General features: G+C 40.5%; 3 protein-coding genes and 1 long non-coding RNA gene across 21 annotated transcripts in view; 2 read left to right on the top strand and 2 right to left on the bottom strand.

The window, feature by feature from the left end:
• The window catches only part of trappc9 (trafficking protein particle complex subunit 9), a 650,990-nt gene extending 579,052 nt beyond the window's left edge, over positions 1-71,938 (bottom strand). For 7 of the 13 annotated variants that reach the window (XR_011352375.1, XM_069921673.1, XM_069921672.1 and 4 more), the window contains exons 1-5: positions 71,641-71,937; positions 55,540-56,140; positions 28,258-28,403; positions 17,876-17,959; positions 9,548-9,673 (exon numbers count right to left, since the gene is read on the bottom strand). Coding sequence is in view for 12 of the 13 variants with exons in the window: in XM_069921673.1 (XP_069777774.1) it covers positions 9,548-9,673; positions 17,876-17,959; positions 28,258-28,403; positions 55,540-56,123 (940 nt within the window). In the remaining variant the exon portion in view is untranslated. Of the gene's footprint in view, positions 1-9,547; positions 9,674-17,875; positions 17,960-28,257; positions 28,404-55,539; positions 56,141-71,640 lie in introns of all 13 variants that reach the window. The other 6 variants (XM_069921676.1, XM_069921675.1, XM_069921679.1 and 3 more) reach the window with 4 other exon arrangements.
• A 3,372-nt stretch (positions 71,939-75,310) lies between these two features.
• On the top strand, positions 75,311-133,168 carry thoc1 (THO complex 1). 5 transcript variants are annotated; one of them, XM_069921694.1, is made up of 22 exons: positions 75,311-75,381; positions 77,567-77,640; positions 78,018-78,078; positions 80,477-80,543; positions 82,352-82,470; positions 86,153-86,201; positions 101,462-101,557; positions 102,323-102,405; positions 102,492-102,574; positions 103,473-103,581; positions 105,911-106,045; positions 107,280-107,380; positions 111,474-111,540; positions 114,334-114,384; positions 114,863-114,933; positions 115,611-115,706; positions 116,176-116,241; positions 118,768-118,851; positions 118,963-119,110; positions 119,792-119,876; positions 126,585-126,687; positions 132,654-132,742. In XM_069921694.1, exons 1-22 carry the CDS (start codon positions 75,334-75,336, stop codon positions 132,658-132,660), a joined length of 1,803 nt encoding a protein of 600 aa, XP_069777795.1. In that variant the 5' UTR covers positions 75,311-75,333; the 3' UTR covers positions 132,661-132,742. The 5 variants fall into 5 exon arrangements, with proteins under 5 accessions (XP_069777795.1, XP_069777796.1, XP_069777793.1 ...); XM_069921695.1 differs by having other exon boundaries at positions 126,602-126,687; XM_069921692.1 differs by lacking the exon at positions 126,585-126,687 and having other exon boundaries at positions 132,654-133,168.
• A 9,292-nt stretch (positions 133,169-142,460) lies between these two features.
• On the bottom strand, positions 142,461-210,924 carry usp14 (ubiquitin specific peptidase 14 (tRNA-guanine transglycosylase)). Of its 2 annotated transcripts, XM_069921685.1 has the most exons (16): positions 210,785-210,924; positions 200,550-200,695; positions 197,213-197,245; positions 190,084-190,188; positions 188,522-188,625; positions 184,180-184,238; positions 177,819-177,949; positions 170,990-171,070; positions 162,712-162,791; positions 159,898-160,012; positions 159,593-159,658; positions 156,802-156,894; positions 154,868-154,993; positions 143,783-143,849; positions 143,135-143,242; positions 142,461-142,870 (listed from the first exon to the last, which is right to left on the bottom strand). In XM_069921685.1, the coding sequence occupies exons 1-16, from the start codon at positions 210,798-210,800 to the stop codon at positions 142,719-142,721; spliced, it is 1,482 nt and encodes a 493-aa protein (XP_069777786.1). In that variant the 5' UTR covers positions 210,801-210,924; the 3' UTR covers positions 142,461-142,718. The 2 variants fall into 2 exon arrangements, with proteins under 2 accessions (XP_069777786.1, XP_069777787.1); XM_069921686.1 differs by lacking the exons at positions 197,213-197,245; positions 200,550-200,695; positions 210,785-210,924 and adding an exon at positions 195,625-195,711.
• Positions 210,653-243,288, top strand: LOC138755534 (uncharacterized). Its single transcript, XR_011352377.1, has 3 exons — positions 210,653-211,135; positions 240,936-241,046; positions 243,157-243,288. It is a non-coding gene; the product is annotated as an uncharacterized lncRNA (long non-coding RNA).
• Positions 243,289-261,485: the final 18,197 nt, after the last annotated feature.

Genomic DNA, 261,485 nt, shown 5'->3' on the forward strand with positions numbered 1-261,485 from the left:
GTATTGGGACACCAAAACCCCTGAGAATAAAGCCCTCCAAAAGATAGAAGATACAGCCCAGGACATCACACGCAAATCCCTCTGCACCATCGAGAACATCTACAGGGAATGCTGCCACCTGAAAGCAGCAGCAATCATCAGGGATCCACACCACTCAGGACACAGTCTGTTCTCACTGCTACCATCAGGAAGGAGGTGTAAGACTTATACCACCAGATTCAGGAACAGCTGCAACCCCTCCCCATCAAACTCCTCAACAACAAATTTAATCAGGGACTCATTTAAACACTCTTACTTGTGCACTTTATTGATTATTTTCTCTCTGTATTGCAGTTTGTTTACATTTCTTTATTGGTTAACATGTACATTGAGTACAGTTTTTATGCACTACCAATTAATGGTCATACTGCCTTGCCTGCAGGAAAAAGAATCTCAGGGTAGATGTGATGTCATGTGTGTAAATCTGAAATCAGTTGGGGAAAAAAAGTCTTGAAAAAGCAACAAGTTAAAAAAAATCCATGCTGAATGCATTCAGCCAACATGATACCTAATGACAACATGTGAAAGAAAGGCCTAAAGGCTTTTATCAATTCACAAGTTACTGAGTTATTACATTCTTCATCAATCCATTTGCTTCCAAAGTAAGGAATCCTTTGACAAGAACTTTAATGCAACCTCAAGAGCAAAGAAAACAAAATCTATCCAAAAATCACAAACTGTGTGGTGGTACACCACCGGCCTACTGCAGGGAAAAACCTCTGTACCTGCAGGAGTGTAAGGGGACAGGACCACACCTGGCCGGCTGTCAATCAGTCGGCCTGAAGGGATCAAGCCCCACCTGGTTGGGAGTCAATCACCCTCCGGGATATAAGCCTGCGCCGGCTTCTCAAAGCTCACTCAGAGTTACTGCAGCTACAGCCAGCCTAGCTCTGTGGAAGTCTTTGTGGATTAAAGCCTCTTGTACAGTCTTTACCTTGTGTGTGTCTGATTCTGGCTAAAAGTGCACCACAAACTGTTTTCCAAACATGCCCATTGCAGCATTCCATGAGATACCAATCACAATAAAGGAACATTGTTTTTTAATGAGTAACACTGAGACCAGTGAATATGGCTGAAACAGCTTCATTTTAATGATCAGAAGTCAATTTTAGTTGGCTGCGCCACATATTATGATCCTGTTCATTATTTCTTTTTATACTTGGTATTATATTGCATTGAATGGATGACTGGATACATCAATATTAGACAATAATGCATCATTCAGGCACTTTGGAAACGGAATAGACTTCTGATTGGACTTCATATTTTTAATGCCTATAGATTGAAAAGGTAATGTAGAGGAAATACTATGCTAATTTTATTGCACAGTTCCATACTCATTGATGTCATTTAATTTTCCATTAATCTGGACTGAATTCACACAAAATATACAATTGACAAATTCCAAACAAAATGGTTTAAATTATGCAAATCTAAGTAAACTATTCTACAGAAGGTTGCAACCAAACTATGTCATTCTCAATTGATCAAACTCAAAAACAAAGACAGGCCACATGGAGGATGTGAGTGGCTGTTGACAAGAGAGAATCATTCAATACACCTACAAATTATCCAAATGCAGAAAAAGCAGGGGTATTGTTTCCTCTCCCATTTCATCAGATACATGAAATGGAAAAACAAAGGAAAGCAAATTTCATTAATTAATTGGATAAGGAGTATCTAGAACCTGTATAATTGAAAGCTAGTTAATTACATTTCAGCAAATATGAGAATTGAGAAGTCAATTCTTTTTGAATCTATGGACTGTGACAAGAAGAGAGAAAAAAAGTACACCTACAAAACACATGCACATTCAACATTTGTATTAGTCAATGGCCTTATGCCCCTTGTGTCCATACCAGCAAGTAAGAAGCCACCATTTGGCCCATGGCCTTCCATGTCATGCCATTTCAGGTGCTCATCTTAATAGTTCTGATCTATGCTATGATCCTCCGAGCAAAATGAATTCTCCTCAGACTCCACCAAACTTCAGACAGTGCATTCCAACTCTCCTCCAAGCAAAATGAATTCTTCCTCATCTTTGTCATGACACCTCTGTTGAGGGGTAAAATTTCTCACCATCTACCCTGACTATGGCCTTCATAATTTTGTATTTTCCAAAGAGCCTTCTTTGTTCCCTGGAAATCAAACTCAGTCTATTCTCATAACTGAAATGTTCCATTCCAATCAAAATCCTAGATAAATTTCTCTGCATACCATCGAGGGTATCAGAAACTGCCCACAGTTGAGTGAATAAAACCGTAAATAATACTCCAGCTTAAGCTTTCCTGTTTTCAATTGTGGAATAACCTCCTTGCTTTTGTTTTGTATTCTCTGGTTTAAGTACCTGTCTAAAAGCTATGACTCCACTTGCATACCATTCCATGATACAAGGAGAAACAAAGCCAGATCATGAATTGCGATACATCGTTTCTGGGCAAGTTCAATGCTATGCTCACTTTTTGTTTTAAATCTACACATACAGCATGGTAACTGATCCTTCGGCCCATTAACCTGTGCTGCCCAATTACCCCAATAATCTCCAAACCCAGTATGTTTTGAAGGGTTGGAGGAAACCCACACAGACATGAGGAAAGCTATAAACTCCCTATGGGGAGTGCCAGATTCAAACCACGGTCATTGGCATTGTAACAGCATTGCACTAACTGCTCTACTACTCTGCCATCCTTGAAAGAGAAAATATTCAAGAACCCTCACAACTCACCACAGCCCCCTGTGAATCTGTACTCCTAAACTGTGGGTTAACTAGAACTTACAGGAGGGTAAATCCTCAGAAGCATCCGGCCCTGATGGTGTAAAAACACAATCACAGATGGTCAAACAGCGTACTTTATATAGCAAAGATAAAGATACAATTACCAAAGTTTCAGGCTTGAGCCCTTCATCATTTCTCTAGCATTGTGTTTTCACAGCAACCACAGTGTCTACAAACGTTCGTGTTTTACTTTAGCCCTGACCGCGTCCTTCAAAACTATGTGAACCAACCAACTGGCTGCAGGTTCCAACGACATTTTCATCTTCTCGCTGCAGTGGTCAAATGTCCCCACCTGGTTCAAAAGGACATCCATCAATCCAGTGCTGAAGAGCAAGGTGATTTGCCTCAATCACCATTGGCCAGTGGCACTGACATTAAGCGTGATGAAGTGCTTTGAGAAGTTGATTATTGAGTAAACCAGCTCCTATCTCAGCAAGGATCTGGAGCCATTTCAGTTTGACTATTGTCACATCAGGTCTTGCCAGATGCCATCTCCCTGGCTCTCAGCACTGGATAGATCAATTAAGCTACAGGATACCCATGTCAGGTTTTGTTCGTTGATGACAGCTCAAAGTTGAATGGCATTATTCTGGCAAAACTCATGATCAAGCTAAAGAACCTGGGATTCTGCTCAACCCTCTGCAAATGGGTCCTCGACTTCCTCATTGGGGTTGGAAGAACCCAATCAGTGCAGATCAACAACATCACCTCCCCCTCACTGGCCAACAGTAAAGGAACATACCAAGGTTGCATGCTTAATTCCCTACTCTTTTCCTTGTATACCCTTGACTGTGCAGCTAAGTTCAGCTCCAACTCAAATCAACAAAAATCACTGATGAAACCACTATTGTTGGTCAAATAAATGAGTCAGAATTCAGGATGGACATAGAGAACCTGGTTGGGAGGTGCCAGAACAACATTCTTGCTCTCAACACCACCACTACCAAAGAGCTCATTGTGGGTTTAAATGTGAGACCAAGGGGCTATGCATCAGTCTGCATTGATGGGAAGGAGCTGAAGAGAATCAGAACCTTCAACTTCTTGGGAGTCAATACCTCAGAACACCTTTCTTGGAGCGAGCACATGAAGCAACCAAGAAGGCAGCACACCAGCACCTTAACTTTCTCAGGAGTCTGAGGATGTTTAGAATGTCATTAGATACTCTATGACACTTTGACAGGTACACTATGGAAAGAATGCTGTTTGGCAGATCTATCGCAGGCACTGATCTCCCTTCTACCACAAACATCGATATGAGGCACTACCTCAAGAAGGTAGCCAGCATCACAAAGAACCTATATCACCCTGGTCACAATATTGTTTCACGACTACCTTCAGGCAGAAGGTACCGATAACCTCCCCTCAGCACACTTATCATTAACAGTCTTTACTATTTAAAGTAATTTTTTGAACTGGGATTACTGTGAATATTTATCATGTATTGTCTTAATTTGATTCCATTAATTTACTATTATAGCCTTTATTTACAAGTACCTGTTAACTGCAACACATGAAAATTTATGGGATATATACATTAAACAATGCATACACTGAGAAATTTATCATTGTAATGGGGTTATAGCTTGAGATAAAAAAGACTTGCACACCATGGAATGTAATTTACACTGACTTTATTGGGCTGCAGTTCTGCCTTTTATAAATAGCCAAACGTGTCACCAACATAGCTTGAGTGAGGCCGGTTGCTGATTGGTTGTCCCTGTTGCAGGGGCCCGGATAGGACCCACTGTGATCCACTGGTTGTGATTGACTGATTCGACTGCTATTCTGCAGCCTATGAGAGCGGGAGTCTCATCCTGCGTGTGCCTGCCCAATCATCTTCTTCGACGACTGTTTGCTGTGTCAGCCCGTGGAGTGGGTTGTAGGCCACTACACGATCCGCCCCCTCCCAGAACCACCAATTGGACACTGTCTTTTGGTGGCTGACCTCTGCACTGTGGGGTCAGGTGAGTAAATGGCTGGTTAACATCCAAATAGGCAGGTTGCAGCTGGTCGAGCATTAAGGTCTCCTCCCTGCCACGCAGGTAGAGCTGTTTTGTCTGACAATGTGGTATGGCCCTTCATAAGGCCATTGAAGGTGTGCCACTGGCCCCCACATCAGACAAAAACGTAGTGAAAATCTGCAAAGTTTTTTGGGACAAAGGTGTTGGCTTGCCTATGAGCTAGGGTTTAACTGGGGCTAGTGAGCCCAGGGCTCACATAGTCAAGACAATATAGCCATCGGAAGCTCCCCCAAGTCACAACTTCACCCGGGATGACTAGGGACACGCAATAGACCAATTCAGCAGAGGATGTGTCGAGATCCTCTTTCCTTGCAGAACTCAAGGGAGTTCATTTGCACTGTTCAGTCTAGTGATTCGGGCCATCAGAGCTGTCTTCAGGTGCCTGTGGAACCTCTCCACCAGCCCAATGACGTGCAGGTGGTATGCTGTGGTGTGGTGGAGTCGAGTCCCCAGGGCATTTGCTAAGACAGTCCACAGGCTGGAAGTGAATTGGGCATCCTGTCAGATGTTAAGTGTTCAGGGACCCTGAAAAGTGCCACCCATGTGTTCAGTAATGCCTGTGCACATGACTCCGTGGAGATTTCAGGTAGCGGCACAGCCTCTGGACATCTAGTCATCCGGTCGACCATGGTCAATAAATAACATGCAACTCTGGATACAGGTAGGGGCCCCACATTGTCTATGTGCATGTGGCTGAAATGGCGGCGTACTGGTTCAAATGTTTAATATGCGTCTGGACCTTGGATGCCTGGCACTGAGTACATCTTGGCCCACTGAGTGACCTCTTTACGGAGGCCGTGCCAGATATACCTGTTGGCCTCCATTCTAATTGTAGTCCTGATAGCAGGGTGAGCCAAATTGTGGACCAAAATGAAACTCACTTCCTCCGTGAGACCTGAATGATGGGGCACGGTTTACCATTCGAGGTGTTGCAGAGCAGCATGTGGTTACCTGGGGTGATCTAGATGTCCTCCAGTTGCAGGCAGGTAGGTGCTGTCCAGTATGCTGGTATGTCAGGGTCTGCTTGCTGTGCATCTGCCAGGGCTGCATAGTCAATACCCGGGGCGGGATCATGCACTGTTAGGATGGTCGGACAGGATAGGGCATCAGCTACCACATTGGACTTGCCAACAATATGTTCGATGACAATAGAAAATTCAGATACGTAGGACAGGTGTTGCTGTTGCCTGACTGACCACTGATCTGACACCTTGCCGAAAGCAAAGGTAAGTGGTTTATGGTCTTTGTAAATTTTGAACATCCTGCCCTCCAGGAAGTAACGGAAATGCTGAATTGCCAGATTATAGCACTAACAGCTCCCTATCAAAGGCACTGTACTTGAGCTCTGGTGGCCTAAGATGCTTACTGAAAAAGGCCAGTGGCTACCACTGTCCATTAACCAGTTGCTCAAGTACACCCCCAACCGCTGTGTTGGAGGCATCTACAGTGAGGGTGGTTGCAATGTCTGTCCTGGGATGCACAAGGAGGATTACTTTGGCCAGGGCATCTTTGGTTGCTTGGAAAGCCTCGGTCACCTCCTGTGTCCATTGAATGTCTTAACTGGGCCTTGCTATGAGAGGAAATAACAGACTCATGATGCAGGCTGCTGCAGGTATGAAGCAATGATAAAAATTCACCATACCTGCAAACTCTTGCAGTCCCTTCACAGTAGTTGGTCTGGGGAAGGAACGAATAGTATCCACTTTGATGGGTAATGACCTGGCCCCACGTTGGTCAATGCCATGGCCCAGGAAATCAATGGTCTCTCAGCCAAATTGGTACTTGGCCAGAATGATGGTTAAACGGAACTCGCTTAGCCTGTAGAACAATGGTCTTAAGTGAGCAGCGTGCTCGGTGCGAATATGGCTGGATATTAAAATGTCACCAAGGTAGATGAAGGCGAAGTGCAGATCCCGGCCCACTGCATCCATCAACCTTTGGAAAGTCTAGTGTTTTCAGCCCTAATGGCATAGGAGGAATTCAAACAATAAATACAAAGTAGGTTATAATGGCAGTTTTGGGAATGTCATCGGGCTGAACTGGGATCTGATGATAACCCCTGCTGAAGTCCACCTTAAAGAATATCCGTGCCCCTCGAAGATTAGCGGTGAAGTCCTGGATATGGGGCACAGGATATCTATCGGGCGTGGTGGCCTTGTTAAGGCGGCAGTAGTCTCCGCAAGACCTCCAACCTCCAGCTGCATTAGGTACCGTATGGAGGGGGGAGGCCCATGGGCTATCAGAGTGCCATACAATGCTGTGTTCCTCCATCCTTCGAAATTCTTCTCTTGCCAGGTTGAGTTTCTCGGTGGTAGGGAGGGAACCTCCACAATGATTTGGTTACTCACCCATTGTTTGGGTTCCGCCGAGTTGAAATGGGGCATAGTAATGGAAGGGAATTCCACCAAGACTCGAGCGAATTCATTGTCGGCAGTACTCACCAAGTGTAGATGAGGGTTGGTAAGTTAAGTGCCCATGAGTGAGAGCGTCTGAAATGTCTGGGCGTGTACCAGCTGACGCCCCACCAGTAGTGAGTTGGGTCTCAGAAAATCGGCACCCAGTAATGGTTGTTCTTCGCCCAACAACGTAACCTTCCAGGTGAATTGTCTGTCCCCAAATGTCCAAATGTTGGAGCCGTTTGCTGCTTGAAGCTCTACCCACCTTGCCACTGCAGGCTTCCAGCTGGATGGGGGAAGGACACTGTACTGTGCCCTGGCGTCCACCAAGAAATGTTGGCCCGACAGTGAGTCTTGGATGTGGAGGGGCTATGCAGTTGGCCGGTCGTCGCAGCCACCAACAACAGCCAGCCTTGGTGTTTCCCTGGAACATACAGGGGAAGCGGCGTCAATGGGCCTCAGTACCACACCATTGATGATATAAACCGTACTTCTCACTGGTGGGGTGCGTCGATCGGGTGGTCAGTCGGTCGATGGGCTTCTTGGTTGGGCGTTGATGATGAGGTGCCGACACCTGTTCAAGCGAAACACGGGCATACCTCCTCATCACCATAGCAGATCTGCTCAGACAGCCACCCTCCTGGGGACGTCGAAGTCTTCCTCCACAATGAGCAGCTTCATGTCTTCAGGGAGCTGCTCCAAAAAGATCTTCTGGAACAGTGGGCACGAGATGTGGCCATCGTTGAGAGCATGCACGTCTCTCATGAGGACGGAAAGGACCCAGTCCCCCAACCAGTCAATGTGCAGTAGTTGGGCTGCGCGCTCACGATTTGAGAGCACCAAAGTGTGGGTTAATAGCTCCTTGATGTCCACATACTTCCCTTGCTCTGGGGGCTGCTGGAGAAAGTCGATGATGCGGGCTGTGATGTCTTGATCAAAGGCACTGAACACGTGGTAGTACCACATGTTTTCTGCGGAGATCCGGCGAATGGTGAACTACACCTCAGACTACTGGAACCAGACCTGTGGTTGCGATGTCTAGAAGCCCCGCAGTTTCAACACTACAGTGTTGATTGTAGGCTGTTCCTCCATTGTTGCGTCCAAAGTGCCTTTTGGACCAGTCAGGGTAACCACCATAGTGGGGTCGCTATGGTTATAGCTCAAGGTAGAAAGAAGACCCGCACACCAAGGGAGTGTAATCGACACTGAATATATTGGGTTGCAGCTCTGCCTTTTGTAGGCAGTTGGCTTGAACGAGGTCATCTGCTGATTGGTTGTCCCAGATGAGCGGGCCCGGATTGGATCCCCTGCGATCTTTGGCTGTAATTGGTCGATTCAACCACTATTCCTACGGCCTATGGGAGCGGGCATCTCATCCCGTGTGCTGTCTGCCCGATCATCATGTTCGATGACTGTCTGCTGTGTCGGCAGTAGAGTGGGCCGCGGGCCGTTATGTCATCATCATTAACTACTTGTGCCACAACCTGCATGAACCCTTGGACATGAACACCAAGGCTTCTCTGTTCCTACACTTTTGCTGTTAAAGCCTCTCTTTAAAGTATACTTCCTTGGACACCAAGGATTCTCAATTATCACATTCACATAGTTACCTTTCGTCATGTCAATATTGTCTGATTGTTGAATGCATCATTACAGAAGACCCAATAGTACATACATCATCAATTTGGTAGATTGATGCCAGGTGGAAAAAACTTTGTTTATTATCTTCACATTATCCTGGGAGGGATTGATAATTTTTAAGCAATTTAAATTCCACCATTGTATTTGTCAGTAAATGCAAAAATAAAGTATACATATGAGAACAGATTGCAATAATTCAGATGACTGCATAAAAGCTTACATCACTTAGTACAATAATGAAATTATTTCTAAATCTGTTAAAATGAGTAATTCCATTGTTGTTTTAAGTTTGAATTAACATAGCATTAATATACCCCTACTTTCCAAGTAAATATGTATAATGAATGTAAAAATTCTCCAGTGCTATTTAAATACTTAACATTACCTATTTTAACCAATCTACTTTACTTTCTACATATCCAACTTACACGCAAGGCATACATTTTTTAAATAAGCTCTTAATTATAGAGAATAGGAAAACTACTGTATTTTGCTTCATTTCACCATTTAATTTGTATATAGTTAATAAAAAAGGAAGAGAAATCGTCAAGACATAGAATGAATTAGAATTATTGGGGCTTTATGAACATGTTTACTAACATTCTATCATGTGAAATTATAATTAGAAACACACATGAACAAAGTTGATCATTTTAAAAACCTTATTCACTTACCATGACGATGTCGTTTGCCAGTCTCTGATGGTAAACCCATGCTGCAAGCTCTGCGAACTAGTTTTGAGCCAGTGCCACTTGGATAATGGTAGATAACAGAAGATGAACACAAACCCTCAAGCGCAGCTGAACAACAAAAACAACATTCTCAGTTTAAAATTACATAATTAATCAGAGAACAATGAACAGTACATTTCTTGATATTTATATCAAACGAAAAGGAATTTAACAAAAGCAAAAATTTCAAACCATTTAACATCAAGGTGATTAACCAGTGCATTAATCAACCAAAATAATGGCAGTAAACCACAGAAATTATCAGAAAGTTTGATCAAAATACTGTAGTAGATTCCAATGAGAATGGAAAATGGAAAAAAAATCAAAATATTTTAAGAAGGAATTCTTGAGCTTGATCCTCGACAGCTGAAACTTTACCACCTCTTTTTTGGTAGATATTTGAGAAGATCAAATTGAAGAAAGTTTCTGAAAGTTAAAATAACAAAGGAATTCAGGGAAAGAGATCATGCCTGAAAACAAGGGTGAGAGTTTTAATCTCAAGGTACTCTGTATACATCAGTGATAGAAGCAAGAAAGAATTTTGGTGCATGTGTGCATTGTTTATTTTGTTGCGATGCACATGATTGCAGTGGCGAACCGGCCCCATTTGTTACACACAGGTGGCAGGGCAGCCGCAAGGATGGGGTCACGGGACTGTCTCTTCCAGTACAGACCAGAAGGGAGCATACGCGCTCGTGTCGTCGTGACGTGAGCGGGGTGCATAAGGGGCAGAACAGAAACTTGCTTAAAGGCTGTGCGTGAGATTCATATAAAATCGGTTACTTGTGATACCTGAGCACACAGCCTGCTGCTTCAATCTCTGCTCTGCGCTCACTCACAATACGCTAACTTGGTGACCCCGTCGAGTCTCCAGGTCCTAAAGACTCGACACAATGGAACAGGCAGCTGTAGGCGCCGTTGTGTTGAAGCTGCCAACTTTCTGGATGAGCAGGCCCGCACTTGGTTCTGCCAAGCGGAGGCCCAGTTCCAGATCAAACAGACAACCTTTGATTCGACGAGATACTTCTATGACCAGAAAACCGCCTCACAAGTAAATGACCTTATTCAGGAACCACCAGAGGAAGGTAAATACATGGTTCTGGAAAACCTCCTCGTTAGCAAGCAGCCAGGCTCATGCACTTGGATGGCCTGGGTGACAGGAGCCCCTCGGCCCTCATGGACGAAATGCTCACACTGGCAGAAGCCCTGCCTCATGTTCGAGCAAACAATTCCTTAAGCAAATGCCCGAAGACATCAGGCTCCTGTTGGCCAACGCGGATTTCAGCGACCTGCGCAAGGTTGTGGCATGTGCAGATGTCCTCTACCGCTCGAAACACGAGGCAGCAGACTCCGTCAACTATGTCTCGCAGCCACTGCCAAGGACAACACCCAAGTCCAATCCACCACGAGTAGGTCGCGCCCCACCAGAAAGCAGGGAGGTCCAATCACAAATGGTGTTTCTATCACCAACGTTGGGGGGCATCCATCTGCAGGTGCTGCCAGCCATGCTCGTTCCCGGGAAATGACGTGGCCAACCACCATTAGTGGCTGCGGCAGATGGCCGACAAAATAGTCTTCTTCGCGTCTGGGACAGCATTTCAGGCAGCAGATTCCTCGTTGACACAGGGCGAAGATAAGCATCAATAGGTCCAACGAACCATCCACTCAGCTCGCTTCCAATGGACACCAAACATAGCCAGTACAGCCACTTCCTGGCAGATTATCCCTCCATTCTTGGTCCGCAGATCATGGCGGCCATGCTCAAACCTTGCTACCACTGGCCCAACATTGTATTCACGTGTCCGACACCTGGCATCAGACAAACTCACCCTTGCTAAGGTCTGATAGCCCACGGCCTCTCCCCTCCGTTTGGTGCCCAAGTCCAACGGCAGCTGGAGGCCCTGCAGCAATTACAGACGTCTAAACGATGCAACAACACCAGACTACTACCCAATTCCTCATAGCCAAGATTTTGCAGCAAATCTCCACAGCACAAAACTCTTCCCCAAAGTCAACCTGATCCAGGGATACCATCAGCTCCCCGTGCACCCAGATGACTTCCAGAAAACAGTGATCATCACCCATTTAGGCCTTTTTGAGTTCCTACGCATGTCATTTCGGTTGAAAAAATGCAGTGCAGACCTTTCAACGCCTCATGGATGCGGTCGGAAGAGACTTGCCTTTACTCTTCATATACCTCAACAATATCCTAGAGGCCAGCAGCACGCCTGAGAAGCACATGAGGCATTCCGCCAGCTTTTCACTCACCTCGCACAATTCAGCCTCACGGAGATGGACTTTCTGGGCTACAGAATTATCCCAGCGAGACTGATCCCTTTGCCAGACAAAGTCGAGGCCATCCGGTGGTTCACCAGACCAACAACACTGAAGGGACTTCAGGAATTAATGGGTATGGTGAATTTCTACAACAGATTCATCCCTGCAGCTGCCAAGATCATGTGCCCACTTTTTACGTTGATGTCAGGTTCATCAAGGGAGCTTGAATGGACAGAGGAGCTCACAGTGCATTCGAGCAGACGAAGAAGGCTCGGGCCAACATGACAATGCTAGTACACTATGATGGCCCTCACAGTGGATGCTTCCTGCTGTCCTGGAGCAGTTCATGAATGAGTCATGGCAGCCTCTCGCTTTCTTCAGTAGACACCTCTAGCCACCCAAGATGAAGTACAGCACATTTGATAGGGACCTGTTCACCCTCTAGCTGGCCATCCACCACTTCTGTTACTTCCTGGAAGGGCGTCCGTTCACTGTCTACACCGATCACAAGCCACTAACTTTCACCTTCTTGAAGTCCTCCGACCCGTGGTCTGCCAACAACAAAGACATTTATCCTACATCTCTGAATTCACGACTGCTATCCCACTTGTCAGGAAAGCACAACATGGTTGCAGACATACTCTCCAGACCCGCAGTCATTGCCCTGTCACAGGGCATAGGCTACTACAGTCTGGCCCAAGCACAGCTGGATGATCCAGAGACACTCAGCTTCAGAACGACAATCACTAGCTTGTTGCTCCAAGACCTCCTGCTGGACGGCGATGGCACAACACTCCTCTGCGACATTTCCGCTGGCCATCTCCGCCCTCTTATCCCTGCCCAATGGAGGACAGTTTTCGACATGATCCACGGGTTGTGCAGATGAAGGGGTGCGACAACGGTGTGACTGGTGTCAATTAAATTTGTTTGGCATGGCCTGTATAGACAGGGCACAGAATGGGCAAAGGCCTGCATAGACTGCCAGGCAGACGAGGTCCACGGATACACAAGACACCAGCTACAAGAATTCGACAATCCTTCCCAAAGATTCTCGCACGTACAAATTGACATCGTCAAGCCCTTGCCAATCTCTGGAGGGTCAAGTTACCTGCACAAAATGGTGGATATCCCAGACACATCTGCAGAGACATGCGCAAGGCCTTTCCTCTCTACCTGGGTTTCCCACTTTGATGTATCAGTAGACATCAGGACAGACCAAAGTGCCCAATTCACCTCTGCCCTGTGGACGGAGCTCTCAAAACTCCTGTGTAGCCAGCTTCATGGTACCACGGCCTACCACCCACAAGCTAACAGCCTAGCCGAGAGATTCCATCGCCACCTCAAGGCAATGTTGATGGCATGCCTCCAAAGGCCCAACTGGATGGACGAACTACCCTCGTTGCTACTGGGGATATGCACAGCACCCAAGGATGACCTTGGTGCCTCCTCTGCTGAACTGATCAATGGCGAGACCACTTCAGTCCCTGGCCAGTTCCTCCCACCTTAAACCAAGCACAACACTGTCACCACAGCCTTCCTCGAAAGGTTGTGGTACAATCTGGGGTCACCTGCACCACCATCACAGCATGGTCAGCCGCCTTGCAGCTACCCCCCACCCCCCCCCCCCCCCGAGACTTGGCCTCTTGTGACTATGTATTCGTGCACAGAGGCCCGCACAGGACTCCCCTTCAGCAGCATTATGAAGGTCTGTACAAAGTCCTGCACGGGAACATGTCCACATTCACTCTCGACATTGGAAGAGGAGCTATTCACAATGGACCAATTGAAAGTGGCCCACTTGGATTTGTCCCAGCCAACACAGGTCCCACCACCAGTGTGTAGAGGACGGCTGCTGAAGCAGCCAACCTCATCCGTGACGCATCGCAAGCCCATCGGTGTTGGTTCTGGAGGGGTGTTGTGTGGTGACGTACATGAATGCAGCAGCGAACCAGACCCGCTTGTTATGTGCAGGCGGCAGGACAGCCTCGACAAGGAGGACATCATGGGATTGTCTCTTCTTGTACAGACTGGAAGGGAGCATACGCACTCGCATCATTGTGACGCAAGCACCGGTGCATAAGGAGCGGAATGGAATCTTGCTTAAAGGATGCGAGTGAGATTCAAATAAAACCAACACACAGCCTGCCACTTCAATCTCTGCGCTGCGCTCACTCACAACACACTACAATTTGACAACAACTCATTATGAATGAGTATTGCAGATTATATTAACTTTAACAAGGGAAAACAATTAAAACAAGCTCAGAAAATCTGGGAGGTTTGAAGACGTTTGAAAAAAAATAATGATGGATACATGAGACAATGTGATAAGCACAGAAAAAGAACAGCCATAATGACAGCATGCATTCATGATCCAATCTGAAATGGTTTTGGTTTTTTTTCTCCGCTTTTTCAAATTGGCTATCCTTCTCATGCTCACCATAATATTTTAGCAGAAATTTATACCCCAAGAGGCCAACATATGGGCTTTCTAAATATCCAAACTGTAAAACTTGGGCCACATTTCTTAAATGAGGTTTTAAATTTACAAGAGCTTATGTCTAACATTGGTGAAGAGAATTGAGGCACAAACATAATTACAAATCAATGAGTTACAAAGCCTCTTGTACATCATTTTGATGGCCAAAAATATCTGCAGCAAAATATTGAGGGTAGAAAATTCATATTCATTTGGCCCAATGTTAAATGTATTGCTGTCATTTTAAAACACAAACTCCTAACATGACAAGGGGTTGGGGGGGGGGGGGGGGGGGAGAATTACTGAGCCCTTTTAAAAAAAATCTACCAGAAACATTCAGCTCCACAATTTAAACATAGAAGAGTACAGGAACAGGCCCTCTGGCCTACAATGTCTGCCCCAAAATATGCCAAATTAAACCAATTCTGTTGCTTGCTCTTGATGCATATATGTTTTCATATTTATCTGTCTAAAAGCCTCTTAAATGTTACTATCAAATCTGCTTCCAGCACTTGTCCTAGCTGCTCATTCAAGGCACCTAATGCTCTAATTAAAAAAAAACACCATATACCCCACCCCCTCACATAAAAGCACATCTTTTAGTGTCTGACAGTTTCAACTGGGAAAACATTTCTGACTGTTTACCCTATCAATGCCCCATAATTTTATGAACTATCAGATCACCCCTCAGCCTCCAAAACAATTCTAGTTTATCTCTCATTATAGCTCAGACTCTAATCTAGGTAAATCTTTCCTATACCATTTCAAAACCCTCCACATCCTTCCTGTAATGGAGTGACCAGAATTGTACACAACACTCCAAGTATGGTCTGAAGTTTTATATGGCTAGAATGCAACTTCTTTACTCTTTTCTCAATGCCCCAACCAATGAAAGCAAATGTGTCATATGCCTTTGTTAACCATCTATTTGAGATGAGATTAGAGTTTATTGTCTTTGTCATATACATTTCCAATGTACAAATGCACCAAAATTCTTATTTGCTGCAGCCGAACAGATATGCAAGATACACCAACTAGAATCATGAAAAATTACCACAATATGCGAAGAGAAAAAATAAATATAAAAATATAGATAAAGTCACAATGCAAAAGACAACTGTTTTAATTGCAGTGTTACGAGCTCAAAGGACCCCAAAACCCAACAGCAATAGACATTCACCAAGACAAGTAGTTACTTAAACAAAAGTTGTTTTTAATTATCTTTAAACATGAAAACAGAATCAAACTTTAACTTATCTCTATTAACTTAACTAACCCAACTTAACCCCCTTCTAATTCTAAGAGCACGTGTATGTAATGTGTGTGTAAATTTAAGAAAAGTTCTTTGGTTTACAGTTCAATCTCACTTCTCATTCTTCCAAGTTCACTGGTTGTAGCCAATTCTTATTCTGTGCACAGAATTTAACATGTATAAAGTTCACCAGGATTTTGTGCTCGAAAGGTAAATGTTTACCGCTCAGGAAGGTTCTTTGTAGTTTTGCAGAGAGAGATGGGTGTTGTTCCACGATTTCCACAACTGAGGTACCACCATTAGTCACCTCAATGTCTTGCTGATGAAACTTGCCCCATCAGGGTTCTCCAGGTGATAACCTCTTTCTTTCAGGTTACCATAGAGTTCCTTTCTGTTCCAATTATTCCAAAAGAAATAACAGACAGATAGCACTTCCAGCCATCCGCCACTCTGGAGTCTCTGTTTCAGTTCCAACAAGCTTCTCCTGGCTGATACACTTTCAGCTCTGTCTGTCTCTCTCTCTCTATCTCTGAGATTCAAACTCCAGCCACATGTCCTTCTCTCTCTCTCACTTGCAAAAACCCCTCCTTCTCCAGCAAACAATAGCAGTTAGTCTTCTGCTCCCATCTGTTGTTTTAGATAAACAAACCTCTCATTGACCTTTGAGTGAATACTTTGCAGAGAGGTCAAAAATGTCCAACACAGATGACCTGTGTCCAGTCCATTCATTTCATGACATCATTTCAATTAGCACCTACTTGTGAAATGTTCATAGCATTCTCCATAGTTTCTGTAAAGTCATTGAATATTAACTCTTCAGTATTTCAAATAAGATCTGTTTTAAAGTGTGTAACCTACTCTAATTTTACCAGTTTATCTCCCAAAAACATTCCCAAATATTCCATCACAACAGAAAGGTCTTTTGGTGATATTTTTAAGTTGATGGTTAGGGTTACAGTAGCACAGGAGGTTCAAAAGCCTAATTGCTGAAGAAAAAAATAACTATTCTTGAACTGCAAGTGTTGACCTTCAGGCTTCTATACCTTCTAACCAAAGGTAGCAATGAGAGGAGATTGTGACCAGGGTGATAGGGGTCATTTATAATGTTGGCTGTCTTCTTGAGGCAACATCTGACATAGAAATTTTCAACAGAGAGGCACATAAAGGCTCTGGTCTGCCTTCTTCAGTTGCCTCGATGTGCTGGGTCCAGAAGAGGTCCTCCAATTATGTGGACTCTCAAGAACTTGAAAGGTACTAACCCTCTTTGCATTGCATTCCTGTCAATGAAAGGAAGGGCATGGTCTCTTGGCCTCCCCTTCCTAAAGTCCACCACGTTTTTGGTCTTTTTGCTTTCTCCTTTCTTCCTTACCTCCACCACCTTTCCTTCCTTCTCCAATGAGAGAGGCCCCTGCTCTCTCTCCTTACAACTTCTCAGCTTCTTTCTCTTTACTCCTCTCACCAATAACTATCTATTACCTCTTAGCTATTAGCATGTGCTTCTCTTCCTCCCTCCTCTCCTCCTACTCCCTCCCCCCACCTTTTTATTTAGACATCAGTTATCAACTACCTGCTTTCCCATATTCCTAAAACAGAGTTCCGGCTCGAAACGTTGATTGCCTTTTGCTTCCTATGGATGCTGCTTGACCTGCTGAGTTTCTCGAGCACTTTTGTGCATTGAACTCATTGGCAACCCTGTTATTTTTGCACCTTTCCAAAGTCTGTCTGTCTGTATCAGTTTCTCAGGCTGTTTGGGGTCCTAGAATTCAAACAGAGTTATTGCTCCTTCTCGGTTTTTTTACTTCAACCCACACCAACTTAGTCGATGACCCCTCCAGGATGTCCTTCTTTTCCCCAGCTGTGATACAATTCTGATCAACAATACCACTCCACCCAACCCACAACTTTTTTACCTATCTTGCCTATTTCTTCCAAGAAATCAAAATCAATCAACCAATCATGTCCTTACATCAAGCACGTTAACTGTAATGGCCTCATTCCATGCACTGATCCATGCCACAAGTTTATCACTCTCGTTCTTAATACTTTTCACATTAAAGTAACTATATTTCAACCCATTTGACTAATTGCAATTATGCCTCCTCCAGTGCCTACGATTCCAGTTTCCCTGTTCATTTTCCCCAAATGCTTCATCATTTGACCCAACACTCTAGTTCTAATCCCCCATAAAACTTAATTTTTTTCAGCCAACTAGGGTGCTGGCATCAGAAAATTTTAGTTTCGAATGGTGCTGAACTTGACTCACAATTGTCAGTGTACAAAGAATAGAGTTGGAGACAAAGCATACAGCTGGAGTTCCCCATGTTGAGTTGGAGATCATGATTGGGGTCTGCCAATAAGGAAATCAAGGATCAATTGCAGAAAGACGAACAGAGATCATCAAGTTTTATTTAATTTTGTTGATATTATGGTATTAAATGCTGAGCTGTCGATAATGAATACTCACCTGTTCTTGTGGTCTAAGTGATCTAATGCAAAGTGGGCCAGCAAGATTGCATCTGCTGTTGAGCTGCTGGGATAACAAGTGAACTGCAGTATCCACTTTCAAAAAGCTATGGATCTGGACCCATACATACCTCTCTACATGAAAGCATTCAAGTGCCCTGCCATTAAAGTATATTTTTCCCTTACTTTTTACCTCCAAGTGCAACATTTCACATTGTACAGATTAAACTCCATCTGCCATTTTTCTGCCCATATCTGTAACTGATCTATATTCTACTGTATTATGCTATTCATGCTCTTGTTCTACAGTACAAAACTGGATGCCCAACTTGATTTTCTTTTCCACAGGTTCTACCTGCATCACAATTATTAAGCTTGATAGTACAATTTTCCTGACTCAAAATTCTCCATAACAATGAAAGTTCTAGAACCATTGCTCTCAACCAAACTGTTACTGAAATATTTTGCTTGAGAAAAATTGTCATCAGCCCATTTCTTTTGGAGTTATGAAACCCCAGTGCACATAACAAGTCAATTACGTATGATTAAAACAATGGTTTTCAATTTTTTTTTCTTTCCCCTCATACCATATACGTTGTAAAATCTACAGTATCACTACATATTAAATTTTCCATACAAAAAACCTTACAAAATATAAAACCACACATCGTCACACTCCTACTTATCCATGAAAAACCTATTAAAAAAATCAATGCAGGAAAGTCACATCAGCTTATATTGTTACAACATCCGTTATTTTCATCATTATTATAAAGATTGGGCCCCTATATGATCCAAATATGGCTGCCATATCTTGACAAATGTATCATACTTGTTTTTCAGATTATATGTAATTTTCCCCATAGGTAACCAGCCATTCATCTCTGCAGTCCTTCATGCTATGAGTAAGGGAGGGTCAGACAACGAAGTAATTGCAATACACTTCTTATTCATTGCTGAAGCTACTTTGACAAAAGAAATTTGGAACTAATTTATTACTTAATTCAATAAAATTATCCAAAAGATAAAGCTCCAGGATATCTGCGAAGGCCACCCCTATTATCCTGGTTAACAATTCTGCAATATCCTGCCAAAAAGGCCTCACCTTCACACATGACTATGTCACATGTAAAAACATTCCGGTTTCAATATCACATCTAAAACACATCTCCGATATTTCAGATTTTGACCTATGTAGCTTCTGTGGCAGGATATATCATCAACTAGCAACAAAACCTTTTTGATTATTCAAATAATAATGATCTTTCCCCTGCTCTGACAGTGACGTAAACAAAAAAAAATACCAGAAGCCCATGGAATCTTCCAAGAAAGAAGAACCCCTTCCTTTAGCACTATCTTGCAAAACTGCCCCTCTTCTGGTGCCATTATTGCCCTTAAACCAGAGTCTCCACCCTGCTACTATTTTCTTTTAAAAAGTTCTCGCTCTTTTATGAACTCTCCATGCAAATTTCCAAAACAATTAACAATAAATACAAGACGGTTCAAAAAAATATACACTTTTTACTTGGACCCATTGTAAAAATTCTTCTTAATCTTCTTGTTTAATTTCTTTAATCTTTTCATAATCTTCTTAAAAGTTCTCCCACTTCTTCCTTAGTCCTGATAAAATGTCGATTGCCTCCATTACTTTAACCCTCAGCGTTGCAGGATATATCATCGACTATTTTATGTTCTTTGACCGCAGTTGCCTTCAACATCATCAAACTCCTTCCTTTGCTTAATCAAAGTTGGGCTAAAGTCTTGAAAGAATAACACCTTTCTGCCGACAAACTCAAGCAGGCCATTGTGTTGCTTGAAGTAATCAAATGCTGCTCCAAAACTGTTTCAAGTTCCCGGTAACTCAAAAATCTTACCAGGACCAGCCGTGGTCACTGCTTGTCAAATCTTTTGGGTCTGAAGGTCCGATGAGCCCTTTCTATTTGTAGTTTTCCATTGAATTTGTTTTCTCCCAACACTCATGGGATCCAAGTTTCAAGGAAGCTCAACAGGTCTCTCCCTTTGGTCCTTAATTCAAACTAATAATTTGAACATTATTGAGTCTGCTAAAATTCTCCATGTGGTCGATCTTGTCCAGCATAGTTTGTTTATCCAAGTCCTACTACTTCCCGTCTTCTTCCAAAACTTTCAGCATTTCTTGCATTTTAATCAAGTCAACTATCACTTGGCCCATTTGTTCCATTAAATCATTAATTGGACTCTTTAAATTCAGTAATTTTTCTGGCACGTCTTTCATTGCGGTTTCAATGCCCCGTGAAACGGTTGCCTAAAGTCTCCATCTTATCCATGATTATATGGTTATTATATTAAGGTCTCACACTGACCCCCCCCCCCCCCCCCACCAACCCAGCACTGCCCGGTTTATTCGGTTCCAATACCGCTCTTGTGCCACTCCCTTTCGGGCTTTCACTCAACATTCCTGTCAGAGACAGTGTTCTCTTCAAATTTTGTTTTTTTTGCTGTCTTGGCTTCTTAGTGTTCATTTTGTTCCTCCACAGTGAAAAAAATTATTTTAAACCATCTTTTTAAAACTCTTCACAGAGAGCTCATCCAAGACATGTCTGTCTAGCTCCTTCACATGGCCACACCCACAAGCAATCCCTTACTAATCACTGAGCACTTATGGCACAGGGATTGTTCAAGGTGAATGCAAGCTTTAAAAAAAAGGTTGCCCACTCCTGATTTAGATCATCCAGTATTGAACTCTACACTCAATTCAGGCACAGCCCACATTTCCATAGATTTAAGGTAAGAGAGAAAAAATGAGGGTTTCTTTTTCACCCACAGTGGCAAGTATATGGAATACATTGCCTGAAAGTGTAATGGAAGCAGAGTCACTAAATGCATAGAGGAGTACTTGAATTACCAAGGCATAGAAAACAATAATTTAAAAAGCTGGAAGGTCCAATTAAAAGGATTTATGCTCACTGGTCAACACCACTCAATTTTATGGACCTTAATCATATCCCCTGCTCCATGAAAAAAAAACAGAACTTGCCTATCCAGTCTTGGCTCAAAACTGAAATACTCTATTCAGGCAACTTCCAACTGAATCTCCCCTGCATCCCCTCCAGCATTATTGTATCAGTGTGTTGGACCAGATAGCCATTCTGTACAACAATGAATTTTTTTTTTAATTGCACCTTCCTGACCGAAGTGGCTAAACTTTACACTGCTGTAACGTTTGCTCAGAACCTTGGATAGTTCAAGATGACCTCTCATTCGAAGTTCTTTAAAAAGTTCAATTTTTCTTCAGACCACCCCCCTCATCGTAGGTGGTACTAAGAGCCCTAAATGTTGACAAAGTAATTTTATGACACGACATCATATGGGCAGTAAAACCAGGACAATTTAGATGAATTGCTGCAAAGGGACTCTATGGGGTAACTTAACGCCCACCATTGAGCAAGGCTCGGTCACATCTCCAATCCACCCCACTTCAAATCATAGTCGGTGGCTTCGACTTAGCCAATCTCAAGAAAACCCTGCCCATTTACCACCAGTATGCAACCTGCTGAACCAGAGGTCGCAGTATGCTTGATCACTGCAACACCAAGATAAGGAAGGCCTCCTACTGTTCTTTCCCAACACCGCATTTTGGTGCGCTCCTTCTGCCTTCATACAGGCAGACCCTAAATGAAGAGAGGCTCCAAGGATCAGGACAGCCAGAAGGTGGTTGCAGGAGGCTGAAGAACAGTGACATCACTGCCTTGAGTCAGTGGATTGAGCCGTATTCAACAACTCAGCCGTGGATCTGATTAATTACACCAGGGTCATTACAGACTTTTATCAAGAGTTGTGGACAATTGCGTCCCCACCAAATCATTCAGAATTTTCCCCTAACCAGAAGCCCTGGATGAATTAAAGAATTCAGAACAGCTGAGAGCCAGATTATAGGCACTTAAGTCCAGAGATCCAGAACACTACACAAGGAGCAGGTACAACTGAACGAAAAACCATCTCCCAGATGAAATGGAGACTCTGGACAAGAATGGAAACAATGAAGAATACCTATCATCTGTAGCAGAGTCTAAATGACATAACCTGCTACAAAATCAAATCCTGTGCAGTAGGAGATAGCAAAGTTTCACTCCCAGATGAACTCAGTCTTTTATGCCCAATGCAAGCACAAGAACAAGGAAGAACCACTGCACACCCCGATGTTCCCTGACAATACTCCACTATCAGTATTCAATGATGATGTGCTGACTGCATTAGAGTGAATCCAAATCAAGCATCCGGTCAGCCAAAAACCAGTGGTAACCAACTTGCAAATATATTCACACATTTCAACATCTCACTCCAAAAAGGCCTGGTACCCATCCGTTTCAAACAGGCTTCAATCATGCCTGTGTCCAAGAAGAGTGTGCTCACCTGCCTAAATGACAACTGACCAGTGGAACTCACATACACAGAGATGAAGTGTTTTGAGAGGCTACTCTTGAAGCACATCGGTTCCTGTCCAAAGGGCAATAGGGATCAATTCCAATTTGCCCACTGCAACAAGAAGTCTACCGCAGATGCCATCTCACTAGCTCAGCATAAAGCCCTGGAACAACTGGAGGACAAAGATGCATACATCAGGATACTACACTTCAGCATTCAAAACCATCATCTCCTGAAAACTGATCAGAAAACTCAAAGACCTGGGCCTCAACATGCCACTGTGCAACTGAATCTTGAATTTCCTCATCTCCAGACTTCAACCTTATACCCATGACTGTTTGGCTCTGTACAACAATAATACTAACGACACATTTGCTGTCAATACCCCACTTTATACAACCCATTACTATGGTAATGAGTCAGTATATAGGAGGGAGACTGAAAACTTGGCTGAATGGTGTACTAACAAGAACCTCTCACCCAATGTCACCCAAACTGCTGCATGCAGACTGTATGAAAGGAAAAAGCAGTGCTGCACAATCCAATGATCATTGGGGGATCAGAGGTGGAGAGAATGAGCAAATTTAAAATATCTGAGAATCACCATCTCAGAGGATCTTTCCTTGCCCCAACATGTTAATGTCATAGTGAAAATACATCAACATCTCTACTTTCTCAGGATTTGGCAGAGGTTCGGTATGACATCGAAAGTCTTGGAAAACCTACAGATGTGTTGTGAAAATTATGTTGACGACCTGAAATGGGGCACCTATACCTCTGAGCGGAAAACACTGGAAAAGGTAATAGAAATAATAAACACACCAAAATGCTGGAGGATTTCAGCTGGTCTTTTCAGCATCTAAAGGAGATGAAGATATATTCCCAGAGTTTCAGGCCTGAGCCCTTCCCAGGTAGTGGGCACAGCCAAGTATATTACAGGCAAACGGCCCAGCACCATGGAATGCAGCGGCAATCAAGGGTCCACATCACCCAGTACATGCTCTTTTCTCACTGCTCCCATGAGGAGAGGTACAAATGCCACAAGACCCACACCACCAGGTTCAGGAACAGCTGCTACCCCTCCGCCATCAGATTCCTAAACAACGAACTCAAAAACTCACTTAAAGACCCCTATTTTGCATATTATTTTATTGAATATTTATTTTCTGTACTGCACAGTTTGTTTGCACTTCCTTCTTTTTACATTTTTCTCTATTGTATCCTATCTTTTCTTGAGTAGTTTATTTTCCCACTACCAATAATTAGAAATTCTCCCTGGATACAGGAAAAAGAATCTTAGGATTGTATGTGATGTCATGTATGTCAAACATAGAGCATTACTGCACAGTACAAGCCCTTCAGCCCACAGTGTTGCACTGATCTATATACCTACCAAAAAAAAACTAAACCCTCCCTACCTCATAAACCTCTTATATTTCTTTCATCCAATTAATAAATCCAGATCAGGTGGTGTTTGTGCAGAAAAGACAATCAGCAGACAATACAAGTAGGTTATTTAATAATTTATCTGCCACAGTCGAGGATGGATCCAAGTAGAGCTGTGTTACTAGATGCTGAGAAAGCCTTGATAGACTGGAGTGGGATTTTTTGGTGAAAGTGCTGGAAAAATTCTGGTTGGGACATTCATTCATAAATTGGGTTAAAGCATTGTACCACAAACCCAGGTCCAAAGTTGTCACTAATGAACAAACATCTCCAGCCTTCCCACTGACCAGATCTAGTAGATAGGGTTGTCCGCTTATACCCTGTTCTATTTATATTGGCTATTGAACCATTAGCAGAGGCTATTCGCCAGGATCCAGGAATCAAAGGGTTTAAAGTGGGCCAGGAAGAACACAAAATTAATTTGTTTGCAGATGATGTGTTAATATATTTGACAGAACCAGTAGGGTTAATGGTCAGGTTGCAGACTGTACTGGAGGACTATGGCAAAATTTCAGAATATAAAATTAATTATGATAAGAGTGAGATAATCCTGCTGACAAATGGGGATTGTGAGAGAGTAAATTTAAGTGGTTACAAAAGGGGATGAAGTATTTGGGAATAAAGATAAATAAGAATTTACAAAATTTATACAAACTGTATTATATCCCCCTACTTGGGAAGATTGAGGAGAGCATACCTGCCTATAACGTTGATAGGCAGAATTAACTGCATTAAAATGAACATGATCCCAAGGCTAAAATACCTCTTTCGATCTTTACCCATTCCACTGCCCCAGAGTTTTTTTTAAAGACACTTAGGAGATGTGTCAGACAATTCCTGTGAAAGAATAAAGTAGCTAGAGAATCCATGGAGAAATTGGCTTGGGACCATAGCCTGGGAGGAATGAGGCTCCCAGACTTTAAAAAATATTATGGGGCAGCCTAGGCAAACTTTATCACCCCATTCTTTAAGGGGAACAGTTTACCCTCCTGGGCACAAATTGGTCTACACAAGGAAGGGGAGAAGATAGAAGGAAAAATTATTTATAAATGGGATACTAAATTAATAATTCAAAAAAGATAACCTGATACTAAAGCATATAATCCACACATGGCAAAAAAAATATTAGGTTAAAAGTAAGGTGGTCTCCTAAAACACCCCTAACCCAGAACTAATTAATCCCTATGTCTATGGGTAACAAGATCCTGGTCACATGGTGCAGAAAGGGATCAGGTGTATCGAGGCCTGTTATGAGAAGGGGCAGCTCATGTCATTTGAGCAATTAAAAAACAAATTTGACTGATCAAACAAGACCTTCTTCTGCTACCTTCAATTAAGATCCTTTTTGAGGGACAATAAGTCCATCTATGGCCCTGCCATTGGGCAGTGATGTGGAGGCTCTAATTCGAAGGGGAATTTCAAGTCAATTCATCTCAGCTATGTATCTCTTGTTCCAAGGTGAGAGCCCGAAACCGGGCCTCCATAAAGCAAGGCAAAGATGGGAGTTAGATCCAGGAACAATAATTCTTGAAAGATTCTGGTCCAACTCCTGTTGGCACAGTATGACAGCAGTTATTAATGCCAGATATAAGCTGGTGCAGTATAATTTTTTGTACCAGCTATACCTTACACCGCACAAGGTTAAACCAGAAATCCCTGAATTGCACCTACGGCTCCTAGAACGCTTCCACCAGCGTTGTCTCCGCTCCATCCTCAACATTCATTGGAGCGCTTTCATCCCTAACGTCGAAGTACTCGAGATGAAAGAGGTCGACAGCATCGAGTCCACGCTGCTGAAGATCCAGCTGCGCTGGGTGGGTCACGTCTCCAGAATGGAGGACCATCGCCTTCCCAAGATCGTGTTATATGGCGAGCTCTCCACTGGCCTCCGTGACAGAGGTGCACCAAAGAAAAGGTACAAGGACTGCCTAAAGAAATCTCTTGGTGCCTGCCACATTGACCACTGCCAATGGGCTGATATCACCTCAAACCGTGCATCTTGGCGCCTCACAGTTTGGCGGGCAGCAACCTCCTTTGAAGAAGACCGCAGAGCCCACCTCACTGACAAAAGGCAAAGGAGGAAAAACCCAACACCCAACCCCAACCAACCAATTTTCCCCTGCAACCGCTGCAACCGTGTCTGCCTGTCCCGCATCGGACTTGTCAGCCACAAACAAGCCTGCAGCTGACGTGGACATTTACCCCCTCCATAAATCTTCGTCCGCGAAGCCAAGCCAAAGAAAAAAAAAGAAAAAAGAAAAGAGACAGGAGCTTTTGTGCATTCAACATGGCTATGCACTAAGGTGAGACTCTTTTGGGTAGAATTAGGGGAGATTTTGAAAAAAATTACAGGAGTGGAGTATTCACTGTTCCTGCAAGGGGATACTAAGGACGCTATTCCAAGATTCTCGAAACACCAAATTCAATTCATGAAGGTCACCTTGGCAGTAACTAGGAAATGTATAAGAGTTACCTGGAAATCTGACTCTCAACTAAGCACAACAAGATGGAACATGGAGATGCAGAGCTGTGTTCCATTGGAGACAATTACGATAATTTAAGAGGGAGACATGACACATCCGTTGAGGTGTGGCAGCCATACTTGTAACACATTAAAGCACAGGTGGGATTAGCCTTCCCAGAGCCTTTCTCAGTAGGAATACAGCAAATAACAGGAGAACAGTCCTGAAATATAAGAACGAGATGACAATTTGGAAGTCCTGCTGGCTTCCCTTTTTTCCCCCTGCCATGTATTTATATTTTTATTCTTAGTAATTGATTTTTAATGCCTTTACTGAGATTGACGTGGGAGGGAGGGTGAAAGATGGCGGGGAGGGGAGGGGGCGTCACACCGACAAACTTGCACTCAATGTTAGCAAAGCCAAGTTGATGATTATGGACTTCAGAAGAAAAATTAGGGAACACAACCCAGTTCTCATCGAGGACTCAGTAGTGGAGAGGGTCAAGAACTTCAAATTCCTGGGTGTAAGCATCTCTGAGCATTTGTCCTGGTGTTTCCACGTTAATGCAATCACATTCGGCTTACTAGTGGCTATACTTTGTGAGGTATTTGAGGAGATTTCAGTATGTCACCAAAGACTCTCGAAAAATTCTACAGGTGTACCACGAAGAACATTCTGGTTGGTTGCATTACTGTCTGGTGTGGAGGCACCAACTCTCTGGTCAAGAAAAAAAAACTTCAGAAGGTTGTTAACTTGGCTTCCAATATCACAGGCACCAGACTTCACATCAGTGAGGACATCAACAAGAGGCAGTGTCTTAAAAAAAAAAAGCAGCCTCTATCCTCAAAGACCCCCGCCACCCTGGCCATGCCCTCTTCACTCTGCTACCATTAAGAAAATGGTACAGGAACCTAAAAACAAGCACTCAGCAGCAGCCATCAGAGTCCTGAATAATCAATGAACCAAGACACTGCCTTATTTTTCGTCTACATTTTTTAAAATTTATTGTTGTAAGGTGGTTTATATGAATATACTGTGACACTGCCACAAATACAAATTTTGTGACTTGTTCATGACAATTAAATTCTGATTCCTAAATCTCTGCTGAGACCATACTTAGACTATTATATTTAGTTCTGGTCACTTCATTACAGGAATGATGTGGAAACTATGGAGAGGGTGCAGAGGAGATTAACCATGATTTCACCTAGATTGGAAAATATGTCTTATACGGCAAGGTTAGCAGAGTTAGGGCTTTTGCCTTTGGAGCAAAAGATGAGAGGTAATTTTATAGAGGTCTACAAGATTTTGAGTGGCATCGATAAGGTAGACAGCCAGCACCTTTTTCCTCAGGACAGGAGTAGCAAACACCAGAGATCATCTATACAAAGTAATGGGAGAAAAGTTTAAGGGCAACATCAGGGGTATATTCTTTTTTATTACATAGAGTTGTGGGTGTCTGGAATGCCTTGCCAATGGTGGTCGTGGAGGATGGAACAATAAGGGCATTTGAGATTCTTAGTCTGGCTCATCAAAGAGAGGGTTATGAGGTAGGGAAGGTTCTTTTTTGGTAGGTAAGTATAGATCAGCATAACACAGTGGTACTGTGCTTTAATGTTCCATATTTTATGTTCATTCCCTCTCTGCATATGTGGCCTGACTTATTGTACATTGTACATTTCAATTTCAGATTTATGCAACTGTAATTTTCAATGTTCAAACATTAACTATTTAGCCCCTGAAATCAGGAATAAAACACAAAAGGCTCCCACCAAAGATTAAAACTAAGTCAAACATGTGCAACTAGCAATAGCATAATTTATAAATATGCAACTTACATCATTTCTCTCCTCTTGTACAAGAAACTTACCTCCCAACCAGAGAAAATCATTCACAGAGCGAAGTAGTTCTACAGCCATATGGTAATGAACAAGAGCATCTTGTAGCATGCCCGCTTGCAAGCAAAGGTCACCAACATGTTTCCGCATTCGGCCCTGGCAACGCTTCTTGTAATGTCTACAAGAACATGTTTAAAAAAAGAAATCACCTATACTTTCATGCTTCCAGTATGTATTGCCTGTGAAAGATGTACATATATTCATTAGTAATTTTGAGTACAACTTAAATTAGTTTCCTCTTTCGCTTGCATTCTATGTCAACAAAGTAGATCAAATGACAAGAAATGTTACCATCTTAGTGAAGATTTTCGTTTCATACATGAATTAGATTTCAAACACTCAATGAAATCTCATCTTCAAAGATCAAGAACACCAATGCATTTTCACCGTTCTTATCTCCATCAACAAAAACAAATAATTCACTTTAAACTTACACTGCTTTCCACATTTTAGTATTGTTACCTGAAATAGTTCATATTCGCCTTTTACCCACATTCAATTAAACTATCAAATTTTTCTTTAAAAACAAGGACTGCATTTCAATAATTTAAGTGAAAAATAATACACAATTTAACACTTTTTATATGAGCATTCCAAATAAATTAAACATTTTTCTAAATATCCTTGTAAAATTTGCCAAAGACATCAGAAATCAATGGGTTCCAAGTATTGATTCAACAATAATGACTGAGATGTGAATAGGGAGGTTCATGATGGAGATTAGTAGATTTTCATGAAGATCTATCAGTGAGCAGCAAACATTGGCCATTGATCATCAATTCAGGACATTTGTGTTTCATGTACCATTGTTACTGAAACCTCGGTTTTCAGAAACAAATCCACAACCAACAACCAATGATTTCTTTGTTCAATGGAAAACACTTCAGATGAATCTGTAAGATCAAGTCTCTTCTCTTCAGAATAAATTATATTTACCTCTATCCCTATATTTTTTATAACAAAACCACAAATACCCCAGGTTGGACTCCAGAATATTAGAGTAATCTCAATTGAATACCACATTAGTTCTTTGATTTTATTAATAATACTTAAAACAAGCAACAACCATATTCAAGGACACTGGAAATGAACCACTACTGGCATGGAATACAATGTTGGTAAATGTGAGATTATTACCTTGGAAGGAAAATGGAAGATAGGATTATTACTTAAATGGTGAAAGATTCCAGCATGCAGAGGGATTTGGGAGTGTGTGTGCATGAATTGCCAAAGGTTCTGTACAAGTAATCAAGAAGACCAATGAAGTTTTGGCCTTCATTGCTACGGTAATTGAATTGGAATTGAATTTTAAGAGCTGAGAGATTCTGGTGCGACTGCAAATGTGGGGATGCACCTGGAGAACTGCATGCAGTTCTGCTCTCCTTACTTGAGAAAATATATTCTGGCTTTGGCAATGATGTAGAGGACCTTCATCTGGTTGATTCCAGGGATGAGGGGGTTAGCCTGTGAGGTTATACTTGCTGAGATTCAGGAGAGGGAATCTCAGAGAAACATACAAAGTTATGAAAGGAATAGATAGAGGCAGGAAGTTATTTCCACAACATAGAAAATTAGCTGTATGGATAAAAAAAATTGGCTTGAAGGAAGAAAGCAGAGAGTAGTAGCAGTAGGAAAGTATTCTGCCTGGAGTTCGTTGACTAGTGGAGTTCAGCAGGGATCTGTTCTGAGACCCCTGCTCTTTGTGATTTTTTATAAATGACCTGGATGAAGAGGCAGATAGATAGGTCAGTAAATTTGCGGATGACACAAAGGTTGGAGGAGTTGTGAATGGAGCTGAAGGTTGTCAAAGGTTACAAGAGGACAGAGACATAAATAATACACAATTTGAACACTTTTTATATGAGCATTCCAAATAAATTAAATATTTTTCTAAATATCCTTGTAAAATTTGCCAAAGACATCAGAAATCAATGGGTTCCAAGTATTGATTCAACAATAATGACTGAGATGTGAATAGGGAGATTAGTAGATTTTCATGAAGATCTATCAGTGAGCAGCAAACATTGGTGTCTTGCCATTGATCATCAATTCAGGACATTTGTGTTTCATGTACCATTGTTACTGAAACCTCGGTTTTCAGAAACAAATCCACAACCAACAACCAATGGAAAACACTTCAGATGAATCTGTAAGATCAAGTCTCTTCTCTTCAGAATAAATTATATTTACCTTCTATCACTATATTTTTATAACAAAACCACAAATGATGTGAGGTGATGCATTTTGGAATGACAAACCAGAAGGCTGAGTACAGGGTTAATGGTTGGTTACTTAAGAGTGTGGATGAACAGAGGGACCTTGGGGTTCAAATCCATACATCCCTCAAGGTCACTGCACATGTTAATTGGATTGTTAAGAAGGCCTATGGGATGCTGGGATTCATTAATAGGGGGATTGAATTCAGAAGTAGAGAAGTCAGGTTGCAGCTTTACAAGTCTCTGGTGAGACCACACTTACAGTATTGTATTCAGTTCTAGTCACCTCATTATAGGAAGGATGTGGAAGGTATGGAGAAGGTGTAGAGGAGATTTACCAGGATGTTGCCTGGATTGGGAAACAACCTTATGAGACAAGGTTGGCGGAGCTGGGACTTTTCACTTTGGAGCATAGAAGGTTGAGAGGAGACTTGATAGAGGTCTATAAGATTATGACAGCCTGCACCTGTTTCCTAGGGCAGGATCAGCAAACACCAGAGGACGCATGTACAAAGTTAAGGGAGGGAAGTTTAGGGAAGTTATCAGACGGAAGTTTCTTTTAAAAAAAAACAAAATTGTGGGTGCCTGGAATGCCTTGCTTGGGATGGTGGTGAAGGCTGAAACATAGGGGGCATTTAAGAGACTCTTAGACACATGGATGAAAGAAAAATAGGTTATGAGATAAGGATGGAGTAATGCTTTTTTTTTTAAATATAAAAAGGGATATGTGGGTAGGCACAGCATCAAGGGCTAAAGGACCTCTACTGTGCTGTATTAATCCATATTCTAAGTAAGCAAGATGAGAATTTTGAGATATAGCCTCAAGATTCAAAACAAAGATGACAAAAAACTACTTTTCCCCAGATACTGGTTAATCTGTGAAATTCTTTGTCCACAAAAGCAGTGCAGGCTTCCTTATTAAATATATTTAAGATACTATTGTATAGATTTTTGCATAGTAGGAGAATTAAGGGGCACAGTGAAAAAGGCAGGTAGTTGGAGCTGACTCTGCAGCCACATCAACCATGGTCTTATGGGGGAGGAGTCACATGATGGAGTAGTGGCCGGTCGGGGAACTCCAGCCCTCTCCAGAAAAGTAAAAAAAAGATAGAGAAAAAAGCAAAGGCACAAACATAAAAACCAAAACAAAGTGAAAGTAAAAGTGTGGAGAAAATGGCAGTGAAGAAAGAAAAGCCAAAAACAATGGGAAGAAAAGAAGGAAAGATGTCGGAAGAAGAAGGTGAAGGCCTTACCTGTACGAGGAGGCCCGCCGTGGAGAGAGAAGCCCGCTCCCTGAGATCAGTCGAAGCCCCGAACTCGGGACTACAAAAATGGCTCATGGAGCCAAACAAAAGTGCGCAACCGCGATGCACAAGACAAAAATAACACTGACGGGAGGGGGGACCAGCTGAGGAGTCGATCTCCACAGCTGAAATTGACAACTACAACACAACAGCAAGAGGAAAACACAGAAAATAATGAGAGCAAGAAAGAAGAGAGTAAAAATAAGAAATCAAAGAAACAACAGATGACCAACCCAGAGGAAGAAGACCAACATCAATACACTTCTAATAAAAATAAGAAGACCAAAACTACCCAACAAAATAAAACAAACAACCCAACAAGAAAACCAGAAGAGACAGAGGTAAAGGACACAGATCCTGGAATGGACTCAGAAGAAGAAGAGGAAGAACACAGAGAAATGGAAGATGAAGGGAAGGGCAAGTACATGGATACATTTTTTTTAAAGATATATGGAAACAGTAAAAGAATGGCAGTCACAAGAATTCAGTGAAATAAAAAGAATAAAAAGTACAGAAGAAAAATAAATAGATTAGAGAATATCATGTCAGATATAGGAAAAAGAGTAGACAAGGTGGAAGAACGAGAAACAGCCATAGAAATGGAAGTAGATGACTTAAAAAATAAATTAGAAGAATCTGATAAAAAAGTTAAAGAGACACAAGAGCTGTTAGCTCAGAAGATAGATATATTGGAAAATTATAATAGAAGAAACAATATAAAGATAGTGGGCTTTAAGGAAGATGAAGAAGGTAAAAATATGAAAGAATTTATAAAAGAATGGATCCCCAGGGTCCTAGGAAGACCAAAATTACAGGACGAAATGGAAATAGAAAGGGCACACAGAACATTAGCCCCTAAACCACAAGCACAACAAAAACCAAGATCCATTCTAGTAAAATTCCTAAGATATACAACAAGAGAAAATATATTGGAGAAGGCGATGAAGAAAATAAGAGAAGACAAAAAAACCACTGGAATACAAGGGTCAAAAATTTTTTTTCTATCCAGATATAAGTTTTGAACTCCTGAAGAAGAGGAATGAGTTTAATGCAGCAAAAACGACCCTATGGAAAAAAGGTTATAAATTTATGTTAAAATACCCAGCAGTACTTAAAATAGTTATTCCGGGGCAGCAAAACAGACTATTCTCGGATCCGGAAGAAGCACGAAAATATATATGTATATGTGTGTATGTATCTAAGAAGGGAAAGAATGGGAAGAAAGGAAGTAAGGAGGGAATTAAGAGAGTGACCTTTGTTATATATGAAGATTAAAATCTTTTCTGGGGGGGGGGATGGGTGGGAAAGAATTACAGACACTGCGAAATCAGTTGACACTTGCGAGTGAATTCGCAAATCCAAATGGAGAGGGGAGATGTGGTTGCCCGACAAGGGACAAAGGACAACTTAGGAAGGGGAGGGACTATTGGGGTTAAAGGAATTTTAGATATGAGAATAGTGGAAATATTTTATGTTTTAGAAATGTTGTCTTATAATGTGTTCAAAAAAAGAAAGCAGAAATGGATAAGAAGGGAAGGTGGTGATGAGGAAACAGAAAGGAAAGATAAACAAAGTATGAAATGGCTATGTGGAACTATATGACTTTAAATATTAATGGAATACATAACCAAATCAAAAGGAAGAAACTGCTAAATTTACTGAAAAAAGAAAAAATTGATATAGCATTCATACAAGAAACACATCTAACTGAAGTGGAACACAAGAAATTAAAGAGAGATTGGATAGGACATGTAACAGCAGCATCATATAATTCAAAAGCCAGAGGAGTAGCTATATTAATCAATAAAAATGTACCAATCAAAATAGAAGAGGAAATAACAGATCCAGCACGGAGATATGTAATGATAAAATGTCAGATATATTCAGAATTTTGGAATTTACTCAATGTATATTCACCTAAAGAAGAAGATCAAAAATTATGCAAGATAGCTTTTTGAAGATAGCATACACGCAAGGGAACATACTAATAGGAAGGGATTTTAACCTTAATTTGAATTCAAACATGGATAAAACTGGAAAAAAAACTAACAGAAAGAATAAAGTAACCAAATTTATAATTAAATCGATGCAAGAAATGCAACTTTTGGATATATGGAGGAAACAACACCCAAAGGAAAAGGAATATTCATATTATTCGGGCAGACATAAAACATATTCAAGGATAGACCTATTCTTGTTATCAGCCCACATTCAAGGGAGAGTTAGGAAAACGGAATATAAAGCTAGACAATTATCGGACCACTCACCCCTATTATTGGCAATAGAGCTAGAGGACATCCCACCAAGAACGTATAGATGGAGATTAAACTCCATGCTACTTAAAAGACAGGATTTTAGAGAATTCATTGAACAACAAATTAAAATGTACTTTGAAATAAATACGGAATCAGTGAAAGATAAGTTTATACTATGGGACGTAATGAAAGCATTCATCAGAGGGCAAATAATAAGTTATGTAACTAAGATGAAGAAAGACTACAATCGGGAAACAGAACAGTTGGAAAGGGAAATAACAAATATAGAAAAAGAATTAGCAATAAAGGAAGATACAACTAAAAGAAGAGAATTGGCAGATAAAAAAATAAAATATGAAACACTACAAATATATAAAGTGGAGAAGAACATAATGAAGACAAAACAGAAATATTATGAACTAGGAGAAAAAAACGCACAAAATTCTAGCGTGGCAGCTTAAGACAGAACAAACTAACAGAATGGTATTGGCATTAAGGAAAAAGGACAAGCAAATTACATATACTCCAACGGAGATCAATGAAAACTTCAGGGAATTCTATAAGCAACTATATCAAACTGAAAACGAAGGGAAAGAAGACAAAATGGATGAATTTCTAACTAAAACTGAACTACCGAAATTACAAACAGAGGAGCAAAATAAATTAATAAAACCATTTGAAATAGAAGAATTACAGAAGATAATAAAAAAACTACCGAACAATAAAACACCAGGAGAGAATGGATTCCCAATAGAATTCTATAAAACATTTAAAGACTTATTAATTCCTCCCCTTCTGGAAGTAATCAACCAGATTGATAAAACACAAAGCATACCAGATTCATGCAAAACAGCAATAATTACAGTAATACCAAAGTCAGGGAAAGATCCACTTGCACCAGCATCATATAGACCAATATCTTTACTTAACACAGATTATAAGATAATAGCTAAACTATTAGCTAACAGATTAGCCGACTATGTACCAAAAATAGTAAATCTAGACCAAACTGGATTTATTAAAAAAAGACGAACAACAGACAATATCTGTAAATTTATTAACTTAATTCATGCAGAAGAAGGAAATAAAACTCCAACAGTAGCGGTTGCTTTAGACGCAGAGAAGGCCTTTGACAGAGTAGAATGGAATTATTTATTCAAAGTACTAAAAAAATTCAGCCTACCAGAGAAATATATTAATTGGATTAAAGCATTATATAAGGGGCCATTGCTGAAAGTGACAGTAAATGGATATATATCAAAACAATTTAATTTAAGCATATCAACAAGGCAGGGATGTCCACTATCGCCCTCACTGTTCGCGTTAGCTATAGAACCACTAGCAGAACTGATAAGAACAGAAAATAAAATAAAAGGGATAAAAATAAAAGAGAAGGAATATAAAACCAGTCTATTTGCAGATGACGTTATAATATACTTAACAGAACCAGAAATATCAATAAAAGAATTACATAGAAAATTGAAGGAATATGGAGAAGTGTCAGGGTACAAGATTAATGCAAATAAAAGTGAAGCAATGCCAATGAATAATGCGGATTTCTCAAAATTTAAGAATCACCATTCAGATGGCAAATGCAAGCAATGCGATACCTAGGTATACAAATAAATAAAAACCTCGGCCATCTATATAAACTCAATTATTATCCACTAATGAAAAAATTACAGGATGACTTAGAGCATTGGAAAGACTTACCACTAACACTAATAGGAAGGATAAACTGTATTAAAATGAACATTTTCCCAAGGATACAATACCTATTTCAGGCATTGCCAATACGCTTAACAGAGAAATTCTTCAAGGAGTTAAAGAAAATAATAAGGAAATTTTTATGGAAAGGGGGGAAACCGAGGATAGCACAAGATAAATTAACAGAATGGTACAAACAAGGAGGCTTACAGCTACCAAACTTTAAAAATTATTATAGAACCGCACAATTAAGATACCTATCAGATTTTTATCAAACAAGGGAAAAACCAGATTGGACCAGATTAGAACTAGATAAAATAGGGGAGAAGATACCTGAACACATACTATATAAATGGGATGAAAAATTGGTACAACGTAGGAATTCACCGGTATTACATCATCTGCTCAACATTTGGAAGAAGATTCATGTAGAAAGGAATAAAACAAATTACCAACTACCAAAACTAATATTGACGCAAAATCAGCTAATCCCTTTTACAATAGATAACCTTTCCTTTAGAGAATGGGAGAGAAAAGGGATCAAAAGAATAGAAAATTGTTTTTCAGGAAATAAATTATTATCCTTTGAACAAATGAAGTATAAATATAATATAATTCACGATACAATGTTTGCATACTACCAACTGAAAACCTACTTGAAGGACAAATTGGGAAACAGTGTGAGGTAACCAGAAGGAAGCAATTTTGAATATGTGATTACATACACAATGATAATCAAAAAATTTGTAACAAACATGTACATCAAACTGCAAGAAAAGGAGAACAAGGAAACAAATGGTAAAACTAAACAAAAATGGGAACAAGACCTAAACATAAAGATAAAGAATGAAACATGGGAGAAGCTATGCTCCAGAACTATGAGAAATACAATAAACACGAGGTTACATATGATACAATATAACTGGATACACAGGCTATACATCACACCTCAAAAGTTAAATAAATGGGACCCAACAGTATCAGACAGATGTTTTTGCTGTAAAAAGGAAACGGGAACAACAATTCATGCAATTTGGACATGTGAGAAAGTGAAAAAACTTTGGGAAGATCTAAACCAGATATTAAATAAAATCACAAAAAGCAATATACTAAAAAACCCAGAGATCTTCCTCCTAAGTAATATAAGAAACAAAGAATTTGGACTCGATTTGGATGGACCACAAAAAAGATTTGTTATGATAGCCCTAGCTGTAGCAAAAAAATGTATCATGTCAACCTGGAAATTAGAAGGTAACTTGAGAATACAACAATAGTATATAGAAATGAATAAATGTATTCCATTAGAAAAAATAACATATAATTTAAGAAATAATATTACAATATTCGAACAAATATGGGAGCCATAAATGAAACACAATAGAGAAATCCTACCGTGGACTTCCACCACCTAAAATGACAGAAGGAGAAGATAATGAAAAGAACTGACTCAGTAAAATTTCTTGTTTATTTTTAAGTGACAACATTGTTTAACGGGTTTAATGTATCTTATAGTTTGAACTTTAAATAAATGGGAAAGGGAGTGAGGGAGGGAGGGAAGGGAGGGGGGAAAAGGGGGAGAAAACGACACTATATATATTTAAGAAGAAAAATGTCTGTATGTATCTGGTCAATATGGTTTATAGTGAAAAATAAAAAAATTTAAAAAAAACCATGGTCTTATTGACTGGCAGAGAAGGACTGATAGAGTAGATGGCCTATTTCTCCTCCTGTTTCTGATGTTGTATACTTCAGTAGGTACTTCCAAGAATCAAAATAGTTAACAGTTCAAATTAATGAGCTTTGTTACTCCAAAAGAGTAACAAGAAACTAATATTCCTTTGCATCAAGTTAAAACCGTCATACCCCATTGCAACAGCAAAAGTCTGAAATTATTTTATTGGATCCTTACAAAAATCTGACATTTGTCCTACAAATGGTGTTAACCAATTACCTTCTTTTACTTTCGACTTTAAAGATTGAGCATTCCCCAAAACAGAGCCCACTGCAATCTTCACACCAGACATTAAAAATTATTTCACTAGGTGGTACCACTTCATTACATTTTGTTTCTCACCATTTGTAAATTCTCATTTGTAAACCTAAACTGGTTAATGCACATTTCTCATCAAGCTTTCCAATAGAACTATTTTACTTCATGGCAAAAAAAATTGTTCTGATATTTGGGTTCTCTTGATCTTTAAACGCAGTAGCTTTTGCTTTAAAGCTATTTTATAATGAAAAACTAAAAGTGACAGTTAAACGAAAATTGTAAAGAAGCTAATAGCCTGGATATGCCTGGGACTGTCTGATCTCAGAAGCAAAGCAGGCACAGCATTGATCAGTACTTGGAGGGAGACATCGGGTGCTGTTGGATTTCTGTGAGGAGCACTAGACAAAGTGGCAACTCTCTGTCTGCCTTAAGGTAGACAAAATCTGAAGAATTTCATGCATGTTACATTCTAAATGTAGTATTATGTGACAATAAATAGAACCTTTACCTTTATATATGCCAAGTCTATTCAACTATTTTAGAATGATCAACTACACAACTTTCTGTAAGGTCAAAGGACATTTCTTCCTGGATATAATTAAAGCATTAACAAGCAAAAGTTAACAAACAAAACCCAAATGCTCAGAGATCAATTATGAGTTCCCACACTGCCCTTGGGCCTCTCCGTCTTTTGTTTCACATAAAAATATCATACCACGTGTTACCTGTCTAAACTCAATTCATATTCAACTTTGAATTCTTCAGATGTAATAGCCAAGCCATTAATAATGTTTAGTTAAGAGATCAGTTCCTGAACTTTAGAATTTTACATTCACTGCAAACTTCAGAGTGCTGGCACCTTGTGCCTGGAATAAACTTAATGTAAAACATGCATGTATAAGCACGTACAAAACGCGTTTAGATTTTGCAGTTTCATTACATCCTAATTTACCTCACAATTAAATGAAATATTTGAAATATTTTTACTGTTGTATAGTTCAATTTCATTATTATCATGCAATTGCACAACTGGAGGAAACAGCATTCTTTGGTCCTCGGTGTAAAAAAATGTACAGATAAATACATCAGCCAATTTGGAAAAGCAATATTGTGTAAACCCAAACTAAAGTACATTTTAATGACATTGGGTCAAGGATAATTTAGAAATGTTCTAATCTGGATGTCTATCTTATCATCCTGATATCTTGAACAGGTCAATATTGTGAGAGCAGTGAGACAAAATGAGCTTGTAATTGATGTTCAGATCAAAAAATCTAAATATCTGTTTGGATGAATTTTCCACTGATGTTCAAGGCCTGTATATTGGAAAGCAAGCAAACACCAATTTCTCAACGGAAGAACAGGTCCAAGGCAAGAGGATAGATTTTCAGAAAAAAAAGATATCATTATTACGACTCAGATGAGGAAAAACACCTTTTGAGAGTGATAAACTTTTTAAAATTCCTTACCTCAGAGGGCCTTAAAGGCTGTTGTGTTCAAAACTGCAATCAATAAACTTAGACATGAACAGAATCAAGGGTTACAGAAACTGTGATGGGAAATGGTGCTAAGGCAGATGACAAGATGGAGGAGCAAGTTCAAAGGCCAGGTGGCCTTTCCTATTCTATTTCTTGGGTTTTAAAAGTTGGAGAGCAAATATTTCTGTTGACTGACCCTTTGCTGTCTCAGGAAATTAAACAGTGTATGGAGGAATATTTTGATATCAATGATAATAGTGAAGTTACACCATCCATCTCGTGGGATGTCGCTAAAGCAATAATAAGGGGTAAAATAATTAAAATATCAAGTAGAATAAGAAAGAACAGGTCGAAGAAGCATCAGATATGGAAAGTTAAAAAAAATGTACTAGAGTAAGTACATAAAAATAATAAACATGAAGAACTCCCAAGGGTGATTAGAGTGCGGAATGAGCTGCCATAGGATGAGGTGAATACTGACTTGATCATGTGTTTTTAAGAGTAAATTAGACACGTACATGGATGTGAGATGACTGGAGGGTTATGGGAGCAGGTCAGTGGGACCAGGGAGATGATGGTCGGCACAGACTAGAGGGGCCAATGGCCTGTTTTCTGTGCTGCAGTATGATTCTAAATGAATTGAAACAAAAAAGACTCAAATTACAAAGCTAAAGGGGCCCTGAGATTTTCAAATCAAAAATATTATGAGAAGGGAAACAGTTAATCATCTCTTGGCATTTCGGTTGCATAAAGAGCAAGCTAATCAAGTGGTCTCCAAATTCTTTCGCCTGGCCTCAAGGAAGTTAGTTTCACAACCAAGAAAAACAGCAGAAGCATTTGTATCCTTTTATGAAGAATTAATACAATTCTCCTGAAATTGCAGACAAAGGTAACATTCTTTTGTCGATTAAATCTACCCTCCCTTTCCCAAGAAGAAGCAGTAAATATAACAACATGTGTAGGAAAAAAATACATGAAATAAAGGAAGATATTAACAAACTAAAGTATATTAAGTTCCCGTGGACCAATGGGACTCAGGGAGAATTCTATAATTGACATAGGGAGGCGCTCTCCCCAATTCTGGCTAAGGTTTATAATTATGTTCTATCAGAAGGAAATCCTCCTAAATTGTGGGCAGAGGCCATAATCTCTGTTAATATAAGAATGGCAAAGACCCAACTAAGTGTGATGGTTATAGGCCAATAAGTCTTTTAATGATCAAAAGATACTCAGCGCTATACTAACAAAGAGAATTCAAAGATTATAATATAGTTGATACACCCTGATCAAACAGGATTTATACCTGGTAGGGAGCCAATAACATCAGGCATGTTCTGAACATTATGTCATGTGCAAAAAAAAAAAGAGAAACATCAGACATCTATGATATTTAATTTAGATATGCAAAAAGATTTTGATAGAGTAGATGAGCTTTCATCTGAAATTTATAAAATGAGTGTAAGTATTACCTGTATATTCAAACGCAAGGTCAAGAGTGAGGGTAAATGGGTGCTGCTCTCAGTTTTTCAGGTTAAAATGTGGAGTTAGGCAGGGAGACAGTTTTGAGTCCCCTGCTCTTCAATATATGCTGAGAGCTACTTTCTGAAATTATTGGACAAGAAGGTTATATAAAGCATATAAAAGGGGTGGAACACAAGATGTCTCTATTTGCAGATGATGTCATGCTGTATGTGACAAATCCTATTTCTTCAGTGCCTCTCATGATGCAAGTTTTAAAAGAATATGAAGAAACATCTGGTTATAAAATTAATGACTCAAAATAGTTAGCTTATTTGTTAGTTAAGAGGTATTAAATCTCCATTGTGTTTTGAAAAAAAGGGATAACAGAAAAATTCTGGGCTAAAACTGCAGGAGCATGGTCAGATAAAACTTGCCTGATAATCAATTGATCCCTTCAACTAAAGCATGTGACTATCAATTAAAAAAAATAATCGATTCCAGAGTACAAATCACGTGCATTATCCTCTTATCATTAAAAGGTAGAATTGAAACTGTCCGAATGAATGTTTTTGCCCAGACTGCTTTTTTTTTATTCCAATCTTTGCTGATAGAAGTTCCTATGACAGTATTCAAAGCTCTTGACAAATTGTTATCAAGATTCATATGGCAAAATAAAAAATCTAGAGTTAGACTTAAGACTTTGTTATTGTAAAAACAAAAAGGGGGCCTCAATTTGCCCGACATTAAATATTACTACTGGGGACTGTCATGATAATGAATATGTGAGATGTACCGGAAGTCACGTGGTATGAGAGAGAGATAGGAACACAAGCAGGAGAACAAAGGAAACGGGAGAATAAAGACACTCAGAAGTTTACCTGATAAAACTTGTGTTTAATGTTTTATTAACTTCACATTTCGGGCCACAAATGTGACATTGGCGATGAGGATGAAAGAAGCTTGAAGAAAATTAAAGACTAAACAAGATTACAGAGGTTTACAGACAACTTCAAGGTGATAAGAATTTTCTCTTTGTCTCAGTACTTTTGGGGCTGGAATATTTCCTCAAGGCTGGTGCAGACAGTGACTTTCTAACACATAGTGGAATTGCTCATCTTGACCCGACTGGTGATGCAAGCACTGTAAGTGTGAAGTGGAAGGCATGGCTGGAAGAATTTGAATCCTACGCCGACAGTCGTGGCCTATTTCTAGATGCCGGTACAGTTGAACAAAAAGAGCAGAGAAGGGTGTTACTTCTTTTCACTGCTGGTCCCTCAGTTCGGGAAACATTTAAGACACTTTTGAATACTGGAAGAAAGGATGAGTACCAGAAAGCGGTAGATGCATTAAATGCACACTATGTAGTGACACCGAATGCTACATTTCAACGCCATTTGTTTCGGAGAACGAGACAAGAAGATGGCCAGACAATTGCTCAGTACGTGACGAGACTACGCCAGCTAGCTGTTGGATGCAATTACATGCCAGCTGATTTGGACAACCAATTATTGGATCAAGTCGTACAGCACTGCAGATCAGATAAACTCAGAAGACGTCTACTGGAAAGAGGGAGTGAGTTGGAACTCACCAATGCTTTAGCTATTGCTGCTGCATTAGAGGCTGTTGAAGGGCAATTTCATACCATGACCCTGAAAGACAACTCAAGCCAGCAAATTAAGAGGCTCTCACATCGCCAAAATCAGCCAAGATATACGCCGACACATGACGTGGAGTGTTATCGATGTGGAAACCGAGGTCACTTTGGAAAAGACCCATATTGCCCGGCCAAAGGCAAAGTTTGCAGAAAGTGTGGAGGTAAGGACCACTTTGCAAAGAAGTGCAAAAGCAAGTCCAATGCAGACCAGATGAGGAAGAGTACAACTTCCAAAGGCAAAGCCTGGGGGAAAGGAAAGTATCCTGGAAAGAAAGATACCATTCGCCAGATAGACGGTGACGATGATGATACCCAGGAGGAACAGAGTTGTTACCAATTTACGTTGAATGAAGTACGTCATGAGAAGGTCCCAGTGGTCATTGGTGGAGTGACAGTGCAGGTCATTGTAGACTCAGGCAGTGACAGTAATGTGATTGATCGACATTTATGGGAGAAGTTGAAAAGTAAAAAGATCATCTGTACCTCAAAGAAGTGTTCCAAGAAACTGTATCCATACACAGCAACCAAGCCATTGCAGACCATTGGATGTTTTACTGCAACTGTTGAAGCTGGAGATAAGTAAAACGAAGGAGAGTTTATAGTCATAGAAGAGAGGGGAGAACCATTGCTGAGTAGAAGCCCAGCACAAGACCTGGCAATACTTCATATTGGAGCTTGTGTCAATTCAATTCAGTCATACGAGGATATGAAGCAAGAATTCCCCGCAGTCTTCCAAGGAGTAGGAAAGCTGAAAGGTCGACAATTGAAGCTAGCGGTAGACGAAACGGTCAAACCCAAGGCACAACCAATGCGCCGAACTCCGTGGGAAAATCGAAGCCAAAATTAAAGAATTGATCGAACAAGACATTATTGAACCGGTGGAACATTCGACGCAATGGGTCAGTCCCGAAGTGATTGTGCCCAAACCAAAGGGTGACATAAGACTATGTGTTGACATGAGAATGGCCAATGAAGCTATAATTAGAGAACGTCACCCTATACCAACAGTGGAGGAAATACTTCAAGAACTAACTACCAGCAAGGTATTCTCAAAAATTGATCTGAAATGGGGCTATCATCAATTAGAGCTGGATCCAGGTTCCCGAGATGTGACAACATTTGTGACTCACTGTGGATTGTATCGTTACAAGAGACTATCATTTGGAATTAATGCATCTTCGGAGATCTACCAGTATGAAATCCATCGAGTGATTCAAGGCATTCCTGGAGTTGCCAACATTTCTGACGACATCATAGTCCATGCACCAACGAAGGGAGAGCATGACCAACGGTTGAGGCGTGTACTATCTAGACTACAGGAGGCAGGCCTTACCGTAAATGGAAACAAGTGCCAGTTTGGTGTGTCAGAAATGGACTTCATGGGACATAGACTTACACGGGAAGGACTAAACCCTGCAGAGGCCAAGGTGAAAGCTATTGCAGAGGCACGTGCACCTCAGAACGCAACAGAGGTGAGGAGTTTCCTGGGATTGGTTAATTTTTGTGCAAAGTTCATTCCTAATTTCGCTACAGTGGCAGAACCACTAAGGAAACTAACCAAGAAAGGTGTACCTTTTCATTTTGGATCTGAGCAGAAGAAAGCGTTCACAGCGCTGAAGCAAAGCTTGACAGATGTAAAATGTGGAAAGAAGATACTCTCAGACAGAGAAAGAAGCACTCGGACTTGTATGGGCCTGTGAGAGGTTCCATGCATATTTATACGGCATTGAATTTGAACTCATCACAGATCATAAGCCATTAGAGGTGATCTATGCACCTAGATCCAAACCATGTGCCAGAATAGAGAGATGGGTACTCAGACTACAACCCTACAAATATAAAGTAATCCACATTGCAGGGAAAACAAACATTGCTGATCCGCTGTCCAGATTGGTGAAGGATGGAGGTCCACAATCCAAGTCAGAATTGGGAGAGCTTTGTACGCTTCGTAGCTATTCAGGCGACACCGAAAGCTGTGACTACGAAGGAAGTCGAGAGAGAATCCGAACGTGATCCAGAACTCAGGGAAGTAAGAGAATGCATACAGAGTGGACAATGGGACAAGTGTACTCACAAGGCTTACATTCCCATTAGAGACGAATTTTGTTGCATCGGACAGTGTGTATTAAGAGGTTGCAGATTGGTGATTCCGCAAAGATTGAGACCGAAGATTGTATCCTTAGCGCATGAAGGACACCTAGGTATTGTTAGTACCAAGCAAAACCTCAGGACCAAGGTATGGTGGCCAAGTTGTGATAAAGACGCCGAGAAATTTGTTAATACTTGTCACGGATGTCAAATCACAAGTAGGAGTAATCCGCCAGAACCGATCCGGAGTACGCAACTTCCGACAGGACCATGGATCGACGTAGCTGTTGATTTTCTTGGACCTTTACCGACGGGTGAATCAATTATGGTAGTGATAGATTACTACAGCAGATACTATTAGTACGTGGTGTTGAAGTCCACAACCACTGAAAAAACAATACAAGCGTTAGCAGAGATATTCGCAAGATATGGATTACCTGTTACATTACACTCTGACAATGGTCCACAATTCATTTCAGAGACATTTGCGGAATACATGAGCACCACAGGTATCCACCATCATAAAGTAACTCCGAAGAAATGGCCGCAAGCCAACGAAGAAGTAGAGAGACAAAATCAGTCCATTGAAAAATGATTGAGGATTGCACACGCTGAAGGACAAAATTGGCGAGAAGCATTGCTATCTTATGTGGCTGTCTATCGAGCAACGCCTCATACAACCACTGGAAAAAGTCCTGCAGAAGCATTTTTTGGGAGAGAAATCTGCACAAAAATGCCAGAAATAAAGGAAATCCGAGACGACCAGGAGATGAGGGACCACGATGCTGAAAAGAAAGGTGCAGCAAAGCTGTACACAGATTCGAAACGTGGAGCCAAGTACTCAGACATCATGCCAGGAGATAATGTTCTAGTGAGGCATGAACTGGTGGTAAGCTAGACACACCTTATTACCATCAACCCTATACTGTCGTATCCAGAAGTGGCAGTATGGTGACAGTCAAGTCTCCGACTGGAGTCCTGTATAAGAGAAATGTATCAAGTGTTAAAAGGTACCAGTCCAGAGATATATCGAGTGAAGAGGTTGAAACGCCAATACGAGATGCTGAAACTGAGAGACCTGATGATGTTCCAGAGGTAGTTACCAGCACTCCTGATGAAGTGATTAGAGCGCCAGAAACACCCAAAGCCGTGGCGAGCAGTATTTCCGACGCCGAGTGTGAACAACCGAGAAGCAACGACAATATCGCAGGCAGGCCGAAACGAAACCGGAAAATGCCCAAACGATACGAAGACTTTGTGCCATAGTTTGGATAAGAACTTTGGGACAGTATTTTAATCTTATATCATAAAGTGCATGTATGAGTGCTGTAGGAAGTAAATTTTATGTAGTTGAGTTATAGTATTACCATTAGTTACGATGTTTGTATGTTTCCGAGGGATATTGATAAGTGAAGGTAAAGTTTATTTCTGATTAAAGGAGGGATGTCATGATAATAAATATGTATGAGATGTACCGGAAGTCACGTGGTATGAGAGAGAGATAGGAACACAAGCAGGAGAACAAAGGAAACGGGAGAATAAAGACACTCAGAAGTTTACCTGATAAAACTTGTGTTTAATGTTTTATTAACTTCACATTTCGGGCCACAAATGTGACAGGGACCACAGCTGAGGACCCAAATAACGTGGATTACAAATGATATAGAAAAAGGTTGGGTGAGTACAGAACAAAATTTATGCCCAGTATTTCTCTGGAAGAACTACCATTCCTAAGACAGCAAATTGGAAGAAATTAAAAATAGATAATGAATGGATTAAATTCACAATGAAAACCTTGTTGGCTATTAGAAAACAATTAAGCCGGGGCGTGCCCATGCAAAGGACTTAGACGCATTTTGTTTGAGCTCTCCATGAAGAGTACTACATTGATGGTCAAAACTTGAAACTCAAGATTTACTTAATAAAAGTGGATAAAACTAGCACAAAGAAGCCATGGCATCCGAGGACAAAGATTAAAGAAGTTGCTATTCAACTGAGAACATCGGGTGAAAGTATAAAAGAGTAGTGCAAAAATGGCAATGGGACCAACAGAACCAGGTAAAACTGGGGAGTTGGGTCAAAAATTGAGCATAATCCTGGAAAAAAATTGAGAATTTGAGTATTCATTAGTGCTGAAACGGTGATGAGAGATATGATGGAGAAAATGACCGAAATAAAATAAATTGTTGAAAACCTGATAGAGAGATTGGGTCGAGCAGAGATTGAATTGACAAAAAACGCATGGAAAAACTTGATACTTTGGCAGAAAAAGAGCCAAAGTATAGGAGTTGGATAAACAAGGACTGCTTGACAAAATTAACCATATGGAGAACTTTAGTTGAGCTCTGAATATTGGACTAAAGGAAGGAATCAAGGGAAGAGACCAGGTGAACTTTTTTCAAAATGGATCTGACAAGTGTTGGAAGAAGATAAATTTGGATAAAAACTGAACAGCGAGACAGCTCACCTAATACTTGTACACAGAAGAGCTGGCAATCAGAGACCAATACCAATTCTGGTGAGACTTTTAAGCTACTGAGAATGGAAGATAATAATGGGAGTAGCATATGACTACAGAGGTCCACCCAAGGTTGATCATGAAAAGGTTTTTTTTTCCCCCAAGACTTTAGCCCAACCTTGATTAAAGAAAGAAAAGAATTTGAAGATGTGAAAAGGAAACTACGTGCTAAAAACTTGAAATACTCAATAATATATTCTGTGACTTTGAGGGTCAAAGTAGAAGGGAACTGGCTATTTTTCAAGACCAAGAAAAAGGTGGAAGACTTTCTACGAAGTTTGTAAAAAAAAATTCAGGTTACCGAGGAAGAACATTGTGAAAATATTTATAATGGGACTAAGTAGAAATAGTAAAAGTTGGGTTTTTTTATTTTTGTTAAACCATCTTCTATTTATTGTTTCAAAGTGTATCGAAATGCACACAGAGAGCTCAGTAAAAGAAAAACAAAATCTGTGAAAAGTGGTAGCAGGATGGAAACTCTGGTCGGGGGGGGGAGGGTGGGGTGTAGAATGGTGCCTGGAAAAGAGTACACAAAAAAGATGGTGCGAAATGGAAAGGTTCTTCTTCCTTGAGAAATTCTGTGGGCTTTCGGGGACTCTACGTATACATCATCAGGGACATTGTGCGTTTTTCTTAAAGGAGAAGGATCACTTCATTATTTAAAGAGTCAAAGAGATTTTACAGATTTAAAAATATTGTTTTAAAGAAAAATATGGATAGAACATCAAAATGCTTTCATTTTAATGTTAATGGAATTAACAGGATGATGAAAAGAAAATGGGTCTTGGCATGCCTAAAAAAAAAATTAAAGGCAGATATAGTCTTTTTACAAGAAATGCATCTTACCAAATTGGTACATGCAAAATTAAAAAGAGGATGGGTGGGGCAAGTAAAAAGCAAGAGGTGAAGCGATTTTAATTAATAAAAATATATCCATAATAATAATAGAAAGGACAGTAACAGATCAGGCTGAAAGATTTATAATGGCGCACTCCAAAATTTATGCAGAATCATGGATATTTACACCCCCAAATTATGACGATGAAGTTTTTCTGAAGAATATCTTAAAAACCGCAAAGGGAAGACAAAATATATTGATTGGAGGTGATTTCAATTTTTGTTTAGATCCAATATTGGTCAAATCAGCAAGAACAACAAGGGCAAAAGCTGCAAAAATGACATTATTATTTCTGAAGGATTTAAATTTAATTTATATATTGATCAACCCCTTAGAAAGAGACTACTCACGGGTAAATGATACACTTTCAAGGATTGACTATTTTTAATGTCTGCCCAGTTACAAAGTAGAGTAGTAAGAAAAAGGGAGTATTTGGCAAGACTTTTATATCATTCGCCGTTAAAGTTAACTATTATGATAGCAGAAAAGCAAGAAAGTTTGAAAAGATGTACCTTAGTTTTGCATAGCAAAATTGGAAAAAGAATATCAGGCATCAGGAAAACAAGAAAAATATAGAATATTAGAGAGTTAAAAAGTTACAATATAATACAAACATATAAAACAGAAAAAACAATATTAAAAACTAAACAAAAATATTATGAACTAGGAGAATGGGTACACAAAGTGTTAGCAGGTTAAAGCAGAGGAGTCATCCAGAATGATAAGTTCTATAGAAATAGAAGCTGATACTATAACATATAATCAAAATGAAATTAATAATACATTGAGACAATACTATATGAAACTATATAAATCAGAATTAGTAGGAAATGAAAACAAGATGGAAGAATTTTTAAACAAATGGTGAATTTCCAAAATAAAAGAAGAAATGGAGAAACCTCCAGGAACTTTACAAGCTTGTAAGTCCCCAGGGGAAGATGGTTCTCTCCTAAGTTATATAGACAATTTAAAGATTTGTTGATGCCCCTTTTGATGGAAGTGTTAGACCAGGCAGTAGAGCCCCAAACCCTCAAATAAACTTCTTCAACTGCTATAATTACAGTGCTACTGAAGAAAGGTTGAGACCCATTATCATATAGACCAATATCATTTCTGAATGAAGACTATAAAATGTAAACAGAGGCACCAGCCAACAGATTGGGTGAGTATTTACCAAAATAAATACATCCAGATCAGGTGGGATTTCTTAAAGGAAGACATTTTTCAAATAGTCTAGATAGATTATTTAATATAATACATATGGCAAAATCAGGTTGAATCCAAACATCACTAGATGCAGAAAAGGCATGCGACTGACTAGAATGGTCTTTCTTATATAAAACGTACAAAAAAAATTGTAGGTAGAAAATTTATAAATTGGATAAAAACTTTATCATAAGCCACAAGCTAAAACTATAATTAATAACCGTGTGTGTGTGTGTGTGTGTGTGTGTGTGTGTATGTATATAAAAAATTCTATATATCTGACCCAGCTGAATCACTGATAAGTTTACAAACAATATTAGAAAAATATGGAAGAAATTCAGGATACAAAATAAATATGGATAAAAATGAGATAATGCCATTTCAAAATTTTGATTATGAAAGATACCAAAAGATTCGAAAGGAAGAAAGATGGAATTAAATACAGGAATAATGACAGATAATAATTTACAGAATTTATATTAGCTCAATTGTTGCCCTCTATTAGAAAAATTTAGAAAGATTGACAGAATTAGAAAGATCTACTGATTACATTAATAGGAAAGGTAAATTGTATAAAAATGAAGTAGTGCCAAGATTACAGTATCTCCATCACTGCCTATTGCACTAAAAGTTTATTTAAATTATTACATAATTATATAAGACAATACCTATAGAATAACAAAGTACCAAGAATTGCACTAGAAAAACTATAAATTGGGAGGATTTAGACTCCTGGATTTTAAGAAGTATTATCAATCAACATAACCAAAAGTTCTATCATCTTTCTCTGAACAGTCTCCCTTTGTGGATTTGAATGGGACTCAATAAAAGAGGAGACAATGAAGGACTATTTATAAGTGTTGTGTTAGGTCAATAACAAAAAAGGGACAATCCTAAATTAATACACATGATTAGACTATGGCAAGAAATAAATGAATGTATTGGGGAAAAAAGGACATCATTATGTAAAATTGTATTACTGCCAATGAATCTGGGTAACAAAATATTGAATTCATGGTATAACAAAGGAATAAGATATGTTGATGATTGTAATATAGAAGGATCGGTTATGTCTTTTAAACAATTAAGAAATAAGTATTGAGATGTTTATGGGATATAACTTTGCTTTCTCCAGTTAAGATCATTCTTAAGGGAAAGACAATGACCAAACTTGGCCCCACCTGAAATTAGTGAGATAGAATGAATGATTGGGCTGGGGAATACACTTAAATTTATACCTAGGATGTACTTTGCTCTCCAAAATTTAAATGCAAAGCCAGGTTTACAGAGATCAAGACAGAGGGATGGGAGTCAGATTTAGGAGTTGCAATAAGGGAAAGATGCTGATTGGTGTTTGGATAGCATGACATCAATTATAAATGCAAGATACGGATTAGTATATAATTTTCTACACCAATTATACCTCACACCACAGAAATTGCAGAAATCAAATCTGAAATATCGGAGATGTGATTTGGATGTGGAAAAGAAATAGGAACATTTGTACATGCTATGTGGCCGTGTGCAGTATTACTGAAATACTAACAAAGATAACAGGGATGCGGAGTTTTATCTTTGGGGGGGATTTTATTGAAATAAGTAATAAAATAATTAAATTTTATTTGTTAAAATAGCTTTAGCTGTGGCCAAGAAAGGTATTCCAATTAATTGAAAATCTGACTCCCCTCTACAGATAGTACAATGGAAGACAGAGATGAAGAGGTATACCTGAGGAAAAAACAAAAATCACACATAACCTCAACAACAAATATGATGTAATTATGAAAAAATATGGCAAACAAATTTGGATTATATAAAGGGGCCCAAAAAAAATATATATATATATATATAATTTTTTTAAGTTGCTATTATGAAAATATAAGTGACCTCCCAAAGTAGACATTTTTTTTTAAACCCAACTGTAAGCCCTGACAGACAGTGTATGGATTTATACTGCGAAGGGGATGGGAGGGATGAGATTGTTGTGTTATCTAAATATATTTATCTATATCTATATATCTTGAAAATGGAAAATTCTGAGATGTTTATTTATGGAAAAAAACAAAAATAAAATATTCAAAAAAAAGGAAAACAGCCAAATCTTTTTAACTTTATATCCAGAGTATTACAAATAGCTATCAGAAAATTTCTACCTGGAAAAGTAAATAACAGCTTTAGAAAATGGGCAGATAAAGGGATAAAGATATTGTGAATCAGCTTTTTTGTGGGGAAACTTTTAAATCATATGAACATCTTCAGAAAAAATTTGGTTTGCCAGGGATGGATTTTGGGAGCAGAAATGTAAAATACCATCTACACTAGAAATTATTTTCACGCTGACTGTGGAGGGAGTGATAAAGAAGAATCTGATAATTCACTTATAGAGGTGGCTTCAAGATAACGCAACAGGAAACACCATGAAAATAAAATAGAAAGGATCATTAGAAATGAATATTTGTATTACAGATGAAATGTGGGAAAAGACATGCCTTGATGGTCACAAGTTAACAAGTAGCCCTACCTGGAGGGAGTTTGAATGGAAAATTAAAATGCAAATATTTAAGAATCCTCAGGTGTTGGCAAGATACAGTCACACCTCAGAATTATGCTGGAGAGAATTGGAAATCATACCCATATCTTTTGGGAATGTCCCAAACTAGATCAATATTGGAGAGATATTCAGGTGGAAATTAAGCAAATCTTGGGGGTAGACCTAGCTTTGAAGCCAGCATATTTTATATTGGGAGTGACTCCAGAAAATATAGATACCAAAGAAGATGGTTACAGTATTACGGAGAAATGTAACACCACCAACTGTCCAACAATGGAGGGAAAGACTAAAAAGCATAACAGCTAAACTCCAACTAAGGACTGATGATTTCCACATCAAGTGGTCACCGTGATACTACAGTTACCGAGATTGATTGAGGATATAATCTCTCTGTAATCTGTAGTGGGGAGGAGTTGAACCAGAGCTCTTTACATGTAATTGGAGTAATGTTGGCAGATGAGACTGTGATTTATATACAAGAGCGTATATAGTGATAACACAGTGATATATTCAATAAGATTTATTCTGACCCTCTCCTATTTAAGATTAATAGTGTCATAATGGGCATATGAATAAGCATATGTTTAAAGATAAAAGTGACTACATATTGGTTAGAATAAGGTTAATTGAGTGCCCAAAACTATGATGCTTCTGTGAACAGAACTCGAATAAGATAGATTAATATGCTGTTTTCATCTGTTATGTGATCTATGTATTTTGTTTGTATGCTCACATGTTATGACTACATATGGAAATAAAAGTCAAATTAAAAAAAGCAAAGCTGGAGAAAAGCAGTTGGTCAAACAGTATACTTTATATAGCAAAATAACGATACATAACCAATATTTCGAGCTTGAGCCCTTCATCCTGAGACAGGCACCTGAATAATATGGGAAGGAGGAGGGGCAGGGAGAGGAGCACAGGCAAGAGGTAACAGGAGGATAAGGGAGGGAAGCCACAGGAGAAAACGGGGATGGAGGAAGATCGAGAAAGCTGGAGATAATGAGAGAGGAATAGGGAAGAGAAGGAGAATGGAGTGATCCAGCAGAAACTGGAGAAGACGATGTTAATGCCATCTGGTTGGAAAGTGCCCAGGTGCAATATTAGGTATTGTTCTTCCAATTTATGTGTAGCTCTGGTCTAGCAGTGGACAAGGCCATAGACAGAAATATCTACCAGGAGTGGGGCGCAGAATTCAAATAGTTGGCAACTGGGAGATCCCTGTCATTGATGCGAACAGCCATCTCCCAGTCTGTGTCCAGTCTCTCTGACGCAGAGAAGGCCACAACAGAAGCACTGGATGCAGTGGAGGATTCCTACAGATTCACAAGTTTTGCTTCACTTAGAAAGACTGCTTTGGGCCCCCAAATGGTGGTGAGGGAGGAGGTGTGGGTGCAAGTATGGTACTTTCTGCAGTTACAGGGGAAGTGCCAAGGGCGAAATTAGTGGGAAGGGATGAGTAGATGAGGGAGTCACAGAGGGAGCCATCCCTAAGGAAGACAGAGAGGATAAGATGTGTTTGGTGGTAGAATCACATCAGTAACAGAAATTACAAAGGATAACATGATGGAAGCAGAGGCTGGTGGGGTGGTCAGTGAGAACCAGGAGAATCCTGTTCTTATTGCATCTAGAGGCAGAGAGGGCCAGGGCAGATCTGCGGGAAATGGAAAATATGCAGGTGAGGGCTGGGTTGACGACAGTAGAGGAAAAGCCACTCTTTTTGAAGAAGGGGTCACCTCAGATGATCTGGAATAGAAGTCTACATCTTGGAAGCAGCTGCAATGGAGACTGAGGAATTGAGAGAAAGGAATAGAATCTTTACAGAGGACTGGGTGTGAAGAAGTGCAGTTGTGACCATTGTGGAAGTTGGTAGGTCTAAAGAACATGTCTGGAGAAAGTTAGTCTCCTGAGATGGAGACAGGGAGAAATCAAAAATAAACTGTTGGAGCAACTCGGCAGGTCAAGCAACACCTTTCGAGGCAAAGGGATAGTCAACATTTTAGGTGCAGACTTTGTATCTATTGTATCTCACATTCAATGCACAAGGATGTTACCTGGATTTCAGGGTATCAGCTATAAAGGAGAGGTTGGGCAAAATTTTGGATTGTATTCTCTGGGACAAGAGCCTAAGAGGTGACCTGATAGAAATATTAAAATTATAAAAAGGCATAGTTAAGATGTATAGACTTTTATTCCAGAGATGGAAATATGAAATACTAGGTATATTATAAGAGGGGGAAGTTTAAAGAGTGTTTTTTCAAAGTGGCAGAAGCCTAGAACTCTCTGCTAGTAGAGGGAAAGCCATTCTCTCTATTGGAGAGAAGCCTATACAATACCAATGTTTAAGAGGCAGTTGGACAGACACATGAACAGGCAGGGAATTGTCATTAATGGTTAATGCAGACATTGTGGGTTGAAGGTCCTATGCCTGTTCTATGCTGTACTATGCATCTTATACTTTGCATGGCATAATCTTCTATAATTTTCTTTTCACAAAGTTAAAATACATGTGCAAGGAAATACAATTCTAATGCTATTGACAGCCCACAACTAGAGAACATTGTTGAGGGAGGAGAGATTGAAGAGGGTCCCAAGAATCAATGTGTAGTCCATATCTGGAATGACCTGCCAATAAAAGCTGTAGAAGTGGGTAAAATTATTATATTTAAAAAGACATTTGGTCAGATATTAAGAAAGATTTAAAAGGATATAGACCAAATGGAGGCAAACGGAACTAGCACAGAATACCAACTTTGGACAAGTTGGGCGAAAGGGCCCATTCTGTGGTGTCCAACTCCAATATTTATCTTAATTGCAAAATCTGCAAATTCCTTCTTTTGTATCTTACAACTTGCATGTACAATTGTTCTTTATCACATTATGTCTGCAGCAAATGAGAACCAACAGGTTAAAAGACAAAAATTAAAGAAATTTCAACTCTTCTCACCATCTCAAGCACCTCACAATGATAAAGGTATATAATAACCTTTTAGACCTGCCTATTCTGGAGTGGAGGAATGCAAAGCATTCCATGATACTCAGAGAATTGTTAACAGGCTTGATAAAGTGAATACAGAAAGGAAGCCTGTCCTTGCAGAGGAGCCCAAAATAAGAGGCCACAGAATCAAAAATAGGCCATTTCATACTTAATGAGAAATCTCTATCCATCTGTGGAGTTATCTATGAGAGAGGCTCAGTCAGAGTTCATTTAAAACAGACTGATAGATTTCATTATTAGATCAGTCAATGGAGATAGGAATAAAGTAAAATGACTCAGATAGAAGATCAGCCACAATTTCCACGAATGGCACAGCAGGCTTGAGGGGCTCTGGGTCCTCCTATTCATGTTCAAAACAAACATTTAACACAACCAACTTTATTTGATCATCCCCAAAAGAACACTATAATGTTTATTAATTTGTCAATGAAGAGTTCATTTATATACTGTAATTTATAACCCTTGTATCAACAAAATATATAATCACACTTCCATGCCCACTGAAAAGAACAGCAGTAAATTCTTCTTTTAAGAAATAGCATCTAACAATACATTTCTCCTTTTGTCTTTAATATTTTTAACATTTCAAATATTGGAAAAGTCTGATGTTATATATGCAAGTGAATGAACTAAAAGAATTATGGAAAATTTTGTAAATTGAGGGAGTAAAAGATAATAAGTCAGGCACTACCTTGAGAAACAGGTATCCTGCAAGACCTTAAGAAATATTAAGGTACACATTAAATTGTGATTAAATATTTTCAATAGATTTTAAAGGTTCAATTTAATCAAGTAGGTCAGAGATCAGAGACATTTGACATTTCATTGCCATCCTGGTTTCCAATAAATAGAACTCAACATGTACAGCCAACTACAGAGCTCAAATCTTACCAAACTGCATTATCTTAAATTAATATAATAATCACTCACCTACTATCTGTATCTAGGCCCACAAAATCTTTCTTTTCAAATGGAACACACAATAATTGAATCTTATCTCCCGATTTATCTGTTGATCTATCAAGACGTTTGGATTCCAAAACAATGAACAATGATTCAATAAAGTCTTCCACTTTCTTTTCTATGGTTTCACACTCGTCATAACTCGGATAAAATGCAACATCAGGGCGAGGTTGTTCAGCTATTTCACCCTGCAGCCCAAAGACAAACAACCGGGAATCATACAATGTCGAACTGTAAATTTCTTTCTGTGAATGGAATTTCTCTGAAGTCTGTGGCCAGTCCTTTGCATTGCAACATTCTGTGACAGCTATCAACCCCACAACTTTTCGATGGGTCTGGAAGTCTCCCCATTCATTGTTTTCAGATGGATAATGGTGCCTGTAACGAATGTACAAAACTCTCTGAGAATCTTGAAGATTAATCTGATTGGCAGCAGCAATTTTCTTGTATATCTTAAAGAACTGTTCCTCTGGTACAATTCCCACAGGCTGGACAATAACCAGAAGACTCTGGTGATCCTCAGCACATTGCATGTAGTCAGGGACACTCATTCTCCATCAACTGAAATCTGTTAATGAAAACAAAAATCATGATTGTTTTTCAATATTCATTATGGTTTCCATCGGGTTTTTTAAATATTTTTTTTTATTTTTCACACTGTGAACCCTATCAACCAAAATACATACAAACATTTCCCTCTTAAGTATACACAGTGGCATTTTATCCCTTTTTTCCCCCACCTACTTTCCCTCCCCTCTTCCCACCCCCCTCCAAAACCAATAAACATTCAACATATACAATACAATAAAACCATTAAACAACGTCAACACACAATGAAAATAAACAAGAAAAATGTGTCATCTACTTTTACACACTGGATCAAGTCATTTTGTCTTCTTATCATTTTAGGGGGTGGAGGTCCGAGGCAAGCCCTCTCTGTTATGTTCCATGTACGGCTACCAAATTTGTTCAAATAATGTGACTTTATTTTTTTAATTATATGTTATTTTTTCCAATGGAATACATTTATTCATTTCCATGTACCATTGCTGTACTCTCAGGCTCTCTTCTGATTTCCAAGTTGACATTATACATTTTTTGCTACAGCTAAGACTATCATAATAAATCTTCTTTGCGCTTCAGCCAGTTTGAGGCCTAATTCTTTACTTCTTATATTACTTAGAAGAAAGATCTCTGGATTTTTTGGTATGTTGCTTTTTGTGATTTTATTTAATACCTGGTTTAGATCTTCCCAAAACTTTTTCACTTTCTCACATGCCCAAATTGCATGTACTGTTGTTCCCGTTTCCTTCTTACAGCAAAAACATCTATCTGATAATGTTGGATCCCATTTCTTTTTTAAACTTTTGGGGCGTATGGTTTCCATTGTTGACAAAAAAAATTATTCGCTAATGCAGGGTCATTCAATTTCATCATGAATTATTTAGATACTCAGCTACTGAAATACTCAGGGAAATCATTTTTGTGGGAGTTGTTAAAACAATCTTCAAATTGCACAACTATTCCACTCAGGGAATGAACTCCAGTAGAAACTGCTAATTTTATTTCATTTATTTCATATAATTTCATATAATTTCAGAACTTTGATAATCAATTATTCTTTGTAGTTTCACCCAAAAAAAACTTCAATGCTCTCGAAAGATGCAGAGATAACCAAAATTCTAAATTTTAAAGGGGACATAAAACCCAAGAAAAAAAGCACGAACACTTCAACATGCCAACAACTTATCATTTTACGTGACCTCTGCTAAGAAAATACAGAACATGGAAGGGCAACAGGGCCTTCAGCCCATGTTGTCCACACCAAACATGATAGAGGTACTCAGTTCACCAAATCTCTTCTGCCTTCACATGATCGATATCCCTCCATATTTGCATGTCCATTTTGAAGCCACAACATTCATGTCCTCTGCCACTGGCAGCCACTTCCCACTCTCACCTTATTAAATGTTCTCAAGTATTTGACAAATTTACCCTGGGTAAAAGATTTTGACTGCATACCCTATCAATACCTCTCATGGCTTTCGAAATTCTTTCATCTTCTTTCAGTCTCCAACACAAAAGAAAACAACCCAAGTTTGCCCAATTTCTCATTGTAGCTCATACCCTCTAATCATGGCAGCATCCTGGAAAATTTCTTCCATACCCTTCCCTCCCTTAATAAGGTTATCAGAATTGCACACAGTCATTTGTCTGGCCAAATCAAAGGGGCCAATATCAATATTTTCAGATGCAGAGAACCGACAAAAGATATATTCTCACAATATTTTGATGCCTTAGTTTAACTGCCATAATTTGATTAGCTTTCATCAAAACTCAATGTTGGCAAAGACCCTAAAGCAACAAGAGAAACGGTTGGGGATAGGGGGTGGAAATGGGAGGGTAGGAGAAAGAGGAAAAGTGGAAAAATAATAAAAGATTGGCACTAAATTTGGAATGGAAGTAGTCATGGAGACCTACATCAAACAAGGATGGGAATGAACATTTAATAGTCCTGGCTAAAATACAGAATTTTGTGCTCAACTCAGTCAAAAATCATGAGCACAGGCCAAAGGTGGCTTGATCCATGTGTCCATGCTGACAATTCCCATCATTCAAGGGTCTATCTAGAAGCCTCCAAATGTTAGTATTTTATCTGCTTCCACGACTTCTGACAGCCTGTTCCAGTGTCTGCCACTCTGTCCCAAAATGGGTGTTCCTCATATCTGCCTAATACTTCCTCTCTCATCTTCAATGCACGTCCTCGTGTTTTTGTTTTTTTTCTTTACTTTTGACCAATTGAAAGTACAATATACCAAATAATGTTGAGGATTCAACATTCATTGGAGCGACTTCATCTCCAACATCGAAGTACTCGAGATGGCAGAGGCCGACAGCATCGAATCCACGCTACTGAAGATCCAACTGCGCTGGGTAGGTCAAGTCTCCAGAATGGAGGACCATCGCCTTCCCAAGATTGTGTTATATAGCGAGCTCTCCACTAGCCACCGAGACAGAGGTGCACCAAAGAAGCGGTACAAGGACTGCCTAAAGAAATTTCTTGGTGCCTGCCACATTGACCACCGCCAGTGGGCTGATATGGCCTCAAACCGTGCATCTTGGCGCCTCACAGATCGCCGGGCAGCAACCTCCTTTGAAGAAGACCGCAGAGCCCACCTCACTGACAAAAGACAAAGGAGGAAAAACCCAACACCCAACCCCAACCAACCAATTTTCCCTTGCAACCACTGCAACCGTGTCTGCCTGTCCCGCATCAGACTTGTCAGCCACAAACGAGCCTGCAGCTAATGTGGACATTACACCTCCATAAATCTTCCTCCGCGAAGCCAAGCCAAAGATACCAAATAATACCATCTTATCATCAGCTTAAATCATATTTAAATAGAAAGTTAGGGACAAATTTTAGATGACCTGACCAAAGTCCATTTCAATACTTAATAACTGGTACATTTATTAAAAGATTTATTACTAATATATAAATAAAATTGCAAGAGACTATGCAGAAAAATGATCTATTTAAATCTAAATTGAGATGGAAAAGAGATTTAAGTATGCAAATCAAGAAGAAATATGGTCAAAATTATGTTATGAAAGTGTAACTAATACAATTAATGTTAGATACCAAATGGTACAATTTAATTTATTACATCAGTTATATTATACCCATATAAATTACATGGAATTAACTCAAATTGTTCTGATCATTGTTTTAGATGTAATAAAGAAGTTGGAACATTTTTTACATGTAATGTGAAAAAATAGAAACATTTTGGGAGGATACAAGTATGGGTTATCAGTTATGAAGATGCAAATTTTGAAAGACCCCAAAATATTAGGAGATATTTTTGATTTGAAGTTAGATATTTATCAGAAGAAGTTTTTAAGTGTAGCAATAGCAAATAAATGTATAGCTGTAATGTGGAAATTAGACAATAATGTGAGGTTGAATAAATGGCAAATGCAATTACTAAATTGTATACAATTAGAGAAAATAATGTATAATTTATGGAATCAACCAGAAAAATTTGACAAGATTTGGAAACCTTATTTGGATTTTATTGCTATGACTTCATCTTCAGCGTCCGCCACTCCCGCTCCAACTCCAACTCACCTCAGTTAATTTAAGGTTCAAGATTATTATGTAAATTTGAAATTTAACTAGTCAATGAAGGTTATATGATTATCAGGCAGGCTTTCTTTTATTTTCATCTATCTTTCCTACTTTTTTGGGGAGGGAGGGGGAGAAAATATGAAAATTTGTATACTTTTTGCATCATTGTTTATTATTCTCTTTGATATAGATAAATAATGTACTTGTATTGATGCAAATAAAAAATAAAATATACAAAAAACTTATAAATAGTTGTAATCATGATTTATGAATTGGTTAAGAGCAAGATATTGTCTACTTCCATTAGGATATATTAGTTTCCTTTTCACTGTATTCCATGTAATGATTGGCGAGTGGTGTGACTTCTGAGGGGTGGATTGTATTGTGGAGCCTCATGGCTGTCATCTGAGAGCACTTCTCATTTCCTGGTTGGAAGACACACCACCTGCCAATCAAGGTTTGGCCTGCCCCACCCATCAATGCACATCTGACCACTGACCCCTTTAAATACCCTTGTACTTGGCCTCGGACCATTGGCCTTTGTAATTGATTAAACCTTGTTGGCACTGAGCCATTGGACCCCTGAAAATTAGATGGGTTGGACTCCCCCCCCCCCCCCCCCCCCCCCCATTCTCCAGTACTATAAAGGGTGCAATGTATGCTCAGCTCTTCCTCTTTCCATTCTGCTTCACTCCAGGCTGAATATCGTGGAACAATGCTGGAAAAAAGTTTGGTGAGGTGTGCAACGTTTTAATTAGTGTTCCGAATAGCATAGGGGTACCGTATTGGGTTTTTTTTTCTTTGCTGGATTGTAACTAGCTTTGTGTGTGTCTACGTCTTTTATCCCTGTTGCAATCTTCTCCACTGTTCAGAGTCCTTACTTTTGAGGCCTGTTGAATCTGTTCTTTCACTGCAACACCGCCCATCTACGTTTTTATCCAAGTCATTTATATTCATTACAAACAAGGGGCACCAACACCTTTCCCTGCACAACACCACTGGTCACAGGTCTCCAATCAGAATCTTCCACACCTACCCTCTGGTTTCTATGGGCCACCCCATTCCATATCCAAACTATCAACTCACAATGGAACCCATAAATCTGCAACTCCCAGACAGAACTATCAGGACATACCATCAATCACCTTTCTAAAAAGTCTGCTATACAACATTCACTGCGCTATTCTCATCCACCAGCTTTGTCAACTCCTCAAAATAAAACTCTATCAAGTGGCAGAAATGACCAGCCCTTCACCATGCTTACCATCCCTAATCTTAATGACTTACCAAATGTAGATAAATCTATACCCAAATAAGTAGTTTCCTTCTGACAAAGAGGAATCTTACAAACCTACAATTTTCTGGAGTATTCTTTTTACCTCATCTTGAGCAAAAGTCAGATAATGGCTACTCTCCAGTCCTTTGGGATCTCTCCCGTAAACAGTGAGGATCCAAATATCTTTGTCAAAGTCTTGCCAATTTTTTCACTTGCTCTTTTCAATAACTTGGGATATATCCCATCAGACCTTGGTGATTTATCCACCTTGTTGTTCTTCAAAGAGAATTATATCTCCAAGAAGAATGTTAAACTTCGAACAGGCAGCATTTTAAGAAACAATAAATGGAAAAAAAAGTTAATAAAGAATAATAAAATTAGATTAAATAATAAAAATATACACAATTTATTCCAAGGACATCTTAAAAATATTTGGAAAGGAAAAATAGCAGGAGCTAGTACAAGTCCATTGGAGGCAGAGCTGAGAACTACTATCTGGGATAAGGAAGAAAATAATGGTGTAGAACTATTGTGTGGGATAAGTCGCTGTCAGTCACATTGAACATCCATGAATCACTCCTGTGAAGTTCGTGATGTGCCATCTTTCTGAGCCACTGCAGCTCATCTTATGAATGTCCACAAATAACAGAGTCTTCAATTTTGACCATCAGCAAAGGAAGACCAATATAACTCCAATTTAAGATAATACATGACTTGAAAGTGATGGCATTCCTCTACATCTTTTTCATTCGCCTTCCACCAAAGATTGCTTGAAGACAGAATAAACAAATTCTGAGATACAAATGTTCAAATATGTTAAAAAATCCTTAACCCTAAAATACATAGGAAATTACAGGAAAATTGAGACAGAAATCCCCAGGAAGTGTATACCTACATCTTGGATAGTTTCAGAGTCAGTTGGGCCTTTCAGCTCACTTGTCCATACCAACCAAGCTCGTCCCATTTGCCTGGGTTCACCTCAACCTTTCCTATCAATGTGCATGTCCAAATGTCTTTTAAACATTACAAACATCTCCACCTCTACTTCTGGGCAGCTTTTTTCATATATCCATCACCCTCTGTGTGAAAAAAATCTCAAGTTCCTTTTAAAATAATTTCCCTCTCACCTTAAAAATATGCCTTTTAGTTTTGTATTTCCCCCACCCTGGGGGAAAACACTGAACATTTACCTTTCCTATGCTTCTCATGATGTTATAAACTGCTCCAAAGTCCCTTCTCAGCCCCAATACCCACTTAGAAGAAAAACCCCAGCCTAACCAGCTTCTCCTTACAGTTCAAGACTACCAGTTCTCACAACATGTTTGTGAATTATCCTGCATCCTTTCCAGCTTCAGGACATCTTTCTTCAAGCCAAGGAACAAGAACTGTGCAGAATTCACCATTTAGGCTCTTGAATGTCTTGCGTAGTTTCACCACAACATTCTTGTTCCTATCCTCAATACCCTGACTAACGAAGCATACCAAACACCTTCTTCACCACCCTGTCTATCAGTGTCACCATTTTCATGAAACTATGTACCTATGTCCCTCACTATCTGTTCTACAAAACTCCCAGGGCCCTACTGTTAGGGAACCAGAGGACCCCTAAACCTAGCAGCAATAAAAATTGACCAAGACAAATGGTTACTTAAACAAAAGTTACTTTTAATTTTCTTTAACATAAAAGCAGGATTAAACTTTAACTTATTACTATTAATTTAACTTAACCCCCTTCTAATTCTAAGTGCACGTGTATGTAATGTGTGTTCAGAAAGGTTCTTTGATTGACAGTCCAGTCTCACTTCTCACTCCTCCAAGTTCACCAGTATCAGGCAATTCTTATACTGTGCACAGAATTTAACTTTTAAGAATCTTCACCAGGCTTTGGTGCTTGAAAAGTAAATGGTTACCACTCAGGAAGATTCTTATTGGTTTTCAGAGAGAGATTTGTTGCCCGTTGGACATACACAAACTGATTCCTTCCGATCTGCCACTTCAGTGTCTTGCTGAAGAAACTTGCCCCATCAGGGTTTTCCAGATGATAATCTCTTTCTTTCAGGTCACCACAGAGTTCCTTTTCTGTTTCCCTTATCTCAAGCAAAACATTATACAGCCAGCGCTCTCTTGTGTGGACCACAAGGACTTTGACCAGGCTGAACTCAGAACTCACAACCCGTCTTCAAAATGAGGTTTCAAACAAGCTTCCAAAAGCCACTGCAGAAAACCAGCATTTTCTCTCTCTCTCTCTCTCTCTCTCTCTCTCTCTCGGTCACACTCCTAGAGAAAAACCTGTTTGACTCTCTCTGCTTGCAAAATCACATGACCTTCCTAAAACAGCACACTCCACCATAACAGCTCGCTGACTCCCAAAATCACTTCATGAGAGATCTTATCAGTTTCCTGAGATGGGCTCTTCCATTTGCACCTCCTTGTGAAAATCTCCAGCACAGGAGTCTATGTCTTTGCAGACTTGTAGGCACCACTTTTTGCATAACTCTTGCATTTTAAAATGAGATCTGTTTTGAAATGTTTATATCGGTTTGTGAGCTACACTAAAACCCCAAACCTATCTTCAAAAAACATATCTATACATAATATAAAATATAACATAATCTGTCACACTAGTGAGCCCTTGTGGATTAACCTACCACTGTTTGTTGGAATCAAGGTTCACCTGCCATTCTTTAGCCAACTTTCTCTATTCATCTCGATCCTGTGGTCATCTTAGATAATCTTCTTCACTGTCCACTATACCATCAATGTTGGTGTCGTGTTTTTTTTTAAAAACTTGGAAAAATTAATTTATTACACAAAACAATTAGTCTCATAGCCTTCTCAGATGTCAGCACCCAATGTCATACAGGGAAACTTAACCATACAGAAGAACATTTCAATTACTGACAATGTAATCATTGCAACAAGTCTATAATTATCCAGAAGTTTTGTGTGTGCGTGTTTTTTTTGGAGTGAGGAAACACAGATTGTGGAATCATTTTTTTTTCCCTCCATGTCCTCAAAATTATCTCTTGGTTCTAGTAATCTCCATTACTTGTGACAGAGCAACTCTGAATCCTTGCAATGTATCACCCACACTTGTGCATTCTTCATTTTTGCATTCCACAAATTCTAAGTCATCACAGCCTGGTGCCAAACATACTACTTTCAAATGAAGGATTTCAGCATAGATAACATTGTGTCCACAGGGACACAAAGAAGTCTTCAAGTCTTCGAGGTTGCAAGGTAAACTGCATGGGGCAAAGAGACATTTTCAACATTGCATAGTAAAGTGCACGTAACAAAGAGACATCTTCTATTTTGCAAGGATGAGGTAATGCAATATAATTAGATTGACATTATTCTGAAAGTATGGGTAGATGAAAGAGCAGAAAACAAAGAAGGAATAAATACTTAAACTGCTGCATCATTTAACAGATGACTAAGTATGCACTCCTTAAAACTCAACACAATAGAAAATAGTTGATAAACCCAAGTTAACTGGGGATTATACAATAAAATATACCTCTCCAACTCCACGGACAATTAAAAATTGTCCAGGATATCACTCAAGTGAATGGAAATTACAAGAATGACACAAAATAAATCAGATAATTCAGCAATCTACCATCAAAATAAAGTAAAATATCAAGCAACCTACAAAAAAAAGAGGAAAATAGCTTAATTTTTTTTTTAATTGTAAAAATAAATGTTCGGAAATAACACAAAACTTTGGTGAAGATGGGAGAAAATATTCAGCCAGCAGAATGCCTTGCTCATGGCAGATGTTTGAATAAAGTTGTGTGAAAAAGCAATAGCATAAAGAGATGGTCAATGCTGCTTGGTGTTCACATGACTTTCTTAAAGTCTCTCCTTATCCCTGCTTAGGTCAGAGGCTTTAATCTGTAAGGGGAGGGGTTAATTATCTATAACATTACTGTTCAACTTTCAGGCAGCTCCATGGAGGGGGTGGAACCTGAAGATGCAGCAACAGTTAAATGTTTTCAATCAATGTGACTGAAAATAAAATAAAATACTTTAAAGTTTAAATGTTTATGCAAGTGAAGTTTGTTCATTCCAAGTTCAATATACAGTAGTATTTTTATCTTTTAATCTGTTTATTCTTAATGCAGGTGTATTAGTTAGGCATTGGAAGAGTAAGTCTCAAGCAACCAGAAAATACACCTACTCGCTGTAGGTGCCAGATACCAGGGGTTTTGCTCCGAATAGATTTTTGAGAAATTTAGTATGAGACCTGATGTTTGAGCAAGCTTTCCTTGAACAAATGCCAGTGATCATCCAGCTACTGCTAGCGGACGAGGACTTCTCAGACCCCAGGAAGGTCACAGCCCACGCCGACATGTTGTGGCAGATGAAGAGAGAGAATGAGGCCACTATGAACCAGGTCACCCACCTGCACCCACCCAACCACAGCCTGCCCCCAGACAGAAGATCGAGGAACACCAGTCGACCTGGTGCTTCTATCACCAACGCTGGGGCGCACAAGCTTGCAAATGACACCAACCCTGCTCGTACCAGGGAAACGACCAGGCCAGCCACCGCTGACGGCTGCGACGGCTGGCCACACGAACAGCCTCCTCCACGTGGTAGACAAATCCAATGGTCAGCGTTTCCTGGTGGACACTGGAACAGAGTTGAGAGTCCTTCGTGCTTGGCATTCGAACGGCTCCGAAGGAAGACCTCCAAGTCTCGTCCGCAGAGCTCATCTACGGTGCACCACTGTCGCTGCCAGGGGAGTTTCTCAGAGCAGACGCTGGGCCGAAAGGTGAGACCCCAACGCTTCTCACAGACCTCCGCAGCAAGCTCACCTTGTTAACACCCATCGCCAACCAACCTCTGCAAGCACCCGGCGAACGTCCCCAAAGAGCTGGACTCAGCAGAGTTCGTTTTCGTCCAGCGAGACCCACACCTGGTCCCCCTGCAGCACCCTTATGAGGGCCCATACAAGTTCCTCCAGCAATCGGTCAAAGCTTTTACTCTGGACATTAGGGGCAGGGAGGAACTTTTCACTGTTGATTGGTTAAAGCCAGCACACGTGGACTTGAGCCAACCCATGCAAATGGCACAACACAAACGGAGGGAAAAGGAACAGGCAAGCATTACAGGCCTTTCCCCTCAATAAGTATACCATTTTGGATACTGTTAAGTGGGGTATGACCTACCAGGGACAACCCAGGTCGATCAGAACTCTGGCACAGAGTCTGGTCATGTAGCTAAAGCAAGGGAGGAGAAGAAAAGAGTTGTAGTGATAGGGAATTCCATAGTTAGGGAAACAGATAAGAGGTTATGTGGAAGAGATAGAGTATCCCAGATGGTATGTTGTCTCCCTGGTGCCAGGATCCAAGATTCTTAGGAAGGAGGGTGAGCAACCAGATGCCATGTCCATATAGGGTCCAATGACAAAGGTAGGAAAGGTAAGGAGGTCCTGCAAGGGAATTTCAGGGAGTTAGGTGCAAGATTGAAGGACAGGACCTCCAGGATTGTGATCTCGGGCTTTCTATCTGAGCCACGAGCTAGTGAGGTTAGAAATAGGAGGATAATGCAGCTTAACACATGGCTAAAGACATAGGAGAGCTTCAGGTTTCTGGATCATTGGGCTGTCTTCCATGGAAGGTGAGACCTGTTCCGACAGGATTGTTTGCTCGTGCTGCGCCTGTGCGTTTAAACTAGATTTGCAGGGAGATGGAAACCAGAGTGCCAGAGCAGATAGTGGAGTGGAGGAGGAAAAAGATAATGTGAAAATTGCATGCACCATTGGAAGTCAACAGGTTATATGTGGTGAAAATTTTCTAAAGTGCATCTATTTCAATGCAAAGAGATGTGTAGGAAAAGCTTACAGCATGGATTGGTATGTAAATTGTGGCCATTAGTGAAACTTGGTTGCAGGAGGGGCAAGACTGGCAGCTTAATGTTCTGGGCTTCCGTTGCTTTAAAATGCGATAAGACAGGGGGTGGGGGGGGGGGGGGAGAGGAAAGAGAAGGAGGAGGAGTGACATTCCTCATCAGGGAAAATATCACAACTCTGTTTGATCAGGACAGACCAGAGGGCCTGTCTACTGAGGCTATATGTGTGGAGTGGAGCAACAGGAAAGGTATGACCACACTCATGGGGGTGTATTATAGACCACCCAATAGTCAAAAAGAATTGAAGGATCAAATCTGTAGAGAGATAGCAGACAACATAAGGTTGTGATAGTAGGGTATTTTAATTTCCCACATATTGACTGGGACTTCCATACTGTAAAAGGGCTGGATGGCTTGTGTGACAGAGTATATAGAAATGTTTTTGGGAGATAAATTGAGATGTTTGTTACAGTTGGTTACATGCAAACACTTTAAAACAGATCTTATTTGAAATACTGGAGACATAGTGGCTTCTCACACCTTTTTGCAAGAGCTTTGAAGAGTGCTCAAAAGATGTCACTAATGGATTATTGTTATCAAGGCAACAGATGAAAGAGCAGGCTGGAGTTTTGCTGTTGTAAGAGGGTCATGTGGTTTTGCAAGGAGAGAAAGTCAAACAGGCTTTCTCTCAGTCAGTGTGAGAGAGAGAAAGAAGAGACTCTGACAGTGTCAGCCAGCAGACATTGCTGGAACTGAAACAGGACAAGCTGGGAATCTTTTGGAAGAGAGCCTGGTTGAAGCCCTTGTGGTTCATGCAAGATGAGAGGACTGGCTGCCGAATGTTTAATTTGGAATAAGGGAAATAAAAAGGAACTCTAAGGCAAGGGAGGAGAAGAAAAGAGTTGTAGTGATAGGGAGTTGTAGTGAGGTACCAACTACAGAGAATGCAACACTGGATCTCCTTTAAGGAAGTGACACAGGGCAGGTTACAGAAGTATGCTTAGGGGAACATTTTGGGTCCTGTGATCATAATGCCATTAGTTTCAATTATGGAGAAGGATAGGTCTGGGCCTTGAGTTGAGATTCTAAATTGGAGAATTTTGAAGAAATGAGAAAGGATCTATTCTGCGTGGACTGGGATATGGTGTTTTCAGGCAAGGATGTGCGAGGAAAGTAGAGGAACTATAAAGGTGAAATTTTGAAAGTACAGAGTTTGTATGTTCCTGTCAGGATTAAAAGCAAGGTTAGCAGGCATTGAAAACTCTGGTTTTTGGGGAATATTGGGGATTGGTTCAGAGAGAGGTGTATAGCAGGTAAAGGTAACATGGAGCAAATTAGGTACTTGAGGAGCATGACAAATGCAAGAGAAACCTCAAGAAAGAAATCAGGAAGGCAAAAAAAAGACACGATTACTTTGAAAGACAATGTGAAGAAAAATCCTAAGGGTTTCTACAGGTTTATTAAGAGCAAAAAGGATAGCAAGGATCAAAATTGGTCCCTTTGAAGATCAGAGTGGTTGGCTTTGTCTGAAGCCGGAGGAGATATTAAATGTTCCCCCCCACCCCCCACCCCACCCCAATCAATATTCACTCAGGAAACAGACACAGAGTAATAGGAAATAAGGAAAACACGCAGTGAAGTCATGGACCCTATACAGATTAAAGAGGAGGAAGAGCTTGGTGTCCTTTGGACCTTGAGAGAAGCTAGAGCTGGAAATAGCAGGGGCTCTGACAGAAATATTTAAAACAATGGCTCTCAACATTTTTCTTTCCACTCACATACCACTTTAAGTAATCCCTATGCCATCGGTGCTCTGTGATTAATAAGGGATTGCTTAAAGTGGTACGTGAGTAGGAAGGGAAGGTTGAGAATCACTGCTCTCGACCCAATTGTTTCTGAAATATTGTGCTTGAGAAAAATTGTCACTGGCCCATTTCTTTTGGGGTTATGAAACCCGTGTACATAACGAGTCAAATTGGCAAAATAAAAACAGTGGTTTGTTTTCAAACTTTCTTTCCACCCACATACCACTTTAAGCAATCCCTTACTAATCACAGAGCACCTATGGCATAGGGAATACTTAAAAGTGGTATGTGAGTGGAAGAAAAAGGTTGAGAACTATTCATTTAAAAGGTCCTTAGCCATGGGTGTGGTGCCAGAGGTTTGGAGTTCTGCTGTTTAAAAAAAGCCTCTAAAAATAATCCTGGAAATAATAGGCTTAACATCAGTACAGTAGGTAAAATATTGGAAAGTGTTCTAAGAGATTGGATATCCAATTATTTGGAATTCCAGAAACTGAATAGGGTTAGTCAACATGGCTTAGTGCATGGTAGGTCATGTTTAACCAATCTGATAGTGTTTTTCAAGCAGGTTACCAGAAAAATTGATGAAGGAAAGGCTATGGATGTCTACATGGACTTAAGAAAGGCCTTTGACAAGGTCCCACGTGGGAAGTTAGTCAAAAAGGTTCAAACATATTCATGGTGAAGTAGTGAACTGGATTCAATAATGGCTAGACTAGTAGTGTGCCTCAGGGATTGGTGCTGGGGCCATTATTGTTTGTCATCTATATAAATGATCCAGAGGATAATGTGGTAAATTGGATCAGCAAGTTTGCAGATGACACTAAGATTGGAGGTGTTGTGGAGAGCGAAAAAGGTTTTCAAAACCTGCAGAGGGATCTGGACCAGCTGGGAAAAAAATGAGATGAAAAATGGCAGATGGAATTTAATGCAGACAAGTGTGAGGTGCTACAAACCAAGAAAGGGCATACACGGTGAATGGTAGGGCACTGAGGAATGTGGTAGAACATAGGGACCTGGAAATGCAGATCCATAATTCCCTGAAAGTGGCATCACATATGGAGAGGGATGTAAAGAGTGCTTTTGGCATATTGGCCTTCATAAATCAAAGTATTAAGTATGGGAGCTGGGACGTTATGGTAAAGTTGGACAAGACACTGGTGAAGACAAATCTGGTGTATACTTCAGGATCTGAGTTACAGGGAAATTTTAAACAGTTTAGGACTTTATTCCCTGGAGCACAGAAGAAGGAAGAAAAATTTGACAGTGATATTTAGAATTTTTTTCACACTATGAACCATATCAATCAAAATACATACAAACATTTCCCTCTTAAATATACACAGTGACATTTTCTCCCCTTTTTTACCCCCCTACCTTCTCTCCCTCCTTCCCACCCCCTTCCAAACCCATTACACGTTCAACATATACAACACAATAAAACCATTAAACAATGTCATCACATAATGAAAATAAACAAGAAAATTGTGTCATCTACTTTTACATCCTGGATCAGGTCATTTTGTCTTCTTCTCACTTTATCATTTTAGGGCGTGGAAGTCAGAGGCAAGCCCTCTCTGTTGTGTTCCATGTACGGTTCCCAAATTTATTCAAATAATGTGACTATTTTTTAAATTACATGTTATTTTTTTCCAATGGAATACATTTATTCATTTCTATGTACCATTGCTGTACTCTCAGGCTCTCTTCTGATTTCCAAGTTGACAGTGATATTTAGAATGGAGGGCGGTGACAATGTAGATAGGCTTTTTAAACTGAGGGTTCATGAGGTTCAAAGCAGAGTACATGGGTTAAGAGTGAAAGGGGAAAAGTTTAGGGGAACTTCTTCAGACAGACTGGAGTGAGTGAGGAATGGGCTGACAGCTGAGGTGGTGAATGCAAGCTCAGGTTTAACATTTAAGAAGAATTTTGACAGGTGCATGGATGGGATAGACTATTGAATGTGCGCAGATCAGTGGGACTAGAAAACAAATGGTTCTGAACAGACGAGAAGGGTTAAAGGGGCCTATTTCTGTGTGATCATGTTCTATAATTCTATCCAATCATCGTCAATCTCAATTTCCTTTCCATGACCACCATTTACCAGATGTTTGAATGAAATGCATGACCCAAGGATAGCATGGGAAAAGAAAAGCTGATGAAACATTTTATGAAAATAACATTTTGTGGGGGAGGGGGGGGAACATGATAAAATAAAATGAAGATTAAAACTGCTTCTATTGAAATCAACTTTTGACCATGACAGAAGAAAATGAACAACAAATCATTTAATTTTTAATCACTACATTATTTTTATATTTTTAATTCAGGCTCAAGACACGGAATTTTACCATCAAGACTTGCCAAATGTGCCAACAGATTTCCCAATCTTTTTCTCACTATTTGCTATTATAACAAGCAATCTAAATTTAACTATTCTTTGTTAACAGAATATTTCATTTTAAAATCAGTTTTGAATGGAGAGTTACGTTCATTTGACCACATATATTTAAGTGTTTTCAAACAGAAGTTCTACTCCATTGATCCCACTTTATCCTGCCTCTGCCAACCTTGACACTGACTTTACCATCTCGAATTTTGAACGCCTTTTTTAATGTTCACTGGCGAAAGGCTGTGTGATCGTTTAAGCCTTCGTCAAATAATGTTAATGCAAACAAAACGTAATCCCAGTTTCAGAGAAACCAGGAAACACACAAGGCCCGAGCTGCACCAAAACGCTCCAGGTACGAGCGATCCAGTAGCCGCCCAGACTCAACCAATCGACTCCAGGCGCATCATTGATGTAACAACAGGTAACTCTTTAGTTTAGAGCAGAAGTTAAATATAATAAACTGGCGGGTTTTTTTGCATTTTAGCCGCCCCGGTCTAACCCTGTCAATAGCAACACTCCTCCAACACTGGCGACCCCAGTTCAAGGAGCTCCACATGCTCCAATGATGCTCCATGAAATGCAAACCAAATTGAATGTCGGAACATACCTTGTCCTCAGACAGCGGGGAAAGCCGACGCGAGATGGGCACGGAAGCGCTCTTAGAAGTTTGCATCGGATGTCACCCGGCACGCGAGTCAGGAAGTCGTTGTCCTTTTGTTGTTAATGGTTTTAATTGGTCGACAGGCTCATGCCATCACACTCGGACTCCTCCGGCTCGTGCCCGGTCAGTCTCGCGTCTACACCTGTCATTCAACGTCGCGTTCGGCCGCAAAGGTTTCGGGAAGAGCTGACGTGATGGGTCAGGCTCGTGCACGACAGGCGCGCGCTCTCCCCGCCCCCATGTGAAGTGCACATGTCACATCAGTGATGACGTCTTCTCTGCTCAGCTGCTGCCCTCGCCGGCGGCGTCCGCGTCCAGTCCTGCCGTGCCCGAAATAGACGGGACCTTTCATTTACAGATGCGTGATCAGTCCAGGAACAAATCCAGGCCTTTCGGTAGAGGGTGGATGTTGCCCTTAGTGGATACTCTGCGCAACGGGGAATTAGAGGCATTGGGTTGCCAAGCCCTTGGCAGGCGTTGAGTTTACCAGAAAGCACCCAACTTCGTCCGCGTTGACAAACGACGAGATTTTATTTCCAACTTAAAATCCGATTTGCACTCGAAAGGAAATGAGAAAATCCATGGTCATGGGAAGAGTTGAATAAGGATTCAACTGTTTCCCGGCCTTATTTCGTTTTCCTTTCTCTTGCACTATATTTTTTAACCTGAATGTTTGCAGTGTGATGCTGCCGCAGAACAACAAGATATTCTGATTCTGATTCACACGTTATGATGCTCTTGCCTGGCACCGCCATCATTTTTATGATGTCATCTCTGCACTTTCTACCAAATCACAAACCTTTCCTGCACTGATTTTTCTCCCCACCACGCAATTTAAAATTTGATGCTGTCGATATTCTACTGCACGATACACATTGATGTATGGTGCTGCGCAGATCAATTTCATTACTGCCAGCCATCGGGACTTTAAGGGGAAATTTCACACTTCTACAACTGCTGATGGGATATAAATATAGTCCATGGCACGAATATGATCAGAAATGGAAACATTTATGTGATCCTGTTAGAAACAGAATTACCTTTAAAGAAATTGCTCGAGACAAAAATTGAGAACAAAGAACAATGCAAAGTTGGGTGCTTCCCCTTACCCTGGGAATACACACATGCACTGGGGCTCACCCAACTTTTATACAGTTTATCTCAGTATACATTCTTCTGCCTCCTGCTGGAGAGGTTTGGCATTAGGCAATCCTGCCTGCCTACTTGCTGTTTCTGTACACTTGGAGGACCAGGGGGTATCCTGTCGGTGTCTTCTCATGTCATTATCCCCATTGTCCTTATTCATAACCTTGCCCTTGTCCCCATTCACACCTTTCCAACTCTCAGAGCTACAGTCCCTTCATATGCAGAGTTCGCTAATCCTGTCTAGGGTTTACTAATTAAATATGCATAACTTGATAAATCTGTGTATGGCTTATTAATTATATATGTAGAACTGGCTAATAGTGTCTAAGGTTTTCTAATTATTTATGCAAGCCTTGCTAATTCTATCTGGGGCTTGGAGACCCTTATCTCGTTCAGACTAACTCTACTTCTATCATCAATTGTCTGTCCTTATCTCCTTCAGTTAGTGAACTTGCTGATTCTCTAGGAGATTCTTATCTTACTCAGACAGGGTCAGCTTCCTGCCTTCTAATATCCATGTCTCATGTTGTTTGTACTGGCTTCATTCATTTACTTATGTATCAATTTTATTTTCTTCATTTCTTCATGTTCATATTGCAATATCAGTTTTTCTCATCTCTCAAAATCCTGTCCAACATTTATTCTGTGTCCAATACACAGTCATTATCTTTTCATTAGTTATGGGCGATGGAAGCATACAAGTCACATGCTAAGTATCCCATATTACAAAGTTGTCTCTAATTTAAGGATATATTTGGCTGAAAGAAATTTTGGGAGGATCAGAGACCATGGAAGATGTGAAGTGAACCAAACTTTCTCTTCAGTCTAATAAACTTGCACTGTTATGACTGTTCTTTTTCTTTTTCACCCTGCTATTAGTCATTATAAAATTATACACTGCTCTCTTTAACTTACTGCAACACTATGTTACACTTTTGTTTTATTATTGTGCTACCTGCTGAACTTAAGTGTGGTTTGTCTTGCCTGGAGAACACACTTTCCAGGGTATGGCAACAAACATTTCAATTCAATTCAATTTATATTTCTTAGACCCCATAAAGTCATTTTCTGAAGATCTCTAGAATTATCTTTCGCATCCTGGAATTAACTTATTCTTCAATTACATCATTAAAGCAAGCTTGCAAGTTGATGCTGTTATGTTAGCTCACCACATTTCCAACGTTAATATGTTTCTCATTTAAATGTAGTGATAAATAACATTGAAATCTGGGTTGTGCTGTTTGAAAGTCATGTCAATGTCGACTACAAATATGCCCTAGAAAAGGTAACAAATGCAATTTCTGCTGGTGTATTCTGCTCTGTGACTTTTATTCTGCACTTGTTTTAACTTTCTATCCATGTAAAAGATGGATGCATCCTCTTTATTTAGTTTATATCATATTTTGTGTGTAATGTCAAGTCCAGATGTTGTTTCTGTAAGGTCAATAATAAGGATTTTGATCAGGGCACTTGATATTTTACTGAGATATCCATTATTCTGTTGCAACATACCCAAGTAAAGGTAACGATAAACAATGGTTCGAGAAAGATTGACTGGTAGGAACAAGCTCATGTGAAAATTTATGCATAAGAAGAGCTTGGAAAGAGAAAGTACAGAGTTGTTGGAAAGATTTCAGGATAAAAACTCCAGAGAAAATTAACAGAAGAATCAAGGACAATCAATACAGTACATTACTTTGTCTTAATTTTTGCCACAAAATAATCCATAAACACTTGATACATAATATTACAGGTAAGGGTAAACAAGGTAAATGATTTTTTTTTTAAAAAAGACAGACATGATGCAGTCCTGGTGAGGCTAAGTTCCTGAACTGCTGCAGTCCTTTTGGTGAAGAGGTCCTAAAATGTTATTAGATTCCAACTTTCAGGATTTGGACACAGCGACAATGAAATAAGGATAAAATATATCCTCGTCAGAATTATGTTTGTATCTTTGAGAGAAACTTGCAGGGGTTCCTGGTGTTCTGTCAAGCTTAGAAGTAGAGATTGAAGGTTTGTTGGGTGCTAGTTCCAGTAGACTTTGAAGTAACAGGTAGCGATTTATTTTACAGATGGTACATTCTGTGTGCCAGCAGTGATTATCTAGGATTGTCAATCAAGTTTAAAATATGACACAGCCATTATTCTGAGGATCCCCTTTGAATCCGTTATTTTGTCCTGACATTTTTCTCAGGGATGCAAATAGAGAAGATCAGGATGACATTTATTTTTATTATGTTTTTCACTCCTGCATTGTACCAATGATTGAGATTAGTGTCCACTGAACATAGTGGAGAAACGTGTCATTTGAGGATCTTTGCTACAAAGACGATATCCAACATAATATAAACGTTTTACTCATCGTCAGACCATTCTTCGCCCTTTTGGAAGGTGTGGGAAGTGGGATGGAAACGTTGATCACAGCTTCAAAGGAGGCGCGCATGCGTCGACATCCTATTTCCCATCAAGCATCGCGCGGAATTTCCGGTCAAAATGTCTCCTGGCATGTTCCAGTTTAACGAGGCGCGACAGAAGTTTGGTGTAAGGACTTGTCGTTTCTCAGTTGTTGTAAAGTGATGACATTGATTGTACTGGGGGTGGAATTGGTCGGAGGTGCAAGTCAAAAGCGATTCTGAGATCTTTGTTGAGAAGGGGAAATTGCCATCACAGGCCTATGATAGCAGACACGACATTAATTTTAATAACGCCCAACATTCGTGACGAATTGTTGAATTTCATATAATTTACAACAAGGCCCTCGAACCCCTGTTTATTGAAAGTGTGTATTTCGTTGGCCCTAGTTTTAGGCACCGATTATATGTCAGAGCCTTTTTTTAAGCGATATCGGTTAATGAGTCAGGCAGATGACATAAAAACACCAATTTTCATTGAGTGTAATTAATTATCTGATGTTAACTTAGAGGATAATTATCTGATGTTAACTTAGAGGATACGTAATTAAATCTTCATTTGAAATCTGTTTCTCTGATAATATTATACCTCAACAGTGAAAATTTACCTAAATTATTATTTTAATTTTTTAATGAATTTTAGCTCAAGAGTGAAGGTTCAGGGCTTTCCAGCATTCTTAATTGTGTAGTGCCTTGCAGTGTTAAAACATACCTATTTATTTAAGAGAAGGTTTCCTGGAGTATAACCAATATCTAGCAGGAAATTTGTCGGATGAAAAGAGAATTCTATCAAATAGCTTTTTAAAAGGTACAAGGAATGGTTTTTGCTGCACTCTGGTCATGTCGCAAACCTGGTTTGGAAAAGTGTAGGAAGGTGCTTGGATTACAGTATTTAGTTGAAGAGTGGCGACAGCTTAAATTTAAGTGAACAGATTATTGTTAACATTAGTTTTGCAGATCTGCAAAGCAATATAAAATGCTAGTGAGTCTGGGATACTTTTAGAAGTCAGGAATTTAAATGCAAGCATAATGTTCAGTTCCAATCTCTGCTCTAAAAACAGGATAAGACTGGATAGATTTTTTTTGGATTGGAACTAAGATTTGTTATAGATAGAGAATTTGGGTTAAAAAAGGTTTAAGTTAAAATGTGATGATTAGTCATAAAAGGGGGCTAACCACTGGAGTTTAGCTGGAAAATGTTACAACAGACTTGCAACAGATTTAACTACAGAGAGACATGCAGGAGCCAAAGATTGATAAGGAGTGAAAAACAGAATTTGGTGTGAGCAGAGGTCATGAATGATCGTGGTGTGCGTGACTAACAGTAATCAGGATGATTCTGCAAAAACTAACCAATTAAAGCAGTGTAGTGGAGATGCCGAAGGACAAGCAAATTGTATAAAAAACAATGCACTGTATGTATCGGGGCTTGACTTGGCAAGAAGCCGGTTGAGTCCAACTCTGCAGACTTGAGAATAAAGCTTGTCGTGTCACCGATCTTAAAGAGACTCATTTGTGAGAATTTGTGTTTCTGACAGATTTACATGGATGGAATTGGAATTTAGAGAGTACATTAGTGAACAATTTTAGGAAAGTCAATGCTCAAATGACACCTTAAAGAGAACTATGGATTGGACAGGGTCAAGACCATCTGAAACTAGGTGCCATAAATACAAGATAGTTCAAGTCCAGCTTCATCTCCACAAATGCAGTACTCTATCTGAATGTACTCAAAATGTAACCTTAGATTTTTTGTTTGTGCTCTAGTCTTGATATGATTTTAGTGGATGTTGACTCAAAACCAGTTGTTCCTGTTGTTCATAGTCACTCCCCTTTTGCATTTGCCATGTTACATTGTAAATGTATTGAATCTGCAAAAATTATTAACTTTGCTGGAGGATTCATCTGTGGAATCATCATGGGTGGAGAAATTAATGAATGAGATGTAGAGGAAATTGTTTTGGTTAATTGAAAACATTTTTTTGACATTTAAAATAATGTTTTTTCCTTATTTCCAGATATTTAGAAGCTATTATTTTCTTATTCTATGGTATTTTTTTGGTATATTTATACAATTGTTGAGTTAGTCCCAAATGGTTTTATTTCATGTTAATTCAAGCCCAGTTTCAGTCTTGAGCTGACTAATTTGCACAAAAAAACTAGAACAAACTTCAGATAAGTTGAATTATCACACAGCAGGAAGATTGTTCTTTTTGAAAATCCAAACGCAGTTTTGTTAAGACTTGCAGTGCAAATTTTTTTTTAAAATGTAGTCTATTTTCAGAATTAAGCACTGGTTTATTTTATTTTACTAGATTTGTACGAAAGAAGCTTTGAAAAGTAAAAATATCAAGCCTCTAATTCTTGTCTTCAGCCAGTTGAGTGGAGGGTAAGTACATGAAACCCCTTCCCTTGTTGTGCCATTAAGATCATGGAAATTCACTCTTGGAGAATTCACTGTTCCACATTTTGAGATTTGGAATAAATTTACATTTATGAAATTAAAAAAAAGTAAATATGTACATTTTTATCTCTCATTTGTTGACAAAATGCACAGCTTATATGGCTTCCTGTCGCAGAAAATAGGACAGAATCCAAAACCTATATCAGTTTTTTTCCCCTCCCCTCAACCCATGAAAATATCATTTAAATAACATTGCTTTTTTATATTTAAACCATCAGCTTGCAAGAGATGCTGATGTGTCTGTATTTTGTATGATTATTTGAGATGACATGTTCAAAATTTTTGTTTGTTTTTAAATGTAGTGAAACAGAAAAGAAAACAACCCTGGATCAGGCATTCAGAGGTATTCTTGAAGAAAAAATTGTAAGTAGCATTTAAGTATGGCAGAGTAGTTTTATACATTGGCCAGAAAATATCAATTGTTCATAGGCTGAGCAATACAGGTGGACAATTATTATGTTGAATGTACATGGTTTGAAAATAAATTGCAGTGTTGGATGTGCATATGTTACAACAACCATTTATGTAACTTGCTCATGACAACACAAAAGAACGCTATTTGGCCTATCACAGGGACAACTTTTAATTTTTAAAGTAAACATACAGCACAGAAACAGGCCATTTTGGCCCACAAGTACATACTGAGGGTGTAGATTAATTGCGCAGCATGTACTCGTGGGCCAAAATGACCTGTTAACATGCTGCATGTCCAAAATAAAATTTAAAAATGAACAGATACATACAGGCTTCCTATCTCATCAGTCCCATTTCCCCTCCTTATTTTCATATTGTCAACCTATGCAATCTCACGAACCCTTTAATTCACATCTATATTAAGTATAATTTACAATAGCCAATTAGTCCCTTAGTATGTCTTGTGATGTCAGGAAACTGGAGTGCCAGTGGAAACCCATATCATCCTGGAGGGATGTGCAAATTACACAGATAGCTGGATCAAACCTGCAAATGGAGTTGTTGGGCTGCAGTGTTAACTCTAGTGTCACTGTTACACTCTCATTATGTATTAGTATTAATTGCATTAAAAAAATCTTACAAAGAAGGACAGTAACAGGAATAGATTATTCAGTGGCTTCAAACCTGATGGCCTCAACAAACCTAAGTGCAGAACACATTGATAAACATAGAAATTGGGAAAGGAAAATGGAATGAAGAATGAAAGTATCTCATTTTGAATACTGGAACTGGAAGAAATTGAAGTTACCATCAGCAGATTTTGTTTTATTAACCATATGTTTGCAATCAGAACCACTCTTAGAGGATATCTTGTAAATGTACATTGTAACTAAATGTTTAATGTTTTGAGGTATAACATAACACTCCATTTTTTTCAGCTCCCTATACCTATCTAATAGTCTCTTAAAAGACCTATTGTACCTGTCTCTACTACTGTTGCCAGCAACGCATTCCATTTTTAAATTTTAATTTGGACATGCAGCATGTTAACAGGCCATTTTGGCCCACGACTACATGCTGTTCAATTAATCTACACCCTCAGTATCCTTGTGTTCTGCCTTCAAATTTGACCTTCTGAAATGGAACTGATCATAAATTAAGTTTTTCAAGTAAAAAAATTTACTGAAGATGAGGATTTCCAATCAATCATTAGTTTTGTTAATAATGTCACTTAAGTGAAACTTCACTGATTGTGGAGACGTGATATTGTGTCCAGTTTAAAATTAGTTCATTGTATGGCACTTCATCTTTTGGATGCTTGGAGACTAATTACGGTATGGTCCCTAAGAATCTGAATTACTCTGAATCATTTGATTATATGTTCCAGAAAATATAATTTCTTGCAAAGAATTTTGACTTGGCAATTTATTTCCTTTTTCAATGCAACTCCTCACCTATTATCACCTAATTATTTTCTTTTATTCAGTTAGGTTCTTAAAGTTCTTCTGAACTAAGTCTTATTGGATGTTTGGCACGATTTTGAGTATCTTGCAGATATTCAGGCTTAATTACTCGTGGAAAAGTAACTTGTTTGGTCCTCGGATTAATGGAGGACAACCAACTTTATGACTACAGTACATTTCCGTTTATCTTAAATGCTTGGGACATGACCCATTTCGGTAATGCAGGTTTTTCGAATGATCAAGAAATTTCTTTGAAAAGTACATGAGAGCTCTGTTGATGCAAAATGATGCAAAACTTGACAGATCCCCACAAGAGTTGTATCTTTGAACAATCCACAAGAGCTCCGTTGATTCCAGTGGCTTCAGAGCCCACTTGAGCAGTTGGGTGAAATATTGCCCTTGCAACTGTATCTTTGACCAGTACATGAGAGCTCATTTGATTCAAAATGGTACTAACTGCACATCAGGGACCCACCCACCCCCCCCCCCCCCCCCAACCTTGAGAACGGTGGTTAAAAAAAAATCAACTCTTTTCGAATTGTAATATCATACCCAATGTTAAAATTGCCAACGTTTGTCTGTTCTTTGACAATCTGGAATACTCCCCTGGTAGGTGTAAGCCTCAAGACAACAGTTTCCATCATCAGTACTGCAGACTAGCTTCTATGACCAATAGAGCTAGTGGAGTTGTTCAAGTGAACCGGTATGGACTTGAAGGGCCGACATGGCCTGTTTCCGTGCTGTAAATGGTTATGGTTATATGTCTCAGCCAAAAAAACTTTTCAGATATTTGAGAATTTTGGTAGATTGGTATCTGGATCATTGGAAACGTACTGTATTAATGTCTGGTATAGAGAGTTGTAATAATTTTGTTTTCTTTTTAGTTGGAACAGGGCAAATATGAAGATTTCTTGTCTATTATCTCCCTTAGTATTAATGGAGTCACTGAAGGTAATTTCACATCTAGAATGAGCACTTACTGTCTAAATAATTTTGAAAATTCTATATAGAATGTAAAATATTTTGGTTATGCATCTTATGATATTTGGCAGTTATGATCAAGAGATAATTAAGTGCACTTAAACACAGTAGGTAATTGACTGAAAGCTTGATTGTGTAAATGTAATTCGCATGATGTTGCTGTCTCAGAACAAATTCAGATTTTCTGAGCCATAAATTAAAAATGCTAACTCAAAGTTTTTTCAATGTTTCTTGGACAACAGAGTACAGGTTTCCACAAATGATTTGCAGTTTAATTTTAAAAAATAATTGTGGATATGTACAGGTTGACATTTAGTGATGAGATTTATTTTGTGATAGGACTTGAAAAGTGTCCATTATGTGAGTGGAAAAACTCAGGATGCTTTATGTTTCTGTGAACCTGCAAACTCCACAAAAGAAAGCATTAATTGCTCCCTTTTATGGAAGTGATTAAGAAATAGAAATACACCTTATTGTGCTTAGCATGTAAAACAGATATCTGTAATTCAGTTCTATTTCCAATTCCTCAAGATGATGTAGCTATGCCTGAATATGAGACAATGTCCAGCCATACACTAAAAATTGGCAGGTAACATTTGTGCACATGAGTGTCAGGCAATAACCACTTTAGGAGTTTCTTTTCCACAGATATAAACAGATTAAAGTGTCTCATCTCTTTCTGAGGGATATTTGAGAATGAGAATTATTGGTTTTGCCAGTGAAACCCTTAGTCTTGTGAATTTTTTTTAGAAAAAAAACTAGCATTTATTGTGAATAAGATATAATCTTGGACTGACATCTTAAATCTAGTAATTTTATGAGCATTCTAATTGTGATACGAAACAATGTGAGCAGTCCAAGCACAATTTAATGGTGTATAACAAAATATTGGACAGGTTGGGCAGCATCAGTAGAGAGAGGAACATAGATATTGGTTAAATTAACTTTTGAGTACTCAGAAGTGTTATAAATAGGTTTCAAAGTGCACAGGAAAATATGGAAGCAGAGAAGAGAAAAGGGATCTATGTTAAGAGAAGGGATCATGTCAGGAAAATTTTATGATGAAAGGGAAACTATTACAGTGTGCACAGTTGCTAATGAGATATGCAAGGGAACAAAAGTTCAGGCCAGCAGAGGTATAAACTGAGTAAGAAGGAGAATTTATATAGTTGCCAAAACAAATACAGAAACTGGAAATTTTAAATGAGGGGGGAGAAAGCTAATTATCTGACATCATTGACTCATGTCTGGAAGGTTGTGAAGTGCTTAGTTGAAAAGTAAAACACAAAAGTCTGCAGACACTGTGGTTGAAGTAAAAACACAATGCTAGAGAAACTCAGTAAGTCAAACAGTGTCCTTTAGAGCAAAGGTAAAAATACATAACTGGCATTTCAAGCTTGAGCCCTTCATCAAGGTAAGCATAACTGATGTCAGTCATATATTTTGACACTGTTTGACCTGCTGAGTTTCTCCAGCATTGTTTTTGCTTAGTTTAAAAGTCATGTGCTGTTCATCAGGCTTGTGTTCAGCTATGTTAATTTCTGCAATAGCCTTTTAAGATGAAAAGTTGAATGTTTTTACTTAAAGTTGGTGTGATTACATAATAGCTTCTTCTGTATACATTAAAATTTAAGATTTAAATATTTAATTTATTGGTGGAAAATGCATTGTTATTTTGCACCTGGTGAAAGTAACATTTGTTTTAATAATATTATTGAAGCTAATAAGTACCAGAATTTTTTTTAAACGTCGTAATATCATAACTTCTGCACATTTAGGTATCTGCTCTGCAACAACACCCTTTATACTGCTCGGTGATGTTCTTGATTGCCTTCCTCTTGATCAGTGTGACAGAATATTCACTTTTGTAGAAAAAAATGTTGGAACTTGGAAATCTGTAAGTAATTCTTGGATTAATTGTTCAAAAGAAATGGACAATATACTTGTATTCATTCATTTCCTGAGAAAAGGACAACTTAATAGGGTTTCCTTATTTTCACAAATTAATTTTTCAATTGCAGAATACCAGGTACCTGAGATGAGAGGTATAAACTGAGAAAGAAGGAGAATTTATATAGTTGCCAAAACAAATACAGAAAGATGGCACATGCTGGGATCTGGAGCAAAAATAAACAAGCTGCTGGAGGAACTTAGTGGACCAATTAGCATTTGTAGAGGCAAAGAGATGAAACATTGAGCATCCCTATGCTTCTACAAATACTATTCAGCCAATTGAGTTTCTCTGGCAATTTGGAGATTTTTTTTTGCTCTTGAAAGGAGCTTATTTGCTTTCATGACTTTGGTCAAAGATTGCAATGAAGTCCCAAAAAAAAGCACCAAATTGATCAGTATTGCTAAAGTACCAACTGGGTAACTTGGATGTTCAGTAGTTTGTCAACAGGAATTGTGATCAAAGTATTCCCTTTTAGTTTTTCAATGCTTATAATGATAATGAGTTTATTGTCATATACATTGTTCACTGTACATATGCACCAAAATTCTTACGCAGCAGCTGGACAGGTGCATTTTTTTAAAGACAAAACTGCAAAAACGATTAAAATAATGACATAAAGTGCTGCTCAGCAGGTCAGGCAGCATCTGTGGAAAGAAGCAGTCAACATTTCCTACTGGAACTCTTCATGTGGAATATCAAGAATCCAGATGAATAAGAGGGTGGGTAGGGGCAGGAGCACAGGGCTGGAAGATGATAGTTGAGGGAAGGGTGGGGGGAGGGGAAAGTTGGAAAGGATGAGGAGCAAAAGGACCAGAGAGATAAAGGAATGGGAGGGACAGAATAAAACTGGGATTAGGGATTACTGGAGATTGGAGAAGTCGATATTGATGCCATCTGGCTGGAATGTAAGGTGTCATTCCTCCAATATGTGTGTGGCTTCCACCTGGCAGTACACAAAGCCATGTGCGTTACTGTAGACAGAATGAAGGGGCTCAACTAAGCAGTTTCCTGAGTCTGTGTCCAGTCTACCCAATGAGGAGGTTGCATGGGAAGCAATAAACTAAGACTTTGATTTCACAGGTCAAGTATTGCCTTAGTTAGAAGAACTATTTGAAGCCTTGAATGGTGGTGAGGGAGGGGCTGTAGATCCAGGTGTATTTCTTGTGGTCACTGGTAAATTGTGGGGAGAGAGGTGGATGGGGAATGGTGGTAAACAATTAGTAGGAAGGGATGATATGGAGAGGGCAATTGCCAACAGAAAGAGGAGGAGAGGTGAAGATGTGTCTGGAGATAGGATCCCATTGTTGGTGGCAGAAACTGTGGAGAATTATGTGGTAGATAAGGATGAAGGGAGTCCTACTCCTGTTAAGTGGAGGTGGGATGGATTCCACATAGTCAACAAAAAGACAGTCATAGTTGGGGCCCATTTTAGAAACCTAACTGGCAAGGCTCCCAGCTTTTTTTTCCCTGCTATGTTCATGACTATGTTAGTGCTACATTCTGCACCTTTGGTGAGCTCATTAATTTCATCAACCTCCAACAAGTTCCACTCTGCCCTCAATTCTACGTGGTCCATCCTCAGTAACTCACCTTCCTCCTCATCTCTGCCTCCATCTCGGGGAAAACAGTCTATCTACAAATATCTTCTATAAACTCACTGACTCCTATGGTTACCTGGACCTCTTTCCTTGACCATTCAGGGCTGCAAACAATTCTTAAAATTGAGGCAACACTTCACCTGTGCATCTATACTGATTTACTGCATCTGGAGCCTCCAGTCCGGCCTCCTGTACATCGGGAAGACTGAACACTTATTAGTAGATTACTTCATTGAGCACCTTGGCTCTATCCACTGCAACAGTTGCGATCTCCCACTTCCCATCACCACACTGACATGTCTGGTCATGGCCTCGCGTGCTTCCACACAAATTGCAGGAACAGCACATTGTATTCTGTCTTGATAGTCTCCAAAAAGATGGCATCAACAGTGTCCTCCCATTTCTTCTTCCTCCCCCTCCCAATTTTCACTCTTTCTCACTCCTTCCTTTTCCTTATTTCTCATTTCTCTTTTCCTATCCCACTAGCCTTACCTGCCCATCATCTATACCTCCTTCCTCTAGCACTCCACTGCCTACCCTTCTTTCCTTCAATTAATTCATCCTTCTCAGCCCTTTGTCCCTTCCCCCTCCCACCACCAACCAGTCAGTGCTCCTCCTTCCCCCGCACCCTCTTATTTGGGCTAAGGCCCAATTCTTGGTATTGCTGGTGAAAGGTTCCAGCACAAAACATCAACTGTTACTTTCTGAGGATGCTGCATGACTGCTGAGTTTCTCCAGCAATTGGTAAATTGTTCCAGTTTTCCAGCATCTACAGACTTTTTAAGTTTACCTCCTAAAACTATCAACTATAATGGTATGCTTAATTGAATTAAAGAGAAAATAAATGTTCAGTTATCCTAGTACAAAATAAGTGACAGCAATGGTATCAGAGCAATCCCTGATTAGTGTAACAAGGGGAGATTCAAGAGCCTGATGGTTATTGGAAATAAACGGTTTTTGAAAATAGAGGTGCTGGTTTTCAGGTTTCCACACCTTTTGCCCAAAGGTAGGAGGCAGAAGAGGTTGTGTCAAGGGTTATGAGGATCCTTGTTGATGTTGGCTGCCTTCTTAAGGCAGTTATCCATGTGGATGCATTTATTGACACTCAATTACTATATTAATAAACAACTATATAGACATTCACATCAGATCCATGTTGGATTCTGATAACAGTGGCCACCCATACTCTCCACACTCATGCAGGTGTGCAGACTTTGCAGATGGACTTTCACACATACTCCCTGTTCTCTTTACCAGTGTGGGTGCAGCTCTCTGCAAGCACTGATTTATCACAGTCTACGGAGCAGTTGAGGTGTAGTGCACACCTTACCCGCGACACTTCCAGCAATGTTCACAGTAGCGTCCTGGTGTGGAGCAATGTCCGGGGCTTGGACCATGAGGCAAAGAGGGAGAGAATGTGCTATGTGTTGACGTTATATACAGTTTTGATCTGAGTGCTTAGCCAATAATGACCCAAGGTAATTTAAACGCGCTAACGCCAAGGGGTGCAGTAATGGGTAGCCGGAGTCCAACCTTAATTGATTGGTGATGTGACTTCTGAATATGTTTCAGACAGGGAAGATAAGTGACCTGTAATCCACAATATTCCAGACAGGCAGGGGGGGCCAAGAGTTTCTCCACAATCCACATTTAACAGAACTGCTGCATCACCTCCAGTGACTTGACTTCACAGCTAATTTCTCTTGCTCTCTGTGAGGAGTTCATGCAATCTTCCCCAACCATGTGGGTTTCCCAAAGTTGCTCTGATTTCCTCCTACATGCCAATGATATGCTGGTTGATACATTACTCAATTTAAATTGGCCCTACTGTAGAGGTCGGTAGGAGAATTACAGTGAAAGAGAAATGGTCACGTGGAAATTAGTTTGGAACGGGTATTGAAAGCCAACATAAACTTGATGAGCCAAACAACCACATACATGGAAAGAAAATGAAAAGGAAATGTATTGGGAGGGTTGTGAGCTAAACTTTGAAGTGGCTGCAGTAACAATTGTTCATTTGTTTTCAGGCAACATTTTACTCTGCTGGAAAAAACTATTTGTTAAGAATGTGCAATGGTAAGTGAGCCCAAACCAACTGATCTTATCCTGACTCTTACAAATTGGATGAACAGAGTTGCTATTCATGATTTAATTTTTTAAAACAAAAAAAATCTCTGTTAATGATAGCACCCAGCCACCAGATTGTTGTTCTAAACATATTTGGGTTTACTGATGTCTTTCATTCAATTTGATCTGCATGATCCCATACGTGAGCAATGAAGTCCCTCACAAATGCTCTCAGAAATGGCCAGCATGCCATTCAGTTGTTCCATATCTGCAAGATGTACAAAAAAATGAGAAAGGACCATCTCGCTATCTTGTCAACAAATTAAAGTCAAAGTTGGTTGCAAGCCTTCTCAGAAATACCTTGGCACTGGTGTCAAAGATAGAAATGCTGTCTCAGAGACTAGTAGACTAGAAATATCAGTCTATTGCTCAATTGCTATCATACCTTACTGATAATTTGTCATAAACTACCATCACAATTCCCTGAAAACCAATGCCCTCATTGGGGCTGTTATAGTCATAAACAGGACCTGACAACACAATGTCACACACAAGAGAGAACAGTTGGGAGTCCTCAATGTTGACAAGAGCCCATAAAGTCTCATGGCATTAGGTCATGCCTGAGCAAAGAAATCTGAATACCACCAACAGTTAGTCAACTGTTCAGTTGACTAATTAGTAGTCGTTTGCAGGAACAACCCTTGTAAGAAGCATTATGTCCTAAAGGCATAGCATGCACTTGGGTGATGGATGCTTATATCCATTAATGTTCCAATTTGTAGTTTGTCTCACTTTCAATATCTGAGTTAAATTCATTTACAAGACCTGTTTATGACTATAACAGCCCCAATGTGGGCATTGGTTTTAAATGGAACCGATTTAGTAATAAATTTGCATCCAATACAGGAGTAATATTTAATAATGAGGTTTGTCATAGTCTATTAGAAACCTTAAAAACTGTTTTTCTTGTGTCCTGTTGACTACAGCTTTGCTTCCTCCATAGAATAATATAGCATAGAACTGGTCCTTCTACCCAACTAGTCTTTTGTGACCAATTCTGGGTTAATCTCATTTTTCTCCACTTGGTCCATATCCTCACTCAATCAACTTCTGCATGTTTGAACAGCACAGTATGGGCTCTTTGGCCCATTATGTGGTGCCTACCTGCATAAACCATACTCCACCATCTGTTTAACACTTTCCAAGTTCTCAGCCTATAAACCCTGTATTTTTCTTGCATCCATGTGCCTAAGAATTTTCTAAACATCCATATTGTATCAGCCTCCTCCATCACCCCCAGCAATGCTTTCCAAGCACCTACAACTCTTGTGTTAAATAAATAAATAGAGAGAGATGAATAGATAAATAATTGGGTTATATCTGACTTCTCCCCTAAACTTTCCTCCTCTTACCTTAAACTTATCCTCTGGTATTTGCCATTGCCACCCTGGGAAAATGCTGCTGGCTGCCCACCCAAACTTTGTCTCTTATTCTCTGTTGCTCTGAGGAGAAAAAATTTACTCATTCAATCTTTTCTTCATAAGAAAAGTGTTCCAATCCAGGAACCATCCTGGTAATTCTCCTCTGCACCTTCTCTAAAGCTTCCTTCCACAACCTTATAATAACAATGCAATATTTCTAACCACAATTATATGGAGCTGCAACATTACTTTGAAGATCAAGAACTCAAATCCCTGAAATTAATTTATTTCAGAAAGTATTTCTTAAAATAGTGTTGGCCATAGCTAGGAAATGTGTAGCAGTGTCCTGGAAACTGGATAGATGGCATGAGAAATGCGTCGTAATATTCCTCTGGAAAAGATCTCTTATAATTTAAGGAATAGAAATGATAATTTCATAAAAATTTGGTCTCCGTGTATTCGATCTATTGGTGTTATAAATATATTAATATTATAAAATTGTACACAATTCACTCACACACACACACACACACACACACACACTTAGAATTAGTTGTTATATTTATATAGAATTAGTTATTAATTATGCACATAATTATATGTAATTAGAATTAGTTACTTCAATCTTAAACTATATCCAGTGTACTCTGTCTCTCTTTTCTTTGTTCTTTTGTTTTCTTCTCTTTCTTTTCATGTCTTTTATGGGGATTTTGGAGTGGGAGGATGTGGGTGGGAGGGAAGGGGAGAAAACTGTTGGAAAAAGCATGTATTAATTTTGGTATATTATCTATTATATTTGTATATGATCTTTAATACAATTAACAATTAAATTTAAAAAATTTAAAAACTCAAATCCCTGACTAATGATGCCCAGCTCACCATACACCTTCTTAACCATGCTGTCAACTTGCATAGCAACCTTGAAGGGTATATGGATGGACCCCCTATTTTTCCACACTGCTAAGAATCTTACCATTAACTACATACTCTGCCTTCGAGGTCAATCTTCCAAAGTGCATCATGGAACGTAATATATAGAACATAAAAATCTATAGCACAGTGGAGTGCCTTTAGCTCAATGTTGTACTATCATAATTATTTGCTCTACCAACTGCCTAGAATTTCCCTACTGTATAACCTTCCATTTTTCACTGCTCCATGTACCCTTCTTAATTGTCTCTTAAAAGATCCTATTGATCCTGCCTCCTCCACTATCGCTGGCAGTGCCTTCCATGCACCCACCACTCTGTGGAAAAACACCTCTGTATGTGCTCCCAGGCATCTTAAAATTATGCCGCATGGTGTTAGAAATTTCAACCCTGGGAATAAGCCTCTGGCCATCCACACGATCAATACCTCTATCATCTTGTACAGCTCTATCAGATCACCCCTTCTTCTCCATTACTCCAAGGAGAAAAGACTAAGCTCGCTTGACTTAACTTCATAAAGCATGCTCTCTAATCCAGGCAATATGCTTATAAATGTGCTCGACGCCCTATCTACTGCATTCATATCTTTCCTATGGACAAGGACCCTGAGATCACTCAATTCGTCCACACTGCTTCGAGTCCTCCTTTTAACATTGCATTCCGCCTTCAAATTTGACCTACCGAAATAAACAAGCTCTCACTTTGCTTGGTTAAACTCTATCTGTCACTTCTCAGCCCACATCTTCCTCCTATCAATGTCTCTTTGTAATCTCTGTTGTCCAGACTATCCTCAATTCCACCCACTCTTATCATAAATGTGTCATCAATTTACACTTTTCTGAATGGAACTCTATCTGTCATGTCTCTTTCCAACTATCCATCCTATTTATTGTAATCTCTGACAACCTTCTACACTATCTAAATCAGGGGTCCCCAGACTTTTTAGACTGTCACCCCCCCCCCCCCCCACCTTCAGAGACTCATGGTCCCTCATCAACTCCTAGGCATAGAATCCGGTGCTGGACAGGGAGGGGACAGGTGGCTGGACGGAGCGGGGGGCTGGATGAGGTACCCAAACATCCGGTTTTAGGCCAGGCAGTCTTGTTTTTGAGCCCTCTGACCTCCATCTGGCACTACCTCGAGCCAGATGTAATTTGTTCTCAATGTGGGGTGTAGGCCCAACACCCCAAATGAAGGGCAAATTAAGGAGCAGAAAGGGCACTTACCTGTTAAATGCAGCATCCTGGAATCCACAGGCTGCACGCTGCTATCTGGTGCAGAATGAGGGGGAAGCATGATGGTGACGCACAATGATTCATGGCAGGTAAGCCTCCCTCCCCCCTCCTCCGCACAGGACTGGTGGTGACAGCTGTGCTGAACTGGGCAAGGGGATGGGGAGGCACTATTTGAAATTGCAACCCCACCCCCCAGCATTTATCAACCCTCTGGATAGTCCTTTCAAATACTTTGGAGACCCCTAATCTACATCCTCTCCTACCTTCGTGTGATCTATAACCTTGTTGACCTAAACCTCCACTTCATATTTGTAAAAATCACAAAGAGCAGGGATTCCAGAACAAATTCCTGAAGAACGCTGCTCGTCACTGACTTCCAAGCAGAATACACTCCCTTGTTTACCACCCTCTGTCTTCTGTGGACAAGCCAATTGCAAATCCACACAGCCAAGTTTCCATGGATCCCATGCTTCATGACCTTTTGGACAGAGGAACCTTGTTAGATACCTTACTGAAATTCATGTACAAAACATCTATCCTACTTCATCAATTTCTTTTTTGTCTCCTCTTTGAAAATTTCTATTAGGCTTGTGAGGTACTCTGTCCCTCACAAAGCCATGCTGACTATCCCAAATAAGACTGCTTTTCTCCATATGCTTGTCAAATCCTGTCCCTAACGATCCTCTTCAATTGTTCTTGCCTAATTGCTATGAATTCAGCCTTTCCCCGGTTAAGCACATTAACCTATGGACCAATCCCAACTTTCTCCTTAAATATTTTAAAACTAATGGTGTTATGGTCTCTGGACCAAGTGTTCCCACACTGTCACTTGTCATCTACCTTGTCTTGTTCCCTCAGGGGACATCCAGCATTACATCCTCTTTGTTGAGCCCTCAATAACATTGATTGAGGAAGCTCTCTTTCACACACCAAACAAATTTACTCACCCAAGCCCTTTGTACAATGAGTGCCTGTTACGTCATAGGCCAGCAACAATAGAGGTTCACCAAGACAGTTATTTTTAAAACAATCTATTTATTGATAACTATTAATAATATAACAACTTGTCGCAGCCCGCGGCCCACTCCATGGGCCGACACAGCAAACAGTCGTCAAACCTGACGATCGGGCAGACAGTACGCGGGATGAAATGCCCACTCCAATGGGCTGCAGGAATAGTTGTCAAATTGGCCAATCACAGCCAGCAGATTGGAGGGGGTCCAGTCTGGGCCTGCACATCTGGGACAACCAATCAGCAGCCTGCCTTGCTCAAGCCACACCACAGAGGTGACACAGCCAGCTGCCTATAAAAGGCAGAGCTGCAGCCCATAAACTCTATTACACTCCCTTGCTATGCGAGTCTTCTTTCTACCCCGAGCTATAGCCGTAGCGACCCCACTACAGTGGTGGCCTTGACTAGTCCAAACAGAGCTTTGGACCCAACGATGGAGGAAGAGCCTCCAATCAACACAGTAGCATTGAAGCTGCCAGGCTTCTGGATGTTGCAACCATGTGTGTGGTTCCAGCAAGCCAAGGTGCAGTTCGCCATTCGCCGGATCTCCGCAGATGACCAGTGCTACTACCATGTGGTCAGCGCCCTCTATCAAGACATCACAGCCCACATCATCAACTTCCTCCAGCAGCCCCTGGAGCAAGGGAAGTATGTGGCCATCAAGGAGGTATTAACCCGCACTTTCAGCTCTCAAAGCATGAACGTGTGGCCCAATTGCTGCTCATCAACGGATTGGGGGGCAGGGCCCCTTCCACCCTCATGAGCAACATGCTGGCCCTCAACAATGGGCACACCTCTTGTCAGCTGTTCCAGCAGATTTTTTGGAATGGCTGACTGAAGACATCTGTCTGCTCATCGCAGAAGAAGGCTTCGACGACCCCAGGAGGGTAGCTGCCCGAGCAGACGTGCTATGAGCGGCAAAGATGGACTCCTGCGTTTCACTTGAACAGATGACAGCACCTCGTCAGCAACACCGAGCCAGGAAACCCGTCAACTGGTCATCATTGATGGCTGCGACGACTGGCCAACTGCATAGCCTCCTCCACATCCAAGACTCTATCGGGCCGACCTTTCTTGGTGGAGACTGGGGCACAATATAGTGTCCTTCCCTCTTCCAGCGTAGAAGCCCACAGCAGCAAGGTGGGCCAAGAGCTTCAAGCAGCAAACGACTCCAACATTCGGACATTTGGCACCCATACAATTCCCCTCCGCTTTGGGGACAGACAATTCACCTGAAAGTTTACGTGGCGCTCGTACAACAACCATTACTGGGTGCCGATTTCCTGAGAGCCAACTCGCTACTGGTGGAAATTAAGGGGCGTCAGCTGGTGCATGCCTGGACATTCCTGACACTCTCGCTCAAGGCCAGGCACTGAACTTACTAACCTCCATCTACACTCGGTGAGTACTGCTGACAAAGAATTCACTCGAGATGGAATTCCCCTCCATCGCAATGCTCCATTTCAACTCGGCAGAACTCAAACACTGGGTGAGACACCAAATTATTACTGAGGGTCCTACCCTCCACACAGGGCAAGGTGTCTTCCCCTGCCCCTCTTTCCCTCCCCCCCCCCCAGAGAAACTCACCTGGCTAAAGAAGAATTTCAAAAGATGGAGGAACTCGGCATTGTGTAGCACTCTGATAGCCCATGGGCCTCCCCCTCCATATGGTACCTAAGGTAGCTGGAGGTTGGAGGCCTTGCAGAGACTACCACCGCCTTAACCAGCCCATCACTCCCAACAGATATCCCGTGCTCCATATGCAGGACTTCACCGCTAATCTGCAAGGGGCACAGATATTCTCTAAGGTGGACACCATCAGATCCCAGTTCATTCCGATGACATTCCCAAAACTGCCATCCTAACCCCCTTTGGATTGTTTGAATTCCTCCACATGCCATTAGGGCTGAAAAATGCGGCTCAGACTTTCCAAAGGTTGATGGACGCACTGGGCCGGGATCTGCACTTTGCCTTCATCTACCTCGGTGACATTTTAATATCCAGCCACACTCAGACTGAGCACACCGCTCACTTAAGACTATTGTTCTCCAGGCTAAGCGAGTTCGGTTTAACCATCAATCTGGGCAAGTGGCAATTTGGCTGAGAGACCATTGATTTCCTGGGCTATCGCATTGACCAACATGGGGCAAGGTCATTACCCATCAAAATGGACACTATTCATTCCTTCCCCAGAGCAACGACCGTGAAAGGACTGCAAAAGTTTGCAGGTATGGTGAATTTTTATCAGCTGCACCTGCAGCGGTTGGGGGTGTGCTTGAGCAACTGGTTAACGGACAGTGGTAGTTGCTGGCCTTTTTCAGTAAACACTTCAGGCCACCAGAGCTCAAGTACAATGCCTTTGATAGGGAGCTGTTAGCGTTGTATCTGGCAATTCGGCATTTCCATTACTTCCTGGAGGGCAGGAAGTTCAAAATTTACACAGACCATAAACCACTTATGTTTGCTTTCAGCAAGGTGTCATACCCGTGGACAGCCAGGCAACAGCGGCACCTGTCCTACATATCTGAATTTTCGACGGACATTGAACATACCGCTGGCAAGTCCAGTGTGATAGCTGATGCCTTGTCCCATCCAACCACCCTAGCAGTGCATGACCCTGCCCTGGGTATCGACTATGCAGCCCTGGAAAATGCGCAGCAAGCAGACTGGGCAGCACTTACCTGCCTGCAACTGGAGGACATCCAGATTTCCCCAGGTAACCGCACAGTGCTCTGCGACACCTCTATTAGTAAACTGTGTCCCGTCATTCTGGTCTCATGGAGGAGGCGAGTTTTTGATTCTTTACACAATTTGACTCGCCCTGTATTCAGGACTACAGTTATGTCTGGCACAGCCTCCGTAAAGAGGTCATTCAGTGGGCCAAGACGTACTCTTTGCCAGACATCCAAGGTCCAGACCCACATTAAAGGCCCTCCGCAGCCTTTCGAACTAGCATGCCGCTGTTTCAGCCACGTGCACATAGACATTGTGGGGCCCCTACCTGTATCTAGAGGTGCACCTTATCTATTGACCATGGTCAACCAGATCACTAGATGGCATGGGACAGTGCCACTACCTGACATGTGCAAGGGCACCTGGGTCACACGTTTTGGAGTCCCCGAACCCTTAAAATCTGATGAGGGCCCAATTCACTTCCAGCATGTGGACCACCTTAGCAAATGCCCTGGGGACTCAACTCCACCACACCACAGCATACCACCTGGAGTTCAATGGGCTGGTGGAGAGGTTCCACAGGCACCAGAAGACAGCTCTGATGACCTGACTCATCTGGACCGAACTGGGTAGACAAGCTCCCTTGGGTCATGCTAGTCATCCACACTACCCCTGAAAGAGGATCTCGATGCATCCTCTGCCAAGTTGGTCTATGGTGTGCCCCTGATCATCCCGAGTGAATTTGTGGCTGCTTCTAAGGACTTGGGGGAACTCCCAGCAGCTACATTGTCTCGACTGTGCAAGTGCCCGTGCTCACTAGCCCCAATTAAGCCTTGGCGGCAACTGCCCTTCAGACTGCGTGTCTCAGTTACTGGACTCCTTACTGGACTCCTTGGCTCCACGACCATCTCTGTACCACCCCCCCCCCCTCACTCGGCCTGAGAGGTGGGATGGTCAGGGTAGGCCATGGCAGGTCTGGTCCCACCTCCTCCAGTTCATGGACCTTGGTATCAGTCAATGCTCGTAATTGGTCAATGTGTCGCTTCCACAATCTGTCCCCCACTGGGACAGATTATGAGGAGGGGCTCAATTTTTATAAGATTACACCTACCATCCATGGGTCTTTATACTGTCTGTAAACTTTTACCAGAACTCTCTCGCCCACTTCCAATGTTCTAGGTGAAGTTTTTGGCAATGCTATTTTTTGCAATCAGAGACCCAGATCTGGATGAACTGTGGACAGTGTGTGTGGTAAGGTTTTGGATCTTCTGGGATGACTTCAGATTCGGCCACCCATTAAGGGTAAAGTATAGGATCTTGCTTAATGTTACTTCTTTTCGGGTTTCCTTTCCGATCGTCTGGGCTGTAATGGGCAGTTGTTGAAGTTGTTCTTGGTTGACGGCTGCTGCCTCTGCTCTCCATTTAATAACTTCTCATTGTTCTGTCTCGGGTAGCGGCATGAGTGATAAGGCATCTGTATGGCTGTTGAGTGTTCCTGGTTTATGTTTTATATCATAGTTTTACGTCGCTAGTAGCATGGCCCATCTTTGAAATCTGGCCACAGCTAATACTGGTATATCTTTGTGTGGCCCCAGGATTAAACTAAGAGGCTTGATCAGGGTGAATCTTCTCCCGTAAAGATATTAGTGGAATTTTTTTTTTTACACCAAATGTTTATTGCCAATCCTTTTTCTAGTTGGGCATAATTGCGTTCGCTTGTGGTTAATGTTCGTGAAGCATATGCTACTGGTTGCCCACCTTTTTCTGTGATTTGGGATAGTACTAGTCCCACTGGTGAAGCATCCACGGCTGGTGTAATTTCTTTATTAGGGTCATAGTGGATCAGTACCATATTTGTTAACTTTAGTTGATCGACTGTATTTTTAGTTTCTGTGTTCCAATACCATGTTTGATCTTTCTTGAGTAATTGGTTCAGCGGCCTGCATGGTGTAGGCATATTAGGGATATGTTTTCAGTAGTGATTAACAAGTCCCAGGAAGGACTGTAATTCCGATTTGTTGGTTGGGTATGGGGCCTTGTGAACGGCTTCTGTTCCTGCTGGATTCATTTGCACCCCCTTATTGTCGACTGCAAACCCAAGGTATGTGACTGAGGGACGCATGAAAACACATTTATCCTGATGTAATCTGTTGTAGTCTGGTTAAAACCTTTAAGTGCTCGCTGTCGTTTCGGCCCATGATGACGATATCACCTAGGTAACCCCCAACTGAGAGTCCATGTAGTAATTTGTCCACTATTTGCTCCTGAAGTTCCCAGGTGGGGATTGATTGTTAAATATTCCCTTAATTTTTTTTGGTCCAATTCTCTGTTGATATGCTTGTGACAAATCTAGTTTTGTGAATTCTTGCCCTCTGTTTTGTGCTTGGAATAATTCTTCTGCCTTGGGCAGTGGGTGTTCGTGTATTTTGAGTGACTGCAATCACTGCAAATCTCAGTTTGCTTTTCATACGGGTACAATGGGCGCTGCCCAATTGCCGTCTTGCATTGGTTCTAATATGCCTTCATGCTTTACTCTGTTTAATTCAGCATCAGTTTTCCCTTTCATAGCAAATGGGACTGTTCTGGCTTTGAAGAATTTTGGTTCTACATTATCTTTTAATTGCAGTTTGGCTTGAACACCAACTAGTTCTGACTGGGAGGTGTCTGTGTGGTTTACATTTTGTATTGAACCAATTTCCAGCCAGTCTCGGGAAATGTGTTGTGACTAGTTTCTTCCGAAAAGTGCTGGTCCCTGGTTATCTACGATGTAGAGAGTGAGAGTGCTTTTCGTTGCTGTTGTTTCTATTGCACTTGGACCGAAAATTTTCCAAACACTTGGATTCTGTCTGCTCTAACAGATCTTAAGAGTTAGTTCAGTTGCTTTTACCGGGTGGTGTAGCAAGCATTCCTTTACATGTAACGGCATTAGGGACACCTCTGCCCCTGTGTCTAACTCCATCTTCAGGGGGTGTTCGTTTATTTTTAACTGTATAAAGATTGCTGTGTTCCCTCCATTTATTCCTCGGATGTGTAATATCTCGAGCTGAAATTTCAGGAGCTTGAAAGTCAGTTGTTGGGCTGTAATCATCATCGTTGCCAGGTTGCCTCTCTCTCTCTGCAATTGTTTTGACTTTAGTTTCCTGATTATTTGCAGGCCACCTGCGATTTAGAAGTGGACATTTAGCTTTGAAATGTCCTTCTATTTTGCAATGGTTGCATTTAAAATTTTTGAAGAAACAGTTTTCTGGTTGGTGGTTATATTTCCTACAATGGAAGCATTGTTGGCAGGAAGACCTACTGACCAGTCGGTCTGGTTGACTCACATCCAAGTTTTTATCTGCCAGTTCAGAGCTGCAGGCAACCCTCTATATAATCTATAATGTAACATCTTCATCCATTGCTAATAATTTTTGCCTTGCTTGGCGATTTTCCAACTCCATCACTAGTCTGTCTCGCAGAGCCTGATTTAGAGACTGCTCAAAAAGACAGTGCTCTGGCAGTTTGCACAATGATGCCAGGTATTCACTTACTGTTTCTCCTAGACCTTGTCTCCTTTCTTAGAATCATTGCCTTTCTGCCATAACTGGTGGTTTGGGGCTTAAATGGTTCCTTAATTCATTTAATATATTTGTCCCTGGATCCTCCAGGGCTAGCAAGGCTTAAGGAGGTCAAATATTTTGCTGCCCATTATACTGAGGAAGTGGGCACATTTGCGGTTTACGGGACCTTCCGTAATATTGTGGGCTACGCAGTAGTGGTTAAACTGTTCTAAGTAGTTATCCCAACTCTCTTCTACTTGGTTGAATTCCCTGAACTTTCCCTCTGCCATCTTGGCGCACTTTCACGTTGATCTTTTGGCGGAATTTTGTTGGGGTCGTTAGATAGTGGTTTTCTACCTTCACTTGTTTTCCTTCTCACAGTTGGTGCATGGAGTATGTGTAGGGTTTGTTTTATTCTTGTCACCACTGTTGCGTATGCATTCACACAATTAAGACCCGGAGACATGATGCTTTCTCATCCTTCTATTAGACTAACATGGCTACTGACACACAGGGTTGTATATATGGAAGGATGACATCATGACGTGGGCATCATGATGACCAGCAGAGGGCAGGCTTATACCCAACATGTAGCATTTATCAAATGCCCTGCATTTTTTTCAATAAACCTGCAACTTCGACAACCACAAGGTCAGTGAGCAGATTGAAATACTGTCACCTGTATGGTCCTTTCCAACATTCTGATTTCACATGTATTCCGACTGCATGATCATCATCAGATCCAATTTCTGAAAGTGAAATAGACCATTTTGTGGGAGTATCTTAACAGCAGATGGAAAGTCAGTAGCAGTTTAAGAAATTTATTCCAACACCCCCATCTTGGAGCAGTTAGGGGTGACAACTTTGGCAGCACCCTTGAGCCCCACAAAATGCATTGCTGAATGCACATTCCAAAGCATAAGCCTTTGTGCAGTAACTATTCAGCTATCCCAAATATTCATCATCTGGCTCACCATGTGATATTTTCAGTGCTCCCTTTAAATACCCTGGGACCCCTTTTAGATACTCTTAAAACTTGCCAGATTCACTTGAAAATGTTTTATGATACTGTGAATGTTTTTTTAAAAATGTAAATTAAAAATGTGTTAAGAGAATTGATAGGAATAACATACAAAAGTACCAAGCATGTCTGATTATCAAAATTTTAATGTTTCTTTGTAATTGTCATGTGTTGAACTAGTCAGCAAGTGGAATGGGGATCATAATCTTTTCTAAATTTTAGGAGTTCGACCATTATATGCAGACTATGAATAAAAATCAAACATTTTTCCCCACTGTTTAAAAGTAATGACTTAAAACTGCTAGCATAGTTTTGCAGCACTTGTGCACATTGGTGGTATGACCTTGGTAAATAATAAATCCTATTCATTGTTAAAAGTTTATGATAGATGGAATAATTAAAACTGTACATTGAAATAAAACTACATGAATTAAATTTATCAGAGGTGATATTCAACATCTAAATTGTTAAGCATCTTCATTCTGAGTGAATTCCATTTATCTTATTCTGTTTGTAATCCCTTGATCCAGCTTTTTATTTTGATATTTTTAAAAAATCACCTAAGATTTTGATTCTTTTTATTTTTCAATTCTCAATACCAGAATTGCTTTAAACATCAGATTATTTGTCCATATTTTAAAAAAAATCCCAGACTAAATCCTAAGTAAACATTCAATGCATGCCATTGGGTGATTGATGACTTGTTTTGGAGTTTGAGATCATGTTAAGTACAATCTTATCAATGGAGTTTAAATTATTAGTAGTACTTGGGTACAAGTCATTCACTTGATCATGGTGGGGCATCATTCAGTTACCAAGTTATTGGAATTGCATGTTTCTAAATGTAGTTGAGGAAATGGGCCTCATTGATACATCTCCAAAGTTGAAACTAATGGTAGTAATCTGTAGGTATTGCCGAAATTTAAATTTATAATTTTTCTGTTCACAACTTGTGTGAATTTACCCCCAATGTACCTTTATTATCTGTATAAGTTCCTTTATTATGTTGTATTAGTTGCCATTAGATTTATTGTTGTCTTCTTGTGCCACATTTATTATTTTAAAGATCCTGTGCTTAGTTACTACACTGTGTAATCTTTGAGTCTAAGCTTTTGAGTTCGATATATCAGTGAAAGTTCTTGTGATCCAAATTCTCTGATCTTGAATATGTAATTCTCATTGTTGAAGTATCCGAGTAAAAACAATTAGCTCCAAAGAAAGAAAGTAGCTACAAAATTTTATTTTCTGACTACTGTACTGAAGCTACATGGAACTCCAATAATATGTTAGCGTTCAGCACCTAATAGCCTAAAAACACCTGAGATTGTCCAATCTCAGAAGCTAACAGGTTCAGGACTGGTCAGTACTTGGAGGGGAGACCGCCTAGGAACACCAGGTGCTGTAGGTTTCTGTGAGGAGTGTTGGATAAAGTGGCAACTGTCTGTCTGTCTCAGTAGATAAAAGTTAAAGAATTTTTAAATGTAGTACAGGGTTCCCAACCTTTTATCCGGAATTGTCTGGACCAGACACCTGCCATTGCTCAAAATCTTCTGGATTTCAGAATCATTTTAAAATGGCAGTCCCTTTAAGCAAATGTGATGAGATTGGACAATCTCAAGTGTTTTTAGGCTATTAGGTGCTGAACGCTAACATTTTATTGGAGTTCCATGTCGCTTCAGTACAGTTGTCAGAAAATAAAATTTTGTAGCTACTTTCTTTCTTTGCAGCTAATTGTTTTTACTTGGATACTTCAACAATTAGAATTACACATTCAAGATGAGAGAATTTGGATCACAAGAACTTTCACTGATATATCAAATTCAAAGCAGGGGACACGGGGGTGTTAAATTAGATAAATAAAGACCATAATAATATTAGCCTGTTTTTTATTTTAAAGTAAATATTTAAACTAAAACTGGCTCAGACATCACAGTGCAAATGCAGTAAACGCACATTACAGCTCAAACATCACATCAGAATGAACTCTTTTTAAAGACTTCTTCCAGTGTTATCTGTTTAATTAAGAGGTTTCTATCTAAGCAGTCTCTCTTTAATTGAATAAACAGCCATGATCTCACGCTCACTGATAAATGAATGTTGTTATCCCACCAATTAACTGATCGCACATTTTAACTCTATCATCGATGGGCATTTTATTCACCTGTGTGCATAATGTCTTCGTCCTCATCACGACTCTCCTCATGCTTATTGGTCTGTTACATCATTTCAGCAATTTCCCCATCACTCGAGGAATGCACAGCGGGTGCATCATTGTCAATGTTCAGCACTTCTTCCATGTCATCTGCCTCTAACATGCTTACATTTTCTACTGCAACACTTCTGGCATAGGAAATGAGGTTAGCGATCATCCTCCTCTCATTACTGACATGAAAACCTTCAAAGTCTTCACCTGTAGGCTCATTTTCATCGAACATTGTTCACGTCCAAAGTCTATGCCAAGCATGTTTTGATGTTGCTTCAGTTACATTTCTCCATGCATTAACAAGTTCATAATCTACAGAAGTTTTTTCACGATAGATTTTTAAAGATATTTTGTATCGTGATGCTGCTTACATTTATGCAGCCAAACTATGTGAATATTCTTACACCCTCAAGGTTCAGTTTTTTGTGGAATTTTCGAGCTTGTTTCACAGACCAGTCAGTGGCTTGCAATCACTTCTTCGTTGTCGCACCCACTCATTAAGCACTCGATCAATATCTATATTTTTTGCCCTATGCAAAGTTTTCCTTTTATTCATCGGTGTAGTCATCACTCTCACTGTAAAACTTAAACAACTGTTCTTTCTGTTTCCTCAAATCATATATGGTGGATGATCCCACACCCTAGTCTTCCATTAGATGACTCACAGATACGTCACTATCAAGCTTCCACAATAACTCCACCTTCTGCACAATAACTCCTTTTCTTCATCTCACTGCTACCAATAGGGGAGTATTCATGCCTTTGCCATGTTCATAGGCTTTACAGAGGCTTTGACTGGTAGTGTGGACTGGGATGGCGGGTGGCGATGACACTCGACAGGGAGGGGCTCTTATAAAGTAGCAATTGTGTTAATCAGCGACAGCACCGACAGGGAATTGCTCTTATAAAGTGATAATTGCACTAATTAGTGATGGCGCGCGCCATGAAGGGTCACTTATTAGGTGACGATGCCACAAATTCTCAACGCGGAATGCGACAGGATACACGGAAGTTAAGCAAGGGTTGCGTCAGTGCCAAACTCCATCTTTGATGAACAGGTGTCATCTACTGAAAAAAGTGCCGGTTTTTGGGGGTTGCTGATTTTCGGAATACCAGATAAAAAAATTAGGCACCTGTATTACATGACAATATTGGAACCATTACCTTTACCGAGTGTTCTTCAGTGCAATGTTATTGTAAGTTCTTGTTTAAATTTTAACTGTAATAAATTTGCAGATCTCCTACGAAGACTTTCCAAGTCTCAAAATACTGTTTTCTGTGGAAGAATTCAGCTGTTCCTGGCAAGATTGTTTCCCTTATCAGAAAAGTCAGGTAAAAAATTTGAACTGCATGAAAAGTATTTTCTTTTTGTGTTTATGAAGCTTTGTAGTGACTACAATAAAATAGAATTATTTCAGTTAGTTGTCTGCAGGGAAAAATTGTAAATAATACTCATTGGGATTAAGTGTCATTAAAACATCTCCCAACAAAATTCCACTTTTAGTTTTCATAACCATATCTTTGCAGTGTGGTTATGGTTTAATCTGAATGTTCTGAGAGTTCCCAGCACTTAACTGGTTGAGAGGAATTTGAGCCGAAGAAGGCAAATGGGACGAGCCTCAGAAAACAACTTGGTTGGTATGGCTAAGTTGGGTTGATGGGCCTGTTTCCGTGCTGTAAAATACTACAACTCTCATTTTTTACTACAGTGCATCACCCTTTTTTTCTGCCTGCTGCTTTATTTTTGATTCTACAATTCCCATGAAATTTCATGTCAGAAGCATGCAATATTTGTTCCAGTCGTCGCTAATTATTATATTCGCTCTCTTGAAATTTTTACAGCAGACAAAAAGACGTCTCAAAAAAAAGCAAATTGCTTTTCCTATTTCAAAGTTCAAGTCCAATACTTCTTACCATAAGATCTGAAGGAAGATTGTTTTAATTCTTTTGTCCCTTTCCACTCCTAACCAACCAATTCGCTGAATTTGGCTCATCAGTGAGGGGAAATAAAATTAGCATTTCAAAGAACCAGCCAGGAGTTTTCACAGCTGAACTGAAGTAGTTTATTGGTGAATAATTCTTGGTTTTTTATTTCAGGACTCAATCTGCAAAGCCAGTTTAACCTGGAAAATGTCACCGTGTTTAATACCAATGAACAAGAGAGTACTCTTGGGCAAAAGGTGATTGTTATCTCAGATGAAGCTATATTCAATCAGAGTAAACTGACATGCAATAAGTATTTTTAATATCTTTGCTATATTTTGAGAATTTCCAGCACACAGAAGATAGAGAAGATGGAATGGAAGTTGAAGAAGGAGAGACAGGTGACGAAGAACCTCCTACAACTTGGTACAAATACCTTAACTTTTTTATTAACTCCGAGTGGTACAGAAACATACCAGGGTCTTTTTTTTTGAACCATGCATATTTAAAATTATTTTGTGAATACTGACGAACGTGAAGAAAGAATTTATCTGTCTGCATCTGTTTTTTGTATGTACTTATCCAGTGTTCCCATAAAAATATCTTCAACTACTTGTGTCATCAAGTTCCATGTCCTGACCATTTTACTATTAATGGGCATCATATCTGAAGTCATCTTTTGAATCTTTTGTTTACCAATAAAAATAGCCACACTTGATTCATTGTTTCCTGATTCTTGTAAATTCTCAGTCTGGTATAATCCTTAAGTCCAGTGCCTGTGGATCCTTTTCATTACCTTACCAGAAACATGCTGTTAATTTCAGCTGTGGCATATTCAGGATTTAACTTGTTTTAAATATAAACTTTTTTTAAAATGAACAAAAATAAAGTAGAAATAGAAAGATATTTATTTTAAACACTCCCCTGTGATGAAGCAATTATGTTCTAATTATCTTAGTGCATGTTCCTTTGTAATTCAACTGCATGCCAAATTTTACTTTTGGGAAATGTTTGCAGGGGAAAACCTGCTGAAATCTAAGGATATGATAAAAGCATCGTCTATTGCTCGTTAGGTTTGGAAAATGATTTTTAAATGAGTACTTGTGAACAAAGCCTTTCTGTCTGTTCGAGCACAGGTCATCATCTTCACTTTTGTTCTTGATATTTTTGCATTGTTTAGAAGTTCATTTCAAATCATTTTTTTGCCTGCCAGTTGAATAAAGTGAATGAGTATTTTTCACGACTTTAAAGGGTTGCATGACCTATATATCATTCTGATTTTATTACAACTATTTTCAACATTAATTTCTTAAATTTGAAATAGCTCTGTGCCCATTGATTACAACCTATATCGGAAATTTTGGTCACTCCAAGACTTTTTCAGAAATCCACTGCAGTGTTATGAGAAAATATCTTGGAAAACATTTTTGAAGGTAAGCTTTACTTTTACATGAATTCATTTTATCTTCTAAAAGTTCTTTCGTTGCGCTTGCACTTTTTTGAAAAATTGGTTTACATCAAGGGACAATGCTTAAGCATTTTCAATCTGAAAGGAAGAGAGGGTGGGTTGTTAGAAACTCAAAAGGAGAACAAACAGGCCAAAAGTTTTAAGCTACATGAGAGCATGCAGAGTATTTAAAAAATATATATAGTAAAACCCCAGTTATGCAAAATTCAAGCAACCAGCAAACAAATCGTGGAAAATAAATGGTAAAAAATACGAAAATTTAAAATTGGCATGCCTCACTGTTAGTTCGTCAATCGTGCCACACATAATCTCAAGCAATAGGAAAATTCACTTATCCAACATCTATCAATCCCCATAGGTGCCAGATACCAGGGCTTTTATTGCAAAAAGAAAACACTTTCAATTTGGATAAGAAATTCATTATAAAAATATCTTAAGGCTAAAATAACAAACAAGCAATTGAGACCCTTTGGTTTTAACTTCAGGATACTTTGTATTCACCTGAACGTCAGTGGGAACTTAGGTCACTCTGCAGCTGAAGGTTTCAATTATGGATTTAAGAAGATGGTCACCCCAGAGGAAGAGTTCAAAATCATAATCGAGTGTCTATCCGAAAGTGCAGGAATCTTAGACTGTGTACCACTTTCAAACCATTTGCATTCAAGATTAGTTGAGGTGACACCACAAAGGAGTTAAGAGAAAGTACCAGAGGGAACTGAAGAAATGTAATAGGCATGGTATATTTTCAATGAAGAGCTCTGAGATTCATTTCTGTAATTGTTTTTGAAATTCCTTTTTTAAATGTTCCTGATTTTTATGGTAAAGAATGCATTTGAGAGTGTGCAGAGGGACCAGCAACGTAAGAAGGAAAAGATTTGGTTCCACATGCAAGGTTTCAGAAGCAAAAAAGAAAGTTAAAGTGTTGACTTGAAAGCAAAAGATGAGGACCTTGAAATTAGTGTCTAAATTACTCCATATATAGTGTGCTTGTGGGGATAAAATTATGAGAATTGGGCAAAGTAATTCATGGTAAGAATTGTCTAGGTTGTAGGACAAGTTATGGGACAGAAGAACCTGTTTAAGGTTTGGGAAAATCAAGCTTATGGAATTCACTAGTGGATTTAAGGTGGATGCAGGTGATGTTTAACTCCTTGTTTGTGAGGTTTGCACAAGAAAAATGAGAGCAGGAGTAGGATATCTGGCCAGTAGAGCTTGATGCACTATTTAGTAGGATCAATGCTGATCAGGCTGTGGACTCTGCTCCACTTACCTGCCTTTTCCCCTACAGTACATAAATTGATTTACCATGTCTTAAATAACAGTCTCACATAGTCCCTTATCATATTCAATTAACACCTCTTGTTGGTCTGGATTCTCCCCCCATTGTTTGAATTCTGAGACCTTCTGATATATCCTGCTTCTGCCTTTTCTGATTGTTCCTTGAAGGCCTCAGGCCCGAAACATCGGCAATATATATTTGTCTCCTTTAAGTGCTGAAAAGATCGGCTGAGTTCCTCCATCACTTCGGTATATTTACTGCAATCTGCAGCTTATCGTGTTGCACTCAGGGGACAACTTTACCTAAGGCCCACTGGTTTGTTCTTTAGTGATAGCAATTATGTTGAGCATCTGACCTCTTATCACATCCTTAACATTACTCATTGGCCTGTTCGACAGGTCTTTCACTGGAGACAAAGTTGTTGTTTAAGGCCTCAGCCATTTCTGTATTAATTCCCCCTTCTCATCTTCCCGGGATCTAAGTTTTCCTTTGCTCTCTTTTTATATTTTGTGCTAGTTTACTTTTATTATCTCTCTTTATTGTTTGCTTAGTTGGGAAGAATCCAAAGGAAGTAACATGTCCCTTCTCTTCTGAACTATTTCCATTCTTTCCCCTTTCTGCTCCCCTTTCTCTTGGTTCACATCAAAGACATTAGAATACGTCATGAAGAGAAAAGATCTGAGCACTTATCACAGTCTTCTAATCGATGGAACATCGTACACCAGTACCCTCTACCTTCTATTGCCAAGTCTCTTTTAAATATCTTGATTTAAGAGTTGATCAGAGGACATATTAAGGTTGATGTAAACCAAAAATACAAGCTATTAAATTGTAAGAACTAAACATTCTTCAGTAATTATTTAATTGTGATAATCAAGAACTATATCTCACTCATTAAGCATTGTTTCAGCACACAGCCCATGTTAACAATAGGAGAGTAGAGGTCTCTTTTTATACTTGTACAGTATTGAAATTGTCTTTCAATCCAATATCTCTCCCATAACGTATTTTACAGCATTCAGATGAAGTGTTAGAGGTTTTCAGAAGCTACAAGCTGGATGATATGCAAGCTTCAAAGAAGAAGCAAGAAGAATTAAAACCACCTGGGGAGGAACACGTTTACTTTGCTAAATTCTTGACCAGCGAGAAGGTATATTTTTTTGTTTTGGTGAGATTCCAGGGTCTATTTGGCATTACCTTACTATTGTAACACATAGAGCAGGGGTGGGCAACCTTTTTTTAAAAAAAAATTCACATTCCGCCAGAAATATTCTCTATGCCATAAGTATTCTGTGATTGGTAAGAGGTTGCTTAATGTGACCCAATTGTTATTGAAATATTTCACTTGAGAAAAATTGTCATTGGCCCATTTCCTTTGGCATTAAGAAACCGTGCACATAACGTCAATTAGGTATGATTAAAAACTGTGGTTTTCAAACCTTTTTCTTTCCACCCACTTATCACCTCACAATACCTCACAAATCACAGAGCACTTATGGCATAGGGATTGCTTAAGATCGAATATGAGATTTTTTTTTAAAAAGGGTTGCCCACCCCTGATGTAGACAAAACAACTGGATGTACTGCAAAATATGAACATTACAAACTTCAGTGTACAGAGTTCAAACCTTCACCTAGCTCAAAAACTGAAGATTTCTTGAATCACTACAAATGTCTCTTGTTTCTGATTCAACTTTCATCTCCAATTAGTGTTTTACTGAGAATATAGATAAAATTAATATGAAAATTTGCTCAAATTTGGTCACTTCCAAATACTTGTTAATAATATGGCCAAGAAAATTTAATTAACAGATAGGAAATAAAATGTGGTTATTCAATGCATTTCACTTGTCCCAGTTCTGGTTTAATTTTAAATTTTAGAAGGAATCTAGTTTTTGTTTTAATTCTTTTTTTTCAAAGCAATGAGATAAAGTAAATCATCTGACTCCCAGTTGTCCTAATTGGGAATAGAATAGATTTTGCAGTCCATGAATAAATATTTAACATACCATTATGAGGTTCTAGATACATTCTTAAATAAAGAATGTTTGGTTAAAATCGTTAGAGATACAACAAAGAATAATGTTTCATGTCAAGTGCCTTAAAAGTACAAGTTTTTCAGTTCTGCTTTGCTATTTTACCACAGATCAAAATGTTTTTTATTAATTTTATTAATGACAACAGAGCATTTAAGTAAGTATATACCAGATGTCTTCAATCTACTTAAAACTTTGAGAGCAACCCATACCCAAATCACCGATATTTTCCAAACTCACTTCATGGGCTTCTGAAATGCAATGAAATAATCCCAATTCCTGTTTCCATGTTTGAGTTCATACAAATTCACCTGACTTCAATTTCTGACTTTTTTATTTCTCTTCTAGCTGATGGACCTACAACTGAATGACAGCAACTTTAGACGGCATATCCTTTTACAATATTTGATATTGTTTCAGTACCTGAAGGGCCAAGTTAAATTTAAAAGGTAATCTTGTGAATGAATTTGCTTTGTATAGTTTTAACATCTTCAAATAATACTATCCCATTTTATTGTATCATTAAGTGAAATGTCAGAGTTGAAAATGCTTCCAGGTTCTTGAGATCAAGCATAAAACAAGAAAATAACGTAAAGATCAGCCAGCCCTCGATAATATTTGAGGTGAAATGCAAGGGAAGCAGAAAGGCTAAAGATGAAAATCAGTATATTGGAGAATTTTTTTTTTTTTTTTTTAAGTACAAAAGATGATGTAGTTGTAAGCATATCTGAAATTGTGTTTTTTTTTCAGTGGAAGTCATTGAAAACAACTTCATGATAATCAAAATGAGTTTATTGTCCAATACATTTTGCAATGTACATGTGCACCTAAATTCTTGCTGCAAACGAACACAATCCTTTTTTTAAAAAAAAAAACACAATTGTACAGGTATCCTTAATTGAATTAAAAAGAGAAAGAAATACAAAAAAAGTTAGATAATAAATATTCACAGTTATCCAAGTGCAAAGGTGACTGAGCAATAACGCATTGCTCCTTTTGTGGAGCAGTAGCTGATTGGGGTAACTGGATTAATTCAGTAAATTCATGAAGAAGTTCAAACGCTTGAGTTATTGGAAAGAAATTGTTTTTGAGCCCAGAGGCGGGTCTTCAGGATTCTGTACCTTCTCCTCAAAGGTATTGGTGAGAACAGGTTGTGACCATGGTTGTAGGGATCCTTTATGATGATGGCTGTCTTGAAGAAGCTCCTCACAAATATGCTTTCACTGAATTGGAGGTCAGAGTGATGAAATGGGCTGTGTTTGTTAGCTTCTGGAGCCATCTGAACTCCTGGACAGATGAATTTCCAAACCAGGTTGTGATGCGAACAAGCCGTATGCTTATCACAGTGCACCTCAGAGGTTTGATACAGTATTCAATAACATACCAAATCTCATCAGACTTCTTGCAATGTAGAGGGAATGGTATGGCTTCTTCTTGATTGCCTTGATATACTAGCTCCAGGAGAGGTTTTTTGAAATATGGAATTTCTTTCCATGAAAACTAGTCTTGTGTAATTTCCCTACTGACTAAATGTTCTTTGTTCTTTTTTCATCAATTAATCTTTGCCAATTATCTCAGCCTTCTCACTGTAGTTGATCAGCTGACACAGAGCCACAGACATTAGTGCACTTTTGCTAAATAATGGTCAAGATGGGAAACCTGCCTATTTTTCTTTTAATGATCTAATGGTATTCCTCAGCTTATTTTATCACATTCAACATTGATGCTTGAAGCTACAGAATGGAAACATGCCTTTCAGCTGACCATCAACTATCCATTTACACTAATGCCTCACAATCTATTTAAAAAAAAATCTCTGTACATTCCCACTCACCAACACACAAGGAGTCCTTTACATAGAAAAATTAGCCTACCAACATGCACAATTTTAGGATGTGGGAGTACACTAGAATAGCCATGGATAATGGATAATGTTGAAACTCCACATAGTTATTCTGTGTAGAATTTATTCAGTTTCCTAATGTAATCATCTGAGCTGTAGAACAAGCTCAGTTAACAATCCACTTTCTCATCTGGAAGTCTGTCAGGAAAGCTTGAGGGACTCCCCGATGTACCTTTCTTTTCCACAAAAAGTGCTGGAAAAGCTCATTATTTATGTAGCAAAAATATGTAACCAACATTTCAGGCCTGAGCCCTTCGTCAAGGTATGATCAAAAAGCAGCAGGCGCCTGAATAAAAGGTGGGGGGGGGGGGGGTGGGAGGAAGCACAGGGCCACAGGCAAGAGGTCATGGGTGAATATGGGTGGAGGGCAGAAGAGAGAAAAGAGGTGGTCCTCCAACTTGCAGTCAACCTCAGGTTGGCACTGTCTGAACCCCAACCAACAGGGTGATCAACCTATTTCTCCCTTTTTGCTGTTTGTACCCCTCGTCTGTTTCATTTCAATGTGCATTAATATCTATATTTTGTGTAATATCCCTCCAATTTGAGCAAGGAATCTCTGGAACTCTATTTAAAAAAAACTGCAGAGGCTCTGTTGATAAGTGTATTTGAGACAGATCTATTGTTTCACATATTAAGGGTAAGAGATTATGGTGGCATGAGAGATTGCAGATGCTGGAATCTGGAGCAGAAAACAATCTGGAGGAAGACAGCAAGTCAAGCAGGCAGCAGTGGGAGAAAAAGATTTTTCAAGTCTAAGAGCAAAATGCCTTTCTCCCAGCTTGTCACTGCAGCATCTACTCTCAAGATGCCTTCCATTCCAGAACATCTGAATCGTTCTTTTTCAGGGAACATGGCTTCCCCTCTACTGTGATCAAGAGAGACATCTCCCACGCTTCCTCCATATCCTGAAGTCTTCTCTCAGCACCGTCCTCCCTCCAAACAAAACAGGGATAATATTCCACTTGCCCTCACCTTTCAACCCACCAGCCTCCACATTCTGCACACTATTCAATGTCATTTTCTCTAGTCTTGATGAAAATTTCCGACCTGAAACGTTGAGGATTCCTCTTATTTCTCAGGTGTTGCTGCAGAGCTCCAGCAGACTTCTTTTTGCGGGAAAACAATGCCGAATATGCAGCACAGTGGCATTGGGGTAGAAGATTGCCAGTCATCTTTTTATCAAACATGAGTAAATAATACATGAGGAGGATAGAAAACAATCAAATCGTAAAAACAGAAACATCAATGCATAACAACGTATAACATTATAATATATTGAACAATATTATCTCTTTCTCCTCAATTTGGAATATTCAACAAAGGGGAAAAAAGAAAAGTTGTTATTAAAACCCCATCTAACTTACTAAAATAAACACAAAAACAGCAACAACAAATGGCTGGGCCCTAAACTGAGAGTTCACTACAAGAGATCAATGCAAACTATTTTGCATTGTCCTTCCAATTAAAAAAAAGCAAATCTAAAATAGTCTGGAAGGTAAAGTCAAAATACAAATTAACTCATACAAAAATAATTTATAAAAAGCTGCCAAGTCTCTTCAACCTTAATAGAGGTATCAAAAGTGCAGCTCCTAATTTTTTTAAAATCTGAAACATGATATAAACTTGAGAGAACCACTGCATCAAAGTTGGTGAATTAGGATCTTTCTATTTAAATAAAATGGCTCTTCTGGCCAACAGTGTAGTAAAGGCTAAAACCCGATGTGCAGTAATGGGAGCTCGACCCACCTCTGGAGCTATAATTCCAAAAATAGCAGTCAATGGATTAGGTTGCAATCTAATACCCAGTATAATTGGCAAAGTCTTTAAAAAGTATCTGTCCAATACTTCTCCAAAACAGAGCAAGACAAAACATATGCATTAGTGTGGCCACTTGTGATTTACATCTATCACACACAGGACTAACATTGGGAAATATACAGGCCAATTTATCTTTTGACATATGAACCCAATGTACTAAGTCCTCTTTGAAAAGCAGAAATGGCATAAGGAACTGAGTGGCCTTCTTTCACCTCCAATTCCCTATTCAGGATTGTTGGAAAAGTGTCAGAGAATTAGTATTTATGTAATTTTAGAAGAGATGGCAGTCAGTGATTATTTATAGGATACCTTAAAAATGGTTTTCAGGGGTGTTGGTGGAGAAAAATAACTAAGCTTTATATTTCAGGAGTTGAGATAGTACGGCTCAGTTCACATAGCGGTTAGCACAATGCTGTTACAGTGCCAGTGATTGTGACCAGAGTTCGAATACCATGCTGTCTGTTAGGATTTTGTACGTTCTCCCCATGTCTGCATGGGTTTTCCTTGGAGTCTCTGGTTTCTTCCCACCCTTCAAAACGTATGGGGGTTGTAGGTCAATTGGATGTAATTTGACAGCACGGGCTAATGGGCCTATGCTGTATGTCTAAATTTAAAATATGTATTTTAAGCTTAGAGCTGTATAGCAAGGAACTCACTGTAGAACAAATGATGCCGAGTGATGTTTAATATATTTTTGTAGGGGGGACCTCAAGCAAAATGAGCATGGAACTCCCAAATAATGTTTAAACACCATTCACAACCTAGAACTTCGACAATAGACAAAAATATAAAGTGTGACGTGGTGTCATTCTTTTTCACAGCTCCTATTGTGTATTAACTGATGAACAATCTCTCTGGATTGAAGATACCACCAAAGCAGTTTATCAGGTTGGTTGAAATCAATTGAGTGTCAAATTTTCCAATAAAGTAATTAACCTTCCCAAATATAATATTTAATTTAAAACTGAACAACTTGTTTAATTGGAGGCACAAGTTTGGAGATGCTGGGATCTGGAGCAAAAGAGTACCAAGAGAAAGTCAGCGGAGTGAAGACTATGCATCAAATCTAAAATTATATTTTTTCATTTACCTTCACTTTATATGATTAAGTTATGTGGACTGATCATTAATAAATTCCCTGTACCTTCCCACTCCCACGGATTGCACCATTGGCATATCACACATTGAATCTATGATCAGGTGATTTTTCTGCTCCAGTAATTGTATCATTTGTACAAGAAGTAGCATTTTACTTTTAAATTGTTTCTTAAAGAATGTTGGTTAGGATTCAGATGTTTTCAAATGCATTAGCCTTAGCATAGAATCACACAGCACAAAATTAGAGCCTTGGGTTCACTGTGACCACACTCACCATCAAATTCCAAACTAATCCCATTTTCCAATGCACTGCCTGCAGCTTTCTCTGCTATGGCACCTTCAGTCAAATGCAAGTACCCAGATGTGAGTTCCTACCTCCACCCATGTCTTCAGGAAGTGCATTCAGGTTTTCAACCACACTCCAGGTTGGAAAAAAAAATCCTTTTCCAAATCCCTTCTTAAAAAAAACCTTTCCTGTTCAATAAATCTATGCCCATTGGATTCAGACACCTCTGTTAAGTGGAAAATGTTCTCATTATCTGTCTTTTGTATTCCCCTCCTATTTGTATCCCTCAAACAGTCCCTCATCAGCCTCTTTTCTCTGGGGAAAAAGAGCACAATCTATCTAGTCTCTCCTTGTAACTGAAATGCTCCATTCCCGACAACACACTGGCAAATCTCCTCTGCACCCTCTCCAATACAATCACATCATTCCCAATATGTAATTGCCAAATCTGTGTACACAGTATGCTAGCTGTGGCTTGACTAATTCTTCCACAATTTTCTTGCTCTTGTGTTATATGTCTCATCTAATGAAGACAAGCAATCCAAATTCTTTATTCATCATCTCACATTTTCAGTGTGAATTATGTCTGATTTATTTGCCTATCTTACAAACTCATCAGTATCATCTTTCATCTAAGACAAACTGCCTCATTAACAGCATCACCAATTTTCGTGACATCTGTGAACTTTATTGTTCACATCAAAGTCATTATTGCAATTAACAAACAGCACTGATCTTTTTGATACACCACTGATCAGTCTTCTAATTGCAAAAACAACTGTTGATTGTCACACCTACTTTTGCTCACCAATCCAATTTTGGATCCTGGGTACCAAATTGCTCTGCATTCCACAGGGTTGCATACAAGACTTGTTAAAACTCAAAATTTAATCTCATTGGTTTGACAGGATCTCCCTTAAACAAAGTCGCACTGTCTCTCCATGTGCAGTCTTCCTTGGAGCCATGAGAATTTATCCTTCAAGCCTACCGTTGCATCTGGTACCTCCTTATCAATGTAGTTTGTTTTTAGAATGACACCTTCTTAAATCTTCAACTATAGTGTCCTCCAAAGTGAATAATGATGCTAATTAGGCTATTCAGCCTTAATTTTCACAAACCAGCAGGTGGTCATAAAATTAGTGATAAACATACATATTTAAGATAATGGAATGCAAGTTTGTGCTTCTCTTAAAGGTAAATTATTAAATTTCCAAATAAGCTTCAGTTTCCCTCAGATGCACATCTGAGTTTTAATTGACAGATTATTACATTGAATCAGGACCTTTTGTGCCCTGGTCTTTTACTCATTGCCTTTTGTCAAATTCAATTAATCACTGATTTCAGTTTACAGTTATCCTCGATTTCCAACCTCTGTGAATTAAAAAAAAAATCTTCATTAAAACTACTGTACAAGTTCATGTTTTTGTAATAAAAGTACTGTATACAATTGTCCCTACTCCCGGTGTCAGCCCAAAGTGGCCCCTTCCCATTCCATGGCAGCCCGAGGTCCCCATTCTCTTAACTTATGACCAAACCCTATTACAACCAATCCTTCAAACCCCATTACAGTCGTAAGTCAGGGACTACCTGTACTTTCGTGTTGTGAATACTTCAGATTCTCTTTGGCCTCAAATATTTGTCCTCCAGTGCATTACAGTATTTGTACTATATTGACGTACCAAAATGTAATTGGGTAGGTTAGGTAGAATGTGCTTTAGAGCAGAAAGAAAAGTTTCTGTTTTGATTTGTAAATTAGAGTCTGCAAGTCCATAGGAAACTGTATATGCCATGTATAGAACGATCATCGAAACTTGACATTTTCATCTTAAAATTGGGGTCGTCCTATACGAAGAGCTTAAAATCTTCTCTTGACGACAAAGTTGCAACACCTCTGCCATCTTCCTGCTGGCTCTGATGCAACCTCGTGCATACTTATTTGCAATCTCATTGCTCCTCTGCGGGGTCCATCCACCCAGTTCGACTGCTGTCGGCTCTGCTCAAGCTTTAAACGGACTGTTACAGGAGCTGACAGTGGTTTATTTTAAAACATCCAAGTAAAATTTAAATGATAATTTGTTATTAAAATATTGTCATTTGCTTTCAACAGCATCCACTGGTAGCAGTAAGTGCCAGATTTGGGGTGTCATCTTATTCAAAGGCTAGGGCTCAAAACCAACACCGGGTGGAAATTCCTGGGTCATCTTATACAAGGGCATATACAGTATTTCTGCTAACTGCAAAGATCAGAATTATTAATAAAAATGCTCTATAAAATTTTGTTCTTATTTCTTGTGTAGTTGTTCAAAGAGACACCACCTGATGGAGAAAAGTTTTCCAGCATGGTTGAAGTAAATCAAGTTATTTTTGTTCTGTATTTCTTATTTAGAGTTTTGATACTAAGTAATCAGTTAGTGACTATTAGTGATTTCTTGCATGCTGTCCAAAGTAAATCAATAAATGGGTCAAATGCTCTAGCTAATTGTTCACTCACTACATACATTTGTTAATTTCTTGTTTTCTCTGGGTGCGTTATATTGCATGCTCCTGGTTTTACAAAGGAAAATAATCAACCAAACTCAGACTGAATGTGGCTTTTCATTCTTGAGATCTGTCTCGGATATCTGACCTTGAGGCTGTGGTGATAGATTACCTTTGATAATGATCACTAAGAATGTTTTTTGTTGATTTTATGCATGCAACTCAGGTTGAATTATTGGAAGTTACAATCTTTCAAGTCTATTTCGTATTATATATTTGCACACTAAAATTTATCTGATCTAACATCTGATTTTAAATAATCTAAGAGCACGTGTGGTCATATTGCAGCATATATTACACAGTGAAGAAAACTGGATTGCTTGGAAAAATGAAGGTTGCCCAAGTTTTGTTAAAGAAAGGTACAGTATGTTCAAATTTAATGACTTTTTTTCAATATTTGTTATCACTTTTTGTATACTACTGAAGTTATGTTGTAGAATTACTTGATAATAGAGGTAAGCAAGCATCTGGTGTGTAAATCCATTATCTTTCCTGTTAACATTCAACAAGTAAATAAATGCAATAGTCTCTGAGTAATTCTGTTATGAAGTTGTTTTAAATGGATTTCAAACAAACAATTGTGTTATGTAATTAATGAACAACTGCATCTGGATTTTTACATTTTTTAATTTAAATTTAGACATACAGCATGGTAATAGGCCATTTTGGCCCACGAGTCCGTGCTGCTCAATTTACACCCATTTAACCTACACACCCAGTACATTTCAAGCAGTGGGAGGAAACCAGAGCCCACACAGACGTGGGGAGAACGTACAAACTCCTTACAGATAGCGTGGGATTCGAACCTCAGTCCCTGTTGCTGTAAAGACGTTGTGCTAACCGATATGCCAACCGTGCTGCCTGAAGTTTGTCCATAAAATTGTACTATCCTGTACTACATCGAGAAGGATGGAGGACGAACTTAATGTGGTGTATAGTGTGCAAATTTTGTGGCTTTTTCTCGCTCCTTAACTAAAATGTATGAACACACCAAAAATCATCAGTTCAATCAAATTGGTTGTATTTGGTTTCAAAGGCCACCTGAATCCAAAATTTCAAAACCGTCAAGGAAAAGACCTGCTCCTGAAGATTTCTTTGGAAAGGGACCAAATAAGAAAGTCTTGATGGGAAAGTGAGTACATATACAATTTGAGGCAGAGTTTGGGGACAGGGTAAGCATGGGAGACCTGATTTATTGTGTAATAAACTAAGAGATATAGTTAATGATTTGCTGTGTCATTTACAACTGTTTCTAAAATATCACTAATTTTGAGAACGAGAACAATCTCCCTTGAATATTTTAATGGATCCATCAATGATTATCTTATAATGTTTAATAGAAAATTTGAAATAAATACTGTAAAATTCAGTGCAAGTCTCATCGCCTTGTGAATATTTCCATGATCTGCATCATAAAAAAAATTACGGTTAGCTTACTAGCACACCTTGTATGGTGGTTCTTCTTAATGGTGCAACTTATCCAATATATAGAAAATTGTTTTCCTTTTACAGTGTTCAAACCATCCATCCACTTTTTAATTTGTAAATGACATTGGGCTTTACTTCACATACCTAATATGTCATTATTTTCTTTGCCACAGTGAAGAGCTAACACGGCTATGGAATCTCTGCCCTGATAACATGGAGGCATGCAAGTCTGAGAGCAGGTTAGAGAAATGGTTTAACTACATCTTGTAGAGCATTTGGTCTCAGCAAAGATGGAATATGCTGGTGATAATCACTCAGCATTTGCAAAGAGAGAAATGTTGTCAACCTTTCAGAGCAATGGTCTTTCATCAAAACTAAAAGATAGAGCTGGAAATGGTCAGCAGATCACATAGCATCTGTCGAGAAAAATTGAGTCATTGTTCTAGGTGAAAAAACTAACATAAGAACTGGCTATTTTAGACACAAGAAAGTCTGGTTATCTCTTAATTTCATTATTTTAGTCCTGAGAGCTACAATGTACCCATATAGTGAATTAAGTGTCGTTGCTCATTCTGATGTTGATCGTCTTTGATAGAGTTGGAGGTAGGAACTGAACAAAGGTGTTCTGCAAAGTGATAGTCAGCAATTCCTCAGCACTTTTTCCACTTGAATGTATTACATTTATAGATCATGATGAGTTATCCTCTTCATTAGAGAAACACAGATTGTGTGACTGCTTCACAGAACACCTTGATTCAGTTCACAAAGGTAATTCTCTGCTTTTTTTTTTCTTCCCGCAGATTTGCCCAACCTGTTGTATTTGCAATATTCTCTTTTATTTCAAGGACACATAATAGAAATGTATAAAATGATGAGAGGGTGAAAATGTCAATCACTGGAGGATGCACATTTCAGGTGGTTAAAAGAGATGGGCAGGGCAGTTTTTAACAGAGTGGTGAGTGCTTGGAACAACTGCCAGGGTAGTGACTTAAGAGGCTTCTGGATAGATGTGAATAGGCAGGTAAGATAAGGACATGAATGTGCAAGCAGCAGAAATTTAGTTTAGTTTGGCACCGTGTTTGGCTTCATGAGTTGAAGAGTCTGTTCTTGTACTGTTCATTTTTTGTCCTATTTCAGATTTCCATCCTGCATCTCATGGCTCAGGATTTTTTTTCATCTTGCCCTCACTTTTCATGAGTTGAAGAATCTGTTCTTGTACTGTACATTTTTTTGTCCTATTTCATATTTCCATCCTGCATCTCATGGGTCGGGATTTTTTTCATCTTGCCCTCACTTTTCATGAGTTGAAGAGTCCGTTCCTGTACTGTATATTTCTTTGTTCTATTTCAGATTTCCATCCTGCATCTCATGGCTCAGGATTTTTTTCATCTTGCCCTTGCTTTACATTCCTGAAGACAGAGAACTATCATTAATTAGCTTTCATCGTCTTCTCTTCATCAGTATCAACATTTGTGCCACAGGAAAATTATTCTCTACCCTATCACGTACTTTGTTTCTTCTCCTCGCTGCTACCTAATATAGGCTTGTATCCTCACTTTCACAGTTCAGATAAAAATCATCCATTTAAAACATTAACTTTGTTTCTTTCTCTACAAATGCAGTCTTGCATGCTAATTCCAGCATTTTCTGTTTTTATTTCAGTTCCAATGCTTACATTCTTTTGACTCTTAGAAACAGGCCCTTCAACCCAACTTGTCTGTGCTGACCAAATTGCCTATCTAACTTAATCCTATTTGCCTGTATTTGGCCCACATCCTTCCAAGCCTTTCCTATCCACGTACCTGTCCCAGGAAGATGGAGTTGAAAGGAAAAATATATCGGCCATGATTTGAATGGTACCATTCTGCTCCTCAGTTTGATGTCCTTGAAATGTGCTTCCTCCTCTAATTCCCTTTAAACTTTTCCCCTCTCATCTTAAACCTATGCCCCCTGGTTTTACTATCCCCTACCCTTTGAAAAAGACTGACAAGCAGCCTATCTAAATCCTTCATAATTTTACAAAATTCTATAAGGTCACCTCTCTCTCTGCCTTTTTCCCTCCAGATAAGATACAGAACAACTCTGATTATCCAAAATAGGATTCTCTGAAATCCCTAGTTATCCAAACTTTTTTCAGAGCTGAACTGATTGGGGACCTCGGGCTCCTGGCAGCAATGGGACCCTTGGGCTCCTATAGCTCTGCGAGATAGCCAGAGTGAGAAACCATAAAGGGGTTGGGTTGATAAGAAAAGCTAGAGGAAAAAAATATAGGAGCAGGTAAAGAGGAAATGAAAACAGTGGAATTAGGGGTTACCTAAAATTAGAAATCTCAATGTTTTTCCTTGTTTTTATATGAATTATGTCTCAATGGGCCCCTAACCCCAACCATGTAATTTTAGCTTGATCTTAATAAAGACTTTAGACTTAACATTGACTATTTCTACCCAGGAGTGCTGCCTGACCTGCTGAGTTCCTCCAACAATTCTTTGCTTGTGATTAGTCTCTTCTGGTTTTACTGTCATTTGTAATGCACTGAAAAAAGTATGTTTGTATTTATACCAAAGGTATTTGTGACCATTTCTCCAGCTGACATTATGATATACACAGGAGACTTCTGATGAAGAAATCCGGGCCTAAAAGGCGAGCTGCTGGGGGAACTTGGCAGATGAAGCAGCAAACTTGCACCTTATTATGGTCTGAACTTTAGCGTGGTGCAATTTGTGTCGATAGAAATGTTTCTAATAATTCAAAGCTTGTGATTTCAGAGAGTTTATGCCAAGTTTAGAAGAGTTTTTTGAAGAAGCTATTGAACAAGCCGATCCAGAAAGCATGGTCGAAGAAGAATATAAGTAAGTTATATTTCACAAACTTAAAGATATAATTCTGCTGACTACTTGGAAAAATATGATGATCAGAAATATGTACATGTACCAATACAGTATTTTAATGTAATTACACAGGGTGGTGAATAATTCCAATTATGGCTGGAGGGCTTTGAGGCTGCTAGCTCGAAGAAGTCCACATTTTTTCCAGCCCACTAATCAGCAATTCAAGAGCTTACCTGAGTACCTAGACAATATGGTTATCAAATTGGCTAAGGAATTACCTGTGAGTATGTCTGCTTCATAATCATAATTGAATTATCCACTACAAGTATATATTGCTTTTCTACATATATGAACAAGACATAAAAATAACACTGATTTCTCAAACCATCAAATCTATCAGTAATACAACGCTGAGGAACAGCATCTCCAAATATTTGCTACTGCCTCCATCAGTATGTCTGGAACCAAAGTTAGAAAAAAAATTGAAGAAGCTGACAAATGTTGCGACTATTTGGTCCAGAGCAGTTTTTGAAGAAAAAGATGACTTTGACGTAATGCTTTTAAAAGCTCCTCACAAAGTATTTGGAGACTGAAAGCAGGAGGACTTGGATTGATTCAAAGGGATCAACACAAAAATGTACCAGGAAATGTTCATGTGTTTGCCAGGATGGCTAGATATTGTGCAGAATAGAAAGAATTGAAACCAGATGCAAGTCTAAAATGGAGGTGAATAAGGCTGATGAGGTCAAGAGTACAGGATATGGAATCCTTAGGAATGAGGGATGTGAGAAAATGAGTGGTGGTGACGTGTTCTTGTATTCCATTTGTTTATCAAATAACTTCTTAGTTGTGTATGAAGTACAAAATTTACGACAGACAAGGTTTTATGACAAACTCTGGGATAAAGGAGTGCTTATGTTAAACTGCTGTGTTTTCAAGTCACTTTTCCGATTGCTTCCAGCCTCCATCAGAGGAAATAAAGACAGCAGAGGATGAAGATGAGGAAGAAGACAATGATGATGCTCTACTAAAAGAAAGCAATGAAAGTAAGTCTGTAGTACAATATTACACTCTATATAGATAGAGTTCAATGGTGCTCATTTCTCAACATTACTGGAGCAGATCTGAGTCCTGTTAATATAATTAAATCTTCATTCTTTCCCTCCAACTCCTCAGCCCTGAATTGGTAGCATTGGTGATAAAATAAGGAATAAAAGAATAGTATTCTGAGAAGGGTAATTGGAAACATTAAAGGAAAACTCCAAACAGCATACTTTACCTTAAGCCAGGTTTGCCAGATCCACGAGAAAGTTTGTTAATTATTTATTTATGTGCGCTTGGTGTCAGCCACTAATTGCCTGGAGAACATTGCTCGTCATGGTTGTCAACACATGACAAATGTCAGGTAGTCTGCTGGCTGAAAAATACTGGGAATCTAGGCGATTAACGAATTTTGCAGTCAACACCAACTTTGCAGTGCTTGATGACAAAGAAATCCGTATTTATCTGTGTTGTGTGTTTCCCCTTTCCTAATGTTGGAGGTTTTTGGGGATTCAGGGAGCATCTTGCATCTGGAGACGGTGATATCAGTAGAAATATGAAGGAGCTGTTCATTTATTTAAAAAAAAACAATAGAGTTCAGATAGAAAACATGGAAATAAAAGTACATTTTAACCCAATAAACAGTTGACGCACAAAATAAAGATGAGAACGAATACACAATATTACCTTTATAAATATGGACTTTTAATACAAAATACTATACAACTCTCCCTTCCCCCCACTGGCCTTATTAAAATATTTCTAGTGTGTTTCACTTCATCAATTTCAAAATTTAGTTTTATGTTTTTTTTTTAAAAACTCAGATTTTTGAAAAAGAAATGAAATCAATACGTGAACAATTGGCCCATTTAGAGCTAAGGAGATTAATTTTGTTGGGGGGCAGAGTACTAAAAACTTTTGCAACTAAGTGTGATTTTTTTTTTGCTGATTTCTGGTGATTAACAAATTAGAAAAGTTGCACACGATTGGCCAGAGATTTGCTGATAATTCCTAGGCTTCCACCTCAGCAGGCTGCATATTCAAATGCAATTACTGTCAGACTTTCATTCTAAAAATGCAAGATCACAGGTTCACCATTGTTTCTGATCACAAAATTTCTTGTGACAGAACTCAGCTTTATTAATGAGACAAGAAAATTTGTGATTGGTCAATGATGGAGATTGTTGAGTTAGAACTCCTAAATAGTGCTACTAATTCACCACTCATTTTTTTTAATATAATTATATTTACATTTCTTGGTGAAAAGGCTCTGGGGATTTTAAAACTATTATAAATCTGGGCAGTTCTCAAAATTTGCTAGTGCTGCTCTAAACTAAATTTGTAGAGGGAAAGGAACCAGAGTGCCAGAGCAGATAGAGGAGTGGAGGAGGGAAAAGATGATGTGAAAATTTCATTGCACTATTAGAAGTCAACAGGTTGTACGTGGTGTAAATGTTCTCAGGAGCATCTATTTCAATGCAAGGAGTATTGTAGGAAAGGCAGATGAGCTGAGAGTGTGGTAACCAGTAGATTGACCACTAAGTGAACCGGTTAAGGAAGCCATTTTTGCCTTTCACACTAGACCACTGTTAATCAGTTCTCTGTTCCCTTTCACACTCATCACAAGGCATCCCCAGGGATAGGAGATTCTATGCTGCACCGGTGATGTCTGAATGGCGCACTGAGTGATGATCTGCCCTAAATCTTGATCAATGTATTATGACCTTGTATTTAAACAAAATTAATCATGCCTAATTATAATTAAGCATTATGTACAGCACAATTTGAGCCCTTCAGCCTCTATTGATATGCCGACCTTTATAAACCTTTATAATTTTATAAAAGACAATGGGAAAGTATAACTACACAATTATAAACACTGTAGGAAAGTCCTAGTGGCAGTAGTGCATAATTTATAAAGACTGTGGGAAAGCGCAATGGTTGACCAGCGCTCAGAAAAGGGCTGTATGCACAGAGCACTCATAGAGGGCTTTCTCTGCTGCATGGAATTCTGGGAGGGCAGATCCTCTTTTTCTCTCTCTCTTTTTCTCTCTCTCTCTCTCTCTCTCTCTCTCTCATTCCCTCTCTCTCATTCCCCCACCCAGCACCCCCCACTGTGGCTTTCCCACAGTCCTTTAGACATTTATATATAAATGGCGGCAAAGTTTATACCTTTTTAATCTTTTGTTTCCTTCACATTTCTGCCCTCACACAAAAATGTTATGAACGTGTCACACTGGGCTAATTGGCATGCAGGCGTCATCAGGTAGGTAGTATTATCCCTGGTGATGACGCTTAACTGTTCGATTGGCTGTCAATTACTGGGAGAAGGTGCAAATGTGAAAGGGGCTAGTGAAACTTAGTTGCAGGAGGAGCAGGACTGACAGCTTAATGTTCCAGCCTTCTGTTGCTTTAGATACGATAGAACATGGGATGAAATGGGGAGGAGTGGCATTGCTTGTCAAGGAAAATATCACAGCTGTGATCAGGCAGGTTAGACCAGAGGAGTTATCTGCTGAGGCTATATGGGTCGAGCTGAGAAAAGATAAAGGTATGACCACATTCATGTTATAGACCATCCTATAGTCAACGAGAATTGGACAAGCAAATCTATAGAGAAGGCAGACAGCTGAAGGAAACAAAGTTGTGATGGTAGAGATTTGAACTTTCCACATATTGACTAGGACTCCCATACTGTAAAAGGTCTACATGGCTTTTGTCAAATGTGCTCAGGAAAGTTTTTTAATCAATATATAGAGGTACCAACTAGAGAAAAAGTGCAAGATCTGATCTTGTATTAAGAAATGAGGCAAGGCAGGTGACAGAAGTATGCGAATGGGAACATTTTGGGTCCAGTGATCATAATCCCATTAGTTTCAAGTTAATTATGGAGACAGGTAGGTCTGGATCTTGGGTTGAGATTCTAAATTGGAGAAAGGCCAATTTGAGGAAATTAGAAAGGATCTAGAATGCGTGGATTAGGATAGGTTGTTTTCTGTCAAGGATGTGCAAGGTTGAGAACCTTCAAAGGTGAAATTTTGAGAGTTTTTGTTCCTGTCAGGATTAAAGGCAAGGTTAGAAGGTATAGGGAACCTTTGTTGTCCAGGGAACCTTTGTTGTCCAGGGAACCTTTGTTGTCCAGGGAACCTTTGTTGTCCAGGGAACCTTTGTTGTCCAGGGAACCTTTGTTGTCCAGGGAACCTTTGTTGTCCAGGGAACCTTTGTTGTCCAGGGAACCTTTGTTGTCCAGGGAACCTTTGTTGTCCAGGGAACCTTTGTTGTCCAGGGAACCTTTGTTGTCCAGGGAACCTTTGTTGTCCAGGGAACCTTTGTTGTCCAGGGAACCTTTGTTGTCCAGGGAACCTTTGTTGTCCAGGGAACCTTTGTTGTCCAGGGAACCTTTGTTGTCCAGGGAACCTTTGTTGTCCAGGGAACCTTTGTTGTCCAGGGAACCTTTGTTGTCCAGGGAACCTTTGTTGTCCAGGGAACCTTTGTTGTCCAGGGAACCTTTGTTGTCCAGGGAACCTTTGTTGTCCAGGGAACCTTTGTTGTCCAGGGAACCTTTGTTGTCCAGGGAACCTTTGTTGTCCAGGGAACCTTTGTTGTCCAGGGAACCTTTGTTGTCCAGGGAACCTTTGTTGTCCAGGGAACCTTTGTTGTCCAGGGAACCTTTGTTGTCCAGGGAACCTTTGTTGTCCAGGGAACCTTTGTTGTCCAGGGAACCTTTGTTGTCCAGGGAACCTTTGTTGTCCAGGGAACCTTTGTTGTCCAGGGAACCTTTGTTGTCCAGGGAACCTTTGTTGTCCAGGGAACCTTTGTTGTCCAGGGAACCTTTGTTGTCCAGGGAACCTTTGTTGTCCAGGGAACCTTTGTTGTCCAGGGAACCTTTGTTGTCCAGGGAACCTTTGTTGTCCAGGGAACCTTTGTTGTCCAGGGAACCTTTGTTGTCCAGGGAACCTTTGTTGTCCAGGGAACCTTTGTTGTCCAGGGAACCTTTGTTGTCCAGGGAACCTTTGTTGTCCAGGGAACCTTTGTTGTCCAGGGAACCTTTGTTGTCCAGGGAACCTTTGTTGTCCAGGGAACCTTTGTTGTCCAGGGAACCTTTGTTGTCCAGGGAACCTTTGTTGTCCAGGGAACCTTTGTTGTCCAGGGAACCTTTGTTGTCCAGGGAACCTTTGTTGTCCAGGGAACCTTTGTTGTCCAGGGAACCTTTGTTGTCCAGGGAACCTTTGTTGTCCAGGGAACCTTTGTTGTCCAGGGAACCTTTGTTGTCCAGGGAACCTTTGTTGTCCAGGGAACCTTTGTTGAGGATCTGGTTCAGAAGAAGAGTGAGGTGTATAGTAGGTACAGGCAACATGGAGCAAATGAGGTATTTGAGGAGTATAAAAAATGCAAGAAAAGCCTCAGGAGAGAAATTAGGAAGGTGAAAAGAAGACGTGGGTTTCTGCAGGTACATGAAGAGCAAAAGGATAGTAAGGGACACAATTGGTCCCCTTGAAGATCAGAGTGGTTGGCTTTGTATGGAGCCAAAAGAGATGGAGGAGATCTTGTATCAAAAGAGATGGGTGAGATCATAAATTTTTTTTTTCATCAGTATTCACTCAGGAAATGGGCCAGAGTTGTGGGAAGTAAGGAAAACAAGCAATGAGGTCATGGAACTGATTAAAGAAGAGGAAGTGCTTACTGCCTTAAACCAAATAAGGGTGGATAAATCCCCAGGGCCTGACAAGATGTTCCTTCAGATCTTGAGGGAGGCTAGTGTAGAAATTGCAGGAGCTCTGGCAGAAATATTTAAAATGTCCTTCCCAAGGGTGAGGTGCTGGAGGATTGGAGAGTAGCTCACGTTGTTCTGTTGCTTAAAAAAGGCTCCAAAGGTAATCCTGGAAATAATAGGCCGGCGAGCCTGACATCAGTGGTATGTAAATTATTGGACGGTGTTCTAAGAGATTGAATGTACAATTGTTTGGATAGCCAGGGACTGATTGGGGAAAATCAACATGGCTTTGTGCATGGTACACAGTATTTAAACAATCTTGTAGAGTTTTTTGAGGATGTTACCAGGAATGTTGATGAAGGAAAGGCTGTGTATGTTCTCCAGATGGACTTTAGTAAGGCCTTTGACAAGGCCCTGCATGGGAAGTTCTTCAGGAAAGTTCAGACCTTAGATATTCTTGGTGAAGTAGTGAACTGGATTTGACAATGGCTGGACAGGAGAAGCCAGAGACTAGTGGTGTTAGATTGCTTCTCATATTGGAGACCTGTGACTAGTGGTGTGCCTAAGGGATCGGGGCTGGGACCATTGTTGTTTGTCATATATATCAATGATCTGGATGATAATATGGTCAATTGGATCAGCAATTTTGCAGATGAAACTAAGATTGGAGGCATTGTGGACAGCGAAGAAGGTTTTCAAAGCTTGCATTGGTATCTGGACAAGCTTAAAAAAAATAGCAGATGAAGTTCAATCCAGACAAGTGTCATTTTGGAAGGACAAACCAAGAACGGACATACGTGGTAAATGGTGGGGCACTGAGGTGTGCAGTAGAACAGAGGGATCTGGGAATACAAATACAAAATTCCTTGAAAGTGGCGTCACAGGTGGATAGGATTGTAAAGAGAGGTTTTGGGATATTGGACTTCATAAATCAAAATATTGGATACAGGAGTTGGGAAGTTATGTTAAAATTGTATAAGACATTGGTGAGGCTAAATTTGGAGTATTGTGTGCAGCTTTGCTCACGTAACTACAGGAAAAGATACCAGTAAGATGGAAAGAGTGCAGAAAAGATTTACTAGATGTTGCCCGGACTTTAGGAATTGATTTACAGGGAACGTTTAAACAGATTAGGACTTTATTCCCTGGAGTGTAGAAGAATGAAGGGAGATTTGATAGAAGTATTTAAAATTGAGGGGTATGGACAGAGTAAATGTAGATTGGCTTTTTCCACTGAGGGTAGGTGAGATACAAACTGGAGGACATGAGTTAAGGGTGAAAGGAGAAAAGTTTAGGGGGAACATGAGGAGGAACTTCTTCATACAGAGAGTAGTGGGGGTGTGGAATGAGCTTCCAGCTGCAGTGGTAAATCCGGGTTCAATTTTAACATTTAAGAAGAATTTGGACAGGTACATGGATGGGAGAGGTACGGAGGGCTATGACCTTGGTGCAGATCAGTGAGACTAAAAGAAAATGGACTAGAGAGGCTGAAGTGGCCTGTTTCTGTGCTATGATTGTTCGCTGGTTCTAAAAGTGTGACTTTTTAATGAAAACCTATGAAATGGCTACAATTTTGTCATGGATTAAGCCTCATTTAAAGACATGAGTATGCTGGCATTGTTCAGGATTCTGCTGGTGTCCATTGTTTACAAATATTGTAGTATGTCACTACGGTTCTGGTTTCAGGCTTTTCACCATCAAGACAAAGACCAGTCTATTTCTATTCTTAGGTTATAGTGAAAAGTTTGATATCAAATGAGCAGTGCTTAACCAGAGCACTCATTAACAATGAGAAACCGAAGGGAAGTAAGTTTCAGTGTGATGAATTATAAAATTTAGTGATTCACTGAGTTAGGAATTTCAAGTCAATAAATGACTAGAAAAAGTCATAACATTCATTGGTAATTGTAACTGAAACAGATGCAGTTCTCAAAAAGAACTATAAAATATTTATGAAATCATTTTTTTGAAAGACAACCTCCAATGTTGACATTTCTAGTTTCCCATGTATTTCAGCCAACAACAGCAGGCTACCTGACATCATCGTCTGGTGACAAAAGGCTGCTAACGACCTCTCCCAAGCAGTTAATGGTTGCAATCAGGTAGGTAGAAACATCCATTTTGAAGGCAATTTTATATTGTTACATGGGGTCCTGGGAAACATTCCTCAAATGGATATCTGTGGCCTTCATGTGGCACATGACCCATCAGAGGCTGAAAACCAGTCCTCAAGATGAATGGGAGGGAACAGATTAAAGAAAAGTTAGGGTAGGTTATTGCCATCTTTTTACTTTGTTCTGTCATTCATCAGTTCATGGCTGATCTTGTGCAGGCTTTTTAAGTATGTTCAGAATTGAATCAGTGTCTTTCAAGATTGAGCACCTTCATTTTTATTGAGGAAGCATCTCTTGAAGTTTCATAATTCTGTAATCTAGATTTTAATCTCCCAAGGTTCACTCTGACTAAAGAATGCAGTAGGTGATGGGAGTATTGTGCATTTACAGATAGTATTTAAACGTCATTATAAAAAAATTGGGACTTTACAAACTGGTAGTATGCTGCTTTTGGAGTTTTCCTTTGTAAAATGTATAAACTATGAAAGTCATACATTTTCAGATCATTAACTCATCAATTACTTGAGGCATGTAAGATTTTATTGTAACTCAGACTTCGCATCCATTCTGATATAATTATGCAGGTGCCTACTTGTACTACAGAAAGTGAAAGAAAGAGCTCATTGCTAGTGTAGCTGAAATACTTCTGGAGTTCCTTCAAATAGCTATTAGGACCAACAATAAATAGTGTATTTTTTAAAAATGAGTAAACCCCATTCAAGTTGGTTCAAGAAAAATTGACGAGGATAAAATGAAAAATGCAAAGGTGATGAGACAAGTTAGCACACAGTTTGGAAGCTCCAGGAACTGAAGAGGCTGATTTTCCATCAGTGGTCGGAAGCAGGAAATGGAGTTTTCAGAATAAGTTTGGGGATGCTGCTTAGATGAGTTTCAAACCCACCACTTCAGAGAAGATCTTAAGAGCCTACTCTGCCCTGTAAACTCCCTTCATCCATCCTCTATTTTTTTTCAGCCTGGATCAGAATTGCCACCTGGGACTGATAGCTGTTAGTGTGATTTTTGAACAGAGAAGCACATGTGGCACTTTTGTGTCCCCATTTTAGATGCAGTTTTGCCAGTCTGAAGGAGTTGAAAAAATGAGTGTCAGCATTGATGGGAAAGCCGAGTGCTTTCTGTGAAATGTCAGAGATCTAAAACAGGACTGGTGAAGGATAGGACATGGGGTCATTAAAGCTGGAGTCATGAAAACTACATTAAGTGAAGAAGAAATCAGGTCTGTCAGTTAATCATTTACTCATTTAAGAACATCCAACATGCAGATTATCATCAATATTATCCTGGATTTTTTGATCAGAATTGCCATTATTCATGATGAACAAGCGTACCATCTGTGACTGCTTGGGGTGGGGGCCTTGTATTTTCCATGAAACTACTGGAAAAGTGCTGATAAGTGGTAAGCAGTCCCAATACAATCCTCAGAAATTGTATTAAATTTACATTTTGTCTGAAAAATTGAACAGATGTTTAATCTAGATTTGGTGATTTCTAGGAATGTCAAGACTAAATGATTAGACTATTGGAGATTGTCATTGTCCAGCACTTATTTCCTACCTTGCTTCTGGAATTATTGTTTCTGTCATTCACAGCCACACATGCAACTTTGATCTCTGATTCTTGGGTTGCTTAATTGTCTCTTGAATATTGTGTTACAGCTTCAATTTGAGGCATAGTTTTTGGGTCTGCTTTATGCTGCACACTATGTACCAGGGTTAATTCTGTGGTTTGATTTATAGATTGAGAGATTGCATGCAGATTGTGGTGGTCCGTGTTCATGCAGAAGTTCATAGTCCACAGCAGAATTGATGTCCACTTCTGAACTGCCAGCTGAGCTGTGTTCCATGTTGTGATTAACAAGAACACACTTGGTCTCCACAAGGACTGTGCTGTGGTGACATCTCTTTGTACTACCTTACACAGATGTATCAGCCATGGGTAGGCTGGGAAGAACAACACTATGTACCTTTGTCCTTGGACCATCATCATTGATCACAATTTTTTTTTAATTGACCTCTTCGAAATAGAACAACTACTGCCATTGGTTCTGACAAAGACAGTCAGCAAAGTGAACTGATCAAATGCTATGCAACAGTCAGAGAAGATAATGATTTACAAGATGCAACCCAATTTAAAGAAATTTAAAAATGCCATGCAACACAAGCACTACAAACTGAATGTGATTGAGGAAAGGAATGAAAACAACTTATGAGGAAAATGTATTAAAGGGCATCAATGTTGATATTGGAGCAAAGTTGAATTGATCTTAGGAGCTCTGTAGCAAGTCCAAAGGACAAAATAAAACGGTGATAATTTGAAAGACAAATCTCATGTTGATGGAGTGATCAAGGAGTCGGTACTAACCTATCTTGTGTGATGAGGGAGAATTAAAGAAGGGCTTTCGGATCCAATTGACCTTCCACATTATGGGTCAATTTACTGAATGTTTCTGAACTAATGTGTGGATTTTTGCCGGAAGAGATTAACCATCATACCAGATCTACAGTTGTGCTTCACACCAAGGAATGATAATGCTAGATGACAGTAACTGAGGAGCCACAAAGCTGTGGTTCAGTCAATATCAGTCACACCATCTCAAAAAAGGTTTGCACTTGAAAATCAATTCTACAGCAAATCTAAAAGAACAAAATGTTGGAAATACTTGGGTCAGAGAAAAAAAGGTCAAACCTGCAGTGAGGGTTGGGTTTTTTCAGTTAAACCGGATTGTTTAATTTCAAGTTTATTATCCGATTGTACAAGTTCTTTCTTTGGCTTGGCTTCGCGGACGAAGATTTATGGAGGGGGTAAAAGTCCACGTCAGCTGCAGGCTCGTTTGTGGCTGACAAGTCCGATGCGGGACGGGCAGACACGGTTGCAGCGGCTGCAGGGGAAAATTGGTTGGTTGGGGTTGGGTGTTGGGTTTTTCCTCCTTTGCCTTTTGTCAGTGAGGTGGGCTCTGCGGTCTTCTTCAAAGGAGGTTGCTGCCCGCCAAACTGAGGCGATATCAGCCCACTGGCAGTGGTCAATGTGGCAGGCACCAAGAGATTTCTTTAGGCAGTCCTTGTACCTTTTCTTTGGTGCACCTCTGTCACGGTGGCCAGTGGAGAGCTCGCCATATAACACGATCTTGGGAAGGCGATGGTCCTCCATTCTGGAGACGTGACCCATCCAGCGCAGCTGGATCTTCAGCAGCGTGGACTCGATGCTGTCGACCTCTGCCATCTCGAGTACTTCGACGTATAAACTGAAATAGCATTCTCCAGACCTCGGTGCAAAAGCATGCGAACACACAAACGATACATGTGCAGATGTATATACACCTATATTTTAAAAATATATATTGTTTCATAAATTGCAATGTCTTGAAGGATTTGTACGAGCAGTTCATGAGCCATTCAGCAGTCTCACTGCCCATGAGGAAAAAGCTGTTTCTGAGCCTGGAAGTTCTGGCTCTGTATCTCTTCCCTGACAGGAGCAGCTGAAAAATGCTATGTGCGGGGTGATAGCAGTCCTCGAGACCCCAGTGATCCTCTCTGCTGCTTTTTTCATCATGGATTGACCTCTGATCTGATGCTCTACAATAACTACCACTTATGATTCAGCTGGCCAGGATGCTCTCGATAGAGCTCCTGTAGTAATTTGATCAGTTTTTTCAGGAAGTGCAGTTAAGCTTTGTTAGCAAATGAGGAAATGTGTGTCCAGATTAGGTCACTTCTTAAGTAGACTCTGAGGAACTTGGTATTCTTTCCTCTCCACTTCAGAGCTATTAATGGGTAGTCCATGATCATCTACTTTGTCTTGTACATGTCACTTCTCCCACCATTTCACATTTTCCAACTCTTCTCTGTTTTGTGACTCATTGTTGTTGCTGATGCAGCCAAGTATTGTTGTCATATATGAAAATTTAATTACTTTGTTGGGAGCTGGATCTGGTGTTGTCGTTGTGGGTCAGAAGCGTAAACAGGAAGATTGTGCACAGAGCCCCAAGGTGATGGTACTCGATGTCCTACTGCTGACTCAGACAAACTGTGGTATTTCTGTTGGGAAGCCCACAATCCAGTTAAATCAAGATGAGTCAGGACAGAATGGAGGGGCAAGGCTAGAGCATCATCAGTGGAACAGTTCCATCTGGAGGTGAATTGAAATGGATCTCGGAGGTGTGAACTTTGTGTTCCTTCACCAGACGCTCAAAAGTTTTTCATCGTGGTGGACGATAGTCATTAAGGAATTGACAATGAGGCTATAATGAGCTATCTCAGAAACTGAGGAGATCAGGCACTGTCCATGGGTAGAATGTCAGCATTTTGGGTCAGCAAAATTGTTGACTTTTTGAAAGAAAAACCAGAGGTGTAGGATCCAGTGATCATTTGGGGAATCAGAGGTAGAAAGAGAGAGCAAATTTCAATTGCTGACAGTCACTGTCTTGAGGGACATTTCATGGAGCTCGCCCACTAATGTAATCATGAAGAAAGCACCTTTACTTCCTCAGGGGATTGCGGAGGTTTGATATGGCATCAGGAACCTTGGCAAACTTCTAGGCATGTAGTGAAAAGTGTGCTGACTGGCTGCATCGCAACCTGGTATGGGGGTACCAATACCTCTGAGTAGAAAGCCCTGCAAAAGATGGTGGACACAGCCAAAACTCCCCACTATTGAGAAAATCTACATGGAGCAGCAGCAATCATCAGGACATTCTCTCTTCTCGCTGGTGCCACAAGACCTGTACCAAGTTCAGGAACAGTTGCTACCTGTCCACTTTCAGATTTCTGAACTACAAACTGAGAAACCTATTTAAGTACTCTTATTTTGCACGTTATTTATTTTTCTTCTATATAGCAGTTTGATTACATTTTTTTGTTTATGCAGCTTTTCTTGAGGACTTTTTTTTTTGCATTACTGATAGAAATACTGCCTGACTCAAAGGAAAAAGAATTTCATGGTTGTATGTGATATAATGTACTGTTTGTTCTCTGACAATTAATCTGGACTTTGAGCAACTTTTATTAAGATAACAGCCTCAATCAAGAGTCCTGACCCCAAACATTGACAAACTGCTTTTATTCATTAATGCAGCCTAACCCACTGAGTTCTTCCAGCAGATTGTTTGACCATGGGACAAGCTATAACCAAGGATCTCTGGTCAATGAGAGTGGTTAGAGGAGGAGATCATAGACCAAAGAAGATGGTCAAGTTGAGAACATCCTCAAGAGATGGGGTGGGGGGGAAATAAAACACAAGCTGGACTAATACAAATGGGGTTATCTCAAATTGTTTTTTTTTCCAAGTAGAATTGCTGGTAGAATTAAGTTTGCAGCTTCAATATTTTATAATTCATGACAAAGTTCATTAAATGTAGCATTTCCTGCCAGTAAAGAAATTGCTCATTTACAAAATAAACTGAAATTTCTATAATCTGACATTTGCTTGATTCATTGTAATTTGAGAAACCAATGTCAAATGAAGCAATTTGAATTAACATTAAAAACTTTTGAGCATAAGAAAACTAGATAAGTGTAAAATTAGATACTTAGTTTAAAATAACATGTTTACACTGAATTTACTTTTTTTCTGTCAATATTTAACAAATGTAATAAATACCTGATACTTTCAAATTAAAACAAGTATCTAATTAAAAATCACCACAATGGTGAAGGCTGGACTTCAATCTTACAAGAAAATTTAAAAATGACCAATGCAAGGTAGAGAGTTGTGTAGTCATTCTGTCATAGCTTCAGCTTTCAATATTGATCAATGTGCCTCCATAAGGAAAAGGAATTATGTTTTGACTCACTTTCATCATATTTCTTAAAGTTTATTTCTGATTTTCTTTGAGATTATGTATTAGAACCTGTTATTAGTCGAACTAGATTAGAGTTTCTGCTGGAATATATTTAAACAGTCAAAATGATTCACAAGTAACTTTTCTTTTTTAATTTTAGGTCCTGATGTGCACACTAAGCTTGTAACAGGTGAACAGATAGATATATTTGCCAGCAAGCTTGGAGAACAGTGGAAAGTATTGGCACCACACTTTGAAATGAAGGAGTCGGACATCTGTGGAATTGAGTCTGATAGCGAAGATGTGAAGATGCGTGCGAAGCTGCTGCTGGTTGCTTGGCACGATCGGGAGGGATTGCAAGCTACAGTGGAGAATTTTTTGTCTGCATTGATTGATGCTGGTTTAAATGAACTTGCAGAAATCCTGACAAATGAGGCTGACAGCATCAGCTAGTAATTGACTTTGGTTTTTTTTAAACTGATCTAACAAATAACATGAGGCAGTGAATTTTACAATTTGTTTTATACAAACCAGTTTCTCGAATATGAAGATTTGTTAGTGTATGTTCCTTGTAGCACCTGCCAAATTGGCTCTGTAACCAAAAGGATTCTTAATTTTATTACCCAAATTTGACATGGTGTTTAATCTCAGCATAGTAAACTTTTGCAATGTTAACCAATTGGTGGCCATTTTACATAAACCCCTCCCCCTAAGTGTTTTGACATTTATGCATCAATGTGAATATTGGTACCGTACTCCAAGCTGAAGATGAAAAGTGATCAATTGATCACTGCTTGCAATTGTGTGGAAATAAGATCTGGAGTTCAGAAAATAAGTGTTTAATTCAGTGACTATCCAGGCTGGAGCTACACAGTGATGATAAAGGGTATAATTCCAATCAATACAACTCAATGGTTCCACCAGACAGTTGACTCGTGACTATGGCTTGAAGATCACAAAACTTGCCCCTTATCTGCCCATCATAACAGAGAAAACATTTACATGAGTTGTGACAGCCAAAGCAAGGAATCTGATCATTTAAAGTTTAGTCCTGCAACTATAAATCAATGTTTGAGAGAACTGGTGTGTTCAAATGATACAGCTTTTTTCTTGAAGTCCTTTTATCAAGTTGGGAAAGCTTATAAAAAAAAATCTTGACAGGGCACCCATGCAAGGGTGGGTAAAGGAAATTGTTAATCCAGAACTATAGGGATTCGAGCATCATAAGACCAGGAGGTTAATCAAATCATCAATAGATGAACAAAATGGGAATTCTAAATTATATCACAAACTAGCCTAATAGCCTGAATAGACCTGAGAATGTCTGATCTCAGAAGCTAAGCAGGCTCAGGCCTTGTTGGGAGACTGCCTAGGAACACCAGGTATTGCAGGTTTCTGTGAGGGGCACTGGACAAAGTGGTGGCTCTCTGCCTTATGGTGGACAAAAGTTAAAGAATTTCATGTTACATTCTAAATGTAATATTGTGACAATAATGGAACTTTTGCCAAGGCAAAGTATTTGCATAGTTCATTCCAAAATATCAGAAATAATTATATTTATCCAAAACTACTCCCACTGTCCAGTCAGCAACTGCTCATCCCACACTAGCTTCATCAGTTACCTCAAACTGAGCCACCTCTGGATTGGAGTGGAAGTCATCCTCAACTCAGAAGAGAAAGACAAATCATAATACATTTCTACCTCATCAATTTAAAAGGGGCTACATTCTAATTTTACATTTTTAAGTCCCAACATTTATCACTTGGCCCGACAAGTGACTAACTTATTCAGGAGTAAATCACAAAATTCTGTAGACACTGGTTGAAGTAAAAAACGTACAATGCTGGAGAAGCTCAGGAGGTCAAACAGTTACCTTTATGTCGCAAAGGTAAAGATACATCACCTACGTTCTATCAAAGTATGAGAAAATGCCAGCAGGAGCTTCTTCAGGGGCAGCTCTCTGGCGTACTTTGAAGTCAAAAGAGTTAAATTTGTTTTAAAAAAAGCTATTGGATAATACTAAAAAAACAAAATGTTTACATTGTGGTTCCTGTGTCTTTGCTTCTGGCAAGGGCTCCAAAAGTGTAATCATGAATGCAATTAGCTCTAAATGATGTCAGTTTAAAAAATAACCAATGCACCCTCAGTTCATAAAGCCCTCACCATTTCCAGTTCCCATACTTTGGTCTCAACCTGCCTTCTGCAAGACAAAACAGGGAGAGTGTTCCCTTGATCCTTGCCTTTCACTCCACCAGCCTCCACATCTAGCACATTTTGACACTTCTGCCAGCTACGCCACATCTTCCCTTCTCACCCCTTTCTGCTTTACACAGAGACCACTCTGTTCCTCACACCACCTCCAAACATCCCAGGGATTTTCTAATGCAACCAGAGGTACAACACTTCCTCCCTCACCTAAACACATTCCAGGTGAGACAAAAGATTATTCAGTGCTCTCAGTATGGCCTCTTCTACATTGATGAGATCAAGCTCAGATGAAGTGACTGCTTTATTGAACACCTGTGCTGATTTTACACACAAGCGAGAAATCACGAATGCAAGCCATTCTAATTTTCTTTCTCATATCAACCTCCATTGCCAAATGCAAGTCTGAAGAACAGCACCACATGTTTCATCCAGATACAATACAAACCATTTGATTCACTAGTGTCATCACATATCCTCTCCCTTTTTCTCAAACCCCCCCCCAGCTCCACGACCTAGTTTGTATTCCTCCTGAACACCCATTCCCTCCTCCACTATTCACATCTGGCCACCACCCCACTCAATGGCTACTTCTATCTTTACCCTTCCCTTTCCCCTCTATTTTACCCGTTCACTCTCACCCACTCTCCTGCATCTCCCAATTCCATCCCTCCTCACTCCACCCACCATCTACTGACCACTGCCTGTTATAACAGAATTCACCAAGACAATATTTTTTATAAATTTTTTATTATTGTTAACTATTAGTAACATAAAACTTATTTAACTCTAACAACCCCAGTATACATATATATGTGTGTGTGTGTGTGTGTGTGTGTGTGTGTGTGTGTGTGGCAGGTCCCAAACCATTACAGTTTAAGCACGATTGTCAAAAGTCCATTTTTAAAAGTTCAGTCTCGGAAATCTTTTGTGTTGAAACTTGGAATCTTTACAGTTGTTCAAAAGTAATTATGAAGTAGGTGTGACACTAGATCATCCATCTTCTCATAGACTTGTTTTCAGAGAAATGTTTGTTCATATGAATGATTTTCCACAAATCCCCCTCTTGCATGGAAGTTACAGAAATTTTATTTTACACGATGAGTTCGCAAACCCAGGTAAAGGTTACATGAAGTGACTATTTAAAAATGGATATGATAGAACTGCCCTCTTTTGACAAAGAGACAGTGAAGTGGCTTTCTCTTTGAAACCTCCCATGACAAGGAGAACACCACACAACAGTACCTCTCTCACTGAAGGCTACTGCATTTCTGAATTCAGATGAAACTGGTACAATATTAAAGATGCCTTTAATCACATGATGTCATCATCACATGACATCACTGCAGGCTTCTGTCTAAAATTTCGTTTTCTCTATACCACTTTAAAAGTATAAGTCATGGCAGATGTCTCTGTTCTGTCTACACAGGTTTGCTGGTTTGAACAGATGCCTCTTTCCGAAAACATCATTGGCCAGTTTCAATAGGGAATCACTTCTTTTATGGTGGAATATACACTTTCAACTGAACAATGAATTAGACATTTCGTCTCTCAAAATGGTTTCTGTGTGTGTATAATTGTCTTTCCCTGTCCACCCACAGTCTTTTCTAAGAAATATAAATTTTAACCTAAAGATTTATCAAAGCACAATTCTGTCACACTGCCCTATCCTCTTTAAAGCAAACTGTTTTCCCTCTCAGTCCTCAAGCTGGATTTTGACCTGAAGCATTCACTATCCATTTTCCTCTGACTATATACAGAATTAGGGGTAATTATTTTGAACAAAATTAACGATTCAGGATTGCAGGTATGAAAAATCACAAGTTCCTCATTGGGAAAATATCCATAATCTACAAGGTAAATTTCAGTAAGGACAGCATAGTTCTTTGGCTTGGCTTCGCGGACGAAGATTTATGGAGGGGTAAAAAAGTCCACGTCAGCTGCAGGCTCGTTTGTGGCTGACCAGTCCGATGCGGGACAGGCAGACACGATTGCAGCGGTTGCAAGGGAAAATTGGTTGGTTGGGGTTGGGTGTTGGGTTTTTCCTCCTTTGCCTTTTGTCAGTGAGGTGGGCTCTGCGGTCTTCTTCAAAGGAGGCTGCTGCCCGCCAAACTGTGAGGCGCCAAGATGCACGGTTTGAGGCGTTACCAGCCCACTGGCGGTGGTCAATGTGGCAGGCACCAAGAGATTTCTTTAGGCAGTCCTTGTACCTTTTCTTTGGTGCACCTCTGTCACGGTGGCCAGTGGAGAGCTCGCCATATAATACGATCTTGGGAAGGCGATGGTCCTCCATTCTGGAGACGTGACCCATCCAGCGCAGCTGGATCTTCAGCAGCGTGGACTCGATGCTGTCGACCTCTGCCATCTCGAGTACCTCGACGTTAGGGGTGTGAGCGCTCCAATGGATGTTGAGGATGGAGCGGAGACAACGCTGGTGGAAGCGTTCTAGGAGCCGTAGGTGGTGCCGGTAGAGGACCCATGATTCGGAGCCGAACAGGAGTGTGGGTATGACAACGGCTCTGTATACGCTTATCTTTGTGAGGTTTTTCAGTTGGTTGTTTTTCCAGACTCTTTTGTGTAGTCTTCCAAAGGCGCTATTTGCCTTGGCGAGTCTGTTGTCTATCTCATTGTCGATCCTTGCATCTGATGAAATGGTGCAGCCGAGATAGGTAAACTGGTTGACCGTTTTGAGTTTTGTGTGCCCGATGGAGATGTGGGGGGGCTGGTAGTCATGGTGGGGAGCTGGCTGATGGAGGACCTCAGTTTTCTTCAGGCTGACTTCCAGGCCAAACATTTTGGCAGTTTCCGCAAAGCAGGACGTCAAGCGCTGAAGAGCTGGCTCTGAATGGGCAACTAAAGCGGCATCATCTGCAAAGAGTAGTTCACGGACAAGTTTCTCTTGTGTCTTGGTGTGAGCTTGCAGGCGCCTCAGATTGAAGAGACTGCCATCCGTGCGGTACCGGATGTAAACAGCGTCTTCATTGTTGGGGTCTTTCATGGCTTGGTTCAGCATCATGCTGAAGAAGATTGAAAAGAGGGTTGGTGCGAGAACACAGCCTTGCTTCACGCCATTGTTAATGGAGAAGGGTTCAGAGAGCTCATTGCTGTATCTGACCCGACCTTGTTGGTTTTCGTGCAGTTGGATAATCATGTTGAGGAACTTTGGGGGACATCCGATGCGCTCTAGTATTTGCCAAAGCCCTTTCCTGCTCACGGTGTCGAAGGCTTTGGTGAGGTCAACAAAGGTGATGTAGAGTCCTTTGTTTTGTTCTCTGCACTTTTCTTGGAGCTGTCTGAGGGCAAAGACCATGTCAGTGGTTCCTCTGTTTGCGCGAAAGCCGCACTGTGATTCTGGGAGAATATTCTCAGCGACACTAGGTATTATTCTATTTAGTAGAATCCTAGCGAAGATTTTGCCTGCAATGGAGAGCAACGTGATTCCCCTGTAGTTTGAGCAGTCTGATTTCTCGCCTTTGTTTTTGTACAGGGTGATGATGGTGGCATCACGAAGATCCTGAGGCAGTTTACCTTGGTCCCAACAAAGCTTGAAAAACTCATGCAGTTTGGCATGCAGAGTTTTGCCGCCAGCCTTCCAGACTTCTGGGGGGATTCCATCCATACCTGCTGCTTTGCCACTTTTCAGTTGTTCGATTGCCTTATATGTCTCATCCAGGGTGGGAACCTCATCCAGCTCTAGCCTTAGGGGCTGTTGAGGGAGCTGGAGCAGGGCGGAATCTTGGACTGAGCGGTTGGTACTGAAAAGAGATTGGAAGTGTTCTGACCATCGGTTGAGGATGGAGATCTTGTCGCTGAGGAGGACTTTGCCGTCTGAGCTGCGCAGCGGGCTTTGGACTTGGGGTGAGGAGCCGTACACAGCCTTTAGAGCCTCGTAGAAACCCCTGAAGTCGCCAATGTCCGCGCTGAGCTGTGTTCGTTTGGCGAGGCTAGTCCACCACTCATTTTGGATCTCCCGGAGTTTGCGCTGAAGATGGCTGCATGCGCGACGGAAGGCTTGTTTCTTCTCTGGACAGGACGGCTTTGTAAGGTGAGCCTGGTGGGCAGCTCGCTTCTTTGCCAGCAGCTCCTGGATTTCCTGGCTGTTTTCGTCAAACCAGTCCTTGTTTTTCCTGGAGGAGAAGCCCAGTACCTCTTCAGTGGATTGCAGTATGGTAGTCTTCAACTGATCCCAGAGGGTTTCAGGGGACGGGTCCGTGAGGCGGGTTGCAACGTCGAGCTTTGCTTTGAGGTTTGCCTGGAAGTTTCCTCTCGCTTCGTCTGACTGCAGTTTTCCAACATTGAACCTCTTTCTGGGGGCTTTATTGTTCCTGGGCTTTGGCTTGAAGTGAAGGTTGAGCTTGCAGCGAACCAGCCGGTGGTCAGTGTGGCATTCCGCGCTAGGCATGACCCTGGTGTGGAGCACATCTTGTTTGTCACTTTCTCGCACCAGGATGTAGTCCAGGAGGTGCCAGTGTTTGGATCGGGGATGCATCCAGGTGGTCTTAAGGCTGTCCCTCTGCTGAAAAAGGGTGTTTGTAATGAAAAGCTGCTGTTCTGCGCAGAGCTCCAACAGGAGGCGCCCATTGTCGTTGCACTTGCCGACGCCATGCTTGCCCAGGATTCCTGGCCAGGTTTCTGAGTCTTTGCCGACACGAGCGTTGAAGTCGCCCAGGATGACAACCTTGTCGGCTGTAGGGGTACGTTGGATGAGGTTGCGCAGGTCGGTGTAGAACTTGTTCTTTTCTGCTGGTTCCGCCTGGAGGGTTGGAGCATAGACACTGATGAGGGTGATGTGACGCTTGTTTTGAAGTGGGAGTCGCATGGACATGATTCAGTCCGAGAGGCCTGTCGGAAGGTTTTCGAGTTTGGAGGCAATGAAGCTCTTGACCATGAAGCCTACACCAGATAGGCGTCGTTCATCCGAAGGCTTGCCAGACCAGTAGAGTGTGTAGCCCGCGCCGCGTTCTTGGAGGCTGCCTACATCTGCCAGGCGGACTTCACTGAGAGCGGCTATGTCGATGTCAAGTCTGAGGAGTTCATGTGCAATGAGGGCAGACCGACGTTCAGGTCGATGGCTGTCAGTCTTGTCTAGCATGGTTCTGATGTTCCAGCATGCTAGCTTGAGTTTGTGAGCATCTTTTGAGGGGGAGGACGTGGAGGGGGAGGACGTGGAGGGGGAGGACGTGGAGGGGGAGGACGTGGAGGGGGGGGACGTGGACCTGTCCTCGGGCCTGCGCAAAGGAGCTTTTAGGTGGAGTGCAGTGCGCGCAGTACTGGCCCCACCCTTTACACCCATGGTTCGTGTGCCGTGGCCAAGCAAGCTGGGACGTGGCAGCGAGGTCCTTGGGTCGTAGGTTTTATATCGGAGTGGCCTTCTCCTAGTTAACGTAGCGGTTAACACAACGCCTTTACGGCACCTGCAATCGGGACCAGATGGGGGTTCAAATCTGCGCTGTCTGTAAGGAGTTTGTACATTCTCCCTGTATCTGCGTAGCTTTCTCCGGGGTCTCCAGTTTCCTCCCACCCTTCAAAGCATTCTGGGGGATTAGGTTAATGGGGTACAAATTGGGAGGCACGGACTAGAGGGCCGAAATGACCTGTACCGTGTTATATGTCTACATTTAAATTTTAATTTATAATAGCAGTAAATTGGAAGTAGATACAAGAATGGGAGAAGTAATTCAATGCAACACACTGAATTCAAAACAGGGAGAGGATCGATCCCATTCTGACCAATTTTTTTTTAAATTACGTGTCTGAAACTAGTCAAATTATTTACCAGCTACTAGAAGAATGATGAAACACTGGGCATAAGCAAGAAAGTTAAAATATGTTCCTGAAGATGACTGAATCACATTCTGAACAACTCAACTTCAGCTGGTTTGGAGCTTAAGTTCTAAACATGCCTATATTTCAAACACTAGACACAACTCAAATAAAAGCTGCTCGTCTCCCATTATACTTTTCAGCCAGACCACAAATTGAGCAGTAAGACCGCTATAAACAGACAACAACCTGATGTTAAGCCAAGTTATGGTCACCAATTAGGTCAATTGATGCATTTGTGCTTCCTTGCCTTCTCCACAACTACCACCCTCACACATGAAACATGAGAGATTTTTGGTACAGTACTACCTAACTGGGAAGTTGCACTGGATGAACTAATAAAATGACCATTAAATAAAATGCATATTTCTGTTAAGTTTCGACAGTTAAACTTTTTTTTAAGTGAGTTTGTTACTGCAAAACAAATTTTTCAATAGCTGGCAATCTTCATATAACTCAAGGAATACCAATAACTTTTTTGAAAATGGTACTTTTTTTTGGATGCTCCATTTACCCCCTCCATAAATCTTCGTCCGCGAAGCCAAGCCAAAGAAAGATTCTTAAGAGAAAATGGATGTGTAAAGACCACATGCAATTCTACTCAAAGGAAATCACTACTAAGTGATTAGAAATTATACATTTTGAACAACTATACAAATCAAAAGGTATTAGTCAAAGCAACATTGTACAAGAATGTTGCACTTCTAATTACTCTTGATAAGATGACAATGGACCGACTGGAATCAAATTGCGAATTAGTCAACAGATTGTAGTCTTTAACTTCTTGACTCCATAGAGCTGCAACCGGCAGTAACATCAGATAAGTGATGTTTCAAAAATAGCATCAATTTTTCCACGGAGATCTAAAAGATTTGATATTCAGACACTAAGAGTCCAGAATTTTTATTTTCATTTCATTATCTAAAACTAAAATGACCTATTTTCCATGGATGCTGCCTAATTTGCTGAATGTTTCCAGCATTTTCTGTTGTTATTTCATTTTCCTAGCATTTGAGCTAGTTTTGAGCTGCATTGATTCCTGAAGATAAACCTTGACCCTTCATGATTTATTAACTGTGCTTCTGCTTGATTAATGTGTTGTAGATCACTGGCAAAGCATCATGCAAGTTTGCACCCACAATTTTGGTAGCTGCCACAATTGCTTAAGTCACAAAACATTTGCATCTCCAAGAGCAAGCGTTATGTGAATAGTTGGGCTTTGTGCAAGACTAAAATAGCAACCAACAGTTCAGTAATAAAGAAACATGGGAAGGGCAAAGTAACCATCATCCCACATTTGCTAATCTCCATTAATGCTGATCCACTCTCTGTTGAATGTGTTCTCAAAGCGGATCATGGCAACTTGAGCACCACTGATTCTGATAATATTTGGGCAATATAGAAGAACAAACTCTGGAGGGCTCACACATATTTCTGTTGTTATGGCAGAGGATTAAAATTTAGGGGATGGGGAAATCAGAGAAAACAGACAAAGCACCAACTGCTGCTCTGGATAAACAATCTGATGAAATTCCTTACCCAGGCTCCTGACAGCCCACTGACATATTATTCTCTTTGAAGAATAAAGTTTAACAAGTTCAGAACCTTGTGACTGGAGATTAAGTCAATTATTGGGCAATAAATCACAAACCATTTCAGAGAACAATCAAGTTACTTTGCAGTGAATTGTGTGGAAACAGCAGTTGAACTTCAAAGTTTTGAAACAAGGTTTTTGAACTTACTTTATACAATAGTGTGGTTCTGGCAAACTCATTTAGGTTGGAACTATATTACAATGCTTTAAAAAATGTAGAACCTCTGTACTTTTAATCTGAAAGAAACCTCATTCAATGGGACATTAGTTTTGTTTTTCTTCATCACGCATCCACTCACCAGTTGCAAAAGTTGACTGAAAACAAAAAACAGAAGATACCAAGATTTATGGATCACTTGTTTTTTTAATTATTCCACATGGAGAATTGTCAGATTAAGAACAGATCAAAATCACTGGTCTCCTTCAATACCCAATTTGTTTCGAAAGGTGATGTTAAGCAATATCAGGATCACAGTTAAGACAACACCTTCCCTTTGCATCTTATTTCCAATTAAGGTAAGCCACAAAAAGTGAAGGCATTGCACAACAGTAAGAGCCATGCAGGATAAGGAAAATGAAGGTAGTTGTGCCTAACTACAATATCACTGTGGGGCTTCATCTTCAATTATTTCTAGTCTACGAGGCCCGTACAGTAGAACATAGGCTATGTGCCAGTCACCACCACCGGACAACTTCAGAATATCTTCAGGTGCCACAACACTGACTTTATCATCGTCGAATTTAATCCACTCATCTAAAAATCAAATAAATACAAAAAAAGGGCGAAGTTCACATTTAAGAACACTTGACAAACATTTCTTGCATTTATATGTTTTTACACAAAGCACTCAGCCCAATTAATACTGAAAACGACAGAAAGACAATAAATTTAGGAGCAGGCCATTTGGCCCATCTAGTCTGCTCCACCATTCACTTTCCCATTCAGCCCCACCCCCTGCCTTCTCCCCATAACCTTTGAAAGCCTCCTTTTAATATTTAGTTAATGCAAAAAAATTACCTGATTTTCTTCTAACCCAAGATACATAATGACCAGATGAACTTGATCTGCCTTGATGGGTTAGCACAGCCATTAGGTCATAGTATCCACTGTTATTTGAGCCTAAATCTGTTAAAATAAAGCAACTTTTAGTGTTCTTATCCAAAAAGCAAAGCAACAATTTTAGTTCCTAACCCATTACATTACTGAACTTAGCTACACTTAGTACTTTGAGAAGACATCAAGATGAGACCAGGCACTAACTCAGTACATCTGTTTACTAGTTTAATTCAAACCTAATGAGGTATCCATAAAAAGTAGACAGCTTGGTTACAGATGGTATAGTTTGTGCATGAAAGAAGGTATTAAACTGAATTCTTCAATGCTACAAAACAACTTTTAAAAAATGTTAAAAATTTAACATTTTTAAAATAGTTGTTAAAAAAAATCAAAATATCTCTAGCTTTTGAGCTAAGCTAAGAGATCTGGTAACCAACAGCCCCAGGAGGAAAAAATGCTACTAAGCAGCTTGGTGAATGTCTGCACGTAACAAATTTTCTCACTGCAGACCAAAATGCCTGAAGGAAATACTGGATGTGACAGTACAATGTCGACAATACACACTACAAAATATGGAAGCGTCCACATGAGTACTAATTGTCCACTTACCATCAGGGAAATTAAATGGTTCATACTTGACTTCTCTTGGCTCTCCACTTCCATTTTTAGTGAGAATCTATTCATAAAAATTAACAGGTAATAAACACAATTCACCAAAAAATAGGAATAGGCTTTCTGGCCCATTTATACCTTGCTTCCCAATTCACTAAGATCCCGGCTGATATGGCCATGTACTCAGCTCCACTTACCCACTGATTCCCCATAACCCTCAATTCCCCAATTCTTCAGCAATCTATGTGTCTTAAATACATTCAAAGAGCGAACCTCTACATGGATGGCCTTTGAACAAAAAATGGTGGCCCTGCCAGAGCTGCTGTAACAGCAGTGCTTGCCGCTGGTGTGGACCCACGAGATTCGAGACATAGCATTTCTCCAGAAGGTTGAACTGTCTGATCTTAATGCTAGAAGCTCCATACAGGCTTTAAATAGCCTGTTAAAGGAGCCAACGGTGTCTGTAAGTAAAATCCTGCAAGCCTGTGCCCAAGATTGTGCTGCCTGTGCTCAGCATCAGCCTTGAGGGTTGCAGCTAACTGACCAGGGCACCACAAACAGAAATAATACTTCCCATTGTGAAGGAGAAGCAGAGGAGATGATCCTTCAAAGTGATTATCATGACTGCAGATGAGCAAAGGGCTCAGCAAGTTTGGGACCAAACTGGTTGTGTGCTGCTGGAGACTGGCCGGCTCATGGGATTCGAGTGGGTGCTGAAGGTAAGAAGGGTTCCCAAGGGACCTCGGGCACAGAAGGCTTCCTGATCGTGTCAAAGGTTTGGATTTGGAGCTCGGGTTGTCAATGAATCAAACAGGTGTCTTTGAGGCTGGAGAGGCTTGGAGGTGAATCCACAACTCTTTTGTTTCTCTTTCTCTCTTACTGTAAGGTGACACTAATGGAGACTTACGGCAGGCAGAAGGCAATTTCAAGTAATAGTAAAAGTACATGCTCTGTACTATTACATGATACTAAAGGAATCTTGACCTCACATTTATCAGCAATGTACTTCATCTGCCAGATCTTTGCCCAATTACCTATCTTTCTGTTTCTGCAGATTTTACACAATTGGCTTTCCCACTCAATGTCATGTCTTATGCTAGACTTCAAAACATTCATGTATAATGTAAACAGTTGCAGGCCCAGCACCGATCCCTACAGCATTCGACTAACCACAAATGACCAACCAGGGAAACATCCATTCATCCTAACTCTGCCTTCTACTGGTTAACCGTTCCTTTATCCAATTCCATCAACTCTATGAGGCACCTCTCCCCGCTTCAAACATTATTTCCTCAAAAAACAAGTCAGCAAGGCAATAAATACCAATTTTAGTGATTATAAATGAATGTTGGGCAAATAAAATTCATTAAATATTATGTTGCTGATCTGTTATAAAATGTGTTAAAAATGTTTTCAAAAGTTGACCATTGGGTTATTATAATGTATGTTTTAATAAGTTTTATTTATATATAAAATTTACTGCATTCTTCTCACCAACCTATGCAGTTCCAACTTTGCCCAAAATGACTTGTCTCCTTCATCAAAGAAGGAGGCGACAGATTTCATTTGGGTTGCTCAATAATATTTCCCAGTTCATAATTCCATGTTAATTTATCAATAGAGATTCTAGGAAACTTACCCCTCCACAGAAACTTCCTAATATATTTATTTAAATTCTGAAAGAATTGTTGTGTTACTAAAACAGTTAGGTTTGGAAAAGATATTGTAATTTAGGCAATACATTCATTTTTATGCAATTGACCCTTCCAATCAAAGTAACTGGAAGAGTTATTCTTTGATTTAAATCATCCTCAATTTTCTGAAGCAAAAGAAGATCATTCCAATTTATATATATTATGTAAGTTTTTATCCATCTTAATACCTAAATATTTTATCCCATTAAGCACCCACTTAATTGAGAGTCTCTTTTAAGATGATCATAATTCCTACCCGTAAGTGGCATAACTGCTTTTATTTCAATTAACTTTATAGCCTGAGAAAGTCCCGAAAAATTCCAATTTTGACTGCAATTTTTGTAATGAACTCACTGGGTCTTGTCAGATATATCAGAACATTATCAGCAAATAGAATGATTTGTTGTTCTTGCTGGTTAACCCCAAAGCCTTTTATGTCTGGATCTTGGCAGATAGATTCCACTAATGGTTCAATAGCCAGGGATTCTAAATTATTATTTGGTTCTAAGGAAGCCCTTTACTAAAACATATTATTACAATTTGGAATAAACTCAATGGTCAAATCTGTGTTGGCGGTGGGGGGCCTATCACCCAAAACACCCAGAGCTCAAAATTCTATTAACGGTGAATAATAAAATTCTAGAAACTTGGTCTCAGAGTGCGATCAAATATATCAAAGATTGTTTTGAGGAGAGACAATTTATGGTATTTGAACAAATCAGGAATAAATTTGGAGTTTTTAAAAAATTTTTTTTCTGCTATTTAAGGGATAAATTAGATCCAGCACTGACCTTACTGCAATGTACTGAAATAAAAGACTCTGGATCGAAAGGGGATCACAAAGAAATTTATCTCAAAAATGTATTTGTTACTTCAGGCAGTAACCCCTAAACAAGGGCTAGATAAATCAAGAGAGAGATGGGAATCAGACTTGTATACAGAAATTGAACTATTTTTGTTGGTCTGACCTGTGTCGGGACAGCAAGAGCAATACAATTCAATGTCAGGTATAGGCTGGTGTAATATAATTTTTTGCATCAGCTGTACTTTGCAAAAATTAAACAAGTTGAAATCTGAATTATCCAATTTATGTGTTTTCGATATGGTCAAGATATAGGGACCTTTATGCATTTGACCTGGTCATGCCCGAACATGAGATTCTTCTGGGAAGATTTGGGGAATCTTCTGGAATAAATTACCAGAATTCGATACCCTCAGGTGCCAGAATTGTTTCTATTGGAGAAATTAGCAGATATAAGACCTAAAATGAGGCTGTTGAAATATCAATTGAAATTTGTTAAACTTGCTTTTGTGGTGGCCAGGAAATACATAGCCATTACTTGGAAATCTAATTCACAACCAAGTCTGATCCACTGAAAGTCAGAAATGCCTAGTTGTGTTCCCCTGGAGAAGATTACTTACAACCTCAGAAATTGTTCAACATGTTTCTAAGAATATGGAACCTGTATTTAAGAAACACAGGGGTTAACCTTTGATGATTCCACCCACCACCCCAACCCCGATCTCCAATACCACCATCTCCAGTATCCCTAGTGATGTCTATGTCAAGACATTTCTCCCTTATGGGAGGAAATAAGCTCTGGATGAATCACATAATGTTTCGTCTGTATGCAATTAATGCTTTATGAAAAAATGATTTTGTCACATTATATGGGAGAATTACTTCTTTTTCATTTTTCATTTTCCTTTGGGGAGAGGGGTCTTTCTCTTTTCTGTTTCCTACTTTTATGGATCAGCACTGTGCGTAATTTTGTATTTATAAACAATAGTGCAGAATTTGAACATTGTGACAATACGTTGATTCTTCCTTCTTTGTATATCAATATGTAGTTCTGTTTTGGTATTTTATTGTATATATCTGTAATGCTTCTTTGATTTTGTTTGCTTTGTAACCATGTTGATTGAAAAATTAAATAAATTAAAGAAAAAAATAGTTTTATTCAATACTGTTAAAACATTTACTGCCAATTTCTCCATAAACAAGTGTCACCAATATTTGAGTTCAAAATTACTCAAATCTCATTCAAAAAGTCTCATTTCCCTGGTTCTTCATCGTGAAGGTATGCCCAAAACACGACACCCCTTCAGAATGCAAGTAATAAAAGACACAAGGATCAAAGCAGTGCAGGAGAAGAGATAAATGGGCTTTCACTTCAGGACAAATCTTAGCCAAACTGAAGGATGGAAAGATCTGTCCTTCCATTATATTAAAGATGCAATTATGATGGAGGTTAAAAAATTTATTCTATCTGGTCATAGCATTATTCTTCACAATTTACATTGGTTCACCAACGTGAGATCCCATCCGCGCATGCGCAGCAATTACATCTGTTGACTTGCAAGGAGCAGCACGCATTTTTAGTGCGGGAGCAAAAGACCACTGAATCAGTGGGGAATTGTAGTAGAGCGACCCCAAAAAAGCACTAAAATAATTGGCCTGCAGGAGCAAAGCCCTGAGGGAGATCATAGGAGAGTGATCCACAAAAATGGAGTCAAACCCCCGAATGAGCCCTCCAGAGAAGGAAGTAAGTGTTAAATATTCTGGGACTGCTGGTGGGAGGTTCCTGGGTCCCGATGAGGGGAGGCCCCGATGTAGCCCTCCGGAGGCGGAAGTGTACCGGGAAAGGTCTTGGACAACCAGCGTGAGGTTCCCAGGTCCCAAAGAGGGGCTAGGGCAGAGGCAGGGTGGCAAGAGCCTGAGGAGCAAAGCCTCCCAGAAGACCCCCCCATAGTGCTTCGTTAGCGCCAAAAACCCCGCAGGCCTGCCGGGGTCCAGTGTCCCAGCTGAGGAGCATCAAGACTGATCCACCTCCATTGGGGGTGGGATCAGGCAACAGTGGCCTACCTTCGTTGAAGGTGGGATCCAAGTCTGGCTGAACCGACCTGGCTTCGTGGAGGTCAGGGTCTCAAAAAGCAATCAGTGATATTGTTATGCCGTTGCATGAGGTAAGCTGCATGAGACGATTGGACCTCAGTATATCAAGTGGCAGCGAAGGGAAGTACCCCGCACAAGAGCAAGTAGGACTTAATTAAAACTTAGCACATAGTGTAGCAAAGCTGCCCACTCAACAGGTAAGAATAACCACCAGAAAAAGCCAAAGGAAGTGCGTGGTCTCTGAACGATGGGCACCCAATCCGAGAGTAAGGGCTGCAAGAGAGCAGAGGCCTCGATCAGCAACAAAATTGTAAGTTGTCTGGATAAATTGGAGGAACTGGTGACAGCCATGGTGAGTAAGTTTCCTACACCATCAGAGCAGCGGGAGGACATTTATGATTACGCATGGGAAGATGATGAAGGGCAGGTAATGGAGGCCGAGTTCCCCAAATCCCCATACACTGCTCAGGCCAGCCAGGCTGAGAGCCCTATACTGACCTTTGCTGCAAACTCTGCAGTACTGAGGGGTATTGACCAGCCACTAGAGGATGATATTGCAGGGTCAATAACTTGCATGCTTTTCAGGAGATGATACTAGAAGAATCCATCAAGAAGTACCCCTGCTTTGTTAACTGCCCTCTGTTGGAGGTACCTATGGTAAACCCCATGATATGAGACAATTTGAAGGTTCCCACAAGGGCAAAAGACATGAAATTGAAAAGACTACAGGGGTCACTGGTTAAAGGTATCACTGCATTCACACAAATGCTCTCACACAATTTATTGGAGACCCAACTAGACACTCTGGGACTGTTATCCCTGAAAACTATGAACTGAATGCCTTCAGGAAGGAGCTAATCAAGTCCGACCTAAATGTAAGATATGCTCATTTGTGCAGACCATCTAACCCTGTAATGAAATTTCTATTTGGTGACGATCTCAGCAAACAGGTGAAAGATTTGAATGAGCAGCAGAAGGCAGTGGTTGACATGGTCAGAGGTTCGAGAGCACAGGCAGGAGAACCTGTTATGTTTCACCTCTATCGCAGGTATGCGAGGGAATTTAAGCGGGTTATCCGAGGCAGTTTCCCACTCCAAGCGGCAAAAGCCAGCAGGTCTTTTTTAGGGCAACGCCCTGCATTGAGACAGCGACAGCAAAATTTTCTCGCTCTAAGAGCTTCGCGGAGGTTGGCCCAGAATGCACCAGCCCGCAGACAAGGCAGGTTGAGGAAGTAAATGCTACACAATTACAGTTGAGTGCACTTGATAATTACAAGGCTTTAACGGTTGGCGGCGGAATAATGCTATTCTATGATAGATGGTGTCATATCACCACTGATGCTTCTATTCAGCAGACAGCGAAGGGGTATAAAATCAAATTTGATCCCAAGAAATCCTCTCTGATAAGGAGGAAGGATCTATATACAAACATATGCAGACCACAACTGACAGAGACTATTCATGCCAAGATCATGGTGTTAAAAAAAGAAAATCGTTATTGAACGTCGTAGCCATGAATAACATGAGTTTGCATCAAACTCTGATCTTAATGAATATGTCTTGTACAGGCATTTTAAAATGGATAATCTATAATCTGTGATGCCACTGTTACCTAAGGGCTATTACGTGCCCATGATAGATTTGCAAGATGCATACTATTCGGTCGCAATTTGCCCACAGTACAGGAAATTCTTGAAATTTACCTGGAAGGGCGAGCTATGGCAGTACAAGACTTTGCCCAGATCATTTACCAAGTTACTGAAGTCGGTGTTTGCAAGGCTCAGGAAAGAGGGGCCCATGGGTTACCTAGAAAATACCCTTATCATGGGCAGATTGTTTGAGGAAACAAAAAAGGGCAGTAGCAGCCACCTTGAGATTACTAAGCCATGTGGGGTTTAAAATTCATCCCAAGAAAACAGTGCTGGTGCCTACTAAGAGGTCAAAATTCCTTGGCTTCATTATTGACACAAAAGAAATGAAAGTTACCCTGCCAGATGATAAAGTGACAGAGATTAGGACAGCCTGCAGAGGGCTCATGACAGAGTTTAGTCCTTCCATAAGAAAGGTTGATTGGGAAACTGGTAGCAGCTTTCCCGGCGGTACAATATAGTCTGCTAAATTGTAGGTTCCTGGAAAGGGACAAAATATCAGCTCTTAAGGCAGCTAGGGGACATTTTGACAGACTCATGAGGCTAACAAGTGAGGCCAGATCCAACCTGGCATGGTGGATCGCTGGCTTATGTGAGGATTGAGCTCAGAAAGGAGATCAGGTCTGATGCTAGTGGCAAAGGTTGGGGAGCCACGAATCTAAAGGTCTCTGCTGGAGGCAGATGGACAGACCTAGAGCTCAGGGAAGCCTCTAAATCAGGCATCAATTATTTGGAAACGCTAGCAGGGTTTCTAGCACTGAAGTCTTTCTGTGCAAGGGAAACTGACATTCATGTACTGCAGAGGTTGTATAACACTTCAGCAGTGGCCTACCTCAATAATATGGGAAGTCTCAAATCTCCTTCCTATATCATGTTAGCCATTGAGACTTGGCACTGGTGTATTCAAAGAAACATTTGGGTTACTGCCGCCTACCTGCTGGGTTGGATAAACACACAGGTGAACCTGATGTCCAGAAAATTCAATGACAGCACTGAGTGAACTCTGGGTAAGAAATATTTTAAACTACTAGCAGATACCTTTGGCATGCCAGAGATCGATTTGTTTGCATCCAGGCTTAATGCCCAGGTCCCGATGTTCGTGTCCTGGCTGCCAGATCCCCAAGCAGAGGCCATTGATGCCTTTACCCTAGACTGGTCAAAATACAACTTTTATGCAATCCCCCCATTCACCTTCGTGGTGAGGTGCCTGAATAAGATACAGGAAGACGGTGCCACATGATTGCTGGGCTTCCCAATGTTGGCTGCTAATCCAACCGGTGTCAAAGATATCTCATTCATTGTCTCACTTAAGTCTGTTAGGATGCAGGATCGGAGAGCGAGGACCGACATAAACGCTCTGCAGCCTAGAACTCTGAACTTCCTGGGGGCATCTTGGAGAAAGTCTACTCAGAAACGTTATGCCTCCTATGTGGAGAAATGAAAAAAGTTCTGTGCCCAAATTGGACTGAATGAACAGTCAGCCTCTATCGGAGGCATACTGAGTTTTCAAACCGATATGTTCTACAAGCAGGGGGCCAGCTACAGCACGGTGAATACAGCAAAGAGTGCATTGGCTGTTTTCTTGACACTCCAGGTCTCTGAGCATAAGATGATGAACAAAAGATTTATGGAAGGGGTGTTCCACTGTATCCTATGGTACCCTGATATAAGGAAATTTGGGACATAAAGATTGTTTTGGACTATTTAAGGCTACTGTCACCAACTTCCAGTTTGGACTTGCATAGCCTGTCCCATGTGGCCTTGACATCGGCCCAGAGAGTACAAACTTTGTCTTGCATTCATATGGACTATATCCGTCGGGAGGAGGACTGTGTAAGCATTCAAATTACAGACATTTTGAAACGTAACAGGCAAGGAAAATTGGGACAAAATTTTTATTGTATGTATACGAAGATGAAAGATTACGTGAATTGGATTGTTTAAAAAGATACATTGTATGTACAAAACATATTAGACTAAATGAGAAATACCTCTTTATATGTTATAAAAGAAATGCATCTGCGGGCTACCTCCCAGATGTTGGCTGCAGAAGGTCATGAGAGTGGCAAGAATGGATATTTCTCAGTTTGGGTCTCATTCAACTAGAGCGGCGGCACTCAGCAGCCAATAGGGCTGAAGTCCCTATATGGGATATCCTCTGCCAGATGGGATGGAGTAATGAGAACCTTTAATAGGTTTTTCAATAAGTCTTTAAATTCAGAGGGGCAGAGTTTCACAGCTTCTATACTACACGCAGCGGATTGAACAATGCCACAGAAAGGGGACCCATTGAACTGTTTATGGTCTGTCGGACCAACCGAAGGGGAAAAGCCACTGAGCTATAAACTCTCACATTGGTGAACCAATGTACATTGCAAAGAATAATGGAAATTTAAATGAGCACTTAACTGTACAAAGTTTGATGATTATTATTCGAGCAATGGGAGTTGATGAGTCGACATGCCCACCTCACCCTCTTCCTTTTCTCTTGTTTACGGATAAAGATGTTTGGTTGTAATAAAAATGTTCAGTCATAGGTTTGTGTTATGGTTGGTTCATCCAGTTGAGCTTATTTAAGTTCAGTGGCTTCTCCCCTCTGAACTGTAAAGGAATAGCTGCACATGCGTGGATGGGATCTCACATTGACTCACCAATTCCCACTGCTCGATTAATAATCATCAAACTTCACACAGGTAAGTGCTTGTTTAATGTTCCATTAAAATTCCATTCATTTCAAGATTACATTTTTCAAATTCTCAGAATAGCTATCGAATGATCTGGCATAGAAAATAAGAAATATAGAACATAGAAATCTACAGCACAGGACACACTCTTTGACCCATTCATCTACTCTAACAACTGCCTAAAATATCCCCACTGCATAACCTTCAATTTTTCTATGTTCCATGTACCTATCTAATGGTCTCGTAAAAGATTCATTGCCAACAACACATTCCATTTACCCACCATTCTCCATGTGAATCCCACCACCCCCCCCCGCACCCCGCCTAACCCCTCCCGTGTACTTTCTCTCAAGTATCTTAAAATTATGCACCCTGGTGTTAGCCATTTCAGCCCTATGAAAAAGCCTCTGGTCATCCACACAATCATTGCCTCTCATCACCTGTTATCCAGAATTCAAGCAACCAGCAAAAAAAATTTAAAAATTAAAATTAAAATTTTTTTAAATTTTAATTTTTTTTAAAATCGCAGAAAATATTTGAAGTTAACATAGAATTATATATTTTAGGTCATGGAGTGGGCTTGGTTACAGGGCTACACAACACACCACAGCACACTTGACAAACACTATTGCACTAAGAGAGAACAAGAACAGATTCAATGGGCCGAATGGCCTACTTCCGATCCTTTCTTGTGAGATGTTAATTTGGAAACACTGAGCCAATTATGGAATTAAAATGGATCACCATGGATGTAGGACAATGTGTGCTTTAAGGGAATAGTATTGGATACATTCAGCCTTGTGCAGGCAGTACAGCAAACAGATCAATTTGAGTGACAGATGCTAAACTTTGCAAAATCAAATGTTGGAACAGAAGAGGTTTTGCAAAAGAGACTGAAGCTGTGTGATATCAGGTCATATGAGAAGGAAGGGAGGCAGGAAAAAGAAGACAGGGGAGAGGTGGAGAAGAAAACCCTATGATGCACACAGGGGTAAAACAGATATGGGTCTGTACTATATTATCCTTATCAAAGGAGATATTCTGGAAAGATGGGAGTAAAACTAGAAAGAGAGGGAGATACTGGTCTGTATTATATCACGGTAGCTGGAATAGGAGAAGGAGTCCCAGTGGAACACACCAGTGCTAGACCTTTGTGAAGCCAAGGGTTGAATTACAGTTACCAGAATAGATGCTGTTATGTGACTCCTAACAAAAGGGGACTAGAAATAAGTGGATTTCAAAAGGAAGACCACTTCTCCAAACGCTATTTTGAAGATGAAGGGTGCAGCATCATGAAGGAAAGAAACTCCAGAATTCTTAAGAAGTTAAGAGGGAGATGATCAACAGTGTGTGAGTTTAAGAAGAAATCTCTTCCTGGGAAAATAGCTCAACATGATTTGTGAGTTTGAACAGTCTGAGGACTGAATCAGTATTAACAAACACTTCATTACTGCATTAAGCAACAATTTAAAAGAACTTGATGTTTATTAGTCACTTCTGAACTACAATTTAATAGACTTTCAAGTTCAACACGACATTAAAATTCTGGGCTTTAAAACGAACTTTTCAGACTCAAATTTAAACTGAAATAGTTTGGACTATATACACACACATTTATTCAATTACATTCGCTTAGTGGGGTTTAAACTTAGAGTTAAGTAAGTTTAGAGTTAAGTGAGAACTGTTATGTGATTAATAGTTTAATAAAAACTATTTTGAATTTACCACTGTCTGTTGAATCTTCCATTGCTGTCTCTGTGTTAGGACTAACGGGGGGTGCAGGGATTCATTTAGTTTGTAACAAGTGAAAAATATGGAAGTTTAAAATTGGCACGCCTCACCATTTGCCAATCCACTCATCACGCAATTTCAAGCAGCAGAAAATTCATTTGTTCGGCATCTACCAATCCCCATAGGTGCCAGGTCACTTCTCATCCTGTCACTCCAAGGAGAAACAACAAGGTTCACTAACATGCTCTCCAATTCAGGCAGCATCCTTGTAAATGTCCTCTGCATCCTCTCTATAGCATCCACATCCTTCTTGTAATGAGGTGACCAGAACTGAACACAATGTAAAAATTTTGCATCCCAAAGTTATGTAAAGGAGCACCGTCATGAAAGAACAGTTAACGATAATTATAGGAATAACCTTCAAATTACCTTTGTGTGCATATCAGCTTTTCGATCCTCTTGTTCCTTGAATTTTAACCTATGTGGAACCATTTTATCTTGTAGCTCTGGTACGCATAGTTCATATACATCCAGCATTAAAGGAAACTTGACATCCTGAAGACAATTACAAAACAATTGTAACTCTACTTGCAAACCATAATGGCCAATGCAATGATATGCATCCACCACTAAAGATTTTCAATGCAATTTATAATGCTGTAGGTTAGAAAATCCTATATTGCAAATTACAATATTGACCATAGAGCCAGAAAGCATTACAGCATTGAGGCAGGCCCTTCAGTGCTTCTAGCCTGTACTGAAATAGCTTGTACTGGATTCTGCCAAATCCCACTGACCTGCACTGTCCATAGTCCTCCATAACCCTCCCATCCATGTTCCTGTCCAAATTTTCCTAAAATGCTAAAATTGAGCCCACATTCACCGCTTCAGTACTCCCACTACTCTGTGGAATAAGTTCCCCAAATGTTCCCCTTCAACTTTTCCCCTTTTACCCTCAACCCTCAAGTTTGTATCTCACTTAACCTCAGAGGGAAAAGCCTACTTGCATTTACTCTATCCATACTCCTCATCAGTTTGTTCACCTCTATCAAATCTCCCCTCATTCTTTTATGCTCCAGGGAATAAACTCCTATCGGTTTGAACTTTTCCTGTAACTCAATTCCTCAAGTTCCAGCAACATCCGAGTAAATCTAACTGATCAATTAAATCTAATCATGTCAAGTTTAAACAAGGTTATCATTTCAACACCAAATACTGAAATTGCAATCGCTAACACAAAGAGCAAGCACTTAAGTTTATTAAATTGTAAAACTTTAAAGAGGCAAGATTCTTCGAAAGCAAGGCTTCTGGCCTGATCCAGTTAAATACAGAGATTTGTATTTTTTGAGCCTCTTGAACCGTGCAAAGCACCTTACCTCTTAAGATGTACTACTTAAACAGTATTACTGTGCATGCATCTGTTGAAGAAAATGCTCGATTTTAAGCTGAAATGATTGATGGATTTTACCAGGAAACTGAAACTAACCTTTAGATTATGGAATAACTTCAAGACTGGAGAAAAAAGGGTTGAGGAAATGAAGACTTTTTTTTACAATGATTCGAAACATCTTGGCTATTAATATAGTAATCATCAATCTAAAACTATCAAGGAGAAAGGAGAAATATTGGTACAGGTGCACAATCCTTTATCTGGACTTCTAAAATACGGAAAGCTCCAAAATCCGGTAAATGGGGAGAGAGGCGCCCGGGCAACCGGCGCTCGGGGGTGCAGCCGAGGGACCGGCGCTTGGGGGAGGCAGCCGTGCGACTGGAAACCAAGGAAACAGGGAGGATAGAATGTGATTATCTTTGTATTATCCAGCAACTAAACTACATCTGTACAATGCAAATGCCATTGGTTCTGTGGTATCTTGAATTGCATGCCATAGAAATCAATTTCTTCCATTTCAATTATTTCAGCAAATTATTACAATTTAAGAGCACCCCTCCTTCAATTTTGACTCCAGTATGCTTCTCTAAAAGATCAACAAAATTTGGAAATGGAAATACTTGGAGCAGCAGCACCTGTAATCAATATCTACTGCCACTGAAACTGTTCAATCCACCAAGATCCTCCAGCAGCTTTTTATTGCTCCAGATTCCAGCATCTGCTGGCTCTTATGTTCCTATGTAGCATGCAGATTGCAGATTCTAATAAAGGATAGCCATTAAGTAATTTACACGTGTTTTCTTTTTGAGTGGGGTGTAATTCAAGAAGTTTCTTTTGACTATTTTAATGAGGCCAAACAAATAAATGGTTAACAATAAAAACCTAGATCACTCAACTATTTGGGAATCCAGAGAACTAAGAGCAGAAACTGTCTTTTCAAACATGTTATAGTCTAGCAATTACAATTACAAACCTTAAGTACTTTGGCATTGACAGACTCCTTTTCCTTGTAGAAAAACCTCACCATCTGTACTGTCAGGTAGGCAGGCAAGCGGCATATTTTGGACTAGATTAAAATAATTACACAGTGATTAGAAAACACATCATCGTTGTTAACTTCATAAATATTGACCCAATAGAAGTGCATAATAATTAGTTTAATTTATCTTACTTCTTTGGATAGTCCATCACAAGGTCAAAAGTAGGAGCGTTCACAATGATTGCACAATTTTAATTTAGTTTAGAAATGCAGCAGGGTAACAGGTCCTACTAGCCCACAACCCCATGCCATCCAAATACACCCGTGTGGCCAATTAACTCCATTCATCTTTGGTTCAATGTTCAATTGCATAATCAAATGCTCAGGAAATGAAGCAGTTTGTGTCTGTAAGCAACAAGACCTAAACAACATTCAAGCACAGACTAACAAGGAGCAAGAAGTAATGGGACAACAAATAACTCACACAGTAGAGAGTCTGACCATCTAATATCACCGTGTTCTCACCACCCACATGCTGCAACATCATCCTTAACCAGAAACTCAGTTGGATAGCTACAAGTATGGCTACAAGATATCAGACTGGATTCTTCCAGCAAGTGGCACCTTTCCTAACACCACGGTCCAGTGAGGGGGCTCTGCGGCTGAGGGACCAGTGCATGCAGCAGGCTGCTGGTGACTCAAGGCAAGGAGTATGCGAGAGCTTCAGATATGCGAGAGCTTCAGATATGCGAGAGCTTCAGATATGCGAGAGCTTCAGATATGCGAGAGCTTCAGATATGCGAGAGCTTCAGATATGCGAGAGCTTCAGATATGCGAGAGCTTCAGATATGCGAGAGCTTCAGATATGCGAGAGCTTCAGATATGCGAGAGCTTCAGATATGCGAGAGCTTCAGATATGCGAGAGCTTCAGATATGTGAGAGCAGTACTAGTTCTGGCCAATTCCTCATGTTAACCAAACCGATTTGAGAATAATGTCAATGGTGATGTCTAAATCCTCAAAGTTTCTACTTAAGTGCACGGAATACATTCAGCACAAGGACTACATCAGCTCAAGGCAGCTCACTATTACCTTATCAGGCGCCTTTCAGGATAGACAATAAATAATAACTTTGCCAGCAATGCCCAAATCCTAAAAGCAACAACCACGCAAATAAAGGATCTACAAAGCACAATCATGGAAAATAGACAAATCGTGGACATGGGTTTTAAACACATTCCACACCAAGATGTCAGGCCGCCCTTCGATCTTCAATAGTTTGAGAGGACGTGAGACAGGCAATAAAGCCTCAATACCTTAGCATCAGGAGTTAATGTTTCAATCTGCAATGAATTTCTTTAAGGAAAGAAAGAATTTAAATTGAGAAAATGACTAGTACGTAAGGAGGTGCCAATTTGCTTGGATCATTTCATTCTGTGTGGAGAGTGGATTGTCATTAGGGGCAATCTATTGACACCAGGGTAGGAAACTGAGCAGCATTTAACAATCATACAAAGAAAAGTGTCATATTACAAGAAAAATTGCCATTGATTTAAATTATCTGAAGCTCCTCTTAGTCAGAAAAGGAGAAGCAAAAGAGATCCTTCCCATCTCCCCAAAGTTGCCAATTGTCCAACCTCTAGCCCTCCAGCAGCCTCTACAGCCAGAATCCAGTCCAAACCACTGGCAACCTGAGCTCCAGATCTGAATCTGACACGATTAGGAACCCTTCAGTGCCCTCGGCACCCTCTCGCACCCCTGTTACGATACCTGATAACCCTTCAGCCAGTCTCCAGCAGCCTACAACCTGGTGCAAGTCCCTTGACCGCAGTCTCCAGCAGCCCATAGCCTCCGTGGGTTCCTCACCTTGAGTCACCAGAGCCTATTGCCTGTGACGGTCCTTCAGCCACAGAGTCCCTCACTAGTTCACTGCCATGGTCAACATCTCGTGGGTCATCTCTTTTGTCTCCTCTGCTTCGCTCTCCTTCTCAGACTAGTTTGAGGGGAGTAGTCTCTCAGTTTTCTGGTGCCGTTCGCCAGCCTCTACTTCCACGAAGTCTGCAACCTCTCATGGCTGCTGCCATTTTGGGTGCAGACACCGCGGTGGCGGGAATTTAAATAAAACCACCATCAGCTCCTTTAACAGGCCGTTCAAAGTCTATACAGCGCTAACAACATCGGACTGAGCAGCTGGACCCCGCGACAGTGCTGCGTTTCTGCTCCCTGCTCTCCTGGGTCCGCATCAGCACTGCCTTTTTCTTTTTCAATTCTTTTAATCCCTACTGGAGATATCCATTCAGGCAAGTCCAGATTGGGGATTTGCAACTTAGTTCAATGCTATGGACAATTGCCACTTTTCCTGACTCAGCTTACAAATGAAGAATGGCCAACAAAGCAATGGCTACATGTTCAATTTAATTGGCACAAAGTACTTCACAATGTTGAAATATAAAGGATATTAAAGATCTTCCTTTACTTTCACTGATCAATTATGAAAATGATATTGAGTCTTAGAGGGAAAAAGTGTTTAACAAGTATTTTCTCTTGGTGTAGGCTAGGGGATAAGAGTGGAAAATAAATGAGACCAGAAAAGGATCAGCATATTTTCTTAACCATATTCTGACATTTGCAACAGTTATAAAACATAAAAGTTTGACAACATATTTTCAAAAACATAATAGAAGCTTTCAAATATGCAACTATTTCTTAAAATTCATGTTCAATTCTCTGGCCAACTCCTCCCAAATGGAATCTTCATTCCCAAATATTTATAATATAAAACTTACTGATTTGATATACAAGGCATTTCTTTGCAATGTAGGCGAATGCTTGGTAATCTCTTCTTGAAGACGCTGAGAAGTTAAAAATGAAGTTATTGAAGTTATTGCAGATCTAGAGAATGACAGATTGCCAATATTTCGGCACTTTTTGTGCTAACAAAAAAAAGTAATCGTAATTACAAGAAAACAATATTTTTATTTGTCTAAGCCTTTAATGGTAAAAGTGATTTTCAATTCATCCATTTTGTCATAAAATGATTGATCGTAATTTTCTTTGGAAGCTTTTGAAATTTAGTATTTTTGATACTAACCAGCTTTAGCCCTGTAAATAGATATTTGACCTCTTGATTAATGAAACAACTAAGCTGAAGCTGAGTTTCCTTGCCCTTTGTTAGCTCCTCATCTTCAGCCTCTGTGCACTTCATGCTTTATAAAAGTTAAGGATGAATCTGAAAGACAGTACTTTCAAAAAAACTGAAGAGAGACCATGTACAACAAAATGTATTGCAAAATAATATCAAACGTTTATATGGCTATTTTCTATTTTTCTTTCAATTTCAGAAAACATTGGTTAAATCCAGGCAACTTCTCTTCAATCAGATCTTCTGATGACAAGTCTGCCCTCAGAACACTTTTCTAGTGTAGTCCCTGCCTCAATCTTTCAATGCAAGATTGGCAAGACTTTGTGCAACACAAAGACCTTCCAACTACAAGTTCTTGATTCTACCCCAAAGTACTTTTGAGCCATTCCCAAGGTTACCAATAAATGCTATGCTGATTTGTGAGTGGACAAAATAAACTGGATGAATGCAGTAAGGGCTTATTGATTAAAGTTTTGGTTCAGCAAAAAAATTTCCATTAGACACAGAGCAAAGATATCTAGTAGGAGTCAGGGGTTTAATCAAATTCATTGCTTGAAGGTCTGTTACAAGTATGTTAGGGCAGTAATGCAATGATGGAATCCAATATGAACATAAATTCGGAATCTATTTTAAAATTTAGCCCCAAGCTGCACTCAATACAATCATACCACAGTATCTGATAAGGAAGTTGAACCTCACTTGGTATAAACACCTCCCTCTGCAACTGGAATTTCAACTTCCTGTCAGGGAGATCTCAGGCAGTCCAGATTGGAAACTGCACCTCCAAGACCACCACACTGAGCACGGGAGAGCCCCAGGGCTGCTGTTGTTCTCTCTGCTGACCCACGACTGTGCAGCTAAACCCAGCTCGAACCACATCATCAAGTTCGCTGATGACTCAACCTGATTAGTAAGAATGACAAGTCAGATATAGAGAGATGAGGTGCAGTCTCTAATGGACTGGTGCAGAGCCAACAATCTATATTTGAATGTTTAAAAACAAAAGCGATGTTGTCAACTTCAGGAGGGCCCAGTGGGACCTCACTCCGCTGCCCACTGGAGGCTCCACCATAGAGGTCGTCAAGAGTATTAAGTTCCTTGGAATGCACTTGGTGGAGAACCCCACCTGGTTTCTAAACACCAGCTCCATAGCCAAGAAAGCCCAGCAGCACCTCTACTTCCTGCGAAGGCCGAGGAAAGTTCATCTCCCAACCCCCATCCTCACTACATTCCACAGAGGATATATTGAGAGCATCCTGTGCAACTGCATCACTGCCTGGTTTAGTAGCTGTACCTCTTCGGACCGCAAGACCCCGCAGAGGATAGTGAAGTCAGCAGAAAAGAACATTGGGGGCTTTCTTCTTACCATGAGGGACATCTACAACACTCAATGCAGATGAAAGGCAATAAGCATTGTGAAGGATTTCACACACCTCTCCTGTCAACTATTCACTCTTCTGCCATATGGTAGGAGGTACTGCAGCACTAGGGATCATATGTTCAGATTGGGCAACAGTATTTTTTCCCTGTAGGCATCAATCTCCTGAATTCCCAGAACATATGTGCATAAAGTATCTTGGTACCAGGGATTCTTACAATATACATCTTAATATTTAATCTTTTGTGTGTTTAACTTCTATCTTTCTTATATTTTTGTAAATATGCTCCATGGTCCTGGAGAAGCGCTATCTCGTCTTTACCATGCGAGTATGGTATAAATGATAAATAAAGGTGACTTGACTTGAATGAAAAAGGGCTACATCTCTGTGACACTTCCACACACAGTTCACTTAATTCAAAAGTATTACATAATTTATCTGGTTAGCACAAGGTGACGGGTGTGGATTGGAATGGAGTGAACATGGAATGAGAGCAAAGACTCCAACAACACAAAGCGGTGGTTCATATAAAAAAAAAGAGAAACTCACCCTTCTCTTCACTGATAGCAAGATTTTTGCATATTTTAATCTTAAACCACTTAACCAGTAATATACAAAGAATCAGGAAACCATGATGCTATTCCAGGCTGGGAGGGAGGAAGAATGAAAAAAAAATGACCAAATATTAAAGGATCTCTCTCTCTTTTGGACTATATGCTGTTCATAATATGAACCAAAGATCCACATAACTGTGGTTTCAACATCACCGCATTTCAAAATAGTGTCTGAAGCAGATTAGATCTGTGTGCAATGATGTATTCAAATGGAAAACCAGGCAAGGGGATAATAAATTATAAGGTTTAAGGAGCCAGGGTGCAGCTGCAAATATTTCATTGCAACAGGCAGCCTGTCAGTCCGTTGGGTTACAATAGGCAGGAAAAAGGTCATGGACAAATGGGCATCAAGAGTGTTTCGATCCAGCAATTTATGAACTACATATCCTGGCAGCAGCCGAGAGAGGCAAATTCTATCAATGATTTGCTTGTCCTTCCACTTCCCTCTAATCTCTGGATGCACCTATTTCAGAGTAATCCAGTGCAGGAGAAAGGGGGACAAGTTCTTCAGACAGCCCAGCAACAAACTAGAAACGAGCTGAGGCACGCTGCCATTCTAGAGTCCTCATTCTCTGAAGAGTAAAACAACAAGTTCTGACAATTTAAAGTCTGTCATGATGTTTTCCACTTGCAAACAAAAGACAAGTTAAAATGACAAACACACGGACAATATTCTACGACTGGTGCTGTTAAGCCGCCAAAAAATCATGTTTATTCTTCTCAGCTTGCAGCCTCCCAACAGGTTTGTTCGGTTTTTAGTAAAAGGATACGTGGTTTCATATTCTATTCCAAAAAACTGATCAATGAAGTTTTTCTTGGATGTTGAAGCTGTTGCTCCCTCCGAATTAGTCTAAAAGAAAAAAGAGGAACACTTATTGAGGAAAATGTTAGTTTGCTAAATGTGATAAATAATATTTATGGTTCAAAGCTTGATCACAGAAATTATGGAAAATGTGGTAGGGTAGAAATTCAGTAAGCACCGTCATGTTTGGATCACACTTTCTCATCGTTTATTGCCTATATTCCTACCAATCACAACAAAACCAGAAGTTTTCATTTTATTTTATCTCTAATGAGCCCGAAAGATGGCCGTGTAAATTCTAATATAAGTACCACATGCAGTGATTTATTTATATGCTGCAATTCTGAACTTTAAAAATTATCTTCATAAAATTTGTAAAGCAATAAGGAGATGTGAACTGAATCACCAGCTTAACTATTATTGAGCTGATGATTGAGAGGCTGATCATGGCTAGAATTAACATGTACCTAAGCAAAGGTTAGGACCCACTGCAATTCGCCTGTCGTCACAATCACTCCACAGCAGATGCAATATCGCTGGCTATCCACTCTCCAGCTCGAAAACAGCTATTCATACATATGGCTGCTCTTCATCAACGACAGCTCGGTCTTCAATACCATTATTCCCTCAGTGCTAGTCAAGAAGCTACAAACTCTAGGTCTCTGTACCACCCCCCTCCCCCCACAACTGGATCTTTGATTTGCTCATCAGAAGACCATAGTCAGTACGAAGTGGAAACAACGTCTTCGCCTCACTGATTATCAACACAGGCGCACCCAAAGGATGCATGCTGAGCCCACTACTCGTTATACACCCATGACTGTGTGGCCAGGCACAATTCCAATGCCATCTACAAGTTTGCTGATGTCACCACAGTTGTCGGCAGAATCACAAATGGAAATGAGGAAGCGACAGGAGGGAGAAAGATCAGCTCGTTGAATGATATAACAACAACAGCCTTGCACTCAACGTCACAGAAACCAAGGAGATAACTGTGGACTTCAGGAGGAAGTCAGGGGAACACGACCCATTACTCGTCGAGGGCTCAGTAGTGGAGAGGGTCAAGAACTTCAAATTCCTGTATGTCAACATCTCCAAGGATCTGTCCTGGAACCTCCATGCTGATGCAATCACAAAGAAGGCTCGCCAGCAGCTATACTTTGGGGTTGATTCGGTACGTCACAGAAAACTCTCGAAAATTCTTACAGCTGTACCATGGAGCATTCTGGCTGGTTGCATCACTGCCTGGTATGGAGGGGCCAACTCTCTGGACAAGAATAAACTCCAGAGGGTTGTTAACTTGGCCTGCAATATCACAGGCACCAGACTTCACTCCATCGACAACATCTACATGAGGCAGGGTCTTAAAAAAGACCACCAGCACCCAGGCCATGCCCTATTCACTCTGCTACCATTGGGAAAAGGGTACAGGAGCCTAAACACGAGCACTCAACAGCACAAAGGCAGCTTCTTCCCCGCTGCCATCAAATTCCTGAATAATCAGTGAACCGAAGACACTGCCTTACTTTTTGTGCACTATTTTTTGTTCATACAGTAATGTCATAATATGGTTATAATACAAATGCTTGGACTACGATGCAGCCACAAAATACCGAATTCTATGACAATAAATTCTGATTCTGACTATCTGCAAAGAGTTTAACACCAAAAGATCATGCACAATTCCCCACTCTTTAAGCAATTGTACATGATTAGCTTGTAACAACATATACAAAAATGAATATAGAACAGTACAGCACAGAAACAGGACCTTTGGCAACAATGCCTGCATCTACCGATGCCAAATTAAACTAAAACTGCAGCTTGCACATGATCCTCATCCTTCTATTTCTTGCATATTCATGTGTCCACTTAGAAATCTCTTCAACACGATCACTGTATCCACTTCCATCAACACTTGGTTTTGTATGGTTAAAAAACTATATTAATTGCTTGCAACCTTCATAATTTCAAATGATACTTGGCCCCCACCCAAGCCTAACCTGCCTTGCACCAAGATAATTATGCCCTACTGCTCCAACTTCTTTGGCGATCAATTCTCTCTCTCTAAAAAAATAGAAAAAAAAACCATAGAAGATAGGAGCAGGAGTAGGTCATTCGACCCTTCGAGCCTGCTCCGCCATTCAACGAGATCATGGCTGATCTTAAAGTTCAGTACCCCGTCCCCACCTTCTCTCCGTAACCTTTAATACCCTTATACTGAAGAAATAGATCTAATTCCTTCTTAAATATATTTAATGAACCTGCCTCTACTGCCCTCTGTGGCAATGAATTCCACAGATTCACCACCCTCTGGGTAAAGAAATTCCTCTTCATCTCGGTCCTAAATGGTTTGCCTATTATCCTCAAACCATGGCCCCGGGTTCTGGATTTTCCCATCATTGGAAACATCCCATCTGCATCCATTCTGTCCAGTCCTGCCAGAATTTTATATGTCTCTATGAGATCCCCTCTCAATCTTCTAAATTCCAGGGAGTACAATCCCAATTTGCGCAATCTTTCCTCATAAGTCATTCCTGCCATTCCAGGTATCAGCCTGGTGAATCGCCTCTGCACTCCCTCCATTGCAAGAACATCCTTCCTTAGATCAGGTGACCAAAACTGCACACAAGACTCCAGGTGTGGTCTCACCAAGGCCCTGTACAGCTGCAGTCAGGTGTCCTTGTTCCTATACTCAAACCCTCTTGATATGAAGGCCAACATACCATTTGCCTTTTTAACCGCCTGCTGTACCTGCATGATGTACAAGTACCCCTAGGTCTCTCTGCACTTCCCCATCTCTTAATCTATTGCCATTCAAATAGTAATCTGCCCTCCGGTTTGTATTACCAAAGTGGATAACCTCACATTTATCCACATTGTAATGTATTTGCCATGTATCTGCCCAGTCCCTCAATTTATCCAAATCACACTGGAGCTTCCTGACCCCCCTCTTCCGTGCACACAACCCCTCCTAGCTTAGTGTCATCTGCAAATTTGGAGATATTACATCCAATCCCCTCATCCAGATCATAAATGTAAATTGTGAACAGCTGGGGTCCCAGTACAGATCCCTGTGGCACCCCACTGGTCACCGCCTGTCACTCAGAAAACGAGCCATTTATCCCAACTCTCTGTCTTCTACCTGCCAGCCAGTTCTCAATCCACATCAATACTTTGCCCCCAATCCCATGAGCTTTGATTTTGGAAGCCAGTTGTTTATGCGGGACCTTATCGAAGGCCTTTTGGAAGTCCAGGTACACCACATCCACAGGCTTTCCCCCATCTATTTTACCTGTCACCATCTCAAAGAATTTCAGTAGATTTGTCAAGCACGATTTACCTTTTGTAAATCCATGTTGACTCCGTCCGATCCCTTCTCTGCTAGTCATATGCTCCGCTATTACATCCTTAATAATGGATTCCATCATTTTGCCCACTACTTATGTAAGGCTCACCAGCCTATAATTCCCCACTTTTTCTCTACCCCCCTTTTTAAATAGTGGGGTAACATTAGCTACCCTCCAATCCATGGGTACTGATCCTGAGTCTATCGAGTTCTGGAAAATAATTCTTAAAGCATCTGCTATCTGAATGGCCACTTCCTTAAGTACCTTAGGATGTAGATTATCAGGCCCTTGGGATTTATCTGCCTTCAATCCCATCAATTTCCCCAACACCATGTCCTTAGAGATACTGATTTCTTTCAGTTCCTCCCTTGCATTAGTCTCTATGTTTCCCAACATCCTTGGGAGGTTATTTGTATCCTCTCTTGTAAAAACAGAACTAAAGTAAGAATTTAATTGGTCTGCCATTTCCTTATTCCCCATTATATATTCCCCTGATTCTGACTGCAAGGGACCTTCTCTGGATTTCACCAATCTTTTCCTCTTGACATATTTATAAAAGCTTTTGCAGTCGGTTTTTATATTTGCCACAAGCTTACTTTTGTAATTTATATTTGCTCTCTTGATTAATCCCTTTGTCCTCCTTTGCTGCATCTTGAACTGCTCCCAGTCTTCGGTTGTGGTACTTTTTTTGGCCAATTGATATGCTCTCTCTTTGGACCTAATGCTGTCTCTAATTTCCCTTGTTATCCAGTTGAGTCACCTTTTTTGGTTTATTTTTATGCCAAACCGGTATAAACGATTTTTGCAATTTCTCCATTAGATCTGTGAATGCTTCCATTGTCTATCCACAGTCAACTCCCCCATAAACACCACCCAATCAATCTTACTCAACTCCCGTCTCATACCATCATAATTCCCTTTATTTAAATTCAGGATCTTAGTCTCGGTTTTAATTTCATCACTCTCCATGTCAAGTGAGAATTCGATCATATTGTGATCACTCCTACCCAAAGGGCCTCGTACAACAAGATTGTTGATTAGCCCCTTATCATTGCATAACACCCAATCTAAAATGGCCTGCTCCCGAGTTGGTTCCTCGACATATTGGTCTAGATAACCGTCCCATAAACATTCAATGAATTCCTCCTCCTCAGTATTTTTACTAATTTGGCTAGTCCAATCTATATGCAAATTAAAGTCTCCCATGATGACAGCTGTTCCCTTATTGCACGCTTTTCTAATTTCTCTTTTAATGCCTTCCCTCACCTCTACACTACTATTTGGAGGCCTATATACCACCCCCACTAACGTTCTACCCATATAGATTCCGCATCTTCCGAGTTGATATCCTTTCTGTCAATCGTGTCGGTCCCTTCTCTCACCATCAATACTACCCCACCCCTTTTTCTTTCTTGCCGATCCCTCCTAAATATCGTATACCCCGGGATGTTAAGTTCCCAGGCTTGCCCACCCTGCAGCCATGTTTCTGTAATCCCAATCAAATCATATTTGTTTATCTCAATTTCCACAGCTAATTCATCTACCTTGTTCCGAATGCTTCTTGCATTAAGATATAAAGCCTTCAGATTTGCTTTTTTCACCCTCCTTGCTCTTTCTGATTTTTTACTTTTGCTGCCTAACCTAACTTTTCCTGTTTTATCTTTTCTGTCCTTTTCCCTATGATATAGGTTCCCACCCCCTTGCCAAATTAGTTTAAACTGCACCCGACGGCTGTACCAAACCTAGCTGCCAATATATTGACCCCTTTTGGGTTTAGGTGTAACCCATCCTTCTTGTAGAGGTCATGCCTTCCCCAGAAGAGATCCCAATGATCCAAGAAGCCAAATACTCAAATACTCAGCTTCATGAAGATACAATGCGATTTTTTCAATAGGCACTTCTTGATTCTGTAAGGAAAGAGTTATTAGCTTCTGAATGTGACTACAGCACTCTTGTGTAAAATGTAAAAGTTGCAATTTAAGAGCATTTGATAGTGTCAAATGCCAGGTACAGATTATGGTTAACACAATTGCAATTAGAGAACGAGTACAACCATGGGAAAATTGCTGAGGAGAATGAGCAAGCAAAACTGAGAATTGGGAATAAAGGGGGATGGGAGTTTTTCGACCTTTACATCTAGAGTATAAAAACTCCCAGCCCACTTTATTCCCAATTCCCAGATCTGCTTGCTCATTCTCCTCAGCAATTTTCCCATGGTTGTACTCATTCTCTAATTGCAATTGTGTTAACCATAATCTGTACCTGCAATTAGTGCCATCAAAGTACTGGGAATAAACAGAACAGAAAGAAAATTTGGTCTTAGAGACTGTGGCTTTGTATATCCTTTGCTTCTCTATCATATCTTGGATTTTATACCACAAGATGCATATTTCTCTATACTCATGCTACCAATGGGAATAATGTCAAATTCATTGTCAAAATTACCATTTCACTTAAATCTGTAAATTCTCAATGGTCCCGAATGCCTGAATAAGTAAGTAGTCGAAGTAAAAAAATTCCAGGTGATATTGTTTGTGGCCTGACAATAGGCAGAGTGATTATAGTCTTTTTTTTTTCTCTCCCAATCTGTTTCTCTCAATCTTTAGGATACAAAAAGTTATAATCTACACCAGGTGTGGCCAAACTTGCTTATTAACACAAGAGTCACATATGATAAACTTCAAATGTTTGAGAACCGCAAGACATGTAAAAATATTACATGCACAATTTTCCTCTTTCATGCACATTTTGTGACAAAAATCTTACATAAATATTAAGAAATATATGTATGTAGCTTTACAGAGTGTATATATATATGTTTTTGGGAGATAAATTAGGAAAGGTTTGTTAGTGAATTGGGACTTTAAAACAGATCTTAATTTAAATACTGGAGCTCTGCTAGTGCTAGGCATATCAGCTCCACAGCTTTTGCAAGAGCTTTGAAGAGTGCCCAAGAAACTTCATTAATGGATTGTTGTTTACAAAAGGCAACAGATGAAAGAGCTTGTCGGAGCCGCCTTCTGTCTGGAAGGGTACTTGCTGTTCTGAGAGGATCATGTGTTTGCAAGCAGAGAGAGTCAAACAGGCTTTCTCTCAGAGAGAGAGAAAGACAGAGATCACTTCTACAATGTTATAGCAAATAATAGCAACTGGGACTGGACCAAGACAAGCTGGCAAGCTTGTGGAAAGCCCATTTGGAAGATGGCCTGGTCAAAGCCCTTGTGGTTCATGCAAAAGAAGACTGGCTGTCTAATGTTTCACTTGGAATAAGAGAAACAAAAAGACACTCTGTGGTGACCTGAAAGAAAGGTCATCATCTGGAGAACCCTGATGGGGCAAGTTTCGTCAGCAAGACACTGTAATTGCTGATTAAAAAGGAATCAGTTGTGGATGCCCTGGAACAACAAATCTCTCTCTGAAAACTAACAAGAACCTTACTGAGCAATAACCATTCATCTTTCAAGCACCAAAACTGGGTGAAATGTATAAATGTTAAATTCTGTGCATAGTATAAAAATTGCCTGCAACCAGTGAACTTTGAGGAATGAGAAGTGAGATTGGACTGTGAACCAAAGAACTTTTCTGAACTTACAAACACATTACATACACATGCACTTAGAATTAGAAGGGGGCTAAATTAGGTTAAGTAAGTCATTAGTGATAAGTTAAAGTTTGATTCTATTTTCATGTTTAAAGATAATTAAAAACAACTTTTGTTTAAATAACCATTTGTCTTGGTGAATATCTATTGCTGCTGGGTTTTGGGTTCCTCTGGGATCATAACAGTAGTAATTTTTATTCATGTATGTTGTTTTTAAACTGCTAATTTGTGTTAGTTTCAATAATCAAAATTTTCATATACCATATATACTCATGTAATAGTTAAATTTTACGACCAATTTTTAAGATAAAATTTAGAGGGTTGACTCTTACAAGCATGCAATGTTTGAATATGGTAATCAACTGAGTTGTTCAAGGTGTCGGGAGCTCAGATGGCCAGGTAGATGACTGAGACTTGGGTAATCATTGAATTTTTTGGACCACTTTCTTGGGACAAAAAGTTGGGGGTGGGGGAGAACTTTTACACAGGTCAAATTTTGACCTCAATAAGTAGCTACATCATTCAAGGCATCGGGAGCGTGGATTGCCAGGGCCACGTGGCAAGTCCATGATCGGGCCTTTGGGTGCTCGCATGGGCAGGTGGCTGGGGTGTCGGGGAAAGACTACGCATTTGGGAGCTGAGATGTGCAACTGGGCAGGGTAAGGGTCCACGGGCGGGGTGTCGGGAACTCCAGAGGGCAGGTGGCTGGGATGAGGGTCTGCAGATGGAGCTCAGATGGGAGGGTGGCCTAAATCACACTTACACTCCTGTAATTTCACTGCCTGCAACATAGCCACATGTGATCACAAGCTACACTCACTAACACTACACAGTCAACATAGTTCCACAAGGAGCACATTCATTTCATAGAGCCATGTGGCTCACGAGCCACAGTTTGGCTACCCCTGATGCACACTGTGGTAATATTAAAGGGAAAAAACTAAAAGTGGAGAAGGGAGACCAACATTATCACTTCTATCTCCATTCATTAATGCAAATACATGGTTTGGCATTGTTTAAATAAATAGTCAACTGTTGAAATCATGCCCAAGTTAATAAAGTTGGCATTGCTCAAAAGGATAAAGAACCATACATTACTGAAACAATTTCACAGAGAAATCAACAACTTCTTAAGAGGCGAGAAGAAAATTTGTCCTCATGATTATAAAAGAGTATATGAAGTACTTTTACAGATCTTTTCTCCATCAACTATGAGAACAAGAAACTGCAGTGGCACTGTACACAGACTGAGAAAAATACAAGTTGTATCACATGTATGTTAACTGTACTTGTACCTCCATTGGTGTATCTAATTCCAAAGGGTCAAGCTTTTGTTGCAGTACCCTCATAATCTGTAACCAACACTCATTGGCATCCTGAAAGAAATAGATATATGGACTATCAGAAACATATCGACGTCTTCAAAAAATAATACATTTCATCAGAAATTTTTCACTTTTACACATTTAACAAATTGGTTAAGTTGACCATTAAAATTACCCTGGATGATAATTTACTTAAAGGAAAACTAATTAAATTTGATTTCCTGTTTTAAGACTTCAATACAAATCACCTTGTCAATTGTAGTTGGGCATTGCTAACCCAATTAGCATTTAATTTAAAGAGCAAAGATAAACAATAACCAAACAATTATTACTAGTATTAGAGTGTGACACCATATCCATATCTCAACTAAATAATTTAATTACAGTACAACTTTGAAATTAGGTTCTCCGAAATCCTCATTTATCCAAATGTTTTTTTTTAAATTTCAGATAAATGAGGATATCCAAAACAAATCAGAAATCCTCATTTATCTGAAATTTTTCAGAGCCGAACTGACCTCACAGGTTGAAAAAAAATTCACCCAACATGAAATTAGAGTGATGAGGTAACTCCCTTCTTTACCTTCCCCTACTGACTTTTCTCTCCAACTCTCCCTCTCGAACTGCATGTCACTTCCTCCCATTCGCAAGCGGTCGGAAGAATCCTTTGTCCTGATGTCATCAAGGAGAGCGGCCTCCTGGGCAGGAGCAAGACCTCAAGGCTCAGTGACGTTCCCTCCCCTCCTCAGCAAAGCGGAGATCCCTGATGCGGACTATGAATCCTCCTCTTGGCCTTCTACATAACCCACACACATACACACACCCGGACTCCCCAGTATGCGTGTGCAGTAGGCCTAGCATGGAAGGATTCGGAGTCGGGACTCAAAGGTCGGGAGCTTTGGTGACTGGGGAGACAGAAGCCTGCTAACTCGCCAGTGTGTGTTCCACCGGCCTGTGAAGCCTCCCCAGGGATCAGCGGCAGTGGTGCATACGTGTTGGGAATCAACTGTGGTTGGGAGGTCTTGGTGATTAGCAACAGCCAGCATTTTTTGATGAGAATTAAACATTATTTTATTCCTTAAAAAGCCTTCCCTTGTTGTTTAAACATTGATACAAGTGATTTGCTGTTGCTACTGGTTGTTTTTAAAAAAATGACCAGTTTTCTGAAAAAAATATTTATCCGACATAGGGCCGGACCTGACCATTTTGGATAATCGGAGTTGTACCTTAAATAAAGAACTTTGAATGCAGGCTTTCAATGTGCAGATTTCTTAACTTGTACAGTCACAGCAACATTTCCAACTGCCATCAGTCTGCATGGAGTTATCTGATGGGTGAATTGATGCAAAGTGTATGGACCAATGTGATCTTTGACAAATGAACTGATTAAATCAGTGGTTCTCAACCTTTGTCTTTCCACTCACATATCACTACAAGTATTCCCTCTGCCATAGGTGCTCTGTGATTAGTAAGGGATTGCTTAAGGTGGTATATGAGTGAAAACAAAATTTGAAAACCACTGTTTTAATCATATCTCACTAACTCATTACATGCAGAGTTTCATAACTCCAAAGGAAATGAGCCAATGACAATTTTTCTCAAACAAAATATTTCAGTAACAACTGGATCTAGAGCAGTGATTCTCAACCTTCCCTTCCCACACACATACCATCTTAAGCAATCCCTTACTAATCACAGAGCACCGATGGCATAGGTATTACTTAAAGTGGTATGTGAGTGGAAATAAAAAGGTTGAGAATCACTGGATTAAATAGAGCCTGCATAAACATGTGATGGGGTAAATCTTTTTTTTAAACTTTATTTAAGATTTTATAACATGAATAAAATAAAGGATTACATTTAAAAAGAATAAAAGTAAGATAATAAGATTACAGTACCACATCGGTAAACTAAATAAACTAACCCCCCCCAATAATTATTACACAACATTAATAACCTAACTTAAAATTAGTCTAACCCCCCCAAAATAAAGAGTGAAGAGTTAATAAAATGAACAATATTATATATAAGAAAAAAAACCCACTTACAAAAAAAGATAAAACATAACAAGTAAAGATACTAACAAAAAAGTTATCAATACTAAAATATCACACTTAAAAACATATTTAAAGCAAACTTAAATGCATATATTTAACAAACGGAGTCCACTTTAACTTATAAAAAGACATCCTATCCTGAATTGAAAAAGATATCCTTTCCATCGTCAAACAGGATTTCATCTCCAAATGCCACCTATCTAAAGTTAATATATTGCTATCTTTCCAAGTAAGTGCTATACATTTCTTGGCCACAGCTAAAGCTAAATAGATAAAGGAAATCTGATAATCCTTTAAACCTAGTGATGGGGTAAATCTTATTGAATTGTAGGTTTAGCATTGAGATAAACACGTGGCAATTGACATTATTTACATGAGTATCCACAAAGCATTTAAGTGTGCTACACAGTAGTTAACAAAGCATAGTAAGCATCTTATCCAAATGCTTAATTAATTAGGAGATAAAGGATAGGGAGAGACATGAATTGTTATGTGCTCCATTCACAAAATGTAACTAAATGTAATTCTCTATCTCTGTTTGGACTATGGCTTTTGACACTATCCATACATGACTGTCAGACACCAAGTTAGATAGCACAGTAAGTGGCAGGAAAAGAACACTGTTATAGTAAGGGGGCAAAAGGTGGAGCAATTATAGCTTAAATCTGAGGATATCCACTTCAGATACAAAAGCAACATTGCTTAATTTACCAAATGAAAAAGAAAACTGGAAACTATAAAGTAGTTACAATTCAGAGCCATCTATGGAAATTACAAAAGAATCTTTCAGAAGGCTAATGGAATCCTGGTGTTCAATGTGAAGGAAGATCGAAGACGAGTGCAGTTAGTTTCAGGAACCAAGACTTGGCAAGATATATTGAACAGACTTGCCAAAATGGTAAGAAATATAATAATTTAAAAATGAGATGGAGTTAAGTCACGATTGCTCGGATTTAGTTGAACTGTGGGATCAAGCCCAATGCCTGAAGGGTCATTCCTGCAACTACATTGCTAATGTATTGTCAACACAAAAAGGTTTGTTGGCAGATGTAATAACACGCAATTGTAGCCGGAAAAGAGCAAAGCAAATCAGTTTGTACAGATATGCCATGCAAGTTTAAATTAAGATTACATTTATTGGTCACAAAATATTTAATACAATGAGAAGGGTTCTATGATCAGGCTGTCAGGTTATCTCTACCATTCATACAGCATTGTTAGCAAAATTTAGATTATTGAATAGCAATGAAAAGATCAATTCAACAGGATATTCATTAGGACAATAAACAGCAAATACAATTAGCTAATAATATAATAACCTAATGATAACTTAAAATTCAATTAGTCTCCTGCTTTATCATCAAGATTACAGTAATTCTTTTTACGGGCAGAGTGAGGAAAGTTAGCAGAAAGCATGTGGTGCTTCCATGGTCAAATAAGGAAAGCACAAGTTTATGCCAATGAACAGCAGGGACACCTTAAGAGAGATATCAATTCTGTCAAATTGCAGCATACTCAACATGGTCAAACTGCATGATACAATAGACAGAGTTCTATATTACATACAACCAATTAATCAATTCAAAGAACTGGAGCTGCAAATGGTGGAGGCACGTAAAGAATCAACATGAGATGGAGCCTCCTTTCACCAATTACCACCAATACTATACTTACCAATGGAGCACCATGACTTTGGTGGGTGTGTATGAGAAAAACGGGAGAGAGCAGGATAAATTCAAGCTGATTGCTACCTGAGTTTACATTCAATTAACAATAAAAAGTCAGAAGATAACCTCAATATTGCTATGAAACATGAATTAATCACCAATAACCTACTTGCTCATGTTCAGTTTGAGGCCTCTGATATACATTAGAACCAGAATCAAATTTATTGTCATGAATATGTGTCATGAAATTTGTGGCCAAATAGTGCAGATCAAGGTGCAAAATTCTATAAATTACAATTTTGTAAATACAAGATTTTAAAAAACTAGTGCAAAAATGGAGAAAAAGTGAGGTAGTGTCCACAGGCTCATTGTCCGCTCATAAATCAAATGGAGGGAAAGCTGCTTTTTCATAATGCTGGGTGTGTGTCTTCCAGCTTCTGTACTTCCTTCCTGATGGTAGCAGTGAGAAAAAGGCATGACCTTGGCGGTGAGGGTCCTTGATGAGAGATGTTGCTTTATGGGACACCGTCTCTTATAGATGTCCAGAATAGAGTGAAAACTAATGCCCATGCCGGGTTTACAACTCTCTGTAGCCTGTTCCTGTCCATTAGCACCTCCATTCCAGACAGTGATGCAACCAAGTCAGAATGATCTCCACAGGACAACTCTAGAAATTTGCAATTCTTTGGTGACATACTAAATCTCCTCAAAATCCTATCAAAATATCACACTGGCGTGCCTTCTTCATGATTGCAATGACATGACAGTCCCGGGAAAGGTCTTCAGAGATGTTGATACCCAAGCATTTGAAATTTCTTACTCTCTGCTGACCCCTCAATGAAGGCTGGTTTGTATCCTCCTGGCTTCTCTTTTCTGAAGTCCACAATTAATTCCTTAGTCTTACTGATGTTAAATGCAAGATTGTTTTTGTTACACGAATCAACTATCTGATCTTTCATACTCTGGTATGCTTTCTCATTGCCCTCTGGGATTTTGCTAACAACCACGGTGTCATTGGCAAATTTGTAGATGGCATCTGAATTGTGCTTAGCCACACAGTCATGGGTGGAGAGAGAGTAGATCAGTAGGCTCAGCCTGTGTTTTTGAGATTGTCAGTGAGGAGATGTTACCGATCTGCACTGACTGTGATCTTCCAATGATGAAGTCGAGGATCCAGTTTCAGAGGGAGGTACAGAGATCCAGGTTTTGAAGCTTATTAACTAGTACTGAGGGGATGGTGGTGAGCTATAGTCGATGAAAAGCAGTCTTATGTAGGTATTGTTGCTTTTGTTCAGGTGATCCAGGGCTGAGTGGAGAGCCAGTGAGTTTGAATCTGCTGTGGAATAATTGAGGTGATGGAAAATTGCAGTGGGTCCAGGTTTTGCTTAGGCACAAGTTAATTCAGACCATGACCAACTTCTTAGAGCATTTCATTACAGCAGATTTTAGGGCAACTGGGTGACAGTCATTGAAGCAGAACACCCTGCTCTTCATGGGCACCAGTATAACTGATGCTTTTTTGAAGCAGGAACCTCCAACTGCAGCAGTAAGAGATTCAAAATATCTGTGAACATCCCAGATTGTTGGTTTGCACAGATTTTCAGAACCCTGCCAGGTAGACCATCAGGGCCTGAAGCCTTGCAACAGTTCACCCTCTTGAAAGATGTTCTGATGGTGTCCTCTGATATCACAGAGTTGCCAGCTTCTGCAGGGATTCTCATTCGTACAGTTGCATTCTCCTTTTCAAAGTGAGCATAAAAGGTGTTCCTCTCATCAAGGAAGCATCATAGCCATTTATAATGTTAGGGTTCACCTTATAGGGTGTAATGAATCGCAAACTCTGCCATGCATCTGATTCTGTTTCTAACTTAATTCAGAATTGCTTCTTTGCTGTTAAGATAGCTTTCCATAGGTCATAACTGGTCTTCCAAAACAGTTCTGGATTACCAATCTTGAACGTCATCGATATATCCCTCAGCAGGTTGCAAATCATTTGGTTCGTCCACGGCTTTTGGTTAGGGAACTCTCAATATGTAGGCGAAGGCACACACCCAACCACAAAGGTCCTGATGATGTCGATGACAATATTACAACCACAGTGTGTTGATTGTGGAGCCAATGTTTACAGCAAGATTTGGATAATATTCAGGCTACGAAAAGTGCATGATAAAGAATATTTGTGTCAGACATGGCACACATTACCAAGAGAATTTAATTATCACCTCGTAATATTCAAAAGCATGACCACATTGACCCACCAACAACATCCTGATTGTCACTCTTGATTTGTATTTCATTAATGACAGAAACACTTTGGCTCATCTGATTCCCCTACACATAAAATGCAAATCAGAAATATGCTGAAATACTCTTCACTTCCCTGGACCAGCCCAGCTCAAGAAATGCAATACCATCCAGAGTAAAGTATCTTGCTTGTCTGGCATCCATTCCTTCATCTAAACTCCTTCCACATCAGCAGGTTACATAATCTTCAAAGCATATGACAGCAACTTAATATTACTTCACAAGCTTAATATGTAACACCCCCAAGTGGAACCTATGCCAGTACTACATCAAAAACAGTAAGATCATGGTAACATTACCACCTACAACTTGTCCAAGTCAGACGACAGAAAATTAGCAATTGGGTAATAGTCAATCGTGTAATAGTCAATCCCAGGTAAAAGTCGACCTCTCTACTTTTGGTGCCAGCCACTCACACATCCAAGCTCCAGACGCCTCAACTGCCTGCCTATCCGAGCTCCCAACTCCCCAATTACCCACCTTCAAGAGCTCTCGATACCCTGACCATGGAACCTCGCCTTGGCCAGCCACCCATCCATCCATCCATCTGAGCTCCCAATGCCCCAAATACAGACAACGTTTGAACATTGCAGGTACTTAACGCTGTCATAAGTAGTATTCATGTAAAGTTAACCCGCCAAATTTGGCCTGAAAAATTGGTCCCCAAAACTCGACTATTAAATGAGTATATACAGTAAATATGGTCAGTCATCACATTCCACAAGTGAATTTGAATACAAAATATTCAACACTGGTTTTTACATATCTTACCTGCTGAAGATATTGTCCTTGTTCCCCTTTCTCTGCAAATTGGGGAAATGCCATGTGAAGAAACTGCAGTAAAATTATAGGTGGAATACTGGAGGATGTTTTGTCCATAGATTCAAATAGGTCTCGAAAAGCTGAAATAGACACAATTATATAATTTTAATTATTTAAAGGATTGCTGTAACAATTTACATATTAAGATGCAAGGTCCATCTCCCCAGTGTGTTCCAGGCATTTTGCACACACTTAAAAAAAAAACACACCTCACTTATCTTCTTTATCCTTTCCGCCTCTTACCTTAAACCCACGTCCTCTGGTTTTTGACATTTCCACATTGGGAAGATAAATTCTACCTACCCTATTTATGCCTCTCGTAACTTTATATACCTCTATCAGGTCGCCCCACAGTCTGTCATGCTTCTGAGAAAATGATTAGTTTGTCTATTTTTTTCCTTTCAGCTAATACACTCTAATCCAAGCCACCCTCTGGTGAACCTCTTCTGCATTCTCTCCAAAGTCTCCACATCCTTCCTATCACATGGTAAACAAATGTATATAATACATATAATACATAATACCTGTCCAGGCACAGGGAGAGCAGCAGCGGCCCCGGCCCCGGTCCGGGCGAAGGGTAGACGGCGGCGGCCCCGATCCGGGCAGGAGCAAGGGGGAGACGGCGGCCCCAGTCCGGGCACAGGGAGAGCAGCAGCGGCCCCGGCCCCGGTCCGGGCGAAGGGTAGACGGCGGCGGCCACGATACGGGCAGGAGCAAGGGGGAGACGGCGGCCCCGGCCTCGGTCGAGTGAGGCAGGCGGAGGCCACGGTCCGGACAGGGAGTGGGAGGCGGCGGCCCCAGTCCAGGCACAGGGAGAGCAGCAGCGGCCCCGGCCCCGGTCCGGGCGAAGGGTAGACGGCGGCGGCCCCGATACGGGCAGGAGCAAGGGGGAGGCGGCGGCCCCAGTCCGGGCACAGGGAGAGCAGCAGCGGCCCCGGCCCCGGTCCGGGCGAAGGGTAGACGGCGGCGGCCCCGATACGGGCAGGAGCAAGGGGGAGGCGGCGGCCCCAGTCCGGGCACAGGGAGAGCAGCGGCGGCCCCGGCCCCGGTCCGGGCGAAGGGTAGACGGCGGCGGCCCCGATACGGGCAGGAGCAAGGGGGAGGCGGCGGCCCCAGTCCGGGCACAGGGAGAGCAGCGGCGGCCCCGGCCCCGGTCCGGGCGAAGGGTAGACGGCGGCGGCCCCGATACGGGCAGGAGCAAGGGGGAGGCGGCGGCCCCAGTCCGGGCACAGGGAGAGCAGCGGCGGCCCCGGCCCCGGTCCGGGCGAAGGGTAGACGGCGGCGGCCCCGATACGGGCAGGAGCAAGGGGGAGGCGGCGGCCCCAGTCCGGGCACAGGGAGAGCAGCGGCGGCCCCGGCCCCGGTCCGGGCGAAGGGTAGATGGCGGCGGCCCCGATACGGGCAGGAGCAAGGGGGAGGCGGCGGCCCCAGTCCGGGCACAGGGAGAGCAGCGGCGGCACCGGCCCCGGTCCGGGCGAAGGGTAGACGGCGGCGGCCCCGATACGGGCAGGAGCAAGGGGGAGACGGCGGCCCCGGCCTCGGTCGAGTGAGGCAGACGGAGGCCCCGGTCCGGTCAGGGAGTGGGAGGCGGCGGCCCCAGTCCGGGCACAGGGAGAGCAGCAGCGGCCCCGGCCCCGGTCCGGGCGAAGGGTAGACAGCGGCGGCCCCGATCCGGGCAGGAGCAAGGGGGAGACGGCGGCCCCGGCCTCGGTCGAGTGAGGCAGACGGAGGCCCCGGTCCGGGCAGTATGGACCGACCTAGGAGGGGAGTCAGGCCCCTCCAGCCCGGGTAAGAAACCTGCATAGGAGAAGGCCACTCCGATATAAAACCTACGACCCAAGGACCTCGCTGCCACGTCCCAGCTTGCTTGGCCACGGCACACGAACCATGGGTGTAAAGGGTGGGGCCAGTACTGCGCGCACTGCACTCCACCTAAAAGCTCCTTTGCGCAGGCCCGAGGACAGGTCCACGTCCTCCCCCTCCACGTCCTCCCCCTCCACGTCCTTCCCCTCCACGTCCTTCCCCTCCACGTCCTCCCCCTCCACATCCTCCCCCTCAAAAGTTGCTCACAAACTCAAGCTAGCATGCTGGAACATCAGAACCATGCTAGATAAGACTGACAGCCATCGACCTGAACGTCGGTCTGCCCTCATTGCACATGAACTCCTCAGACTTGACATCGACATAGCCGCTCTCAGTGAAGTCCGCCTGGCAGATGTAGGCAGCTTCCAAGAACGCGGCGCGGGCTACACACTCTACTGGTCTGGCAAGCCTTCGGATGAACGACGCCTATCTGGTGTAGGCTTCATGGTCAAGAGCTTCATTGCCTCCAAACTCGAAAACCTTCCGACAGGCCTCTCGGACCGAATCATGTCCATGCGACTCCCACTTCAAAACAAGCGTCACATCACCCTCATCAGTGTCTATGCTCCAACCCTCCAGGCGGAACCAGCAGAAAAGAACAAGTTCTACACCGACCTGCGCAACCTCATCCAACGTACCCCTACAGCCGACAAGGTTGTCATCCTGGGCGACTTCAACGCTCGTGTCGGCAAAGACTCAGAAACCTGGCCAGGAATCCTGGGCAAGCATGGCGTCGGCAAGTGCAACGACAATGGGCGCCTCCTGTTGGAGCTCTGCGCAGAACAGCGGCTTGTCATTACAAACACCCTTTTTCAGCAGAGGGACAGCCTTAAGACCACCTGGATGCATCCCCGATCCAAACACTGGCACCTCCTGGACTACATCCTGGTGCGAGAAAGTGACAAACAAGATGTGCTCCACACCAGGGTCATGCCTAGCGCGGAATGCCACACTGACCACCGGCTGGTTCGCTGCAAGCTCAACCTTCACTTCAAGCCAAAGCCCAGGAACAATAAAGCCCCCAGAAAGAGGTTCAATGTTGGAAAACTGCAGTCAGACGAAGCGAGAGGAAACTTCCAGGCAAACCTCAAAGCAAAGCTCGACGTTGCAACCCGCCTCACGGACCCGTCCCCTGAAACCCTCTGGGATCAGTTGAAGACTACCATACTGCAATCCACTGAAGAGGTACTGGGCTTCTCCTCCAGGAAAAACAAGGACTGGTTTGACGAAAACAGCCAGGAAATCCAGGAGCTGCTGGCAAAGAAGCGAGCTGCCCACCAGGCTCACCTTACAAAGCCGTCCTGTCCAGAGAAGAAACAAGCCTTCCGTCGCGCATGCAGCCATCTTCAGCGCAAACTCCGGGAGATCCAAAATGAGTGGTGGACTAGCCTCGCCAAACGAACACAGCTCAGCGCGGACATTGGCGACTTCAGGGGTTTCTACGAGGCTCTAAAGGCTGTGTACGGCCCCTCACCCCAAGTCCAAAGCCCGCTGCGCAGCTCAGACAGCAAAGTCCTCCTCAGCGACAAGATCTCCATCCTCAACCGATGGTCAGAACACTTCCAATCTCTTTTCAGTACCAACCGCTCAGTCCAAGATTCCGCCCTGCTCCAGCTCCCTCAACAGCCCCTAAGGCTAGAGCTGGATGAGGTTCCCACCCTGGATGAGACATATAAGGCAATCGAACAACTGAAAAGTGGCAAAGCAGCAGGTATGGATGGAATCCCCCCAGAAGTCTGGAAGGCTGGCGGCAAAACTCTGCATGCCAAACTGCATGAGTTTTTCAAGCTTTGTTGGGACCAAGGTAAACTGCCTCAGGATCTTCGTGATGCCACCATCATCACCCTGTACAAAAACAAAGGCGAGAAATCAGACTGCTCAAACTACAGGGGAATCACGTTGCTCTCCATTGCAGGCAAAATCTTCGCTAGGATTCTACTAAATAGAATAATACCTAGTGTCGCTGAGAATATTCTCCCAGAATCACAGTGCGGCTTTCGCGCTAACAGAGGAACCACTGACATGGTCTTTGCCCTCAGACAGCTCCAAGAAAAGTGTAGAGAACAAAACAAAGGACTCTACATCACCTTTGTTGACCTCACCAAAGCCTTCGACACCGTGAGCAGGAAAGGGCTTTGGCAAATACTAGAGCGCATCGGATGTCCCCCAAAGTTCCTCAACATGATTATCCAACTGCACGAAAACCAACAAGGTCGGGTCAGATACAGCAATGAGCTCTCTGAACCCTTCTCCATTAACAATGGCGTGAAGCAAGGCTGTGTTCTCGCACCAACCCTCTTTTCAATCTTCTTCAGCATGATGCTGAACCAAGCCATGAAAGACCCCAACAATGAAGACGCTGTTTACATCCGGTACCGCACGGATGGCAGTCTCTTCAATCTGAGGCGCCTGCAAGCTCACACCAAGACACAAGAGAAACTTGTCCGTGAACTACTCTTTGCAGATGATGCCGCTTTAGTTGCCCATTCAGAGCCAGCTCTTCAGCGCTTGACGTCCTGCTTTGCGGAAACTGCCAAAATGTTTGGCCTGGAAGTCAGCCTGAAGAAAACTGAGGTCCTCCATCAGCCAGCTCCCCACCATGACTACCAGCCCCCCCACATCTCCATCGGGCACACAAAACTCAAAACGGTCAACCAGTTTACCTATCTCGGCTGCACCATTTCATCAGATGCAAGGATCGACAATGAGATAGACAACAGACTCGCCAAGGCAAATAGCACCTTTGGAAGACTACACAAAAGAGTCTGGAAAAACAACCAACTGAAAAACCTCACAAAGATAAGCGTATACAGAGCCGTTGTCATACCCACACTCCTGTTCGGCTCCGAATCATGGGTCCTCTACCGGCACCACCTACGGCTCCTAGAACGCTTCCACCAGCGTTGTCTCCGCTCCATCCTCAACATCCATTGGAGCGCTCACACCCCTAACGTCGAGGTACTCGAGATGGCAGAGGTCGACAGCATCGAGTCCACGCTGCTGAAGATCCAGCTGCGCTGGATGGGTCACGTCTCCAAAATGGAGGACCATCGCCTTCCCAAGATCGTATTATATGGCGAGCTCTCCACTGGCCACCGTGACAGAGGTGCACCAAAGAAAAGGTACAAGGACTGCCTAAAGAAATCTCTTGGTGCCTGCCACATTGACCACCGCCAGTGGGCTGATAACGCCTCAAACCGTGCATCTTGGCGCCTCACAGTTTGGCGGGCAGCAGCCTCCTTTGAAGAAGACCGCAGAGCCCACCTCACTGACAAAAGGCAAAGGAGGAAAAACCCAACACCCAACCCCAACCAACCAATTTTCCCTTGCAACCGCTGCAATCGTGTCTGCCTGTCCCGCATCGGACTGGTCAGCCACAAACGAGCCTGCAGCTGACGTGGACTTTTTACCCCCTCCATAAATCTTCGTCCGCGAAGCCAAGCCAAAGAAAAAAAGATAATACACTAAAAGTGGTTCAAATTTCTATACAAATGCAACATGACTTGCCAACTTTCTGACTCAATCCCTTGATTGATGAAGGCAAGTGGCAGAATCAGGATTTATTGTCATGAACAAGTGGTGAAATTCAGTGTTTTGCAGCATACTCCTTCTCTACTACTCTCTCCCTGTTGCCATTTTCAGGGAGCTATGGACTTGCACCACCAAGATCCTTGCCAAGGACCCTGCTATTTAGTTCTCTTCCATCACCTCACACTTGTCTGGAATAAACTTCATCTGCCATTTTTCTGTCAAATTTCCAACTGATCTCTTCCTCACTATTAAGAGCTCCACCAATTTTCTGTATTCTGCAAACCGTGATCAGACATGTACATTTTCATCCAAATCACTACAAATTTAGATCTTTGTAAAACACCACTGGACATAGACATACAGTAAAAAAAAACCCTCTACCATTACCCTATCTTCCAGGACCTAGAACAAAGGAAAATCACAAATGTGCACCTTGCATGAAGTCCTGATTTTCAGTAAAATTTTATCTTTCATGGAAAATGGATTGTGTAAAAACATGGACTTGAAATCCAATTTCAGGGCCAAAGGAAAAATGAAACAGGTCGATGCCAAAAGGAGTTTATGGTGTATTTTATGAAAAAAAAATGAAAGAAATCACATACCACTGACAGCTGAACACATCAATTTTAGAATAGTGTTCCAATGGGAAATAGCACTGGTTATTTCTGTTCTAATCCCTCTCTCTCTCTGTTTCTGCACATTAAATACCCCTTCCCCAACTACTGTCATGTCTTTCAACTGAATTTTCCAATCTATCTTAACTATTTTGAAGTTCTTATCCATGTTGTTTGTTTTCTTCAGATTTAAAACTCAAAAATAGAGCACTAAAATTTCACTGAATTTTGAAAGGCAGTTAAATCAAAGTTGAGGGAATTGAACTGAAAATGTTATGCAAAATAAAGACCACATCACTCACCTGCTGTTATATACTGTGGTGGAGTCATAGGCACTGAAGCTCTCAAAGCACCTTTATATCTGAAAAGGTAAAGACATTTCTTATCTCAGTTCTTAACATCTAACCTCATCCCCAGACTATTAGTTTTAGATCACACAGCCAAGGAAAATATCAACTCTGCAACTGCATTGCAAAATAATAAATTTTCAAGATTCAGATACCTTTGTCACATAAAAATGTAATATACATGACATACAACTTTTGTCTGCCGTAAGGTAAACAGAGTCACCACGTGCATTGCCTGAACCCCATAACAATAAGAGTAAGATATCCATAAGTCTGTAGATTCACCTCCAGCGCTCCCACACCCTCTGCAGCCGCACAGAATCCTGTTCAAGCCATTGGCAGCCCAAGCTCCAGGTCCAAACCTCCTATGCAACCAGTGAATCTTCAGCACCCAAGGGCCTCATCACCCTTTAGATTCCCAGTTCCCAGTCTGCATGGGTACTTTGACTGCAAGTCGCCAAAAGCCCTCAGCCATGAGTCCTTCCACCACAAGTCGCCAAGTACTTGCAGCCTGTGTGGATCCTTCAGCCACTGAGCCCCACATTGGTTCGCTGCCATGCTTATCTCCCCTGTAAGGTCATCTCTGATGCTTCTTCCTCTCAAAGGGGAGTGTTCTCCCAGTTTCTGTCCTCCATAGGGCCACTGTTCCTCTGGAGTCTGCAACCCCTCGCAGTACGCTGCCAGCATAGGCACAGCCTTCTTGAGCACAGACCTTCAGCGTTGCAGAATTTAACACCATTGGCTCATTTAACATGTGATTTAAAGCCTATACAGAGTCGTTGGCATCAGCATAGGGCAGAAGGGCCTTGTGGAGCAGCACTTTGTCTCTGCTCCCCAATCTTCAAGGACCGCACCAGCACTGCAGCTGCAGCAACACCAGCAGGGCTGCAATTTTATTTATTTATTGATTAATTTATTTCTGTATTTCAGAGTGATCACCTCCTAATCTTTGAAGAATAGACCTAGTTTGTCTGTCACCTTGGCATAATAAACCCATCTTCTGTCAAGTTATTTGAGAACTTTCCAGGCATTCCTTTCATTGGAAAGATATCTACTTTGGAAGACAGACTAAATCAATACACAATACTCTATTTGTAGCCACACCTTGTTCTATATTACTGAAGTATGCCATATTTGTCCACTGTATTGAAATGCTATTGCAAAGTATAATAAATCTAGACTGAGGTGCATATTTTTCAAGCTAATTGTTATCATGAACCAAAAGAATTCCTTTGATTTTTGTTCTGCCATTACAACAAACTTCAGACTCCATATTATTGCCAATTTTGCTACAATGTTAAAACATAGAATATTACAGCACAGTACAGGCCCTTTGGCTCACAATGTTGTGCCGACCAATACAAACTTAATCAATAATTTAAACATTCGCTACATCACACCCATAACTCTACTTTTCATATCCAAGTACCTGTCTAAGTGTCGTTTAAATGCCCCTATTGTACCAGCCCCCATCATCATCCCTGCAATGTATTTCTATTCTTAGTGTTAAAAAACCTACCCTTGACAGATTATTTACTAATCTATAACTCCTAGGATTCTCCCCATTATACATTTGCCAATCTCCAATCCTCCAGAACCTTTCCTGTGGCCAGGGAGGATGCTAAGATCACCACCACTGCCCCAGCAATCTCTTCCCTGGCTTCCTGTAGAAACCTATAGTATATCTCGTCCAGTCCCAGGGACGTCAATACAAATATTTTTAAGAAGATCAACACATCCTCTTTCTTAACTTCAACAACATAAGCCTGCTCTGAACTGACCTCACATTGACCAAACATTCATTTAGGACCTCCCCTATCTCCTGCCACATTTTCCTCCATCATCCTCAAGTGGCCCTACCTTCACTCTAGTCTCCTTTTTGTTCTTAACATATGCATAGAAAGCCTTTGGGTTTCCTTAATCCTACTTGCCAAGGCCTTCTTGTTCCCCTTTCCAGCACTCCCAAGTCCTTTAAGTTCCTTCCTAGCTACCATACAATTCTCATGAACATTTCCTGACCTGGTTCCTATGTCTTATGTATGCTTCTTTCTTCCTCTTAACTAGCTTCTGTCAACCATGGTTCCCTTATTCTACCATTTTTCCCTGTCTCAGTGGAACAAACCATTCCAGAACCCCATGCAAGTGGCCCCTTAATATCCTCTATCTTACTTCTGAGTTTTTCCCCAATTTCCTCTCCCCAGTTCCTGCCTAATCCCATCATAATTAACCCTTCCCCAATTAAACACTTAACCATTTTGTCTACTCTTATCCTTGTCCATAGCTACACTAAAAGTCAGGGAGTTCTGGTCACTGCCACCGAAATGCTCCCCAACCAAGAGGAATGTCACTTGATCTGGTTCATTACCTTTCCTCTGGTCAGCTTGTCCACAAACTGTGTCAGGAATCCTTCTTAGACACACCTGACTAATTCTGACTCATCTATCCCTCTTGCAAGAAGGACATGCCAGTCAATATTTAGGAAATTGAAATCTCCCATAACAACAACCCTGTTATTTTTGTACCATTCCAAAATCTGCCTACTTATCTGTTCCTCAGTGTCCTGAAGGCCACTTGGGGGCCTACAGACTACTCCCAATACAGTGATCACTTCCTTCCTATTTCTGACTTCTACCCACACTGACTCAGTAGACAACCCCTCCACAATATCCTCCCTTTCTGCAACTGTGATACAGCCCTTAAGTATATTGCCTTCAAGAAGGTGGCAATGAGTCCCCTGTAGCTGGTGGGCTTGCTAAGTAATCTCAGATAGCATTTAAGAGTCACTCACATAGCTTGGGTTTAAAGTAACATACAAATTTACAGCAGATTTACTCTGAAGGATAGTGAATTAATCAAATTTTTAAAATCCCATTTGGATCATTCTTGTAGTCATTATTTCTATGAATAATGTGTTGCTTTTCTAAATTCCTGTTTATTAATTTGAATTTAATTTGCACACTTGCAGTGAGATTTGAACCACAGTCTATGAATTTTTCATCCAAGTCTCCAAATTATTTATTTGGTCATTTAACCACCACTAAACTTGTGAATAGCAGATTGTATTTAAAATATTTCAAATTATTTTGAATAGCCAATGCATTATCTCGTTACAGTAAAATTAGATACATCTTCTATTTGGGATGTTTTTGATCATGACATTTAAGAAACACAAACTGCAATTCTTGGAGCTTTTTAAAACGAAATAATCCAGATATCTCCATAATATATTTATATGGAGAAAAACAAACTTGATAGAATGATTAACTTCAAGGGAAAGGTAGTAAGTTATTTATAGTATATAAAAGAAAATCTGCAAGTAATGAAGTTTAAAATTGGTACAACCTGTACAGAATTGGAAAGGGATCAATATCCTGGTGGAGAAGTTTGCGAGAGCTGCTGGGGACGGTTTAAACTAGTTTGGCAGGAAATTGGAACTTGAATGATGGGGCAGAGAATAGAACAGATTGGAAAGTGTAGTGAGATTCTGAGGAAGGACAGTCAGTGGAGGGAGCATAAATGTCAGTTGGAAGGATTGAAATGCCTTTATTTCAATGCAAGAAGTGTTAGGAATCAGGGAGATGAACTAAGAGCATGGATCAGTATGTGGAATTATGATGATGTGGCCATTACAGAGATTTGTCTTGTGCAAGCACAGAATTGGCTGATGCAAGTATCTGAGTTTAAATGGGGGGGGGGGGGGGGGAGGGGGAGGACTCATTGCTGCCATCTTGAAAGCAATTTAAAGAAAAGGAATTGATGCAAGCCTTGCCAGCAACACGAGATCACCAAAAATTGAATACCTGTACATGTAAATGTGCAACAGAACAAATTCCAAATCATAATCAACAAAATTCAATCTCTAGATCTCCAATTATAACTATAAAAGTATGATATGGATTTGCAATACATGATGCCTGAACATATATAGTACACTCTTTTGTCACTTTTCTAAGTTTTCAGTTATTTTATCATGGCTGTATTTGCATCTGAAATCTTTGCTGAATTGCAACTGCAAGAGCGATTCAAAAAATTACTCTTTTCACAAGAAACCATTTAGCCTCTTACAATCCTTTGGAGTGTACTTATTAATAGTCAATTTTCAATTATTAAAAATCATATTAATAGATTTCCTGATCAACATAAAGATGATGCAAAATGAGAACTGACATTAATCCTTAATAAACATACATCAATTGTGTTCACACCACATATATTTTTCAGAGGGAAATTATGTTATTATTATCATCAGGTACACCTATAGATTTTAAGAAATACTTGCACTTTTCTTGTTACTTACTTTTTCAAGGTATCCCTGAGTTCAGGCACCGAACGTAGACACTGTACAGTGGCATTCATGTAACAGGTATTTCCAAGATTGGTGAGCCCACATGGGAGATCCATCTGACAACAAAAAACAAGTCAGTCATTTTTAATCAATGACAATCTCATACAACTTTAAAACAGAGCTAATATATTAAAGAGCAAGTCTACAGATTCAAATATCTGTATAGGGGTAGACAAGTGTACAAATGCTGAGTACCTTTATAATCTTCAAAAGATGCATAGAACCAGAATTTAATCACATCATGAAAGAACACCAACTCCAACAGCAGACAATGTTTATTCCTGAGATAATTTCTAGCAGAAATTAAAGTGTACAAATTTCTTAACTTGAAGTGAGTGAAACACAAAAGCAAATGTGAATTATTTTCACAAATATAATGAAAAAGGAGTATTTTTCTTCCATCGCTGACATACACTACTAATGAAAATTGACAACTTGAAAAGTTGAGAATATTTAATTCCCATCTTTGTCACCATTGCAAATTTTCCCATGGCCCTGTCCAATCTTCACCTCACAAAAACCCCCAATTTTCAACAAGCCCTCCAGCAAGATTTCAAAAGCACGAGCAGGGCCTTGGTGGGGAAGTGTCAGTGATTGGCTGTGGCTAGCATTTTTTTTGGTGAGAATTAAGCTTTATTTTAATGCTTAAAACGCCTTAGTTTGCTATTTGTTGTTGTATAAACATTGTTGCAAATGATTTGCTGTTGCTACTGGGCTGTTTTAAAAAACATACTGGTTGTCGGAAAAAAACATTTATCCAAAATGGGCCCTGACCTGACCATTTCGGATAATCGGAATTGTTCTGTAATATTTAATTTTCACCAAAACAATGCTGCAGCCACCAATCACCGAGACCAACCAACCGCTGCCGTGATCCAGTGGAACTCACTGGTGAGTTGGCAGGCTTCTGCCTCCCCGTTCACTGGAGCTCCTACCTCCTGAGTCCCGACTTTGAATCCTCTCCTAAGCCTAATGCACTCAATAGTAGGCCGAGGGGAGAGTTCAGAGTCGGGAGCTCCATTGTGCTGAGGAGGGGGAGAGAGGGAAGGAAGGGAAGAGGGAGGGAAGAAGGGGTGAGGAAAGGGAGGAGGGAGGGAAAGGGGAAAAGAGGGAGGGAGGGAAGGAGGAAAAGGGACGCCACTGAGCCCGAGCTCCCCGCTTCTGTTTGGTCCTGCTCCTCCTTGACGCCGGGACAAGAGATTCTTCTGACTGTTTGCAGCTGAGAGACAGTGGCGGGCAGTTTGAGAGGGAGAGTTGGAGAGAAAACTCAATAGGGGAAGATAAAGAAGAAATGGAAAGAGGCAGGGGAGGAAGTTACCTGAAACACGGACAAACGTCGTTCTAATTTCATGTCGAGTGAATTTTTTTTTTCTATCCTGTGAGGTCAGTTCGGCTCCAAAAAAAAGTTTGGATAAATGAGAATTTCAGAGAATCCGATTTCAGATAATCAGAGTTGTACTGTATCTGAAACCACTTACAATACCCATGTCAGTTATTTTTTAATAAGTACTTACAGCTGAAGCTAGTTGTTCTTCTGTCATATCTTCCATAAAGGTTGGACGTACAAGTGGTTCTTCAGGCAATGCCTCTACTGATCCCATCATCAACAACGTCATTCCCTGTAATTATTATTTATACAAGTTTATAGTTATTCAACACTTCTCACATGACACATGCCAAATACTTCATATTTCCCATAATGTCACTGGCTTTTTGTGAGTAGCATTATTTTTTTTAAAAATAAACATGAGTAAAGATCAAGATTTCAGGGGGGCGTGGCAAGATGGCGTAGGGAGCGGACGTGCATTCCTGGTCTCCCCCAGGCAGTTATATAAATGCCCGTTTTAAGAATATTTCTTTTCTGTTAAAATTCTTTGTTTTGTTTATCAATTGTTTTTAGTTTAAAATGGCAACAAAGATTAAGGAAAATGGAGTTCAAATATAGAACAAAACTACACTCTCCGACTTTGGAAGAAACTCGGCCTACTTGCCCAGACAGAACCACGGAGTCAAGGCTGGAATTTTCTTAAGAACGGAGCTCATTAATTGGACTGTCGGATAAGCTGGCCTTGGACATCCCTCTGAAAGATGGTGATGAATATTGATTTGAAATGTTTTATGAAGATAAATTGCAGTAATTGGCATTGGTTGCCCGTGAGTTTTAAAAATCCAGATAACATTAAAGTTTATTAGTGATTTTTTTTGGATGGAATATAGGAAGGATGAATTTATTATCTATAAATACAGAACAAAATTACATTCTTTGACTTTGGAAGAAATTTGACCTATTTGCCCAGACAGAGCTGGAGTTGGTGCTGGAATTTTCTCAAGAACAGAACTTATTAAAGTTGATTTCGGACTCCTTTTTGAAAGATGGCGACGAATGTTGATTTGAAATATTTGAAATATTTTCTGAAGATAAACATATATATGGAACTCCTTGACTTGCAATAAGGTTTATTAGTGATTTTTTTTGGATGGAATATTGGAAGAGTGAATTTATTATCTGTGAGTATGTATACATTGCAAACAGATTTTAATAGTTTTGAAAAGGTTTTTTTTAAACTAAACAATAAGATCAGTTTAATATTGAGAAAATTGGAAAAAACGGAAACTTTATTATTAAATTTGGAAATTCAGTAGAAAGAAACTATGAACAAGATTGATGATTTATAAAATTAAAGTCGAAGGAGCAATGTCCAAGAAGAGTTAAAAATTTTGAATAAGTTTTTCTTGAAAATAAACAATAATTTCAACTTAACATTGAGAAGATTGACAAAGTGGAAAATTTGGTATTAAATTGGGAAACACAGAAGAAAGAACTTATGAATAACATTGATGCTTTAGAAGATCAAGACCGAAGGAATTATGTTCAAGAAAATTTTAAAAGATTTGAAAAAAAAACTTTTTTTGAAAGTAAGCTACAAATTCAACTTGAGACTGAGAAGAATGGAAGATTCGGTGTTGAACTGGGATGTTCAGAGGTGTTTTAACTCAGTGGATGAAATTCAGGAAGACTTGAAAAAAAAATTTAAAAAGAAACTTTTATTGATTGTAAACAATGTTTAACTCAGTGTTGGGAGGGTGGAAAGGGTGCAAAATTTAATATCAAGTTTGGATTTTCAAAAAAAAAGAGTTTATGAATAAGATTGGTTAAATTGACGGACCGGGGTTTTATGGATATAAGAAATGATGATTTTTCGGTTTATACGTGTATTTTGTCTGCCTGGGGGGGGGGGGGGGGGGGAGGGGGTGGTACTTCTGCTCCCGAAGTCATATGCCACTTGTGGTTTATACCACACCCATTTGGGTTTTTGGGAATTAACCACCACAAGGTGGTTTCCTAAGGGGTTAGGGGAGGTGGGGGGGGGGTGAAAATTTGAAAATTATTTATTATCTATTATGTAATATTATACTAAGTCAATTTGAAATGAATGTATGGAGATACTATAAATAAATTTCGAAAAAAAAAGATCAAGATTTCAGACCCAGAACTATTAAAAGTGAACATAGCAAAATGGTGAATGGATATATCTAAATATCAAAAATACAGTACAAAATACAAAGAGTTTGAAGCTCATTAGGACCAGGACAGGAAGATTCAGAGCACTTGCCACAACAACGTTTAAAAGAGAAAGGCTACAATAGGAAGGTTGGTGGAAAAAGACCACATTTCGTTCAGATTTATTGTACATGACATCAGACACAACCCAGAGATTCCTTTTTCCTCTGGGCATAACAGAATTACCACTAATTGGTAGTGCTAAAAATAAACCATACACAGCGTAAACATGTAAACTAATAAAAGAACTATAAACAGATAACGAATGTAAACAAACTGCAATACTGAGAGAACAAAAGAAAATCGATGAGGGCACAAGTAAGAATCCTTAAATGAGTCTATGAGTTTGTCATTGAGAAGTCTGATGATGGAGGGGTAGCAGCTATTCCTGAACTTGATGGTGTGAGTCTTGTGGCACCTATATCTCTTTCCTAATGGTAGCAGCAAGAACAGAGCATGTGCTGGGTGGTGTGGGTCTTTGATGATTGCTGATCCCCTCCGACAGCAGCATTCCCTGCAGAGGTACTCAATAGAGGGGAGGGTTTGGCCTGTGATGTCCTGGGCTGTATCCACTACGTTTTGGAGGGCTTTGCGCTCAGGGACATTGGTGTTCCAATACCAGACCGTTATGCAGCCAGTCAGCACACTTTCCACCTCAGTGGAAATATGCCAGGGTTTCTGGTGTCATACCAAACCTCCGCAAACTGCTAAGGAATTAGAGGCGCTGATATGCTTTCTTCACGATGCCATTGATATAATGGGTCCAGGCAAGATCCTCCAAGATAGTGACTCCCAAAAACCTAAATCTGCTCATCCTCTCCACTCTGATCCCCCAATGACCACTGAATTGTATACTTCTGCCTTTCCTTTCCTGAAGTCAATAATCAGCTCCATAGTTTAGGTGACATTGAGTGCAAGGTTGTTGTTGATGTACCATTCAGCCAAGTTTTCAATCTCCATCCTGTATGCTGACTCATCCCCTTCCTTTAGACAAGCCACTACCATGGTATCGCCTACAAATTTGTAGATGGTGTTATTGTCATACCGAGCCACACAGTCATAGGTGTAAAGTGAATATAGCAGGGGGCTAAGAACACAGCCCTGTGGTGGTCAGGTACTGATGGAGATTGTGGAGGAGAAGTTGTTATCAATCTTCACTGTTTGTGGTCTAGAGGTGTGGAAATACATGATCCAATTACACAGTGGGGTATTAATTCCGAGGACTTGGAGTTTGCTTATCAGTTTTGAAGGAATAATGCAGTTAAATGCCGAACTGTTGTTGATAAAGAGCATTCTGATATATGCATCTTTGCTTTCCAGATGTTCCAGGGTTTTGTGTAGAGCCAATGAGATAGCATTCGCCACAGACCTGTTTCTACGATAGGTGAACTGGAATGGATCCATGTCATCACTTAGTCAGGAGCTAATATGCTTCATCACCAACCTTTCAAAACACTTCATCACTGTTGATGGAAGTGCTACTGGTTAAGGCAGGTTACTTCTTGGCACCAGTATGATTGATCCCTGATTCAAACAGCTGGGTACCACACCCTGCTAGAGTGAGATATTGAAGATATCCGTAAATGCCTTGGTTGGTTGTTAGTTGGATTGCAGTTTCAATTCCAATTCCAGAGAGATGAGCAAGAACATAATGGCAGACACTCCACACCAGCTCGGAAGGTACTGAGGAAAAAAGGCGGCACTGCTGCAGTTTCTGTAATGACAATGCTGCTGCAGACCTGCGAGCAGACACTGGCCTCCTTCGTGGGATCCTATTGCCCATTTATGCTGACGGCCCCATGAGGATTGTAGATGGCCCTAATGAAGGGGCTAGTGGTGTATTTTTAAAAAAAAACATGGGTAAAACCATGGTAGTCTGTGCCAAAGATGGCAATTGCCATGAGGATTGTGGGTTCGGAGAATTAGCAGACTGATGTAAAACACCCCCTAAACCCTGCCAAAGAAGAGGAGTTTGGAAGAGGACCCCCACAGGTAAGATAACCACGACAGCACACCAACGAGCAGCTCAGAAGCCAAAGGGCTCACACCAGACTGACCAGGTATCCAAATCATGAATCTTGAGGATGTCAAGTGTAAAAAAAGGTTCCCAAATTGATTTTGGAAGTTACCAGTTTCCTTATTGCTTCAGAGTTTCGGAATGAGGAGCTTGGGTTCACTGATTGAATGAACAGAAGGCATATTGATGGACACTCTGAAGGGACTCTTGCTTCTCTTTCTCTTATTGATGGATGCTGGAGGAACTCAGCAGGTCTCACAGCATCCATAGGAAGAAAAAATGGTAAAGATATGAATAAAAAGGAGACAGGCACCTGATTAAAAAGCCTCAGGGAAAAGGAAACAAAGGGCAAAGAGGAAGAAGAGCAACTAGGAATAGGAGAAATTGAGAGAGACCAGGAACGTGGGGTGGGGGGGGGGGGGGTGGCTGACGGAAACTGGAGGTCGACATTAATCTGTTGGAGGGTGCCCAGATGGAATACAAGGTATTGTTCCTCCAATTTGCAGGTGGTCGCAACCTGGCTGTGTATGAGACAATGGACAGACAAGTTAGTATGGGAATGGGGTGGGAAATGGAAATGGGTTGCCATTGGAAGATCCTTGCCAGACAGAGGTGAAGTGCTAAACAAAGCATTTCTCAGTCTGCATACAGTCTCTCCGATGTTGAGGAGACCATAACGGGAGCACCCAATGCATAGATCCTGCAGATTCACAAGTGAATTGGAAGAACCATTTCAGCCCCTGAATGGTTGTGAGGGAGGACGTGCGGACACAAGAGAAGCACATCCAGGGGAAGGAGCCAAGGGAATGATTGGTAGGAAGGGAGGAGTGGACAAGGGAGTCACAGAGAGAATGATCACCCCAGCCTGACCTCAAATTCAATTCAGTGAAACATGTAAAACTGCAGACACTATGACTGTAGTAAAAAAAAACATCAAAATGCAGGAGGAACTCAGCCAGTCTTTTCAGCATCCAAAAAAGCAAAGATATAGAGCAAAGTTTCAGGCCTGAGTCCTTTTTCAAAGAATAAGAGAATGAGTCAGAAGCAGGAAGTCTCACAAAGTCTCAGAATTCAGACCAAGAGGTCTGAATATGATAAGAGACGAGATAAGAATTTATCATGCTTGTACGAAAGGAGACAGGAAAAAGGAGAGAGACAGAGCTGGAGGAAGCATCAGCATACGGGTGATGGCTCTTAGACGCAAGAGAGTGAGACCATCAGGATCACCCGTGTGGCGGTCAGCCAATGAGAAGGTCAGAGGGGTTTGGCTGGGTGGTGTTGGTGGAGTTGAAGAATGCAATTTTGTTTCTGAAATAAATAAAGTCAACTCCATTGTATGCGGAAAGAAACAAATGAGTGTATTTCTGAATTGTTTGTAAACAATGAGTTCACAGTACCTTCTACTTTAAAATGGAGAGTGATGAAGCTAAACCCCTTACAGGAGCTCGAGGAGGTTAAACTGGAGATCTCCCCCACCTTTTTATTAATAATGCCCCAGTGTGGTTCATGATCCTTGAGGCCTGCTTCTCTGCCCTCACTGTGACGTCAGAAGATGAAATACGGTTTACTTGTGGCGCCTGTGAAGTGGAGAATATTTTAGTGGATCAGGATGGTAATCTCCCATACGACATGCTTAAGGCTGCTCTTCTTCGGCATACTCAACTCGAGGGAGATTCATATTGCCGAATTACTAGATGACCCCTAGGCGATGGCAACCATAAAAGATGTTGAGCAGATGGTGCAGGCTAGTTGGAACAGACTTTGAGAAGGCAATTTTTGGAAACAGGCTCCTTTGATGTTTACCTCGTCATGTTCAAGGATATTTGGTGATTGTCTGTCAAAGGTCCACCCTTGATCAGTTTGTATATAATGGTTCTTTTCAAGTCTTAACAACATCACCCAAATACTTTTTGTGATTGACAGGAATGGAAAAGCTGACATGGTTTCCATTGACACTCTCCGTCCCCACTATAGCCCATGTTCTGCGTCAGGGCCAGAGTCAGAGAACCAGTTGCACCCCTGCCAGTCGGAACGTGCATCACCTGACTTGCAGTATCGTATGAAATCGGGCTGAACTGTCACCCTCCAGACCATTATGAAGTGGGACAGTTCCAATCAGTCGCCTCTTTGCAGTTTGGAACTAGGCAAAAAAAAAATTTAGCACATTCTAGAAGGGCCAAATGGGTCAATTTCTGTGCTTTGGGAGTTGAACAACGTAATTTTGTGTCAACAGAATAAAGATAGTCAACTCCATTGTTTGTAAACTGGGATAAATCAGTGGCGTAATAAGCATAATGAAGTTGCAGTGTATCTTTGGCTTGGCTTCGCGGACGAAGATTTATGGAGGGGGTAAATTTATGGAGGGGGTAAATTATGGAGGGGGTACTATTTACAGAATACACAGAAGTATCCTGCAATGTTTATTTTCAAAACAATTTATACCTTCAGCTCCAAGAAATTTTATTTTGCCTGATGGCACAGGAGGTTACCATTCTGGTCTACCAAGTCCATGCCAATTCATTGCACAATGTAATTCCACACTAATTTTTCCTGTAAGCTTCCACCCCACCATACTCTCATGAACTCCCCTTGAATTCTACCATCTGGCTACTAGAAGCAATAGCCAAAAAGCCAAAAAGCTTACAAACCTACATGTGGGAAATCAAAGCACCCTGGAGAAAGTCACATAGTAACAGAGAACAAACAAATTCTATTTAGTCAGTATCAATTGAAATTATGTCACTGGAGCTGCAAGCCAACAGCTCTTCTTACTGTTCCAACCTTCCATGATTACATAGATCATTGTTCACCTTTGCAAAGTTAAATTTCTGAAATTTCCAACGTTTATAAAATATTGCTCATCACCACTATGTTCAAGTAGGAAAGGCAGATAAATGCCCAGAATAGCAGCATTTTTTTTTAAATTCAGCTGGTTGTTTCAATCTAAATGGATTTACTGAATTTCAAACTGGGCTCTACTTAGTTGCCTAATGGTGACATTTCACTGTTGCAAAATTATTTAATATAAAAAATATTGAATATAATGATTTCTCATCTTACTTACACTCTTTATCTTGAAGCTGCCCCATTCATCGTCCTAAAAAATAAAAAAAGGATTAAAAATGTGGAGAAAAATTATTAAGCAAATTTAAAACAGGTTGACCAACAGGACATGTTTCCAACAAAGCAAGGAATTTTGATGAATTTTCTATCTCAAAAGACCATGAAAGTAGAAAATCAGAATAACCTGGAAGGAAAATCAATCACTGTAGAAAATCTCTGCTTCCAAAAATAGTTTCCTTTTGTTAAGCCAGGAAACCATCAAAGGGCACTTATTTTGTAGTAACCAACTCACTGACCCTCAGTTTGGGATGCATCTATAAGACATAGAAGCAAATTTAGGACATTAGGCCCATCAAGTCTGTTCCTCCTATCGAATAAAAGGTAACGTACTTTCCTCTCAATCCCATTCTCCTGCCATCTCACCATAACCTTAATCAACAAAAATAAAGGCAACAACTTGGCCTCCATCGCCATCTGTGGCAACGAATTCTGCAGATTCACCACCCTCTAGCTGAAGAAATGTGTCATCCCTGTTTAAAGGGCATCCTTTTATTCTGAGGCTGTGCCCTTTGGTCCTAATCTCTCCCACGACTGGGAACATCAGCATGTCCAGTCCATACACCCCTTTCAATATTCGGTTGATTTCAATAAGGCCCACTTCATCATTTAAAACTCCAGCAAGTACAAATCCAGAGTCAAACACTCCTTGTATGTTAACCCTGGGATCATTCTCGTAAACATCCTCTCCCACACTGGCACATTATTTCTTAGACATGGGGTCTAAAACTGCTCACAATACTTCAAATGTGGTCTGACCAATGCCTTGTAAAGCCTCAGCATTATATCCTTGCTTTTATATTCTCATCCTCTCAAAATAAACAGTGGATTTGCCTTCGAACCATAGAACACTACAGCACAGAAATTTGGCCCTTCTAGAATGTGCTAAATCTTTTTTTTTGCCTAGTTCCACTGACCTGCACCCAGTCCATAGCCCTCCCATACCTCTCCCATCCATGTACCTGTCCAAATTCTTCTTGAATGTTAAAATTGAGACCTCATTCACATCAGCTGGCAGCTCTTTCCACATTCCCACTGCTCTGTATGAAGAAGTTCACCCTAAACTTTTCCCCTTTCACTCTTAACCCATGCTCTCTAGTTTGTATCTCACCTACCCTCAGTGGAAAAAGCCTATCTCCATTTACTCAGTTTACCCCCCTCATAATTTTAAATACCTCTTGTTGCATGTTTAGATAAAGCAAATGGATTAACTTCATACTTAGTTTATTAACTATATACATCGAGGATGCAAAGTAACAGAACATGACCACTGGAGTACGCCAGCATAAAGAATCCCCCAGAATCACAGTAACCAGATATACAGGATATGAATAGTGATTGATCTCCACCTCTATCAAATCTTTCCTTATTTTGAACGAAGGAATAAAGTCCTAACCTGTTTAACCTTTCTGTAATTCAGTTCCTGAAGTCAAAGCAGCATCCCAGTAAATCTTCTCTCTACTCTTTCTATCTTTTTGTTATCTTTCCAGTAATTAGGTTACCAAAACTACATACAATACTCAAAATTTCTCCTCACCAATGTCTTATACAACTTTAACGTAACATCCCAACTCCTATACTCAATTTTTGATTTATGAATACCAATGTGCCAAAAGCTCTCTTTACAACCCTATTCACTTGTGACACCACTTTTCTGTATTCCCAGGTCCCTCTGTTCTACTGCACTCCTCAATGCCCGACCAATCACCATGTACTCACTTTCTTTATTTGTCCTTCCATAAGGCAAAACTTCATACTTGTCTGAACTAAATTCCATCTTCCATTTTTCATCCCATTTTCCAGCTGGTCCACATCCCTCCGTAATCTTCAAAACCCTTCTTTGCTGTCCATAGTGCCTCCAATTTTAGTGTCATCTGCAAACTTGCAGATCCAATTTACCACATTATCATCCAGATCATTGGTATAGATAACAAACAACAATGGTCCCATCGCTAATCCCGGAGGTACACCGCTAGTCACAGGCTCCAGTCTGAGAAGCAATGCTTCACCATGAATACCTAGTGACTGAACTTTCCTGAGTAACTTCCGATGTGACACCTTGTCAAAGGCCTTACTAAAGGGCAGCAAGGTTGGCCTTTAGCGGTTAACTGTTAGCACAACGTCTTCACAGTGCCAGCGATCTGAACCGGACTAGGGTTCGAATCCCGCGCTGTCTGTAAGGAGTTTGTACATTCTCCCCGTGTCTGCATGGGTTTTTTCTAGGGGGCTCCGGCTTTTGCCCACCATTAAAAACGTACAGGGGGTGTAGGTTAGAGGGATGAAAATTGGGCAGCACAGACTCATGGGCTGAAATAGCCTGTTTGCTGTATGTCTAAATTTTTAAAAAATTTAAGTCCACGAAGACAAGATCCACAGCCTTTCCTTGCTACTTGAGATTGCACGTTGCATGACTGGCAAACTCATTGCTAGGGGGCAACAATTTTAAACTTCCATTTTGTTTTAAACCTATTTATTTTCTGAGATTTTTTTTTTGCCAGTTGCTTGAATTTCGGATAACAGGGATTTACTGTACTCTCTGTCACTTGTGACTTCTGCAGTTGGTCAAACTTACATAGAAATCAAACAGATGACAGTTGCTAGCAGATTAACATGGCCCAAGAGTAATATCCCTAAACCATTGCTCTGAACTTAAAAACTTTTCATTCTTTAATTTTTGATTTAAATTGTGCATATTGTTTATCTTATAAACAAGTACATTTATGAGTGTGATAGGCTTCATTTTTCTACAGATAGATTGGTGAGCACTTCAGCAATCAGATTCATTTGTCTAAACCAAGGTAAAAATTACTGCATGATGCTTTGGATCAACAACGTGGAATTTTACATATTGCTACCAGTGACAGAGCTAAAATGGAGATGAAACCAATAGAGACCTTGTGCTAGACTTTAGATCAGACAAAATAAAATGAACTAGCAAGCAATATGTGATATTTAATTTTTTTATGATATGGGGGGAAAAAAAATTTCAAAGATGCACACATACACAAGTCTTCAACAGTCTTATCAACTAAGCTCTAGCTTTGGAGCATGAATAATGACAAAACAAGCAAAGAAAACAAATACTGACAAGGAGGACAAGAAATCATCTCTAGGTAATCTTTGATACTCTTGGAAACTGCTGTCTTCACCAGTTTTTTGAGTTTCAAAGGGCCCAAGACGGAAGGAAACAAAGATTATAGATAATGATTCACCCACAAAATAACCTGCCACACCCATAAAGGATGAAACAACATCGAAAATATTAGTTTAAAAAAAATTACCTTTAGTGTGCCTCCTTTAATCATAACCTTCTGTCTTTCTGGCTGAACTCCAGTCAGTGCAAATAATTGAGCCTTAAAAACCACGGGTGGATCATCAGTGTTCAACTCCAATCCATCAAACTTCTCCTTCCCCCATTTAACATTTACTAGGAATCAGAAAGAGTTTTTCATTTATCGAATAGCAATTTTTGCAACATTATTTTCAAGTTAATGCAGTATTACATGCACATTTTTTTATATTTTGTCTGAGATGCTCCATCGGTGCACAAATGTAATTATGACACAAAATACTTTTAGATAATAGAGAACTGCTTTATGTCCTTATTTGACATCAAGTTCCAGAAAAACTTATTCATTACCAATTATAAATACTGCTTCACCACCAGTTTAAGAGAAATGTGTTTGCTTCTGCTAATTTTTGAGAAACATAATTCCAGTTGTTTCCATACTTTGGCTGAGAATTATCTTTAGCAAAACTTACCAAAGTGTCTACCATATTTGATGTGAGACACAGAAATATTATGACAACAAAACAAATGACCAAAAGAAGATTTCTGCACAACCCTGAGCAATGAAGCAACAAATTGATCATGAGTTGGCTAATCTGGCTGTTAATTCAAGTTTATTTATTATCTGATTATACAACTTAATGAAACACACAGACATACAGACAAGTCACAGAGAGTTTATATGAGCAATTAATCCGTGGTTCAGCCTGTGTCACTGCCTGTGGGAAGAGGCTGCTGTTTCTCTGCCTGGTGGTTTTGGCTCTGATTTCTTTCCAAATGGGAGTAGCTGGAATGAGCTGCAAGTGATTTTGTGAACCCTCTTTAGACAACAATCCAGTAAATCACATTGACAAGGGGAAAGGAGACCCTCGAGATCCTCTCTGCTGCTCTTATGGTTCTGATTGACCTCATTGGAATATCTGATACAAAAATAAAATACCACTTAATCAAGCAATGGATGTTTACGTGAAGAAGGAAATGGATAGAGATGTGGGTGATACAAGGTGCTGTCTCATTTTTCTTGCTTCAATGCTTAGGTGTATTTTTTGATGTTTGGTCATACCTGTATATCAATCCTATTGCTAAATTAGAATGTAATGGACCTCTTGAATCTTAGAAAAATTTAATTTGTGCCTTGTAACTTTACATTGCTGACATGGCACAGAAGATGCAGCTTGACTATTGTACAACTGTGGGCGGCACAGTTGATGTAGCAATTAGCACAATTTCTTACAGTGCCAGCGATTGGGGCCTGAGTTCGAATCCCATGCAGTCTGTAAGGAGTTTTTATGTTCTCCCCGTGTCTGTATGGGTTTTCCCCAGTGGCTCCGGTTTCCTCCCACCATTCAAAACGTACTGGGGGCGTGGGTTAATTAAGTATAAATTGGGCAGTACAGGCTCATGGTCCAAAATGGCCTGTTGACGATAAAACTTTATTTTGTTTAAAGTTATTTTAAACAATACAAATTTAAAAATACAATGAAAATCCATTATATATGGCTATTAAACAATTGGTGCATCAAGTATATAAATTGAAAAACGTATCCATAAGTCATAGTCTGGGTAGTATATTATTTTCAAACAAAAGAGAGAAAAAAGAAAGAGAAAAAGAAAATTTTAAAAATCCCTTAAACCCTTGTATGACTTAGCATTGAAATAAAAGCAAAGGGAAAGAAAAAAAGGAATTAAAGAAAAGATATAGGTCAGACAGTCGAATTATGTTGAAAAATTATGAAGTAGGAAAGTGAGTCATGAATGACCACCACAACATCTAAAATCTTATACCTGAATTATTAACTGAATATTGAATCTTTTCCATATTCCAAGACACAGCATCCCCCAATCATTGACCATGAGTGAGCAGGACAGCATTCTTCCATTTAAACAAAATCACGTCTCACCAAAAGAGAACCAAAGGAAAGAGTATGACTATTAACTGAAGATAAAACAACACCATCCTTTCCTGTTGACCAAAGAGAGCAACCTAAGGATTCAGTGCAAATTTTATATTAAGAATTAAAGATAGGGGTGGGAAGATCTCTCTCCAGTATTTTTCCAGACTAGGGCAAGTCCAGACCATATGAATTAAGGAAACTTCTCCTTTCTTGCACCTATCACAACAAGAACTTATATTAGGATAAAAGCGAAACAATTTAGACTTAGACATGTGCGCTCTATGTACCACTTTGAATTGCAATAAACAATGATAGGCACATAGCGAAGAGCTATTAACAATCTTAAAAATAACATCCCAATCCTCATCTGATAGTCAAATTTAGGTGCCATTCCCAGGCATTTTTAATTTTAAGTATGAGGCCTGTTTTAAATGATAGATATTAAACCTTTATGAAAGGGCTGAAAACTAAAGAACCTCATCAACAAAATTTGCTTCAGACACTTTAGGGAAATCAGAAATTTGAGAATGAGGAAAATGCCAACTTGAAAAAATGAGTCAGGTAGCGACCTGTGTATGGAGACGCAAACTGGCCGATGAATACAGCAACCGCGTGGAACTGGTGGGGGGGGGGGGGTGACACAAGCCATCATCCAAGGTGACCTCCGCATGACGGGAATTCAGGGAACTCTAGCAGGAATGCCAGCCAATCCAAGGCCAGCACTCTAATGTCGTGGGACCCTGATGTCAACACCAGAGGCCCATATAAGCAGAGCTGCCAGTGCAATAAAGCAGTCTTTTGAGAGAGTGTGTGTTCCTTCCACACTCATCATAGTACATATGCTAGAGTTAGGCAATTTAAATTCTCAGAAAGCTGATTAAATAATGCAGCACAGCCATCAATGAAAAGATATTTCAAACAATGAATACCAGCTGTGCACCATTGCTGAAAAACAATAGCATAAAAAGAAAGTTGAAAAAGCCGATATGGTAGAATAGAACTTGAAAGAAAAATTATGAAATGTAAAATATTTTCTAATCTGTGTCCAGATTCTCACAGAATGCTTTACAATGAGATTATCTATTAACTTAATTGAAAGAAATGGAAGTGAAGAGTCAAGAAGTGATAAATTAGAGAAATTTGTGGGGGGAGAATTCAGCTTCATAGACACCCATAATGGACAGTCAGTATAATTATGAAAACTTGACCAAAACAAAAGACATCACCCAGCAATAGAATCTAAAGTTGAGTAAAGCCATAACACCATCCCTCTTAGGTTTTCATAAGAAAACTTTGTTTAGACGAGGGTATCTACCCTTCCATATACAACCGAATCAAAAAATGATTTAGGAACAAAAATTGGTACAGATTGAAAAAGATACAAAAATGTAGGAAAAATATTCATTTTAATAGAATTAATACAGCAAACTAAAGATATAGACAAAGGTGACCATTGAGTTAAGGATTGCTTTACTTGCTTTAACAAAGACAGATAGTTTTCCTTCAAAAGATGTTTATGATTTTTTGTAATTGTCGTACCAGGATACATAAATTTGTTTTTAACAATCGTAAAAGGAAAAATAACATACACTGACGTAGGAGAATTTAAAAGGAAAAAGTTCATTTTTATGTGGATAACCTGAAATTTATACCCTGAAAATTGACTAAATTCTAAGAGTAATAACATCATGGGGGATAGGGAGGCAACCAGGATCAAAAGAGATCATCTGCATAGAAAGAAACTTTATGTTTAATTCCCCCTCCTTCATATCCCTGAGACATCCATACACTCTCAAAATGCAATTACTAATGGTTCAATAGCCAAGTCAAAAAGTAATGGACTTAAAGGGCACCCCAGACAGTTGCCTCATTGTAGATTGAAGGGCTGTGATCATTGTGAAGAGATGTTCAAAAAAATCCCACATCATCTACATTGAGAGCATAAACATAACAAAAAACCACCATTTTGTCATGTAATTTCCCAGAAACAATAACAAAACGGTCATTAGTATCTGAAACAACACTGTGCATAGTTATGGGAATATTTTGATTAATAAGGATCAAAACCAAAACCACCCCCCCCCCCCCCAATTTTAGCTTGAAAAGGAAGAATGATAATTCTGCGCCTTTCACCTCAGCACCAGGTGCAAGACATCACTGCTACGAATATGCATCCCCTGCAAGAATATAACTGTGGCTTTAAGTTGTTTTAAATGCTGTACTAGATGGTTGAAGCCTTTTACATTCCATTTGAGAAAATTGATAGAGTTTGCCATGTAAATTCACTAATAAAAAAGATTGATTAATAGTGATAAAATTTATTTCAAAAATTTCAATATACAAATGAAAGTTTAAATCTCGACAAAATACGCAAACAATATTCAGCCAGCAGATGGCACTCTTAGAACAGAAATTACAGATCCGAAAGTTGAACATAAAAAGGCCAAAACACGATAACAACGTAAAACAATAGTAAACAACCCCTAAGCCACCCCCCTTCCCCCATCGCAACCCCAAAGGCTGCCAAATAGACCAAAAGCATGCTAATTAATTTCTTTAGAATTTGTACAATCTTCCAATTTGATTAGATATTCTGGCTCCTGAAAAATGTTTGTAAACATTCCCCAAGTTGGTTATATCACAGTGCACAACAGTAAAACAATCTGAAGACTTCTAATAAAATTCTGAACAGTATATAAATCAGTGCATAGAATATAGGAGTTGGAAAGTAATGATGAAACTGTACAAGGCATTGGTGAGGCCACATTTATAGTACTGTGTGCAGTTCTGGTCACCAATTTATAGGAAGGATATTAACAAGATAGAAAGTGCAGAGAGGATTTACAAAAATGTTGCCTGGGTTTCAGCATTTGGAATACAAGGAAAGATTGAGCAAATTAGGTCTTTATTCCTTGGAACATAGAAGGCAGAGAGGGGATTTGATAGAGGTGTTTAAGATAATGAGAGGGATAGATAGAATTGATATGGAAAGGCTTTTCCCATTGAGAGTAGGAGAGATGGATACAAGAGGTCATAGGTTGAGAGTTGATGGGCAAAGGTTTAGGAGTAACATGAGGGGGAACTTCTTTACTCAGAGAGTGGTAACTGTGTGGAATGGGCTTCCGGGAAAGGTGGTGGAGGCAGGGTCAATTTTGTCATTTAAGAAAGAGTTGGATGAGTATATGGATGGGAGGGGGATGGAGGGATATGGACAGAGTGCTGGAAAGTGGGAATAGAGGAGGGTACTTGGATCAGTGCAGATGAGAAGGACCAAATTGGCCTGTTTCCTTGCTGTAATTGTTATATAAAAGGACAAACTTGTTAATTATTTTTCACTAATGATCTAGAAAAAAATTAAAGAAAAAAATCTATTTATACTACTTATTCTTTTTCAATCTTTTTATTGATTTTGTAATAAAACATTAAACATATAGTGTATATGGAAGACATAAGTACAAAAAAAACACACCACTTTATACAACACTATTATAATCAGTAACCATAATCATTAAACACTTCTACACACTGAATTAAAGAATAATATGAAATTTTTAATATACATCTATCCCCTCTTCCTAAACCAGAGTTGTATGGCAAAAAGATTAATACTCTGCTTCAGAAAATGAAAGTGTGAAAAAAATAACAAAATTATCATCAAAATTGTTGTATGTTCTTAAAAATTATGGAAATTTCATAAATGGTCCCACATATTTTGAAAATTCATATTCATATCAGTTACAGAGCATCAGATTTTTTTTCCAGATTAAAGCAAGAGACAATTTCATACACCCATTGCGCATGAGTAGGCGAAGCAGTGTCCCTCCACCTAAGTAGTATTGTACGTCTTGCCACAAGCGAAGTAAAGGATATCATTTGATGTTTAGTTGGTGTTAAAGTCTTGACATTCTCTCCAGCAGTACCAAAAAGAGTAACTAAAGGACCAGGCTCCAAGTTTAATTCAAGGATTATTGATAAAGTCTGAAAAACCTCCTGAAAAATGTTTGTAAACATTCCCCAAGTTAAATATTTCAAACTGATAGGGAAGACACATTTAGACTATTTGACAGTGCACAACAGAAAAACAATTTGAAGACCTCATAAAATTCTGAACAGTATATTAAAAGGACAAACCTGTTAATTATTTACCACTAACGATCTAGAAAAAAAATTAAAGAAAAAATCTATTTATCCTACTTAATAATAAAAAAAAATAAGGAACAGTCACAAATTTTTTTTAAAAATGTAAATACAATCAGAATGTAACAGTCTCCTCAGACACTATGTTAAATCAAATAATATAAAGCCATCAATGCTTTCCCTATAGGACCAATAAGTAAACCTGTAAAGTAATAAAGTTCAATCATAAGTTGGAGTCACTTGATTAACAAAGAAATGTCACTCAGGGTGCAGAGTGGAAACTAGCTTGGTAGTTTCGAGCCTCATCCACTGTATTAAACTACTTCTTGAACCTGCTGGAAAGCATGATACAAAGACGTACTGGATATAACAAGGAAGGCTTATTCCTGAGAGTATATAAGTTCTATGTAAATGGCCCACTGGCTCATGACTTCTAAACAGTAATCTTCAATAATTCTCAATTGCTGGCCACAAAACAGAAGTTTTCCCTGCCGACGAATTTCACAGATCAAAAGTTCCTTTGTTTGATACTGGTGCAGCCGAATGACAACCAAACACCCACAACTGGGTTTTGCCAGCAGTGACCGATGCGGTCTATCAATCTCCAGTGGAGAAGGAAACATCTCCTTTCTGAATACTGTTAAGTAATTTTCCCAGTTCAGTGTCTTCAGTTAAGCCCAAGATATGAAGATTTTGAAGTCTACTTTGACTTTCCGAGTTGATGACTTTTGCCGTTAACTTCACATTAATGCTGAGGTAACGTCTTCCAAGTGCCAATCCCAGTCACTCAAATCATTCAAAGTAGATTCTACAGAAGACTGACGCTTATCTTGTCTTTCAACATAACAGCAAACTTGCTCAAATTTATCTTCCAGTATCATGAGCTTGGCATTTAGAGCATTAAACATTTCAGTGATTATCTGTTAAATCTGGGCAAGTGCTTCGGAGAAGTTCTTGGAAGGTGGGCTAGCCGCTGTTTCTTGCTTCTTTCAGTTTTTTCCAGCCCTGGTGATCCTTGTATCCATTTTAACATAAATAAAAAAATATAAACATGAAATCCGACACACTTGAAAGTTTGAAAGAAAAGGAGAGTAAAAGAATACTGATTATGCAGGACCAAGTGACCGAAGCAGCTACTTCATGTCACAGCCAACCAAATGTCCGGCAATAAAACTTTACCTTTGCTTTGCTGACTGCTGATCCAGACATCTAAGGACACTAAGATGCCTCTTTCTCATCTCTTTCAACTATGTTCGTGGAGGTCTTTGTGTTCCCCATTCTGCATCTTCAAAAATGTGTAGAGGGTTGTACTAATCACAACTGAACATAAGTCACTAAATTAATGCCACAGTCATATTGGAGCTGCTGTGCTATATACCACTGCAAATATAGAAGTATAATTTTGCCTTTTCATTTAATGATTTGTCATTGATAATTTAATTCATTTATAATGACCACAACAGTGGGGGTCTTAAAACAGGTACATAGCAACTTCTAGCATTTTCTATCCTGAAAGCTAGATCATTGAGGATATTTGAAGAGGAAGATTACAAATTTTTGAATGATCAGGGTAGGGAATTAGATATGCAGATAACCCATGATCATGTTGAATTAAGGGGCCAGATGGTTTAGTCTTTTTTTCTTCTGTTTATAAGTCCTAGAGTTTTCAAGATCTTGACCTGCTGCTGCTTCATTGCTCATGCAGCACTTTTGCCCTATTATTTCAGTGTTTCATGTTCAAGATGTTTGAGTCCAAAATAATGTATACTCTTCTAAGTTTTACTATTGTTGTGCCATAGAAATATAAAGTGGTGCCATTATCACCAAAACAATTTTTGGATTATTGTATCTCAATACAATATATTGGAATTTCACAAGGTTATACTCCTTCTGCAACAACCTGGTTGCCATTTTTGTTTGGTTAATGAGATTAATTTGCTCAACCGTATCTCGAATGAACATTTTAATTGTTATTGAGGGAATCATTCATAAACTGTAGTTACCAGGGCTGGCTTCAAAAACAGAAAAGGTATTGCTTTGCTTAGTATCCTTTGTATTGCTGTCAACATTACGATAATCAACTAGATGTGTTATGAGCCCAGAAGACCGCAAAACACAGCAGCAATAGAACTTGACCAAGACAAATGGTTAAACGAAAGTGGCTTTTAATTTTCTTTCAACATGAAAACAGGATCAAACTTTAACTTATTACTATTAACTTAACCCCCTTCTAATTCTAAGCGCACGTGTATATAATGTGTGTGTAAGTTCAGAAAAGTTCTTTGGTTCACATTCCAATCTCAATTCTCATTCCTTCCTCCAAGTTCACCGATTGCAGGTAATTCTTATACTGTGCACAGAATTTAACAGTTATGAATTTCACCAGGTTTTGGTGCTTGAAAAGTAAATGGCTACCGCTCAGGAAGGTTCTTGTCAGTTTGCAGAGAGAGATTTGTTGCTTCTTGGGCATCCACAACTGATTCCTTTAGAGCAGCCACTTCAGTGTCTTGCCAAAGAAACCTACCCCATCAGGGTTTTCCAGATGATAACCTCTTTTTTTCAGGTCACCACAGAGTTCCTTTTTGTTTCCCTTATTTCAAGTGAAACATTATGCAGCCAGTCCTCTCCTCTTGTATCGACCACAAGGGAGTTTGAACTCACAACCTGTCTTCAAAATGGGGGTTTTCCACAAGCTTGCCAGCTTATCATGTTCCAGTCCCAGCTGCTGCTGAACTCTAAAATTGAATTCTCTCTCTCACTCAGAGAAAACCACATGACCCTCTTCGAACAGCCAACTGCACTCAGAGAGACTGCAGCTCCTGACCTAATCTTCAGAGTTCGTTCATCTGTTGCTTTCCAAAACAATAATCCATAACTCCACAGCATGTCCAATTAACACCGACTTGTGAAGTCCTTCTAGGCATTCTTCAAAGTTTGTGCAAAGGCAACCGGAGCCTGGACTGTCTGCCTTGAGCAGAGCTCTGGCATTTTAAATGAGATCTGTTTGAAGTGTTTGTGTGACCTACACTTTAAAAAAACCTGCCACAATTTATCTCCTATAAAGCCTATCATAATCTGTCATAGATGAACTTAGACCCTCAAATCACTTAATATAATTGAATAACTATCCCTAATATCAGTTCACTATGACTGAACACTTCAACTTTTCTTATTAGCCACAAGTTGTCAAATTGTGCACATCAATGTTCCTTCTGGAGTGCTAAAGCAGTGCCACTTCTTCCTGTCCCAATGCTTTATCACTTCCTTCAATTTCTGGATGAGAAAAGAGCAGTAAATTAGTCTGCTCCTCTTCAAAACAGTATATTTACTTTAACTGGCCATTAGTTTAAAACATCAATGGCTGTGTAGCATACCTTCATGGCTGCAACAATCACAAAGCTTTGTTTAGGCTATGAAGAAAGACATTAATACTTAACCCCTTCCAGCCATTTTACATTTAAAAGCAACTTTTCTCTTGATCTCAATCTACTTTGGACAAAATTAATCTACGTGGTTCCAGGCATTTTACATTTAAAAGCAACTTTTCTCTTGATCTCAATCTACTTTGGACAAAATTAATCTACGTGATCCCAGGAAATACTGCAATATTTAGGTATTATTCTTTGAATTGCAATTTGTGGCTTTCAATGTCCGTTTAACCAGGACAATGCTGTTCAACAGCTTCTTTTATTCAAAGCGCATAAAATCTGAGTTCCACATTGCATAGTCATGTGTTTCAGTGACTTGACTGAGGAAGCACTCCCCTGTGAAATTTAAAATAAATTCACTGGAACTATTAATGCTCGTTTTTATCTGACACGCAAATGTGGAAGAGTCCAAAAAGAGCTTGATTTTCTGAAAAAGAAGAGGGCAGTACTCCAAACGCCAGGACAATCAGTGTGGCAGGTCTTCTCCAAAGGACAAACACGTTGGAAGTTAAATTAAGGCGAGACATTCGCCTCAACAATCGCCACGAATAAACTACGGGGGGGGAAGTAAAACAGAAAACGCGTGAATAATAAAATGCGTTGAGTATAATCCTCCACCTCCATCCACCTGCTCGCCTCGGTCACTGCCTCCGAGCACAGGGCCTGTCAGCGCGGTAACACCGAGTAGGCCTCGGGCCTCGGGCGCGCTTCCCACCCATTTTTGAGAAAGGGGACAATCGGAGACTGAACGCGGGCTCCGGGCCTACCTGTATAGATGGGCATAATGCCTTGGACTTGCTCTGGAGATCAGCGAGCTAATTTGCCCAAGCTCGGCCTCATTCAAACCTTGCCTCTACTGCACCTGCGCACCACTCCTCCAGCCACTGCCCAGCCTGGCCGCGATCGATTGTATCGGCGTTCCGTTCCCGAGATCGGGTGCCTGCTGCTGGAGGACCTGCCCTTTGGTTCAAGGTTTGCTCTCGACTCGGGATGGGGATTCGGATGCGAGCGACTGACTGGCTGGGCTATGAGACAGACGGACAAAGCCACACACAATGGGTTGGCCATTCTTACTCCCCAGAAGCTGACCCTCTTTCAGATGTGTATTACATGCCAAGGTAAAGGTCACGTAATACGACATTTAGAATGTAATATGCATGATCTTGTTTAACTTTTGTCAGTGTAAGGCGGACAGACCCTGGCCATTTATGACAGGAAAGTTCTGTGCGCCAAACAGGCGACAAAGTTGGGTGGCAAAGTGGCTCCTAAAGTTCAAAGTGGAAAAGTGTGGGGATTTACTTTGTACTTGGTTAATTGGGTGAATCTTAGCAGTGTGGAGGAACATCAGGATCTTGGAGCCCAGTTTCATAGCTCCCTCAAAATTGTCAAGCCAGTTGATAGGGTTAGGGTTAGGTTCAGAAAGCATATTGTGTGCTGGACTTCATCAGTCACTTCAAGAGCTGGAAAGCATTGTTGCAATTCTATAAAACTCTGGTGAGACCACACTTGGAGTCAAGTCAGGTTTATTGTCATCTGACTCCACCAGCATTCTCTGGACAGACACACAACCAGACGTTAAATTTCTTTTAAACATTTATTTAGACATACAGCACAGTAACAGGCCATTTCAGCCCACAGGTTCGTGCCACCCAATTAACCCACACCCCTGGTATGTTACAAATGGTGGGAGGACACTGGAGCCCCAATGAAAAACCCACGCAGACCAGGGAGAGCATACAAACTCTTTACAGACAGCACAGGATTTGAACCCCAGTCTTAATTGCTGGCACTGTAAAGGCATTGCACTAACCACTATGCCCACTGTGCCAACCGATACAGGCAAACAATACATGTGGCAAGCAATATATATGCAAAACAAGTATTCACATATACAAAGAAATAAATAAATATTGTTTTGTGAATAAGAGAGTCTCAGATTCTAGTGTGAGCAGTTCCTCTGGTTGTTCACCATTTAAACTGCCCGGGGGGAGGGAGCGGGGGTGGGTGGGGGGGGGGGGAAGAAGCGGCTCCTCGGCCTGGTGTTACTGGCTCTGATACTCCTGTATCTCTTTACCGTGTTACAAACTAACAACCCTCTCACTTTTGTTAGGGACTAAAGAGACTTTGTTAGCACTAACAAAGCAGCAACAATGGCAAAACTTCACCAAGTTATGGTTAATTCAAAGTAACAGTTTCTATAAAATCATTTCTTACTTATCTCTAATTTAAACCCCCACTATATGCAAGTGTGTGTTTGTTAGTGTTAAAGTCCCAAACTCTGAAACATCCTTTTAAAAACTTCATCATTTTGGTCTTGCTTGAACGTCTTACATTTTCAGTTCAGAAATAATTATAAAGCACTTTTAAACATTATATCTTCAGGCCTCTTTAACTCACAGTTATTTTGATGATTTGTCTTTCAGAGAGATTTTCTTCGCACGGGTGTTTTCTTCTCTTGAATGAAGACCTTGAAGTCTGTGTTCCAAATGATGAAACTGCCTTCTTTCTCTTAAAGAGGCACTCAGAAGTGGGCTTATGGATTTCAAAGCCACTTATTTTGTGTTTACACCTTTTCAGGAGTAATATCGGCAGGATTTTCCCGCCATTGCAGGAAATATTGCTGCTTTCAATCGTGTCCAGGATGGCAAGTTCCCTTAAACCAGTGGTTCTCAACCTTTTCTTTCCACTCACATACCACTTTAAGTATTCCTTATGCTATAGGTGCTCTTTGACTAGTAAGGGATTGCTTAAGGTGAAATGTTGGTGGAAAGAAAAAGTTTGAAAACCACTGTTGAAATTGTCCCTAATTGACTCATTATGTGCACAGTTTCATAACTCCAAAGGAAATGGACCGATGACAATTTTTCTGAAGCAAAATATTTCATTAACAATTGGGTCTAGAGCAGCGATTCTCAACCTTCCCTTCCCACTTACAAACCACCTTAAGCAATCCCTTACTAATCACAGAGCATCGATGGCACAGGGTTTATGTGAGTTAAAGTGGTTTGTGAATGGAAAGAAAAAGGTTGAGAACCACTGCCTTAAACTGACCTCTTTGCCTCTCATTTTGAATATATATTTCTTACAAATCTCTCATGTCACATGGTATGTGACATAATTTCTGTCTTTGAAGTTCATGATGTCTCTTGAAAGCATCTCTGTCCACTTACTTACAGAATGAAAGTAATTAACTTTGTTTGATGTTTCTCTCCTGTTTCCAGGCTGTCTGGAATTTACTAACAAAATGGCTTCTTGTATATTCAAGCAAACAATCCATTGTTCCACTTATCTCAAGAACCATCATAAAAAAATTTCATCTCTTCTTGCAATGCAATGGCAGACTCTTCGGCTTTCAAACTAGCTTCTGTGGTCAATGGTGTTTAAAATGCAAATGTGTTTGTTGATGCTGACCAGCTGCAAAGAACCATGTGGGTCTGTAGAATATAAATGAGCCCTGTCCACCCAAAACCTTTACTAACTATACATTTATGAAATATAGTTTTAACATTAGACTAAAGATTAATCATATCACATTTGTGACACCCGACAGAAGCGGTTGAAAGATGCTGTGTGTGGGGTGGAATGGGCCCGCAATGATTTTGCATGCCCTCTTCAAACAATGATCCCAGCAGACACATTGACGTGGAGGAAGGAAATTCCAGAGATTCTCTCTGCCACTCCTATAATCCTGTGGATTGACCTCCGATCCATCTCTCTGCAGCAACTGTACCACACTGTCATGCAGCCAGGCAGGATGCTCCCATTAGAGTTCCTGTAGAAGGTTGACATAATGGTGGCTGGTAGATTTGCCAACCTCAGTCTTCTCAAGAAGTGCAATCGATGCTGCGCCTTCCTGACAAGTGAGGAAATGTTGAGTGTCCACTAGTTGGTGAACTCCTAAGAACTTGATGCTCTCCACTCTTTCTATTGCAGAGTTATTGATGTGCAGTTGAGGGTGGTCTTTCCTGGTCCTCCTGAAGTCCATGATCATCTCCTTTGTCTTGTCCATGTTGAGACTCAGGTTGTTACTCTCACACCATATTATGAAATTTTCCATTTCTCTATAATGCATCTTGTTGTTGCTGATGAGGTCAAATATTGTTTTCTCTAAACTTGATGACACTTGGAGCTGGATCTGGCAATGCACTCATGAGTCAGTACCATAAACAGCATGCATTTCTTTCAATATTCCTTTATCACTGTCATGTAATAATACAAAAATGTAACAGACATGAGATATTCAACTTTTGCATGCCATGAAGGCAAGCAAGGAGTTCCGATCACAAAAGAGATTTACTGGGATGTTCCATAGATTGGAGAATATGCGTCATGAAGCAATGTTGATAAAGCAAGGGCTTTTATCTTTGTAGCGACAAAGGATGAGAAGTGACTGAAAAGAAGTACATAAGATTATGAGGTGTACAGCCAGCAATTTTTTTCCAGGGCAACAATAGCCAATACCAGAGGATATCCATTTAAGGTGAGTGGAGGAAATTTTAAGGGAGATGGAAGAGTAATTATTTTTTAAACACATAGTATTGCCAGAAATGATGATGGAGGCTGGTACAAATAGTGACATTTAAAAGGCTTATATCGGCACATTGATGTAAGAAAAATGAAGGGTTATAGGTGTGAGGTAGGGAAGGATTAGATTGTTATGGAGTAGGATTACGAAGGTCCATACAATATTGTGGGTCAAATTACGTATATAATGCTGTAATGTCTGTATTCAAACACTCACCTTCATCCTTACCAAATCTTGTAGGGGTTCCAAGTAGCTCCCAGCTTTTCATGGAATTAAAATTTAGAAACTTTTTAAGCAATGTATTCGTAGCCATATTCATAGAAGTATTGTGCATACTCAAAAAAAGAAATTTACCACAAAGCTTTGCAAAACATCTGGCAAGTTGAGATATTGAATTCAGCGCCAAATACTTAGAGGAGCTAAATACAATCAGCTGGAGGAACTCAACAAGTCAAGCAGAATCAGTGAGAATGTCAGCCTTGAAGAAGTTTTTTAAAAAGTCAAGGTATCTGAAATATAAAGAAAATGCTGGAAATATCTATAAATTTAGGCCGATACCATTTCATTATTTAGTAAAGACAAGAGTCCAATATAAATAAAAACACAGATAATGGAATGGAAGATCTCAACGGGTCGGGCAGCATTTGTTGCAACATAGGAAGCCATTCAGCCTATTGAGTCCATGCTGATTTCGAGAGCAATCTCATACCACCTCTGGTCTTTCCTCTAACTTACATCGTAACTAACTAGCTTTTGAAGACTTTATTTAAAATTTTATAACATGAATACAATAGAGAATTGCATTTAAAGAAAAATAAAAAAAATTAAAATGGTATGATTATAATATTACATCAGAAAACTACACAAAATAACCCCCCCCCCACCCCCATCCACTGGCCACCGTGACAGAGCTGCACCAAAGAAAAGGTACAAGGACTGCCTAAAGAAATCTCTTGGTGCCTGCCACATTGACCACCGCCAGTGGGCTGATATCGCCTCAAACCGTGCATCTTGGCGCCTCACAGTTTGGCGGGCAGCAACCTCCTTTGAAGAAGACCGCAGAGCCCACCTCACTGACAAAAGGCAAAGGAGGAAAAACCCAACACCCAACCAACAAATTTTCCCCTGCAGCCGCTGCAACCGTGTCTGCCTGTCCCGCATCGGACTTGTCAGCCACAAACGAGCCTGCAGCTGACGTGGACTTTTACCCCCTCCATAAATCTTCGTCCGCGAAGCCAAGCCAAAGAAGAAGAAGATTAGTAATCTAACTTAAAATTAGTCCAACCCTCCCCCCCCCCCAAAATTAAGAGTGAAGAGTTAATAAAATTAATATTATATATGGAAAAAAAAATACCCACTTACAAAAAAAGAGATAAAACTTAACCTAAAAAAAATTCTAACAACAAAAAAAATTGTCAATACTAAAATATCACGCTTAAACATATATTTAAATCAAACTTAAATGCATATAATTAGCAAACGGAGTCCACTTTAACTTATAAAAATACATCTTATCCTGAATTGAAAAAGATATCCTTTCCATAGTCAAACAAAATTTCATTTCCAATTACTACTTATCTAAAGTTAGTATATTTCTATCTTTCCAAGTAAGTGCTATACATTTCTTAGCCACGACTAAAGCTAAATAGATAAAGGAAATCTGATAATCCTCTAAACCTAAATCAATTAATGATTGCATGTTCCCTAATAAAAATATATCGGGATCTAATACAAGATGGATATTATATAAACTGTTAAAAATAGATTGAATACCTTTCCAAAACTGTTGCAATCGATCACAAAGCCAAACAGTATGCAAAAAAGTATTGGCCGTCTGATCACATCGAAAACAAGAATCCAACTTACTAAGACCAAATTTTTTTAATTTCTCTGGCGTTAAATATAGCTGATGAATAAAATTATAATTAATTATCGCTAGTCTAGCGTTAATTAATTTCCGAATACTATTCTGACAAATTTCCATCCAAGCTTCTTCAGCTATTTTATGTCCTAAATCTTTTTCCCATTTCAACTTATCTTTATCCCAGTCTTTTTTACTATCAATTTCTTGTAAAATACAATACAAATCCCTTTTTTGGTATTGTTAGGTCTGCTTTGTTCATGAATGAGTGAGTCAGACACCAGACTGAGTCGAAATCAAGGTTTTTTGTTCTTTATTACCGGATTGTAACACTTGCAACTAACAGTGTTAGTTGGAGAAGGCGCATTCTGCCGTTATCAGCAAGTGGTGTTTTTTATATACCTTAGGATACGTACTTAGTAAATTATCATACCATGACATTGTCCAATGAATAAACTGTTGCTATCCTTCTCTGCTAGTTTCCTGCACATCAATTTGTCATCCCCACTCTTATCTTGAGAGTACAAGGTCACAACTGCATCTTGTTACGGCCCAGCACTGGGTGACTCCTTCTACATTCCCAGCTCATGATGTTTTTACCTAACAGTATTGAAAGTACATATTCTTCAAAACTAGATTCAGGTAATAAAATCATATGTCGACCACATAACTGTTTTACAAAAGATCTTAAATGATAATATACAAATATAGAATTTCCACTAATACCATATTTCCTTTGTAATTCGTCAAAGGAACAAAAACAACCCTCGGAAAAACAATCAGATAAATTTTTTATTCCCTTCTTTTCCCATTGTTTCAAAGTGGCATTGGAGACCGTAAAAGGAACAAGTTGATTATTATATAATGGCAATCTTCTAGAATATATATTTTTAAGTCCCAATTTTTTAAGTTTACTTCTCCATAAATTCAATAAATGTTTCAATATTGGCACATCGTAAGTTCGTAGTAAATTTTTATTCCATCAAAACAAAAACTCATGAGGAAATTTTTCTAAAATAACCGCCATTTCTATCTTTACCCAACTAGGTGGGTTGTCCATATTCATTAATGCACTAAGAAATTTAAATTGAGCTGCTTCATAATAATGCTGAAAATTCGGTAATCTTAAACCTCCAAATTGAAAATCCCACATCAATTTTCTCATTGCTACTCTCGGAAATTTTCCCTTCCATAAGAATTCTCTAATCGCTTTATATAAGTCCTTAAAGAAACCTTTTTAAAAAAAATAAGGAATTGATTGAAACAGATATTGTATTCTAGGAAAAAATTCATTTTTATGGTATTAATCCTCCCTAGTAAACCCAAAGAGCTTGCAGGCGCCTCAGATTGAAGAGACTGCCATCCGTGCGGTACCGGATGTAAACAGCGTCTTCATTGTTGGGGTCTTTCATGGCTTGGTTCAGCATCATGCTGAAGAAGATTGAAAAGAGGGTTGGTGCCAGAACACAGCCTTGCTTCACGCCATTGTTAATGGAGAAGGGTTCAGAGAGCTCATTGCTGTATCTGACCCGACCTTGATGGTTTTCGTGCAGTTGGATAATCATGTTGAGGAACTTTGGGGGACATCCGATGCACTCTAGTATTTGCCAAAGCCCTTTCCTGCTCACGGTGTCGAAGGCTTTGGTGAGGTCAACAAAGGTGATGTAGAGTCCTTTGTTTTGTTCTCTGCACTTTTCTTGGAGCTGTCTGAGGGCAAAGACCATGTCAGTGGTTCCTCTGTTTGCGCGAAAGCCGCACTGTGATTCTGGGAGAATATTCTCAGCGACACTAGGTATTATTCTATTTAGTAGAATCCTAGCGAAGATTTTGCCTGCAATGGAGAGCAACGTGATTCCCCTGTAGTTTGAGCAGTCTGACTTCTCACCTTTGTTTTTGTACAGGGAGATGATGGTGGCATCACGAAGATCCTGAGGCAGTTTACCTTGGTCCCAACAAAGCTTGAAAAACTCATGCAGTTTGGCATGCAGAGTTTTGCCGCCAGCCTTCCAGACTTCTGGGGGGATTCCATCCATACCTGCTGCTTTGCCACTTTTCAGTTGTTCGATTGCCTTATATGTCTCATCCAGGGTGGGAACCTCATCCAGCTCTAGCCTTAGGGGCTGTTGAGGGAGCTGGAGCAGGGCGGAATCTTGGACTGAGCGGTTGGCACTGAAAAGAGATTGGAAGTGTTCTGACCATCGGTTGAGGATGGAGATCTTGTCGCTGAGGAGGACTTTGCCGTCTGAGCTGCGCAGCGGGCTTTGGACTTGGGGTGAGGGGCCGTACACAGCCTTTAGAGCCTCGTAGAAACCCCTGAAGTCGCCAATGTCCGCGCTGAGCTGGGTTCGTTTGGCGAGGCTAGTCCACCACTCATTTTGGATCTCCCGGAGTTTGCGCTGAAGATGGCTGCATGCGCGACGGAAGGCTTGTTTCTTCTCTGGACAGGACGGCTTTGTAAGGTGAGCCTGGTGGGCAGCTCGCTTCTTTGCCAGCAGCTCCTGGATTTCCTGGCTGTTTTCGTCAAACCAGTCCTTGTTTTTCCTGGAGGAGAAGCCCAGTACCTCTTCAGTGGATTGCAGTATGGTAGTCTTCAACTGATCCCAGAGGGTTTCAGGGGACGGGTCCGTGAGGCGGGTTGCATCGTCGAGCTTTGCTTTGAGGTTTGCCTGGAAGTTTCCTCTCGCTTCGTCTGACTGCAGGTTTCCAACATTGAACCTCTTTCTGGGGGCTTTATTGTTCCTGGGCTTTGGCTTGAAGTGAAGGTTGAGCTTGCAGCGAACCAGCCGGTGGTCAGTGTGGCATTCCGCGCTAGGCATGACCCTGGTGTGGAGCACATCTTGTTTGTCACTTTCTCGCACCAGGATGTAGTCCAGGAGGTGCCAGTGTTTGGATCGGGGATGCATTCAGGTGGTCTTAAGGCTGTCCCTCTGCTGAAAAAGGGTGTTTGTAATGACAAGTCGCTGTTCTGCGCAGAGCTCCAACAGGAGGCGCCCATTGTCGTTGCACTTGCCGACGCCATGCTTGAACTACTCTTTGCAGACGATGCCGCTTTAGTTGCCCATTCAGAGCCAGCTCTTCAGTGCTTGACGTCCTGCTTTGCGGAAACTGCCAAAATGTTTGGCCTAGAAGTCAGCCTGAAGAAAACTGAGGTCCTCCATCAGCCAGCTCCCCACCATGACTACCAGCCCCCCCACATCTCCATCGGGCACACAAAACTCAAAACGGTCAACCAGTTTACCTATCTCGGCTGCACCATTTCATCAGATGCAAGGATCGACAATGAGATAGACAACAGACTCGCCAAGGCAAATAGCGCCTTTGGAAGACTACACAAAAGAGTCTGGAAAAACAACCAACTGAAAAACCTCACAAAGATAAGCGTATACAGAGCCGTTGTCATACCCACACTCCTGTTCGGCTCCGAATCATGGGTCCTCTACCGGCACCACCTACGGCTCCTAGAACGCTTCCACCAGCGTTGTCTCCGCTCCATCCTCAACATCCATTGGAGCGCTTACATCCCTAACGTCGAAGTACTCGAGATGGCAGAGGTCGACAGCATCGAGTCCACGCTGCTGAAGATCCAGCTGCGCTGGATGGGTCACGTCTCCAGAATGGAGGACCATCGCCTTCCCAAGATCGTGTTATATGGCGAGCTCTCCACTGGCCACCGTGACAGAGGTGCACCAAAGAAAAGGTACAAGGACTGCCTAAAGAAATCTCTTGGTGCCTGCCACATTGACCACCGCCAGTGGGCTGATAACGCCTCAAACCGTGCATCTTGGCGCCTCACAGTTTGGCGGGCAGCAACCTCCTTTGAAGAAGACCGCAGAGCCCACCTCACTGACAAAAGGCAAAGGAGGAAAAACCCAACACCCAACCCCAACCAACCAATTTTCCCCTCAACCGCTGCAATCGTGTCTGCCTGTCCCGCATTGGACTTGTCAGCCACAAACGAGCCTGCAGCTGACGTGGACTTTTTACCCCCTCCATAAATCTTCGTCCGCGAAGCCAAGCCAAAGAAGAAAAAAACCCAAAGGTAGATCCCTCCACCTAATCAAATCTAATTTAATCCTTTTTATTAAAGGAAGATAATTAATTGAGTATAATTCTTGAAATTTTGTATTAACATTAATTCCTAAATATTTAATTTGTGTAGTCCACTTCAAATTTGTAATATTTTTATACACTGAATAATCATCTTTACAAACTGGCAAAATTTCACTTTTAGCCCAATTTACTTTATAACCAGATAATTGGCCATAATTTCTAAACATTCTTGAATTGCAGGTAAAGAAGTATCCGGATCCACCAAATATAATAAAACATCATCAGCAAATAAATTAATCTTGTATTCCTCATTCAGAACTCTCATACCTTTAACATTTTCATTTTGACGTATTAATTGTGCTAAAGGTTCAATAACTATAGCAAATAAAGCAGGTGACAACGGACATCCTTGTCTAGTAGATCTTATCAAACTAAAAGATTCTGAAATTTGGCCATTAACAGCAATTCTAGCCTTCAGGCTATTATATAAAGCCTTTATCAATCCAATAAATGAAGAACCAAAACTAAATTTCTCAAGTACTTTGAACAGAAACTTCCATTCCACTCTATCAAAAGCCTTTTCTGCATCCAATGAAACCACTATTGGATAATTCAACTGAAATTTAGATTTATTTATCAAGGTTATTAACCGTAAAATATTATCTGACGCATACCTATTTTTTATAAATCCCGTTTGATCACTATGTATAATTTTAGGCAGATATTGAGCTAATCTATTAGCCATAATTTTAGCTACAATTTTATAATCTACATTTAACAACGATATTGGTCTATAAGAAGAAGCCTGTAAAGGGTCTTTATCTTTTTTTGATATAACCGTAATTATTGCGTTAGAACAAGACTCGGTAATTGAAAAGTATTATAAGTTTGTTGTAATACATCCTTATAAATAGAAGATACATCAGCATAAAAAACTTTATAAAACTCTATAGAAAACCCATCTTCACCAGGTGCCTTTCCATTCGGCACATCTCTTATTGCCATTTCTATTTCATCGTCTGTAAAAGGTTTATCTAACTCTTGTCTATCTTCTTGATTCAATTGTGGCAAGTTAATATTTTTCAAGAAAGAATCTATTGCGTCTCCAATTACATCTTTACATTCTGAAGTATACAATTGTTTATAGAAATTACAAAATTCCTCATTAATCTCCTTTTGATTAAAAGTAATACCTGATTTCTTTCTAATCGCTGGTACAATCCTAGATAATTGTTCCTTTTTTAATTGCCATGACAAAACTTTATGAGCTTTCTCACCCCATTCATAAAACTTATGCTTAGTTCGATTCATTAAACATTCAAACCGATATGTTTGTAATTCATTATATTTAAATTTTAAATTAGTTAACTGATTCTTTTGCGTTTCGGTAGCATGTTTTTGAAATTCTTTTTCAGTAGCAGTTATCTTTTTCTCTAAGTCTTCAATCTCTTTAACTCTCTCCTTCTTTACTTTAGAGGCATAACTGATAATTTGGCCTCGCAAAAAAGCTTTCATTGCATCCCATAAAACAAAATGACTAGAAACGCAACTAACTAGCTTCTGTGGAAAAAGTAATTAATACGCTTCATTAGAAGCATTAGTTTATCTAAGCAACATTGAGCATTTAGATGTGCATCCCAAGCATAAGAAGTCAGCATAGATTTTTTTTTTAATGTGGACATACTGCACTGTAGCAGGCCAAATTGGCCCTTCAAGTCCATGCTGCCCAATTTACACCCCACTTACCTACACACTGGTACGTTTTTGAAGGGTGGGAGGAAACAGGAACCCCTGGAGAAAACCCACACAGAGAGCGGTCAAACTCCTTACTGAGAGTGTGGGAATCGAACCCACGTCAGGTCCCAATTGCTGGCACTGTAAAGGTGTTGCGCATGTTAGGCTAACATGAATTATTTTGTAACTGCGTAAGAATACACCATTCTCACTCTAGTGCACATGTGTGCGTGTGTGTGTGTGTGTGAGTGAGAGAGAGAGATGGTGGAAGGCATGAGTAAGTAAACTCTCTTATTTGAATCTTGCATCTCCAAGTTATTTAAAAAATCTCCCAAGTAACATGGAGACATAACATGGTGGCAACGGTATAAGAGAACAAGAATAATTGATTGTAAGTCACTGAAATATGAAGTGGAAAAAGAGGAAAAAAATTACTGAAAAAAAAGTGGCTGGAGCCACAGCAGTTCACCCAGTGATGGACTGGGAGGCTGAAGATATTGTTGAATCATTTAAAAAGTTTCCGCAGAAGTGCAATTTTGCATTAAAAAGCCATTTTAAAAATACAACAGCAGAGGAGAAGGTCAGTTATATACTTCCCTGAACAGGGGAGTGAGGCCTTCACTTATTTAATAGCTGGCAGCTTACAGAGGTGGAGAAAAATGATCCAGAGCAGATATTTGCAAAGTTTACTTCTCACCTTGAACCCAGGTCTAATCATAGAATTAAACGTTATGAATTTCAAGGCTTAATGCATGAAACTGTTGATAACTTCCTCACTAGGCTAAAAAATTGTTGCTGCAAAATGCAGATTTAAGGATATAGAGGAAAGATTAGTTGATCAACTAATATGGGGAAGTGCCCATCCAGTAATTTCTTATAGGGAAGGTTAGCTTGAAGCTGGCTGAAGCTTGACACAGCCAGCTTCAATCTTCACACAAATGAAATCCCTCTCTATGCAGATCCACCCACATCAAAGAGAAGGAAGGGTTGATGCCATTAAGAACACAATCAGAAAAGTGCAAACCCCCCCCCCCCCCCAGGTCCTGCAGGAAGTGCAGTAGACAACACCCCTTCAACGATCGAAATAAATGCCCCGCATATGGTTCTGAATGTAGAGCCTGTGGTAAAGCCAACCACTGGGTAAATATATGCAAGTCTGGTATGAAGAAAACAGCAATTCCAGTGAAGAAAAAAAGACAAGAAGATCCATCACATAATAGGAAACAACAATGAGGACTCTGACACCCAGATACTGGTCATAGAGTCATACACCTTCACGAGATGTCAGGTGAAATGAAAGAAGGAAGCAAGTTGTTCACAAGAATCCAAATACAGAGGACAATCCAGAACAAGCCTACGATATTTAACCTGATGGTGAAGCTGGATACTGGATCATAAAGCAACGTCCTTCCACTTAGACTCTACCGCCAGATGTTCCTAGAGAACATAATAAAAGGATATCCAAAAGATGGTGCATTGGAAACAGCAAATGTCACATTAATGGCCAATGTTGGACCCATGATCAAGGAGCTAGAGAAAGCTAAGATCAATGGCTGCCATAAGGGAAAGAACATCCTCTATATATTCTACATGGTAGATGCAAATGGACCAGCAATTCTAAGTCTGGATAACTGCCGAGAGTTGCAGTTGATATCTGTAAATTATGAGATCCAGATGAGGAAGATATCCAAAAGTGTCAACAGAAACACACAACAAAAAGAGGAAATGATTTCCATGGAAGAACCTTCCAGGCCATGGCACACAGTAGAAGCAGACTTGTTCACCAAGAATCAAGAGTGGTATTTAATAGTAGCCTATTGCTATGCTAAGTTTCCATTAGTCAAAAGGCTGAAAGACCTGAGGGCATCAACTATCACCTCAGGAATGAGAGCACTCCTTGCTGAACAAGAAATATCTGAGCAAGTAATATGTGACAATGGAGCATAGTTCCCGTCACAAGAATTCAGAAAGCTGGCAGCGAAGTATGGGTTTGTTATCACTACATCATCCCCGTACTACCCCAAAGGTCATGGGTTCATTGAAAGACAAGTGCAAACTGTAAAACACACACTAGTTAAGTATTGCTAAACAAAAGAAGATCCAGACCTAGCTCTTCTATCATTTGAGCAACACCTTTAAAGGCTGAACTTCTAAATGGCAGGAAGTATAAAACAACTCTGCCAAGCAAAATACACCATCCAGAAAACCAGGAGGAAACAAGAAGAATGAATGCACAAACATTGCCAAAGCTCTTCAGAGGAGAGTATTTGCATATTCAAGAGCCGATGTTGAAAATATGGACCCCAGCAAAGGTCATCAGAGAAAATTAGACATCAAGATCATACAGATTCTGGCAATCAGCTGAAAAGGAACAGAATTCACATCCAGCTGACATAAGATGTCATGAAGCAGAAAGCTTTTATACCAGCAACTCAAGTGAAGCACAACAAGCTGCATCACCTACATGTGTACCAGCAACACAGAGCCCAATGGTCAGAGTCAAATCCACAAGATGGCGAAGGAACATACTACCACCAGTGCAATATCAATGAGAACTATTTAAAAATAGTTTGTGTAAATGAACTTGTATACAAGTTCAGTTACTTAAGTTGCACTGGAAAGAAAATGATAAGAACACTAATTTTTTCTTTATCTTAAGAAGGAGGTATGTTATATAGTCAGGATAATATGAATTATTTTGTAGCCGCGTAAGAATACACCCTTCTCTCACTGTAGTGCACCACTGTGGGGGGGGGGGGGGGGGGGTGTACAGTTTCCTGAGATGGTGGAAGGCATCAGTAAGTAATCTCTTTTGTTATTTGAATCTTGCATCGCTAAGTTATTTAAGAAGCCTCCCAAGTAACACAGAGGCATGACAATGCGCCTTGCCCAGATGAAACTTCAAGGATTTTGAAGAGGGGAATGTCCAGGGAAGTTATTTATATTGACCTCCACAAGGCACGCAACATGATCTCAGATAAGAAGCAAAACAAAATTGAGCATAAAGAATTAAAGATATCCACGTTTGGTAAAAAGATAGGATTTGAGTTAGCAGGGATTCGATACATAATAATGACTTAATGAGTAATTTATCAATAGAGGTATGTTTTCTGTTGACATTGTATTCAAGCTTTTACTAAGAGACATGAAAAGTGCAAATTAAAACCACTGTAGTTAAACAAGAAAGTCTTCAGACACTAGGCACTTTCAAATTGCAGCCCCTGGGTAACCATCCTGGGACCCAGGTGAGATTACTGGGTTGTATGGGCAGGATGCGCCTTTCAGATAGCAGCCTAACCTACTTGTTAAATCACCACCCCGGCAGTTTAAGGGGGATCCTGCCCCTGCAATGACGTGGTGAGTGGCGCATCATGCAGTCACAGACAGCCCCACAGGGAATCCCTTTCTGCTTAAAGTTCTCCTAAATGCTCCACCCCCTCCCCCCGTCAGTCCTCTCCCACCCCAATGACATGCTGCTGCCACGAATGGGGTGGGGGAAGAGCTGCCGTGAAATGCTGCTCTTGTTTGCGGCAACGGCTCAATGCGGGAGTGTGGGAGCAATGGCCATCTTCCATTCCTATAATCCCCTATTTGCTGGAACTGCTCTCCTCGATCGCAGTAGCACCTCACCCAGTTCACAGCAGCGACACATCACAGCAGCACCCCCCATTCACGGCAGCGGCATGTTGACAGCATCCTGCATTGAGCCAGCCAGGGATTTCCCTGTGATGCACACATGCAAGCGCTGACATCACCAGAGTCACCAGGTCCGCCATTTCCCCTTTCAAATCACCAAAGGAGGATGCCTGGGTAAATTTTACTGTTCTCTGACCACCCCTGAGGTAGGTCTGGGACCCAGTTGGGTTTTGACCGGATTGACCCGGTTGGGACCCTTTCAATTAGCCATGTACCTGGGTCATCAGCCAAGCAAATTGGCTAATTAACCCCATTTTACATGCCACTTTGAAAAGGCTGACTGTGATTGTGATTCGAGACACAAAAGTTCTGGAGAATCTTAACAGGTCACGCAGCATTCTTTATGTAGCAAAGATATTTAACTAATGTTTCGGGCCTGAGCCCTTGATCAAGGTATCAGAAAAAGCAGGCAGACACCTGAATAAAATAGTGGGGTTGGGGCAGGGGGAGGAGATAGGTCCACAAGTAAGGTCATTGATGGATTTGGGTGGAAGGGCAGAAGGGAACAAAGCTGGAGAGTATAGTGGGAAGGGAACAGGTCTCTGAATGGAGAGTGAAAGTGGGGAACTGGAGGAAAGGAAACAGAGGGACAGGGGAAAACAAGAAACAGGAGGGGCCTAACGGAAACTGGAGAAGTCTATGTTAACGTCAACTGGTTGGAGTGTCCAGGCAGAATATTAGGTTTTGTTTCTTCCTTTTTGCGGGTAGTCTCATACTTCTGGGCCTATGCTCCTCCCCCCACCATTTTATTCATGCACTTTTTTGCTTATATCTTGATGAAGGGCTCAGGCCCAAAACGTTAGTAACTTGTCTTTGTTATTTAAAGAATATTTCTATGTCACTTTTGTGTATTACACAATAGATGGAATTCACTGTGGAGAAAAAGTAATAATTGAAATGCCAATCCAATTAGAGCCATCAATTAAATATCGGTAATTTTGTTAGAAAAATTTTGTAATTTTTCAAATTGGTGAGCTTTTGAACCATCTTTCACTGAAACATTTTTTTGTAGTGCTTTTACTTTGTAACATAGACATTGTTACATTGACCTGCCACATTGACCATCGCCAGTGGGCTGATCTCGCCTCAAACCGTGCATCTTGGCACCTCACAGTTCGGCGGGCAGCAACCTCCTTTGAAGAAGACCGCAGAGTCCACCTCACTGTCAAAAGACAAAGGAGGAAAAACCCAACACCCAACCCCAACCAACCAATTTTCCCTTGCAACCACTGCAACCGTGTCTGCCTGTCCCGCATCGGACTTGTCAACCACAAATGAGCCTGCAGCATAAATCTTCGTCCGCGAAGCCAAGCCAAAGAAGAAGACATTGTTGACCCTTGTGAGAAGTATTGAAAAATAATTACGTACTAATTAGGAATAGGAGTAGACATAATCTGCCTTTCATTGCCTCTGTGATTGTAACAGTAACTCCACTGATTCTAAAACCTGAACTCTAATTTATTTATTTTTGTACATAACATAATTGAATAGAAGGTCTCCATTCATCCTTCCTTAAGGTGTTAATAGCAAGCTTCCACCTGATTTTGAGAGTTCTTCAATTACCTTTCAAACTAATGTAAAAACCACAGGCTCTTCTGCAGATTGTGCAGGCTAAATAACTATCAACCAGAGACACTCACATACAAGTGATGAAGTGTTTTGAAAGGCTGGTGTGGAACCATATCAGCTCCTGTCTGAGCAGCATCATGGATCCATTCCAAATGGCCTATTGTAGCAACAGGATTCAACAGGTAGGCACGGGTAACAGCAGGTTTGAGATATATATTTTGTTCCTCTAGTCATAAACAGTGGGAATGGCAGCCAAGGCAGGGGAATGCTCTTCTTGCAGAATGTGGGTCATCAGGGAAGCCAACTGTATCCCTGATAATTTCATCTGCGAGAAGTGCATCCAGCTGCAGCTCCTGACAGGCCAATTTAAGGAATTGGATCTGGAGTTGGATGAATTCTGGATTATTCAAGAGGCAGAGGGGGTGGTAGACTGGAATTATAGGAACATTATCACACCAAGGAGGCAGGAGGAGGGTAGATGGGTAATAGGAGAGGGAAAAGGATCTGGGAGGCAGGACAGAGCACCCCTGTGGCCATTTCCCTCAATAATAAATATACAATTTTGGATACTGTTTGGGGAGGAGGGTGGGGTGGGGTCAACCTAGCAGTCACAAGCCACAGTAATCAGGTCTCTGGGATGGAGTCCAGTCCTGTGGTAGGAGAAGGGGAAACCTGTAGTGATAGGGGATTCCATAGTTAGGGGGACAGACAAGAGGTTCTGTGGAAGAGACTGAGTATCCCACATGGTATCTTGCCTCACTGGTGCCAGGGTCTGATATAACTCAAATCGAGTTCACACTATTCTCAGGAAGGAGGATGAGCAGCCTCATGTCATGGTCTATATAGGGACCAATGACATGGGTAGGAAAGGTGAGGAGGTCCTGCAAGGAGAGTTAATGGAGTTAGGTGTAAGGTTGAAGGACAGGACCTCCATGGCTGTGATCTCAGTGTGACCCGTGCCATATGCTAGTCAGGTTAGAAATAGGAGGATAATGCAGGTTAACATGTGGCTAAAGACATAGTGCAGAGGGAGGGCTTCAGGTTTCTGGATCATTGGGCTCTCTTCCAGGGAAAATGAGACCTGTTCTGATGGGATGTTTTGCATCTGAAATGGAAGGGAACTAATGTCCTTGTGGGAAGATTTGATATTGCTGCTCGGTGGGGTGGGGGGGGGGGGGCGGTTAAACTAAAATTGCAAGGGCATGGGAACCAGAGGAGATAGAGGAGTGGAGGAAGAAAAAGGATGTGAAAATTGTATGCACTATTAGAACTCAACAGGTTGTATGTGGTGGAAATTTTCTAAAGTGCATCTATTTCAAAGCAAGAAACGAAGATGAGCTTACAGCATGGATTGGCATGTGGAATTATGACATTGTGGCCATTAATGAAACTTAGTTGCAAGAGGGGCAGGACTGGCAGCTCAATGTTCCAGGCTTCCGTTGCTTTAGATATGATAGAACGGGGAGGGATAAAAGGGGAAGGAGTGGCATTGCTCGTCAGGGAAAATATCACAGCTGTGCTCAGGCAAGTCAAATCAGAGGACTCGTCTACTGAGGCTCTATGGGTAGAGCTGAGGAAAGGAAAGGTATGATTGCACTCAGGGATTGTATTGTAGACTGCCCAATAGTCAATGAGAATTGGAGGAGCAAATCTGTAGGGAGATAGCAGACAGTTGCAGGAGAGATAAGGTTGTAACTTTACATATATTGACTGGGACTCCCATACTGTGAAAGGACTGGAAGGCTTGGAGTTTGTCAAATGTCTTCAAGAAAGTTTTCTAAATCAATATATAGAGGTATCAACGAGAGAGAATGCAATACTGGATCTCCTTTTAGGGAACAAGACAGGACAGATGACAGAAGTATGTGTCAGGGGACATTTTGCATCAGTGATCATAATGCCATTAGTTTCAAGTCAATTATGGAGAAGGATAGGTCTGCTCATCTAAATTGGACAAAGACTAATTTTGAGGAAATGAGAAAAATCTAGAATGCATTTTCAGGCAAGAATGTGGGAGGTAGGGTATCCAAGATGGCAGCGAGGGACTTGTAAGATGATCCAAGAGCTCCCGAGGAAAAAGAATAAAGATTTTTAAAAATCCCCTAAAATAAAAAGGCCCAAAAAGAAAGAAGACAACCAAAAATATGAATCAAAGAAAGAATGAGAAGGAAAAGAGAAACAAAGATGGGAAAAAAGAACCTGGAAGGAGGAAAAGGCTCACTGTGTGGTGAAGGTGGAGAGGCCAACCCTGGGCCTACTAAGCTGCAGATGATGGCGGCAGCAACAGCGAAGCCCCGGAACTTCACCGAAGAAGAAGACTTGCCAGGAAGGATAAGAGAGGATGGCCCTGAAAAGGTTGGATCACAATGGAGCCCGGGGTAGAAAGGCTAGGAGTGAGGCAGTGGGAGCGTCGGTGAGAGCGTGTAACAAGGTGGTAGAGGCCCACGGACAGCAGGTGCAACTGGGCCTATGGAAGTGGCAGCAGCAGTAGTGGCGGTGATGAAGGGAAAGCTGTGGACCACTACAGGGAAGAGACACTGGGTAAGGAAGATCTAAACGAAGGCCAGAAGGAGTTCACAGTTAAGGCAGCATTGGATGGAAGAGACATTGGGCCTGGCAGGCAATGGAAACAACGCGACCAGGGAGGCATGGGAACCCGGTAGAGAGAGGAGGGGTCAGGAGACGCAGGCAGCACCAGCCCGACCACTTCTGACGGTGAAGAGGAAGAGACAGAAGGAGAAGAGAAGGAAAAGGAGCACAGAAGGGCTAGGAGAAGAAAAAGGCAGGGGGATAAGGAGACAGAGAGGTTGGTGCTCACTACCAGGAACATTATGGAAGCTATTAAAAAAATGCAAAAAAACATAAAAACACTGGAGGTGGGCTGGTATGTAATTAAAGGAAGGTTAGATAATTTAAGTGAAATGTTAATGGTGACTGAATGACACTAGATAGAGTGGCAGAGAGATTGGAAAGGAGGGAGTGCGAGATGGGTGTGTGGATAAGAGACAGGGAAAAATATGGACTATTAGAAAATTAGAGTAGGAGAAATAATATAAAGAGAGTGGGGGCAAGGGAGGGTCCAGAAGGGAGAGACCAGTGGGATTCTTGAAAAAATGGATCCCAGAAGTACTGGGGAGGGACCAAATTGGGGATATTTTGGAAATAGAAAGAGCCCACCAGTCTCTCAACCCCTCCTGAATCCAGATCAAAGACCCCACTCCATCCTGGTCAAGCTCCTTTGCTACCAGGACAGGGAGCAAATTTTACAGACAGTGGAAGGGGAGTGAAGGAGCAGTGGTGGTGGGGGGGGGGGGGGGGTGGGGTGGGAGGTTGGTGGGCAGCTGAATGTGAAGAGGAAACTTTCCTCCTTTTCCCCAGATATTAGTGCAACACTATTAAGGTGCAGGAAGGCATTTGACCCAGTTTTAAAAAATCTTCTGGCTATCCATCCCATAGGATGATGATGGTTCATTTCAGTTTGTGGGGTTTAAACCCCACTCCTCAGAAAGGAGCAGCATATGCATGAATTGATTTTAGGTGAGCAGGGGGTTGCACATGTCCAGACTCACCATCTCGACGTCTCCTCCCGGATCCAGCGGCTAAGATAGCTGCAGGAAGTTCTGTTCCAGTGAATGGCTAGACAAAGCTTCAATGCAAGGATGCCCTTTCCAGGTTTCATGGCACATGTTTGTTAGATGGCTATTGACTCTACCAGAGGGTTAATCCGCCCTTTCACATCTTGTTTTTCATCCTGCAGGATGTCTTGCCGTCCTCCGCATCTGGCAAGGCTGGTGGGGGAGCCAGTTTAGTCACCAACCATCCAACAGATAGCATTGGGTTACATGGTACCTTTAGCACTCAGACGAGTGACCTGACACCAAAAAAAAAAATCTAAAGCATAAGGGGATAGATTTCACCCTCCTTCACCCTGCAACTTTAAAAATAACATAACAAGGCCAGGAGGGGAGAGAACATTTTTCGTGGATGCTATGTCTTTAAAAAAACTTGCTGCCCTCTCGGGATTAAATGTAAATATAAATGGGAAAGAAATTAAGGAGATGAGGGGTTGGATATACTGTAAATGATAAGAACATAGAGGGGAATGTTTTATTGTTGTATTGTTAAGAAACATAAATGTCAAAATTAAATAAAGAAATAACATGGGGAGCTCTGAGAAGGGGGGAAGAAACACAATAATAGGTAAATGGATACAGTAGTCAGACCATATTAATGGGGGAGTTGGTGCCAGTTCTGTGAGATTTGGTGCTGGGAAGGGAAAGGGAGGGCGAGGAGGAAGAAGAGAAGGGGGAGGGTGACCGGTGGGGGAGTTGGCATTAATACTTTGGGTATGGATGCTGGGAAGGGAAAGAATAGATTAGGGGTGAGAAGAGAAGAAAGGGGGGGGGGGTTATTTGGGAGTATTTTTTTCTTTTTTTATTAATTGTTGGTTTTAGTTTTTTTAAGCTTGTTTAGGTTTTGTTTGGAGTGCAATCATCTGTGCAAGAGATCTACAGGAGACAAGTGGGACAGAAGATAAGTATCAGGGGAAAGGAAGGAAGGGGAGGAAAATTATAGAAGGGCCATGGGGTAATAGATAAGACAATTAAATTTGTAAGTTTTAATGTGAATGGAATGAACAGAACAATAAAGAGAGAGTGTGGGCACATCTTTTAAAAATGCAGGCAGACAATATTTTTACCAGAAACCCATCTTACAAATTAAGAAAATATAAAGTTAAAGAGAGAGTGGGTGGATCGGGTGCCATCATCTTCCTTTAATTCCAGAGCAAAGGGAGTGGCTATCCTAATAGGGAAGAATGTTCCAATGGTAGTCCAGGATGCAATCGCCAATCAGGCCAGGACATTTGTGATGATGAATTGTCAAATATACTCTGAATCATGGACCCTTATGAATATATATGCCCTAAATTTATATTTTTTTAAATTTTTTTTATTTTTCACACTATAAACCACATTGATCAAGATATATCATTTTCCTTTTCAAATATATACAGTGTTGTTTTCTCCCCCCTCCCTCTTCCCCTCCCACCCTCACTACCTCCCCTCCCATTCATTTAAAGTTCAGAATCTAAGATACATTAAACCCATCAAACAATGTTGTCACTCAATAAAAATAAACAAGAAATTCCACTGAGTCAGTTCTTTTCATTCTCTTCTCCTTCTGTCATTTTAGGTGGTAGATGACCCCGGTAGGTTTTCTCTATTATGTTTCATGTATGGCTCCCATATTTGTTCAAATATTGTAATATTATTTCTTAAATTATATGTTATTTTTTCTAATGGAATACATTTATTCATTTCTCTATACCATTGTTGTAATCTCAAGTTATCTTCTAATTTCCAGGCTGACATAATACATTTTTTTGCTACAGCTAGCGCTATCATAACAGATCTTTTCTGTGCACCATCCAAATCAAGTCCAAATTCTTTGTTTTTTATGTTACTTAGGAGGAAGATCTCTGGGTTTTTTGGTATATTGCTTTTTGTGATTTTATTTAATATCTGGTTTAGATCTTCCCAAATTTTTTTCACTTTCTCACATGTCCAGATTGCATGAATTGTTGTTCTCATTTCCTTTTTACAGCAAAAACATCTGTCAGACACTGTTGGGTCCCATTTATTTAACATTTGAGGTGTAATATATAGCCTGTGTATCCAGTTATATTGTATTATACGTAACCTCGTATTTATTGTATTTCTCATAGTTCCTGAGCATAACTTCTCCCATGTTTCCTTCTTTATCTTTATGTTTAGATCTTGTTCCCATTTTTGTTTAGTTTTACCATTTGTTTCCTCATTCTCCTTTTCTTGTAGTTTAATATACATGTTTGTTATAAATTTTTTCATTATCATTGTGTCTGTAATCACATATTCAAAATTACTTCCCTCTGGTAACCTCAGACTGCTTCTCAATTTATCCTTCAAGTAGGATTTCAGTTGGTAGTATGCCAACACTGTATCGTGAGTTATTATATTTATCCTTCATTTGTTCAAAGGATAATAATTTATTTCCCAAAAAGCAATTTTCTCTTTTTTTCTCCCATTCTCTAAAGGAAAGGTTATCTATTGTAAAAGGGATTAGCTGATTTTGCGTCAATATTAGTTTTGGTAGTTGGTAATTTGTTTTATTCCTTTCTACATGAATCTTCTTCCAAATATTGAGCAGATGATGTAATACTGGAGAATTCCTACGTTGTACTAATTTTTCATCCCATTTATATAATATATGTTCAGGTATATTCTCTCCTATTTTATCTAGTTCTAATCTAGTCCAATCTGGCTTTTCCCTTGTTTGATAAAAATCTGATAGGTATCTTAATTGTGCAGCTCTATAATAATTTTTAAAGTTTGGCAGTTGTAAGCCTCCTTGTTTATACCATTCTGTTAATTTATCTAGTGCTATCCTTGGTTTCCCCCCTTTCCATAAAAATTTCCTTATTATTTTCTTTAACTCCATGAAGAATTTCTCTGTCAAGTGTATTGGCAATGCCTGAAATAGGTATTGTATCCTTGGGAAAATGTTCATTTTAATACAGTTTATCCTTCCTATTAGTGTTAGTGGTAAGTCTTTCCAATGCTCTAAGTCATCCTGTAATTTTTTCATTAGTGGATAATAATTGAGTTTATATAGATGGCCGAGGTTTTTATTTATTTGTATACCTAGGTATCGCATTGCTTGCATTTGCCATCTGAATGGTGATTCTTAAATTTTGAGAAATCCGCATTATTCATTGGCATTGCTTCACTTTTATTTGCATTAATCTTGTATCCCGACACTTCTCCATATTCCTTCAATTTCTTATGTAATTCTTTTATTGATATTTCTGGTTCTGTTAAGTATACTATAACGTCATCTGCAAATAAACTGATTTTATATTCCTTGTCTTTTATTTTTATCCCTTTTATTTTATTATCTGTTCTTATCAATTCTGCTAGTGGTTCTATAGCTAACGTGAACAATAAGGGTGATAGTGGGCATCCCTGCCTTGTTGATCTGCTTGTTAAATTGTTTTGATATATATCCATTTACTGTCACTTTCGCCAATGGCCCCTTATATAATGCTTTAATCCAATTCTCTGGTAAGCTGAATCTTTGTAGTACTTTGAATAAATAATTCCATTCTACTCTGTCAAAGGCCTTCTCTGCGTCTAAAGCAACTGCTACTGTTGGAGCTTTATTTCCTTCTACTGCATGAATTAAGTTAATAAATTTACAAATATTGTCTGTTGTTCGTCTTTTTTTAATAAATCCAGTTTGGTCTAGATTTACTATTTTTGGTACATAGTCGGCTAATCTGTTTGCTAATAGTTTAGCTATTATCTTATAATCTGTGTTAAGTAAAGATATTGGTCTATATGACACTGGTGCGAGTGGATCTTTCCCTGTCTTTGGTATTACTGTAATTATTGCTGTTTTGCATGAATCTGGTAAGCTTTGTGTTTTATCAATCTGGTTGATTACTTCCAGGAGGGGAGGAATTAATAAATCTTTAAATGTTTTATAGAATTCTATTGGGAATCCATCCTCTCCTGGTGTTTTATTATTCGGTAGTTTTTTTTATTATCTCTTGTATTTCTACTATTTCAAATGGTTCTGTTAATTTATTTTGTTCCTCTGTTTGTAATTTCGGCAGTTAAATTTTAGTTAAAAATTCATCTATTTTGTCTTCTTTCCCTTCATTTTCAGTTTGGTATAATTGTTCATAGAATTCTCTGAAGTTTTCATTAATCTCCGTTGGATTATATGTGATTTGTTTGTCTTTTTTCCTTGATGCCAATACCATTCTCTTAGTTTGTTCTGTCTTAAGCTGCCACGCTAGAATTCTGTGCGTTTTTTCTCCTAGTTCATAATATTTCTGTTTTGTCTTCATTATGTTCTTCTCCACCTTATATGTTTGTAGTGTTTCATATTTTATTTTTTTATCTGCCAATTCTCTTCTTTTAGTTGTGTCTTCCTTCATTGCTAATTCTTTTTCTATATTTGCTATTTCCCTTTCCAACTGCTCTGTTTCCTGATTGTAGTCCTTCTTCATCTTGGTTACATAACTTATTATTTGCCCTCTGATGAACGCTTTCATTGCATCCCATAGTATAAACTTATCTTTCACTGATTCCGTATTTATTTCAAAGTACATTTTAATTTGTCGTTCAATGAATTCTCTAAAATCCTGCCTTTTAAGTAGCATGGAGTTTAATCTCCATCTATACATTCTTGGAGGGATGTCCTCTAACTCTATTGTCAATATCGGGGGTGAGTGGTCCGATAATATTCTAGCTTTATATTCTGTTTTCCTAACTCTGTCTTGCATGCGAGCTGATAACAGGAATAGGTCTATTCTTGAGTATGTTTTATGTCTACCCGAATAATATGAATATTCCTTTTCCTTTGGGTGTTGTTTCCTCCATATATCCAAAAGTTGCATTTCTTGCATCGATTTAATTATAAATTTGGTTACTTTGTTCTTTCTGTTAATTTTTTTTCCAGTTTTATCCATGTTTGAATCCAAATTAAGGTTGAAATCCCCTCCCTTGCATGTCTGCTATCTTCAAAAAAATATCTTGCATATATTTTTGATCTTCTTCGTTAGGTGAATATACATTGAGTAAATTCCAAAACTCCGAATATATCTGACATTTTATTATTACATATCTCCCTGCTGGATCTATTATTTCCTCTTCTATTTTGATTGGTACATTTTTACTGATTAATATAGCTACTCCTCTAGCTTTTGAATTATATGACGCTGCTGTTACATGTCCTATCCAATCTCTCTTTAATTTCCTGTGCTCCACTTCAGTTAAGTGTGTTTCTTGCACGAATGCTATATCAATTTTTTCTTTTTTCAGTAAATTTAGCAGTTTCTTCCTTTTGATTTGGTTTTGTATTCCGTTAATATTTAAAGTCATGTAGTTCAACATAGCCATTTCATACTTTGTTTATCTTTCCTTTCCGTTTCCTCATCATCGCCTTTCCTTATCCATTTCTGCTTTCTTTTTTTGAACACTTTAAAAGACAACATTTCTAAAACATCAAACATTTCCCTTATTCTCCTATTTAAAATTTCTTTAACCCCACTATCCCCTCCCCTTCCTGAGTTGCCCTTTATCCCTTGTCGGGCAACCACATCTCCCCTCTCCATTTGGATTTGCAAATTCACTCGCAAGCGTCAACTGATTTCGCAGTGACCGTAACTCCTCCCCACCCAGTCCCCCCCCAGAAAAGATTTTAATTTTCATATACAACAAAGGTCATTCTCTTAATTCCCTCCTTACTTCCTCTCTTCCCTTTCTTTCGCTTATTAATTCTTATCTATACTCTATATATTTTCTTTTAAATACACATACACACATGTACACACATATATACATACACATATATATACATACACATATATATATATATATATATATATATATACCCATATACACACATACATATAGTTCGTGGTCATTTTTGCTCTCGTTACATGTCTTCATCTCTCTGTCTGTTTTGTAGTTGTTCTGCAAATTTTCGTGCTTCCTCCGGATCTGAGAATAGTCTGTTTTGCTGCCTTGGAATAACTATTGTAAGTACCGCTGGGTACTTTAGCATAAATTTATATCCTTTTTTCCATAGGATCGCTTTTGCTGTATTAAACTCCTTCCTCTTCTTCAGGAGTTAAAAACTTATGTCTGGATAGAAAAAAATTTTTTGACCTTTGTATTCCAGTGGCTTTTTGTCTTCTCTTATTTTCTTCATTGCTTTCTCCAATATATTTTCTCTTGTTGTATATCTTAGGAACTTTACTAAAATGGATCTTGGTTTTTGTTGTGGTTGTGGTTTAGGGGCTAATGTTCTGTGTGCCCTTTCTATTTCCATTTCTTCCTGTAATTCTGGTCTTCCTAGGACCCTGGGGATCCAATCTTTTATAAATTCTCTCATATTCTTGCCTTCTTCATCTTCCTTAGGGCCCACTATCTTATATTATTTCTTCTATTATAATTTTCCATTATATCTATCTTCTGAGCTAACAGCTCTTGTGTCTCTTTAACTTTTTTATTAGATTCTTCTAATTTCTTTTTTAAGTCATCTACTTCCATTTCTATGGCTGTTTCTCATTCTTCCACCTTGTCCACTCTTTTTCCTATATCTGACATGACATCTCTAATCTATTCATTTTTTCTTCTGTACTTTTTATTCTCCTTTTTATTTCACTAAATTCTTGTGATTGCCATTCTTTTATTGATTCCATGTATTCTTTTAAAAAAATATCCATGTACTTGCCCTTCCCTCCTTCTTCCATTTCTCTGTGTTCTTCCTCTTCTTCTTCTGGGTTGGTCATCTGTTGTTTCTTTGATTTCTTTTTACTCTCTTCTTTCTTGCTCTCGTTATTTTCTGTGTTTTCCTCTTGTTGTTGTGCTGCGGCTGTCATTCTCAGCTGTGGAGATCGACTCCTCAGCTGTCCCCCCTCCCGTCAGTGTTTTTTTTGTCTTGCGCATGCGCAGTTGCACACTTTTGCTTGGCTCCGCGAGCCATTTTTGTAGCCCCGAGCTCGGGACTTCGAATGACCTGAAGGAGTGGGCTTCTCTCTCCACAGCGGGCCTCCTTGGACAGGTAAGGCCTTCACCTTCTTCTTCTGATGTCTTTTCTTCTTCTATTCTTCCCGTTGCTTTCGACTTTTCTTTCTTTGTTGCCATTTTCTTCCCACCTTTACTTTCACTTTATTTTAATTTTCGTGCTTGTGCCTTTGCGTTTTCTGTTTTTTTTAAACTTTTCCGGAGAGGGCTGGAGTTCCCCGACCGGCCACTACTCCATCACGTGACTCCCTAAATTTATATTCTTGAAGGTAACAGAGGGGTATGGAAATGTCTTGATTGGAGGAGATTTCAATTTTTGTATGGATCAGGTCATGAACAAGTCAGCAAAGAAAATAACAAAGCCAGGGTGGCTAAGTCTACCCTGGCCATTGTGAAAGAGTTGAATTTACTAGATATCTGGAGAAGGCTGAATCTGAGAGAGAGGGATTATTCCTTTTACTCAAGGCAACATGATTTGTAAATAGAATTGATTTAATTTTGGCATCAGCCCATTTGGAGTGTAGGATAGTGGAGTCTGAGAACACTGCTTGACTACTGTCTGACCATTCACCCTTGTCCCTATCCATTATAATGCCAGATAAGCAGACCACAATATAACAGATGGTGCCTTAACTTGTTGCTGTTGGGAAAACTGGAATTTTGTAGCTGTGTTAGTGCTCAGATAGAATTATATGTCACTCTACTGACAATAATGTCCTAATACAGGACACATTGAAGGCTTATTTAAGGGGACAGATAATTGAATATACCAAAGGTATCAAAAGGGGCACATGAAGGAGATCAATAATTTGGAACAGGTAATAGCCCAGTTGGAAAAAGACCATCAAAGACCAGGTTCAGAAGAAAAATACAGGAACTTATTGAATTTAAAAGCTCAAATATATTACACTGCAAACATATAAGATTGAAAAGTTGATCATAATATCTGGATGATAATATTATGAGCTGGAGGAGAAGGCCCATAAAGTCTTGTCCTGGCAGAAGGGGTCCCAAGAACAATCAATGTGATTCAAATGGGGAAGGCAAGATTTCAGATAAACTAAAGGAAATAAATGAAACATTTAGAAAGATCTATAAAGAGCTGTATAAATCAGAGTCAGGGGGAGATCTCACCAAAATAGATGATTTCTTGCTTTCATTGGAAGTACCAAATTTGGATCAGGAAGAGCGAGAGGGGCTGAGTGCCCCTTTCTCTAAAGAGGAGATTGCATAGACCCTGCTTTCTTTGCAAGCTGGCAAATCACTAGGAGAGGATGGTTTCCCCATCAAATTTTATAAAGTTCAAATATCGTTTAAAGCCCCTTCTTCTGAAGGTGGTGTATCAGGCGGTGGAGATGCATGCCCTCCTGGAGTCTTTCTCCACATCAATCATCACAGTAATTCCAAAATAAAGGCAGGGACCAATTGAATCCCACCTCGATATTAAATATAGATTATAAATTCATGGCAAAAACATTGGCCAATAAGTTGGCAGAATATTTATCAAAATTAATGAATCCAGACCAAGTTGGATTTGTAGAAAGGAGACAATCAGCAAACAACATATTGCTTAATATATTGCTTAATATAGTCCACCTGGCACAGTCGGGTAGAGCCAGGAGTGACCGTATCTCTAGATGTGGAGAAGGCCTTTGACAAATTGGAATGAGATTTTGTTTTGTTCAAGGTACTGGAGAAATTTGGATTGGCTCAAACATTTATTAATTGGGTGAGGACATTTTACTGTAAACCGCAAGCAAAAATTATTACCAATGGGCAGATTCCCCAAGTGTTTCCATTTAGCAGGTCCAGTAGGCAGGTCTGTCATTGTCCCCAGCACTGTTCATACTGGTAATTGAGCCATTGGTGGAAGCCATTCAGTGGGATCCAGACATAAAGGCCAAGTGAAATCCCAAATCAACCTTTTCGCTGATGATGTGTTAGTATTTTTGACAGACCTTGGGCTGGGGAAGGTCATTGTCCAGGCTGAAGACCACACTGGAGGATTATGTGAAGGTCTCAGGATACAAGGTAAAACTGGACAAAAGTGAGATTATGCCTTTGACAAATGGGGATTATAGACAATATCAACAGAGAAGTCAATTTAAATGGCTGTAAAAATAGACAAAGATTTATGCACCTTATACCAACTTAATTTGTTCAGGAAGATTGAGGAGGACCTTGCTAGATGGAGGACTTTGCCCATGACACTGGTGGGCAGAGTTAACTGTCAGAATGAAGGTGATGCCAAGGCTCCAGCATCTTTTTCAATCATTATCATTTTCAATGCCCCAGGGCTTTTTTTAAGATGCTCAACGAATGTGTCAGAAGGTTCCTGCTGAACAGTAAAGTGGCTAGAATCGCCATGAAAAGTTGATGTGGGACTATAATTTGGGGGGTTAAAATTACCTGATTTCAAAAAAAATTACTAGGCAACCCAGGCAAGATTTATCACCTCCCTCTTTGAAGGAGGGGCCCTCCCTCCAGGGCACAAATTTGGACTACAGGCAGTAGGTGAAAAGATAGCTGGAGAGTTTATATATAAATGGGACACTAAATTAATTTCAAAGAAGCTGGATAACCCCAGACTAAAGCTCGTACTTCTGATAAGGCAGAGGATAAATCAATGTATTGAAGGTGGGGATCTCTCCCAATGCATCCTTGACCCAAAATAACTTAATACCCTTGACTCTGGGTAATAAAATCTTGGACACCTGGTGCCAGAAGGGGATCAGGTGTATCGAGCATGGTTACAAGCGAAGGCAACTTATGTCATTTGAGCTGTGGAGGAACAAATATGATTTGTCCAATAGAATATTCATGCTATCTGCAAATAAGATCTTTCTTCAGATGAGACCATCTATGACTCTACCTAGATGTAGTATGCAGAGATTCTAATTCAACAGGGGAATGTTGAGGGAGAGATGGGAGTTGGAGTTGAGCACAACCATCAATGAAGACCGGGGGCAAGACCTGTTTCTGGACAGTGAGACTGGGGTCATTACCGCCACATACAGGTCAGTACAATATAACTTCTTGCATCTGCTGTACCTCACACCACAAAAATCACATAAATTAAAGCCAGAAATTTCAGAAATGTGCTTTAGGTGTAGTGTGGTGATTGGAACCTTTTCTACTCTTCCTAGCTATGTTCAAAGGTGATATCCTTCTGGGAGGACCTGTGGGACATTCTGAAAAAAATTACAAAAATGGATTTTCCAGAGGATCTGGCATTGTACCTTCTGGGAGATACTGGAGATGTGAGTTTTAGATTGTCCAAATATCAAATTCAGTTCGTGAAGGTCACCCTGTCGGTAGCCAGGAAGTGTATTAGCAGTTATGTGGAAGTCCAACTCCCAATTAAACACCACCCGATGGAATATGGAAATACAGAATTGCATTCTCTTGGAGAGAAAATAATTTACAATCTAAGGAGGAAATATGACACATTCATTAGAGAGTGGCAACTCTATTTGAAATACATTGGCATGCAGATTTTACTAGCCCCCCCCCCCCAACTTTTAAATATGGGTATTGTAACGATCCATCCCAGCGGAGTATTGAGTGGGATTAAGGAAGTAGGAGACGACGCAGATGATGTGCTTTTTTAGTTTTGTTTTTAGTTCTTTCTTTTTATTCCTTACCTTTTGTTATTTAGTCTACCTGGTTGGTTTCTCCAGATTTATGTAGGCTTTCATCTAGGTTTCTGTAGGGGTCATGAACCCCACTAGTATTTCTATAATTTATATGATCATATGTATTGGGGTAGGGAAAGTGGGGAGGTGGGAGGGGAGGAATAAATACAGGCACTGTATGGTACATGAATGTTGAAAGGGATTGTATTGGTTGTTTGAATTTTTACGTGCGTGAGGGACAACACGCAGCCTCATGACTCCCGTAGGATTAATTAAAAAAAAGTACTTATTTAGAAGTTTTTTTAAGTGTAAAATATCTTAAGATGAGTACAAAGCATCAAACTAAACTTTCAAGATGTCACCTAAGAAAGAAAAAACTTCTAAGCCAACTCATACTAAAATGTCAGAAGAAGAAGCAGGCTGCTGAGGTATTTCTGGATCCTCCAGCGAAGATCCAGGTGAGGGACCTTCCTCCAGAGCCCTCTTTGCGTCGAGCCACAAAGATGGTGTCAGAGGAAAACTTAAAAGTGCTTCGCGCATGCATGAGAAGGCGGGCATGCATGGTTCAATAGAAAAGCAGGCTGAGAAAAATATTCAGAGTCTCTTAAAGCGATAGTCCAGTGTGTCAACTTCAGAGCATGAAGGAGACACAAGCCCAGTGAAGGAAGCTTCAGAAGAGTATGAAAATGAAGAAGATAATTCAAGTTCAGAAGAGGAATAGACCAGAGAGGGGGTTAAAAGCTTTATAGAAAGAAATAAGTAAGATTGAATCTAAAATTGATGAACTTCAAATTAAAATTTATTTGACTTTGGAAAATAATTTTAAATTGCTATCAAAAGAATTGAAGCCAGTTAAAATAGACGACAGTTAAGCAGAAGGTGATGGATAACATTACACTAAGAATGGATAAGCTGGAAAATAAGGTTCAAGATTTTTGAGAGGATATGCAGCGTATTGAAGATAGATCTAATGTATCTGAAGATTCGATGTCTAGCTTAATCTCAATGAATGAAAAACTGTTGGGGAGAGTCGATATTTTGGAAAATTATAGCAGATGAAATAATGTTAAAATCGTGGGATTATCTGAAGGCAAAGAAGGAGAAGATGTGATTCTCTTCTTTCAAGAATGGATACCGAAGATGTTTGGAGAGGAACATTTTGAAAACAAGATTTTAAATGAAAGAGCCCATAGAGCTTTAAGACCAAAGCCAGGTCCAAACCAGAGACCCCAATCTATCCTGCTCAGATTTTTGAAGTACCAGGATAGAGAGAGGTTTCTGGGTTTCGCGATGAAAAGAACTAAGGAACCATGAAGGGGATAAAATTTTCTTTTATCCAGATTTGAGTCAAATTTTGTTAAAGAGAAGGAAAGAGTTTAATCCAGTTAAGAAAGTTACAGTATTTATTGGGTGGGGAGTTTTTCTTTTTTTCTTTTCAATAATTAAATTTGTTGTATTTAATTTGAACTATTTTAATGTTTTTGGATTGCAGGTGGTGACTCTCAGGATCAAATTATTTTATAGGAATTCTTCTTCGATGGGAGTGATGAAAAGTGATTTTAAAAATAAGGAAAAATGAATAAGGAAATTAAGATTATAAGTTTTAATATTAATGGAATAATAAAAAGGAAGAAAATATTGTCTTACATTATGAAATTAAGAGTGGATTTTGCTTTTTTCACAAGAAACTCATTTGACTGAAAAAGAACACTAACATGGAAAAGAAATTAGGTAGATCAAGTCTTTTTCTTTCTTAATTTAATTCTTTAAAAAAAGGATGTGTGAGGTAAATGGAGGACCTACAAAGGTGAAATTTTGAGAGTGCAAAGTTTGTATGTTCCTGTTAGGATTAAAGGCAAGATTAGCAGGCATAGTGAACCTTGGTTTTTGAGAGACATTGGGGGATCAGGTTTAGAATAAGAGAGAGGTGTAAAGCATGTTTAGGCAACATAGAGCAAATGAGTACTTGAGGAATATAAACAATACAAGAAAATCCCTAAGAAAGAAATCAGGAAGGCAAAAAAGACACGAGGTTGCTTTAGGAGACAAATGTGAAGGAATATCTTAAGGGTTTCTACAGGTCTATTAAGAGCAAAAGGATAGTAAGGGACAAAATTGGTCAGAGTGGGAGGCTTTGTATGGAGCCACAAAAGATCTTAAATGATTTTTTTTCCCATCAGTATTCACTCAGGAAACGGACACAGAGTCATGTGAAGTAAGGAAAAAAAGTAGTGAGGACATGGAACCTATACAGATTAAAGAGAGGAAGTGCTTGCTGTCTGAAAGGAAATAAGGTGGATATTCCCTCAGATCTTGAGGGAGTCTAGTGTAGAAATTGCAGGGGCTCTGGAAGAAATATTTAAAATGTCCTTAGCCATGGGTGTGGTGCCAGAGGATTGGAGGATAGCTCGCATTGTTCAATTGTTTAAAAAACGCTCCATAAGCAACCCTGGAAATTATAGGTCAGTGAGCCTGATGTCAGTAGTAGGTAAATTATTGAAAAGTGTTCCAAAAGATTAGATATACAATTATTTGGATAGCTAGAAAATGATTAAGGATTGTCAACATGGCTTTATGCATGGTAGGTAGTGTTAAATCAATCTTAAAAAAGTTTTTCAAGGAGGTTAACCAGAAAGGTGATGAAAGAAAGGCTGTGGATGTTGTCTACATGGACTTTAGTAAGACTTTGGACAAGGTCCCGCATGGGAGGTTAGTCATAAAGTGCTGAACTGGATTAAACAATGGCTGGACAGGAGAAGCCAGAGAGCATTGGTGGATGATTACTTCTCAGACTGGTGGCCTGTGACAGTGGTGTGCCTCAGGGATCAGTGCTGGGACCATTTTTGTTTGTCATCTATATCAATGATCTGGATGATCATGTGGTAAATTGGATCAGCAAGTTTGCAGATGACACTAAGATTGAAGGCGTTGTGGACAGCAAAGCTTGCAGAGGGATCTGGACCAGCTGGAAAAATGGGCTGAAAAATGGCAGATGGGATTTAATGCAGACAAGTGTGAGGTGTTAAATTTTGGAAGGTCCAGCTAAGAAAGGACATTCATGGTGAATGGTAGGGTACTGAGGAGTGCAGTAGAACAGAGGCAGCTGGAAAAAGAGATAGATAATTCCCTGAAAGTGGCATCACAGGTGGATACAACTGTAAATAGAGGTTTTGACATATTGACCATAAATCAAAGTATTGGATATTGGAGGTGGTAAAGTTATATAAGACATTGGTGAGGCCAAATTTGGAGTATTGTGTGCAGTTCTGGTCACCTAACTATAGGAAAGATACCAATAAGATAGAAAGAATGCAGAGAAGATTTACTAGGATGTTGCCTGGATTTCAGGAATTGAGTTACAGGGAAAGGTTAAACAGGTTAGGACTTTATTTCCTGATGAGTAGAAGAATGAGGGGAGATTTGATAGAGATAATTAAAATTATGAGGGAGATAGACAGATAAATGTTGATAGGCTTTTTCACCGAGGGTAGGTGAGAAGACATGGGTTAAGAGTGAAAAGGGAAATGTTTAAAGGGAATGTGAAGGAGAACTTCTTCACATAGAAAGTGGTGGGAATACAAGCTGCCAGCTGAGGTGGAGAATGTGGGCACAATTTTAACATTTAAATTTAATTTGGACTGGTGCATGGATGGGAGAGGTATAGGGGGTTATGGCCTGGGTGCAGGTCAGTGGGACTAGGCAAAAATGTATGGTTGGCACAGACTAGAAGGACCAAAGTGGCCTGTTTCTATTCTATAGTGTTCTTTGGGTCCTACAGCCCCACCTGGCGGCCACAGCACACTTAAGTAAAAGCCTTTGTTTCCCACCTCACATAACAATTTATTTTTATTTTTATGTCATCGGTTGGAGGGAAGCATGGCAGAAACCAAAACTTGACTGCTTGCTTCACATGGAAGGGGGCCCAAAAACAAAGAGCAGAGTCAAAGGAGGGCTAAAGCCAAAATAAGGTTGGGAATGGCTGCTTCCTAGCATCAGTTTTAAACCTGATCTGAGGTCTTGTTCTTCAAACACCAAAATTGACCAGAGGTTATTGTGGCATGCAAGGGCACTGATGAGTTAATTATCAATGCATGCCTTCACTAAGAGATAGTTCTTGAGATATGGAAGTGGCTCACATTTGCCAGAGACTCATTAAATCTTGATTTTAAGAGGTCAGTGGGGTGCAACAGTGGCAGATTGGAAAGGTTGGTTTTGAGGATAATGAGCACAAGGTTTATCCTCATGCTTCAGTGAAGGATTTGACAACGACTTGGAGCTCAGCCATAGTGCAAACACAAGACATTGTCTACTGGTAACCTCAGTTCTGAGAGTAAGTTCACAGTTTCTCATTATTTCTCAAGATTGCTCCAACTCCATGGAAGGCAAGATAAAACACCAGTTTTTTAAAAAAAGATAAGTTAGCGGCAATGATGCAGCCCTATCTGACCATTGGCCTTGACTGAGTTTGGTTAATATTGTGGCTTTGTTTGCTTTTGTGGAGCAAACCCAAGGAGGAGTTAAATTTCTGTGGGCAGCCAAATTTGAGGATTTGCCAGGATATTTCACAATGACCTAATTGCAGAGGCCTCTCTGGGAAAATCAATTCTCAACAGACATTTTCTTCATTCCTCCCATCATAAAATGCAGAACAGACTCTGGATAGATGACCTCCTTTGCTTAGCCCAAAAGCTGTGGGTTTACATCCTTTCTGGAAGTTTCTCTAAATGCACCAAGAACATTAATACAAGTATGCCATTCGGCCCTTACCCCTGCTCTGACAAATAAGTAACCGTGAAAGATCTTTTGCTTTTATTAGTTTCCTGTGCTCACACCAATTCCTTTAATATTCAAAAGTCCTTTGAATAGTCTTGATTACCAGGGAGTACAAGAAGATTGCTTCTGTTCTTCTCCAGCCTGTAGCACAGCAACAGGAAGCCTTTAAGCTTTCCTCAAGCCAGTCACAGCAAAACAAGAAAGGTCATTCTACTCTTTGTTTTGAACCTGCATGTTTTGCACTGAGGACCAGAGAATGCTGTTTTGTCTGGTTGCAATTGGATGGTAATAAACTTGAACTTGAGCTATTCTCCTGTCCCCATACAACAGAATTGAAGCACTTACCTTACTTTTTAGTCTGGAAGAGGCCATTTGTCCCCTCAGCATTGTCAGACAGTAACTGGAGGAAATCATTCAGCACATTATCAACCTTTTTATGTGCGAATAGGAAAAGGCCCTTTGGCTTATTCAACCTGTTATACAGGAAGTGATAGAATTGTCATAAAGTTTGTTTTGATTGCTATCCAATAAATCAACCCATACATAAATGCACAGTGACAGAGAGAAATCAGTCAAAATAGAGTAAGGGTAATATCATTTTACTAATGTAAGGTAAATTCAGACGTTAGATGCAACAGAAAAGACAGACCTTGAATCTGATGGTTCACTATACCTTACTCGTGAATCTTTTTTTCTCTGGGGAGAAGAGTGTAGCATGAGCCCATTAAAGCATTGACTGCTTTTCCAAAGCTGTGGAAAATGTTGATGGAAGGGAGGAAGGTTTGTGTGATTGTTTGAGATGTCTTCACAACTCTCTCCTGTCTTCTGCAGTTGTGGGTGAGGCAGTTCATGTTCCAAAAGTGATGCATCTTGATAGAATACTTTCAGTGGGGTGCATCTGTCAAAATTGTTGAGGGACACATGCAAAATTTCCTCAAGCTTCCAGGGTGTGCTTTCTTGGCTGTCCTTTTAATGTGGTTGGATATTGGAGATATTTATGTCGAAGAATTTAAAGCTGTTTTCTGCTCAACACAATGTGGATGGAGGAGTAAGCTGCACCACTATTTTGTGTTGCTGAAATAGAGGGAGAACTGGAAAAATGGACTACAAAATGACATGGAATTTAGTACAGACTGTGGTGATATGTAATTACACCACTAGGTCACCAGGGGTCATCCCGGTGACCTTGTATATAAAGCAGTCAAGAGCTGGTGTAGCCTTCCAGGTTTGTCTCGCAGAGAGACAGGACCTCTTAGTGTACATATTAGTTTATTAAAGCTGTCTTATACTCGCACTGCTGGTGTGGTTATTGTCAGTACAATTTAATAAACTAATATGATAGCTACTAGGATGGAAGCTGCTTCTGCTCCAACGCACATTCCCGACCACCTGGAAACTCTTCCTGAAGAATGGAATCTGGGGACGAGTAGCACACACGTGCTTCCGAGGACAGACGGTGAGGAACCGCTGTACTGGAATCGTGGTGGAATGCAGGGAAGACCACACAAGTATGTTAGGGCAGGTAAGAAACGGCCAAGAGCCCTGCCTGCCTGTGGGTTCGCTGGTACAGGCACCCCCGACCCTAAACCCCGGTCCGATCAGAAAGGGGCCACTGCAAGTGCGGGTGGAAGGATCTCCACAAGTCATGCTCCCGATCACCACGTATGTGCAGAATTCCCAACCACTCCAAAGCCAGGGAAAGCAGGTGCCGCTACCGTCATTCCCCCAGCAGCAGTTCCTCCAGTACCACAGAGATCTGATGCTACCGCTGGGATCCCCGCTAAGCCAGCTGCAAATGTCCCAAAGCCAGAGACTCAGCCAATAACCCCAAGCACCCAGGTTATTTCTCCAGTAGACACAAGCCCCACAGAGGCTCTACCAGCAGCTCCCAGTACCCCAGGGTCCACCCTTGCTACACCTAAGGGACCAGAGACTGCGGCTTAGCCATGTGCTGTGACCAGATAGGCTGGAGCTCGGCCCCAGAAATCCTGGAATCGGCACGCACTTCGGCTGCTATCAGAAATGCTTTCTGAATTATGTGGAGGGTGCTGAGGCATTGGATAAAGAGCTATTAATGCTGCTGTTAGCTCAGCTGGGAGACCACCCTTACTCCCTTATACAGGATGTCAGGTCCTACCAAGAGGCAATGAGCATTTTACAGAGGCATTACAGTAAGGGGCAGCGTGAACTCGATGCATCAAGTCCACACTGCTGAAGATCCAGCTGCGCTGGGTGGGTCACGTCTCCAGAATGGAGGACCATCGCCTTCCCAAGATCGTGTTATATGGCGAGCTCGCCACTGGTCACCGTGACAGAGGTGCACCAAAGAAAAGGTACAAGGACTGCCTAAAGAAATCTCTTGGTGCCTGCCACATTGACCACCGCCAGTGGGCTGATATCGCCTCAAACCGTGCATCTTGGCGCCTCACAGTTTGGCGGGCAGCAACCTCCTTTGAAGAAGACCGCAGAGCCCACCTCACTGACTAAAGGCAAAGGAGGAAAAACCCAACACCCAACCCCAACCAACCAATTTTCCCCTGCAACCGCTGCAACCGTGTCTGCCTGACCCGCATCGGACTTGTCAGCCACAAACGAGCCTGCAGCTGACGTGGACATTTACCCCCTCCATAAATCTTCGTCCGCGAAGCCAAGCCAAAGAGAGAAGAACAGTAAGGGGCATAGTGAACTCCACTCCTGGTATAGGCTCATGACCAGGTCACAACAAGTAGGTGAGCCTGCCAGAGACTTTATACTCTCTCTGAAAGACCTGGCGAGAGGCTACAACTTTAAAGCAGTATCAGCTCAGGAGTATGTGGAGGACCTTATTAGGGACAGAAATGTTGCGGGCATACGATCCACTGAGACAAGACATTGATTGCTGGAGAAAGGAATGGTGGGGCTAGATGAGGCAGAGACTATTGCAGAAGCCTTAGAGAGCACCAGGAAAGAATTGGAGGAGTACTCACAGGACCCTGGGGCTGGGACAAGTGTCTCACTGCTGGACTCTCTTGCCCCACGAAAAGAAAAGTGTGCTGCCTCACAGGAATTCACAGCAGCAGCAACACCTTGAGGGTCCCAAGTGCTTTTTCTGTGGATGAAGAAAGTACCTCAGAGCCGTCTGCCCTGCCAGAGAAAATGTCTGTTCCAACTGTGGAAAATGTGGGTATTATGCAAAAGTCTGCAGAAGCCCCAAGGCCACAGCCAAGGCCCATTCTCATGCTAATGAGAGGCAGGAAAGCTCTTCTTTCTCCACAGACAAACAGAAGAAGAATGCCATGTGCAGCCGGCCATCTTGGACAAATGCTACAAAGCAGAGGACATGACGCTGAGTACTATCGGATCGAAGGACACGAAGGACACGCCAGACTTGCTTCCCTATGCATCAATCAGGCAAGTCCACACAATTTATCTGACGCCACTGTGTGCATCAAAATTAATGATATGAGGGTAAATTGACCAGGGGTTAGTCAACTGCCTTGCCCTCCCCACATGCCCGAGTGAGTACCAGATCATTGTTAGCAGCCAGCAGCCTTGCGGCTGAGGTAAAACAGTTTTGCAGGGTTACTCTGGAAATCCAGGGCACAAAATACGAAGGGTTCAAATTACTAGTACTCCCTCACCTCTGTGCCCCGGTACTATCGGGGTTAGATTTTCAGTGCCAGTTAGAAAGCATTATAATAGTGCACAACGGGCCTCACCCCTCACTACGCCTTACGAAGAAAGAATATTGCAGCCTGTCTGTCCTGAACATAGAACCCCATCCACTGTTAACACACCTGACCCCAGAATGCACACCAATAGCCACAAAGAGCAGGAAGTACAGCCCGAGGGACAGAGCCTTCATTAGGACAGAGGTCCGCAGGCTACTACAGGAGGGCATCGTACACAGACAAGTGTGCAAGTGTGAGGTGCTGCATTTTAAAAGAATGAACCAAGGTATGAATACATGGTAAACAGTAGGTCACTGAGGAGAACAGAGGGATCTGAGTATACTGATACAAAATTCCTTGAAAGTGGCGTCACAGTTAGATAGGGTCGTAAAGACAGCTTTTGGCACATTGGCTTTCATTAATCAAGGAAGCGAGGAGTTGGGATGTTACGGTAAAGTTGAATAAGGCATTGGTGAGACCAAATTTGTAGCATTTTTTTCCACCTAACTACAGGAAAGATATTAATAAGATTGAAAGAGTGCAGAGAAGATTTTCCAGCATTTTGCCAGTTCTTGAGGAACTGACTTACAAGGAAAGGCTAAACATCTTAGAATTTAATTCCCTGGACCGTTGAAGAATGAGGGAGGTTTGATAGAGGTATACAAAATTATGATGGGAGAAATTAAATGCAATTAGGCTTTTTTTCCACTGAGTTTTGTGAGTTACAAACCAGAGGACATGGGTTAAGGGTGAAAGATAAGTTTAAGGAGAATATTAGGGGGAATTCAGAGTGGTGGGAATGTAAAGCGAGCTGCCAGCTGGTGAATGCGGACAATTTTAACATTTAAGAAGAATTTGGATAGGTACATGGATGAAAGGGATATGGACTGGGTGCAGGTTAGTGGGAATGGGCAGATTAACAGTTTTGCACAGACTAGAAGGACCGAAGGGAGTTCTGTGGTTCTACGGAGGATTGCTGATGTGGAACTAAGCCACACAAACCTTCAGTATTCATCTTGTCATTGCTTGCCTCCAAAATAAACAATTCTTAAGTATTCCTTATGTATGATTTCTAATGTTTATTAGTTATACATCGAAATCAGATCCTCCTGAAGCCAATCCATTGTTAGTTTTGCCTATCAACATTTCATTCCAATTGACCGGGACTGGGATGCACATTCATTCTGTTAATCCAAAGAATTGTTTTTACTCTTGATTATTTCCATCCATCTGCATGAACTGAACCTTATGAGTTTAGGTTCACAATTTCCTAAACAACCCCCAGTAGAAACATCGTTCATTTTACATACCTCATTCTCCAGAACTAGATCCAGTAATATCTCAACTCTTGTTGGAAAAGAAACATGCTTCTAGAAAATTATTCTGAACACCTTTCAAAAAAAAGCCTTCTCCCTCCCTGTTAACAGTAATATTATCCCAGATAACACCAGGATAATTCAAGTTCTCATTGCAAATACTTTAATATCTTTTCAATTCTCTCTTATTTCCTGCATATTCGTTCCTCTACATCTCTCCAACTTGTTGATGACCCAAACAAAATACCGAATTGTGGTCTTTCAACTCCTACAACATTGTCCTGAGTACTGTAATACTCCAATTAAAACTGCTACCCTTTCCTTCCTTCTCCATCCTTCCTGAACATTTGTATCCAGAAATACTTAATGGCACATCCTTCCCATTTTTTTTTGAAGACTTTATTTAAAATTTTAAAACATGAATACAATAGAGAATTACATTTAAAGAAAAATAAAAAGAAATTAAAATGGTATGATTACAATATTACATCAGAAAACTACACAAAATAACCCCCCCCGTTAATTATAACACAATATTAATAGTCTAACTTAAGATTAGTCCAACCCTCCCCCCCAAAATAAAGAGTGAAGAGTTAATAAAATTAACAATATATATGGAAAAAAAATACCCACTTACAAAAAAAGAGATAAAACTTAACCTAAAAAAAATTCTAACAACAAAAAAAATTGTCAATACTAAAATATCAAACTTAAATGCATATAATTAGCAAACGGAGTCCACTTTAACTTATAAAAATACATCTTATCCTGAATTGAAAAAGATATCCTTTCCAAAGTCAAACAAAATTTCATTTCCAAATACTACTTATCTAAAGTTAGTATATTTCTATCTTTCCAAGTAAGTGCTATACATTTCTTAGCCACGACTAAAGCTAAATAGATAAAGGAAATCTGATAATCCTCTAAACCTAAATCAATTAATGATTGCATGTTCCCTAATAAAAATATATCGGGATCTAATACAAGATGGATATTATATAAACTGTTAAAAATAGATTGAATACCTTTCCAAAACTGTTGCAATCGATCACAAAGCCAAACAGTATGCAAAAAAGTATTGGCCGTCTGATCACATCGAAAACGAGAATCCAACTTACTGAGACCAAATTTTTTTTAATTTCTCCGGCATTAAATATAGCTGATAAATAAAATTATAATTAATCATCGCTAGTCTAGCATTAATTAATTTCCGAATACTATTCTGACAAATTTCCATCCAAGCTTCTTAAGCTATTTTATGTCCTAAATCTTTTTCCCATTTCAACTTATCTTTATCCCAGTCTATCCTTCCCATTTTGAACCAACTTTGCTATTTCCACATCATGATTGCATGACCATCGGTGTCTCATGTTCACAAAAACATTAAATCAAAATCTTGCATTTCCATTTTTACTGATACTAATAAAATCTTTATACTGATGTAATCTTATGTGAACCATTTTCCTTAACTCTTTTTGCCTTCAATTTACTCTTACCATTTTCCCTACTCTCACTGCCTTTTCTGTAAAGATTTTGGTTGTCATTACCCATCTCATTGCCCTGCACTTGTGCTTTTACCTTTGTAATTAATGGCCAATTTGCTACAAGGTAATCGTTTGACAATATTAACTCAGTTTTTCTCTACTCTCAGACATTACCTGATCTGCTGGATGTTTTTAATATTCTCTCCTTCCATCATTTCTTTATGCTTTCTCTCTTCTACCCTTTCACATATATCCACCTATCTTACCTGTTGGCCTATGCTCCTCGGCCTGCCCCCTCCTCCCTTCCTCCCCCACCTTTTTATTCAGGCTCCTTCCTGTTTCTGTGTCTACCTGACAAAGGGCTCAAGCACAAAACATGAGTTACCCTTTCCTTCCATTGGTTGCTGCATGCCCTGAGGTTCTCCAGCACATTAGTACATTGTACTCGAACCCAACATCTGCAAACTTTCTTGTTCCACTTTCATTCTGTTTTTGGTTTCAGTTTCTCTGTAACAGCTCTGACCTGCATTTCACAACTTTTAACAGTCCCCATTTTCTCAGTAATCTATTAATCAAACAGATTTTGTGACTTTTTCATGAAAATAAATTCTGATTCTTATCTGGTAGCATTAGGCCCTTTTCAAGCTGCTGTGTAAAATGAGGTTAACCGGGCAATTCGCCCAGTTAGCGCCCCACACATGCAGCAGCTTGGAAGAGTCCAACCCAGTCATTGTGATTCAAATCCAATCAGGTCCCTGACCTACTTCAGAGATAGTCGGGTAACCCAGTTAAACTTAACCAGGTTGTGTCCACCGGCGGCTTGATCAGCAAAATGGCCAACCTGGTTCCTCCTGTGATATCAGCGCTTACACGCTGGCGTCACATGGAAAACCCTGGGTGAAGTGCCTGCCACGATCTGGGATGGGGAGGGGGGAGGGGAAGAAGGTGCGCTGCCGTGGTGGGGGTGGGGGAAAGAGGGGGTTGCTGCGAACCTCTGCTGTTGCAAATGCCATTCCAGTTGTGACAGCTCAACATTCGCGGCAGCAGGACATTGCTGAGTGGTGGGGGGGGGGGGGCGTGATTGATGGGGGTTGGGTGACTGACTGGGGGGATGGTGATTAACGGTGGGTGGGGACTGACAGGGGTGGTGACTGATGCCCAGTGGGGGCGGGGAGACTTACCAATAGTTCCCGAGTTCGTAACGCATTACTTACCACATAATCGTGGGGACAGGATCCACCTTAAATTGCCGGGTTGGCGATTTAATGGGTTGATCGCCCTGCAGCTTAAAAAGTTCTGGAAGCACCTTTGCCTCACTTATCGCACCTGGGTCTCTGGAGGGCTACCCAGGTCCTACAGCTTAAAAATGCCTAATGTAAACATTAATCTTGACCATGCCCAATCAGATATTCCCTTTGTCCTGTCCATCGCTCACCTGTCTGCAATTTAAAACTTAATTTTTCTAATTTCCCCCAATCAGATGGATGCCTTTGATCTGAATCATTAACTGTTTCTCTCCGCAGATACTGCCCGAGCTGCTGAGAATCTCCAGCAATTTCTACATTATATTTTTTTCTTAAATGCTTTAATGCTCATTTTAGGCCACATTCAGCTTTCATTTTGGAGACAATTACTGACCTTGATATCCATATAAAAATAAAGGTTCTGACACATTAGCTCCTTTTGCACAGATGCTGCCTGCCCTTTCAACAATTTCTGACATTTTCTAATTCTGTTTTGTATTCTTTCTGGTCATGCACATTATGAAGCGAGATAATTCAGAGATAATCTTGCTACTGAGCCTCTGCAAAACCTTAACCTCTTCAAGTTTAAGGGGTATGAATCATCACTTAGAAGAACAGCAGAAGAGTTCATTGATTAAGGTTTAATATGGCAACAAACAAATCTGGAATAGTGAGAAATTTAACTGTTTATTTTTCCAGCAACTGTTAATTTTTGAGCTCGATGTGGTTTCACCAACAAAATTAAAGCCTGCAGAATTAAAGAGGAGGTGATTATGAACTTGTTTATAGTGATGAGTGGGAGGCGGCGGCCCCAGTCCAGGCACAGGGTGAGCTGCGGCGGCCTCGGCCCCGGTCCGGGCAGTATGGACCGACCTAGGAGGGGAGGCAGGCCCCTCCAGCCCGGGTAAGAAACCTGCATAGGAGAAGGCCACTCCGATATAAAACCTACGACCCAAGGACCTCGCTGCCACGTCCCAGCTTGCTTGGCCACGGCACACGAACCATGGGTGTAAAGGGTGGGGCCAGTACTGCGCGCACTGCACTCCACCTAAAAGCTCCTTTGCGCAGGCCCGAGGACAGGTCCACGTCCTCCCCCTCCACGTCCTCCCCCTCCACGTCCTCCCCCTCCACGTCCTCCCCCTCCACGTCCTCCCCCTCCACGTCCTCCCCCTCCACGTCCTCCCCCTCCACGTCCTCCCCCTCCACGTCCTCCCCCTCCACGTCCTCCCCCTCCACGTCCTCCCCCTCCACGTCCTCCCCCTCCACGTCCTCCCCCTCCACGTCCTCCCCCTCCACGTCCTCCCCCTCCACGTCCTCTCCCTCCACGTCCTCTCCCTCCACGCCTTCCCCCTCAAAAGATGCTCACAAACTCAAGCTAGCATGCTGGAACATCAGAACCATGCTAGACAAGGCTGACAGCCACCGACCTGAACGTCGGTCTGCCCTCATTGCACATGAACTCCTCAGACTTGACATCGACATAGCCGCTCTCAGTGAAGTCCGCCTGGCAGATGTAGGCAGCCTCCAAGAACGCGGCGCGGGCTACACACTCTACTGGTCTGGCAAGCCTTCGGATGAACGACGCCTATCTGGTGTAGGCTTCATGGTCAAGAGCTTCATTGCCTCCAAACTCGAAAACCTTCCGATAGGCCTCTCGGACCGAATCATGTCCATGCGACTCCCCCTTCAGAACAAGCGTCACATCACCCTCATCAGTGTCTATGCTCCAACCCTCCAGGCGGAACCAGCAGAAAAGGACAAGTTCTACACCGACCTGCGCAACCTCATCCAACGCACCCCTACAGCCGACAAGGTTGTCATCCTGGGCGACTTCAACGCTCGTGTCGGCAAAGACTCAGAAACCTGGCCAGGAATCCTGGGCAAGCATGGCGTCGGCAAGTGCAACGACAATGGGCGCCTCCTGTTGGAGCTCTGCGCAGAACAGCGGCTTGTCATTACAAACACCCTTTTTCAGCAGAGGGACAGCCTTAAGACCACCTGGATGCATCCCCGATCCAAACACTGGCACCTCCTGGACTACATCCTGGTGCGAGAAAGTGACAAACGAGATGTGCTCCACACCAGGGTCATGCCTAGCGCGGAATGCCACACTGACCACCGGCTGGTTCGCTGCAAGCTCAACCTTCACTTCAAACCAAAGCCCAGGAACAATAAAGCCCCCAGAAAGAGGTTCAATGTTGGAAACCTGCAGTCAGACGAAGCGAGAAGAAACTTCCAGGCAAACCTCAAAGCAAAGCTCGACGATGCAATCCGCCTCACGGACCTGTCCCCTGAAACCCTCTGGGATCAGTTGAAGACTACCATACTGCAATCCACTGAAGAGGTACTGGGCTTCTCCTCCAGGAAAAACAAGGACTGGTTTGACGAAAACAGCCAGGAAATCCAGGAGCTGCTGGCAAAGAAGCGAGCTGTCCACCAGGCTCACCTTACAAAGCCGTCCTGTCCAGAGAAGAAACAAGCCTTCCGTCGCGCATGCAGCCATCTTCAGCGCAAACTCCGGGAGATCCAAAATGAGTGGTGGACTAGCCTCGCCAAACGAACCCAGCTCAGCGCGGACATTGGCGACTTCAGGGGTTTCTACGAGGCTCTAAAGGCTGTGTACGGCCCCTCACCCCAAGTCCAAAGCCCGCTGCGCAGCTCAGACGGCAAAGTCCTCCTCAGCGACAAGATCTCCATCCTCAACCGATGGTCAGAACACTTCCAATCTCTTTTCAGTGCCAACCGCTCAGTCCAAGATTCCGCCCTGCTCCAGCTCCCTCAACAGCCCCTAAGGCTAGAGCTGGATGAGGTTCCCACCCTGGATGAGACATATAAGGCAATCGAACAACTGAAAAGTGGCAAAGCAGCAGGTATGGATGGAATCCCCCCAGAAGTCTGGAAGGCTGGCGGCAAAACTCTGCATGCCAAACTGCATGAGTTTTTCAAGCTTTGTTGGGACCAAGGTAAACTGCCTCAGGATCTTCGTGATGCCACCATCATCACCCTGTACAAAAACAAAGGCGAGAAATCAGACTGCTCAAACTACAGGGGAATCACGTTGCTCTCCATTGCAGGCAAAATCTTCGCTAGGATTCTACTAAATAGAATAATACCTAGTGTCGCCGAGAATATTCTCCCAGAATCACAATGCGGCTCTCGCGCAAACAGAGGAACTACTGACATGGTCTTTGCCCTCAGACAGCTCCAAGAAAAATGCAGAGAACGAAACAAAGGACTCTACATCACCTTTGTTGACCTCACCAAAGCCTTCGACACCGTGAGCAGGAAAGGGCTTTGGCAAATACTAGAGCGCATCGGATGTCCCCCAAAGTTCCTCAACATGATTATCCAACTGCACGAAAACCAACAAGGTCGGGTCAGATACAGCAATGAGCTCTCTGAACCCTTCTCCATTAACAATGGCGTGAAGCAAGGCTGTGTTCTGGCACCAACCCTCTTTTCAATCTTCTTCAGCATGATGCTGAATCAAGCCATGAAAGACCCCAACAATGAAGACGCTGTTTACATCCGGTACCGCACGGATGGCAGTCTCTTCAATCTGAGGCGCCTGCAAGCTCACACAAAGACACAAGAGAAACTTGTCCGTGAACTACTCTTTGCAGACGATGCCGCTTTAGTTGCCCATTCAGAGCCAGCTCTTCAGCGCTTGACGTCCTGCTTTGCGGAAACTGCCAAAATGTTTGGCCTGGAAGTCAGCCTGAAGAAAACTGAGGTCCTCCATCAGCCAGCTCCCCACCATGATTACCAGCCCCCCCACATCTCCATCGGGCACACAAAACTCAAAACGGTCAACCAGTTTACCTATCTCGGCTGCACCATTTCATCAGATGCAAGGATCGACAATGAGATAGACAACAGACTCGCCAAGGCAAATAGCGCCTTTGGAAGACTACACAAAAGAGTCTGGAAAAACAACCAACTGAAAAACCTCACAAAGATAAGCGTATACAGAGCCGTTGTCATACCCACACTCCTGTTCGGCTCCGAATCATGGGTCCTCTACCGGCACCACCTACGGCTCCTAGAACGCTTCCACCAGCGTTGTCTCCGCTCCATCCTCAACATCCATTGGAGCGCTTACATCCCTAACGTCGAAGTACTCGAGATGGCAGAGGTCGACAGCATCGAGTTCACGCTGCTGAAGATCCAGCTGCGCTGGATGGGTCACGTCTCCAGAATGGAGGACCATCGCCTTCCCAAGATCGTGATATATGGCGAGCTCTCCACTGGCCACCGTGACAGAGGTGCACCAAAGAAAAGGTACAAGGACTGCCTAAAGAAATCTCTTGGTGCCTGCCACATTGACCACCGCCAGTGGGCTGATATCGCCTCAAACCGTGCATCTTGGCGCCTCACAGTTTGGCGGGCAGCAACCTCCTTTGAAGAAGACCGCAGAGCCTACCTCACTGTCAAAAGGCAGAGGACGAAAAACCCAACACCCAACCCCAACCCACCAATTTTCCCCTGCAACCGCTGCAATCGTGTCTGCCTGTCCCGCACCGGACTTGTCAGCCACAAACGAGCCTGCAGCTGACGTGGACTTTTTACCCCCTCCATAAATCTTCGTCCGCGAAGCCAAGCCAAAGAAAAGAATAGTGATGAAGGAAGAGTAGGAGTTTTCAGAATGGAGACAAGTGTCCTTGGATACAACATTGGGATTATTGCACATTTTTGCCAAAAGTTAAGTTAACATCCCCTTACTTTAAAGCCTGGAGCTATTCCAAACTTGAAAATACAATGAACTTTTTTCCAAGACAGATACTGAGGAAATTAGCAGATGCTGCAATAAATTTCATCATGGAAATGAAGATTAAGACAAGACAATAAAAACCAAGTGATGCAATTTTAAAGGGGTATGAGGCAGAAAGACCCAAATGAATATGCACAAATCTGAAGGTGCCAAGACTTAAGAAAGCTCTTTATCCAGCTTACAGATCCTTGGCTTTATACACAGCGGCCCAGAGTAGAAAAGCAGGGATATGTTCATTAGTTAGCCTCAGTTTAGGTTCTGAGGATTAGTGTTACAACCTTGACCAACAGCAATAGAAATTCACCAAGACAATAGTATTTTCAAAACAATAATTTTTATTAATAACTATTAATAACATAACACTTAACTCCAACTTAATCTCACCATGCGTGTGTGTGGTCCCAAAACCATTACAGTTTAGGCATGATTGTAAAAAGAATCAATTTTTAAAAGTTCAGCCAGTGTTGAAACTCAGATTCTTTAAATTGTTGCTCAAAAGTGATTATGGAGTAGATGGGAGGCATCGGAATTCTCCAAACTCACAAATTTCTTGGAGAGTTGTTTTTCAGAGAATTGTTTTTTCATCGAAATGATTTCCCTCTCTTGCATTGAGGTTTCTGAACTTGTTTTCTTCCATGATGATTTCACAAACTTTGGCAAAGGTTACGTGAACTGGCCATGAAAAAATGGGCAGGGTGAAACTGTCCTCTTTTCAAAGAGACAGCTGAAGTGGCTCTTCCTTACTACTGATTTTGTACATCTTCCATGGTAAAGAGAATACAAGAACAGCAGCTCTCTAACCAGAGGCTACTGCATTTCTGACTTCAGATGTTTTTTGGTGCAGTGTTAAAATGCAGCTTTTCAAATGTCTTTAATCACATCAATGCTGTCTTTGAAATTTCTTCTCTTTCAAAATTATGAGTTGATATTGTTCCAAATTGTCTGCTGAAGCAACAAGCAAAAACCAACTTGTTAGAATGGAAACTCAGAAGCATCTGTTAAAACACAGGTAAATACACAGAGTCTTTTGTTTAACCAGATGTCTTCCTTGAGCATACCCTATTGTCCTAGCTATTTCAATGATCACTCTAGTTTTATTGCCCTGATTACTAAACTTTGCATCTCTGAAAATGGCTTCTCACTGAGTGTAATTGTGTGTGTCTGTGTCCCTGTCCACCCAGTCTTTTGGATGAAATATTGTTACGAGCCCAAAGGACCCAAAAAACCGGCAGCAATAAATGTAGACACAACACAGGGCTACTTAAACAAAAGTAGTTTTTAGTTATAATTGAACAAGAAAACAGAATTAGACTTTAACTTATTAGTTAACCTACCTAACCTACTTAATCCCCCTCTAATGCTAACCGCAGGTGTGTGTAATGTATATTTAAGATTAGAAAAGTTCTTTGGATCACAGTCCAATCTCACTGGTTGCAGGCAATTGGAGACAGTGTTGGCCATTTATGATACAAGTTCACAATCAGCCAACTACTTTAAAATTTGCTCAGAAAACATTTTCATGAAATGAAGGTAAACAGGAAAGAATAAATTGGATTTCAGATGGCATACAGTAAGATATCAAGTGACCACTATATATTCTTTTGTTGATAAAATCCTATGTTTGCACAAAGGACAACTTCCTTTGATTTGTGTGGCACCATCCACAAAAATGCACTATCACTATCTGTGATCTCATGGCTCAGCAGCTGCCTTTTCTATCATTTTTAAGCATTCCTCATCAAACCAAGGAGTCAACCTTTGTTCAATGAAGAATGCACATGAGAATGATGAGAGACCTAAACTACCAAATGAAGCTGCAATAGAAGATTGCATCCATTGTAAGCTATAAATTGAGCAGGTGATAATCCAGACTAAGCCATGAATCAAGATCATCCTCACCAATGACAGAACCCAGGTCAGAAATGTTTTTTTTTAATGGCCTAAGCATTCACAAACATGATCAAAATGTCTTCGAACTGATCTATTTTGGCTTTCTCACAAGATCCTCATCTTCATAGAAGCCAGTATTCAGCCAATATGATCAATTCCAAAAAAGTTTCAAGAGGTACCCGACGGCATTGAATACAGCACAGGCAACATCTTAATACAGGTACCCAACCTTTTATCCAGAATTCTGAAAACCAGCAACCTCCAAATACTCACACTTTTATTGGTGGACGACATCTGCTCATCAGAGATGGATTTTGGCACCAAACATGGCCCGATGTGACCCTCGCTCAACTCCTGTGTATCCCAGTGCATTCTGCGTCGATAATTTGTGGTATCATCACCTAATAAGTGGCCCTTCATGGTGTGTGCCATTGTCAATTAGTGCGATTATCACTTTATAAGAGCAATGCCCTGTCAGGTCCCGTTGTGGTATCATCACCTAATGAGTGGCCTCCCTGTTGTGCATCATCGCCATCTGCCTTCCCAGTCCACGCTACCAGTCGGAAGCCTCTGTGAAGCCTATGAACATGGCAAAGGGAGCTGCAGAGTTCCCTATGGGAGGCAGTGAGATGTAGAAAAGGAAGTGCCCTTCATTATTGATTGCGCAGAAGGTGGAGTTATTGCACAATCTTG

The sequence above is a fragment of the Narcine bancroftii genome, chromosome 2 (genome assembly GCF_036971445.1).
Source record: "Narcine bancroftii isolate sNarBan1 chromosome 2, sNarBan1.hap1, whole genome shotgun sequence".
NCBI classification, from domain to species: Eukaryota; Metazoa; Chordata; class Chondrichthyes; order Torpediniformes; family Narcinidae; genus Narcine; species Narcine bancroftii.

Bases quoted from the DNA above. Each gene is read 5' to 3' on its own strand.
- thoc1 (XM_069921692.1), top strand. From the start codon at position 75,334: ATGTCTCCTGGCATGTTCCAGTTTAACGAGGCGCGACAGAAGTTTGGT. The intron at 86,202-101,461 runs GTAAGTGAGCCC...ATAAATTTGCAG, and splicing joins TTTGTTAAGAATGTGCAATG to ATCTCCTACGAAGACTTTCC. The intron at 107,381-111,473 runs GTAATCTTGTGA...TCTTTTTCACAG, and splicing joins GGCCAAGTTAAATTTAAAAG to CTCCTATTGTGTATTAACTG.
- usp14 (XM_069921685.1), bottom strand. The intron at 160,013-162,711 runs GTATCCTTTTAC...ACTTTTATAAAG, and splicing joins GGAATAGAATATGAAACCAC to CATGAAGTGCACAGAGGCTG. The intron at 143,850-154,867 runs GTAATTTGAAGG...TTTTATGAATAG, and splicing joins AAGCTGATATGCACACAAAG to ATTCTCACTAAAAATGGAAG.